General features: G+C 44.8%; 4 protein-coding genes across 14 annotated transcripts; 1 reads left to right on the top strand and 3 right to left on the bottom strand.

Annotated features, from left to right (window-relative positions):
- The first annotated feature begins 21869 nt into the window (after positions 1-21869).
- Positions 21870-52415, top strand: FEM1C (fem-1 homolog C). Its single transcript, XM_029056586.2, has 2 exons — positions 21870-22582; positions 50638-52415. Exons 1-2 carry the CDS (start codon positions 22039-22041, stop codon positions 51942-51944), a joined length of 1851 nt encoding a protein of 616 aa, XP_028912419.1. The 5' UTR covers positions 21870-22038; the 3' UTR covers positions 51945-52415.
- Positions 52416-73695: 21280 nt separating this feature from the next.
- On the bottom strand, positions 73696-173326 carry LOC114808753 (guanine nucleotide-binding protein subunit alpha-11-like). The gene is made up of 7 exons (XM_029056587.2): positions 172734-173326; positions 147675-147859; positions 141841-141995; positions 115785-115913; positions 111183-111312; positions 97287-97440; positions 73696-74055 (listed from the first exon to the last, which is right to left on the bottom strand). The coding sequence occupies exons 1-7, from the start codon at positions 172867-172869 to the stop codon at positions 73865-73867; spliced, it is 1080 nt and encodes a 359-aa protein (XP_028912420.1). The 5' UTR covers positions 172870-173326; the 3' UTR covers positions 73696-73864.
- Positions 173327-182606: 9280 nt separating this feature from the next.
- Positions 182607-213767, bottom strand: IZUMO4 (IZUMO family member 4). 11 transcript variants are annotated; one of them, XR_003756538.2, is made up of 10 exons: positions 213325-213759; positions 212346-212426; positions 211039-211110; positions 199098-199124; positions 198865-198940; positions 196649-196708; positions 196110-196124; positions 188325-188382; positions 185264-185409; positions 182607-182703 (listed from the first exon to the last, which is right to left on the bottom strand). XR_003756538.2 is itself a non-coding variant. In XM_029056581.2 (9 exons), exons 1-9 carry the CDS (start codon positions 213563-213565, stop codon positions 182677-182679), a joined length of 657 nt encoding a protein of 218 aa, XP_028912414.1. In that variant the 5' UTR covers positions 213566-213762; the 3' UTR covers positions 182607-182676. The 11 variants fall into 11 exon arrangements, 6 of the variants coding, with proteins under 6 accessions (XP_028912414.1, XP_028912415.1, XP_028912416.1 ...); XR_003756539.2 differs by having other exon boundaries at positions 196649-196696; positions 213325-213758; XR_003756542.2 differs by lacking the exon at positions 212346-212426 and having other exon boundaries at positions 213325-213767.
- Positions 213768-250716: 36949 nt separating this feature from the next.
- On the bottom strand, positions 250717-252957 carry IQCF6 (IQ motif containing F6). The gene is made up of 4 exons (XM_029056643.2): positions 252924-252957; positions 252471-252617; positions 251097-251461; positions 250717-250781 (listed from the first exon to the last, which is right to left on the bottom strand). Exons 3-4 carry the CDS (start codon positions 251456-251458, stop codon positions 250772-250774), a joined length of 372 nt encoding a protein of 123 aa, XP_028912476.1. The 5' UTR covers positions 251459-251461; positions 252471-252617; positions 252924-252957; the 3' UTR covers positions 250717-250771.
- Between the last annotated feature and the right edge of the window lie 8561 nt (positions 252958-261518).

Here is a 261518-nt window from a genome sequence, read left to right as displayed (position 1 = left end):
AGGGGTCGACGGCGGGATAGGCGAGACCGAGGGACGGTGAGGAGGTGGGCGGCAGAGGAGCGGAGCGTGCGGGGTGGGTGGTAGAAAGAGAGAAGGGAGGAGAGGTAGGAAGGGGCAAGGTGATGGAGAGCCTTGAAGCCTAGAGTGAGGAGTTTTTGTTTGGAGCGGAGATTGATAGGCAACCACTGGAGTTGTTTAAGAAGGGGAGTGACATGCCCAGATCATATCTGCAGGAAGATGAGCCGGGCAGCGGAGTGAAGAATAGAGTGGAGCGGGGCGAGAGAGGAGGAAGGGAGGTCAGAGAGAAGGCTGACACAGTAGTCTAGCCGGGATATAACGAGAGCCTGTAGCAGTAAGGTAGCCGTTTGGGTGGAGAGGAAAGGGCAGATCTTGGCGATATTGTAGAGGTGAAACCGGCAAGTCTTGGTAACGGATAGGATGTGTGGGGTGAACGAGAGAGACGAGTCAAGGATGACACCGAGATTGCGGGCCTGCGGGACAGGAAGGATGGTCGTGCCATCCACGGTGATAGAGAAGTCTGGGAGAGGACCGGGTTTGGGAGGGAAGATGAGGAGCTCAGTCTTGCTCATGTTGAGTTTTAGGTGGCAGGCCGACATCCAGGTGGAGACGTCCTGGAGGCAGGAGGAGATGCAAGCCTGAAGGGAGGGGGAGAGGACAGGGGCGGAGATGTAGATCTGCATGTCATCTGCGTAGAGATGGTAGTCAAAGCCGGGAGAGCAAATGAGTTCACCAAGGGAGTGAGTGTAAATGGAGAACAGAAGAGGGCCAAGAACTGACCCTTGAGGAACTCCAACAGTTAAAGGATGGGAGGGGGAGGAGGCGCCAGCGTAGGAGACCGAGAATGACCGGCCAGAGAGGTAAGAGGAGAACCAGGAGAGGACGGAGTCCGTGAAACCAAGGTGACATAAGGTATGGAGGAGGAGGGGATGGTCGACAGTGTCAAAGGCAGCAGAGATGTCAAGGAGGATTAGAATGGAGTAGTAGCCATTGGATTTGGCAAGAAGGAGGTCATGGGTGACCTTAGAGAGAGCAGTCTCGGTAGAGTGGAGGGGACGGAAGCCAGATTGGAGGGGATCTAGGAGCTAATGGGAGTTAAGGAAGTCTTAATTCCCATTTTACAGATAAGGTAACTGAGGCATAGAGACCGTTGGCTTGCCAAAGTTCACACAGCAGACAAGTGACAGAGCCTGGATTTGAACCCACTGAGTCCTCTGACTCTCAAGCCCATGCTCTTTCCACTAATGCATGTAGAATGCATGACGTAGTGGATACTTTATCCAACTTCGACTTCAGTGACATTGTCCACCTCAATTCTCCTCTTACCTCTCTGACTGCTCATCTATGCATTTTGAGCCCTGATCTCTCTCCCCCTCTGCAGCCTTGCACTTCCTCCTGCCTTCAAGACATCTCTACTTGATGTCCTCCATCATCTAAAATTCAATATGTCTAAAACAGAACTTCTTTCCACCCAAACCCTGCCTTCCCTCTCACTTTATTATTCATAATTGTAATAATAACAGTGGCATTTGTTAAGTGCTTACTATGAGCCAAGCATTGTTCTAAGTGCTGGGGTAGATACAAGGTAATCAGGTTGTCCCACGTCGACTCAGAGTCTTAATCTTAGTGGCTAGAGAAGCAGCGTGGCTCAGTGGAAAGAGCACAGGCTTTGGAGTCAGAGGTCATGGGTTCAAATCCCGGCTCGGCCATTTGTCAGCTGTGTGACTTTGGGCAAGTCACTTAACTTCTCGGTGCCTCAGTTACCTCATCTGTAAAATGGGGATTGAGACTGTGAGCCCCACGTGGGACAACCTGATTCCCTTGTGTCTACCCCAGTGCTTAGAACAGTGCTCAGCACATAGTAAGTGCTTAACAAATACCAACATTATTATTCATCCCTGTTTTACAAATGAGGTAATGGAAGCATAGAGAAGTTAAGTGGCTTTCTCAAGGTCAAACAGAAGACAATTGGCAGAGCCTGCATTAGAACCCAAGTCCTCTGACTCCCAAATCCATGCGCTTTCCACTAAGCCACTCTGGTTCTCTTTCCCAACACTGTAGATGGCAGTACCATCCTTCCTGTCACAAGCCCTTAGCCTTTGCATTTTCCTTGACTCCTCTCATTCAACCCAAACATTCAATCTATCACTAAACCCTATCATTTTTACCTCCATGGCATCACAAAAATCTCTCCTTTCCTCTCTATCCAAACTGCTACTATATTAATCCAATCACTTGTCCTATTACATCTTGATTCCTTTATCAGCTTCCAGTTTCTCCCTAATCCAGTCCGTACTTCATTCTGCTGTCTCGATCCCCTGGTTCTTCTCTCCTCCAGAACTTCCCGTGACTATCCACCCTTGCACCAAACAGAAACTCCTCACCAATGGCATTATAGAATTCAATCACCTTACTCCCTCCTAACTCACCTCACTACTCTCCTAATAATAATAATAATAATTAAAAAGAATCATAATAATGCTATTTGCTAAGTGTTTACTATGTGCTAGGCACTGTACTAAATGCTGGATGGATACAAGCAAATCAGGTTGGACACAGTCCCTGTTGACATGGGGCTCATAGACTCGGTCCCCATTTTATAGATGAGGCCCAGAGAAATTAAGTGATTTGCCTAAGGTCACATGGCAGACAAGTGGCAGAGTTGAGCCAGAACCTTCTGACTCCCATGCTCATGCTCATCCACTAGGCCATGCTGCTTTCCCTATGCCATGCTGCTTCCCTACTATAAATCAGACCACACACTTCACCGGGAAGCAGCATGGCTCAGTGGAAAGAGCCTGGGCTTCGGAGTCAGAGGTCATGGGTTTGACTCCCGGGTCTGCCACTTGTCAGCTGTGTCTGTGGGCAAGTCACTTGACTTCTGTGTGCCTGTTACCTCATCTGTAAAATGGGGATTAATTGTGAGCCTCACGTGGGACAACCTGATTACCCTGTATCTACCCCAGTGCTTAGAACAGTTCTCTGCACATAGTAATCGCTTAACAAATACCAATATTATTATTATTATTATTCACTTCTCTAATGTTAACCTCACTGTACCCGATCTCACCTATCTGACCACCAACATCTTACCCACATCCTGCCTGTGGCCTGGAATACCCTCCCACCTCATATCAGAGACACTTATTCTCCCCAACTTTAAAACCTTATTGAAGGTGAATCTCCTCCCTTCCTTGACTAAACCCTCTTTTTCTCCTCTCCCACTTCCTTTTCATTCATTCATTCATTCAATAGTATTTATTGAGCACTTACTATGTGTAGAGCACTGTACTAAGCCCTTGGAATGTACAAATCGGTAACAGGTAGAGACAGTCCCTGCCCTTTGATGGGCTTACAGTCTAATCGGGAAATGGACAGACAAGAACAATAGCAATAATGGACAGAAGACAAGGTTCAGGAGATTAGATTTGACAGATATATGGGTAGAGATGGTAGCTCAGGTGTGAATTGAGCCTTTAGGGATTCCCCGGAGATCCACAGAGAAGCAGTGTAGCGTAGTGGATAGAGAAGCAGTGTGGCTCAGTGGAAAAAGCATGGGCTTTGGAGTCAGAGGTCGTGAGTTCGAATCCTAGCTCTGCCACTTGTCAGCTGTGTGACTGTGGGCAAGTCACTTAACTTCTCTGTGCCTCAGTTACCTCATCTGTAAAATGGGGATGAAGACTGTGAGCCCCACGTGGGACAACCCGATTCCCCTGTGTCTACCGCAGCGCTTAGAACAGTGCTCTGCACATAGTAAGCGCTTAACAAATACCAACATTATTATTATTATTATTATTAGCACGGGCTTGGGAGACAGAGGTCATGGGTTCAAATGCCGGCTCAGCCACTTGTCAGCAGTGTGACTTTAGGCAAGCCACTTAACTTCTATGGGCCTCAGTTAACCCATCTACAAAATGGGGATTAAGACTGTGAGCCCCTTATGGGACAACCTGAACACCTTGTATCCTCCCCAGCACTTAGAACAGTGCTTTGTACATCATAAGTGCTTAACAAATGCCATCATCATCATCATCACAGGCTTCCTTCTGCATTACCCCGACTTGCTCCTTTTATTCATCCCCCCTCCCAAACCCACAGCACTTATGTACATATCTGTTATTTATTTATAGATTTATAGATATTTATTTATATAAATAGACATATATATATGTATATGCGTCTATATATATATCTGTCATTGTGCTTGTTCCCCCCACCCTCCAAAGACAGTAAGCTCATTGTGACAGGGAATGTTTTTTAATGTTATATTGTATATTCCCAAGCAATTAGTACAGTACTTTGCATAAAGTAAGCATTCAACAAAAACAACTGAATGAATGAATGATAGAGAACAGTATTGAGTGTCAGAAGGACCTGGGTCCTAAAATCAGTTCTGCCTCTTATATCTGCTCTTTGACCTTAGGTAAGTCACTTAACTTCTCTGTGCCTTAGTTACCTCATTTGTAAATGGGGATTAAGTCTGTGAGCCTCACATGGAACAGGGACAGGGTCCAACCCAATTTGCTTGTATCCACCTCAGTACTTCATACACCGTACTAGGAATACTAAGCACGTAGTAATCAACCAATCATATTTATTGAGTGCTTACTATGTGTAGAACACCATACGAATGCTTTAGAGAGTACAATACAACATAATTGACAGACATGTTCCCTGCCCATAACAAGCTTACCATCTAGAGGGGGAGAAAGACAATAATATGCATAAATAATTAATTTACAATATAGAACTTAAAGATAAGTGCTGTGAGGTTGCTGGTGGGGTTGCTGGTGGGGAAAATATCAACAGTCCAAAGGTGATTGATTGATATGCACAGCTGAAGTGCAGGTAAGGGAGAGTGGAATGCCTTCCCTCCTCATATCTGACAATTACTCTTCCCCCTTCAAAGCCTTATTAAAGGCACAGCTCCTTCAAGAGGTCTTCCCTGACTAAGCCCTTCTTTCTCCTTCTCCCACTCCCTCCTGCATTTCCCTGACTTATTCCTTTTATTAATGCCAGTTCCCAGCCCCATGGCATTTATGTACATATCTGTATTTATATTAATGTCTGTCTCCCCCCTCGACTGTAAGATCGTTGTAGACAGGGAATGGGTCTGTTTATTGTTATATAGTACTCTCCCAGTCGCTAAATACAGTGCTCTGCACTCAATAAATATAACTGACAGACTGACTGACTGATAGAGAGTGAGCCCTGGAAAAGAGGGTTTAATCAGGGAAGGAGGAGATAGGACCTTAGTAATGCTTTGAAGGTGGAGAAAATGGTGGTCTGACATATTCAGATGGAGTAGGAGTTCCAGGCTAGGGGTTGGTGGTGAGGTAGATGAGATCAAGTCACAGGAAGTTAGCTGGCACTAGAGGAGCAAAGTATTGGCACTGGGCTGTAGTAGGAGAAGCAGAGTATATGGGCTGGGTGGTAGTAAGATCTTAACAAATACTACAATTATTATTACTTCACTCTCCTGCCTGGATCATTATTCTACAAAAATATTGAATTTACCTTTCCCCACTCCACAAGAACTACTTCTGCATTAAAGAGAAAATGCTTACCATCACCGGTAATCAGTCCATCAATCAGTGATATTTATTGAGTGCTTACTGTGTGCAGAGATCAAGAGTAAGTACAGTTGATAGATACTATTCCAGCCACAAGTGGCTTAAAATCCAATGGGGTAGACATCAGTAAAAAATAAAAAAAGACAAAGCATCTGAAGAGGTTAAGGTGTGTGTCAGGCAAGGAAGGTCTTTTGAAGGAGCTTATAATGTCCATAGTAAGAAATTTGCAACTGGAAGTGACAGCATTTGAGTTTGAGTTACATTACAGTAATAGGAATAGTTTTATTAATCCCTTTATTATGTGTAAAGCTGTATACTTGATCACACCTCTCCCCCAATGCATTGGTTATTCTCTATGTAGTAGTAATGTCAGAAGCATACACATTTAGGGGTAGAGTGCTGGCCCTTTAAATCATTTGCTTGGCTCTTTCCACATTCATCTCCCTAATAAAAGGTAATTGAAGGTCCAGGAACCTTCTAAGCTCCCCATAATACCCCTGTTCACAGCCAGGTCATTAGAGAAACAAATTTTACCTATCTGCCCTCCTTGTGCAAAGTCTCTTTGTTGGCGAGACAGATCTATTTCAAAGTTCTCCCTTCACTGTTTTCCCCCTCTTTTCTTCTCATTTCTTTCTTGTCTTCTGAATTATACTACTATATCTGTCCTATCCCATTAAGCTGCCTACAGATTTGCAATTACTGAGTCTCCATTGAAAATTATAATGAGTTGCACAACCATTGTGAATGCCTCACACCAACTACAGGTAGAACTGTAGGTAGAAGGCACAGCAGGATCTGCGGCTAAAGAGGATGCATAGATAGAGTCCGAGGGGTAAAGGCTGCACCTGCAACTCTGGCCCCTAGTCAAACAGGGAGGAGGTGGAAAAGTATGGATAGCCAATTCATTCATTCATTCATTCATTCATTCATATTTATTGCACGCTTAATACGTGCAGAGCACTGTACTGAGCATTTGGAAAGTATACTTCAGCAGTAAAGAGAGACAATCCCTGCCCACACCGGGCTTACAGTCTGAGCTACAGGCCCAGCATGATCCATCACCATTACTAGACAACCATTTCATATGCTTGCCCTGATTTTCAGAAAATTTAAACGAAAGTTCTTTGTGGCTGAGTGACCCAAGAAATTCGTTGTTTCTGTTACAGCGCTTGGTAGAGCACAATACATCAGAGGTAGCAGACACATTTCCTGCCCACAATTTCCTTACAATCTAGAGGATGAGCTCTAGACTCTCTCTTGACCCCACAGCTCCCTCCAGTTATGGCCTCAATCTTTCTCCTACCCTTCCAAACTCCTTTAACAAGTTGCCTATTGCTGTCTCAAATTCCCCTCCTCCAATCTCTCCTGGACACCTTCCAATATAGGTTCCATCCCCTTCACTCTGCAGAAACCACCCTCTCAAAGTCATTGATGATCTTCTTCTTGACAAATTCAATGGCTTCTAATCCATCTTTATCCTCCTTGACCTCTCAGCTGCCTTCGACACTGTGGACCATCCCCTTCTCCTGGAAACATTATCCAATCTTGTCCTCACTGACACTGTCCTCTCCTGGTTCTCCTCCTATCTCTCTGGCCACTCATTCTTGGTCTCTTTAGCAGTCTCTTACTCTACCTCTTATCTCCTCTGTGGGTGTCCCTCACAGTTCAGTTCTGGGTCCCCTTATTTTTCCATCTACACCTACTCCCTTGGAAAACATTCTCTCACACGGCTTCAACTATGACCCCTATGCTGATGACACACAAATCTACATCTCCAGCGCTTATATCTCTCCCTCTCTGCAGTCTCGCATTTCCTCCTACCTTCAAAACATCTCTACTTGGATATCTCCTGTCACCTTAAGCTTAATATACCAAAACAGAATACCTTATTTTCCCATCCAAACCCTGTCCTCCCGCTGACTTTCCCATCCCTGTAGATTGGACCACCATCCCTCCTGTCTCGCAAGCCCATAAATTTGGTGTTATCCTTGACTTCTTTCTCTCATTTAATCCCCATATTCAATCCATCGTGTCTATCTTTCCCACCTTCACAACATAGTCAGGAGAGGACAGAGGGGACAACAGGATCTGCGATAACTGGGCAGCAGCAACAGTCAGAGAGGATGAAGTGGAGGGGTAGGGAGCTTAGGGGAAGAAGCCTGGGCTTCACCATCCTTTCCACACCTCATCTGCCCTTCTCTTCAACATTGGAGGCAGGCTCAGCTGTAGGACAGGGGCTTGGATGGGGGCAGCATGTGGTAAGAGTGGATTTTTGAGGAATGGGGAGTTATAACAGTTTTTCTGAAAAATGATCCAGGCAGTGAGTGAATTATGGACTGAAGAGAGGAGACACAGGAAGCAGGGAGATCATTGAGGAAGCTGATACAGTAGTCAAGGTGCAAGATGATGGGTGCATGGATCAACATGGTAGCAGTTTGGATGGAGAGGAAAGATTAGATTTTAGAGATGTAATGACAGAACTAACAGGAGTTCATGACAGACTGAATGTGACTGATGAATAAGAGAGATGAGTCTAGGATAAGATCAAAGCTAGGGATTTATTTATTAATTTAATCATATTTATTGAGTGCTTACTGTGTGTAGATTGCTGTACTAAGCATTTGGAAAGTACAATACAGCAATAAAGTAAGACAATCCCTGCCCACCGCAGACTCATAGCCTGTGGGGAGAGACAAACATCAATATAAGTAAACAAGCATCAATATAAATAAATAAAATTATATATATATAAGCATATGTATATTAAATATGTATAGGAGTTTTATATATATTTATATATACAAATGTTGTGGGGCAGGGAGAGGGAGAAGAGCAAAGGAAGTGAGTTAGGATGACCTGGAAGGGAGTGCAAGCTGAGGAAAAGTGGGGCTTAGTCTGGAAAGGCCTCTTAGAGGAGGTGCATCTTTTGTAGGGCTTTTAAGTGGGGAGAGTGATTGTCTGGGGAATTTGAAGAGGGACAGCATTCCAGGTCAGAGGTAGGATGTGGGCTAGGGATGGGTGATGAGCAGGGAAGATCAAAGCACAGTGAGGAGGTTAGCATCACCCAAGGATCAGGGTGTTCATTCATTCATTCATTCATTCGTATTTACTGAGCGCTTACTATGTGCAGAGCACTGTACTAAATGCTTGGAATGTACAAGTCAGCAACAGATAGAGACAGTCCTTGCCCATTGACGGGCTTACAGTCTAATTGGGGGAAACAGACAAAAACAATAGCAATAAATAGAATCAAGAGGATGTACATCTCATTAAAACAATAGCAACAAATAGAATCAAGGTGATGTACAACTCATTAACAAAATAAATAGGGTAATAAAAATATATACAAATGAGCGTACAAGCACAGTGCTGAGGGGAGGGAGGGGAAGGGAGAGAGGGAGGAGCAGAGGGAAAGGGGGAGAAAGGGGGCTTAGCTGATGGGAGGTCAAGGGGGGATAAAGGGGCAGCAGAGGGAGCCTAGGGAAAAGGGGGAGCTCAGTCTGGGAAGGCCTCTTGGAGGGGTGAGATCTAAGTAGGGCTTTGAAGAGAGGAAGAGAATTAGTTTGGCGGAGGTGAGGAGGGAGGGCATTCCAGGACTGTGGGAGGACGTGGCCCAGGGGAAGATGGTGGGATAGGCAAGAACGGGGGACGGTGAGGAGGTGGGTGGCAGAGGAGCGGATCGTGTGGGGTGGGCAGTAGAAAGAGAAAAGGGAGGAGAGGTAGGAGGGGGCAAGGTGATGGACAGCCTTGTAGCCTAGAGTGAGAAGTTTTTGTTTCATGCGGAGGTTGATAGGCAACTACTGGTGATTTTTAAGAAGAGGAGTGACATGCCCAGGGCGGTTCTGCAGGAAGATAACCCAGGTAGCTGAATGAAGAATAGACTGGAGTGGGGAGAGACAGGAGGAAGGGAGATCAGAGAGAGGCTGACACAATAATCCAGCCGGGATATTATGAGAGCCCGTAGCAGTTAAGATAGCCATTAGGTTGGAGAGGAAAGGGTAGATCTTGGCAATATTATAAATGTGAGACCGGCAGGTCTTGGTGTCGGATTGGATGTGTGGGTTGAATGAGAGAGCCGAGTCAAAGATGACACCAAGTTTGCGGGCTTGAGAGATGGGAAGGATGGTCGTACCATCCACAGTGATAGGGAAGTCAGGAAGAGGAGAGGGCTTGGGAGGGAAGATAAGGAGCTCAGTTTTGGACATGTTGAGTTTTAGATGGCGAGCCGACATCCAGGTAGAGATGTTCTGGAGGCAGGAGGAGATATGAGCCTGAAGGGAGGGGGAGAGGACAGGGACAGAGAGGTAGATTTGTGTGTCATCTGCATAGAGATGATAGTTGAAGCGGTGAGAGTGAATGAGTTCACCAAGGGAATGAGTGTAGATGGAGAACAGAAGAGGGCCAAAAACTGACCCTTGAGGAACTCCTACAGTTAGAGGATGGGAGGGGGAGGAGGAGCCTGTGAAGGAGACCAAGAATGAACAGCCAGAAAGATAAGAGGAGAACCAGGAAAGGACAGAGTCCGTAAAGTCAAGGTGAGATCAGGTTGGAGGAGAAGGGGATGGTCTACAATGTCAAAGGCAGCTGAGAGGAAGAGAAGGATTAGGTGACCTCTCGGTAGGGTGGAGGGGATGGAAGCCAGATTGGAGGGGGTCCAGGAGAGAATGGGAATTAAGGAATTCTAGGCAGCGAGTGTAGACAATTTGTTCTAGGAGTTTGGAAAGGAAGGGTAGTAGGGAGATAGGGTGATAACTGGAAGGGGAAGTGGGGTCGAGAGAGGGTTTTTTTAGGATGGGGGAGATATGGGCATGTTTGAAGGCAGAGGGGAAGAAGCCAATGGAGAGTGAGTGGTTAAAAATAGAAGTTAAGGAGGGGAGGAGGGAAGGGGCGATGGTTTTTATAAGGTGAGCGGGAATGGGGTCCGAAGCACAGGTGGAGGGTGTGGCACTGGGCTGGGATGTAGAAGAGAAGGGAGGCGAGGTAGGAGAGGGCAAGATGATGTAGAGCTTTAAAGCCAATAGTGAGGAGTTTTGTTTGATAAGTAGGTGGATAGGCATCCACTGGAGATTTTTGAGGAGCATGGTGACATTCATTGAATGTTTCTGTAGAAAGGTAATCTGGGCAGCAGAGTGAAGTAGGGATTGAAGTGGGAGATAAGAAAGGAGGCTGATGCAGTAATGTAGACAGGACAGGAATAGTGACTGTACTAATATGGTAGCCATTTGGATGGAGATGAAAGGGCAGATCTTGGCAGTGTTGTGAAGGAGAAAATGACAGGATTTGGTGACAGATTGGATAGATGGGTTGAATGAGAGAGCAAATCAAGGATGACACCAAGGTAATGGGCTTGTGAGACAGGAAGGATGGGTGTGCCATCTACAGTGTGGGCAAAGTTTGGGAGACGACAGGGTTTGGGAGGGAAGATAAGGAGCTCTGTTTGTTCATTCATTCATTCATTCATTCATTCATTCAATAGTATTAATTGAGCGCTTACTATGTGCAGAGCACTGTACTAAGCGCTTGGAATGAACAAGTCGGCAACAGATAGAGACAGTCCCTGCCGTTTGACGGGCTTACAGTCTAATCGGGGGAGACGGACAGACAAGAACAATGGCAATAAATAGAGTCAAGGGGAAGAACATCTCGTAAAAACAATGGCAACTAAACAGAATCAAGGCGATGTACAATTCATTAACAAAATAAATAGGGTAACGAAAACATATACAGTTGAGCGGACGAGTACAGTGCTGTGGGGATGGGAAGGGAGAGGTGGAGGAGCAGAGGGAAAAGGGGAAAAAGAGGGTTAAGCTGCGGAGAGGTAAAGGGGGGATGGCAGAGGGAGTAGAGGGAGAAGAGGAGCTCAGTCTGGGAAGGCCTCTTGGAGGAGGTGAGTTTTAAGTAGGGTTTTGAAGAGGGAAAGAGAATCAGTTTGGCGGAGGTGAGGAGGGAGGACGTTCCAGGACTGCGGGAGGACGTGACCCAGGGGTCGACGGCGGGATAGGCAAGACCGAGGGACGGTGAGGACGTGGGCGGCAGAGGAGCGGAGCGTGCGGGGTGGGTGGTAGAAAGAGAGAAGGGAGGAGAGGTAGGAAGGGGCAAGGTGATGGAGAGCCTTGAAGCCTAGAGTGAGGAGTTTTTGTTTGGAGTGGAGGTTGATAAGCAACCACTGGAGTTGTTTCAGAAGGGGAGTGACATGCCCAGATCGTTTCTGCAGGAAGATGAGCCGGGCAGCGGAGTGAAGAATAGACCGGAGCGGGGCGAGAAAGGAGGAAGGGAGGTCAGAGAGAAGGCTGACACAGTAGTCTAGCCGGGATATAACGAGAGCCCGTAACAGTAAGGTAGCCGTTCGGGTGGAGAGGAAAGGGCGGATCTTGGCGATATTGTAGAGGTGAAACCGGCAGGTCTTGGTAACGGATAGAATGTGTGGGGTGAACGAGAGGGACGAGTCAAGGATGACACCGAGATTGCAGGCCTGAGAGACGGGAAGGATGGTCGTGCCATCCACGGTGATAGAGAAGTCTGGGAGAGGACCGGGTTTGGGAGGGAAGATGAGGTGCTCAGTCTTGCTCATGTTGAGTTTTAGGTGGCGGGCCGGCATCCAGGTGGAGACGTCCTGGAGGCAGGAGGAGATGCGAGCCTGAAGGGAGGGGGAGAGGACAGGGGCGGAGATGTAAATCTGCGTGTCATCTGCGTAGAGATGGTAGTCAAAGCCGTGAGAGTGAATGAGTCCACCGAGGGAGTGAGTGTAAATGGAGAACAGAAGAGGGCCAAGAACTGACCCTTGAGGAACTCCAACAGTTAAAGGACCTCTTGAGTTTGAGATGGCTGAAGGACAGCCAAGTAGAGATGTCCTGAAGGCTAGAGGAGATGTGAGCCTGGACAGAGAACAGGGGAGGAGATGTAGATATAAGAACAGCATTCACATAGAGATGGTAGATGACGCCTTGGGAGTGAATGAGTTCTTTAGGCAGTAAGTGTAAATGGAGAGTAGAAGGGGACCAAGAACTGAACCTTGGGGGACCCCTACAGTTAAGAGGTGTGAGGGGAAGAAAGAGCCTGCGAAGGAGACTGAGAATGAATGACCACAGAGATGAGGAAAACTGGGAGAGGACAGAGTCCTAGCCAAGGTTGGATAACATATCTAGGAGAAGGGGATGGTCCACAGTGTCAAAGGTAGCAGAGAGGTCAAGAAGGATTAAGATGGAGTAGGAGCAATTGAATTTGGTGAGAAGGCAATCATTAGTGACCTTTGAGAGGGTGGTTTCACTGGAGCGAGGGGAACAGAAGCCAGTTTGGATGGTGTTCAGGAGAGAGTTGGAGGAAAGGAAATTAAAGTAGCCAGTGTAGATGACTCACTCAAGAAGTTTAGAGAGGAAAGGTAGGAGGCAGATGGGGCGATAAAGAGAGAGGGCTGTAGGGTCAAGGAAGGATTTTTTTAGGCTGGGAAGAGGTGGGCATGTTTGAAGGCAGTGGGGAAGAAGCCACTGGAGAGTGATCAGTTGAAGATAGTTAAGGAGGGAAGGAGGGAAGGGGCAAGATTTTTATGAGGTGTGAAGGAATGTAGTCTGATGTGCATGTGGAGGGGGTCGTTCTTGAGAGGAGGCAAAAGATCTCCTCTGGAGATACTAGTGGGGAGGTTGGGAAAGTTGAAGAGGGGGACAGGAGGAGGGGGGTTGAGGAGGGGGAGAGGGGATTTTGGGGAGTTCATACCTGATAGTGTTAATTTTCTTAATAAAGTAGATGGCCAGATCATTGGTGGTGAGGGATGGGGTAGAGGGCAGGGGGCCTGAGGATGGAGTTAAATATCTGGAACAACCGGCAAGGGTGATTGGCATGGGTGTCAATAAGGGAAGATAAATAGTTTTGCGAAGCAGAGGAGAAGGGAGATTTAATGCGAGAAAGGATAAACTTGAAGTGGACAAGGTCGGCCTGATGTTTAGATTCCCGCCAGCAATGTTCAGCAGCTTGAGCATAAGAGCAGAAGAAGTTAACACTGCGGGTAATCCAGGACTGTGGCTTAATAGTACAAGAGTGACAAAGGGATAGGGGAGCGAGCTAGTTGAGTTTACTAGAAAGGGTGGTGTTGAGAATCTATTTGGTCATCAGGCTGGATATGGAGGCTAGGTAGGGTGTGCTGCGCTGAAAGAGATGGATGGGGTCGAGAGAATGGAGATCTCTGTAGGGGAATAGTACAGATTTATGGCAGGAAGCAGTGTGGGAGAGGAGGCTAGTGAGAAGGTTGTTTTAAGAGATAGGGATTTCAGAGTTGGGAGAGTAGAGATTGTGCAGTGATAACAGATGATGAGATCGAGTGTGTGTCCAAGTTAGTGGGTGGGGGAGGTAGGGTGGAGCAGGAGGTCGGCAGAGTTGAGGAGTGATAGAAGGTGGCGGCAGAGGGGTCACCGGGTATATTTATGTGGATATTGAAGTCTTCAAGGATCAAAGCAGGCAAGGAGAAGAGAGAAGGAATGTGGGAACAGGGTCAAAATGGTTAAAGAAGTTGGAGGGGGGACCTGAGGGGTGGTAGATGACAACTACAAGAATCTGGAGGGGGTAGTAGAGGCAGATGATATAGTCTTCAAAGAAGGAGGAAGAAAGGGAAGGGGGAGGAGGGATGGTGCGAAAGCAGCACTAGGGCACGAGAAAGAAGCTGACACCTCCTTCCTTCCCAGAGAGGCGGGGGGAGTGGGAAAAGAAGAGGCCTCCACTGGAGAGAGCAGCAGGGGAGACTGAGTCATCAGGGGTGATCTAGGTTTCAGTGAACAGGAACAAGACAGGAACGGGTCAAGGATGAAGGGGAGCTTCCCCATGATGGAGCGGATGTTCCATATGCCACATTTGGCAACAGCTGTAGAGCGGGGGGACGGCGCAGGGGGTGGAGAGGGTTTGGATAGGAGTGAGTTGGCAGGGGCTGGCTTGGGGGAGGGGTATGAGGGGTGGTGCTGGGACAGAGGGATTCCAGGGAAGGGGCTGGGGGAAGGGGTGGGCAAGGGGAGAGTTGCATGGCAGAGAGGGTAGGAGCAGCACGGACTGGGAAGGGATTGTAGAATCACGGTGAGGTCAGTGACGTGAATGACAGCAATTCGATCAGTTACCTCTTGATATACAACAGCAGTAACAACAGAATCTGATGATACCCAGAGAGAGTTAAATAGTCTTTGGGCCATTCAGTGTGAAAAATCCAGTGACAAGGGGAGTCCTGTTTAATTTTTATTTATTATAGTATATGTTACGAACTTACAATGTGTCAGACCCTGTACTTTAGCACTGGGTAGATATACGCCCATGTCTCCTCATCTTAAAAGAACCCTCCCTTGATAATAATTACAATAATGTTGGTATTTGTTAAGTGCTTACTATGTTCAGAGCACTGTTCTAAGAGCTGGGGGTAGATACAGGGTAATCAGTTTGTCCCACGTGAGGTTCACAGTCTTAATCCCCATTTTACAGATAAGGTAACTGAGGCACAGAGAAGTTAAGTGACTTGCCCACAGTCACACAGCTGACAAGTGGCAGAATCGAAATTCGAACCCATTTTCATTTCATTTAATAGTATTTATTGAGCGCTTACTATGTGCAGAGCACTGTACTAAGCGCTTGGGATGAACAAGTCGGCAACAGATAGAGACAGTCCCTGCCGTTTGACGGGCTTACAGTCTAATCGGGGGAGACGGACAGACGAGAACAATGGCAATAAACAGAGTCAAGGGGAAGAACATCTCATAAAAACAATGGCAACTAAATAGAATCAAGGCGATGTACAGTTCATTAACAAAATAAATAGGGTAACGAAAATATATACAGTTGAGCAGACGAGTACAGTGCTGTGGGGATGGGAAGGGAGAGGTGGAGGAGCAGAGGGAAAAGGGGAAAAGGGGTTTAGCTGCGGAGAGGTAAAGGGGGGATGGCAGAGGGAGTAGAGGGAGAAGAGGAGCTCAGTCTGGGAAGGCCTCTTGGAGGAGGTGAGTTTTAAGTAGGGTTTTGAAGAGGGAAAGAGAATCAGTTTGGCGGAGGTGAGGAGGGAGGGCGTTCCAGGACCGCGGGAGGACGTGACCCAGGGGTCGACGGCGGGAAAGGCGAGACCGAGGGGCGGTGAGGAGGTGGGCGGCAGAGGAGCGGAGCGTGCGGGGTGGGCGGTAGAAAGAGAGAAGGGAGGAGAGGTAGGAAGGGGCAAGGTGATGGAGAGCTTTGAAGCCTAGAGTGAGGAGTTTTTGTTTGGAGCGGAGGTCGATAGGCAACCACTGGAGTTGTTTAAGAAGGCATGACATCTGACTCCCAAGCCCGTGCTCTTTCAGCCCCCTCCAGTTATCACCCCGTCTCCTACCATTCTTCTCCCAACTCTTTGATCGAGTCAACTATACCCACTGTTTCAAAGTCCTCTTTTCCAATTCTCTCCTTGACTTTCTTCAATCTGGCTTCTGTTTCCTTCTTTCCACAGAAACCGCTCTCTCAAAGGTCACAAATGATCTCCTTCTTGCCAAATCCAATGGTCTCTACTCCTTCCTAATCCTCCTCAATCTTTCAGCTGCCTTCAACACTGTCAACCCCTCATTTCTCCTGAAAACATTATCCATCTTAGGCTTCTCCTCATATCTCTGGCCACTCATTCTCAGTCTCCTTTGTGGGCTCCTCCTCTGCTTCCCACCCCCTAACTGTGGGAGTCTCTCATGGTTAATTTGGGGTTCTCTGCTATTCTCCATCTATACCCACTTCCTTGGAGAACAAAGTCGCTCACCCAGCTTCAACTACCATCTATATGGGGATGATGCTCAAACCTACTTCTCTAGCCCTTTTCTCTCTCCCTCTCTGCAAGTGTTCCATTTCCTTCTAAGTTTGAGACATCTCTACTTACTTGTTCTTCTGTAACCTCAAGGTTAGCATGTCCACAACAGAACTCCTATCTTCTCACCCAAATCCTGTCCTCCCCCCTGACTTTCCCATCATTTTAGATGGCACCAACATCCTTCCTTTCTCTCACAAGCCTGTATCCTTAGGATTATCCTTAACTCCTCTCTCTCATTCAACTCACATATTTAGTCCATCACTAAATCCTGTTGAATTCACCTTCACAATATCACTAAAATCTTCTCTTTCCTCCCCATCCAAATTTCTACCATATCCTATCCTGCTTTGGTTACTGCATCAGTCTCCTTGCTGACCCCCCAGCCTCCTGTGTCTCAACAGTTCAATCCATACATCACTTTGCTGCCCAGATCACTTTTCTACAAAAACTTTCAGGACACATTTCCCCTACTACTTAAAGAACTCCAGTGGTTGTCCATCCACCCCCACATCAACAAAAACTCCTCACTACTGGCTTCAGAACATTAATTAATTAACTAAATTAATTAACTCAATCATATTTATTGAGCACTTAGTGCAAAGCACTGTACTAGGAGCTTGGGAGAGTACAATATAACCACAAACACATATTCTCTGCCCACAATTAGCTCAGAGTCTAGAGGGGAAGACAGACATTAATATGAATAAATAAAGCACTCAATCACCTGGCCCCCTCCCACCTCACCTCATTCATTCATTCAGTTGTATTTATTGGGCACTTACTGTGTGCAAAGTACTGTACTACCTCATTACTCTCCCACCACAACCTAGCCTGCATATTTCACTCCTCTAATGCTAACCTTCTCACTGTACCTTGATCTCTTCTGTCTCTTGGTTGACCCCTCACCCACTTCCTGCCTCTGCCCTGGAATGCACTCCCTCTTCAAATCTGACAGGCAATTTCTCTTCCTGCCTTCAGAGCCTTATTGAAGTAACATCTCCTCCAACAGGCTTTCCCTGACTAAGGCCTCTTTTCCTCTTCTCCCTCTCCCTTCCATGTCACCCTAATTTTCTCCCTTTTATCATTCCCCAACCCAGTCCCACAGAACATATCTGTAATTTATTTATTTACACTGATGTTTGCCTTCCCCTCTAGACTGCAAGATCATTGCAGGCAGGTAAACATATCAATTGCTTAATTGTACTCTCCCAAGCGCTTAGTAGAGTGCTCTGCACAAGTTAAGCACTCAATAAATATTATTCAATAAGAGAATGAAAATAGCTTTCCCTAAAAGTAAGTAGAATTAAAGTGGTGCAGCCTTCACAGATTGTTTTTGGGTCTGGGCCTAAAACTTAGACTATTTCAAGCCTCTTTCCCTCTATAGTAATATTTCTTCCTGGGATTTGAAACATGAATTCATTCTTTGATCCAGCAAAAAAAGGATGAACAGGTTAGTCCACAAATAGGTGTTCATTTTCCAAAATTTGCACAATGGAGACAGCAAACATACAAATGAAAATACTGAGGGGTCCTAGAGATGATTAGTCTGAGATCACTGGCCAGCATACCTTCCCAGCACCACTCCAAGATGTACTTCAGTTCCTTCTGTCATTATTCGGTTTCAAAACAAAGTCTATCAAAGAGGATTAGATTTTCAGAAACATTATGATTCATTTTTTCTTTATCATTTTATACATTTTTTGCTTCTTTCTCTCTTCTGGTTATTCTTTTCTCTTATTTTTCATTGAATCCTCCTAATTGTCCAGGAGTACCCAGCAAATAAAGGTCTAGAAGGTAGTACAAATTATCCTTTGCTAAACTGTGTTTCTCCAATTTGCCTATGACCTTAGCTTTGCTAAGAGGACTATCTGGTTATACAAACAAACTAGGCTATTGGAAAAAAGTTTTCCTAGGATATAATTCTTTGTAGCTAGTATAATCTAAGACATGGACCTGATCACTTTTTATCTACCCCAGTACTTAGAACAGTGCTTGATGCATAGAAAGAGCATAACAAATAAAATTATTATTGTGTCATATTTTCAGCCATAAGGCACAGATTAACGAACTAGCCATTTGGGTAGACAGCAGCGTGGCTTAGTGGAAAGAGCACAGGGTTGAGAGTCAGAGGACTTGGGTTCTAATTCGGACATAACCACTTGTCTGCTGTGTGACCTTGGGCAAGCCACTTACCTCATCTGGAAAATGGAGAATAAGATTGTGAGCCCTACATGGGACAACCTAATAATCTTTTATCCACCCCAGGGCTTAGAAAAGTGCTTGATACATAGTAAGTGCTTAACATATACCATAATTATTTATTATTATTTCATATTTTCAGCCCTAATATGTATTATATACATTTACCTCTATCCTTCTATATGTTCATATTTAATATTTAGTTCCTGCTTCTGAGAATTCCTATTCCCAAGCTTTTAGATTTCTCACATTCTATATATGCAAACAAATTTGAAATGATAACTAGTGTTTCAGTAGCTTCTGGAAAAGTGTAATTCTGCTGCCCACTAGCTTCCTGCAGTTCAGTGAGTAGCTGCTTAGGAATTATCACAGGACCTGTTAGTTGATCCTCACTGGAGAGTGGAGGTGGGGTTGAATTATGGGATTAGATAAAAATGGGCCAAAAGCCATCTCTTGATTCAGTTTGAGATTCAGATTGATGGTAGGCAATCAATCAATCAATCAATCAATCAGAGCTGGCTATGCTTTGACACTCTTGAGATAGTATAACAATAAGTATTACAATTTCCACCTGTAAGGCACCTGAGGATAATGGATGAATCCAGCAGGCACAGTCCATCAGTGGTATTTACTGCATGCTTACTATGAGCAGAGCTCTGTATTAACTGCTTGGGAGAATAAAGTAAACAGTGTTGGGAAACATTTTGCCTGCCCACAATAAGCTATTATCAAAAATGTACACATTAAACCAGAACACCACTCAAATTCATTACAATTTTAAAGATTGCTCTAAATGCTGCATAACTGAGAAAAAGAGAAGATTGCAGAATTTGTAAACATAACAATGGGCTTGGTAATGTACACAAATTAGAAGAAAATGTGGAAATTTTAAGAGAAAAACAAAGATTTAAGATTTATGTATTCATTCATTCATCTGTTCATTCATTCATTCATTCATTCATTCAATCAATCATTTATTGAGAGCTTACTGTGTGCAAAGCACTTTACTACGTAGATGGGAGAGTTCAACGTAACTGACACATTCCCTGCCCATAATAAGCTCACAGTCTAGAGGGAAAGACAGACAATAAATAAATAAATTCATAAATTACAGTTATAAGCATATGTTCTGTGGGAACGGGAGGGAGGATGTATAAAGAGAGCGAGTCAGGGTGACCCAGAAAGGAGTGGGAGAAGATGAGAGGAAGGCTTAGTCAAGGAAGGCTTCTTTGAGGAGGTGTGCCTTCAATAGGATTTGAATTGGGAGAGAGTAATTACCTGTCAGTTATGAGGAGGGAGGGCTTGCCAGGGCAGAGGTAGGATGTGGGCAAGAAGTTGGGGGTGAGATAGACGAGATGGAGGCACACTGAGTAGGACGGCATTAGAGGAAACAATTGTGCCGGCTGAGTTGCAGTAGGGAGTAGCAAGGCGAGATAGGGGGGCTAAGGTGATTAACTACTTTAAAGCTAGTGCTGTGGAAGTGGATGGGCAACCACTGTAGTCTCTTCAGGAGTGGGGAAATGTAGACTGAACGTTTTTGAAGGAAAACGATCCGGCCAGCAGAATGGAGTATGGAGTATGGAGAGAGACAGGAGGCAGGAAAATCAGCAAGAAGGGTGACACAATAATCAAGGTGGGGTAGGATAAGTGCTTGCATTAACGTGATCGCAGTTTGGATGAAGAGGAAGGGGCAGATTTTAATGTTGTTGTGAAGATTCGTTCATTCATTCAATAGTATTTATTGAGGGCTTACTATGAGCAGAGCACTGTACTAAGGGCTTGGAATGTACAATTCAGCAACAGATGGAGACAATCCCTGCCCAGTGTCAGGCTCATAGTCTAATCGTGGGAGACGGACTGCGGAGTAAAACAGAACGAAACAAAAGCAAGACATCATCACAATAAATAGAATCAAGGGGATGTACACCTTATTAACAAAATAAATAGGGTAATAAATAATATGACAAATGAGCACAGTGCTGAGGGGAGGGAATGTGGGGAGGGGAGGGGCAGAGAGGAGGGTGAGGAGGGGAGGGGAGGAGGAGCAGAGGGAAAGGGGGCTCAGTTGGGGGGAGGCGAAGGAGGAGAAGCAGAGGATGGAGGGGGAGCAGAGGGAAAAGGGGGGAGCTCAGTCCGGGAAGGCCTCTTGGAGGAGGTGAGCTCTCAGTAGGGTTTTGAAGAGGGAGTTACTTTGGCGGACGTGTGGAGGGAGTGCTAACCAAGACAGTGGGAGGACGTGGGCCAGAGGTCGACAGAGGGATAGGCGTGAAAGGGGAACGGTGAGGAGGGGAGCGGCAGAGGAGCGGAGCGTGCGGGGTGGGCATTAGAAAGAGAGAAGGGAGGAGAGATAGGAGGGGGCAAGGGGATGGAGAGCCTTGAAGCCCAGAGTGAGAAGTTTTTGTTTCTTGCGGAGGTTGATAGACAACCACTGAAGGTTTTTAAGAGGGGAGTGACATGCCCAGAGCGTTTCTGTAGCAAGATGATCCGGGCAGCGGAATGAAGAATAGACTGGAGTGGGGACACAGGAGGAAGGGAGATCCAAGAGGAGGCTGACACAATAATCCAGTCGGGAGACTATGAGAGCTTGTACCAGTATGATAGTCGTTTGGATGGAGAGGAAAGGGCGGATCTTGGAGATATTGTAAAGGTGAGACCGGCAGGTGTTGGTGACGGATTGGATGTGTGGGGTGAATGAGAGGGCCGAATCAAGGATGACACCAAGGTTGGGGGCTTGTGAGACAGGAAGGATGATCGTGCAGTCCACATTGACAGGGAAGTCAGGGAGAGGACAGGGTTTGGGAGGGAGGATAAGGAGCTTAGTTTTGGACATGTTTTGGACAGTTTTAGGTGGCGGGCAGACATCCGGGTGGAGACGTCCTGGAGGCAGGAGGAGATACGAGCCTGGAGGGAAGGGGAGAGAACAGGGGAGGAGATTTAGATTTGCAATTAAATCATCTGCATAGAGACGATAGTTGTAGCCGTGGGAGCGAATGAGTTCACCAAGGGAGTGAGTTTATAATGGGACCGACAGGATATAGTGGTGGCTTTGCCTTGCCCTTTTCCGATACCTTTTTTTTCTGTTCTGTCAACTCTCCGAACTTTCTCACCTTTCTCTGTTTACGTCCTTTACTATTTGTTTCTTTCACTCTCCCTTCTATCCTCTGGTGTCCTGAAAGGCAGCCAATAGCAGTGAATTATATGGAATGAAAGGCGGGTCTTGGAGGGCGGAAGAGAGGGAAGTTGAGTATAGGAAAAGACGTTACCTCTTCCGCTCTGCGTTGATCTGGTTCCTGTTCCGCTGTGATCCCGGCGGCGTTCCACGGCAGAGTAGTTGACCTTAAGGACATCTTCAGGCCTAGAGTTGTTAAGCGTTTAGGCGAGATCGTGACTCGAAAAATCCTCGTGGTTGAAGTTGTCCTCTATCCATTGCTAACCTTTACCGCAGTCCTTTGAACAGACATCCCCATGGATTTGAAGACAGCTGTCTTCAATGCCGCCCGCGATGGCAAGCTGCGACTCCTATCCAAATTGCTGGGAAGCAGGTCGAAAAACGAAGTGATGTCACTGATCTCAGAGAAGACAAGTGGAGCTACCCCACTTCTGATTGCCGCCCGCTACGGCCACTTGGACATGGTGGAGTACCTACTGGAACAGTGCAGTGCCACTATTGAGACGGGCGGCTCGGTCAACTTTGACGGCGAGACTATTGAAGGGGCCCCGCCGCTGTGGGCCGCTTCGGCCGCCGGACATATAAAAGTGGTCCGCGCCTTACTGGACCATGGTGCGTCGGTCAACAACACAACCCTAACCAATTCGACCCCGCTGCGAGCGGCCTGCTTCGATGGTCACCTAGACATTGTGCGCTATTTGGTGGAACACCAAGCTGACTTGGAAGTGTCCAATCGTCACGGGCACACCTGCCTAATGATCTCTTGCTACAAGGGGCACAAGGAGATCGCCCAGTATCTCCTGGAAAAGGGAGCAGATGTAAACAGGAAAAGTGTTAAAGGTAGGTCCTCCCCTTCCCCCAACCCCTCCCACAATTCCATTTAAAATATGAACCAGTTTTTAAACCAGTTATCAAAAACGTTACGTTTCTTTTGGATTTTTTGTGGGGATTAGTTATAAATTTTGCACTTTGTCCAGTGGGAAATGCTTGAGTTTAATGAAGACCTTACACTATATTTGACACTCAAAACACTTCATATTACTCCTGCTGCTGCTACTGATAATCGATGTTAAAGTGTTTACTATGGGTCACCCACTGTTTTAAAAAAGTTAATACGGGTCAGATGCAGTCTCTGGCCCACATGGGACTAACACGCCTTAAGTAGGAGAGAAAACAGGTATTGAAACCCCATTTCAATGAAGAAAGATGAAGAAATTGGGGCACAGAAAGTGAAGCGTCCTGCCCATGGTCACAAAGAAGGCATATGGCAACATTGTTTGTCCCAAACATTATACTAAGTAACCCCTGTCGTAAGTATCGTAAAATCAGATCAGCCGCAGCTCTGCCCCATTTGCGATTCACACTCGAGACACAGAACAACATTTTATAGCTGAGTGTATGAATCACTAAAATGTTAACTGGTTTGCCCAGACACCCAGAAAACAAATGGCAAAGGTGAAATTAGAAGTCAGGTCCTTTTGACTCTCAAGGCCAAGTGTTTCCATTTGGCAGTGCTGCTTCTCCATCAAAGCTCGTGATTAATGGCTGATTTTCATAAATGTTGATCGCATGAAATCCCTCCATTTTGCAGTTAGTCCAGTTCAGTAACTTCCCCAAGATAAGAAAAGGAGAGTCACAGAAATTGGAAACTGAAGCTGGAAAATGAGAAGTAGCATTGTCTAGTGGCCAGAGCCCCGGCCTGAAAGTCAGAGGACCTGAGTTCTGATCCTGGCTCAGCCACTTGTCTGTTTTGTAACCTTGGGCAAATCACATAACATCTCTGTGGCTCTGTTTCCTCACCTGCAGACGGAGATTAAATCCCTCTTCATTCAGTTTAGACTACGAACACTATGTGGGATAGGAACTATTTTTGGACAAATTTACTTGTATCTACCCCAATGCTTAGAAGATTGATATATAGTTGGTGCTTAACACGTACCATTTAAAAAAGCTTTGCTTGTTCCCAAGAAGTTGCTACTTTGAAACACTGTCCCCTCCAACTTCCTCAACTTTATTGGGGCTGGGCTTGACACAGTCATTGACCCATATGGGACTCATAGTCCAAAAGGGAGGACGAAAAGATCACAGTGGTTGCTCAACCACCTCTGAATCACACAAAAAGTCCTCACTCTTGATTTTAAAGCAGTCCATCACCTTTCTTTTCCCCCACTCCCCACTTCACTTCTCTCCCCCTACAACTCAGGAGAGGTTAGTGGAAGGAAGTTAGTGGCTTAGTGGAAAGAGCATAGGTTTGGGAATCAGTGGTCATGGGTTCTAATCCGGATCTGCAACTTTTCAGCTGTGTGACTGTGGGTAAATCAGTTAATTTCTTTATGCCGCAGTTACCTCATCTGTAAAATGAGTTCTAACACTCTCAGTCCCACGTGGAACAACCTGATTACCTTGTATCCACCCCAGTATTTAGAACAGTTTTTGGCACACACTAAGCGTTTAACAAATGCCGTTATTATTGCTTTGCTCCTTTTGTGTTCATTTTCTCACTTTGCCTCAGTCTCACGTGACTCCCCTTGAGCCCTCCGCCTCTCGCCTGCATTGCCCTTCTTCCACTAATCTGTCAGACAGTGACTTTCTGCCTCTTCAGAGCCTTATTGAAGGCACATCCCCTCCAAGAAGCCTTCCCAGACTAAGCCCCAGTTTTCTTTATCTCCCACTCCCTTCTGTGTTGCCCAGACTTGCTCCTTATTTTCTTCCCCTCTCCTAGCACTTTTGGCCATATCTGTAATTTTGTTTGTCCCTTTGCTCTTCCCTAGCTCCCAGCCCCAAAGGCTTAGATGCTTTTATGTAACTATTTATTTGTACTGATGTCTGGCTCCCCTACCCTAGACTAGACCAGCTCACTGTGGGCAGGGAATGTCACAGTTTGTTGTTGTACTGTAGTTTCCCAAGCACTTAGTAAAGTGCCCTGCACACAGTAAGTGCCCAATAAATATGATTGAATGAATGAATAGGTATTTAATATTCATTTTTCATATGTATAGAAACTGAGCCATAGGTAGTTAAGAAAAGTTAAGTGATTTGCCCAGTTTCACACAACAGGCAGTTAGCAGGGCAAGAATTAGGACCTCTCTCCCAAGCTTGTGCTTGTTCTACAAGGCTATGCTGCTTCTTGAAACCTGAGCAAATTAATCATGAGAGAAAATTGTTTTTCTTGAAAACAAGCATTCCTGATTGTTTTTCTTGAAAACAAGCATTCCTTATTAGTAAATTTCCTCATTTATAATTTTAAGAATTTTAAATTTGTAAAATATTTGAAATTTGGAAGTTGAAAAATAAACATAAAATTAATCCTGAAAATAAAAGACCAAATTAGATATAGAATTGCTTTTTTCTCCTGGCAGTATTCGCATTAAAAAATGCCAGTTTTGCAACTGCAAAGATTCAGCTTTTTCATATATTTATTTTAATAGTATTTGTTGTATGCGTACCATATTTAAAGCACTCTTCTAAGTGCTGGAGTAGAAACATGTTATTCAGCCTAGATTCAGACATGCCCCACATGGGGCCCTCAATCAAGTAGAAGGAAAACGGGCATTGAGTCCCTTTTGCAACTGAGGAAATTGAGGCACAGAGAAATGAAGTAACTTGCCCAGTTGAAACACAGCAGGCAAATGGCAGAGGCATGATTAGAACTCGGGTATTTTGGTTTCCAGGCCCTTGCTTTGTCCACTAACCAATGCTGCTTCCCAAAGTCTCTAATTTTTCATATGTCTAATTTTGCAGGGATTTGCTATATCAAACTGTAAGAGCATGCTACTTTTTTTACTACTATGACTAGTTTTTTTATACCTTTGAAAAGTCTTTGAAATAAAATTGTGTTCTGAAAGATTTTGTCAGTAGTTTTATTTAAATAGTTATTTGACTATAAGTATTTTATGTAGTTTTTTTAAAATGCTGCATTTCAAGAACATTAAGTTGCAGTTTTGGAGCAATATTAATGATTAGTTCTTATACAGTATGTTTTTATGATGTATTTTGTTCAGAACTGTATTAAGAATTAGAGAATGATTTTTCCATAGAGACATCTGTTCTGAGTACATGACAGTTCAAATTATTACTAATTGAGTATAGGAATAAGCAAACTTTTTCATAATATTAGATGTGAGTCTCCTCTGGGACATAGATTCTGTCCGATCTGATTATCTTGTACCTACTCCAGTGCTCCCTACCGTAGTAAAAAGTAGTAAAAATTAAAAAAAAAAATATCAATAGTAATAATAAAATACACAGCTGTGTGCAATACATGACCTCTAGCAAGGAGTGACAAGTATGGTATAATTTTTCCCTAACGTAAAGTTCTTGAAGAACAGAAATACTAGGACAGAGCAGAACCAAATTTTGGAAATAGCTAAAATTAATTGATGAATAGAATCTAATGTCATAAACAGCATGTGAATCTCAGTCGAATCACAAATACCTAAGGGACTGAGGCTCCATTCAGTGGAGTCCATAATAGTGCTGGTGGCTTGCACAATGCTTCTCACTCATTTCTTCCTTGTGTTGTTTCTGTTAGTTGAGCCACCTATTGCACAGCAAGTTTTACTTTCCACTTCCTGCCTATCCCTACCCATCCACGTGCACCAGTATAACCAGTGGAGGCAATCCATGGTTATTGTGATTTGTTCGTAATTATGAATACTCATGATTTCAGTAGTTAGTGTGCTTCCTGAGTGTAAGGCAGCATGGCCTAATGGCAAAAGCTCAGGTTTGAAAGTCAGAGAATATGGGTTCTAATCCCACTTCCTCCACTTGTCTGCTGTATGACCTTGGGTAAGTCACTTCACTTCTTTAGGCCTCAGTTACCTCATCTGTAAAATGGGGATTAAGACTGTGGGCCCCACCTGGGACAACCTAATTACCTTGTATCTACCCCAGTGCTTCGAACAGTGCTTGGCCCATAGTTAGCACTTAACAAATACCATAATAATAATAATAATAATTATTATTATTATTATATACTCCAAAGCTACAGGAATGAAGGTTCTTATTGTAGAGAAGCAGCATGGCTCAGTGGAAAGAGCCTGGGCTTCGGAGCTGGGGTCATGAGTTCGAATCCCAGCTCTGCCACTTGTCAGCTGTGTGACTGTGGGCAAATCACTTAATTTCTCTGTGCCTCAGTTCCCTCATCTGTAAAGTGGGGACTAACTGTGAGCCTCACGTGGGACAACCTGATTACCCTGTATCTCCCCCAGTGCTTAGAACAGTGCTCTGCACATAGTAAGCGCTTAACAAATACCAACATTATTATCATTATTGTGATGCCCTAGGAAAATTGGCTCTTGGTTCACCTTTGACCCACTCTAATATCCACCTTTGTGCTCTCTCCTAGCACTTAGTACAAGGCTCTGCACACAGTAAGTACTTAGTAATTACTGTTACTATTACTACTACTGCTTTGACAAGTCATATAACTGCCCTGGATCCCAGTTCCCTCAAAACTTGTCTAGGTCCCAAATTGACTGCCTGGATCCCTAAGCACAGATCTCCAGTATGCACCCTGAGATGGCATAGTGGATAGAGCATGGGACTGGGAGTCAGAAGGTCAAGGGTTCTAACCCTGGCTCTGCCACTTATTCATTCAATAGTGTCTATTGAGCGCTTACTATGTACAGAGCACTGTACTAAGCACTTGGAATGTACAAATCGGTAAAAGAGACAGTCCCTGCCCCTGACAAGCTTACAGTCTAATCGGGGAGACAGACAGACAAAAACAATAGCAATAAATAGAATCAAGGGGATGAACATCTCATTAAAACAATAGCAAATAAATAGAATCAAGGGGATGTACATCTCATTAACAAAATAAATAGGGTAATGAAAATATATACAGTTCATTCATTCATTCATTCAATAGTATTTATTGAGCGCTTACTATGTGCAGAGCACTGTACTAAGCGCTTGGGATGAACAAGTTGGCAACAGATAGAGACAGTCCCTGCCGTTTGACGGGCTTACAGTCTAATCGGGGGAGACGGACAGACAAGAACAATGGCACTAAACAGCGTCAAGGGGAAGAACATCTCGTAAAAACAATGGCAACTAAATAGAATCAAGGCGATGTACAATTCATTAACAAAATAAATAGGGTAATGAAAATATATACAGTTGAGCGGACGAGTACAGTGCTGTGGGGATGGGAAGGGAGAGGTGGAGGAGCAGAGGGAAAAGGGGAAAATGAGGCTTTAGCTGCGGAGAGGTAAAGGGGGGATGGCAGCGGGAGTAGAGGGGGAAGAGGAGCTCAGTCTGGGAAGGCCTCTTGGAGGAGGTGAGTTTTAAGTAGGGTTTTGAAGAGGGGAAGAGAATCAGTTTGGCGGAGGTGAGGAGGGAGGGCGTTCCAGGACCGCGGGAGGACGTGACCCAGGGGTCGACGGCGGGATAGGCGAGACCGAGGGACGGCGAGGAGGTGGGCGGCAGAGGAGCGGAGCGTGCGGGGTGGGCGGTAGAAAGAGAGAAGGGAGGAGAGGTAGGAAGGGGCAAGGTGATGGAGAGCCTTGAAGCCTAGAGTGAGGAGTTTTTGTTTGGAGCGGAGGTTGATAGGCAACCACTGGAGTTGTTTAAGAAGGGGAGTGACATGCCCAGATCGTTTCTGCAGGAAGATGAGCCGGGCAGCGGAGTGAAGAATAGACCGGAGCGGGGCAAGAGAGGAGGAAGGGAGGTCAGAGAGAAGGCTGACACAGTAGTCAAGCCGGGATATAACGAGAGCCCGTAATAGTAAGGTAGCCGTTTGGGTGGAGAGGAAAGGGCGGATCTTGGCGATATTGTAGAGGTGAAACCGGCAGGTCTTGGGAACGGATAGGATGTGTGGGGTGAACGAGAGGGACGAGTCAAGGATGACACCGAGATTGCGGGCCTGCGGGACGGGAAGGATGGTCGTGCCATCCACGGTGATGGAGAAGTCTGGGAGCGGACCGGGCTTGGGAGGGAAGATGAGGAGCTCAGTCTTGCTCATGTTGAGTTTTAGGTGGCGGGCCGACATCCAGGTGGAGACGTCCCGGAGGCAGGAGGAGATGCGAGCCTGAAGGGAGGGGGAGAGGACGGGGCGGAGATGTAGATCTGCGTGTCATCTGCGTAGAGATGGTAGTCAAAGCCGTGAGAGCGGATGTGTTCACCGAGGGAGTGAGTGTAAATGGAGAACAGAAGAGGGCCAAGAACTGACCCTTGAGGAACTCCAACAGTTAAAGGATGGGAGGGGGAGGAGGCTCCAGCGTAGGAGACCGAGAATGATCGGCCAGAGAGGTAAAGGAGAACCAGGAGAGGACAGAGTCCGTGAAGCCAAGGTGAGATAAGGTATGGAGGAGGAGGGGATGGTCGACAGTGTCAAAGGCAGCAGAGAGGTCAAGGAGGATCAGAATGGAGTAGGAGCCATTGGATTTGGCAAGAAGGAGGTCATGGGTGACCTTGGAGAGAGCAGTCTCGGTAGAGTGGAGGGGACGGAAACCAGATTGGAGGAGGTCTAGGAGAGAATGGGAGTTAAGGAATTCTAGGCATCGATTGTAGACGACTCGTTCTAAGATTTTGGAAAGGAAGGGTAGTAGGGAGATAGGACGATAACTGGAGGGGGAAGTGGGGTCAAGAGCGGGTTTTTTTAGGATGGGAGAGACGTGGGCATGTTTGAAGGCAGAGGGGAAGGAGCCCTTGGAGATTGAGTGGTTAAAAATAGAAGTTAAGGAAGGGAGGAGGGCAGGGGCGATGGTTTTAAGAAGGTGAGAGGGAATGGGGTCCGAGGCGCAGGTGGAGGGGGTGGCACTTGCGAGGAGGGAGGAGATCTCCTCTGAGGATACTGCAGGGAAGGATGGGAAAGTAGGGGAGGGGGTTGTTGGGGGGGGGGGAGGGAGGGGAGAGGCGGAGGGGTGACTTTGGGGAGCTCAGACCTGATCGTGTTGATTTTCGTGAGGAAATAGGTGGCCAGATCATTAGGGGTGAGAGATGGGGGAGGGGGAGGAACAGGGGGCCTAAGGAGAGAGTTAAAGGTCCGGAACAATCGGCGGGGGTGACGGGCATGGGTGTCGATGAGGGAGGAGAAGAAGCTTTGCCTGGCGGAGGAGAGGGCAGAGTTTAAGGCAGGAAAGGATAAATTTGAAGTGTGTGAGGTCGGCTTGGTGCTTGGACTTTCGCCAGCAGCGCTCAGCAGCTCGAGCATAGGAGCGTAGGAGGCGGACGGAGGAGGTGATCCAGGGCTGTGGGTTAGTGGAGCGAGAGCGGCGGAGGGAAAGGGGGGCGAGAGAGTCGAGATGAGTAGAGAGGGTGGAGTTGAGAGCGGAGACCCGCTCGTCGAGAGTGGGAAGAGAGGACAGGGCGGCAAGGTGAGGAGAGATGCTATTGGAAAGACGGATGGGATCGAGAGAGCGGAGGTCTCTGTGGGGCAGTAGCGAAGATTTGCAGGGGGAGGGAGTGTGAGAGATGAGGCAGGTGAGAAGGTTATGGTCAGAGAGAGGGATTTCAGAGTTGGTGAGTGAGGAGATAGTGCAGCGGTAGGAGATGACGAGATCGAGGGTGTGACCGAGTCGGTGAGTGGGCGCGGTATGGTGGAGGAGGAGGTCGGCAGAGTCGAGGAGGGATAGCAGGCGGGCGGCAGAGGAGTCGTCGGGTACATCCGTATGGATGTTGAAGTCTCCAAGGATCAGAGTGGGCAGAGAGAAGGAGAGGAGGAAGGTGAGAAAGGGGTCAAGGTGGTTGAAGAAGTCAGAGGTGGGACCGGGAGGGCGGTAGATGACGGCGACAAGTAACTGGAGTGGGTGGTAGAGGCGAATGATATGGGCTTCGAAGGAGGGGAAGGAGAGGGAGGGGGGAGGAGGGATAGTGCGGAAGCGGCATCGGGGCGAGAGGAGGAAGCCGACGCCTCCTCCCTTACCGGTGAGTCTGGGGGAGTGGGAGAAGGAGAGGCCTCCGCCGGAGAGAGCGGCGGCGGAGACCGTGTCTTCGGGAGAGAGCCACATTTCCGAAAGGGCGAGGAGGAGGAGAGAGCGGGAGAGGAAAAGGTCATGGATGAAAGGTAGCTTGCCTGTAATAGAGCGGGGGTTCCAGAGGCCACACTTGAAAGTAGCTGTGGGTGCAAGGGGAGGAGGGGGGGAAGGGCGGGGGGAGGGGAGGGTTTGGATGGGAAGGAGGTGGCGGGGCCCTGGACGAGGAGAGGGGGATGAGGGGTGGCGGTGGGACAAGAGGACTGGGATGGGGCATGGGTGGGGAAGAGAGAAGGGGGGAGGGGGTGAAGAGGGGGTTTGGTGGGGGGAAGAGTAGGGGGAGGGGGAAGAGGGGTAGCGCTGGTAAAGTGGGGTTCTAGGGCGGGAGAGAGGAGGGGGGGAGGAGACAGAGGAGAGAGCGGGAAAGAGCTGAGCGAGAGAGGAGAAGGGGAAGGGGAAGGGGAGGATAGGAAGGGGCGGGAGGGGTGAGGGGGGGAGGAGGGACATGGCGAGGCCAGAGAGGTGGGTGGCAGCACTGACAACAATAAACAGTAATAAACGAAATCGGTAATATAGCAACATGATACAATATGATACAATACAGTGGTGCTAATATAGCAACATGATACAGTATGATACAATATAGTCGTGTTAATAAAAGGGGTGATGACCAGGGTCGGGGGTAGACTCGATTAAGGGGCGACCTGATCAAATTCAAAATTGAGCAGACGAGTACAGTGCTGAGGGGAGGGGAAGGGAGAGGGGGAGGAGCACAGCGAAAGGGGGGGAAAAGAGGGCTTAGCTGAGGGGAGGTGAAGGGGGGGTAGAGGGGGAGCAGAGGGAGCAGAGGGAAAAGGGGGAGCTCAGTCTGGGAAGGCCTCTTGGAGGAGGTGAGCTGTAAGTAGGGTTTTGAAAAGGGGAAGAGAATTAGTTTGGCGGAGGTGAGGAGGGAGGGCATTCCAGGACCGCGAGAGAACGTGGCCCGGGGTCGATGGTGGGATAGGTGAGAACGGGGGACATTGAGAAGGTGGGCGGCAGAGGAGCGGAGCATGTGGGGTGGGCAGTAGAAAGAAGGGAGGAGAGGTAAGAGGGGGCAAGGTGATGGAGATGAAGCCTAGAGTGAGAAGTTTTTGTTTTGTGTGGATGTTGATAGGCAACCACTGGAGGTTTTTAAGAAGGGGAGTGACATTCCCAGAGCGTTTCTGCAGGAAGATGAGCTGGACAGCAGAGTGAAGAATAGACTAGAGCAGGGAGAAACAGGAGGAAGGGAGATCAGAGAGCAGGCTGACACAGTAATCCATCCGGGATATTATGAGAACCTGTAACAGTAAGATAGCCATTTGGGTGGAGAGGAAAGGGCAGATCTTGGCAATATTATAAAGGTGAGACCGGCAGGCCTTGGTGACGGATTGGATGTGTGGGGTGAATGAGAGAGCCGAGTCAAAGATGACACCAAGCTTGCGGGCCTGAGAGACGGGAAGGATGGTGGTACCATTCACAGCGATAGGGAAGTCAGGAAGAGGACAGGGCTTGGGAGGGAAGATAAGGAGCTCAGTTTTGGACATGTTGAGTTTTAAGTGGAGGGCAGACATCCAGGTAGAGACGTCTTGGAGGCAGGAGGAGATACGAGCCTGAAGGGATGGGGAGAGAACAGGGGCAGAGATGTAGATTTGTGTGTCATCTGCATAGAGATGATAGTTGAAGCCATGAGAGTGAATGAGTTCACCGAGGGAGTGAGTGTATATGGAGAACAGAAGGGGGCCAAGAACCCTTGAGGAACCCCAACAGTTAGAAGATGGGAGGGGGAGGAGGAGCCTGCGAAGGAGACCGAGAATGAGTGGCCAGAGAGATAAGAGGAGAACCAGGAGAGGACGGAGTCCATGAAGCCAAGGTGAGATAAGGTATGGAGGAGAAGGGGATGGTCAACAATGTCAAAGGCAGCTGAGAGGTCAAGGAGGATTAGGATAGAGTAGGAGCCATTGGATTTGGCAAGAAGGAGGTACTGGGTGACATTTGAGAGAGCAGTTTCGGTAGACTGGAGGGGACGGAAGCCAGATTGGAGGGGGTCCAGGAGAGAATGGGAGTTAAGGAATTCTAGGCAGAGAGTGTAGCCGACTCGTTCTAGGAGCTTGGAAAGGAAGGGTAATAGGGAGACAGGGCGATAACTGGAAGGGGAAGTGGGGTCAAGAGAGGGTTTTTTTAGGATGGGGGAGACATGGGCATGTTAGAAGGCAGAGGGGAAGAAGCCATTAGAGAGTGAGTGGTTAAGGATAGAAGTTGAGGGGAGAAGAGCAGGGGCGATGGTTTTTATAAGGTGAGCAGGAATGGGGTCAGAGGCACAGGTGAAGGGGGTGGCACTTGCGAGGAGGGAGGAGATCTCCTCTGAGGATACTGCAGGGAAGGATGGGAAAGTAGGGGAGAGGGTTGGGGGAGGCAGGAGGGGGATGGGTGACTTTGAGGAGCTTGGGGGAGGGGGAGGAACAGTGTGCCTAAGGAGAGAAGTAAAGGTCCGGAACAATTGGCGGGGGTGACGGGCATGGGTGTCAGTGAGGGAAGAAAATAAGTTTTGCCTGGTGGAGAGGGCAGGAAAGGATAAAGTTGAAATGGATAAGGTCGGTTTGGTGCTTGGACCTTCGCCAGCAGCGCTCCGCAGCTATAGCTTAGGAGCATAGGAAGCGGACAGAGGCAGTGACCCAGGGCTGTGGGTCAGTGGAACGAGAGCGGTGGAGGGAAGGGGGGAGAGAGTTGAGATGAGTAGAGAGGGTGGAGTTCATTCATTCATTCAATAGTATTTATTGAGCGCTTACTATGTGCAGAGCACTGTACTAAGCGCTTGGAATGAACAAGTCGGCAACAGATAGAGACAGTCCCTGCCGTTTGACGGGCTTACAGTCTAATCGGGGGAGATGGACAGACAAGAACAGTGGCAATAAATAGAGTCAAGGGGAAGAACATCTCGTAAAAACAATGGCAACTAAATAGAATCAAGGCGATGTACAATTCATTAACAAAATAAATAGGGTAATGGAAATATATATTAATTCATTCATTCAATAGTATTTATTGAGCGCTTACTATGTGCAGAGCACTGTACTAAGCGCTTGGGATGAACAAGTCGGCAACAGATAGAGACAGTCCCTGCCGTTTGACGGGCTTACAGTCTAATCGGGGGAGACGGACAGACAAGAACAGTGGCAATAAATAGAGTCAAGGGGAAGAACATCTCGTAAAAACAATGGCAACTAAATAGAATCAAGGCGATGTACAATTCATTAACAAAATAAATAGGGTAATGAAAATATGTACAGTTGAGCGGACGAGTACAGTGCTGTGGGGATGGGAAGGGAGAGGTGGAGGAGCAGAGGGAAAAGGGGAAAAAGAGGGTTAAGCTGTGGAGAGGTAAAGGGGGGATGGCAGAGGGAGTAGAGGGAGAAGAGGAGCTCAGTCTGGGAACTCCTCTTGGAGGAGGTGAGTTTTAAGTAGGGTTTTGAAGAGGGAAAGAGAATCAGTTTGGCGGAGGTGAGGAGGGAGGGCGTTCCAGGACCGCGGGAGGATGTGACCCAGGGGTCTACGGCCAGATAGACGAGACCGAGGGACGGTAAGGAGGTGGGCGGCAGAGGGGCGGAGCGTGCGGGGTGGGTGGTAGAAAGAGAGAAGGGAGGAGAGGTAGGAAGGGGCAAGGTGATGTAGAGCCTTGAAGCCTAGAGTGAGGAGTTTTTGTTTGGAGCGGAGGTTGATAGGCAACCACTGGAGTTGTTTAAGAAGGGGAGTGACATGCCCAGATCGTTTCTGCAAGAAGATGAGCCGGGCAGCGGAGTGAAGAATAGACTGGAGCGGGGTGAGAGAGGAGGAAGGGAGGTCAGAGAGAAGGCTGACACAGTAGTCTAGCCGGGTTATAACGAGAGCCCGTAACAGTAAGGTAGCCTTTTGGGTGGAGAGGAAAGGGCGGATCATGGCGATATTGTAGAGGTGAAACCGGCAGGTCTTGGTAACGGATAGGATGTGTGGGGTGAACGAGAGAGACGAGTCAAGGATGACACCGAGATTGCGGGCCTGAGAGACGGGAAGGATGGTCGTTTCATCCACGGTGATAGAGAAGTCTGGGAGAGGACCGGGTTTGGGAGGGAAGATGAGGAGCTCAGTCTTGCTCATGTTGAGTTTTAGGTGGCGGGCCGACATCCAGGTGGAGACGTCCTGGAGGCAGGAGGAGATGCGAGCCTGAAGGGAGGGGGAGAGGACAGGGGCGGAGATGTAGATCTGCGTGTCATCTGTGTAGAGATGGTAGTCAAAGCCGTGAGAGCGAATGAGTCCACCGAGGGAGTGAGTGTAAATGGAGAACAGAAGAGGGCCAAGAACTGACCCTTGAGGAACTCCAACAGTTAAAGGATGGGAGGGGGAGGAGGCTCGAGCGAAGGAGACCGAGAATGATCGGCCAGAGAGGTAAGAGGAGAACCAGGAGAGGACAGAGTCCGTGAAGCCAAGGTGAGATAAGGTATGGAGGAGGAGGGGATGGTCGACAGTGTCAAAGGCAGCAGAGAGCAATATATACAGTTGAGCAGACGAGTACAGTGCTGAGGGGATGGGAAGGGAGAGGGGGAGGAGCAGAGGGAAAGGGGGAGTTGAGAGTGGTGACCTGATCATCATTTATTCATTCATTCAATAGTATTTATTGAGCACTTACTATGTGCAGAGCACTGTACTAAGTGCTTGGAATGAACAAGTCAGCAACAGATACAGTCCCTGCCGTTTGACGGGCTTACAGTCTCAATGGGGGAGACAGACAGACAAGAACAATGGCAATTAATAGAGTCAAGGGGAAGAGCATCTCATAAAAACAATGGCAACTAAATAGAATCAAGGCGATGTACATTTCATTAACAAAATAAATAGAGTAATGAAAATACTCTATATAATATATATACAGTTGAGCAGACGAATACAGTGCTGAGGGGATGGGAAGGGAGGGGGGAGGAGCAGAGGGAAATGGGGGGAAAAGAGGGTTAGTCTGCGGAGAGGTGAAGGGGGGGGTCGTAGAGGGAGAAGGGGAGCCCAGTCTGGGAAGGCCTCTTGTAGGAGGTGAGTTTTAAGTAGGGTTTAGAAGAGGGGAATAGAATTAGCCTGGCAGAGGTGAGGATGGAGGGCATTCTAGGACCGTGGGAGGACGTGGCCCAGGGGTCGACGGCGGGATAGGCGAGACCGAGGGTCTCTTCCCATCGAGAGTGGGAAGAGAGGACGGGGGGCAAGGTGGGGAGGGATGCTTTTGGAGAAATGGATGGGATCAAGAGAACGTAAGTCTCTGTGGGGGAGTAGTATAGATTTGCAGGGGAGAGAGTGTGAGAGATGAGGCAGGTGAGAAGGTTATGGGCTGAAAGAGGGATTTCAGAGTTTGTGAGAGAGGAGATAGTGCAGCGATGAGATCGAGGGTGTGATCGAGTCGGTGAGTAGGAGAGGTATGGTGGAGCAGGAGGTCGGCAGAGTCGAAGAGCGATAGTAGACGGGCGGCAGAGGTGTCACCCGGTACAGCTATGTGGATGTTGAAGTCTCCGAGGATCAGAGTGGGCAGAGAGAAGGAGAGAAAGAAGGTGAGAAAGGGGTCTAGGTGGTTGAAGAAGTCGGTGGTGGGACCAGGAGGGCGGTAGATGACAGCTACAACTATCTGGAGGGGGTGGTAGAGGTGTATGGTAGAGGTGTATGATATGGGCTTCGAAGGAGGGGAAGGAGAGGGAAGGGGAAGGAGGGATAGTGTGGAAGCGGCAATGGGGTGAGAGGAGGAAGCCGATGCCTCCTCCCTTTCTGGTGAGTCTGGGGGAGTGGGAGAAGGAGAGGCCTCCGCTGGAGAGAGCAGCGGCGGAGACCGTGTCTTCAGGTGTGAGCCAGGTTTCCGTAAGGACGAGGAGGAAAAGAGAGCGGGAAAGAAAAAGGTCAAGGATGAAAGGTAGTTTACCTGTAATGGAGCCGGGGTTTCAGAGCCCACATTTGAAAGTAGCTGTGGATGCAAGGGGGAGAAAGGGGGGAGAGTGGGGGAGGGGAGGGTTTGGATGGGAACGAGGTGGCAGTGCCCTGGACGGGGAGAAGGGGAGGAGAGGTGGTGGTGGGACAGGAGGACTGGGATGGAGTGTGGGTGGGGAAAAGGGAAGGGGGAAGCGTGGGAGGAGGGGTTTTGGTTGGGGGGAGCAGAGGGGGAGGGGGAAGAGGGGTGGCGCTGGTAAAGTGGGTTTCTAGGGCGGGTGTGGGAGGAGGCAGAGGAAAGAGCGGGAAAGAGCTGGGCGAGAGAGGGGAAGGGGAAGGAGAGGATTGGGAGAGGCAGATGGGGGGGGCAGAGGTGGAGGGACATGGTGAGGCCAGAGAGGTAGGTGGCAGCACTGAGAACAATTAACGATAACATGCAAAAGCGGTAATACAGTAAAATAGTATTAGTAAGAGGGTGATGACCAGGGTCAGGGGTTGACTTGACTTGTCTTCTGTGTGACCTTGGGCAAGTCACTTCTCTGGGACTCAGTTACCTCATCTGTAAAAAGGGGGTTGAAACTTTGTGCCTCTTGTGGAACAACTTAATTTGCATGTATCCTTCCCAGAGCTTAGTACAGTGTCTGGTACAAAGTAAGTGCCTAGCAAATTCCAGTATTATTATTATTATAGTTATCCCCTGTTGTTACAAGTTAGAGACAACCCAATTTTGTTTTAGTCTTCGATTTTTTACTTCTGCAGTTGAAAACAACAACAACAATAAGAAGAACAACTGTCACTTGTTAAACTAATATTATGTACCAATCACTAGACTAAGTGTTAAGGTAGATAGAAAATAATTAAATCAGATAAAGTCTTCTCCTCTATGAGACTCAGAGTCGAAGAGGGAGAGAGAACAGATGAGGTATCTGAGGCAAGAGAAGTAAAGCATCTTGCTCATAGTTATACAGCAAGCAAGGGACAGAGCCAGGACTAGGATCTAGGTCTTCTGTCTCCCAATCCTATGCTGTCCACAGTGCCACCCTGCTGTTTCTCAGCTATCAGCTCCTTTTCTATCTAGCACGGGACTTTTTGAAAGGACAGTCCTTTTCTTAGTTTGCAAGATAAGCACCTTGTTATATGGTTTATGTCCTAAATATCTTTTCATTCTAGTTTATAATCTAAGCATGGGGGTTGTTCAGGTTTCTGGTGCCTGACTCACCAAATGTAACAAGCAGGTAGGTGGGCACAGGACAGCATATTGTGAATTGCAAGTTTTCATAAGCAAGTTTAGTCAACTGCTAGAGTGAGCACAGGACAGTGCAGATGCTGTGTCATAAGATATCAGGCAGTTACTTCATAAGCAGCTTTGATTTTTACTCATATTATCCAGCAGTTTTTTCAGATTCCTGCTGATCCTCATCATGATCCTCTGATAAGAAACCTTCACATATCATAAAATTATGATCAGAATCCTTACTAATAAACTCCTTGAGAACAAAGTTCCTCTCAACTAGTGAGTATTTAGTAGTTACTAGTTAAAGGTCTCTTGCTTTTCAAAGCTTTTAATATAATACTCTACATATAGTGGGTGCTCAATGAATGCTGTTGATTGATTGAGAGGTGATTGTTTTAATAATACTGTCTCATTCAACCCACATCCAATCTGTCACCAAATCCTGTTGGTCTCACCTTCACAACATTGTCAAGATTCCCCCCTTTCCTCTCTATCTCAACTGCTACCACGCTAATACCATCACTAATCTTATCCTGACTGGATTCCGATTAGACTGTAAGCCCGTCAAACGGCAGGGACTGTCTCTATCTGTTGTCGACCTGTTCATCCCAAGCGCTTAGTACAGTGCTCTGCACATAGTAAGCGCTCAATAAATACTACTATTGAATGAATGAATCAGCTTCCTGTCTGACCTCCCAAACTCCTGCCTCTTCCCACTTCAGTCCATACTTCACTCCTCCTGCCTCTCCCCACTTCAGTCCATACTTCACTCCGCTGCCTGGATTATCTTTCTTCAGAAATGTTCAGAACATGTCACATGCCTGTTTACTTGTATTGATTTCTGTCTCTCCACCCCTAGACTGTCAGCCCAATGTGGGCAGCGATTGTTTCTCTTTATTGCTATATTGCACTTTCCAAGAGCCAGTGTTTGCACTCTGTACACAGGAAGCACTCAATAAATACAACTGAGAGAAGGAATTAATGAATCCCCCCTCCCAGCCCCACAGCTCTTATGTACATATTTGTAATTTATTTATTTTTATTTATGTTACTGACTGTCTCCCTCTCTCTAGACTCTAAGCTAGTTGTGGGAAGAGACTGTGTTTGTTTAATGTTATTTTATACTCTCCTAAGTGCATAGTACAGTGCTCTGCATACAGTAAGTACTTTACAAATATGATTGTTTGAATGAACGAATTGAATAAATACACTTATGTATATATCTTTAAATCCTGTTACTTTCTTATGCAGGTAATGATTTTAGTGTCTGGCTACCCAGTTAGATTGTAAGCCCCTTAAACTCAGGGACCATGTTTGCTATCTTAGCGTAGTGTCCCAAGTTCTTAGTATAGGGCAATAATAATAAAAATAGTAATAATAATAAAAATTGTGGTCTGGTCTTCATTAAGAGCTTACTTTGTGTCAAGCATTTTTCTAAGTAAGGGTGATTAGATGTAAGATAAACAATTTCCTGAAGTAGCTCCTCTAATGTGTAAATATGCAATATATATTTATGTAGGTGGTTGAAAATTGGTGATTTTTTAAAAAATATTTTTGCTTTGCACACTTGTCCACATCACTTTAGGAAAGGGGAATAAATATTAAGTTAGGGAAAGAGAACAGTATTGCTTTTCAGGCCTTACTGAAACCCTTATTATTTTTCTCCCACTTGAGTTTTCTCTCAGTATTCATTTCCTGTTTTCCTTTGTTGAAGTATAACTCAGTAGTAAATGGAAGCAAAGCTTATTTTTGAAAGCTATTTCATCGATCAATTAATCAGTCAATCAATCAATCAGTGGTATTTATTTAGTACTTGCAATGTGGAGATCACTGTAAACCTGTAGTTGAGTTCTGTAGAATTGGTAGATAAAATCCATCCCCTCAAGGAACTTACAGACTACAGGAGGATGCAGATATTAATAAGGGCATGTCTTCCAGGAGGTCATGCCTGATTACATCTCTTTCCTATACTTCTTTTCCCTTCTCTGTTATCTATGCACTTGAATATGTGACCTTAGGGCATATAGTTGTCAGCCTCAGGCCCAGATCATTTATGTACATATCCATAAGTCATTTATTTATATTAGTCCCTGTCTCCTACTCTAGACTGTAAATTTGGGGACAAGGAATGTGTCTACCAACTCTGTTATAATGTAAATAATAATAATGTTGGTATTTGTTAAGCGCTTACTATGTGCTGAGCACTGTTCTAAGCGCTGGGGTAGACATAGGGGAATCAGGTTGTCCCACGTGGGGCTCACAGTCTTAATCCCCATTTTACAGATGAGGGAACTGAGGCACAGAGAAGTTAAGTGACTTGCCCGCAGTCACACAGCCGACAAGTGGCAGAACTGGGATTCGAACTCATAAGCCCTGACTCCAAAGCCCGTGCTCTTTCCACTGAGCCACGCTGCTTCTCTGCGTGCTCTCTCATGCACTTAGTACAGTTCTTTATGCACTGTAAGGGCTCAACAGATACCATTGATTGATTGATCATTTTACTCCTATAACTTATAATGGGGTTATAATAAAGAAATTTCGGTGCTTTTTGTTGAGTACCTTCATTTTTTCATTCATTCATTCAATCATTTATTGAGTACTTAGTGTGTTCAAAGCACTGTACGGAGCACTTGGGAGAGTACAGTACAGTAACAGACACATTTTTGCCCACAACAAGATCAGTCTAAAGGGGAAGACAGATGCCAATGTAAATAACTAGTTAATAAAATAAATAGCAGATATATGCAGATATATACATTTGTGCTGTGGGGATGGGAGGGAGAATGATATTTCTCATAAAATATTGCTAATTATATATTCAGTTAATGAAACCATAAAATAATTTGCTTTGATAATTAAAAAAATTTATAGTCACTAAAATTACATCATATTTAAAAAGTGGTAATTGTTAAAATTTTGTTAAATAACTGTGTTAACCGTGATGGAACTGACAATTAAAAATCTTTTAGACCTCCTTGCTTTTAAAACAGGAGAAAGATTTACAACGTTTGGATTCTAAGCTATACTTTTACATAGATTTTTTTTTCCTTCCTCTTCTCCTGAGAACAGCAGATGGATGGGTAAGTGATAGAATTGTAACTGAGGGATAGAATATATTCACTGGGAACTCTTTACATTTTTCCAGGTATGTACTTCCTGATCAAGTTGCTTCCAGTCTTTTAAAGCGGTCCCAATTGTTCCAGTAATAGTTGCACAACTTCTTAGATAGTTTGGACAGATAGGTATGTAGCTGCTTCTCTACTGAATTGGTATAGAAGGGAAGATTTCTTGGCTATTTGAGGCTTCTTAGGGTGGGGTTCATGTCGACCAATTCTGTTGTATTGTACTCTCCACTGTCTTAGTTCAGTGTTCCCCATTCCCCCCCTCCCACCCTCTGCTTTTCCCCCCTTTCCCTCCCTTCAACACTGTGCATATTTGTATATATTATTTAGTACCATATTTATTTTGTTAATGAAGTGTATATCTCCATGATTCTATTTATCCTGATGATGTTGTTTTGTTCTCTTTTGCTTTGCTGTTTGTCTCTCCCGTTTAGACTGTGAGCCCGTTATGGGCAGGGATTGTCTCTATCTGTTGACGAGTTGTATATTCCAAGCGCTTAGAACAGTGCTCTGCAAATAGTAAATGCTCAATAAATACTATTGAATGAATGAATGCTCTGTAAGCAGCAAGCTATTTATTAATATCTGTCTCCCCCTCTAGACTGTGAGTTCGTTGTGGCAGGACTTTGTTTGTTGTTATACTGTACTCTCCCAACTGCTTAGTACAGTACTCTGTGTATAGTAAGCACTCGATAAATATTGAATGAATGAATGAATGAATGAATGAGTGTTAAACCCTAAGTGAAGGAAAACTCATGTAGTATTTATCTTAATTCATTATTATCACGAATAATTTCTACTCATAATAATTATAGCGTTTGTTAAGTGCAGTCTATGTATCATTCATTCATTCATTCAAAAATGGGTCATAGTTAATTGAGCACTTACTACATGCAGAGCACTGTACTAGTGCTTGGAATGTACAGTTTGGCAAGATAGAGACAGTCCCTGCCCAACAATGGGCTCACGGTCTAAACGGGGGAGACAGACAACAAAACAGAAGAAGTCAAAATAATTAGTCTGGCATAAATATCAAAATAAACAGAATCATAGCACAATAATAGAATAGTATACATCATTAGCAAAATAAGTAGAATAATAAATAGTATATACAGGTATGTGTAAGTGCTATGGGGAGGGGGAAGGGGGAAGAGCGGAAGGTGTAGGGGGGAATGGGTTGAGGAGGAGGGGTAGAGGGAACGGGAGGGCTCAGCTTGGGAAGGCCTCCTGGAGGAGGTGAGCTCTCAGTAGGGATTTGGAGAGGGGAAGAGAGTTAGTTTGATGTGGAGGTGGATGGGCAACCACTGGAGGTTCTTGAGGAGGGGGAAAACATAGTCTGAACATTAGGAGAAGCAGCGTGGCGCAGTGGAAAGAGCACGGGCTTTGGAGTCAGGGCTCATGAGTTCGAATCCCAGCTCTGCCACTTGTCAGCTGTGTGACTGTGGGCAAGTCACTTAACTTCTCTGTGCCTCAGTTCCCTCATCTGTAAAATGGGGATTAAGACTGTGAGCCCCACGTGGGACAACCTGATTCCCCTGTGTTTACCCCAGCGCTTAGAACAGTGCTCTGCACATAGTAAGCGCTTAACAAATACCAACATTATTATTTTTGTAGAAAAATAGTAATAGTATTTGTTAAATGCTCACTATGTGCAAGGCACTCTACTAAGCAGTGGAGTGGATACAAACAAATTAGGTTGGGCACAGTCCTTGTCCCATATGGGACTCATAGTCTTCAACCCATTTTTTGGATGAGGTAACTGAGGCCCAGAGAAATTGTGACTTACCCAAGGTCACAATGAAGACAAGCAACAGAGCTGGGATTATCACCCAGATCCTCTGACTCCCAGACTCATGCTCTATTCACTAGATTACACTACCTCTTTGATCTGGGCAGCATAGAGAATGAAACAAGCAGCATAGTGAATGATCCGGGAAACTGGATTATGGACCTGGTGGGGGAGAGGCAGGAGGTTGGAAGTTCAATAAAGAGCCTGAAATGGATAAAGGTGGGATAGGATAAGGTGGTTGGATTAATTTAGTAGCTGTTTGGATGGTGAGAAAGGGGGTTTTAGTGAATCTGTGAAGGTGGAACTGACACTATTTAGTGATGGAGTGAATATGTGGTGGGATGAGAGAGAGGAGTCAAGGATAATGCCTGTCTTGTGAGACAGGAAGGATGGTGGGTGCCATCTACTGTGATAGGAAAGTCAGGCAGAGAACAGGGTTTGGATGAGAAGATAAGAAGTTCTGTTTTAGACATGTTAAGTTTGAGGTGACAGTAGCACAGCCAATAAAGAAGTCTTGAAGGCAGGAGGAAATGCGAGGCTGCAGAGAGGGTGAGTGATCAGGGCTGGAGATGTAGATTTGGGTAGCATTTGCATAAAGGTAGTAGTTGACACGCGAGCGAGTGAGTTCTTCAAGGGAGTGGGTATAGATGAAGAATAGAAGGGGACCCAGAATGAACCTTGAGGAACATTCACTATTAGTGGGTGGGAAGCAGAGGAAGAGCCAGTGAAGGAAGTTGAGAATGAGCCTCAAAGAGATAGGAGGAGAACCAAGAGAGGGTACTGTCAGTGAAGCCAAGGTTGGGTAATGTTTCCAAGAGAAGGGGATGATTGACATTGTCGAAGACAGTGGAAAGGTCGAGGAAGATTATTCATTCATTCATTCATTCATTCATTCAGTAGTATTTATTGAGCACTTACTATGTGCAGAGCACTGTACTAAGCACTTGGAATGCACAAGTCAGCAACGATAGAGACAATCCCTGCCCTTTGACGGGCTTACAGTCTAATCGGGGGTAACATGCAGACAAGAACAATGGCAATAAATAGAGGCAAGGGAAAGAACATCTCATTAGAACAATGGCAACTAAATAGAATCAGGGTGATGTACATCTCATTAAACAAAATAAACAAAATAAATAGGGTGAAGATATATACAGTTGAGCGGACAAGTACAGTGCTGAGGAGGTGGGACAGGAGCGGGGGAGGAGGAGAGGGAAAGGGGGGAGAAGAGGGTTTAGCTGCGGAGAGGTGAAGAGGGGGTAGAGAGCAGAGGGAAGAAGGGGGGAGCTCAGTCTGGGAAGGCCTCTTGGAGGAGGTGAGCTTTAAGTAGGGATTTGAAGAAGGGAAGAGAATTAGATTGTCGGAGGTGAGGAGGGAAGGCATTCCGGGACTGCGGGAGGACGTGGCCCAGGGGTTGACAGCAGGATAGGCGAGACCGAGGGACGGTGAGGAGGTGGGCATCAGAGGAGTGGAGCGTGCGGGGTGGGCAGTAGAAAGAGAGAAGGGAGGAGAGGTAGGAAGGGGCAAGGTGTTGGAGAGCCTTGAAGCCTAGAATGAGGAGTTTTTGTTTTAAGCGGGGGTTGATAGGCAACCACTGGAGGTGTTTAAGAAGGGGAGTGACATGCCCAGATCTACAGGAAGATGAGCTGAGCAGCGTAGTGAAGAATAGTTTGGAGCGGGGCGAGAGAGGAGGAAGGGAGATCAGAGAGAAGGCTGACACAGTAGTCTAGCCAGGATATAACGAGAGCCTGTAGCAGTAAGGTGGCCGTTGGGTGGAGATGAAAGGGCGGATCTTGGCGATATTGTAAAGGTGAGACTGGCAGGTCTTGGTAACGGATCAGATGTGTGGGGTGAATGAGAGAGACGAGTCAAAGATGACACCGAGGTTGCAGGCCTGAGAGACGGGAAGGATGGTCGTACCATCCATGGTGATAGGGAAGTCTGGGAGAGGACCGGAGGGAAGATGAGGAGCTCAGTTTTGCTCATGTTGAGTTTTAGCTGGCTGGCAGACATCCAGGTGGAGACGTTCTGGAGGCAGGAGGAGATGCGAGATGCGAGCCTGAAGGGAGGGGGAGAGGACGGGGCAGAGATGTAGATCTGCGGGTCATCTGCGTAGAGATGGTAGTCAAAGCCGTGAGAGCGAATGAGTTCACCAAGGGAGTGAGTGTAAATGGAGAACAGAAGAGGGCCAAGAACTGACCCTTGAGGAACTCCAACAGTTAAAGGATGGCAGGGAGAGGAGGCGCCTGCAAAGGAGACCGAGAATGACCAGCCAGAAAGATAAGAGAACAGGGAGAGGACGGAGTCCGTGAAGCCAAGGTGAGATAAGGTATGGAGGAGGAGAGGATGGTCGACAGTGTCAAAGGCAGCAGAGAGGTCAAGGAGGATCAGAATGGAGTAGGAGCCATTGGATTTGGCAAGAAGGAGGTCCATGGGTGACCTTAGAGAGAGCAGTCTTGGTAGAGTGGAGGGGACGGAAGCCAAATTGGAGGGGGTCCAGGAGAGAATGGGAGTTAAGGAATTGTAAGCAGCGAGTGTAGACGACTCGTTCTAGGATTTTGGAAAGGAAGGGTAGTAGGGGGATAGGGCTATAACTGGAGGGGGAAGTGGAGTCGAGAGCCGGTTTTTTTAGGATGGGGGAGACGTGGGCATGTTTGAAGGCAGAGGGGAAGGAGCCATTGGAGATTGAATGGTTAAAGACAGAAGTTAAGGAAGGGAGGAGGGCAGGGGCGATGTTTTTTATAAGGTGAGCGGGAATGGGGTCCAAGGCGCAGGTGGGGGGGGTGGCACTAGTGAGGACGGAGGAGATCTCCTTTGAGGGTACTGCAGGGAAGGATGGGAAAGCAGGGGAGAGGGTTGGTGTGGGGGAGGAGAGAGGGAGAGGGGAGAGGGGGAGTGGTGACTTTGGTGAGCTCAGACCTGATTGTGTTGATTTTTGTGATGAAGTAGGTGGCCAGATCATTGGGGGTGAGATGGGGGAGGGGGAGGAACAGGGGGCCGAAGGAGAGAGTTAAAGGTCCGGAACAGTTGGCAGGGGTGATGGGCATGGGTGTCGATGAGGGAGGAGAAGAAGTTTTGCCTGGCGGAGGAGAGGGCAGAGTTAAGGCAGGAAAGGATAAATTTGAAATGTATGAGGTCGGCTTGGTGCTTGGACTTTCGCCAGCAGCGCTCAGCAACTTGAGAATAGGAGCATAGGAGGCGAACAGAGGAGGTGATCCAGGGCAGTGGGTTAGTGGAGCGAGAGCGGCGGAGGGAAATGGAGGGCAAGAGAGTTGAGATGAGTAGAGAGGGTGGAGTTGAGAGTGGAGACCTGATCATCGAGAGTGGGAAGTGAGGACAGGGCAACAAGGTGGGGAGAGATGCTTTTGGAAAGACGGATGGGATCAAGAGAGTGGAAGTCTCTGTGGGGGAGTAGCAAAGATGTGCAGGGGGAGGGAGTGTGAGAGATGAGGCAGGTGAGGAGGTTATGGTCAGAGAGAGGGATTTCAGAGTTGGTGAAGGAGGAGATAGTGCAGCGGTAGGAGATGACGAGATTGAGGGTATGACCGAGTCAGTGAGTGGATGCAGTATGGTGGAGCAGGAGGTCGGCAGAGTCGAGGAGGGATAGCAGGTGGGCGACAGAGGAGTCATCAGGTACATCTATGAGGATGTTGAAGTCTCCGAGGATCAGAGTGGGCAAAGAGAAGGAGAAAAGGAAGGTGAGGAAGGGGTCTAGGTGGTTGAAGAAGTCGGAGGTGGGTCCAGGAGGGTGGTAGATGATGGCTACAGGTATCTGGAGGTGGTGGTAGAGACGAATGATATGGGCTTCGAAGGAAGGGTAGGAGAGGGAAGGGGGAGGAGGGATAGTGCGGAAGCGGCAAAGGGGTGAGAGGAGGAAGCCGACGCCTCCTACCTTTCCGGTGAGTCTGGGGGAGTGGGAGAAGGAGAGGCCACCGCTGGAGAGAGCAGTGGCGGAGACCGTGTCTTTGGGAATGAGCCACGTTTCTGAAAGGGCGAGGAGGAGGAGAGAGCGGGAAAGGAAAAGGTCATGGATGAAAGGTAGTTTATCTTTAATGGAGCGGGGGTTCCAGAGGCCACACTTGAAAGTAGCTGTGGGTTGTAGTGGGGGAGGGGGTGAGAGCGGGGGGAGGGGAGGGTTTGGATGGGAAGGAGGTGGCGGGGCCCTGGACGGGGAGAGGGGGAGAAGGGGTGGCGGTGGGACAGGAGGACTGGCTTGGGGCATGGGTGTGGAAGAGGGAAAGAGGGAGGGGTTGAGGAGGGGGTTTGGTGGGGGAGAGAGTAGGGGAGGGGGAAGAGTGGTGGTGCTGGTAAAGCGGGGTTCTAGGGCAGGGGAGAAGAGGTGGAGAGGAGGCAGAGGAGAGAGCGGGAAAGAGCTGGGCGAGAGAGGGGAAGGGGAAGGGGAGGATAGGAAGGGGCGGGAGGGAGGAGGGGGTGGTGGAGGGACATGGTGAGGCCAGAGAAGTGAGTGGCAGCACTGATAACAATAAACAATAACAAGCGAAATCAGGGTAGAGAAGAGGCTGTTATATTTGGGAAGAAGGAGATCATTCATGACTTTTGAGAGGGTAGTTTCTGTGAAGTGAAGAGGTTGGAAGCCAGATTGAAGGGGATGGAAGCCAGATTCAAGTGGGTAGAAGAGAGAATTTGGGAGAGGAACTTGAGACAGTGGATGCAGACAACTCTTAAGGAATTTGTAGAGGAATGGTAGGGAGATAGGAAGAAAACTGGAGGGTGCCGGGGGTCAAGCAGGGTTTTTTTTTAGGATAGAGAAGACGTGGGCATGTTTGAAAGCAGTGGGGAAGAAGCCACTGGAGAACGAACAGTTGAGGATGGCAGTTAGGGAAAAGGGAGAGGGAAAGAGCTTTGATAAGATGCAGAAGAATGGGTTGGATATACAGGTGAAGGGGTGAATTTTGAGAGAAGACAGGAGGTCTCATCTAGAGATAAAATAGAAGGGGTAAGACTGTGAGCTCCATATGGGAAAAGGCCCACGTGTATTTACTCCCGGGCTCAGTACAGTGCCTGGCATATGTTAAGTGCTTAACAAATACCATAAAAATAAGTACTCTTGACCTATGCTGTTTCCCCTAGGCTATGCTCTTCCCTCATTTCCCCACTCAGTTTTCTCTCTCTCTGTCTCTCTTTGTCTCTCTTTTTTCATATTTGTAAAGCACTTACTAAGTGCCAGGCACTTTTCTAAGCACTGGAGTAGATTTAGGCTAATCGAGTTGGACAGTCCACATCCCACTTGGGGCTCATAGTCCAAATCTCCATTTTACTGAGGTATTTGAGGCACAGAGAAGTGAAGGGACTTTCCCAGGGTCACATAGCTGACAAATGGTAGAGTTGGGAGTAGAACCCAAGTCCTCCTGACTCCCAGGCCTGTGCTGTATTCAGTAGGTCACTCTTCTTCTCCTTACTGCATCACCTTTACACTTTAGTTGTACCTCTCAGCAGTTAGATAATCCCTGCACCCTAATTCCTTGACCACTTAGGTACTTACCTTTACACTCAATTGCTTCCCTTAAAAGTAATTAATTTTACTGCCTCTTTTCTCTGCTAGATTGTAAGCTCTTTAAGAGCAGGGATTTTGTCAACCTACTCTAGTGTTTTCCCAAGCCTAAGCGCTTTCAATTCAATAAGTGCTCAAGAAATAATGATACTGGTGGTTGAAAGCAAAGAATAGAGGTCGAGGCTAGTAACGTAGATTTGGGAGTCGCACTCCTAGAGGAAGTAGCTGAAGCCATGATAATGGATTATGAAGTGGATGATACCAAGTGTGGCTCTCCACCACACATCCCTACTCCATAGACGTACTTCTGCCCTTGAACTTGACACTCTGATAGTAATATCGTTACTTTCATCCCCTCAGGCAAAAGTTTTACAGGAAGAAGAAATGCAAGTAAGCTGGACTGCCCATCCCGTTTCACCTGGTAAGAGACCAAGAGAGAGTCAAGTTGGAGAGTCCTTACCATCTGCCAACAGTAGGGTAGTAAAACGTTCACATATCATGGGTGCTGGTTAAATTATGTGCCCAGATCTTGAACAGCAGTAATAGTATAGGAGGAGGAAGAATTGGGCATTTGCCATCCCCATAGGTGTAATCCTTGGCACTCAGGCCCCTACACTCAACCATCCCAAATGAATTAGGAATGAGCTTGTTTTGTCTCTATCTCCATTTTTATTTTTGTGTGTTTTTCGTGTTTTTTCTTTCTGATCTGACTCCTTTCCCTCCCTTCTCTCCTCTTCCTTTTTCTTTGTCTTCTTCCTCCTCTTCTATTTAAATTGCCTGATTGAGTCTCTGCACAGTGAATGTTCAAAAATTTTATTTTTGACTTTTTGACACAAAATGATTGCAGCCCCTTCTTCAGATTATCAATCAATTAACCAATTATATTTATTGAGCTCTTACCATATTGAGAGCACCATAGTAAGTGCTAGACAGAGTACAATACAACAGTTAGAGTGTGTGCTCATGGACTTTTTTTCTAGAAATAATTGAAAAAATATGTATTTGAAATTATCAGCAAGGGATTTTGTTAGGCAAATTAAGAACATTTTGCTATAATCTTTTCTATATCTTCATCTTAGTTCTAGCAAAACTGATTTTTCAGGGTAGTCACAATTTATGTCACGATATTACTAATATAGATTTCTAAATTTGGTTATTCTAAGTGAAAATATATTTTCCTTTTTAAATTGAGTTTTCAAGTAAGATTTAGATATGTCCTTTCAGTCATTCATTAATTCATTCATTCAATTATACTTATTGAGCACATTCTGTATGCGAAGCACTGTGCTAAGCTTTTGGGAGAGTACAATACAACAATAAACAAACACATTCCCTTGCCCACAGCTAGCTTACATTTTAGAGGAAGGGAGACAGACATTAATATAAATAATTTGTCTCTATGTGCTGCTGAATTATACTTTCCAAGTGCATAGTACAGTGCTCTGCACACAGTAAGCGCTCAGTAAATACGACTGACTGACTGAATGCACGAATGAATGAATCAAAGTACATAAGTAGTGTGGGGCTGGGAGGCTGTTGAACAAAGGGAGCAAGTCAGGGCTACACAGAAAGGAGTGGGAGAAGAGAAAAGGGGACTTAGGGAAGGCATCTTGGAGGAGATATGCCCTCAATAAGGATTTGAAGGCACGGAGAGTAATTGTCAGATCTGAGGAGGGAGGACATTTCAAGCCAGAGGCAGGCTGTGGGGAAAGCGTAACAGGTGAAATAGACGAGATCAAGGTACAGTGAGAAGGTTAACATTAGAGAGGCAAAGTGTATGGGTTCATTTGTAGTAGGAGAATAGTGAGATGAGGTAGAAAGGGGCAATGTGATTGAGTGCTTTAAAGGAGGAATTTCTGTTTGATGCAGAGGCAGATGAACAACCACTGGAGTTTCATTGTCCTGAGTATTTTTGTAGAGAAATGATCCGGGCAGCAAAAGGAAGTATGGACTGGAGTGGGGAGACCCAGGAGTCTGGAAGGTCAGCAAGAAGACTGGTAAAGGACTCCAGGTGGGATAGGATGAGTGATTTTATTGACATCATGGCAGTTTGGATAGAGAGGAAAGGGCAGATTTTAGCAATGTGGTGATTACTTAGTTAACCATGAACTTGCCGTGGGCAGAGAATGTGTTCATTATTATATTGTACTCTCCCAAGCACTCAGTACAGTGCTTTGCACATGGTAAGCATTCAGTAAATGCAATTGAATGAAAGAATGAACTATTTAGTTATGTAAAGATTTATCACAGTTAATAACTTATTGTCTGTGGCTGCTGAATGTTCCCAATTTTGAATCCAGTAATAAGACTGTTTAGACTTTTCTAAATGCAGATCTTAAAATTATGTAACTTTGTTTACTTTTTCCTTAAGGAAACACTGCATTGCATGATTGTGCAGAATCTGGCAGCTTAGACATCATGAAAATGCTTCTAAAGTACAGCGCCAAGATGGAGAAGGATGGCTTTGGAATGACTCCCCTTCTCTCAGCCAGCGTGACTGGCCACACCAACATTGTGGATTTTCTGACACAGCATAACCTGACCAGCAAGACAGAGTGCATTAATGCTCTAGAGTTGTTGGGAGCTACATTTGTAGACAAAAAAAGAGATCTTCTTGGGGCCTTGAAATGCTGGAAAAGAGCTATGGACCTGAGGTACAGTGATAAGACTAATATCATCCTCAAGCCCTTACCCCAGTCTTTAATAATGGCTTATGATTATACCAAGGAGGTGACTAGTTCAGAAGAGCTGGAAAATCTTATTGCAGACCCTGATGAAATGAGAATGCAGGCCTTGTTGATTAGAGAACGAATACTTGGTCCTTCTCACCCAGATACCTCCTACTATATTAGGTATAGAGGTGCAGTCTATGCTGATACTGGAAATTTTAAGCGATGCATCAGTCTTTGGAAATATGCCTTGGATATGCAGCAGAAGAATTTGGATCCTCTAAGCCCAGTGACAGCCAGCAGTTTACTGTCTTTTGCCGAACTGTTTTCTTTCATGCTACAGGATCGGACCAAGGGTTTACTGGGGACTGTTGTTACATTTGATGATCTAATGGGTATATTGTGCAAAAGTGTCCTTGAAATAGATCGAGCTGTAAAGCAGAGTCAATATCCTGATCAAATTCAGTTGAACAAAGCACTTTCCATCATTTTGCACTTAGTTTGCTTGATGGAAAATGTTCCTTGTACTCTAGAACAGGACCATTTTAAAAAACAAACAATTTACAGATTTCTAAAGTGGCATCCTAAAGGAAAGAATAATTTCAGTCCTCTCCACCTGGCTGTGGACAAGAATACTACATGTGTGGGTAGATACCCTGTTTGTAAATTTCCATCTCTTCAAGTTACTGCAATACTGGTAGAATGTGGAGCTGATGTGAATGTCAGAGACTGTGATGACAATAGTCCCCTGCACATTGCTGCATTGAACAACCATTCTGATATCATGAATCTTCTCATTGAATCAGGTTCACATTTTGATGCCACTAACTTGCACAAGCAAACTGCTAGTGATTTGCTGGATGGCAAGGCTCTGGCAAAAAAATTAATCCAGCCCGTAAATCATACCACACTGCAGTGTCTTGCTGCTCGTGTCATAGTGAATTATAGTATATATTATAAAGGACATATTCCCCAAAAACTGGAGAATTTTGTTTTGCTTCATAGGTGATGCTTTGGCTGGGTTCTTAACACTTTTTAAGACTGAATTACTGTCAGTTGACTTGTTTTGAACATAGATGGCATAAAACTAACTGGCTTTCACCTAGCTTCATAATTGTGCTCTCTTGACTAAACCACTGCAATATCATATGTGCAGGATTGGTTGCCTAGAATTTACATGATTATGTTATGTGTTATTTTGTGGGTTATCTAGAAATATTAATACCATATTCAAAACTTTAAAATTACCCACCAAAATCTTGTTTTTGCAGGATTTTGTTTTCCTATTGGGAATCACCTGGAGGAATTCTATAGGTAGACTGTGAATTTCATAAAATCAAATATAATTTTTCCTCTGTCTTTCTTTTCTTCTTCATTCCAAACCCATTCCATATTAATGCATGACTATTTGTATTTCTGCATATGTGTACAGTGTATTGACCACAATAAGGTTGTACTAAATGAAGTTTTTGAACTTCCACCTGAAGTTGCCACTTGCTTTATATTCTGTATGCCCAGATAAAATCAATCACTAGTCAGTCATATTTACTGAGTTCCTACTGTGTGCAGAACACTGTACTAGATTCTTGGGAGAGTACAGAACAGCACAGTAGTATAACACAGTAGACATGTTCCCTGCCCACAAAGAGCTAGCAGTCTAGAGAGAGAGACAGACATAATATAAATAAATAACAGATATGTACATAGTGCTGCAGGGTCAGTGGATGTGTAAATAAAAAGTTGCAAATCCAAGTTCAAGGGCAACAGAAAAAAGTGGGGGAAGAGGAAATAAAGGCCTAGTCAAGGAAGGTGACTAGGAGGAGATGTACTTGAAGATGGGAAGAGGGATCATCTGTTGGTTTTGAAGAGAGGGTGTTCCATACCAGAGACAGGAAGTTGGCAAGAAGTCAGCAGCAAGATAGAAGAAAGAAAGGTACACTTAGTAGATTAGTAGTTAAGGACCAAATTGTGCAGCCTGGGCTGTAGTAGGAAATCAGGGAAGTAAAGTAGGAAGGGGCAAGGTGATTGAATGCTTTAAATCAAAGGTAAAGAGTCCCATGTAAATGTGACTTGCATGTCAGGAATATATTTCTAGCAGCAGATGACCAACTAATTTCAACTTTACTATTATCAGATTTTGTCAAATCATTTCATGAGTACTTCACAACACAACAATACTTTATGGTAATTGCCCAGACTATTTTTTTTGTTCTTTTAGATTCTTCAACTGCCCTGTATTTTTTAGTACAGTGACTTCGGTAATACTACAATAGTATAACTTTAAAATCAGTCAGTTCAAGATTAATCAAACCTTCAGTACAGAGCCCTGTACTAAGGCTTGGGAGAGTACTGTACCGCAGAGTAAATACATTACAAGAGAATAAAGGATAGGTTTTGGAGGTCCCCAGGAAAAGATGATTTGGATTAACTTTGAACAGAGTATTGCTAAAACTGTAAACATTAATTGGAAAGTGTTGACTAAAACTAAAAACATTAGTTGGAAATTGTTTATCCATTCATTTATTCAGTTGTATTTATTGAGCACCTACTATGTGCAGAGCACTGTACTAAGCACTTGGAAAGTACAATCATTTGGAAAGTACAATTCGGCGACAGAGACAATCCCTACCCAAAAGCGGGCTCACAGTCTAGAAGGAGAGACAAACAATAAAACAAATAGACAGGCATCAAGAGCATCAAAAGAGATAAATAAATTATATTAATTAATTAATTATTTATTTAATATTCCCTTGCCCATAAGTAAGCCATGAAAATTAATTTACAAGATTTTTTTGCCTTTTTCTAACTTTTTTAGTCGCAATCATATTTCTGCTCATCTTATATGGATCCAAATAAAAAATATAGGATCTTTCCTAGTGTTAGCCAAAGTTTCCCAGGAATGCAGCTAGGGAAATCCCATTCTACAGTACAGTTGGAATTTCCAGGCCAAGAATAGTTTTGTGTCTTTATGGTTTCAGCCCACCAACACATCTCCATATATAGTATCAGCTTTCTTAGCCCACTGTTCCCCAACTCACTGTTTTTAGCTCACCCAAGTTAATGTTCTAACATTACTTGCTCTTAATTCTCTTACTTTCTTCCCTTTTTGCATTATTTTCCCCTGCTTGGAACTCCCTTCCTCCTCAGATTGTGTGATAGAACACATCACTTCCTAAATCCAGATTCCTTCCCTGAGTACTGGTAATTTTGAATATCCAAGCCATAAAAACCCAAAAGCATATCTCTAACATATCAAAACCCACAGATACTCATCCTCAGAATTTATGAGTAGTAGTTTATTCAATGAATCATTCTAATGTTTATTTTGATTGCTTTTCAAATATTTTTATATCTGGGGGTCAATGGGGTAGAAAAGTAGTTTTGCCTGGCGGAGGAGAGGGCAGAGTTAAGGCAGAAAAGGAAAATTTGAAATGGATAAGGTTGGCTTGGTGATTGGACCTTCGCCAGTAGTGTTAAGCCCTCCACCCTCTGCTCCCTCTCCCTTGCCCCCTTTCACCTCCCCTCAGTTAAGCCCCCTTTCCCTCTGTTCCTCCCTCTCTTGTTTCCCTTCACCTCAGCACTTCGCTCATTTGTATATATTTTTATTACCCTATTTATTTTGTTAATGAGGTATACATCTCCTTGATTCTATGTATCATGGTTATGTTGTCTTGTTTTTATCCATCTGCCTCCCCCGATTAGACTGTAAGCCCATCATTGAGCAGGGATTGTCTCTATCTGTTGCCGAATTGAACATTCCAAGCGCTTAATACAGTGCTCTGCACATAGTAAGCGGTCAATAAATACTATTGATTGAAAGAATGAATGAATGAGTGAATGAATGAATGATTCCCAAATCTTCATTTCCAGCCCTGATCTCTCCCTCTCTCTGCTGTCTCACATCTCTTGACATCTCTACTGGGATGTTCTCCCATCACTTCAAGCTTAACATGTCCAAAACAAAACTCTTAACCTTTCCACTCAAATCTTGCCCTCCCCTTAACTTTTCCATCAGTGTAAGTGGCACTGCTAGCCTTCTTGTCTCACAATTCTGTAACCATTAGCATTATCCTTGGCTCTTCTCTCTTTTTCAACCCTCAAATTCAAACCATCACTTAGTCCCATCTTCATAACATCCCTAAAATCCTTCCTTTCCTCTCCTCAAAACTGCTACTATGTTTAATACAGACACTCATCCTATCTTGCCTTGATTACTGTATGAGCCCACTTGCCAACCTCGCAGAGAGCTGTCATTCCCCATTCCAATCCATACTTCACTCAGCTGTCTGGATCATTTTTCTACAAAAACTTTCAAGGCATGTTAACCCCCCTCAGAAATCTGCAGTAGTTGCATCTGCATCAAACAGAAATTCCTCACCTTTGTCTTTAAAGAATTAATTCACCTTGTTCTCTCCTACTGCACCTCACTACTTCCCTACTACAACCCAGCCTGCACTCTTAACTCCTCCAATGCTAACCTTCTCATTGTTTTTTGATCTTGTCTGTCTTGGCACTGACCTGTTGCACATGTCCTGCCTCTGGCCTTGTTCTTCCTCTCTCCTCACATCCTACAATTACTCTCTCCCCTTCAAAACCTTATTGAAAGTCATCTCCTCCAAGACAGCTTCCCTGACAAATTCCCCTTTCCTCTTCTCCCTCTGCTTTCTGCGTTACTCTGACTTGCTCCCTTTATTCATTTGCCCCTCCCAGCCCCACAACACTTTATGTACATATGTGTAATTTACTCATTTATATTAACTTCTGTCTCCCTCTGTAAACTGTAAGCTCACTGTGGGCAGGAAATATGTTTGTTTATTGTTACATTGTAATCTCCCAAATGCTTAGTACAGTGCTGTGTATATACTAAGAGCTCAATAAATACATTTGAAAAATAAAATTCTTAGCACATTGTCCACTAAAGCATGTGCTCAAATAATGTCATTGATGGGTTGATTGTCCTGTCTGAAAGATATCGCCACTTGAATGTCCCACCAACACCTTAAAACTTACGGCGGCCAAAGCAGAACTCCTTATCTTCCCACCTAAACCTTTTCCTCCCCATGATTTTCCTATTACAGGAGACAGCACCACCATCCTTACTGTCTTGCAAGCCTGTAACTTTGGCATTATCCTTGACTCATCTCTCTTATTCAACTCATATATTCAATCTATCACTAAATCTTTTCAGGTCAACCATCCTTCACAAAATCGCTAAAATCTGCCCTTTCCTCTCCATTCAAACTGTCACCTCAAACTTAACATGTCCAAAACAGAGCTCCTTATCTTTCCACCCAAATCCTGCCCTTTCCCGGACTTTCCCGTCACTGTAGATAGCAGCACCATCCTTTTCTTCTCACCAGCCTGTAACCTTGGTGTTATCCTTGACTCCCCTCAGTCATTCAACTTGCATGTTCAATTCATCACCAAATCCCATTGGTCTCACCTTCATAACATCTCCAACCAAACTGCTAATATGTTAATACAACCACTTATTCTATCCTGCCTCGATTACTGTATGAGCCCACAGCCTCCTATCACTCCCCATTCAAATCCATATTTCACTCTGCTATCTGGATCATTTTTCTATAGAAATGTTCAGGACATATTACCCCGCCTCAAAAATCTCCAGTGGTTGCCTATCCTCCGCCATATCAAAAATTCCTCACCTTTGGCTTTAAATCTTGCCCTCTCCTACCTCACCTCAAATAAGAGGTGACAAGTGAGAAACACTTAATTTTAAGCTGTAATTATTAATCAAAGCCTAGTTCATTATTACTGTCATTGTTTCAGGAGCTTTACAGAGGGGAGGACAGGAAAATCACACTATTGTAATTACTGATTTCATTACAGAATGGATGGGGTAAGTGTGATTTGAAGGTATCAACCTAATTGACAATTCTCAGTACAAATTCTAGCAGGATATTTTAATCTTTTCCACACACTTTTATTTTATTGCACTAAATATTGTAATGTTTCAGGACATAAAGTCTTGTTAAGGTCAGTAAGGCTGATGCAGAACTAACCTTTCCAACACTTTACACTATGCCATGTTCTACCAGGCATGTGCTGTGGGATTCATTCATGCATTCAATAGTATTTATTGAGCGCTTACTATGTGCAGAACACTGTACTAAGCTCTTGGAATGTACAAATCGGTAATAAAGACAGTTCCTGCCCTTTGACGAGCTTACAGTCTAATCAGGGGAGACAGACAGACAAGAACAATAGTTACAGGTTTACTATGGCAAAGCAAGTTAGGAAGCTAGGCTAGGATGGGCAACTAAAAATACCCAAGGAGCATAAAGTAGAAATATAGATCTAGCACATGCATTCTATGGGGGAACTATGAGAGTTAGCACAAGTGCAGTAAAGAAATTAGGACATAAGTCTCCATAGGTCCACCCAAAAGAGGTGGCTTTGACTGGACCCAGAACATGGCTGAATATACTAAGCTTAAAAGGTATGGTTGTACGAGGCAAGAAGGAGGTGAAGGAACTATTGAGGATATTATTTAGCAATTATTCATAACTTACTATCAACTAACTATTACGTATATTTATACATATGTATATATAGAGAGATTTGTGCCATTTTTTCATTTATATAATTTATCCATTCCCCATTTGCATGTGCAGCCAGCTCTTTCTCCTCCCACTAATTTTAAGTGATTTGCATTTTCCTGGCTTTCCTGTTAGATTAAAATCTCCTTGATAGTAAGGAAAATATAACTGCTTTTACTAAAATATAACTACTTTTACTTTGCTGTACAAACAGTGGGTACTCTCATCAATACTGTTGACTGACTGTGGCTAAAAGGCATGAATATAGGGTGAGTTCCTTGTCAACCTGAAAAATTGGGTGAGGAAGGGTGAAGTGAATAAGGGCAGAGACAGGGCTTATATTTAACTGTTAAGAAAAGGTATTCTGTTTGTGTTGAGAGTGGGGTACTCACCCATAACATCCTTGATTCGAGTCTAGCCGTACTTACTCTCATTTGGAACATTTGAAATGGACAAGTTTGTCTCTGTAACCTCAGAAACCAGGAGATTATTGATTGCAGCATTTCCCAAGGCATAGATAGGCCAATGAGAAGATAGTAATGTTTCTTTTCTCTTCATAGGAATCAAACACAAGGTACTAAAGTGAAAATGCCAAATCCTAATCACTAGACCAACAGGGAAAGTTCATTCTCACCAATTAGTTAATTGATCAATGGTATTTACTGAGGGCTTACTGTGTGCAAAGCACTGCACTAAGTGCTTGGGAAGTACAATGAAACAGAGTTGGTAGACACACTCCCTGCCCACAGTAAGCTTACAGTTGAGAAGAAAGACTGTAAGTCCAATCAGGAAAGGGCAGTCTTCCCTTTCAGCCATAGAGAGGTTGATCCCATGCACTCACCTGTTACTCTTCAGGCTCGGGCTCCCGGATGGAGAGGAGAACCCCAGGCTGCCTCTAACATAGAGCCCCTCGTAAAAAGCCTCCTGCTGCGGGGAATCCCCAGGCTACCAGGGCAGTTCTTTCCTGCTTCTCCTTTCCCTCCCTGGCTCCAACAATTTGGGTTTAGCTGCACAGTGTATTCTAGCTGTGGTGTTGTCCTTGTGGTCCAAGGTGATTCCTCAGTCTAGAGAGGGGGATCTAATATGTTAATGTCTCCCCTCTCCAACTTCTGCCCCCATTTATTGTGGCACATGGCGAGATCCTGAGTGGCTGCCTCTTTGGAGCATCTTCCCAATGCTCAGCAGGTGACTCCATGCTCCCATACGGTGTCCCCAGCCCCCCTACCTGTCCTATGGCTCAGCTCTGCTCTCTGACCAGGTCTGGTGGACCGAGATGAGCGCCTCATCTCAGACACACAGCCCAACACTGAGGTGTTGTGTGGTGCATTCTCCACCTCCAGTCCTGGAATGCAGCCCGCAGTGGTTCCTGAAGCTGTTGACACTACAGAATACCTCCACTCCTACCCTATTGCAACTTGGAATTGACTCTAGCCCCCTGTATTTCCCCAACTCCTTGGCATTTTGGTGGTAACCCCTGGTCTTCCACCCCACCCCCAACTCCACATGGCTCCAATGTTTGTCCCTAATTCTTCTCCTGGGTTATATTCAAATAATGTAATGGAAACCCATATTCTAGCAGAACTGGGGAGATTAGTCACATCAGAATACTCAATCAACTATTGAGGAGTGAAATGAAGATGTCATTTGCAAACCAGGAGGGCAGAGAAAACATTTAAAGGATCCAGGGAAGCCCAGACTCAACAAATGTGCCATAGCAGTGGACTATGAGGAGATCATTGAGGACAAACCAGCCTTTTGGGCAGATTGTATTTCCTAAGTGCTTAGTACTGTGCACATAGTGCTCAATAAATATGACTGAATTTAATTGAATTGGAATGTCACAAGGGAGAATGGAAAGTAAACAGTCTCATTAGTGTCGTGAGGATTTAGTTTTCCTATAGGGCAAGTGGGAGGAAATGTCATTTATCCTTGGTCAGTCAGTCTGTAAGTGCTTATTATGTGCCAGGCATTGTGCTAAACACTGTTGTAGATACAGACTAATCAGTATGGACACAAATTTATGTCCCATATGGGCATATAACCTAAATCTTCATTCACAGATGAGGTAACTGAGGCACGGAGAAGTTAAGTGACTTGCCCACAGTCATACAGCAAACAAGTGGTGGAGCTGTGATTAAAATGCAGGTCCTTCTGACTCCATTCATTCATTCATTCATTCATTCATTCATTGTCAATCATATTTATTGAGCGCATACTATGTGCAGAGCACTATGCTATGTGCTTAGGAGAATACAATATTACAAGAAACAAACACATTTCCTGCCCACTAAAAGCTTACAATCTACGGGGGGTAACAGACAAAATAAAAAATTACAGATATGGATATAAGTGCTATGGGGCTGGGTGTGGGCACTCCTAGGCCTAATATGTAAGCCCTGAGTAACACTGCTTTTCAGAGAAGCAGTGTGGCTCAGTGGAAAAGAGCATGGGCTTGGGAGTCAGAGGTCAGAGGTTCGAATCCCAGCTCTGCCACTTGTCAGCTGTGTGACTGTGGGCAAGTCACTTCACTTCGCTGTGCCTCAGTTACCTCATCTGGAAAATGGGGATTAAAACTGAGAGCCCCCCGGGGGACAACCTGATCACTCTGTATCTACACCAGTGCTTAGAACAGTGCTGTGCACATAGTAAGCGCTTAGCAAATACCAACATTATTATTATTATTACCACCTTTCTCCATCTCATACATTACTCTCCTCCCAGACTGCCCAGAAGGAAGAGACCCCAGCTCCTCAGGCCCTTCCCTCCATCCACCAAGGGCCTAGGACTCCCTCTGGGGAGGGGATGCTGACACCCTCATTCATTCTTCCCTCCCCCAATCCTTGAACTGGAGATTGCCTCCACCCTCCACACACTGCAATCCAGAGCCCCCAGAAAGGAACAGGACAGCAACTCACAGAGGGGATAACAGTGTCATTAACATTTGACTTGTGCATTTACTCTGGACAGCTGCTATAATGATCTTCTAATTAGCAACCTTGGATTTGTGGGTTTTCCCACACCAACTGGGAGCTGCAGAGTCACCCCCTACTAGAGAAACCTGCGTTGGCCACTGAGTCTACAGATCAGCTGCTGCAGTTCTGGACTCTCTTTCTGTTACATCCTGACCCCATCATGTGCCTTCAGTCCCCTTGCTCTGATCCCCCTACCCTGTCTCCCCTCACCCAACACTCCTCATCTTCCTTTCTACAGGTCGCCCTCCTCAACTCACTTTCATTCATTCATTCAGTAGTATTTATTGAGCGCTTACTATGTGCAGAGCACTGTACTAAGCGCTTGGAATGAACAAGTCGGCAACAGATAGAGACAGTCCATGCCGTTTGACGGGCTTACAGTCTCACTTCCATTCAACGCCTTGCCATTCCTTGCACCAGCTCCACCTCCTATCCCCTACCCCATCGCTGTCATCCTGTCCCAGCACCGCTCCTCATGCCCCTCCCTTGGCATCAGCCTCCACCAACTCACTCCCATCAACCTCTTCTTAATAATGTTGGTATTTGTTAAGCGCTTACAATGTGCAGAGCCCTGTTCTAAGCCCTGGGGTAGATACAGGGTAATCAGATTGTCCCATGTGAAGCTCACAGTCTTAATCCCAATTTTACAGATGAGATAAATGAGGCCCCGAGCAGTGAAGTCTATTTATTGCTATTGTTCTTGTATGTCTCTCCCGATTAGACTGTAAGCCCGTCATGGGGCAGAGACTGTTTCTATCTTTTACCGATGGTTAATTCCAAATGCTTAGTACAGTGCTCTGCACATAGTAAGCGCTCAATAAATACTATTGAATGAATGAATGAAGTGACTGCCCACAGGCACACAGCTGATAAGTGAGAGACAAGTGAGAGACCGGGATTCAAACCAAATGAAGTGACTGCCCACAGGCACACAGTTGATAAATGAGAGACCGGGATTCAAACCAATGACCTCTGATTCCCAAGCCGGGCTCTTTCTGAGCCACGCAGCTTCTCTACTTCTTGCACCATCTCCCGGCCACACACTGTCCCCATAGCCTCAACCAAATGTGACTTATGGAAACCCTGCTCCATCATGGGAAATCTTTCCCTTCATCCTTAATCTGTTTCTGACTCAATCACTACTACTTCATCATTGACACCTGTCTTTACTCAGATGACATGGTCTCCCCTGACACTCTTTCTAGAGGGGGCCCTCATCTTCTATCACTCCCTTAGACTCAGTGGGAAAGAAGGGAAGACCAAGCTTCCTTCTTGCTCACCAATGCCCCTTTGCACCATTCCCCCTCCCCCCCCCCCTTCCTTCCTCTGAAGCGTAAATCATCTTCTTCACCTCCCACTCCAATTACTGCTCATGGTCATCTACTGCCCCCCAGGCTCCTCTAACTTTCTGTACCATTTTGATACCTTTTTCACATTCCTTTTCTCATTCTCCATTCCTACATTGATCCTTGGACACTTCAATATCCAGGTGATGTCTGTCCACCTCTTTTTACTCCTATAATCCAGTGACTTCCTGCCCACTCCATCTCTCACATTCATCAACTTTGGGCACACACTTGATCGTATAATCACTAGTCACTGTACAGTCTGTACACTCACCAATTCTGATATTCATCTACAAGACCATAACCTCCTCATCTACATTCCTTTCAGACATTCTCCCCCTGCAAATTATGTCCCTTTTCCCTACAGAGACCTCCATGCTTTTGACCCCTTCCAATATTCTACAGCAATCCTTTTTTTCCATTTGGTCTCCCTACACAACCTGCTTTCTCCTGATAGACAAATCACCCTCAACACTTCCCTCTCCACTTAACTCACTTGTTCCTCTGTCCCTCTGCCACTCTTGTATCAATGTCCCACATCCCTAAATTACCTCTACAGTATGCTTGTCTGCTTCTGTGCCCAACATTCTGTTGGTGGAAACCAGACATTTCTGACCTTGTCCACCTTAAATCCACTCTTACCTTATTCAATTTGTCCGTCTCCACTGTGCAACAACAGTTCTTCTCCTTAATTTATTACTATGCCTTCTCCTCCTACTACTTATTTCAGAAATTTAACTCCCTCCTCAAACCTCGTGTCCTCCCATCCCACCATCTCTTTCCCCTAATGACTGGGTCACATACTTCATCAACAAAATTGAAACCATAATTGTAATCTGCCTAAAATCTCCTCTGCACCTCTCCAATCCCTCCCTTCTCCTCCACCTTCTTCGACTTGATTTATATTCCCTGCAGTAATTCATGAAGAGATCTGTTGCCTCCTCTAAACCTACATCCTCCACCTGCTTCTGACCCCATCCCTTCATATCTTTTTAAATCCTGCACCCTCTACCTTCTTCCCTCCTTGATTGCCATCTTCAACTGACTTGCCTAAGGTCACACAGCAGACAAGTGGTAGAGCCAGCTAGAAGCCAGTTCCTTCTTTCTCCCAGGTCTGTGCTCTATTCACTAGGCCAAGCTACTTCTTGTGAAGGGAGTGGAAGCCTTGGAAGGGATCAAGGCAAGATTTGGAGGAGAATAAATGGAGATAATGGTATTAACAAGTCTCTCTTAGGAAATTTTGAGAGGAATGGTAGAAGAGAGATGAGGTAAAAACTGCTTTCCCGCAGCTTCTTCCTTACTCCTTTCAAACATGTAACCTCTAGCCAAAAAAAACAAACAATGCACACGTGTACACACACACACACAGTACACACACACACACACAGAGTCTTTCTTCAGTAAGTGCCAGAAGCACTTACTTGCTTACTTGCCAGAAGCAAGCTCCTTTTATGATAATATTAATTTCTCAATCCTCATGGTCACCTTCTTATTCTCAATCAGGATCACCAGGGGAGAATAACAGCAGGTTACCTTTTTTTTTTTAATTAGATGCAAGGAAATCAGATTGGATATAGTCCATGTCCCATATAGGCCTCAGAGCCTTAATTCCATTTTATAGATGAAGTAAATGAGGTACAGATAAGTTACTTGTCAAAGGTCACATAGCGAGCAAGTGGCCGATTGAGATTAGAACCCAGGTCCTCTGACTCTCAAGCCCATTCTCTTTCCAGGAGGCCATGCTCCTTCTTAAATTTGCATAGAAGGTACTAGAAGAGATCCCAGAAGTTCAGCCAGTATCCCCCAATCTGACCAGGCGCTTCTGGTTTCTTTTTGTGTGTTTTAGCTCTGCCTTCTCTGCCCAGTAAAATTATTTCTCACAGCTTCTTGATGCCCATGCCCATTGCCCTTGCCAGTTGTTTCAGATATTTAACTCCTTCCTCAGGCCCCTTGTCCGACCACCTCCCCATCCCCTGTCCCCAATGGCCTGGCCAGTTACTTTATTAAGAAAATTCATACTATCATGTGTAAACTCCCTAAAATCTCCCCTGCTCCTTCTCAGTCCCTCTCCCTGCCCTTTCTTCAACTGTGCTATCTTTCCCCAAAGTATCTGTAGAAGAGTTCTCTTGCCTTTTCTCAAAATCCACTCCACTCACTACCTATGCATCTGACCCCTTTCCTTTGCCCCCTACTTTTTTCCCTCCCTAACAGCCATTTTCAACTGTTTCCATTCCAATGGCTTCTTCCCCACAGCTTTCACACAAGCCTATGTCTCCCCTATCCTAGAAAAATCCTCCCTAGACCCCACAGTTCCCTCCAGTTTTTGTCCCATCTCCATCCTGCCATTCCTCTCCAAACTTCTTGAGCAAGTTGTCTACACCCACTCTCTCAAATTCCTCTATTCCAATTCTCCCCTTGACTCCCTCAATCTAATAATAATAATACATTATAACATATAATATATAATAATATAATTACATTATTATTAATGTTATGGTATTTGTTAAACACTTACTCTGTGCCAGGCACTGTACTAAGCACTGGGATGGATGAAAGCAAATCAAGTTGGACACACTCCCTGTCTCACAGGGCTCACAGTCTTAATCCTCATTTTACAGATGAGTTAACTGAGGCCCAGAGAAATGAAGTGACTTGTCCAAGGCGCACAGCACACAAATGGCAGAACTGGGATTTGACCCCATGACCTCCTCCCAGTCCCATGCCACGATGCCATGCCGCTTCACCTTAATGCTGCTTCAATTTGCCTTCCATCCCCTTCACTCCACAGAAACCCCCCTCTCAAAGGTCAGCTATGACCATCTTCTTGCCAAATCCAGTGACCTCTACTCCATCCTAATCCTCTTTGACCTCTCAGCTGGCTTGGACACTGTAGAACACCCTTCTCTGGAAACATTATCCAACCTTGGCTTCCCTGACATTGTCCGCTCATGGTTCTCCTATCTCTCTGATCGCTTCTCAGTTCTCAATCTCCTTCGCGGGTTCCTCTGTTGCCTCCAACCCCCTATCTGTGGGGGTCCTTCAAGTTTCAGTCCTGGGTTCCCTCTATTTTTCTCCATCTAAACCTAGTCCCTCGGAGAACTCAATCACTCCCATGGCTTCAACAACCACCTCTGTGTGGTTGACACTCAAAGCTACATCTCCAGCCCTCCCTGCAGGCTCACATTTCTTCCTGCCTTTAAGATATCTCTACTTGAATGTCCTCCCGTCACCTCAAGGTGAACATGTTCAAAACAGTCTCCTTATCTTCCTACCCAAAGCCTGTCCCCCACCAGACTTCTCCATCATTTTACAAAGGACCACCTTCCTTCCTGTCTCATAATCACGTAACCTTGGTGTTATCCATAAGTCATCTCTCTCATTCAACATACGTATTAAATCCATCACTAAATCCAGTCAGTCCCATCTTCACAAAGTCATTAAAATCCTCCCTTTCCTCTCCATCCCCAAATTGCTACCATGTTAATATAATCACTTATCCTCTCCCACCCTGATCACTGTATTAGCTTCTTTGCTGACCTCCCAGTTTCCTGTCTCTTCCCATTCCAATCCATACTTCAGTGCTGCTGGATCATTTTTTTACAAAAATCACTCAGGACATATTTCCCCATTCCTCAAGAAACTCCAGTGGTTGACCAGGCACCTCATCATCAAACAAAATCTCCTCACCAATAGCTTCAAAGCACTCCAAAGCACTCCATCACCTTGCCTCTGAGAAGCAGCGTGGCTCAGTGGAAAGAGCCCAGGCTTTGGAGTCAGAGGTCATGGGTTCAAATCCCGGCTGGGCCATTTGTCAGCTGTGTGACTTTGGGCAAGTCACTTAACTTCTCGGTGCCTCAGTTCCCTCATCTGTAAAATGGGGATTAAGACTGTGAGCCCCACGTGGACAACCTGATTCCCCTGTGTCTACCCCACAGGGGTGTAACCCCGAGCGCTTAGAACAGTGCTCGGCACATAGTAAGCGCTTAACAAATACCAACATTATTATTATTATTATCTCTTCCTACCTTGAGGAGCAGAGTGGCTTAGTGGCAAGTGCACAGGCTTGGGAGTCAGAGAACATGAGTTCTAATCCCAGCTCCACCGCTTGTCTACTGTGTGACCTTGGGCAAATCACTTCCTTTCTCTGGGCCTCAGTGACCTTATCTGTAAAATGGGGATCAAAGTGAGCCCCAAATGAGACAACCCAATTACCTTGTATCAACCCCAGGGCATAGAACAGTGCCTGGCACATAGTAAGCGCTTAACAAATACCATTATTATTATAACCTTACCTTGTTACTCTCCAATTATAACCCAACTCCAACTACAAAGTGTGTACACTTTGCTCCTCTAACACTAACCTTCTCACTGTACCTCGATCTCGTCTGTCTCACCGTCAGCTCCTCGTCCACATCTTTCCACTGGCCTGAAACGCCCACCCTCCTCAAATCCAACTGATACTCTCCCCCTTCAAAGCCTTGTTGAGGGACATCTCCTCCAGGAAGTCTTCCTTGACTGAGCCCCCGAGTGGGAGCCCCCACTCCCTTCTGTGCCACCCTAATTCCTTTTGTTCCTCCTGACTCACAGCTCCACAGCACTTATGTACATATCTTTAATTCATTTATATTAATGTCTGTCTCCCCTTCTAGGCTATAAGGTCATTGTGAGCTGGGAATGTGTCTGTTTATTTTTATATTGTACTCTCCCAAGTGCTCTGTTCAGGCTAAGTGCTCAATGTATAAAGTTGAATTGCAGGAAAGAATCGTAGCCTGGGGAATAGGTATCCTGACATGTGCCATTTCATTGGTACTGTAGTATAAGGGACCCATACTACAAGAACAGCTTTGGGTTCAGATTTAAGTGATATTCATCTTGGGGAAAAAAAAATTCTTAAAACCATTAACCAAGAGTGCTAGATTAATTTAGGGGCAGTTCCCTCATGCAGAGGCTAAAATTTCCTTCGCTCTCAAAGATAGAAATAATGGTGGCATATATTAAACACTTAATATATGCCAAACACTGCCCTAGCACTGGGGTAGTTACAGTACAATTAGCTTGAGTACAGTCCCTGTTCCAAATGAGTGTACGGTCTAAAGGGAGGGAGAAAAGTTATTAAATCTCCATTTTTTAAAAGTGAGGAAATGGAAGAACAGAGAAGTTACGTGATTTACCCAAGTCACACAGCAGGCAAGTTAGGGAGCCGGGGCTAGAACTCAGTTTTCCTGATTCCATGTGCTGTGTTCTTTCTACACGCTCTAAATCTAAATCCCTAAACAATGTTACACAGGGCACAGAGGGAAATAAGTGAATGGCCTAACAGATTTGCAGAAAATTCTGAAGTACCCAAAGGGATTTTTATATTCAGGATTTAGCCAAAAGGAAGGCATTAGAGATCTTGTTGAGCAGAGTCTCAGTATAGTGGGAATATAAAATTATAGGGGGTTAAAAGAATGGAATGGAACTGAGAGCAAATCATTTGTAGTCTCTTCAAGTAGTCTGGAAAGGAATTGAAGCAAGGAGGGTTTGAAGGTGTTGAGGATTTTTTTTCGATAAGGGAGATGTGATAACATTTGGAAACAAAGGGATGGGCCTAGAGGAACGGACGGAGAATGGGAACAAATATTTTTAAGGGATGGGAGATGGGACTGGGAAATAAATATATTTCCATAACCTGGATCTATGAATTTTAATTAAATCCATGGCTTTGCTTAATTTTTCCTCTGTGGAACCATGTCCTATTAAAATTTGATCTGTACTCTAAGGGGATAACAAGCTGTAATACTGAGCTTAATCTGGCTATCTGATTATCAGCAAAGTAGTTTACTCTGTAATATTCACTCAGACAAGGACCTTCCTCTTCCGTTGACCCTAATGGAAAGGATGGAGAAGCAGTGTGGCTTAGTGGAAAGAGCACAGGCCTGGGAGTCAGAGGTTGTGGGGTGTAATCCCAGCTCCACTCTTTATTAGCTGTGTGAATTTGGGCAAGTCACTTAACTTCTCTGTGCCTCAGTTACCTCATCTGTAAAATGGGGATTATTAACTCATTCAGTAATATTTATTGAGCGCTTACGATGTGCAGAGCACCGTCCTAAGCACTTGGAATGTACAATTCGGCACAGATAGAGACAATCTCTGCCCAATGATGGGCTCGCAGTCCAATCAGAGGAGACAGACAAAAACAAGACAACATAATCATGATAAATAGAAACAAGGGGATGTACACCTCATTAACAAAATAAATAGGGTAATAAAAATATATAAATGAGCACAGTGCTGAGGGGAGGGGAAAGGAGGGGGGAGGAGCAGAGGGAAAGGGGGTTTAGCTGAGGGGAGGTGAAGGGGGAAATGGGGAGGGAGCAGAGGGCGAAGGAGCAGAGAGGGAGCAGAGAGGAAAGGGGTAGCTCACTTTGGGAAGGCCTCTTGGAGGAGGTGAGCTCTCAGTAGGGCTTTGAAGAGGGGAGGAAATTAGTGGCGGAGGTGAGGAGGGAAGGCATTCCAGGACAGCGGGAGGATGTGGGCCAGAGGTCGATGGAGGGATAGGCGTGAACGGGGGATGGTGAGGAGATGAGTGGCAGAGCAATGGAGTGTGCTGGGTGGAGCAGAAAGAGAGAAGGGAGGATAGGTAGGAACGGGCAAGGTGATGGACAGCCTGGAAGCCCAGAGTGAGGAATTTTTGTTTCATGTGGAGGTTGGTAAGCAACCAATGGAGGTTTTTAAGGAGGGGAGTGACATGCCCAGAGCATTTCTGAAGGAAAATGATCCGGGCAGTGGAATGAAGAATAGACTGGAGTGGGGAGAGACAGGAGGAAGGGGGATCAGAGAGAAGGCTGACACAATAATCCAGTCGGGATATTATGAGAGCTTGTACCAGTACAATAGCGGTTTGGATGGAGAGGAAACGGCAGATCTTGGCGATATTGTAAAGGTGAGACCGGCAGGCATTGGTGATGGATTAGATGTTTGGGGTGAAAGAGAGAACTGAGTCAAGGATGACACCAAGGTTGCGGGCTTGAGAGACAGAAGGATGGTCGTGCCATCCACAGTGACAGGGAAGTCAGGAAGAGGACAGGGTTTGGGAGGAAAGATAAGGAGCTCTGTTTTGGAGTTTTAGGTGGCAGGCAGACATCCAGGTGGAGACATCCTGGAGGCAGGAGGCCATATGAGCCTGAAGGGAGAGGGAGAGAACAGGGGAGGAGATGTAGATTTCTGTGTCATCTGCATAGAGATGATAGTTGAAGCTATGGGAGCAAATGAGTTCACCATGATTATGGGTGTTAGCCTCTGTGAGACAACCTGATTACCTTGTATCCCCCCACAGTGCTTAGAACAGTGTTTTGCACATAGTAAGAGCTTTACAGATGCCAACATTATTATTATTATTATGTGGGACAACCTGATTACCTTGTATGTACCCGTGTTTAGAACAGTGCTTGGCAGAGTAAGCGCTTAACAAATACCATTATTATTACTATTAGAATGTCCTAGCATTTTAGGAACCATATAGATTCTGATTTGAAACTGAAAGATATAAAAGTCAATTTCCAGCAAGTAGGATTATTGGATTTAGAGTTAGTACCCAGGAAGCAGAACAAGACAGATTTCAAAAGTAGGCGAAAGCCTCAAAACATGCTGACACTGGACAATTTATTCAGAAACTTCACCTCTTTTGCCTCACCATACCCCACAACAAATACACAATAATTCATGCATTTTTGGTTGACAAAAACAAATAAAAAGTACTTTAATAGGCAGTTTAAATTACTTTGTTTAGGGATCATATAAACATGAATATGATCAAATGATTTGCCTCACATCAACACTTGTAAAGAATCACTTGCACTAAGAAGGACATTGGCATAAATACACACTTAATCAGAATGCCTAAATTCTGAATGACAAAATAGATGGTCAGATCATCGGTAATACACTCGTTAGAGAAATAAAATTTTATCAAATAATATGGGGCAGGAAGAAGAATCTTAAGCTGAAGATAAAACAAGCATCACAGAAAACAAAGAATATTCATTTCTGCAAGAAAAGAAGAGGGTGAGATATAAATTGATGGAGAATAACCAAAGAGTTATAAAAAATACACTGAAATTGCATCCAGTGGATTTTAGGTGGTGGTTTTTGCTTCAGGAGAACAAAACTGTATTGAAAACTCAGTTACCCTCCCTTTGAAGTTAGTGTCCTCACCAATTCCCACTGATTTCCCTCTGTTTGGCTAAAGGTAGTCATAGGTTCTTTTTTGAGTTTGATATATTGATGGAGAACCTGGACTTAATGACTAAGCACAGAGTAGATGGATGCTCACTATTCTGAAGTGTATGAGTGCCCGCCAATGTGAAACCAGTATAATAAGGAGAGTTTATTTATGGGATTCTCACTTTCCTTCACTAGGGTGGAATCTCCAGGGGAGTAGCTACTTCTCATACAACACTGATTGCATTCCATGGGCCTGAAAGTCAGAAGGACCTGAGTTCTAATCCTAACTCCATTAATTGTTTACTGTGTGACTTTGGGCTAGTCACTTCACTTCTCTGAGTGTCAGTTACCTCATCTGTAAAATAGGAACTAAGATTGTAAGCCTCACATGGGACATTATGTCCAACCTGAGTAACCTGTATTTATCCCAGCATTTAGTACAGTGCCTAACACATAGTAAGCGCTTAACAAATACTATTAACAACAACAACAATTGCAGATCCCCAAATGAAGGAAATATTGTACTATAATACTTTTACCACCTCTTTCACCACACATATGAATGTAAACACACGCTATGCACAACTATTTATTCTGACCCCAGACTGCTCTGTATTCTAACCAGCTCAAATTGGTTAATGAAAACATATTATGCCACAAGTGAGTGTATTTTCAATACTTCGGATGTTAACCCATATGCCTTGTTAGGCTAGACAGATTACCCTAAATTAAGCAGGTAAGAATTCTCCTCTTTAAATCTACACCTTACAGATATTTGTATGTATCCAGTTTTTCAATTGCCAAAATCATTCAATTGTGTAAAGATCAATCAGTTAGTCTCCAGTAGTCTTAATTGTTTTAAATTCTAGTTTCCATCTTGAGGTTATCAAATCAAATCCATTCTCAACAATGGCCTTAATGCCAACTAGCTGTCTTGGGAAGAATAACAGTTAGTCAAGTTCATACGCTCCCTAAGGAGCGCAGAGATGTCTTTGTTTCAAGTTTTTGGTGATGTTTCATCTTTAGGCTCCCAATGAATGTGTGGAATTTCATATACTATAAATAGATAAGCCTCAGTAGCCTTGTGTTTTTTAGTGCCATTCACACTCTTGTCTGTACCAGTCATGTTCCCCCAGGGAGTGTCCAACATGTGATTTTATCCCTTTCCTTTTCATCCCAACTGCTACCATGCTGGTCCAAGCATTTGCCATATCTTCACTACTGTATCAGCATCCACTGGCCTTCCTGCCTCCCCTTTGCAATCCATTCTTCACTCTATTGCCTGGCTCATTTTTCTAAAACATCATTCTATCTGGTTCTTCCTACTCAAAAACTTCCAAGATTGCCCTTCCATTTCCACATTAAGCAGACATTTGGGTTCTAATTCTGTCTCTGCCTGCAATGTGACCTGGGGAAGTCACTTAGCTTTTCTCTGCCTCAGTCTCATCTGTAAAATGAGATTTTTGTTGGCCCTCCTACTTAGACTGTGAGCCTCAGTCTGCTTACCGTTTATCCACCCCAGTGCTTAGTACAATGCTTGGCGTAGAGTAAAGTGCTTAACAAAAATCACAACTGTTGTTCTCTCATCTTCCAGTGCTATTTCGCTCCCTGTTGCATCACACATGCACTTACATCCCTATTCCTCAAGGAATTATGTTACTAACCCCACTGCCCTCACCAACTTAGTCCTTAGGTACATATCCTTATATTAGACTGCTTAACCTTTCATATAATGTACCTTAATGACTGTCTCCTGTGTTAGACTTTACACAGTAATTACAATCTTCTTACTCTACTGTAATGTCCAAAGTACTTAATGCTGTGCTCTGCACACAGTGAGCACTCACTATTTGTTAAAAAATATTCTTTTGGTGAAATACCAAATAGTAAAATGTAACTATTTACAACAAAATAAGGGCCCCCCATTCTAAAGTGCTTGTGAATGTTTATTCAAGTCTCCAAGCACTCAACCAGGTCATTTGGGCTCAGTGTAGCCAAATGAGAATGTTTAATCTGTTGTTTTAGCCATACTTGTTTGATCCAGGGTAGTATTGCTTATATTAGGACATTTGGAATAGCTTTTGGCATACAAACTCAATCTGGATTAAGGACACAAGGCCTCAGTTTATTTTGGCAGCTAGACTCTTGGGGAAAGAGCCCACCCCTTCATCTCTCCTTTCTAACACATTATTTCTGGACAAGCCTGTAATTTGGCAATATTTTTACGATCCCAAAATGGTGGCAAAATGGAAGATAAATCCACTACTCACACCCCTACATTAAGAATTTTTTCTATATTTGTGGTCTTTTGATTTTACTTGAGGAGATTTCCAGCCCACAATAGGCCAACTCCAAATTTTCACTACTCCTATATCTATCTTACTTTCTCTATGCATGGATTCAAAAAAATCTGATCAGAGAGGGATCATAGCCTTCTTACATATACATGAAAAACATGAGGACAAATAATATTCCCTTTTTCAGTAACCTAAAGATTCAATCAAAAAACCAGGCTGAGAAGCTTCTGGAACTCTGCACAACAATTACACTTTAGAAATGGAACCTCCACATTTGCTTTAGATAGAAGTCACCTGTAGATTATAATAATAATAATAATAATGTTGGTATCTGTTAAGCGCTTACTATGTGCATAGCACTTTTCTAAGTGCTGGGGTAGATACAGGGTATTCAGGTTGTTCCACATAAGGCTCACAATCCCATTTTACAGATGAGGTAACTGAGGCACCGAGAAGTTAAGTGACTTGCCCACAGTCACACAGCTGACAAATGGCAGAGCCAGGATTACTGAAAGCTTGTTATGGGAAGAGAATGTGTCTTCTAATTCTATTTTACTGTACAAACGCTTAGTACAGTGCTCTGCACATAGTAAGTGCTCAATAAATAAGATTGATTGATGGCAGCAATTCTCCAGATTAGAAAAGAGAGTATGCAAGCTATTTTCTAAACAAAGGGAGTTTTTTAGAAATAGTTTTAGTTTTTTAGAAATAGAAAAAGTTTTTTAGAAATAGATTCTTTCCCTAGTCACAGAAAGCTCCCAACTTTACCAGACAAAATATCAAGAAGAACATCAGTTAAAAACAAAATAAAAAAACATAATTACAGCTTGTTTGTCCACTACATTTTGAGGTTAATTTTGAGGAACACAGACTCAGAAAATGATGCTCACAGTAGCAGTTGAGTATTATATTACCTTGTGCAGGGGTTCTGTGTTCTTTCAGACTCAAAGGAGCCCAGAGAGATTGATGGGGAGAGGGAAGGTAGGAAGAATTATATAACGCTCCTCCCTGTGGGGAATAAATGACATCTGTAGACTGTCAGCTTGTTGTGGGTAGGGAAAATGTCTCCCAACGCTGCTACAGTGTGCTCTTCCCAAATGCTTAGTTCAGTGTTCTGCATACAGTAAGCTCTCAACAAATACCACTAATTGATTGATTGATTGGTTTGATCTTAGGGAAGTAAGATATAGTAAATTCCTTTTCAGGAATTAATAAAATGTGATTGAAGCAAAGTGCTTTTGGGAGTGAAAAGCAAAAGAATCCAAGTCAATCCTAGGTTAAAAAAAAAAAATCAAACCCAAAAGAAATCCTTCTTTGCCCCTGCAAAATATGTGGAGATTTAAGTGTATTCACAGATAATTACGAAATAAAAGCCTCATGGAAGAATGGAAAAAGCAACTATTTATGGATAGAATAAGAACCAGGAAACACAGAACTAGTTACTCCTCTATAAGACAATTTAAAAGAATCACATCATTTAAAATAAAGGACATTTTGTAATTATTTCCCATTTTTTAACACACTGAGGTTTCCTGAGAAATGAATGGGGTCAAACCAAGTTATATTCTTTCAGGTTGAGCTGCAGAATGGTGTCCTTGACGGCAGCAAAAACGAAACGGATGTTCTCTGTGTCTGTGGCACATGTGAAGTGAGAATAGATGATTTTATCACTGTCTGGGTTTAAATCCACAAACATCTTGAGGATGAACTCTCTGGCTGCTTGGGCATCCCTTTGAGGACCTGCAACAACAGTAAAAGAATAAGGCATTATTTCTTGTTCTGCACCATAATCTGTTTGAAAATACTAATATCACTCCAGCCTAACCTTTCTCTTCTGCAGTCTCACGTTTCCTCTTTCCTTAAGGATACCTCTACTTGGATATCCTTCCAACACCTCAAACTTAACATGTCCCAAACAGAATTCCTCATCTCTCTAACCAAACTCTGTCCTCTCTATGCCTTTCCCATCAATGTAGATAATACCGTGATCTTCCCTGTCTCACAAGCCAGTAACTTTGGCATCACCTTCAACTCATCTCTCATTCAATTTGCATGTTATGTCTGTCTCCAAATCCTGTTGATTCTACCTCCACAGCAGCCTCTAAAATCCATGATTTCCTCATCATCCAAACTGCTTTCATATTGATCCATGCACTTATCCTAACCCACTATGAATACTGAAGCCACCTTGAATATGCTATTGATGCCTGTTTTTCCTTGTTTTGTTTTGTTGTCTGTCTCCCCACTTCTAGACTGTGAGCCCGTTGTTGGGCAGGGATTGCCTCTATCTGTTGCCGAATTGTACTTTCCAAGCGCTTAGTACAATGCTCTGCACATAGTAAGCACTCAATAAATACGACTGAATGAATGAATACTTAATCAGCCACCTTGCTGACTCCTGCTTCTTGCTTCCTGTCCCTCCCATTTCCAGTCCATACTCTAGACTGTAAACTCCTTTTCGACAAGGAATGTGTGAACCAACTCTTACTGTATTGATTAAGTGCTCAATAAATTCTGCTGATTATTTGATATTCCACTCTGTTGTCTGGATCATTTTTCTAAAAATATCTCCAAATCCACATCTCCCCATTTATAAGAACTTTCAATATTTGTCCATTCATTTCCACATCAAACAGAAACTCCTTACCATTGATTTTAAGGCATTCACTTAACTTTCCCCACTCCTACCTTACCACACTGATCTCCTACTACAATTCAGCCCACATATTTCACAACTCTAATACTAACCTTTTTACTCACCGTACCTCAGTCTTGTCTTTCTTGCCTCTGAACCCTAGCCAATGTCCTCCCTTTGGATGTTTGTTTTGTTTGGTCTGTCTCCCCCTAATAGACTGTGAGCACACTGTTGGGTAGGGATTGTCTCTATCTGTTGCTGAACTGTACTTTCCAAGCACTTAGTACAGTGCTCTGCACACAGTAAATGCTCAATAAATACAAATGAATGAATTAATGAAAGAATGAATGATTGTAACTCCTTCCCACTTGGTATCCAAGAGACCACCACTCTCCCCAAAGCCCTCCTACCTGTATTGTTATTTAAATGTCTGTCTCTCTCAGTAGGCTGTAAATTCCTTGAGAGCAGGGACAGTGTCCATTGAACTGAACTCCTCTACAAACTTAGAAAACTGCTCTGTACACAGTAAACATTTAATGAATATCACTGATTCTGTTCTTCAATCTTCCTTTATAAAATGTGAGTGTAACTGCCCTGGTGATTTCCAATTGGTCCATTGTTAATTAGCCATTTCAAGAAAGAACTCTCCTGTGACCTGTGGAACAGCCACTCCACCATGGGGAAGCTTCATCATACCTGATAGTCACTGATCCTCCTCGCCATCACTGAAACTTGGATCTCCCCAATTAACATAGTCTCCCCTGCTGCCTTTTTTAGAATGGGTCTCATTTTCTCCCATTCCCCAACACTCACTGAGAAAGGAGGAGTCAGCTTCCTTTTCACTCTCAATGTCCCTTTTGCACCATTCCACCTCCCCCATCCCTCTCTTTCCCTTTCTTTGAAGCCCATATCCTCTGCCTTTACTACCTACTCCAATTATTAGTCTGAACATCTACTGCCCCCCAGGTCCCACCTCCACCTTTCTGAACTACTTTAATCCCTTTCTCATATTCCTTCTCTCATTCTCCATCCTTACACTGATCCTTGGGAACTTCAGTTTTCATATGGATGTCCCCGATAATCCTTCTACTGTCCACCTCTTCTAACTCCTTTACTCCAAAGACCTGCTCCATTCCACCTCCCACCCTCACCAATTTGGGCACAAACATGATTTTATAATCTCCAATAACTTTTCAATTTCTACTCTTAACAATTCTGAAAGTCCTCTATCTGACCATAACCTCCTCTCCTGCTCTCTTTCCCCTTCACCCACCCTGCCGCAAACCTTTCCTTTTCTTCCACAGAGACATCTGTGCTTTTGACACCCTCCAGCAGCCTTCAGCCAATCCAACCCCATTTGGACTCATACCCAAATTACTTCTCCTGGTGCACAAAATCAACATACTCAATAGCACCCTTTCCACTGAACTCCCTGTCCTCGCTGCCACCAGGCTCATACCACTAGCCCATAATCTGGGAACATCTCTATAGCACACTTCATCCGCTCATGTGCCTGAGCTGTGGAGAGCTGATGGACGAAATCCACACATCTTTCTGATCTTGTCCACCTTTAATTCATTCTTATCTTCTTCAATTCGGCCCTCTTCATTGCCCTACAACAGCACTTCTCCTTGTTATTTCTATCCCATACTCACTGCCCCTGCCAGTTGTTCCAGACATTTAACTCCTTTCTCAAACCTCCTGTCCTGCTGCCCTCTCCATAAGTGAAGCAGCATAGCACTGTGGTTAGAGGACAGGCCTGGGAGTCAGAGAGTCATGATTTCTAATCCCTGCTCTGCCACTTGTCTGTGTCACCATCCACCCTAGTGCTTAGTACAGTGCCTAGCTCATAGTAAATGTTTAACAAATGCGATAATTATTATAATTGCTGTTGTGGTGAGCAAGAGTGAATACATTTTTTAACACAAGAAACCATTTTACAAATGACAACAGAGAAGGAGGCACTTGACAAGGCACAGAACCATCTTGTCACGGGCAGAAGAAAGACTGCTGGAGGTATACAACAGATAAGCTATTCTGCAAAAACAGCCCAAGGGGTGGACATGATGAGAAGAGTAACCATTGCCCCCTGGTTTTACCTGGTAAAAGGTATGAGACATCAGGCAATCAAAGCAGCGATTTAGACCCTGCCATGCCCTCCAAAACAATCTTGAGTGGGTAAAAAGGGGAAAGAACCAGACCCCAAGCAGCAGTGGGGGCAAAGACTCCCTGAGACCCATGATGGCCACTGGGAACCACCTACGACTTGAGCCAGGACAATGTACTGCAGGCAGCTGAAGTCACTGAACTTCTCCAATAAGGGACCATTTGCATGATTGGGGAAAACAGCCAGACATGTGGGGGCTTGAGGGCTGGGAACTGGGGGTGTGTGCGTGTGTGCATGCGTGTGTGTGTGTGTATACACTCATTCAATTAGACTAAAAATTGAATACAGCTTTCTGCTGTATAAAGTGGTGGTTGGTTTTTACTTTGAATTGTCATTCAGTGCCTGATTAAGGACGGGGAGGAAGTGGGACCCTCTAGAAAAGGGCTCCACAGTTGAGGGCCTGATTAAGAGACCAGAGTTAGCATGACTGGGAGTAGACATAGGGAGAAAAACCTCCCAGAGACCAATTCATTCATTCATTCATTCAATAGTATTTATTGAGCACTTACTATGTGCAGAGCACTGTACTAAGTGCTTGGAATGAACAAGTCGGCAACAGATAGAGGCAGTCCCTGCCGTTTGACGGGCTCACAGTCTAATCGTGGGAGACAGGCAGACGAACACAGTGGCAATAAATAGATTCAAGGGGAAGAACATCTCGTAAAAACAATGGCAACTAAATAGAATCAAGGCGATGTACATTTCATTAACAAAATAAACAGGGTAATGAAAATATATACAGTTGAGCAGACGAGTACAGTGCTGTGGGGATGGGAAGGGAGGGGGGAGGAGCAGAGGAAATGGGGGGAAAAGAGGGTTTAGCTGCGGAGAGGTGAAGGGGGGGCGGTAGAGGGAGTAGAGGGAGAAGGGGAGCTCAGTCTGGGAAGGCCTCTTGGAGGAGGTGAGTTTTAAGTAGGGTTTTGAAGAGGGAAAGAGAATCAGTTTGGCGGAGGTGAGGAGGGAGGACGTTCCAGGACTGCGGGAGGACGTGACCCAGGGGTCGACGGCGGGATAGGCAAGACCGAGGGACGGTGAGGACGTGGGCGGCAGAGGAGCGGAGCGTGCGGGGTGGGTGGTAGAAAGAGAGAAGAGAGGAGAGGTAGGAAGGGGCAAGGTGATGGAAAGCCTTGAAGCCTAGAGTGAGGAGTTTTTGTTTGGAGCAGAGGTTGATAGGCAGCCACTGGAGGTGTTTAAGAAGGGGAGTGACATGCCCAGATCGTTTCTGCAGGAAGAGGAGCCGGGCAGTGGAGTGAAGAATAGACTGGAGTGGGGTGAGATAGGAGGAAGGGAGATCAGAGAGAAGGCTGACACAATAGTCTAGCCGGGATATAACAAGAGCCTGTAGCAGTAAGGTAGCCATTTGGGTGGAGAGGAAAGGGCGGATCTTGGCGATACTGTGAAAGTGAGACCGGCAGGTCTTGGTAACGGATAGGATGTGTGGGGTGAACCAGAGAGACTTGTCAAAGATGACACCGAGACTGCGGGCCTGAGAGACGGGAAGGACGGTCGTGCCATCAACGGTGATAGGAAAGTCTGGGAGAGGACCGGGCTTGGGAGGGAACTTAAGGGGTTGAGTGCCTAAGAAAGGGGGAAGCAGGTCCCTAATCACGGGCTCACAGACTGAGTGCCTGACCAAGTGGAGACTTGGAAATGGAGGCCGATGTGGGAGGGTCATCTTCAGACCTAGTCTCACAAAGTTGGGTGCTTGGTATCAGGGGATGGAATCCCAGTGATAGGCTCATAAACTGAGCACCAGTCAAAAATCGACTTTGAAGTGGAGGCTGATGAGGGAGTAGAATCCTCAGAGACAGGCTCATGACAATTATTATTTCCCCTAATGACCAGGCAGTGTACTTCATCAACAAAATCAAAACTATAAGGGATGATCTACCTAAAATCTCCCCTGCTCCTCTATGATCCCATCTTCTTCCTCCACCCTCTTTGACTCACCCAATGTTCCCTGCAACAACTCAAGATGATATTCCTCATCACCCCTCTAAATCTACCCCCTCCACCTGTGATTTTGACCCCATCTCTTCATTATCTTTATATCCTCACCCTCTCGTCTTCCCTCATTGACTGTGATCTTAAACTGTTCACTCCAACTTCTTTACTACACTTTGAACATGCTTACATATCCCCTATCCTAAAAAAACAACCTAGGCTCCTTCCCATAATCACCCCATCTCCCTCTTGCCAGTTCTCTCCAAACGTCTTGAAAGAGTTGATTGCACCCACTGTTTCCACTTCCTATCCAATTTTCTCCTATATACCCTCCAATCTTGCTTCCACCCACCTCTCTATAAATAAACAGCTCTCTTTATGGTAACCAATGATCTACTTCTCACCAAATCTGAACTCTACTTCATCTTAATCCTCCTACACCTCTCAGCCACCTCTGACACTGTAGAACAAACCTTTCTCTTTGAAACTTTATTCAACTTTGGATTTGTTGACACTATTCTCTCTTGGTTCTCATCCTAACTCTGACCCCTCCTTTTCAGTTTCTCTTCCTGGCTCCTCCTCTGCCTTCCACTCTCTGACAGTTGGGCCTCCTCAAAGCTCAGTTCTAGGTCCCTTTCTATTCTCCCCTCCCCTCCCCACTCCCACTCCCCTGGAGAACACATTTCACCCCTATGGCTTCAATTACCATCTCTATGCTGACGATTCCCAAATCTACATCTTCAGCCCTGACCTCCCTTATTTCCTGAAAGCTCACATTTCCTTCTGCCTTCAAGACATAACTACTTGGATTTGCTGCCGATACTTCAAAATAAGCATGCCCAAAAGTGAACTCTTTATCTTTACATCCAAGCCCTGTCCTCCCCATGTCTTTAACCATGACTATGGACAACACCACTATCCATTCTACCTCACAAACCCATAATCTGGGCATTTTCTCAATTTCTCTCTCTCATTCCACTGTCACATTCAATCTGTCACCCAATTATTTCAATTCCACCTTCACAGCACTGTTAAAATCCACTTTTTCCTCTCTATACAAATTGCCACGAGTTTGTATACCAGTTACAGTTGTACAGTTACAGTGCCTGGTACTGTTCAAAGCTTTTGGGTACATACTACCTAATCAGGTTATATAAAATCCATGTTTTACATGGGGCTCACACACTTAATACCCATTTTACAAAAGGGTAACTGAGGCACAGAGAAGCAAAGTGATTTGTCTAGGGTCACACAGCAGACAGTGACACAGCTAGGATTAGGTCCCAGGTTCTTCTGATTCTCAGGCCCATGTATATCCACTAGGCCACAGTGGATGTACTCTCTATGTACACTTATGCAGATTACCTCAATTCCCTTTTATTTCCCTATCTGAAATTTATTTTAATGTCTGTCTCCCCTTCTAGACTGTACACTCCCTATGGGCTAGGAATGCGTCTAACAACTCTTTCATATTATATTCTCCCAAACATTTAGTCGAGTACTTGGCATACAACATTGTATGCTACCAATTAGTTGTTGGATTGGCTGATTTTTTTTTAATGTGACGATCAAACAATGCAAAATTTTATAGTGTTTACTAAAACAGACAATGAGAAGCTGCATGGCTTAGTGGAAAGAGCACAGGTTTGGGAGTCAGAGGTCATGGGTTCTAATCCCAGCTCTGCCAATTGTCAGCTGGGTGACTTTGGGTCAGTCACTTAACTTTTTGTGCCTCAGTTACCTCATCTGTAAAATGGGGACAACCTGATTACCAAGTGGGACATCCTGATTACCTTATATCTACCCCAGCGCTTAGAACACTGCATGGCACATGGTGTTTAACAAATATCATCATTATTATTATGGAGAAAATATTATTTCCTGCCTTTTAAATATTGTACTATAACTGAAAAAAATTGTTGAACCTCACTAAGGATGGGAGATAAATTCTGCCAATCCAAATCTCAGGCAAAGAATTGAGACAACCAGAGTTTCAATCTTGCGAATAAGTGGGAAAGACTTGGGCAAAATGCAAGACCACTTCATAAAAATGCCCTTCTCTGTCCATTCAGGAAGTTTATATGTTTAGTCCTCAATGTCAATTCAGATCCCTGAATATTGATGAATTTAATATACGCATGACAGCACCTCCACCAGTTGAGACAGCAGCATAGCTCAGTGGAAAGAGCATGGGCTTGGGAATCAGAGGTCTTGGGTTCTAATCTCGACTCCGCCACTTGTCTGCTGTTTGACCTTGGGCAAGTCACTCCGAGCCCCACGTGGGACAACCTGGTTACCTTGTATCTAACCCAGCACTTAGAACACTGCTTGGCACATAGTAAGCACTTAACAAATACCACCATTATTATTAATGCATTCAACTAAACAATCCCAGTTTGAATCACAATAGTAACAATAATACCAAGAATCACATTAAAACCTTATATTGCACAAGGCAATTGTACTAAAGAGAGGTATTGTGGCTTAGTGGAAAGAGCCCAACTTTGGGAGTCAGAGGTTGTGGGTTCTAACCCCAGCTCTGCCACTTGTCAGCTATGTGACTGTGGGCAATTTCTCTGTGCCTCAGTTATCTCATCTGTAAAATGGGGATTAAGAGTGTGAGCCCCAAGTGGGACAACCTGTCTACCCTGTATCTCCCCCAGCGCTTACAACAGTGCATGGCACGTAGTAAATGCTTAACAAATACCAACGTCATTATTATCATTATTAATAGATAAAATACATAAATATTAATTTGGATTGATTTCTATATTCACAAGAAAACCTAAAATATATGTGAAGACTGACAGACTCACAAGCCAAACTCAATTAATTACAAAGAATAGCTAATTCTAGCAGGTTTTTTCTAATTCCTTAGGTTTCTCACCATTTTTATGGTACTTTAAGCATTCCCAGGCCTGTGCTCTATCATTAATTTGCATGGCCTAGTTGAAAGAGCATGGTCCAGGTATTCAGATGACATGGGGTCTAATCCCAAGATCTGCCATTTGCCAGCGGTGTGACCTTGGACATGTTACTTAACTTTTCTGGGACTCAGTTTTCTTAACTGTAAAATGAGGATTCAATACTTGTCCTCCTACAGAGCTTATGATCTCCAAGTAGGACAAGGTATGTGTCTGACCTGGTCAATTTATAACTAATCCCAGTGCTTAGAACGGTGCGTGACAGATGGTAAGCACTTAACAAGTATAATAATAATAATCCTATATTCTCCCTATACCAATTATTCCAGGGAACTCATTTTGGCTTCAGCAGGTACTTGATTCCCACATTTCATCTCTCAACCATTTTACATTCCCATAGGGCAATCTGTCTCCTGGACAACTGCACTTGGATACTAAATTCCACTGCAAACTCAACAACTCCAAACAGAACTTCTTCTTCACGTAAACATTCATTTCCTCTCAACTTTGCCATCACTGTAAACTCCTTCAAACTCTGCACAAATAGCCCAGAACAAAAGGCTAATAAAGTGGGGAAATAAGAGGTCAGTCAGGGAAACCTTCTTGGAGGAAGTATAATTTTAGAAGGTTTTGAGAGGGGAGATTTGTGTACTGTTGGATATTAAAAGGGTAGAGTGTTCCAGGTCAGAGGCAGGATATGAGCAAGGAGCTGGCAGTGAGGTAGATGACAGAGAGGTTAAGTTGGTCACATTGTGTTAGAAGAGGGAATTGTGTGGAGTGGGAGAAGAGCAAGGGTGGGGATAAGAAGTGGTTTGGCATTTCTGCTTAATGCAGGCTCACAGTCTAGAAGGGGGAGACAGACAACAAAACAAAACAATAGGTAGGCATCACTACTATCAGAACAGATAAAACCATAAATGCAAATCATTTATAAAATATTCATTCATTCAATAGTATTTATTGAGCGCTTACTATGTGCAGAGCACTGTACTAAGCGCTTGGGATGAACAAGTCGGCAACAGATAGAGACAGTCCCTGCTGTTTGACGGGCTTACAGTCTAATCGGGGGAGATGGACAGACAAGAACAAGGGCAATAAACAGCGTCAAGGGGAAGAACCTCTCGTAAAAACAATGGCAACTAAATAGAATCAAGGTGATGTACAATTCATTAACAAAATAAATAGGGTAACGAAAATATATACAGTTGAGCGGACGAGTACAGTGCTGTGGGGATGGGAAGGGAGAGGTGGAGGAGCAGAGGGAAAAGGGGAAAATGAGGCTTTAGCTGCGGAGAGGTAAAGGGGGGATGGCAGAGGGAGTAGAGGGGGAAGAGGAGCTCAGTCTGGGAACGCCTCTTGGAGGAGGTGATTTTTAAGTAGGGTTTTGAAGAGGGAAAGAGAATCAGTTTGGTGGAGGTGAGGAGGGAGGGCGTTCCAGGACCGCGGGAGGACGTGACCCAGGGGTCAACGGCGGGATAGGCGAGACCGAGGGACGGTGAGGAGTTGGGCGGCAGAGGAGCGGAGCATGCAGGGTGGGCGGTAGAAAGAGAGATGGGAGGAGAGGTAGGAAGGGGCAAGGTGATGGAGAGGCTTGAAGCCTAGAGTGAGGAGTTTTTGTTTGGAGCGGAGGTCGATAGGCAACCACTGGAGTTGTTTAAGAAGGGGAGTGACATGCCCAGATCGTTTCTGCAGGAAGATGAGCTGGGCAGCGGAGTGAAGAATAGACTGGAGCGGGGCGAGAGAGGAGGAAGGGAGGTCAGAGAGAAGGCTGACACAGTAGTCTAGCCGGGATATAACGATAGCCCATAATAGTAAGGTAGCCGTCTGGGTGGAGAGGAAAGGGCGGATCTTGGCGATATTGTAGAGGTGAAACTGGCAGGTCTTGGTAACGGATAGGATGTGTGGGGTGAACGAGAGGGACGAGTCAAGGATGACACCGAGATTGCGGGCCTGAGAGACGGGAAGGATGGTCGTGCCATCCACGGTGATAGAGAAGTCTGGGAGAGGACCGGGTTTGGGAGGGAAGATGAGGAGCTCAGTCTTGCTCATGTTGAGTTTTAGGTGGCGGGCCGACATCCAGGTGGAGACGACCTGGAGGCGGGAGGAGATGCGAGCCTGCAATAAATATGTACAAATATATACAAGTGCTGTGGGGAGGGAAAGGGTGTAGAGCGGAGGGAGGGAATAGGGGCAATGGGGAGGGGAGGAGAAGGAGCAGAGGGAAAGTGGGGGCTCAGTCTGGGAAGGCCTCCTGGAGGAGATGAGGTCTCAGTAGGGCTTTGAAGAGGGAAAGAGAGTTAGTATGGCGGGTGTGAGAAGGGAGGGCATTCTGGGTCAGTGGTACTCTCCATCACCTTGCCCCCTCCTACCTCACCTCCTTTCTCTCTTTCTACTGCCCACCCCATACACTCCGCTCCTCTGCTGCTCAACTCCTCACGGTCCCATTCATGCCTGTCCCAATCTCGACCCTCGGCCCACGTCCTACCGCTGTCCTGGAATGCCCTCTCTCCTCACATCCACCAAATTAACTCTCTTCCCCTCTTCAAAGCCCTACTGAGAGCTCGCCTCCTCCAGGAGGCTTTCCCAGACTGAGCTGTGCTCCTCCTCCCCTCCCCCGACCCTCTGCTCCTCCCCCTTCCCCTCCTCTCAGCACTGTGTTAATCTGTACATATTATTTGTTACCTTATTTATTTTGTTAATGAGGGGTACATCTCCTTGATTCTATTTATCTTGATGATGTTGTCTTGTTTGTTTTGTTCTGTTTTGCTTTGCTGTCTCCCCGTTTAGACTGTGACCCCTTTATTGGGCAGGCATTGTCTCTGTTGCCGAAGTGTACATTCTAAGCGCTTAGTACAGTGCCTTGCACATAGTAAGCGCTCAATAAATACTATTGAATGAATGAATGAGTGAGTGACATGGGCCAGGAGTTGACGGCGGGACAGGCGGAATGAGGCACAGTGTGACGAGGTTAGTGGCAGAGGAGTGGAGTGTGTGGGGTGGGCTGTAGGAAGAGAAATGGGAAGTGAGGTAGGAGGGGGCTAGGTGATGGAAAGCTTTGAAGCCAAGAGTGAGTTTTTGCTTCATGTATGTTTTGCTAGGCAACCATTGGAAATTTTTGAGGAGGGGATGACATGCCCAGAGCGTTTCTGTAGATAAGGATCTACTGTAGGCTAAGAATAAGGGCTAGAGAGAGAGATTTGGGAATTTGTGATATTAAGATGGTAGGTGGTCATCAAACTATCAACCAATCAATCGAATATATTCAGTGCTTACTGTGTGCAGAGCACTAAACTAAGTGCTTGGGAGAGTACAATATAACAAACTTAGTAGTTACGTTCCCTCACCACAGTGAGTCTAGAAAGATACATTAATACAAATAAATACATAAGCCATGAAAGTGAACAAGTTCTCCAAAGGAGTGGGTATAAATGAAGGATAGAAAGGGACCCAGAATTGAGCCTTGAGCGACTCTCCCTTAGGGAAGGGGGAGCAGAGGAGGAGTCTTCGAATGAGACAGAGAGGGGCAGTCAGAGAAAGAAAACCAGGTAATGACACTGTCAGTGAAGCTGAGGTTAGACAGTGTTTTCAGGATGTGGACCCGGTGTTGATGACAATTAAGAGGTTGAGTAGAAGTAGGACGGAGTAATGGCCAATAAATTTGGCAGGAAGGAGGTCACTTGTGACTTTAAAGAAGGCAGTTTCTGTGGAGTGGAGGAGGACAAATGCAAATTGCAGGAAGTCAAGGGCAGAACTATCCAATTTTTGATTACTGTATCAGCTTCCTTGCTGACTCCCTGCCTCCTGTTTCTCCAAACGCCAGTCCATACTCCATTCTGCTGCCTGAATCATTTTACTTTGAAAATATTCAGAACATATTTCCCCACTCTTTGAGACTCCATTGATTGCCATCCACCTCTGTATCAAACAAAAACTTTTCACCATTGGCTTTAAAGCACTTAATCACCTTGCTCCCTCCTACCTACCCTCACTACTCACTACAACCAGGGTGCACACTTCGTTCTTCTAACGCTAACCTTCTCACTGTACCTCAATCTCATCTATCTTGCTGCTGACCTCTCACCTATATCCTACCTCTGGGCCTCCTTCCTCACATCCGACAGATAACTGCTCTACCCCCACTTCAAAGCTTTATTGAAGGCACATCTCCTCCAAAAAGTCCCCTTACTAAACTCTCCTCTCTTCTTCTTCCACTCCCTTCTGAATTGCCCTGATTTGCTCCCTTCATGCCTCCTCATTCCCATTCCCACAGCACAAATGTATATAGCTGTAATTTATTTATGTATATTAATGTCTGTCTCTCATACACTGTGAGCTCGTTGTGGGCATGGGAATGTGTCTGTCTGTTATTTAGTGTATTCTTCCAAGCACTTAGTACAGTGCTGTGCACACAGTAAGTGCTCAATAAATGCTAATGAATGAATGAATGAATGAATGCATGAAGAACTAGAGGGGAGGAACTGGAGATAGCAGCATGGGAAGCAGCATGGTGGTAAGTGAGACTTAGAAAATCACCGGTTCTAATCCCAGATCTGCCACATGTCTGTGTGACCTTGGGCAAGTCTTTTCCCTTCTCTGGGCTTCAGGTACCTCATCTGTAAAATAAGGATTGAGACTGTGAGCACCTTGAGGGACGAAAGCCAATCCAATTTGCTTGTTACCTCCCCAGTGCTTAGTTTAGTGCTTGGCACATAATTAGTACTTAATGAATACCACAATTATTATTACTAGCAGATGTAAAAGATTATCTAGAGGAGTTTGGAAAAATACCACAGGAGGGTGATGAGGCAATACCCCAATTAGACTGTAAGCCCGTCAAACGGCAGGGACTGTCTTTATCTGTTGCTGACTTGTTCATCCCAAGCGCTTAGTACAGTGCTCTGCACATAGTAAGCGCTCAATAAATACTATTGAATTAATGAATGAATGAATACCTGACAGGAGACATGAAATTAAAGGAAGCTTTTGTTTGAGAGCAGCAGGAAAGGAGCCATTGAAGAGTGAAAGGCTGAACAATGTGGTCAGGGAACAATGATAATAATAATAGTACGCTGTCTACCAAATACAAAATAAAAATATAGTAATCAGATTGGACACAGTCTTTGTCGCACATTGGGCTCAAATTCTAAAGAACAGAGAACAGTCCTGTTCTTCCTTCCTTCATTCAATCATTTACTGAGCATTTACTGTGTGCAAAGCACTGTACTAAGAACTTGGGAGAGTACAAAAAGCAACAGACACAGTGCCTGCCCACAGTGAGGTCTCTCTTTGTAGAAAGCTCTTTCTTTCTATAGAAATGCTCAGGGCATGTCATCCCACTCCCCAAAATCTTCAGTGGTTGCCTATCAATTACCGAATCAAACAAAACTCACTATTGGCTATAAAGCTCTCCATCACCTTGTCCCCTCCTACCTCACTGACCTTCTTTCCTTTAACATCCCAGACCACACACTCCACTCCTCAGGTGCTAATCATCTCGCTATGCCTCAGTCTCACCTGTCTTGCTGCCGAACCCTAGTTCATTTCCTACCTCTGGCCTAGAACATCTTCCCTCCTCGAATCCGCCAAATATTCACTCTTCCCGGACCATTCAAAGCCCTACTAAAAGCGCAACTCCTCCAAGAGGCCTTCTTAGCCTAAGCCCACTCTTCCTCAGCTACCCCTCCCTCTGCATTACCTCAACTCACTCCCTTTGCTCTTACTTCTGCCCCCGACCCCACAGCACTTATGTTTATTCCTATAATCCTTTTTATTTATATTGATGCCTGATCACTTGTTTTGATGTCTGTCTCCGGTCTAGACTGTAAGCCCACCGTGGGCAGGGATTGCCTCTACTGCTATATTGTACTTTCCAAGCACTTAGAACAGTGCTCTGCATACAGTAAGTGCTCAATAAATATGAATGAAAGAATGAAGGTCCTCTGATTTACAGCTCTGTACTCTTTGCCCTAGTCCTCACAGCTTCTCTAGGAAAGAAGGGAGTGGGTAAGTATTTTGATGAAGTGTAAGGGGTCATAGGTGCAGGAGGAGGTGGGAGATACTGCTGGAATGGATGGGGGAATCTAATAATGGTGACTACAGAAAACAGCAAGGGAGTCTCAATTTGAAGGATGAAACAGGTAACAAAGACATTAGGGACAAAAGATTGAGATGGTAGAGGTACCTCCCTGGTTCAAGTTTTCATCATCTTCACAATCAAATTAATTGATTAATCAATCATTTATTGAGTGCTTATTATGTATGGAGCACTTCATTAAGTGCTTGGGAAAGTATAATACAATAGAATTAGCAGACACATTCCCTGCCCAATATGAGCGTACCATCCAAAAGGAAACACAGACATTAATATGAATAAACAAGTAATCCTTATAGGTCTCCCAGTCTTCAGCCTCTCCTCAAAACTCCCTAAGAAAGAAACTAGTTTGCATATCACCTTCTTAAAATGTCTTTCAGCACTACCTCCAACTACTCAGACACTTCCAGTGGAATACCATTTTCCTTCACAACATTCACAATATCCAAAACAAGAAAAAATTTATTTACTTTGGCTTAAGGGTTTCCAACAGCTTATGCACTGATTTTTTTCACTTGCAACTGAATCTTCAACCTACTTTACAAACTCTGATCTCTTGTTCACATTCTCCCCCTATCCTGGAAAATCCCTTCTAAGAGCAAACCTGTAACAAAATCCATCCCCTGTTTGTGATAGGCCTTGACTGGCACTAGAAAGAAGGGTGCCTTTCTACAGAAGAAAGGAACACCTTGACTTACCCACATACGCTGAGGCCTGAATCCTGGCATAGAGAAGGGATGCTGACACTCCCAGCCCCACCAACCCCCACTGCAAGCCAGGAGTTGAGGACTGAGCCATGGGGAGGTTCGCTGAGTCCTATTGCCACTCCTCCCACTTAGGGGCTCTGGAACTGTGCCAGAGGGAAAGAACACAGACCCCTCCAACCCCCCTCATACCACTCCCCAGAGGTCTGCAACCACACCATAGGGAAGTATCCCAACTCCTTCAGCCCCCACTTCTAAGCACCGGGAACCTGTATCTGGGAGAGCACCTGGAAGGAGACCCCTCAAGCCTCTTGTATGGGGTGGGAGGAATGGCCACAAGAAGGAAGCCTGAACCCTCACCCCTTCACACCCCGGATCCCAAGACTCTGCTAAAGAAGCAAGACAGAGGTTTGACTTTGGGAGTGAACTAAGGAGAAAACTTAGCACATGCACAACTTAGTAAAAATGATTACTATTATTATTGTTAATAACAATAATAACATGCATTTGTTAAGAGCTTACTATGAGCAAGGCACTGAACTAAGGGCTGGGAACTAAGAGTTGTGTCCAAGTAAATCCGGTTGGATAAGGTCCTTGTCTCACATAGGGCTCACAGTCTCAAACCCCATTTTACACATGAGGTAAGTGAATCCCAGAGAAGTGAAGTGACTTTCTCAAGGTCATACAGCAGACAAGTGGCAGAGTCAGGGTTAGAACTCATGACCTGATTCCCAGGCCTGTGCCCAATCCACTGTGCCAGCTAACAATTAGTTGGGGCTCACCCATTCATACTGGACAGCTGCTAATAATTTGCCAATATTAAGCCATTAGCAACTAACAACTTAACATTCATGTGCCCTGATCTCTATCACCAACCCCTTTCCCACACCTTCCCTTTAGCCTGGAACTCCCTCCCCTTCCACATATGCCAGACAGTCATGTTCCCCACCTTTAAAGCCTTATTATGGTCACTTCTCCCTGACACCTTCCCCAGTTAACCTTTGTTTTCTCCCAGCAACTAGGCACTTGTACTTTTGGACCTGGGGCCTTTGGAAACCACTTCAACTCCACAGTTCCTTATGTATATGATTTTAAATGGTATTTGTAACTTCATTCACTCATTCAATAGGATTTATTGAGCGCTTACTATGTGCATAGCACTGTACTAAGCACTTGGAGTGTACAATTTGGCAACAGAGACAATCCCTGCCCAACAATGGGCTCACAGTCTAAACAGGGGAGAGAGAGAGCAAAGCAAAACAGAACAAAACAAGCAGTCCAGCGCAGACATCATCAAGATAAATAGAATCATAGGGATATTATTAACAAAATAAATAGGGTAATAAACAATAAATAAAAATATGGACAGTGCTGAGGGGAGGGAAAGGGGGAAGAGCAGAGGGCAGGAGGGGGGAAGTGGGGAGGGGAGGAGGAGCAGAGGGAAGGGGGGGTTCAGTCTGGGAAGGCCTCTTGGAGGAGGTGAGCTCTCAGTAGGGTTTTGAAGAGGGGAAGAGAGTTAGTTTGGCGGATACGAGGAGGGAAGGCATTCCAGGACAGTGGTAGGACAAGGTCCAAGGGTCGACGACGGGACAGGCGTGAACGGGGGACTGTGAGGAGGTGAGTGGCAGAGAAGCATGGTGTACAGGGTGGGAAGTAGAAAGAGAGAAGGCAGGTGAGGTAGGAGGGTGAAAGGTGATGGAGAACTTACAAGCCAGGAGTGAGGAGTTTTTGTTTCGTGTGAAGGTTGATAGGCAACCACTGGAGGTTTCTGAGGAAGGGAGTGACATGCCCAGAGCATTTCTACAGGAAGATGATCTTCACAGAGGAATGAAGAATAGACTGGAGTGGGGAGAGACAGGAGGAAGGGAGATCAGAGAGGAGGTTGATGCAATAATTCAGTCGGGATATTATGAGAGCTTGTACCAGCATGGTAGCAGTTTGGATGGAGAGGAAAGGGTGGGTCTTGGTAATACTGTGAAGGCGAGACCAGCAGGTGTTGGTGATGGATTGGATGTGTGGGGTGAATGAAAGAGCAGAGTCAAGAATGATACCAAGGTTGCAGGTCTGTGAGACGGGAAGGATGGCAGTGCCGTCCACAGTGATGGGGAAGTCAGAGAGAGGTCATGATTTGGGAAGAAAGATAAGGAGCTCAGTCTTAGACATGCTGAGTTTTAGGTGGCGGCCAAATATCCAGGTAGAGACGTCTTGAAGGCAGGAGGAGATAAAAGCCCAGATGGATGAGGAGAGAACAGGGGAGGAGATGTAGATTTGGGTGTCATCTGCGTAGAGATGATAGTTGAAGCCATGGGAGTGAAAGAGTTCACCAAGGGAATGAGTATAGATGGAGAACAGAAGGGGGCCAAGAACTGACCCTTGAGGAATCCCTAGCGTTAGGGGATGGGAAAGGGAGGAGGAGCCCACAAAGGAGACCGAGAATTGGACAGACAGAAAGATAAGAGGAGAACCAGAAGAGGACGGAGTCTGCGAAGCCAAGTTTAGATAAAGTGTGGAGTAGAAGGGGATGATCGTCAGTGTCACAGGCAGCTGAGACGTTGAGGAGGATTAGGATAGAGAAGAAGCCATTGGATTTGGCAAGAAGGAGGTCACTGGTGGCCTGTGAGGGGCAGTTTCAGTGGGGTGGAGGGGATGGAAGCCAGACTGGAGGGGTTCTAGGAGAGAGTTGGAGTTGAGGAATTCAAGGCAGCAAGTGTAGATGACTCATTCTAGGAGTTTGGAAAGGAAGGGTAGGAGGGAGATATGAAGATACTGGAAGGGGAAGTGGGGTCAAGAGAGGGTTTTTTTAGGATGGGGGAGACATGGGCATATTTGAAGGCAGAGGGGAAGAAGCTGTTGGAGAGTGAGTGGTTAAAGTTGGAAGTTAAGGAGGGGAGGAGGGAAGGGGTGATAGTTTTTGTAAGATGAGCGGGAATGGGGTCCGAAACACAGGTGGAGAGGGTGGTGAGGAGGGAGAAGATATCTGAAGATACTGCTGGGAAGGATGGGAAAGTAGAGGAGAGGGTTGAAAGCCGGGAAGATGGAGAAGGGGGAGTGGTAACTTACTGTGCTTACTTACATAGCAAGTGCTTACTAGGCCAGGCACTAATAACAATAATAATGTTGGTATTTGATAAACGCATATGATGTGCCGTGCGCTGTTCTAAGTGCTGGGGTACATACAGGGTAATCAGGTTGTCCCACATGAGGCTCAGAGTCTTAATCTCCATTTTCCAGATAAGGGAACTGAGGCACCAAAAAGTGAATTACAAATTCCAAGCCTGTGCATAGTGGACAGAGCAAGGGCCTGGGAGTCAGAAGGTCATGGGTTTTAATCCTGGCTCTGCCACTTGTCTGCTGTGTGACCTTGGGCAAGTCATTTCACTTTTCTATGCCTCATTCATTCATTCATTCAGTGGTATTTATTGAGCGCTTACTATGTGCAGAGCACTGTACTAAGCGCTTGGGATGAACAAGTCGGCAACAGATAGAGACAGTCCCTGCCGTTTGACGGGCTTACAGTCTAATCGGGCCTCAGTTACCTCACCGTAAAATGGGGTTTAAGACTGTGAGCCCCACATGGGACAGGGACTATATCTAACCCAATTTATTTATATCCACCCCAGCACTTAGTAAAGTGTGGGCACACAGTAAGTGCTTAAGAAAAACCACAATTATTATTATTATTACTATTTTTCCATCCCTACATTGATTTTTGGGAACTTAAATATCCATCTGGATGTTTCCTTGACCTTTCCACTGTCCACTTCCTCTAGCTCCTCAACTCCAATGACTTCCAATGACCTCTAGCTCTACTGCATCTTACCCACTCACCAATTTGGACAGTCTATCTCATCATCTTTAGTCACTGTACAAGATCTATCCTCACCAGCACTGAAATTCTGTCAATCGAACAATGTTATTATTATGTGTAGAGCACTCTACTACGTGCTTGGGAGACTTTCCCTCTAGACTGTAGGCTGTTGTGGACAGGGAACAGGTCTAAAGGTCTATACTGTACTCTCCCAAGCACTTAGTACAGTGCTCTAAACAAAGAAAATGGTCAATAAATACAACTGAATGACTGATGAATATACAAGGGTTGATAAATATGTTCACTATTCATAATGTGTTTAGAGTCTAGAGACGAGCTAACAAGTCTATCAAACTACAGGCTCTTCACCTGCTGACTTTCCTGCATACACACCTCCTACAAATCTGTCCTAGAAATCCCCATAGAGGACTCCAAGCTTTAAAACTACTCCAATGTTCTAGTTTTGATGTACCATTTGGTCTCCACACCCAAACTACCTTCTCTTGAGACACAAATAGATGCCCTTTATTCAATCATATTTATAGACTGCTTACTGTATGCAAAGCATTGTACTAAGCACCTGGGAGAGTAACAACAAACAGACACATTCTTGCCCACAACAAGCTCCCAGTCTAGAGACAATGAGCTCACAATCTAGAGGTTCCAGTTAATCAGGTTGGACACAGTCCTTGTCTCACATAGGGCTCCCAGTGTTAATTCCCATTTTACAAATGAAAATTAAGGGACTTGTCCAAGGTCATATAGCAGACAATCAATCAGTGGTATTTACTGAGTGCTCATTATGTGAAGAACACTGTTTTAAGTACTTGGGAGAGTATAAAACAACAGAATTAAACAGAAACGTTCCCTGCCCATAAGGAGCTTACAGTCTGACCTCCAGGCCCACACTCTTTCCACTAGGCCTATTATCTTTGTCGTACCACTCTAAACATCACCCTAAACACCCCTTTCCCATTTTTATTTTTAGAATGTGAGCCTCGGGGAAGGGGCAAGATAATCAGGTCCCGTATAAGGCCCTCAGTCTGAGAAGAAGAACAGGTTTTAAATCACCATTTTGCCAATGGGGGAACTAAGGCCCAATGAACTGAGGTGATTTAGCCAAGGTCCAAAGGAGGCAAGTGGCTGAGCCAGAAATAGAATCCAAATCATCTGACTCCCAGACGTGGACTCTTTCTACTAAACTACTACAACATGAAGACAGAGGGCATTCCAGGCTAGAGGCAGGATTTGGGTGAGGGCTCAGTGGCAAGAAAGATGAGATTGAGGTACACTGAGTCAGCTGTTATTAGAGAAGTGAACAATGTGGACTAGGTTGTAGTAGATAATTAGGGAGGTAAGGTAATGATGATAATAACTGTGGTATTTGTTAGGTGCTTATTATATACCACACACTGTTCTAAGATCTGGGGTAGATACAAAGTAACACTGTTGGTCACAATCCCCGTCCCTCATGGGGTTTAGAGTCTTAATCCCCATTTTACAGATGAATTAACTAGCCATAGTGAAATTAGTGACTTATCCATGGTCATTTGGCTGACACATGGTGAAGCCAGGATTAAAACCAAGGTTCTCTGATTCCCAGGCCCATGCTCTTTTCTCTATGCCATGCCTCTTCTCAAGGCTGGAGGGGGCAAGACTGCTTTATAGCTAGTGGTAAGGAGTATCTGATTGATGTGAAGTGGAGGTTCTTGAGGAGTGGGGCAACATGGACTGAATGGTTTTGTAGAAAAATGATCTGGGTAGCAGAGTGAAGTACAGACTGAAGTGGGGAGGGAGAGGAGCCAGGGACAAGAACACAGGGTAGGATAAATGCTTGGATTAATATGATACTAGTAACGATGAAAAGGTATGGATGGAATTTATGAAGATTGACTGGACAGGATTTGGTAACAGATTTGGTGAATATATGAGCTGAATGAAAGAGATAAACTGAAGGAAATATGTAGGTTTGTGAGATAGGGAGGGTAGTGGTGCTCTACAGTAATGTAGAGTAGAGAAGCAGCGTGGCTCAGTGGAAAGAGAATGGGCTTTGGAGTCAGAGGTCATGAGTTCAAATCTCAGCTCTGCCACTTGTCAACTGTGTGACTGTGGGCAAGTCACTTAACATGTGACTGCAGGCAAGTCACAGGCCCGCAATCTCGGTGTCATCCTTGACTCGTCTCTCTCGTTCACCCCACACATCCTATCCGTTACCAAGACCTGCTGGTTTCACCTTTACAATATCGCCAAGATCCGCCCTTTCCTCTCCACCCAAACGGCTACCTTACTGCTACGTGCTCTCGTTATATCCCGGCTAGACTATTGTGTCAGCCTTCTCTCTGATCTCCCGTCCTCCACTCTCGCCCCGCTCCAGTCTATTCTTCACTCCGCTGCCCCGCTCATCTTCCTGCAGAAACGATCTGGGCATGTCACTCCCCTTCTTAAACAACTCCAGTGGCTGCCTATCAACCTCCGCTCCAAACAAAAACTCTTCACTCTAGGCTTCAAGGCTCTCCATCACCTAGCCCCTTCCTACCTCTCCTCCCTTCTCTCTTTCTACCACCCACCCCGCACGCTCCGCTCCTCTGCCGCCTTCCTCCTCACCGTCCCTCGGTCTCGCCTATTCCGCCGTCGACCACTGGGCCACGTCCTCCCGCCGTCCTGGAACGGGAAGCAGCGTGGTGCAGTGGAAAGAGCACGGGCTTTGGAGTCAGGGCTCATGAGTTCGAATCCCAGCTCTGCCACTTGTCGGCTGTGTGACTGTGGGCAAGTCACTTAACTTCTCTGTGCCTCAGTTCCCTCATCTGTAAAATGGGGATTAAGACTGTGAGCCCCATGTGGGACAGCCTGATTCCCCTGTGTCTACCCCGGCGCTTAGAACAGTGCTCTGCACATAGTAAGCGTTTAACAAATACCAACATTATTACCTCCGCCAAACTGATTCTCTTCCCCTCTTCAAAACCCTACTTAAAACTCACCTCCTCCAAGAGGCCTTCCCAGACTGAGCTCCTCTTCTCCCTCTACTCCCTCTACCACCCCCCTTCACCTCTCCACAGCTTAACCCTCTTTTCGCCCCATTTCCCTCTGCTCTTCCCCCTCTATCTTCCCATCCCCTCAGCACTTTACTCGTCTGCTCAACTGTATATATTTTCATTACCCTATTTGTTAATGAAATGTACATCGCCTTGATTCTATTTAGTTGCCATTGTTTTACAAGATGTTCTTCCCCTTGACTCTATTTATTGCCATAGTTCTTGTCTGTCCGTCTCCCCCGATTAGACTGTAAGCCCGTCAAACGGCAGGGACTGTCTCTATCTGTTGCCGACTTGTTCATTCCAAGCGCTTAGTACAGTGCTCTGAAAATAGTAAGCGCTTAATAAATACTATTGAATGAATGAATGAATGAACTTCTCTGTGCCCCAATCTCATCTGTAAAATGGGGACTAAGACTGTGAGCCCCACGTGGGACAACCTGATTCCCCTGTGTCTATCCCAGCGCTTAGAACAGTGCTCTGCACATAGTAAGCGCTTAACAAATACCAACATTATTATTATTATTAATGGGAAAGCCAGGGAGTGTACAAGTTTTGGATGGGAATAAGAGAAGTTCTGTTTTGGACATTTTAAAGTTCAAAATGTTCTCACTTTATTTTTAAACTGTTAGTTTCTTGTATTGGGACTTAACCATTTTTCTGTATCTTGTATGATGATTTGCACATACTAACATTTCTTCTACTATGAAAAGAAAAAGGGAAACATTTACTGCCATCCTTCTTATTATCCAATACCCCCTGGTAGTTTGGGAAGAACAGGAAATTATAAAAATAATTATGGTACTTATTAAGTGCTTACTGTATGCCAAGCACTGTACTAAGCGCTGAGCACTGTACTAAGTGCTGTACATGGCTCATCAGATTTCCATAGCATATTAAATTGCTTAGCTACCTTCAGGTGGTGAAAGCAGAATTTCAGATTCATTTTGATAAGCTTTTCTAGCAGGATCAACTGTGCTGAAGCTTTTGCCACCTGAGGATTTTACTTCAATTTTAATGACACCTCACAGGTTTGGAATCCCATGGGTAAAAACCATTAGGGATATTGGACAGGATTTTGCTGGTCTAATTCAATAACTCTTTAGAAGATAATTCATCTGTGAATTATGAGGTCTTTCTTCAGATTTGATTCCATCCCACTGATGACCAATTCCGTACTCTTTCACAACTTCAAAAAGTAAAAAACAAGGAAATTAAAGAAGTAAAGGTAAATCAACCAATAGAATATATTACTTTTGAACAACTCCAGTGATAATTTCAACCTCTTTCCTTATATCTATAACAGTACATATATTATCTTTTTATAATAGGTACTTCAATGGGAATTGAAGGCTAATGCATAACAACTCATGAGATTACACATGGTTATATCAGACCATTTCTATCACCCTACTACTCATCTAAACATACTGACCTAATCTACACTGTCTACTTTCCATTTTTCTCAAGCAACAACAAATCTGTCACCCTCAGCTACGTAATCAGGACTTGAACACTCATATTTCTACATATGTCTTTCACAACTCCTTCACCTGCAAAGTACTTACCAAGCTCCTCAACCAGAGAAAACCCTCATCATAAAAAATGGGAAACACTTCACTTACCAAGTACTTACCAAGCTCTTCAAAACAGAGAAGATACTCACCATCAAACTCTGGGAAATAGTCCACAAGATGAGAATACAAGATCTTATCTTCCAGCAGGTCTTTTTTGTTGAGGAAGAGGATGACTGAGGAATTTTGGAACCAAGGGTACGTAATAATGGTTCGAAAAAGGGCTTTACTCTCCTCCATTCGGTTCTAACCAGAGGGGATGAAGGAAGGAGAGAAGGAAATAAATATTAATGGAAAACACTAAAACCTGGCCAAGAAAAGTAACATTTTTTCTTCTATGAAATCTACCCATTATCCACACAATTCTCAATATGCTACTAAGTATATCCGCTGCTGAAAAAGTCATCATGGCTTTTAATTCTTTCTGTAATTCCCAAATACAAGAGCACCTCAAAATACAATTAAACTACAATCTTGGGATATGTAATATGTAATTGGCAGAAATCTTTACATCAGGCCAACCTTGTGCATTTCAAGTTTGTCCTTTCTTGCTTTAACTCTGTCCTCTCCTCTGTCTGACAAAACTATTTCTCTTCCCTTTTGGACTCCCATGCCCATCACCCTCACCAGTTGGTCCAGACATTTAATTCCCTCCTCAGGTCCCCTGACTCCCCCAGCCCTCATCATTTGCCCCCAACAATCTGGCCATCTATTCCATTAAGAAAATTAACACTATCAGGTGTCAGCTTCCCTAAGTCACCCCTCCCCCCTTTAAATTCCCCCTCCTCTCGGCCCTCTCTTCAACTTTCCCATCCTTCCCAACAGCTTTTCCAGAGGAGATCCCCTGCCTCCTCTTAAATGCCACGCCCGCCACATGCACATTGGACCCATTCCCTCTCACCTTATAAAAACTCCCCTTCCTTCCTCTCCTTAACTATCATCTTCAACCACTCACTCTCCAGTGGCATGTCCCCCACTGCCCTCAAACATGCCCATGTATCTCCCATCCTAAAAAAGCCCTTCTTAGTCCTCACAGACCTCTCCAATTATCACCCCATCTCCCTCCTACCTTTCCTCTCTCAACTCCTTGAACAAGCCATATACATTCACTGCCTCAAACTCCTCCAACTCTCTCCTGGAACCCCCCTAATCTGGCTCTGTCCCCTTCCCTCCAATGAAATGCCCTCTCAGTGGTCACCAATGATTTCCGTCTTGCCAAATCCAACAGCTCCTACTCCATCCTAATCCTCCTCGACCTCACAGCTGCCTTTGACACTGACACCATCCCTTTCTCCTCAGTACATTACCTAACCTTGCCTTCACTGACTCTGTCCTCTCCTGGTTTTCCACTTATCTCTCTGACCATTCATTCTCAGTCTCCTTCATGGGCTCCTACTCCCCCTCCCACACCCTAACTGTGGGGGTCCCTCAAGTTTCAGTTCTGGGTCCCCTTCTATTCTACACCTACACTCACTACTACTACACTCACAAGTCATTCAATCTCATGGTTTCAACTACTATCTCTATGCAGATAATACCTACTTCTACATCTCCTCCCCTGTTCTCTCTCACTCACTCCAGGCTTGCATCTCCTCCTTCTTTCAGAACATCTCTACTTGGATGTCCTCCGGCCACCCAAACTCACCATGTCCAAAATGGAGCTCCTTAGCTTCCCTCCGAAACCCTGTCCTCTCACGAACTTCCCTTCCCTGGCACAACATCCTTCCCATTTTACAAGCCCATAACCCTGGTATCGTCCTTGACTTTGCTCTCTCATTCAACCCATATATCCAATCCATCTCCAAATCCTGTCAATGTCACCTTCACAACATTGCCAAGATCCATCCTTTCCTTTCCATCCAAACAACTACCATGTTAGTACAATCTCTCATGCTATCCTGCCTAGAATACTGCATCAGCATCCTTTCTAACCTCCTGCTTCTCCCTACTCCAGTCCATATTTCACTCTGCTGCCCGGATTATCTTTCTACAGATTCATTCTGGACATATCACCACCCTCCTCAAAAATATCCAGTGGTTGCCTATCCACCTCTGTATCAAACAAAAACTCCTCACTATTGGCTTTAAAGCTCTCCATTACCTTGCCCCCTCCAACCTCACCGACCTTCTTTCCTTCTACATTCCAGCCCACCACACACTCCACTATTCTGGGGCTAACCCTCTCACTCGATCTCACCTGTCTTGCCACTGATCTCAGGCCTATGTCTTAGAATGCCCTCCCTACTCAAATTTGCCATACAATCACTCCCTCCCATCTTCAAAGCCCTACTTCAAAGCACCTCCTCCAAGAGAACTTCCCAGGCTAAATTCCACTTTTCTTCATCCCCCACTTCCTTCTGCATCACCATGACTCAGCTTGCTCTTAATAAAAATGTTAATAATATTGGTATTTGTTAAGTGCTTACTATGTGCAGAGCACTGTTCTAAGCGCTACAGTAAATAAAGGCAATCTGGTTGTCCCACGTGAGGCTCGCAGTCTCATTTTATAGATTTTACAGATTTTACATTTTACAGATGAGGTAACTGAGGCACACAGAAGTTATGTGACTTGCCCACAGTCGCACTGCTGACAAGTGGCAAAGCTGGAATTCGAACCCATGACCTCTGACTCTAAAGCCCGGTATCTTTCCAACTGAGCCACACCACTTCTCTACATCCCTGAATCCCTGCCCCACAGCACTTATATAAATTTGTATATATCTATAATTCTATTTATTTCTATTGTCCCTGTTTATGATATCTGTCTCCCCACCTCTAAGCTGTAAACCTGTTGTGGGCAGGGACTGTCTCTTTTTATTGAGGCATTGTACTTTTCAAGTGCTTAGTACAGTGCTCTGCACATGGTAAGTACTCAGTAATACCACTGAAGGAAAGAATGACTACTTTAGAGAGGACTGTTTCTGTGGAGTAATGGGACAGAAGCCAGATTGGAAGGGATCTAGGAGAGATCTGCAGAGAGAAAATGGAGACAGGCTCTCAAGAAGCTTTGAGAAAAGTGATAAGAGGGGCATGGACTGATAACTGGAGGGAGATGTGGGGTCAAGGGAGGGGTTATTAGGACAGGGGATAAGTAGGCATGTTTGAAAGCAGTGGGAAGAAGCCTTTGGAAAGTGAACAGCTGAAGATGGCAGTCAAAAATGGAAGAAGGGAGGGGGGCAAGAGGGTAGAGGTAGAGAGGAGGGAAGAGATTTAATCTGGAGTTATTGCAGGGATTATAGGCAGAGTCGATGAGAGTGGAGGAAGAGGGGTGACTGGAGAAGAGGAGGGGAGATTTTAGGGAGATTTTAGGAGATCAAGCCTGATTGTTTCAATTTTGTTGATGAAGTATGTGACCAGGTTATTTTGGGAAACAGACTGTTGGATTATTGGGGACAGGAGGTTTGAGAAGGAAGTTGAATGTATAGAACAGTTGGTGGGGGCCACGGGTATGGGAGTGAAACAGGAAGAAGTATTGTTGTCAGGCAGTGGAGAGGGCGAAACTGAAGCAGATATGAATTAATTAAAGGTGGACAAGGTCAGAGAGATGTGTGGATTTTCTCAGTGTTCTGTAGCTTGGGCACAGGAGCGGAGGAAGTGTGCTGCAGAGATGTTCCTGGATTTTGGGTTAGTAGTATGAGTTTAGTGGTGTGACAGGGGAGCAAGGGAGTTCAGTGGAGAGGGCGGTGTTGAGTATGTCGACTTGGGCATCAGAAGAAGGTAATTTGGGTATGGAGACCAAATGGAGTAGGAGTGGCCATATATTGCTGGAGGGGGTCAAAAGCATGGAGGTCTCTATCAGGGAAAAGGACAGGTTTGAGGCAGGGTGGGTGAATGGGAAAGAGAGCAGGTACGGAAATTATGGTTAGATAGAGAAATGACAGAATTGTTAAATGTAGAGATTGAACAGTTGCTGGAGATTATAAAATCATGTATGTACTCAAATTGGTAAGGGTGTGAGATGACGTGGAATGGATCACTGAAGTAAAGGAGAGATGGACGAAGATGGATGAAGGGAAGGAGTAAGAAGAAGGATCACTGGGGACATCCACATGAATACGGATGTCCCCAAGAATCAATGTAAGTAGGGAGAATGACAGAAGATTTGAGGGAAAGGGATCAAGATAGTTCAGAAAGTTGGAGCTAGGGCTTGGGGGGTAGTAGATAACTGTGACTAATAATTGGAATGGATGGTAAGGGTGGATGATATGGGCTTCAAAGGAAGAGAAAAAGAGATTGAGGAGGTGGGATGGTGAAAAAGCGTAAATGAGGAGTGAGAGGGAGTTGATTGAAAAAAGTTCAGAGGTGGCTTGGGGTGTTAAGAATTACAAGAGGAAGGTTTGTTGGAGAAGGAGAGATTTTAGGTGGTTTTTGAGTATGGGAAGAGCTGTGGCCTCTCAAATTCAGCAAAGGCGGGAGCTTCAAAAATGGGAAACACTGAGTGAGGGGAAAGAGATGGGTGAATCAGTCAATCAATCCACCAATCAGTTGTATTTATTTAGCACTGTGCTGAGGACATGGGAGAGTGCAATGTAGTGAATTTGGTGGACATGTTCCTTGCTCAAAGGAGTTTACAGTCTCAAGAGGAGTTCCCAGTCTAGTCAGGAGCAAGAGGAACACACAATCAATGGAGGATGTGTCCCAGGCAGATATCTACAACAGAGGCATAAGAGAACCACACTGAAATAATAATTATGGTATTTGTTAAGCGCTTATTATGTGCAGAGCACTGTTCTAAGCGCTGGGTAGATACAGGGTAATCAGATTGTCCCACGTGGGGCTCAAATTTTTTAATCCCCATTTTTACAGATGAGGTAACTGAGGCACACAGCAGACAAGTGGTGGAGCTGGGATTAGAACCCATGACCTCTGACTCCCAAGCCACGCTGCTTCCCTGAAATATGTACTACTCCGCTGCATTATTACTCTTTGAGACACAGGCTTATAAATGTTCCCTCTTTTAAATGTCTACTGCCTTCCCTGGACGGATGGGGCAACCCATCAGTGGCTGTGTAAGGTAGTCAGGAATATGGCAAACCTTTGAGTGGTCACAGAGACAAAATGGTCATGTCAGGAGAAGGAATCTGGAAGAAAGCTGCATGGTCTCAATTGTGGAAGGGGCTCTGATATCTCCACTAGTTATCCCTACTGACTTTGGTGATTGAGATATGTACTTGGACAGTACATTTCCATGAACCATCTCACCTCACTTCAACAGGGACCTCCCTACTGCACTAGCACATTCATAACCGGTCACTCTCATTCTCATTCAGACTTCCCTCTGAACTGTAAGCTCCTAGTAGGCAGGAGATGAGCCTGACAGCTCTGTTGCACTGTGCTCTCCCGGATGCCTGATGCAGTCTTCTGAACAGAGTGGGCCCTCAATAAATACCATTGATTGATTGATTTAAAGAAAGAACAAATCTGTAGAGTTAATAAGTGTGTCCACAAATCAATCAGGGTGAGCATCCAGAACCTGACCTGCTCATTGGACAACTAGCTATAGCTCCCCCAGACATGGGTGGGCAGAAAAAACCGGGAATCAAACAATATGTAATAATGACTACCACTGAGCTTTTACCAAAAAGCACCTTTTTTCATATATCCCTTTGGTGGAGTTCAAGATGAGATAGAAATGTTACTATCAGATGCAATGAACTAGCTTTCTAATGACAAAAATGTTCTCTGAGCCATGTTAAAATGGTTACTGGGATTTGACAAGTATATAACATTTGGAGCTATAACTGAAGGTTCCAATCCAAGATCTGCCACTTGTTTGCTGTGTGACACTTGGCAAGTCACTTCACGTCTCTCTGCCTCTCCTCTGCAAAATGGAGATTCAATGCCTGTTCTCCCTCTTACCTAGACTGTGAGCCCCATATGGGAAAGGGACCACGTTTAACCTGATAACCCTGCATCCAACCCAGCACTTAGAACAATACTTGACATAATAATAATAATTATGGTACTTGTTAAGTACTCACTATGTGCCAGACACAAAGCAAATCGAGCTGGACACTGTCCCAATCTTGCACAGGGCTCACAGTCTTCCCGCCCATTTTACAAATGAGATAACTGAGGCAAAGAGAAGGGAGGTGAGCTGTCCAAGGCCACGGAGCAGACAAGTGGTGGAACTGGGATAAAGCCCCAAGACCTTCTGACTCTCAGGCTTGTGCTTTATCCACTACACCATGCTCCTCCTCTATGGAGTAAGCACTTAATTAATGCTGTTATTGTTACTAGTAGTGTCAGTATTAGTACTAGTAACAGTGGCAGAAATCTGGGTGGGGATTTACAACTATCGTGCTTGTCTTTGGTTAGGAGGGATAGAAAAGAAAGTGGAAAGGAAAAGTTGGGCAGGTGACAGCTATGGCTATGGGAGAAACCATTAAGGTCAAAAATATTAAAACAATAAAAATTAGTGCTATTGAGTGTAAAAGGAATGTTGGGAAGGCCAGAGAAATAATAGAGAGATGGGCAAAATTTGGAGTGTTGAGAGGGGATCAAAGAAAGAATGGGGAGAAAGGATGGCATCTATATATATATCTGTGGTTTATTCATTCATAATAATGTCTGCCTCCCACTTTAAACTGTAACCATGTTTTGGGCAGGAAATGTGCCTAGAAACTCTCTTAAACTGTACTCCCCCAAGAGCCCAGCACAGTGCTCTGCACACAATAAACTCTAAATGGATACGACTGTTTGATTAACTGGGGCTCACAGTCTAAATAGGAGGGAGTGTACGATTTAGTCCCCATTTTACTGATGAGGTTACTAAGGCCTAGAGAAGTTCAGTGACTTGTCCAAGGTCACACAGGGTCACACATGTCCCTCCTCCCCCCCTCCTCCCTCCCGCCCCTTCCTATCCTCCACTTCCCCTCTCTCGCTCAGCGCTCTTTCCCGCTCTCTCCTCTGCCTCCTCCCCCACCCCGAACCCCACTTACACAGCGCTACTCCTCTTCCCCCTCCCCTCCTCTCTCCCCCACCAAACCCCCTCTTCACCCCCTTCCCCCTTCCCCACCCACACCCCATCCCAGTCCTCCTGTCCCACCGCTACTACTCATCCCCCTCTCCCCGTCCAGGACCCCGCCACCTCCTTCCCATCCAAACCCTCCCCTCCCCCAGCTCTCCCCCCTTTCCCCCCCTTGCACCCACAGCTACTTTCAAGTGTGGCCTCTGGAACCCCCGCTCCATTACAGGTAAACTACCTTTCATCCATGACCTTGTCCTTTCTTGCTCTCTCCTCCTCCTCGCCCTTTCAGAAACGTGGCTCACTCCCGAAGACATGGTCTCCACTGCTGCTCTCTCCAGTGGAGGCCTCTCCTTCTCCCACTCCCCCAGACTCACCGGAAAGGGAGGAGGCGTCAGCTTCCTCCTTACACCCCGTTGCCGCTTCCGCACTATCCCTCCTGCCCCCTCCCTCTCCTTCCCCTCCTTCGAAGCCCATATCATTTGCCTCTACCACCTCCTCCAGATACTTGTCGCTGTCATCTACTGCCCTCCTGGTCCAACCTCCGACTTCTTCAACCACCTAGACCCCTTTCTCACCTTCCTTCTCTCCTCTCTCTGCCCACTCTGATCCTCGGAGACTTCAACATCCACATAGATGTACCCAGTGACTCCTCTGCCGCTCGCCTGCTACCCCTCCTCAACTCTGCCGACCTCCTGCTCCACCATACCGGGCCCACTCACCAACTCAGTCATACCCTCGATCTCGTCATCTCCTACCGCTATCTCCTCCCTCACCAACTCTGAAATCCCTCTCTCTGACCATAACCCTCTCACCTGCCTCATCTCTCACACTCCCTCCCCCTGCAAATCTCAGCTACTCCCCAACAGAGACCTCCGCTCTCTTGATCCCATCCGTCTTTCCAAAAGCATCTCGCCTCACCTTGCCGCCCTGTCCTCACTTCCCACTCTCAATGATCAGGTCTCCGCTCTCAATTCCACCCTCTCTACTCATCTCAACTCTCTCGCCCCCCTTTCCCTCCGCCGCTCTCGCTCCACTAACCCACAGCCCTGGATCACCTCCTGTAACCGCCTCCTACGCTCCAATGCTCGAGCTGCTGAGCGCTGCTGGTGAAAGTCCAAGCACCAAGCCGACCTCACACACTTCAAATTTATCTTTTCCTGCCTTAACTCTGCCTTCTCCTCCGCCAGGCAAAATGTCTTCTCCTCCCTCATTGACACCCATGCCCATCACCGCCGCCAATTGTTCCGGACCTTTAACTCTTTCCTTAGACCCCCTGTTCCTCCCCATACCCCATGCCTGCCCAATAAAGGGGTCACAGTCTAAACGGGGAGACAGCAAAGCAAAACAGAACAAAACAAACAAGACAACATCATCAAGATAAATAGAATCAAGGAGATGTACCCCTCATTAACAAAATAAATAAGGTAACAAATAATATGTACAGATTAACACAGTGCTGAGAGGAGGGGAAGGGGGAGGAGCAGAGGGTCGGGGGAGGGGAGGAGGAGCACAGCTCAGTCTGGGAAAGCCTCCTGGAGGAGGCGAGCTCTCAGTAGGGCTTTGAAGAGGGGAAGAGAGTTAATTTGGTGGATGTGAGGAGAGAGGGCATTCCAGGACAGCGGTAGGACGTGGGCCGAGGGTCGAGATTGGGACAGGCATGAATGGGACCGTGAGGAGTTGAGCAGCAGAGGAGCGGAGTGTATGGGGTGGGCAGTAGAAAGAGAGAAAGGAGGTGAGGTAGGAGGGGGCAAGGTGATGGAGAGTACCACTGACCCAGAATGCCCTCCCTTCTCACACCCGCCATACTAACTCTCTTTCCCTCTTCAAAGCCCTACTGAGACCTCATCTCCTCCAGGAGGCCTTCCCAGACTGAGCCCCCACTTTCCCTCTGCTCCTTCTCCTCCCCTCCCCATTGCCCCTATTCCCTCCCTCCGCTCTACACCCTTTCCCTCCCCACAGCACTTGTATATATTTGTACATATTTATTGCAGGCTCGCATCTCCTCCCGCCTCCAGGACGTCTCCACCTGGATGTCGGCCCGCCACCTAAAACTCAACATGAGCAAGACTGAGCTCCTCATCTTCCCTCCCAAACCCGGTCCTCTCCCAGACTTCTCTATCACCGTGGATGGCACGACCATCCTTCCCGTCTCTCAGGCCCGCAATCTCGGTGTCATCCTTGACTCGTCCCTCTCGTTCACCCCACACATCCTATCCGTTACCAAGACCTGCCAGTTTCACCTCTACAATATCGCCAAGATCCGCCCTTTCCTCTCCACCCAGACGGCTACCTTACTATTATGGGCTATCGTTATATCCCGGCTAGACTACTGTGTCAGCCTTCTCTCTGACCTCCCTTCCTCCTCTCTCGCCCCGCTCCAGTCTATTCTTCACTCCGCTGCCCGGCTCATCTTCCTGCAGAAACGATCTGGGCATGTCACTCCCCTTCTTACACAACTCCAGTGGTTGCCTATCGACCTCCGCTCCAAACAAAAACTCCTCACTCTAGGCTTCAAGCCTCTCCATCACCTTGCCCCTTCCTACCTCTCCTCCCATCTCTCTTTCTACCGCCCACCCCGCATGCTCCGCTCCTCTGCCGCCCAACTCCTCACCGTCCCTCGGTCTCGCCTATCCCGCCGTCGACCCCTGGGTCACGTCCTCCCGCGGTCCTGGAACGCCCTCCCTCCTCACCTCCACCAAACTGATTCTCTTTCCCTCTTCAAAACCCTACTTAAAAATCACCTCCTCCAAGAGGCGTTCCCAGACTGAGCTCCTCTTCCCCCTCTACTCCCTCTGCCATCCCCCCTTTACCTCTCCGCAGCTAAAGCCTCATTTTCCCCTTTTCCCTCTGCTCCTCCACCTCTCCCTTCCCATCCCCACAGCACTGTACTCGTCCGCTCAACTGTATATATTTTCGTTACCCTATTTATTTTGTTAATGAATTGTACATCACCTTGATTCTATTTAGTTGCCATTGTTTTTACGAGATGTTCTTCCCCTTGACGCTGTTTATTGCCCTTGTTCTTGTCTGTCCGTCTCCCCCGATTAGACTGTAAGCCCGTCAAACAGCAGGGACTGTCTCTATCTGTTGCCGACTTGTTCATCCCAAGCGCTTAGTACAGTGCTCTGCACATAGTAAGCGCTCAATAAATACTATTGAATGAATGAATCTCTCACCCCCAATGATCTGGCCACCTACTTCCTCACGAAAATCAACACGATCAGGTCTGAGCTCCCCAAAGTCACCCCTCTGCCTCTCCCCTCCACCCCACCAACCCCCTCCCCTATGACCTCCCTTCCTCCTCTCTCGCCCCGCTCCGGTCTATTCTTCACTCCGCTGCCCGGCTCATCTTCCTGCAGAAACGATCTGGGCATGTCACTCCCCTTCTTAAACAACTCCAGTGGTTGCCTATCGACCTCCGCTCCAAACAAAAACTCCTCACTCTAGGCTTCAAGGCTCTCCATCACCTTGCCCCTTCCTACCTCTCCTCCCTTCTCTCTTTCTACCGCCCACCCCGCACGCTCCGCTCCTCTGCCGCCCACCTCCTCACCGTCCCTCGGTCTCGCCTATCCCGCCGTCGACCCCTGGGTCACGTCCTCCCGCGGTCCTGGAACGCCCTCCCTCCTCACCTCCGCCAAACTGATTCTCTTTCCCTCTTCAAAACCTTACTTAAAAATCACCTCCTCCAAGAGGCGTTCCCAGACTGAGCTCCTCTTCCCCCTCTACTCCCTCTGCCATCCCCCCTTTACCTCTCCGCAGCTAAAGCCTCACTTTCCCCTTTTCCCTCTGCTCCTCCACCTCTCCCTTCCCATCCCCACAGCACTGTACTTGTCCGCTCAACTGTATATATTTTCGTTACCCTATTTATTTTGTTAATGAATTGTACATCGCCTTGATTCTATTTAGTTGCCATTGTTTTTACGAGATGTTCTTCCCCTTGACGCTGTTTAGTGCCATTGTTCTTGTCTGTCCGTCTCCCCCGATTAGACTGTAAGCCCGTCAAACGGCAGGGACTGTCTCTATCTGTTGCTGACTTGTTCATCCCAAGCGCTTAGTACAGTGCTCTGCACATAGTAAGCGCTCAATAAATACTATTGAATGAATGAATGAATGAATACTTTCCCATCCTTCCCTGCAGTATCCTCAGAGGCGATCTCCTCCATCCTCGCAAGTGCCACCCCCTCCACCTGCGCCTCGGATCCCATTTCCACTCACCTTAGAAAAAACATCGCCCCTGTCCTCCTCCCTTCCTTAACTTCTATTTTTAACCACTCAATCTCCAATGGCTCCTTCCCTTCTGCCTTCAAATATGCCCACGTCTCCCCCATCCTAAAAAAACCCCCTCTCGACCTCACCTCCCCTTCCAGTTATCGCCCCATCTCCCTACTATCCTTCCTTTCCAAATTCCTAGAACGAGTCATCTACAATCGCTGCTTAGAATTCCTTAACTCCCATTCTCTTCTGGACCCCCTCCAATCTGGCTTCCATCACCTCCACTCTACCGAGACTGCTCTCTCTAAGGTCACCCATGACCTCCTTCTTGCCAAATCCAATGGCTCCTACTCCATTCTCATCCTCCTTGACCTCTCTGCTGCCTTTGACACTGTCGACCATCCCCTCCTCCTCCATACCTTATCTCACCTTGGCTTCATGGACTCCGTCCTCTCCTGGTTCTCCCCTTATCTCTCTGGCTGGTCATTCTCGGTCTCCTTCGCAGGCGCCTCCTCCCCCTCCCATCCTTTAACTGTTGGAGTTCCTCAAGGGTCAGTTCTTGGCCCTCTTCTGTTCTCCATTTACACTCACTCCCTCGGTGGACTCATTCGCTCTCACGGCTTTGACTACCATCTCTACGCAGATGACACGCAGATCTACATCTCCGCCCCTGACCTCTCCCCCTCCCTTCAGGCTCGCATCTCCTCCTGCCTCCAGGATGTCTCCACCTGGATGTCGGCCCGCCACCTAAAACTCAACATGAGCAAGACTGAGCTCCTCATCTTCCCTCCCAAGCCCGGTCCGCTCCCAGACTTCCCTATCACCGTGGATGGCACGACCATCCTTCCTGTCTCTCGGGCCCGCAATCTCGGTGTCATCCTTGACTCGTCTCTCTCGTTCACCCCACACATCCTATCCGTTACCAAGACCTGCCGGTTTCACCTTTACAATATCGCCAAGATCCGCCCTTTCCTCTCCACCCAAACGGCTACCTTACTGCTACAGGCTCTTGTTATATCCCGGCTAGACTACTGTGTCAGCCTTCTCTCTGATCTCCCTTCCTCCTCTCTCACCCCACTGCAGTCTATTCTTCACTCCACTGCCCGGCTCATCTTCCTGCAGAAGCAATCTGGGCATGTCACTCACCTTCTTAAACAACTCCAGTGGTTGCCTATCAACCTCTGCTCCAAACAAAAACTCCTCACTCTAGGCTTCAAGGCTCTCCATCACCTTGCCCCTTCCTACCTCTCCTCCCTTCTCTCTTTCTACTGCCCACCCTGCACGCTCCCTCCTCTGCCGCCCACCTCCCACTTAAAACTCACCTCCTCCAAGAGGCCTTCCCAGACTGAGCTCCCCTTCTCCCTCTACTCCCTCTACCGCCACCCCCTTCACCTCTCTGCAGCTTAACCTTACCCTCTGCTCCTCCCCCTCTCACTTCCCATCCCCTCAGCACTGTACTCGTCTGCTCATTACCCTATTTATTTTGTTAATGAAATGTACATCGTCTTGATTCTATTTAGTTGCCATTGTTTTTATGAGATGTTCTTCCCCTTGACTCTATTTATTGCCATTGTTCTTGTCTGCCTGTCTCCCCCAATTAGACTGTAAGCCCGTCAAATGGCAGGGACTGTCTCTATCTGTTGCCGACTTGTTCACTCCAAGCGCTTAGTACAGTGCTCTGCACATAGTAAGCGCTCAATAAATACTACTGAATGAATGAATACTATTTGGCAACAAATAGAGACAATCCCTATATGAAAAAGGGCTCACAACACAACAAAACAAGTAGACCAGTAGATCAATAGCATCAATATAAACAAAGAGAATTATAAAATTCAATCTACATTCAATCTGTCACCGAAGACTGTCAGTTCAACCTTCACAACATAGCTAAAATTCACATTTTTCTTTCCATCCAAATTTCTCCTGTGCTGACTCAAGCACTTATTCTGTCCTGTCTTGACTAATGGTTTGGCCTGCTTGCTAACCTTCCAGCCTCCATCCCTCCCCACTCAAGTACAAACTTCACTACAAGTTCTAAATTAAGAAGTTTAGTAGCCATTACCCCCTTTAAACCCACTAGTGGTTGCCTTTACACAATCAGCATGCAAAAAAATCTTTTTATCATCAGCAATAAAGCAATATTTGTCCCCTCAATCCCTAACTCACTGATTTTCTACTACAACTCACCCTGTAGACTTCACTCCCATAGCCCCATCTTGCTCACTATGCTTCCATTTTGTCTATCTCACTGCCAACCGCTTTCCCACAACCTCCCGATGATCTGGAATTCTCTCCTGCTCTTGAATAGGTCAGACCAAAGCTTTATTTAAGTCATTTCTCCTACAAGATGCCTTCCCCAATTTCTTCTACTCCCTCTCCTTTCTGTGTCCCTTACATACTTGGATCTGTATCCTTGATCCATGCACTTGATATGCACTTGATATTCACCCCACCCTCAGCCCCACAGCACTTAAGTACATCCATAATTTGTATATATATGAATTTTTGGATATTATAATTACATATGCAAATTATATATATATTTAAGTCTGTCTCCCCAAGAGGCTGTAATATCTGCATGGGCAGGAAATGTATCCACCAACTCTATAATGAACTCCCTCAAGGGCCCAGCAGAGTGCTCTGATGTAGTATGCATTCAGTAAATACCACTGATTGGCTGATCAATTTATTGATGTGGCCAATGGTGCAACAGATTACTTTGAATATTATGTAAAATTAACAAATATCCATATGAAAAAACATTGAATTCTTCAGATTTGACTCTCTCATTCCGAGGGCTTACCTCATTATCCGACTCCACTAAAACTTGATCATATTCACTAAGGGCTACTAAAAACATAATGGAGGTCACGTTTTCAAAGCAGTGGATCCACTTCCTCCGCTCAGATCTCTGACCGCCAACATCCACCATTCTAAAGAGGGAAGCCCATACACGTTATAAAAGTTATTTCAGGGGAAGAGTTTTGGTAAATTTTCTTCTGCCCATCATTTTTTGAATCAGAAAAAAAAACCTAGTATAAGTTCTCAGAACTGATTTCACACTCGAAATAAAAGTTCCAAAACTAAGCTTTCCTTAACTACTTGTGACCTGTATTTTACTGAGCTCTCCTTCTCTGTCAGTGATGTGGCATAAGCTGGATCCCTTATTTACGAAATTGGTTCCAGCCAGGTCTCCCATAATGAGCCATTAGGAGAAGACTTCCAAATGTTGAATGGACTTTTCCATGGCCCAAGTATTTAATGCTTTTGTACAAAAGAAACATACTCACGACCTAATAAAACAGCAGCAGCATATCAATATTTATGATAAATACCTAAGAAGAAGCTACCACTGTCATTTTTTATCGACAAAGGGCAAATCAGCCTAATTTGTTTGCCTGGGATACCACTACACTTCAGACTTGTCTCCCAAATTAAATAATTCCCTTATTTAGAGTAGGTCCGTTTTCTTAGGGAAATTTAACTGTTGATCACAAAAATGCAAGAAATAGTTCCTCCAGCACAATATTCCATCTGTGACAATGGCAATATAAAATTTAGATGCTTAATTCACTCTAACAGTTAAAGATCTTCTATAGTCTTCCCACACAGCTTTCTTGAGCATTCTGTTACAGACTCCTATCAAAGAAAACCTCACAGACTCTGTTGTGTTCAAGTGGGTATGTCTTCCGTGTCCCTTACACAGTTGGATCTGTATCCTTGATATTCACTTGGTATTCACTTCACCCTCAGTCCCACTGCACTTACGTGTATATCCATAATTTGTACATATATATGAATTTTGGATATTATAATTACATAAATAAATTATATATATTTTTACGTCTGTCTCCCCATGAGGCTGCAATATCTTCATGGGTAGGAAACGTGTCCACCAACTCTACAATGAACTCACTCAAGGGCCCAGCAGAGTGCTCTTTGTGCAGTACGCATTCAGTAAATACCACTGATTGTATTTTAGTTTAGTTTATCTCTACTAGCTTTAATAGGGAGCAGTGGTTGACAGGCAGTTTCCTCTACTAGTCAAGGTCAGCTCAACTCCAAGCAAAATAGAGTTTCTTTATATATGTGGGTGTACAACATCCGAGCTTACTCTGTAATAGAAGAGTATGATACATGCATGATACATGTCTAAGAGAGGCAGGAGTAAATTATTTGGGGTAATTGCTCAACCCTGCCTCATTCTCCTCATTATTTGCTCTGATGGGCAAGTCCCACTGATAATCGGCCAGGGGTCCTGACCTTCCTAATAATAATAATATTGTTGGTATTTGTTAAGCACTTACTATGTGCTGAGCACTGTTCTAAGTGCTGGGGTAGATACTGGGTAATCAAGTTGTCCAGGTGAGGTTCAGAGTCTTAATCCCCATTTTACAGATGAGGTAACTGAGGCACTGAGAAGTCAAGTGACTTGCCCAAAGTCACCCAGCTGACAGGTGGCAGAGCCGGGATTACAACCCATGATGTCTGACTCCTAAACCCGGGCTATTTCCACTGAGCTACGAAGGAACAACTTCATCCTGCTTGAGATCTTGACATGCCCAGCTCCCCATTAAGACAGATATCTGGACAAGATGCAGAAAGGAGAGGATATGTGATGTGCCCACACCAAGTAAATATAGTGGCTTGGCCAGACAATGTGGAGTTCAGGCAAAAAGCCCTATAATGCTCCACGCCTTGGTACCCTACCAGAGTAACCCTTGTTCATTGGAACAAAATGGGGTTCAAAGGCAAAACAGCTTAGAAGAGATGGTCTGTAGAGGGGTCCTGATCGCTGTGCTTCCAGAGCACTCATCTGTAAATTTGACCAAAAGCACTTTTGAAGGCACTTATATTTTCCAACTTAACGAGAGCATTAAGCCAAACTTTGTCATCTATATTTTACCTAAATGTGGATGTACCCCAGGATATGTTACTAGATTATGTTCCTCAAAAATGTGCCTGAATTTTGAGGTACATTTTCCAGAGTTTTACGAGTAAGTGAAGTTTATAATGTAATATAAATTTAATATAAATGGGTCAACACTATCTTCACCCATTTTCCTCTCCCCAACTTTTCACTTCTCTGCAGCCCAAACAAGCTCCTCCTTGTAAAAATAATAATAATAATTATGATATCTGTTAAGCACTACTATGTGCCAAGCACTGTTCTGAGTTCTGGGGTTGATTCAAGGTAATCAGGTTGTCCCATGGGGGGCTCACAGTCTTAATCCCCATTTTACAGATGAGGTAACTGAGGCACAGTGAAGTTAAGTGGCTTGTCCAAGGTCACACAGAAGACAAGTGGTGGAGCCAGAAGGTCTCCTCTTACTCCATCCAGGATTTGAATTTCTTTTTGTTGGGGCTTTAATCATAACAGCAACTATTAGAGAAGCAGCACGGCCTAGTGGCTAGAGAACGGGCCTAGGAGTCAGAAGGTCATGGGTACTAATCCTGGCTCTGCCACTCATCTGCTGGGTAATCTTGGACAAGTAACTTAACTTCTCTGGGCCTCAGTTCCCTCATCTGTAAAATGGGAATTAAGACTGTGAACCCTATAGGACAGGGGCTGTGCCCAAACTGACTATCTTGTATCTACTCCAGTGCTTAGAACAATGTTGGACTATAGTAAGTGCTTAACAAATACCATACTTATTAAATACTGTTGAAGGTCTAATCATCACTGACACTACTGTTACCTTCTCTTTCCCTCTATATCTTTTCAGTTTATAGCCCCATAACTCATCCTTGCCAAAGTCATAGAATTGGTAGAAAAACTCAAATCGGGGAGAGTGAATAGGTGCCATGGAGCAGCAATCTCTCCCAATTTCCAATAGTAATAACGATAATAATAATAATAATGTTGGTATTCGTTAAGCGCTTACTATGTGCCGAGCACTGTTCTAAGTGCTGGGGTAGATACAGAATAATTAGGTCCCACGCGGGGCTCACAGTCTTAATCCCCATTTTCCAGATGAGGTAACTGAAGCACAAAGAAGTTAAGTGACTTGCCCAAAGTCACACAGCTGACAAGCAGCAGATCCAGGATTAGAACCCATGACCTCAGAATCCTAAACCTGTGCTCTTTCCACTGAGCCACGCTGCTTCTATTCAAATGTTTCTCTAGCAACACTACGGGACAGAGCAGTCCACATGAGGAGGGCAGTTTTCCTCCTGGAAAAAAATGGTGCTGCTCACTTTTTATTTTTTTACTGGAATTTTATTGCTGTTACTATGTGCCAGGCACTGTTCTAAGTGCTGAACTAGACATAGGGTAATAAGGTTGAGCACAGTCCATGTCTCCTATAGTGTTCACGATCTTAATCCCCATTTTAAAGATGAGGTAACTGAGGCATAGAGAAGTGACTTGCCCAAGGTAACAGAGCAAAGTGACAGAGCCACGATTAGAAACCATGTCCTAGGCCTCCCAGGTCTGTGCTCTTTCCACTAGGTCATGCTGCTTCACTTTCACTTCTATCCCTCAGCCAAGAGGGTTTTTTTTTTCACATGTAGGTGTAGTTTTAGTTCTACTTAAACTGATCCTCTCCTAAACATCAGGTTATGGAGTGAAATACCCTTCTAGTGATGAAGGATATTAATAGATTTTAAGATCCCTTGAGACTAGTAAGCCCTTTGTCTACCAAATCTATCTATCCTAAGTGCTTAGTACAGTGCTCTGCACAAGTAAATGCTCAATAAATACCATTCACTGAGTGACGCTAATATCACCTGCACCATTTTGGGTTATGTTTTCTGAATCGCTGAAAATTCTGACAGAGAGTTGAAACTTTTGTTACAAGATGACACACTATTAGATTATGGCATTACAGCATAACTTCCCATCTCCTATGGTCCACTTAACTATAATTTTAACATGAAAATTTCTGCATTCACTTCAACAGAGAAACAGCATGGTTTAGTGGATAGAGCACGGGCCTGGGAGTAAGAAGGTAATGGGTTCTAATCCCAGCTCCACTACTTGTCTGCTATGTGACCTAGGACAAGTAACTTCACTTCTTTGTGTCTCAGTTATCCCATCTGTAAAATGGGGATTATGACTGGGAGTCGGATGTGGGACAAGGACTGTATCCAACATTATTTCCTTGTATTCCCTACCCGGGGGCTTAGTATACTCCCTGGCATAATATTTGCTTAACAAGATACCACAATTATTATTAGTTATAATTATTCATAACATGCTAAATCCTGACTCTTTCTTCAGTGGCTCTTAGTAGCTCAAAACAAATAACCAGACTAGGAGAAAAGAGTATAAACCGCCAAACCTGTATTAAAATCAATTCTCCCTCAAAGGCTCACCAGTGGACAGCCATTCTAATTGTTGCCCACTTGTCATCAGCATCACCACCATCACAATTATCACTATCATACTAATTAGTTTTAGTACCTAAAAATGATGTTCTCCAGGTCAAAAGGATACTCTATGATCCCAGTTGTGGGCACTCGAACTCGAAGCACATCTTGTTGAGTGGGTAAGTATCCTGGGGTAGCAATTCGATCTACATCCATAAGGTAGCTAGAAGGCAAGGAGACATAATTACACCATTTAATCTCAAAGAAATTATAATTGGGGAGAGGAATAAAGACTGAGGAGATACTACTGCATATCTTAACTTTACTTTGTGTTGAAGAAGAGGCCACTGAACAAGGCTTGTTTCAGAGAGTAGGTGAAGTAAGCAGTCACATCAGGGTGGCATATGACAGGGTGGCCTGAACACTTCCTGATCTTTCAGAGATGGCCATCAGAGTAGAGCCTGCCAATATGGTAATGGCATATGTTGCAATGACAGAGGGCAAAGTGGCCCTGAAGCTGAAATAGTTAAGTTTCTCCTGTTGCTATGCCACTATGCCATGCTGCTACTTGCTAGTTTTCAATTCCCCAAAGTCTCCTTGGTATGTTTTTCTTGCTTTTACATTTTTGATGCTATGCCCCAGAAGAAAAAAAGTAAAAGGATGCCTCTGAGAGGTTGATTAATTATTTACCTATCTAAAGTCCAATTTATCCATCCCAAAGCAATCTTTAGGTTCCTCCCTCACCAGATCAAGCTCCTGAAAGCTGCTGGCAATAAGGTAGCGTGTTTATTGTGTGAGACAAAGGGGATATGCAATTGAAAGTAAATGGGGGTACTAGGGCATATGCATCGATGGGTAGAGTAGGACTAAATAGCCTGACTCAGAAAGACTGGGATTTGGAAAGTGGGAGGGTCTCCTTCATGGCCTCCTCCTTCCCCTCCCATCACCTAACCGTAGGGTCAGTTCTTGGTCCCCTTCTGTTCTCCATCTATACTCACTCCCTTGGTGAAGTCATTCGCTCCCACAGCTTCAACTATCATCTCTATGCAGATGACACCCAAATCTACATCTTCTCTGCTGTTCTCTCTTCCTACCTTCCAGGCTCCTATCTCCTCCTGTCTTCAGGACATCTCCACCTGTATGTCCTCCTGCCACCTTTCATTCAATAGTATTTATTGAGCTCTTACTATGTGCAGAGCACTGTACTAAGCGCTTGGAATGAACAAGTCGGCAACAGATAGAGACAGTCCCTGCCGTTTGACAGGCTTACAGTCTAATTGGGGGAGACGGACAGACAAGAACAATGGCAATAAATAGAGTCAAGGGGAAGAACATCTCGTAAAAACAAGGGCAACTAAATAGAATCAAGGCGATGTACATTTCATTAACAAAAGAAATAGAGTAATGAAAATATATACAGTTGCGCGGACGACTACAGTGCTGAGGGGATGGGAAGGGAGGGGGGAGGAGCAGAGGGAAAGGGGGGACAAGAGGGTTTAGCTGCGGAGAGGTGAAGGGGGGGTGGTAGAGGGAGTAGAGGGAGAAGAGGAGCTCAGTCTGGGAAGGCCTCTTGGAGGAGGTGAGTTTTAAGTAGGGTTTTGAAGAGGGGAAGAGAATCAGTTTGGCGGAGGTGAGGAGGGAGGGCGTTCCAGGACCACAGGAGGACGTGGCCCAGGGGTCGACGGCAGGATAGGCGAGACCGAGGGACGGTGAGGAGGTGGGCGGCAGAGGAGCGGAGCGTGCGTGGTGGGTGGTAGAAAGAGAGAAGGGAGGAGAGGTAGGAAGGGGCAAGGTGATGTAGAGCCTTGAAGCCTAGAGTGAGGAGTATTTGTTTGGAGCGGAGGTTGACAGGCAACCACTGGAGTTGTTTAAGAAGGGGAGTGACATGCCCAGATCGTTTCTGCAGGAAGATGATCCGGGCAGCGGAGTGAAGAATAGACTGGAGCGGGGCGAGAGAGGAGGAAGGGAGGTCAGAGAGAAACTCAATACGTCCTAAAACTCAATACGTCCAAGATGGAGCTTCTTATCTTCCCTCCTAAACCCTGTCCTCTCCCTGACTTTTCCAACATTTTGGATGGCACTACCATCCTTCCCATCTCACAAGCCTTAAACCTCAGTGTCATCCTTGACTCTGCTCTCTCAATCACCCCACACATCCAATCTGTCACCAAAACCTGCTGGTCTCACCTTCACAACGTCGTCAAGTTCCGTTCCTTCCTCTCCACCCAAACTGGTACAATCTCTCATAATATCCCCACTGGATTGCTGCATCAGCCTCCTTTCTAACCTCCCAACCTCCTGTCTCTCCCCGCTTCAGTCTATACTTCACTCCACTGCCTGGATTATCTTTCTGCAGAAACATTCTGGGCATGTCACTCCCCTCCTCAAAAATCTCCACTGGTTGCCTATCAACCTTCAGATGAAGCCAAAAGTGCTATCGACTTCCAAGCACTCCAACACCTTGCCCCCTCCTACCTCACCTCCCTTCTCTCCTCCTACAGCCCAGCCCGCACACTCTGCTGCTCTGCCGCTAACCTCCTCACTGTTCTTCATTCCTGCCTGTCTGCTGTCGACCCCTGGCCCACATCCCACTTTGGACTTGGAAAGGCCTCCCCCCTCACATTCTTCAAACTAACTCTCTTCCCCTCTTCAAAGCCCTACTGCGAGCTCACCTCCTCCAGGAGGCCTTCCCAGACTGAGTCCTCCCTTTTCCTCTGCTCCTCCTCCCCTCCCCATTGCCCCCACTCCCTCCCTCTGCGGTACCCCCTTCTTCTCCCCATAGCACTTGTATATATTTGTATATATTTATTGCTCTATTTATTTTATTAATGATTTGCATTTATCTATGGTTCTATTTATCTATCCTGATAGTAGTAACACCTGGCTACTTGTTTTGTTTTGCTGTCTGTCTCCCCTTTCTAGACTGTGAGCCCATTGCTGGGTAAGGACTGTCTTTATCTGTTGCTGAATTGTACTTCCCAAGTGCTTAGTACTGTGCTCTGCACACAGTAAATGCTCAATAAATATGACTGACTGACTGAATGAATGAATGAGGGTTGCCAAGCCACTTGTAAGTAGCTCTATGCAGTTCTGGGAAGGAGGCAGCAGTTGTTCCTTTCAAGCCTGAGCTATATGTCCTATTTAAAGGGAACAAGGGCTGGGAAGTTACACTACTGATAAAGTGGGTTGCCTTGAGAAGAGCCCCATCATCTCTGCCAAACAGGATTCTGGGTGGAGGTCAAAGTAAACTGAACTATCTGGAGAATTTTTCAAAGCAAAGAGAATAAAAGCAGCATGGCTTAGTGGAAAGAGCCCAGATTTTGAAGTCAGAGGACTTGGGTTACAATCCCGGCTCCACCACTTGTCTGCTATGTGACCTTGAGCAAGCCACTTAATTTCTCTGTGCCTCAGTAACCTCATCTGTAAAACTGGGATTAAGACTGTGAGCCCCATTGGGACAACCTGATTACCTTGTGTCTACCTTAGTACTTAGAACAGTGCTTGGCACATAGTAAGCGCTTAACAAATACCATTATTATTATTATTAGTGAGAGAAAGAACATTCCTTCAGTTTAGCAAATGTTGGGCAGAAGGACAGTAATGCAATCAAAGTGGGGTTGTGCTGTACTGAAAGGGGAACCAATGAATTGGGTCTCCCAGCATCTTGCAAAGGCCCTGATCCTTATCCCTGTTACCTATTCCCAAAGTCTTGCAATTTTGCTATGCTCCGAAGTGAATGGCCAGGTATTCCCTAAGACCAAAGAAAGTTGCCCATATAAACTATTAGCATTGTTGTTGCTACCAAACATGGCACTATGGGTGGCTCTCAGGCCAAAGGCAGAGATGCCCTGAGTGTCTCCTACTTTGTTACTACAACTGGCAAAATCTGACAATATAATTGCATCATATGTTACCCTAGTGATGTTCTGACATCAACACATTATGCTCCGTGTGGTGGGATAGGTTTATGAGATGTGTCACAATGGGGTAGTCTTTGCCCAGAAATCTTCAAGCAGATTTTGCTACTGACAATGAAATGTCACACAAGGATGTGTGAGTGGACAAGAAAGCCAACATGAGACTCCTGATCCCCAATATAGTGGGCATTAACAAAGATTTTCCCTTGGTTTGCTAACGTTTGATGGTGGCAGCCTCCGGCATTATTTTCAGTTTTACCTCTTTCATGATCTTCATGAGGTTTTTGCTCCTTTCTTGAATTGAAGTGCACAATGCATGTCTAACAGCTGACTCCCAGTCTGGAGCTTACTAGTTTACTATAGTTTGCTTTTGATTTTCTAATTTCAGCTCATCATAGGCTTTGGTAACGTCTATGAAAACTATAAAGGTTTGCTGTTCCATGGATTTTTGCTATTAACTGACATGCAGCAAAAATCATGTCTGCTGGGTCACTGTCATTTGAAGCTGAGTTGTGTGGTTAAAGATACTACAAGGAGTGTGTATAATATGGTTAGAATTAAGGTGTCCAGCAGGAGACTGGCAAGTATGTTTCCAGTAGTGGAAAATAGTATGATGTTTCCACGCTGGAGAAGCAGCGTGGCTCAGTGGAAAGAGCACGGGCTTTGGAGTCAGGGCTCATGAGTTCGAATCCCAGCTCTGCCACTTGTCGGCTGTGTGACTGTGGGCAAGTCACTTAACTTCTCTGTGCCTCAGTTCCCTCATCTGTAAAATGGGGATTAAGACTGTGAGCCCCACGTGGGACAACCTGATTCCCCTATGTCTACCCCAGCGCTTAGAACAGTGCTCGGCACATAGTAAACGCTTAACAAATACCAACATTATTATTATTATTATGTTTCTATAGTTGCTTCGGAGTAATCCTTCATCTTTTGTATTTGAAGACAGGAAGGGTTTTTTATGAGCATTTAGTGTGTGCAGAGTTTGGAAGTGTGTAGTACAACAAAACTAACACGTATTCTCTGTTCACAACAAGTTTATAGTCTAAAACTATAGAGAGACATTAAAATAAAGTATGGATATGTACATAAGTGTTGTGAGGCAGTGGGGATAAATAAAGGGTAAAAATCCAAGTGCAAGGGCAACTCAGAAGGGAGAGAGTATAAGGAAAATGAGAGTTTAGCCAGGGAAGTCTTCTTGGAGGAGATGTGATTTTTAGAAGGCTTTGAAGGTGGGGAGAGTGATGGATATGAAGGGGGAGGAAGTACCAGGCCAAAGCAGGATGAAGGCAAGGGTTTGACAAAATTAAGGTCCAGTGAGTGTGTCGGTATTAGTTAGTTATTATCTGGCTGTCTTTCTGTCCGTCCGTCCATCCATCCATCCATCCATCCATCCATCCATCCATCCATCCATCCATCCATCCATCCATCCATCCATCCAGTCTCCCCTTGTAGACTGTGAGCTCACTGTGGGCAGGAAATTGTCCGTTTCTTGTTATATTGTACTCTCCCCAGCACTCAGTTCAGTGCTTTGCACATAGTAAGCACTCAATAAATATGATTGAACAAATATTAGAGGAACATGGTGGGTTACAATAGAAAATCAGCAAGGAAGGGGCAAGATGATTGAGTGCTCTAAAGTGAAAGAAAAGAGCTTTTGTGAAATGCAGAAGAGGATGGGTGAACACTGAAAGTTCTAGAGTGAGAAACAGGGACTGAATGGTTTTTAGATAAATGATCCAGGCAGAAGAATGGATTGCAAACTGGGAAAGCAGGAGGCTAGGAGATCAGTGAGGAGGCTGATGAAGTTATCACGGCTGGAGAGTACAAGTGCTTGGATTAATGTGGTTGCAGTTTGGATAGAGAGGAAAGGGGGAGGATTTTAGCAATCTTGTGAAGGTAGAACTGGACAGATTTGGTGACAGGTTAAATGTGAGGGTTAAATGAGAGGGATGATTCAAGGATAATGACAAGGTTATGGGCCTGTGAGATATAGAGGATGATGATGCTGTCTAGTGATGGGAAAATCATCGGGAAGACAAAGTTTGGGTGGGAAGATGAGAAGATCTGTTTTGGACATGTTAATCAATCAATCAATCAATCAATCATTCACCCATATTAATTGAGAACTTACCATTTGCAGAACGCTGAAATAAATACTTGTTAGAGTAAGATATAACAGAGTTGGTAAGTCACAATGAGCTTACATCCAGAGGGTGAGGCATATATTAATATCAATTTAAAAAACACATTTATATAAGTCCGCTCAACTGTATATATTTTCGTTACCCTATTTATTTTGTTAATGAATTGTACATCGCCTTGATTCTATTTAGTTGCCATTGTTTTTACGAGATGTTCTTCCCCTTGACTCTATTTATTGCCATTGTTCTTGTCTGTCCGTCTCCCCCGATTAGACTGTAAGCCCGTCAAACGGCAGGGACTATCTCTATCTGTTGCCGACTTGTTCATCCCAAGCGCTTAGTACAGTGCTCTGCACATAGTAAGCGCTCAATAAATACTATTGAATGAATGAATGAATGAATAAGTACTGTGGGACTGAAGTTGAAAAATGTGCTTGAAAAATGGGCACATTTTCAAACAGAAGGAAGTGGGAAAAGAGTAAATGAAGACTTAGCTGGGGAAGGCCTCTTGGAAGAAATGTGCTTTTAATAAAGCTTTGACGGTTGGGAGAGTGATCCATCTGTCAGATATGAAGTGGGAGGGCACAACAGGCCAGCAATTGGATGTGGTAAGTGGCCCATGGCGAAATAGACAAGATCAAGGTAGAGTGGGTAGTTGGCATTAGAAGAGAAAGTATGTGGGCTGGGCTGTAGAAGGACATTAAGAAGTAGGGTAGCTAAAGTGATTGAGTGCTTTATAGCTAAAGATGAGGAATTTCTGTTTGATGCGAAGGTGGCCGGGCACCCACTGGAGGTTCTTGAGGACTGGGGACACATGGATTGATTGATTTTGTAGAAAAATGATCTGGGCAGCACAGTGAAATATGGCGTGGGGAGACGTAAAAGTCAGGGAGGTCAGCGGAAGTTGATGCAGTAAACAAGGCAGGATGAGATTACTGCTTGGATTAATATGTAGCAGTTTGGATGGAAATGAAAGGGCAGATTTTAGTTATGTTGTGAATACTGAACTGACAGGATTTGGTGACAGAATGAATATGTGGGCTGAATGGGAGAAATATGTAGAGGATAACACCAAGGTTATGGGCTTGTGAGACTGGTAGAATGATGGTGCTGTCAACAATGTTAGGAATGTCAGGGGGAAGGCAGGGTTTGGATGTCAATATGAGGTTTGTTTATATTAATAATAACGTTGGGATTTGTTAAGTGCTTACTATGTGCTTAGCACTGTTCTAAGTGTTGGGGTAGATACAGGGTAATCAGATTGTCCCACGTGAGGCTCACAGTCTTCATCCCCATATTTTTCAGTTGAGGTAACTGAGGCACAGAGAAGTTAAGTGACTTGCCCAAAGTCACACAGCTGTCAAGCGGTGGAGCCAAGATTTGAACCCACGACCTCTGACTCCCCAGCCCATGTTCTTTCCACTGAGCCACGCTGCTTCTCTGTGAGGTATCAATAGGGCATCCAAGTCCTTAAGGCAGGAGTATAGAGAGAGAGCAAGGTTGGAGTTGCAGATTTGGGAACAATCATTCAAACAATCAATGGCATTTATTGAGCAATTACAATGTGCAGAGCATTGCAGTAGCATTTGAGAAAGTATTATGCAAGAATTGTCACTTTCCCTGACCATAATGAGCTTCCATTCTAGAGGGAGAGACAGACATTAATATAAATAAATCATTTAAACTATATAATTTATAGGCATATGCATTTGTGCTATGCGGTTTAAGGGAGAGTGAATATCAAATTCCCCAATGTCACAGATTCAAATAGAATACAAAGGAAATGTAGGGAGGTAGCAGTTTGGATAGAGAAGGAAGGGCATATTTTAACAATGTTGTGAAGTCAGAACTGCCAGGACTTAGTGATAAACTGAATATGGACAAGGAATGACAGAGATTAGTAGAGAACAATGCCAAGGTTAAGAGTTTGTGAGATGAGGAGAACAGAGTTACTGACTACAGTGATGGAAAAGGCATGGGGAGGACAGGTTTGGGAAGGAAGATAAAGAGTTTAGTTGGGACATGTTTAGTTTGTGGTATCAACAGGGCTGGAGATGCAGATTTGGGAATCATCCACACAGAGATGGTAGATGAAGCCCATGGAGTAAATGAGTTTTCCAAGCGAGTGACTGTAGATAGAAAATAGAAGATTCAGAACTTACTCCTGAAGGACCTGAAGAGAGAGTGAGAAGCAGAGGCAACGTCTATGAAAGAGACTGAAAATGAATGTCCAGATAGGCCTGAGATTTCCTCGACTGCCTCAGAGACAACTGGACCAAGACCAAGGACTGGACTCTCCTTGCCACTAGCCTTTTTCATATGATTGACCCATGGGCCATTCAACATTCTACTCTGGGCATCACCTGCTTATTATATTATATTGTTGCTACTGCACGTTAATTTTTAACTGATCTCAGTGCTATTTACCTCGCTGACCACACCATGACCTTCCCGTCTGCCCTTCCCAATCCTTATCTTCCCCTTCCCCACTCCCACCCAGCTCTTTTCCTCACTTTCTTCTGCCCCGTCTTCTCCTCCCCGTCTCTTCCTTAGAATCCACTGTAGCAGCATCAACCTTTATTCCCCTCCCCTTGCACTGTTTGCAGTCAAATCCCTCCCTTCCAACCCCTTCCCATCCCTCCTCCTTGCCCTCGTCCCATCCCAGTTCTCCTGTCTCATTGTCACCCCTCATTCCCCTCTCCTGGCCCAGGTCCCCAGACGACTCATTCCTATCCAAACTCTCCCCACCCCCCGCACCCTTCCCGCTCAGTCCCCTCCCTCCACAGCTGCAGCCAAGTGTGGCCTATGGAACCCCTGCTCCATTATAGGTAACCTCCCTTTCCTCCTTGACCTGTTTCTTTCCTGCTCTCTCCTCCTCCTCCCCCTCATGGAGACATGGCGCAACCCAGGTAACACGGTCTCTTCTGCTGCTCTCTCCAGCAGTGGCCTCTCTTCTCCCACTTCCCCAGACTCACTGGAAAAGAAGGAGAGTAGGTTTCCTTCTCACCCCAGTGCCACTTTCACACTATTCTCCCCTCCCCCTTCTCCTTCCCTTTCCCTCCCCTTCCCTCTCCTTCCCCTCTTTTGAAGCCTATATTATTCGCCTCTACCACCGCCTCCAGATTCTTCTAGCTGTCATCTTCCGCACCCCCAGTCCCAACTCTAACTTCTTTAACCACCTTGACCCCTTTCTCACCTTCCTTCTCTCCTTTCCATGCCCACTCTGATCCTTGGAGATTTCAACATCCACATGGATGTACCCGGTGACTCCTCTGGTGCCCGCCTTCTATCACTCCTTGACTCTGCCAACCTCCTGCTCCACCACCCCTCGCCCATTCACCAACTTGGTCACATCCTCGATCTCATCATCTCTTACCACTGCACTATCTCCACTCTCACCAACCCTGAAATCCCTCTCTCTGACCATAACCTTCTCACCTGCCTCCTCTCTCACACTCCTCCCCCATGTAAATCTGTATTACTCCCCCACAGAGACCTATGCTATCTTGACCCCATCCATCTATCTCATAGCATCACATCCCACCTTGCCTCTCTATCCTCTCTACCCACTCTTGAAGACCAGATTACTGCTCTCAACTCCACTCTCTCAACTCAACTTGCTCACTCCCCTTTCCTCCTGTTCATCTTGCTCCACTAACCCGCAGCCCTGGATCTCTGCCTCTGTCCACCTCTTTCACTTTTATGCCTGAGCTGCTGAACGCTGCTGGCGAAAGTCTAAGCACCAAGCCAATCTTGTTCAGTTTAAATTTACGCCTTAACTGCCCTCTCCTCTGCTAGTCAAGACTACTTTTCTTCCCTCATTGACGCCCATGCCCATCAGCCCCGCCAATTGTTCTGGACTTTTAACTCTCTTAAAACTCTCTTGATAGTGGCTGCCTATCAACCTTCGAATAAAACAAAAACTTCTCACTCTTGGCTTCAAAGCTCTCCATTACCCGGCCCTTTCTACTTCACCTCCCTTCTCTTCTTCTACAGCCCACCCTGTACACTATGCTCCTCTGCTGCTAACCTCCTCATGGTGCCTCATTCTTGCCTGTCCTGCCCTTAACACCTGGCCCACCTCCTACCACAGATCTGGAAAGCCCTCCCTCACATCTATCGAACTAACTCTCTTCTCTTCAAAGCCCTACTGAGAGCTCACCTCCTCCAGGAGGCCTTCCCAAACTGATCCCTCCCTTTCCCTCTGCCCCTCCTCCTCTTTTCCCCTCCTTCCTCCCTCTGCTCTACCCTCTTCCTCTCCCCACAGCACTTGTGTATATTTGCAAATGTTATTTATTACTCTATTTATTTTAATGATGTATCTATGATTCTATTCATCTGTTTTGATGGTATTGATGCCTACTTGTTTTGCTTTGCTCTCTCACAGTCTCTCCCTTTTAGACTGTGAGTCTGTTGTTGGGCAGGGATTGTCCCTATCTCTTGCTGAATTGAACATTCCTAATGCTTAGTACAGTGCTCTGCACACAGTAAGCGCTCAATAAATACGACTGAATGAATGAATAGAAGAAAAACTTGGAGGGGACAGTGGCAGTGAAGCCAAGGTAAGGTAATGTTTCCAGGAGACTGGGTGGTCTACAGCATCAAAGGCAGCTGAGAGGTTAAGGAGGATTAGAATGGATTGTAAACTGTAAACTTGTGGTGGGCATAGAATATGTCTGTTTATAGTTTTATTGTACTCTTCCAAGAACTTAGTTACAGTACTTTACAAACAAAAAGCGCTCAATTAGTAAAACTGAATGAACGAATAAATTTGGCAAGAAAGAGATCATTGGTGACTTTTTAGAGATTTAAGTGAAGTGAAAGGACTGAAGCCAGAATGGAGAGGGTCAAGAAGAGAATTGGGAGAGAGGAAGTGGAGGGAGCAAGCGTACACAACTTCTCCAAGCTGAAGTTTGTTGGGAGCAGGTCTACCAACTCTGATATAATAATAATAATAAGGTTGGTATTTGTTAAGCGCTTACTATGTGCACAACACTGTTCTAAGCGCTGGGGTAAATTAAATGTTGGTATTTGTTAAGCGCTTACTATGTGCCAAGCACTGTTCTAAGCGCTGGGGTAGACATAGGGGAATCAGGTTGTCCCACTTGGGGCTCACAATCTTAATCCCCATTTTACAGATGAGGGAACTGAGGCACCGAGAAGTTAAGTGACTTGCCCAAAGTCACACAGCTGACATGTGGCCGAGCCGGGATTCGAACCCATGACCTCTGACTCCAAAGCCCGTGCTCTTTCCATTGAGCCATGCTGCTTCTCATAGATAGATATAGATATAGGAGAGAACTGAGGCACAGAGAGGTTAAGTGACTTGCCCAGAGTCACACAGCTGACAAGTGGCAGACCTGGGATTCAAACTGACCTCTGACTCCAAAGTCCGGGCTCTTTTCCACTGAGCCACGCTGCTTCCCTAATGTACACTCTCAAGTGCTTAGTACAGTGCTCTGCACACAGCAAATGCTCAATAAATATGATTGACTGAATGTCTGATCAACGTGTTGTAGATTTATACTTCTGATGTTTACACCTCAGACGCTGGGATTGGTTGATGAAAATTTTCTCTTTGTCTATTGAGCTGATTTCCTCAATAGACTATATATAGGGAAGTATAATGATATGTTGTTTCCATTTGCATACGATTCCCTCCTTTTTTATGAAGAGCAGATGATATTTTTATGTTAGAGGTACCTGGATTGAATGTATAGAATCACAGGGCTTTTATAATGTATAGAAGTTATTGTCTTTACGGAGTTCTGGTTAGGAGTCTTAACCTTTCACTACCTGTTGATTCTGCCTCTTCAATTTTCTTGCATTTCATTTATTCATTCAACTGTATTTATTGAGTGCTTACTGTGTGCAAAACACTGTAAGTAAGCACTTGGAAGAGAACAATACAACAATAAATAGAAAAATCCACTGGCCACAAAGAGCTCACAGTAAGAGGGGAATGTGCATGTATTTACACAGGTTTCTGTCACTCTTTTCTAACTCCTTAAGTGCTCTATGTTTTCAATTTGGTGATTATTTTACTGGCAGAGACTTTTTCTCTCAACAATCTTAATGATTTTGCATAAACCTGCCAAATTTTACACAGAGATTACTCACTGAGGTTGTGATTGCAGTTTCAAATGGCCATTTTGATATTACATCAGCATTATCAGGAGATGGTTCTGGCAAATTCAACGATACAGCTGAGTTCTTGAAAATCTGGTTGCATCATGGGGATTGTTTCCCTATGAACTTAAATAAGTACCTACCTGGTAATACTGGCAAAATAATATGAATTTCCTTTCCAGCACACTTGTTGTAATATTAAATGTTATTAAAATACTGTTTAACCCTTTTTAAGAATAATTGAAAGCACAGTCAACTAATGGTATTTATTGAGAGCTTTTGGTGTGCAGATCACTGTTTTAAGCACTTGGGAGAATACAATGGAGAAGGTAAACTGATCTAAGGCGTTTACATTGTATTATGGAGATAAACACTAAAACAAACTTCAGAGAGTGGAATAAACATGTGCTGCAATGGTGGGAAAAGGGTAACAGCTTGTCCTCTCCTACCTCACCTGCTTCCTTCCTTCCTTCTACAACCCAGCCTGCACACCTTAGAGAAGCAGCATGGCGCAGTGGAAAGAGCACGGGCTTTGGAGTCAGGGCTCATGAGTTCGAATCCCAGCTCTGCCACTTGTCAGCTGTGTGACTGTGGGCAAGTCACTTAACTTCTCTGTGCCTCAGTTCCCTCATCTGTAAAATGGGGATTAAGACTGTGAGCCCCACGTGGGACAACCTGATTCCCCTGTGTCTACCCCAGCGCTTAGAACAGTGCTCTGCACATAGTAAGCGCTTAACAAATACCAACATTATTATTACCTCATTCCTCTAGTCCTAACTTTCTCACTGTGCCTCGAGGTCTTCTGCCTCATCGCTGACCCCTACCCCTCATCCTGCCTCTGACCTGGAACACCCTCCCTCCTCAAATCCAACAGATAATCATTCTGCCCACCCCCTTTTCAAAGTCTTATTGAAGACACATCTCCTCCAAGAAGCCTACCCAAACTAAGTCCCACCTCTCCTCAACTCCCACTCTCTTCAATATCACCCTGATTTGCTCCCTTTGCTCTCTCTTCCCCCTCCCTCCTCCCAGCACCACAATACTTATGTACATGTCTGTAATTTGTAATCTGTAATAGAAAAGGTGCATGGCTCAGTGGAAAGTGCCTGGGCTTAGGAGTCAGAGGTCATAGGTTCGAATCCCGGGTCTGCCACTTGTCAGCTGTGTGACTGTGCAAGTCACTTAACTTCACTGTGCCTCAGCTACCTCATCTGTAAAATGGGGAATAAAACTGTGAGCCCCACGTGGGACAACCTGATCACCCTGTATCTACCCGAGCACTTAGAACAGTGCTCTGCACATAGTAAGTGCTTAACAAATACCAACATTATTATTATTAATAATTTTATTTATTTGCTTTCAAGTACATCTCCCCACCTTGAAGACTGTAAGCTTGTTGTGAGCAGGCAATATGTCTGTTCATTGCTGAACTGTACTCTTCCAAGTGCTTAGTACGGTGCTCTGCACACAGTAAATGCTCGATAAGTGTGATTGAATGAATGAGTAAGCATCAAAGTGTTTACAGACTATGGATTTAAGTCCATAAGTGATGCAGGAGGAAGAACAATATGGAGAGATGATGTTAGTCAAGGGAGGCTTCCTGGAGGAGATAAGATTTGATGGGTTTTTTAAATATGGAGAGACTGGTGATCTGTCATTGCTCTGCACACAGTAAGAATGCAATAAATACCATGGATTAACTGACATGAAAAGGTAGAGAGAGTGTAGTAGGAAGAAAGGTGGGAACAACAGGGGTGACACTGTTAGAGATGAAATTAAGATAGTAGGTCGGTGACAGATGAAGGAATGCTGAGTCTGGGTTGTAGTAGGAAAGGAGTGAGGACAGGTAGGAGGTAGAGAGCTGATTAAGTGTCTTAGAGCTGATGATAAGTCTGTTTGATGTGGAGATGGATGGGAAGTCATTAGACGGTTTAAAGGACTGTGGAGATGTGGACACAGTGAATTTTTCCAAAAACTTGAGCAGAAGAGAAAAATATGGCTTGGAGAGGAGATAAATTGAGGGGGCACATGACAAGTGCTTGGACCACTGTCAAAGCAGCCAGAGGAAAGGGTGGATTTTAGAAATGAAGTGAAGGGTAGGATTTGCTGACTGAATGACTGAATATGCAAGTTGAAGGATAAAGATGAGTCAAGAATAAGAAAACTAATAATAAGAAGAATAACTGTCATATTTGTTAGGCACTTTCTAAATGCCGTGTACTTGCTATGTAGTAAGCTTTGTCATAAGAATCGTACAATATGATCAGACATAGGCTCTATCCCTCATGAGCTCACAGCCCAAGGATTTAGGAGAACATATTCTTTATCTTCATTTTCTACTGGAGGAAACTGAGGCACAGAGAAGCAAAATGGCTTGCTTAAGGATACACCAAAGACAAATACCAGAGTCAAGATTAGAAGTAAAGTCCTCTAATACCCAAGGCCATGCTCTTGATTCTATTTATTGCTATTGTTCGTCTGTCTGCCTCTCCCGATTAGACTGTAAGCCCGTCAAAGGGCAGGGACTGTCTCTGTTACCGATTTGTAAATTCCAAGCGCTTGGTACAGTGCTGTGCACATAGTAAGTGCTCAATAAGTACTACTGAATGAATGAATGCTCTTTCTACTAGGACACATAGCTTCTCCATCAGTTTTCCAAGGGAATAGAAAACAGAAGGGGTCAAAGAACAGAGTCTTGAACATCTCTTACAATTATATGTCAGAGTCAGTCAGAGGAGGAGCCCACCCAGGAGATCAAAAATAAGCAGCTAGAAGTAGGAGGAGAAACAGGAGAGGACAGTTTCATTGAAACGAATGTTAGATAATGTTTCCAAGAGAAAGGGTGATGATCCATCATGTCGAAGACATAACAGAGTCTCAAGGAGGACTACGATGGAATAGACATGATTAGATTTGGCAAGGAGGTCATTGGGAACCTTGGAGAGAGTAGTGGAATGAAGTGGGAGTGGGAAAAACTAGACTTCAGTGGGTCAAGCAGAAAGTCAGAGGAAATGAAATGAAGGAAGTTGGTGAAAAAACTCTTACAGAAGTTTGGAGAGAAATGGAAGACAACTGGAGCAGTTATGGAAGGGTGTTGTGGGATCATCGGAAGGTTATGGGTTTGGACGGCCGGCTAGGGATATGTGCAGCATCTGGAATAATGCCACACATGTGATATTACTGTTGTTACTGTTAAAACTACAAAAATAATAAGAAGAATAGTGATATTTGTTTAGCCCTTACTCTGGGCACTCTACAAAGCACTGGGGTGGACAGTTTATTCCCCCTTTCCCTCCTACCTTCCCTCGCCAAAGTCCTTGAGCAAGTCGTCTACATTCACTGCCTCAAATTCTTCTCCTCCAACTCTCTCCTGGAAACCCTCCAAATTGACTTCCATCTCCTACTCTCCACTGAAACCACCCTCTCAAAAGTCACCAATGACTTCCTTCTTGCCAAATCCAGTGACTCTTACTTCATCCTAATCCTCCTCGATTTCTCAGCTGCCCTTGACACTGTGGGCCAACCCCTTCTCCTAGATACATTATCCAACCTTGGCTTCACTTACTCTGTCCTCTCTCTGTTCTCCTCTTACCTCACTGGCCATTCAAACTCAGCCTCCTTTGCAGGATCCTCCTCCCCCTCCTACTCCCAACTGAGGGGGTCTCTCAGGGTTCAACTCTGTCCCCTTCTATTTTCCATCTACACTCACTGCCTTGGGGAACTCATTTGCCCCCATGGCTTCAACTACCATCTCTACGCAGATGATACCCAAATCTGCATCTCCTCCCGTTTTCTCTCCCTCTCTCCAGGTTTGCATCTCTTCCTGCTTTCAGGACATTTCTACTTGGATGTCCTCCTGCTACCTCAAAATCAACATGCCCAAACAGAACTCTTTATCTTCCTTCCCAAACCCTGTCCTGTCCCAAACTTTACTGTCACTGTAGACAGTCCAACCATCCTTCCCATCTCACAAACCTGTAATGCTGGTGTCATCCTTGACTCGGCTTTCTCATTCAACCCATATATCCAATCTCTCACCAATTCCTGTCAGTCTCACCTTCACAACATCGTTTCCTAACCATACAAACCACTTGGTACACCATGCTGGTGTAATCACTCATTCTATCCCACAGAGATTACTTCATCAGCATCCTTTCTGACCTCCCACCTTCCTGCCTCTCCCCACTATGTCCACACTTCACTCCCCTGCCCAGATTATCTTTCTACAGAAATGTTGAGAGCATGTCATCACCCTCCTCAAAAATCTCTGGTGGTTGCCTAACCACCTCCTTATCAAACAAAAACTCCTCACTATTGGCTTCATAGCTCTCCATCACCTTACCCCCTCCTACCTCACCACCCTTCTCTCCTTCTACATCCCAGTCTGCATACTCCACTCCTCTGCTGCTAACCTTCTCATGGTATCTCGATCTTACCTGACTTGCCACCGACTCCTGGCCCACTTCCTATCTCTGCCCTGGAAAGCCCTCCCTCCTCAAATCCACCAGAAAATCACTCCCCACCGTCTTCAAAGCCTATTTCAAAGCACCTCCTCCTAGAGGCCTTCCCAGACTAAGCTCCACTTTGACTCATCTTGCACTCCCTTCTGCATCACCATAACTCACTCACCTTACTCTTCTCCCATCCCTTTCTGACAGCACTTACTATATATGTATATATATATCTACATTTCTATTTATTTATATCGATGCCTATTTTACTTGTATTGTTGTTTGTTTCCCCTCTTCTAGACTTTGAGCCCATTGTGGACAGTGACTATCTATCTTTACTGCTGTATTGTGTATTTTCCAAGTGCTTAGTACAGTGCTCTGCACATGGTAAGCACTCAATAAATAGGACTGAATGAATGAATGACAAAAGACACGATCATAAACAAAGAAAAAGGGAACAAAGGCATTTAATCACTATTCTATAGATTAGGAAGTGGGGACACAGAGAAGTAAACTGACATCCAAAAATCAACTGGCGGACAAGTGGCAGTCCAAACTCTACTTTACAGCTCTGATCATGTTTCTAACACATAACAGAGTACATGTCTTCCCGCTCATGAAATAAATGCTGGGTAAAAATGTTTAATTAAAAATTACATATGGTTCCCAACCCAGAGAAGGTTCCAACCTAAGAATGTGGAAGACTGCATGACTAGTGGTGGATAAAGGAAAATGGAAGTATTGTGAACTTAAAAATAACTTGAACTCTTTGTAGGTGGGGAATGTCTGTTATGTTACATTGTGTTGTAATGTATTATACTGTATTATACCATATCTGTAGTAGTGTACTATCCCAAGCACTTAGTTCAGTGTACTGTATACAGTGCTCAATAAACACTATTGATTGACTGACAAAAATGCAACAACAAAAACAACTTTAAAAAGAACAACATAGCACTGAGATTAAAGAAACAGCGTTTCAGGCAGAGAAGGTATAAATCACAACTGTCACAACTTTGGCCTTTAAAAAGTATCTAAAAGTTGAGAAAGGCTCACACTATCCTTGTGCAATAATGCTGGGTCTAGATCTAATTGTAGTCCTGGATCTAATTGTAGTCCTGGATGTAGTCCTGAAGTTGGGCAGTCTCTCTTCCATTTGGTAGGTCTCTTTTTTTAATGCTATTTCTTAAGCACTTTCTGTGTATCAGGCACTGTACTAGGTTGGACGAAGTCGCTGTCCCACATGAGGCACACAGACTTAATCCCCATTTTACAGATGAGGTAATTGAGGCACAGAAAAGTTAAGTGATATGCCCAAAACCACAAAGCAGGTATGTGGCAGTCAAAATTAGAATGCAGGTCCCTTTGATTTTCAGGCCTGTGCTCTCTCCACTAGGCCAAGCTGCTTCTCCAGTATGGCTTTTCATCATTAAATCCCACTTCATGTTGATAAACTAGAAATTACACCCTCATTACAGTGCATAAATTGGATTTGGGCAATAGGAGGACAGAAATTAGGATAATTCATTTCTCTTTTAAAATTTTCTTCCACTAGCTTTATTTCAAGAAGAAGTTTCTGAAGAATCATGATTACAAATCCTGGCTTACTGAAGCTATGAACTTCAAACAAAACAAATCTATAGAAGTCATTCATTATATCCATCATATTTATTGAGCACTTACTGTGTGCAGAGCATTGAACTAAGAGCTTGGAAAGTAAAATTTAGCAGTAAAGAGAGACAATCCCTGTCCACACTGGGCTTATAGTCTAGAAGGGGGGAGACAGCATCAAAACAAGTAAACAGGCATCAATATAAATAACTAGAATTATAGATATAAACACATCAAAACAAGTAAACACGCATCAATATAGATAAACAGAATTATAGATGTATATAAGTGCTGTGGGGCATGGGGGAAGAGCAAAGGGAGCAAGTTGAGGTGATGTGGAAGGGAGAGGGAGCTGAGGAAAAGGGGGGCTTGGTCCAGGATGGCTTCTTGGAGGAGGTGAGTCTTCAATAGGGCTTTGAAGTGGGGAAGAGTGATTGGTGGATTTGAGGAGAGAACGAGGCACAGTGAAGAAGTTAGTGGCAGAGGAGCAGAGTGTACAGGCTGGGATGCAGAAGGAGAGCAGGGAGGTGAGTAAGAAGGGGCAAGGTGAGGAAGAACTTCAAAGCCAATTTGAGCAGGTTTTGCTTGATATGGAGGTTGACAGGCAACCCCTGGAGACTTTTAAGGAGGTGGATGTCAAGCCCAGAATGCTTCTGAAGAAAGATAATCCAGGTGCAGAGTGAAATATAAACTGAAGTGGGGAGAGACAGGAGCTTGGGAGATAAGGATGCTGATGTAGTAATCTAGTCAAGATAGAATGAGTGACTGTATTAATGTGGTAGTGGTTTGGGTAGAGAGAAAAGGGTGGATCTTGGCGATGTTGTGAAGGTGAGTCCAGCAGATTTTGGTGATGGTTTGGATATGTGGCGTGAATGATGATGACGATGATATTTAAGCATTTACTATGTGCCAAGGACTGTTCTAAGCGCTGGGGTAGATACGAGGTAATCAGGTTGTCCCATGTGGGGCTCACAGTCTTAATCCCCATTTTATAGATGAGGTAATTAAGGCTCAGAGAAGTAAAGTGACTGGTCCAAAGTCACACAGCTCATCAGTGGTGGAGCCGGTATTAGAACCCACGACTTCTGACTCCCAAGCCCATGCTCTTGCCACTAAGCCATGCTGTTTCTCTGTGAAGTAAATGAGAAAGCAGAGTCAAGAATGACACCAAAGTTGTGGGCTTGTGAGAAGGTAAAGATGGTAGTGCCGTCCACAGTGATGGGAAAGTCACTGAAGCAGCGTGGCTCAGTGGAAAGAGCACGGGCTTTGGAGTCAGAGGTCATGAGTTCGAATCCCAGCTCTGCCATTTGTCAGCTGTGTGACTGTGGGCAAGTCACTTAACTTCTCTGTGCCTCAGTTACCTCATCTGTAAAATGGGGATGAAGACTGTGAGCCCCATGCGGGACAACCTGATTCCCCTGTGTCTACCCCAACGCTTAGAACAGTGCTCTGCACATAGTAAGCGCTTAACAAATGCCAACATTATTATTAAAGTCAGGGAGAGAGGACAGGATCTGGGACATATTAATGTCTCTCTCCCATTCTAGACTTATATTGCATTCTCCCAAGCACTTAGTCCAATGTTTTGCACAGAGCAAGTGGTCAATATATACCATTAATGATGATGATGATGATAATGATGGTGATGTTGTGCTGTAGCATTGTTTTGAAGCTTTGTTTGTCTGTATCCTTAAAACATTTTCTTTGCCCTCCATGTTTTTGGTTTCCCAATTTCGGGTCTCTATTCAGAAGCTGTTTGTATCTCCCTGTCTCTTAAATATTTATTAAGCACTTACTATTTGCCAAGCAGTATACTAAGTGCTAGGGTAGATATAAGATAATCAAGGACCACATGGGCCATTTTGCAAAGGAAGTGAAGTACAGAGAAGTGAAGTGACTTCTCCAAGATCACACTGCAGGTAAGCAGCAGAGAAAGGATTAGAATCGAGGTCCTGTGACTCCCAGCCCTGTGTTCTTTCCACCAGGCCACCTGCCTTCTATTCTTCATTCTTTTCATGTTCCACCTAGTCTAGTTGTGTTGTAGTTAGAATAGTTGCAATGCTTAGGATGCTATGTCTTAAACAATTTCACTGTTCAAGATTGATACAGTCTCAATCTCAACAGTGTTATTTCTGACCTGAAGGATATCTCTTCAAAGTTGCCTAGGTAACAGAATTCTGGGCATATGTTTAGCTCTGTCTTCCCAATTTTACTGTGGGAAGGGTTTCCTTAGGGTGGGCAGAATCATTACTGATACATCATCAGTGCCAGGCTAATTACAACTCCCATCTTCATTCACTCATTTTCTAATGATTCTTTCTCCACCACTTTCAAAACTGTCATCTACCCTAAGAAAATCCCTTCCTTGCCCCTTCAGCACTCTACAGTTATTGTCCAATCTTTCTCTTATCATTCCCTTCTAAACTCAAGCAAGTTGTTTACACTTGATGCTTCCACTTTCTCTCTTCCTATTTTCTCCTTAATCCCCTGCAATCTAGTTTATACCCACTCTGTGCCAAAGAAACTGCTTTCTCTAAAGTCACCAAAGACCTTCTTCTTGCCAAACCCAATTGCCCTTGTTTTTTCACCTATTACATTGTTGACTATCTCCTGGAAATATTATTTAACCTTAGCTTCAATGACACTCTTAATCAATAAATCAATTAATTAATCAATCACATATATGAGAACTTACTTGTGCAGAGCATTGTACTAAGTATTTGGGAGTGTACAATACAACTGAGTTGGTAGACATGTTCCCTTCCCTCATGGAGCTTAGAGTCCACTGCGCCATGAGAAGCAGCGTGGCGCAGTGGAAAGAGCACGGGCTTTGGAGTCAGGGTCCATGAGTTCGAATCCTGGCTCTGCCACTTGTCAGCTGTGTGACTGTGGGCAAGTCACTTCACTTCTCTGTGCCTCAATTCCCTCATCTGTAAAATGGGGATTAAGACTGTGAGCCCCACGTGGGACAACCTGATTCCCCTGTGTTTACCCCAGCTCTTAGAACAGTGCTCTGCACATAGTAAGCGCTTAACAAATACCAACATTATTATTATTATTATTAGAGTCTAGACGGGGAGACAGATTCTAATATAAATGAATAAATTATGGATGTGCATGAAAGTGCTTTGGGTCAGTGAATAAAAGGTGCAAATCCCAGTGCAAGGGTGATACAGAAGAGAATGGGAGCAGGGGAAATGACAGCATTGTTGGTGAAGGCCTGTTGGAGGAGATGTGTTTTTAATAAGGTCTGAAGGTGGGGGGAATGATTATCTGTTGGATATAAAGAGGGATGGCATTCCACGACAGAGGCAGGATGTAGATAAGGGGGTGGTAAGGAGATATATGAGACTGAATTAAGTCTGTGCTGAAAAGGTGAGCAGTAGAGGAGTGAAATGTGTGAACTGGGTTGTTGTAGAAAATCAGAGAGGTAGGGTGGAGGGGCAAGATGACTGACCGCTTTAAATCAGTAACATTTAAGGAGTAAGGAGTAACATTTAGCTGCAGAAGTGGATGGGTAACACTGGATGTTCTTGAGGACCTGGGCTGTAAGGTTTTGTAGAAAAATGATCTTGGCAACAGAGTAGAGTACGGACTGGAGTGGGAAGAAACAGGAGGCAGAGGGGTCAGCAAGGAGGTCGATGTAGTAACAAGGCTGGTGAGGACAAGTACTTGGATTAATGTGGTAGCAGTTTGAATGGAAAGGAAAAGGCACATTTTAGTGATGTGAAGGTTGACTAGATAAGATTTGGTGACAGGTTATGGGCTCGTGAGACTGGGAGGGTGGTGGTGCTGCCTACAGAGACGGGAAAGGCAGGAGAACAGTGTTTTGTTAAGTTTATGTCTGTTTTGGACATGTTAAGTTTGAAGTGTCTCAGGGCAACCAAGTAAAGATGTCCTGAACGAAGGACAAAATATGAGATTGCAGAGGAGAGCACTGGGGATGTAGATTTGAGAATTATCTGTCTAAAAATGGTAGTTGAAGTCATGGGAGTGAATGAGTTCTCCAAGGAATGGGTGTAGATGGAGAATAGCAGGGAACCAAGAATGGAGCCTTGAGGGCTACAGTTAGGGTGTGGGAGGCAAAGGAGGGGTTTGCAAAAGAGATTAAGAAGGAATGGCCAAAGAAATAGCAGGAAAGTTAGGAGAGAATAGTGTCAGTGAAGCCAAGGTTGGATAATGTTTCTAGGGGAAGGGCTGGTTGACAGTGTGAACGGGAGCTGAGAGGTTAAGGAGGATCAGGATTGAGTAGAGGCTGTTAGATTTGGCAAGAAGATCACTGGTAACCTATGAGAGGGCTGATTCTGCGGAGTGAAGGGGATGGAAGCCAAATTGGAAGGGGTTAAGAGAATGGAGGAGAGGAAGTGAGACTGTGGGTGTAGACAACGCACTCAAGAAGTATGGAGTGGAATGGTAGGAAGGAGATGGGGCAATAACCTGTGGGAACCAATAGCTCAGGAGAGAGGTTTTGTAGAATAGGAAACATGCATATGTTTGAAAACAGTGGGGAAGAAGCCATCAGAGCGCTAACTATTGAAGATGGCAGTCAAGGAGGGAAGAAGGAAGGGGGCAAATGCTCTGATGCAAAGGAAAAGAAAGGCACAAGTGGACTGATTGGATTTTGAGATGATGTGGGAGATCTCCTCTTGAAGAACTGCAAGGATAGACTGAAAAAGGGCAGGGGGAGGGAGAGGCTGGAGAAAAGCAAGGAAAATTTTACGGATATCACCCCTAATGCACCCTCTGGCCTGGAACACCCTTAAATCTTACAATTACTCTCCCCAACTTCAAAGCATTATTGAAGGCACATCTTCTTAAAGAGGCATTCCACGACTAGGCTCCACCTTTCCTCATCTCGCACTTCTTTCTGTGTGGCCCTAACATTCCCTTTACTCTTCCCCTCTCCCAGCCCCAAAGCACTTACATATCTGTAATTTTATTTGTCATTTCTGTCTCCCCAACCCTAGACCGTAAACTCACTGTGGACAAGGAATGTGACCGTTTATTGTTTTATGGTACTCTCCCAAGCACTTAGTAAAGTGCTTGGTACACACTAAGTGCTCAATAAATATGACTGACTGACTGACTGACTGACTTACTGACTGACTGACTGAATGAAAGGTTTCAATTTTCTCACTAAAGTACGTGGCCAGATCAGTAGGGGCAACAGAGAGGAAAAACAAGGGGATCAGGGTTTTGAGGAGGGAGCTAAACATATGAAACAACTAGTGAAGGCAGTGGGCATGAGAGTCCATAAAGATGGAGAAATAATGTTGCCAGACAGGTAAGGGCAGAATTAAAGCAGACAAGGATGAATTCAAGCACAACAGGTTGGCCTGATATCTGGATTTGCACCAAGAGCTCTCTGTGGCTCATGTACAGGTGTGAAGGAAGCAGACTATTGAGATGATCTGGAGCTATAGGTTAGTGGTACTAGACCAGCAAAGGGATAAGGGAGCAAGTGAGTTGAGTTCAGTAGAGAGGGTGGTGGTGAGAGTGTCAATTCGGTAATCAAGAGAAGATAATTTGGGTATAGACACTAAACTGGGCACCATGACTTGAGAAAATTTAATAGCGTCAAAAGAGCAAGGTCTTTTGGGGGAGCAAGACAGATTGACAGCCTACAGCCTTGGCAGACATTGTGCTTGTAATGCTGCTGTGATTTCTCAGGCAAATCCTTCTACAAATCAAAAATTAACAGAGAAGCAGAGACTGCTAGTGGACAGAACATGGGCTTAGGAGTCAGAAAGACATGGACCTAATCCTAGCTCTGAGACCTGTCTGCTGTGTGACTTAGGGCAAATATTTTAACTTTTCTTTGCCTTAGTTATCTGTAAAACAAAAATTAAGATGGTGAGCCTCTTGTAGGACATGGATTTTGTCCCATGTAATTATGTTGTATCTATCCCAGCATTTAGTACAGTGACTGGCTCATAGTAAGCATATAATAAACACAATTCACTAAAAACAAAAAATACCCCAAAATAAAATTACCTTGGCAGTTAGGAGGCTACCTTCCAAAGAGTGAGAAGTACCATGACCTAGTAGATAAAACATGGGCCTGCAAGTCAGAGAACCTCTCAGGTTTGCCCCTTGCCTTCTCTGTAGCTTTGGACAAGTCACTTAACTTCTCTATGCCTAAATTTCCTCCACTGCAAAATGGGGATTCAATACTTGTTCTCTCTATGAATTATATTATGAGCCCCAGATGGAAAAGGGGCTGTGTCCAACCTGATTAAAATTATATACCCCATTTCTTAGTAGTTCTTGATACACTGTAATAACTTAACAATTAAAAATTATTTTTTTTAAAAAGGGTGATTATAACATAGTAAGTGCTTAACAAATACCTTAATTATTAATTATTAGCTATATTAAATAAAGACAATGAAATTTCACTGTTGAAATTGTAGATGAACCTAGGATATTTATTTGACAAATGCAAATTGTTGTGTGGTTATGGTATCTGATATAATTACTGAACTTCAGAAATACATATATAATCAAGAGCTAGTTGTTGGTAATCCTATCTCTCCTGATTATATTTTTATTTCCACTTTTGGGCATCACTATCAACCCAAGTCCTAAAATCATCCACTATAAAAACAATATTAATCTTTCTCCCTATTCATCGAAGTTCCAACTCCTCACCAGAAGCCAGGTGGAATGAGGGAGTGCAGCTGCAAATTCAAAGGAGTTGAGCAAGGGGAGAGAGGCAAAATGGAATTTATTGAGACTTGTATTCACACAAACATAAACTGAGAAGCAGTGGGGCCTAGTGGAAACAGCACAGGACTGGAAGCCAGGGGACTTGGATTCTAATCCCAGCTCTGCCACCTGTCTTCTATTACTTGTGCAAGTTACTTAACTTCTCTGTCCCTCAGTTTCCACATCTGTAAAATGGGGATTAAGACTGGGAGCCCTATATGGAGTATGAACTGTCTCTAACCTAAGTAGCCAGTATCTTCTCTAGTGCTTAGTACAGTGCTAGCAAATAGTAAGCACTTAACAAATAGTTATCTGGTTATCTTGAACTCTCAAGGATGAGAGAGATTTTTAAAATTCCTATTTGCCCATTGCAGGGACTAGAACAACCAGGGCACTTTTGAACTTTGGTATCACCACTTCAAAATACTAGGATTCTGATACACTTTTCCCTCTGTATCAAGAAAATAATGGGTACAATCTAACTGGATGGCCAATTAATATGGTGAGCAACTGAAAAGCAATGTCTATAAAAGTTTGGAGGACAGTAAGAATTAGCAGTCTTTCTCCAACTTTCCCATTTTTCTCCCAAATATACATTAAGTGAGATTCTTCAGAATGTTGCATATCTAAAAGTTTACCTCAGAATCCATACAATCAACAGTCCACAATCCATACTACTCTTTAAAACTAGTCAATAAAAGAGATGGAGAATGAGAAAGTAGGAATAGAACAATGCTGGGATGAAGCACTAGTCATTCAGGGACTGAGGAAACTCTGATGGTCCTGGGGGTTGAAACTGGAGGAGGCAAATACATTTGCAGATGCCAGTCTTGACAATTATTAACACACCCAAGATCCTTTGTTCTCGTTGACCCAGGAGGCTGTACTGAGGAAGAGATTTGGGCAACAAGTCTCCAGAATTCAAACCAAGTAAGTGTACGTATATGCTCTCTCTGAGGGGATCTTGAGTGACTAGTGTGTTACATCTAATACAACAGACCATTAGAAAATCAGTTTTAAAGGATAACCCAAAATAAAACTGTAAGAGAGTACCAGAAGTAGAATAATTATTTCATTTTCCTAAGTACATTTTTCCAGATAATTAAAACAAACAGACATCACCTATTGCTTGAAGAGACTTATATACTTTATAATGTTCCTGTTCTAAAGTGTCAAATTGGCCACATACTTACTATTTAGCTGAATCAGAGAGCTGATATTCTCGCCTTCTGTCATAACATTCCTGGATTCCAGGGTCATTCCATAAAGTCTTAATTGCATTTACATATGGCTGCTCAAATACTGTGATTTTTTCTACGTCCACCTCCCAAATCAGTAAGGCGTTGGCCTAAAATAAAGGGAAATAAAAAAACTAGTGAACTGGTTTTGGATTTAATAGAAGATGTATTTGTAATAATGGTATACACACTGCATATCCACTTGGTACAGTGCACTATAGTGAGGGTTTAAGAAGTACAAAACCTAAAAAAACCCTAGAATTCCCTGACCATAAGTAGTTTATACTATAATATGAGGAAGACAGACATTCAAATATTTACAGAGGAGTCATGATAAATAATTAAATGTACAACAAAAATAACTTATACGAGGAAGGATGTAAATAAGTTTCTAAATACTAGGCATGGTTGATAGGGCATGTGAGCCCCTTTTTCACTAATGAGGAAAATTTCGATTTTGTGGATTTAATAAATTATACCATGAAGAAAATTTTAGAATAACAGAACAGAAATTTGAAAACTACAATTTTTCAAATTATCAACTCAACTTGTATTTAAATATTCTTCAGTTTGCAGAGAAGGTTCAGTTGGGTGTTTTCAGTATTAGTGATCATTTTCCAAATCCTAACAGAGAGAAGTAGCATGGCTAGGTGGAAAGAGCCTGGGCTTGGGAATCAGAAGTCATGGGTTCGAACCCTGGCTCTGTCACTTGGCAGCTGTGTGACTGTGGGCAAGTCACTTAACTTCTCTGTGCCTCAGTTACCTCATCTGTAAAATGGGGATTAACTGTGAGCCTCACGTGGGACAACCTAATTACTCTGTATCTACTCCAGCGATTAGAACAGTGCTCTGCACATAGTAAGTGCTTAAGAAATACCATTATTATTATTATTATTATTATTTAAGAAATTATGGGAGAAGACAGAGTGAAGAAAACAGGAGGGAGTGGCTTTACGCTGTTAGATCTAGGTATTCCTGCCACAAATTGAATTGTTTCTATTTTTAAAAATTTAAAACTCAAAAGATAAAGTCTCCTTGATAAAATTCTATCTCAAGATCACCAGAATGAGTCAATCATAATTTGGAGGTTATTACTGCTAAATTTTCTTCTTAAGACATGTTCATGGCTACATAGATCCACTTGTTCTTTCTTTAAAAACAACATTTTAACCCAACTATCTTAGCAACTTCATTAATTCAGAAAGATCAAGGCTCCAGTCCAAAACCCAGAGACCAGATATCCGTTGGAAGCTGGTATTAAAGAATGGTTTTGGAAAACACCTAAATATTTCAGAGATAAATGAAACATGGATAAATAACTGACATTCCAGAGGCCATGCAGCAGAAAAGTGGCAGAACTGGGATTAGGACCCGTATTCTTCTGACTCCCAGTCCTATGCTGTATTCACAGTGATACTGGGCATGTCACTCCCCTTCTTAAAAACCTCCAGTGGTTGCCTATCAACCTCCACACAAAACAAAAACTCCTCACTCTAGGCTTCAAGGCTCTCCATCACCTTACCCCTTCCTACCTCTCCTCCCTTCTCTCTCTCTACTGCCCACCCCGCACTCTCCGCTCCTCTGCCGCCCACCTCCTCACCGTCCCTTGGTCTCGCCTATCCCGCTGTCGACCCCTGGGCCACGTCCTCCTATTGTCCTGGAACGCCCTCCCTCCTCACCTCTGACAATCTAATTCTCTTCCCCTCTTCAAATCCCTACTTAAAGCTCACCTCCTCCAAGAGGCCTTCCCCGACTGATCTCCCCCCTTTTCCCTCTGCTCCCTCTACCCGCCCCCTTCACCGCTTTGCAGCTAAACCCTCCTCTCCCCCTTTCCCTCTCCTCCTCCCCCTCTCCCGTCCCACCCCCTCAGCACTGTACTCATCCGCTCATCTATATATATCTTCATCATCCTATTCATTTTGTTTAATGAGATGTACATCACCCTGATTCTATCTATTTGCCATTGTTTTTATGAGATGTTCTTCCCCTTGACTCTATTGATTGCCATTGTTCTTGTCTGCCTGTCTCCCCCGATTAGACTCCCCAACAGTCCCCGTCAAAGGGCAGGGACTGTCTCTATCTGTGGCCAATTTGTACATTCCAAGCACTTAGTACAGTGCTCTGCACATAGTAAGCGCTCAATAAATACTATTGAATGAATGAATATTCTGTCATTTTTTGAGTTGTTTACTGAGGACAGCACTGAAGTACTAGAGATGGTAAACAAGTCTTTGAAGATATGACTTCTGGTCTCAAAAATTGGTTGGGAGATTGAGAAGCAGCGTGGCTCACTGGAAAGAGCACGGGCTTTGGAGTCAGAGGTCATGGGTTCGAACCCCGGCTCTGCCACTTGCCAGCTGTGTGACTTTGGGCAAGTCACTTTACTTCTCGGTGCCTCAGTTCCCTCATCTGTAAAATGGGGATTAAGACTGTGAGCCCCACGTGGGACAACCTGATTCCCCTGTGTCTACCCCAGTGCTTAGAACAGTGCTCGGCACATAGTAAGCGCTTAACAAATACCAACATTAACTTCAGTTCTATAACTGTTAAATTCATTCATTCAGTTATATTAATTGAGTGAAAAAGAGTACAATTTTTCAGTACTCTGCAGAACCCAGAAGTGGCGTGGCCTAGTGGTAATTGCACGGCTTTGAATTCAGAGAATGTAGGCTGTAATCCCAGCTCTGCCACATTTGCTGGGTGACCTTGAGTAAATCACTTTACTTCTCTGCAACTCAGTTACCTCATCTGTACAATGGGAATTAAGACTGTGAGCCCCATGTGGGACAACCTGATTACCCTGTATCTACCCCAGTATCTACCCCAGTGCTTAGAATGGTGCTAAGCACAAAGTAAGTGCTTAACAAATACCATAATTATTAAGAGCTTAGTACAGTAATCTGAACTCAGTAAGCGCTCAGTAAATATGAATAATTAATGAAGTAGACTGCAAGCATGTTGAGGGCAGGGAATGTGTCTGTTTGTTTTAGTATTGTACTCTCTTAAGCTCTTACAACAGTGCTTCGCACACAGTAAGCACTCAACAAATATACCTGAAGGAATGAATTTAACAGTTCTAGAACTGAAATTCTCTATCTCCCAACCAATTTTTGAGACCAGAGGTCATATCTTCGAAGTCTTTTTTACCCTCTCTAGTACTTCAGCTTTGTCTTCAGTATACAATTCAAAATATGAGAGAGTGTCACCATGAATACAGCACAGGACTGGGAGACAGAAGGATATGGGTTCTAATCCCAGTTCTGCCACTTTTCTGCTGCATGGCCTCTGTAAAGTCAGTTAACTTATCTGTGCTTCAATTATGTCTGTCAAATGGGGATTAAAACTGTGAGCCCCATATGAGACATGAATCGACCCCAACACTTAGCACTCTTTCTGGCATATAGTAAGTGCTTAACAAATACCATAAAAACCAAAAAACCCTCCCCAAAAACAACAATAAAAAACTACTAACCCAATTGCTAAAACTTCAATTCCAGTGCTCTTACCTCCCACTTTTAATCAAAGATTAAAAGGGTACTCAGTCACCCACCAGACTGTAAACTCGATGTGGGCAGGGAATGTGTCTGCTTATTGTTATATTGTACCCTCCCAAATGCTAAAATTAAAATTCAATTAAAATCAAATGCTTTGCACACAGTAAGCGCTCAATAAATATGAATGGATGAATGAACAAACGAATGAATAAGAGAAGCAGAAGGCCTTAGTAGATAGAGAAAGGGCCTGGGAGTCGGAAGGACTTGGGTTCTAATCCTGGCTCCATCTCATGTCTCCATGTGACCTTGGGCAAGTCACTGGAGAAGCAGCCTTGTGTAGTGGATAGTGCAAGCATCTGGGAGCCAGAAATTCATGGGTTCTAAACCCAACTCGACCATTTGTCTTCTGTGTGACCTTGGGCAATTCACTTCACTTCCCTGAGCCTCAGTTACTTCATCTGCAAAATGGAGATTGAAACTATGAGCCCCACTTGGGACAGGGATTGTGTCCAACCTGATTTGCCTGTACCTAACCCAACGCTTAGTTCAGTCCCTGACACACAGTAAGCACTTACCAAATATTAAAATTATTATTAACTTCTCTGAGCCTCATTTATCTCATCTGCAAAACGGGGATGAAGAGTATGAGCCCCATGTGGTGCATGGGTTGTATCCAACCTGATTAACTTCCATCTACCTCAACACTTAAATCAACGTTTAGGACATAGTAAGCACTTAATGAATACCACAATAATAATAATAATAATGGTATTTGTTAAGCGCTTACTATGTGCAAAGCACTGTTCTAAGCGCTGGGAGATACAAGGTGATAAGGTTGTCCCACATGGGGCTCCCAGTCTTAATCCCCAACAATAACAATTATAATAATTATTTTTAATAATTATTATTAATCATAATCCTAATGTGGTTTTCAAAACTCAGTTTATGACAGCAATTTGCAGTGCTGGTCATCACTTCATTTCAAATCAATACTTGAGATGAAAGGTTTTCAACCTCAGCTAAATCTTGTGATGAGCACTAATTTTTATTTTGGACTAGGTTTTGATCAACCCTGGGTGAATTATCCACAAATTTAATGGTGGGGGAAGAGATGAGAGGAAAATAAAATATGTGAAGCAGCGTGGCTCAGTGGAAAGAGCACGGGCTTGGGAGTCAGAGGTCATGAGTTCGAATCCCAGCTCTGCCACTTAGCTGTGTGACTGTGGGCAAGTCACTTGACTTCTCGGTGCCTCAGTTACTTCATCTGTAAAATGGGGATTGTGAGCCTCACGTGGGACAACCTGATTACCCTGTATCTACCCCAGCACTTAGAACCGTGCTCGGCACATAGTAAGCACTAACAAATACCAACATTATGGAAGCAGCGTGGCTCACTGGAAAGAGCATGGGCTTTGGAGTCAGAGATCATGGGTTCGAACCCCGGCTCTGCCACTTGTCAGCTGTGTGACTTTGGGCAAGTCACTTAACTTCTCGGTGCCTCAGTTACCTCATCTGTAAAATGGGGATTAAGACTGTGAGCCCCACGTGGGACAACCTGATTCTCCTGTGTCTACCCCAGCGCTTAGAACAGTGCTCGGCCCATAGTAAGCGCTTAACAAATACCAACATTATTATTATTATCTGAAATTATTTTTAAACATGAATTAATTTAAACTACACTTGGGACCAAAATTCCTCCTATTTTTAATGCTAGCCTAATGCTTTTTTTTGACTAAAATAAAAGCCCTTAAAAATAGACACCAATAGAAATCAAGTTTAATAGGCCCTCAGATTTGGGTGAGGAAGTGAGGTCACCATGGAGAGCTAATGGGTTTCTAATTCAAATTTTTAAAAATTTCTGAATCCAGGAGGAAAGACGATGGAATACCTTCTGGAGTAAACTTCATGAAAAACAGTAAAATTAGGTAAGTTAGTTTTTTTCCAAGTCCAGCTGGCTTCTTAGGGAGGCTCCTGATACTTTCCAGTTTACCAGTACTCAAAAATGCATGACCAGGCCTCAGGACTAAAGCTTCTCTTCCTGATATGCTGCAGGTACTGACAACTGGGCCTCACCTAAAAACTATATACCTAAGTAATGAAAATTTAATGATCATAGGTAGGGATGAAAGAGAAAAAGCAGCAGAGCATGATAATGGATGTTTTTTTCAACCACAGTGCAGCATACCACTGGCCAAACAAAACTCGCAGTAAGGAATCAGTCCTACACAAATTTAAGAATTATGCACAGTGAACTATTAGAGGAATGTCTGTTTCAATAATGAAGTCTATGCTCACCTTATTCTGCTCGTGCTTGAAAAGGATCTTCAATGTCTCCATGGCCCTGATCATTGACTGCATTGCAGTAAAGATGTTCTGATATACCAACTTCGTGAAACCTCTCTTGTCCTCTTCTGAATAGCCAGAACCATGAATTATTCTCATTTGTTTAATAAATGTGCTCTTTCCACTTTCTCCAGTTCCTAAAAATGGAGAAGTGAAGGGAAAAACAAAGTTGTCAAATTGCATAGAGGGATAGGGTGAAAGACAGAATACTGAGTAGGATGGACCACTGACTTAACTCAGTATAGCATTTCTTCTAAGTTCTTAGGGACAAGTTAGAATCTACTAATTAATCACATTTTTCTGACTGCTTGGTCTCTGCTCTGCATGTAACTGCTGCTCAATAAATATTACTTATTTACTAAGACTTACGTTCTTCTACTTGAGTACATCTTTAGATTACGGTCCAGGAGGGCAAGTATCACACCTTATAAATCCCCCAAGTTCTTAATTACTTCTTATTACAATTGCTCACTACTGGGAGTAAACAACCATCAGTGGTATTCAGGACAGTTCCTACTGTGTTCAGAGCACTGAATTCAGTACCTGGGGAAGTATGATAAAACAGACTTGCTAAAAATGAACATGAGGTACTTATAGTATAGAGTGGGGAGACAGTCACTGAAATAGATTATAGATAGGGAAAATAGTAGAGGGTAAGAATTCTTATATAATGATGGTGGTATTTGTTAAGCACTTACTATGTGCAAAGCACTGTTCTAAGCACTGGCGAGATACAAGGTGATCAGGTTGTCCCATGTGGGGGTCACAGTTTTTTAATCCCCATTTTACAGATGAGGTAACTGAGGCACAGAGAAGTTAAGTGACTCGCCCAAAGTCACACAGCTGGCAAGCAGCAGAGCCAGGATTTGAACCCATGAACTCTCAAGCCCAGGCTCTTTCCACTGACTCACGCTGCTTCTCATACGTAAGTACAGAGGGGATGGAGTGGGTATCAAAGTGCTTACAGGGTTCCCAGCCTAAGCACAATTGATGCAAAGGGTGGTAGGGGAAATTAAGGGTCTGGTCAGAGAAGGCGTATAGGAGACACTGTGATTTTAGGTGTGTTTTGAAAGTGAATAAAGTGATTAGACTGTAAGCCCGTCAATGGGCAGGGATTGTATCTATCTGTTGCCGAATTGTAAATTCCAAGCGCTTAGTACAGTACTCTGCACATAGTAAGCGCTCAATAAATACTACTGAATGAACTAGACTGTCGTACATGAAGTGGGGGCAGCTTTCAAGGGAAAATATGAGCTAAAAATAGTGGTGAGACAGACAAGATCAAGGTACAAAAAAGTAGGCTGGTGTTAGAGGAGTGGAGTGTATAGTAGAGCTGTAGTAGGAGATCAACAATGTAACCAGTCAGAAGGTTGTGGGTTCTGATTCTGGTGCTGTGTGACCTCAAGCAAGTTACTTCACTTCTCTGTGCCTCAATTACCTCTTCTTTAAAATGGAGAATGAGACTGTTAGCCCATATGGCCTGTTATACTGTACTCTCCCAAGTACTTAGTACAGGGCTCTGTACACAGTAAGCACTCAAAAAATATGATTGAATGAATGAATAACAGGAACTGTGTCCACCATAGGGCTAAGTACAGTGCCTGGCACACAGTATGAGCTTAAATGCTACAATTACTATATTACTACTGTTGTTATTATTAGTAGTAGTATGTGTTTACTATTTGAGTAACTACAATGTGAGTGCTTACTATGTGCAGAGCACGGTACTAACTGCTTGGGAGAGAACAATACATCAAAATTGGTAGTAACAATCCCTGCCCATAACACTACATCATTAGAGTTTATATTCTAGAGGTAAGATAAGAAGAAAAGCATTGACTGAGTGCAGTGCTTGACACACATTACTTGCTAAGCCTCTTACTTGCTGTGTTACCTTGGGCAAGTCATTTTACTTCTCTGTGACTCAGCTGCCAAATCTGTTCTCCATCCTACTTAGACCATAAGTCCCATGTGGACTTAATTATGTTTTATTTGTCCCAGCACTTAGTAAATATAGTAAATGCTTAGAAAAGTATTATTATTATTAATCCCATCACTGGTGACAGCACCATCCTTCCTATCTCACAAGCCTGTAACCTTGGCATTAACCTTGACTCCTCTCCATCATTCAACCTACATGTTCAAGTCATCACTAAATCCTGTCATTTCTACCTTCACAACATGGCTAAAATCTGCCCCTCATTCAAACTGCTACCACATTAATATCAGCACTTATCCTATCTAGGCTTGATTACCCTTCTTGCTGACATCCCTGACGCTTGTCTCTCCCCACTGCAGTCCATACTCCACTCTGTTGCCCAGAGTATTTTCCTTCAAAAATATTCAGACCATGTTTCCCTACTCTTCAAGAAATTTCAGTGGTTGCCCATCCACCTCCTTATGAAACAAAAACTCCTGTCCATTGGCTTTAAAGCCCTCAATCACTTTGCCTCCTCTTACCTGACCTCACTAACTCTCTTACTACAACCAAGCCTGCACACTTCATTCCTCTAATGCTAACCTCACTGTACTTCGATTTTCTATATCTCACCATTGACCTCTTGCCCACATCTTGCCTCTGGCCAGGAATGCCCTCCCTCCCCATATCAGACAGATAATTGCTCTCCCACCACATCAGAGCCTTACTGAAGGCACATCTCCCCTAAGAAGCCTTCCCTGATGAAGCCCCCCTCCTCTTTTCCCACTCATTTCTGCATCACCCTGACCTGCTTTTTCATTCATCCTACTTTCAGCCCCACAACACATATATATTTACATATATATGCACCAATCTATTTATGTATGCATGCATATATGTATATATATGTATATTTATATCAGCCTCCCCCTCTAGACTGTGAGCTCATTGTGTGCAGGGAATGTGTCTGTTTGTTGTATTGTACTTTCCCAAGTGCTTAGTATAGTGCTTTGCCCACAGTAAGTGCTCAATAAGTATGAATGAATGAATGAATGAATGATTGAATGTGAAGAGCTTCTGTTTAAAGCAGAGGTGGATAGATAACGATTGGAGGTTTTTGAGGAGTGGGGAGAAGTGGACTGAGTAGTTTTTCAGAAAACTGATCCAGGCAACAGAATGAAGTATGGACTAGAGTAGGGAGAGACAAGAAGCAGAGTGCTCAGCGAGGAGGCTGTGCAGCAGTTAAGACAGGATATGATGAGTGTTGGGATCAGTGGTGTAGGTTGGATGGATTGCTCAATCAATCTTATTTATTGAGAGATTAATCTGTGCAAAGCACCAAACGAAGCATTTGCAAGAGTACGATATAACAGGTGACCTGGTCACCTACTTTATCAAGAAAATTAACACCATCAGGAGTGAATTCCCCAAAATCTCTCTGCGCCTCCTCAGTCCCTCCCGCCTCAGGTCCCTTCTTCAACCCTCCCATCTTCCCCAGAAGTATTTCTAGAGGACATCTACTGCGTCCTTCCACCCCTTCCACCTGCACATTTGACTTCCATTACTCACACCTTATCAAAACTCTTGGCCCCTCCCTTCTTCCCTCACTATTAGCCATCTTCAACCGTTCGTTTTCCAATGGCTTTGACCCCACTGCCTTCAATCATGGCTTTGTCTTTCCTTTCCTATCCTAAAAAAAAACCTTTCTTGACCCAATCTTTCTCCTACCATTTCTCTTCAAATGCCTTAAATGTATTATCTACACCCACTATCTCAAATTCCTCTCCTCCAATTCTTTCTTTGACCCCCTCCAATCTGGTTTTCATCCCCTTCACTTCAGAGAAGCCATTCTCTCAAAGGTCACCAATGATCTCCTTTTGCCAAATCCAACAGCCTCTTCTCCATCTTAATTCTCCTCGACCTCTCAGCTGCCTTTGACACTGTCCTCTCCTGGTTCTCCTATCTCTCTGGCTGCTCATTCTCAGACTCCTTCACAGGCCCCTCCTCTGCCTCCCGCCTCCCTCAAGGTTCACTTCTGAGTGCCTTTCTACTCTCCATCTATACCCACTCACTTGGAGAAATCATTCACTCCTATGACTTCAACTACCACCTCTATGTGTATGATACCCATATCTACATCTCCAGCCCTGATCTCTCTCCCTCTCTGCAGCCTCCCAATTCCTTCTGCTTTCAAGACACCTCTCCTTGGTTGTACTCCAGTCACCTCAAACTTAACTTGTCCAAAACAGAGCTCCTTATCTTTCCACCCAAACCTTGTCCTCCTCTTGACTTTCCCATCTCCATAGATGGCACCACCATCCTTCCTGTCTCACAGAGCAGTAATCCACGATTAAATAATGCCGGTTCCGACTTCACAACACAGCTGAAATCCACCCTTTCCTCTCCATCCAAACTGTTACAACGTTAATACAATCACCCATCCTATCCCACCTGGATTACTGCACCAGCCTCCTTGCTGACCTCCCAGCACCCTCTCTCCACACTCCAGGTCACACTTCACTCTGCTGCCGAGATCATTTTTCTACAATAAATTCAGGACGTCATCCAGCTCTTCAAAAACCTCCAGTTGTTGCTCATCCACCTAAGCATCAAAAAAAACTCCTCACCACTGACTTTAAAGCACTCCACCACTTTGCCTCCTCCTTCCCCATCTTATTTCTCTCCTTCTGTAACTCAGCCTGCTAACTTCATTCCTCTAGTGCTAACTTTTTCACTGTGTCTTATTCTCGCCTACCCTGCCGCCAATACCAGCCCACGTCTTGCCTCTGGCCTAGATCACCCTCCCTCCTCAAATCCAACAGACAATTACTCTCCCCACCTTCAAAGCTTTAATGAAGTCACAACTCCTCCAAAGGCCTTCCCAAAGTGAGTCCCACCTTTCCTCATTCCCACTCTCTTCTGCATCGCCCTGACTTGCTTCCTTTGCTCTCCCTGCCTCCCAGATCTACCTCACTTATGTACATATCTGTAATTTATTTATTGTATTGATGTCTGTCTCCATGACTTTAGACAATAAGCTCTTTGTGGGCAGAGTCTGTATTTGTTTATTGTTGTAACGTACTTTCCCAAGCACTCAGTATAGTGCTCTGCACATAATAAGTGCTCAATAATTACTACTGAATGATGAATGATAGGACATGTTCCCTGCCCTTGGTGAGATTATGGTCTAGAGGAGAGAGGCATTAATATAAATAAAAGTCACTGCTATGTACACAGGTGCTGGGAGGCTAATGTGTGGTAATCAAGTGCTCAAAAGGGACAGCCACAGTACATAGGGAACACAGAGGAAGGTGAATAGGGAAAATGGAGGCTGGATGGGATAAGACCTCTTGGAGGAGATGTAATGTTACGAGGACTCTGAAAGAGGTGGAAGTGAGGATTTGTCAGATATGAAGGAAGCAGGAGTTCCAGGTTGCTGAAATAAGTGAGTAAATTCACATTAGAGTAGCAGAGTTTGCAGACTGAGCTGCAGTGGGCAATCATAATAATGATGATGATGATGATGATGTCAAGCCCTTACTAGATGCCAAGCACTGTTCTAAGCACCGGGGGAGATATAAAGTAATCAGGTTGTGCCATGTGGGGTTAATCCCCTTAATTCCGTCTTAATCCCCATTTTATAGATGAGGTAACTGAGGCATAGAGAAGTGAACTGACTTGCCCAAAGTCACACAGCTAACAAGTGGCGGAGCCGGGATTAGAGCCCACAACCTCTGATTCCCAAGCCCGTGCTCTTTCCCCTAAACCACATGACTTCGACTTCCCCTAAGGAGGAAGGGGAGGATTCTAGAGATGTTGTGAAGGTAGACCAAAGGATTCCATTTGATTCGATGCAATTCAATTATATTTATTGAGCATTTATTGTGAGCAAAGCACAATATTAAGCACTAAGGAAGCGAGTCAGGACGATGCAGAGGGGAGAGGGATCTGAGGGAAAGGGGAGCTTAGTCTGGGAAAGCCTCTTGGAGAAGGTGAGCCTTCATTAACTTTTTAAAGGGGGGAAGAGTAAGTGTTGGGCGGATTTGAGGAGGGAGGGGATTCCTGGCCAGAGGTAGGACATGGGCCAGGTGAGAACGAGGCACATTGAGAAGGTTAGCACCAGAGGAGCAAAGTGTGCAGGATGTAGAAGAAGAGAAAAGAGGAGAGGTACGAGGGGGCAGGGTGATGAGCTTTGACTCTTAATAGTGAGGAGTTATTCCTAGATAAGGAGATTGATAGGCAACCACTGGAGATTTTTGAGCGGGGGGTTGACCTGCCCAGAAGGTTTCTGTAGAAAGATAATCTGGGCAGAAGAGTGAAGTATAAACTGAAATAGAGAGAGACAGGAGGTTGAGAGGTCAGAAAGGATGATGATGCAGTGATGCAGCATGGTATTTCAGAAGGGCTTTCCAGAGAGCAATGGACTACCAGATGTGAAGGAAGTAAAAGGAAGGAAAGGAAACTCCAGGAATAAAAGAGAGGACACGAGTGCAAAGTGACCAACAGTGAAAGAAGATGTATGGTGAATTAACTGTCTTCACAGGTAACTGAGACGTCAAGAGGATTAGGGAGAAGAAGAGATCATTTAATTTGGCCAGAAAGTGGTGACTGGTGTTCTTGGAGAAGCACTTTCAGTGGGTAGAAGGATGAAAGCAATATTTTAAAGGGTCAAGGAGTTGGAAGAGAAGAAGAAGAGGCAGCAGGAGTAAACACCCAGTTTGAGAAATATGGAAAGATGGTACATTGACTTAAGCCCCGAGTTTTTACCCTATAGTAACAATAATGATGGTATTTTTTAAGCACTTACTATGTGCCAAGCACTCTTCTAAGTGCTGGGGTAGATACAAGATTGTCAGGTTGTCCCATGTAGGACTCACAGTCTTAATCCCCATTTTACAGATGAGGTAACTGAGGCACAGAGAAGTTAAGTGACCTGCCCAAAGTCACACAACTAACAAATGGAGCTGGGATTAGAACAGCATGATCTCTCAACCCCAAATCCAAGCTCTTTCCACTAAGCCACGCTGCTCTTATTTTCCCTTGTGTGTTGGTTAGGCACGTGCAAGAACAGCCCTTAAATCCTTGGACAATTATCTCAATCCCAGCTCCATCACACTTATGAACATATCCTTATGCTCGCATCTTTTATTTTCTTAATGCCTGACTCCCCTCTCCATGCTGTAAGCTTCTTCGTATGGAAAGGTGTTGTGTCTACCAATGACATTACATTGTACTTTCTCAAGCCATAAAATAATGCTGTGTACATAACTGACTGACGAAAATGAGGCAACAGCTAAAAGGTGTAGTGGGGTTACGAGGGTTTTTTTAGGATAAGGGTCAAACTGGCATTTTAGAAAGTAGAGAGTGGTTGATGATGGTGGCCAAAAGGAGAGAGGAATGATGCAAGTATTTTTATAAGTTGTGAAGGGGCAGAATTAAAAGCACGAATTACTTTCACAACATTGCTAAAATCCACGCTTTCCTCTCCACCCAAACTGCTACCATGTTAGTACAATCACTCAACCTATCCCACCTAGATTACTGCATCAGCCTACTTTCTGACCTCCCAAACTCCCGCCTCTCCCTACACCAGTCCATACTTCACTCCGCTGACCAGATTATCTTTCTTCAGAAATTTTCACACCTCAGAAATCTCCAGTGTTTGCCTATCCACCTTCATATTAAAAAAAAACCCCTCATTATTGGCTTGATATGGAGATTGATAGGAGATGCTTTTTTATACAACCCAGTCCGCACACTTCGCTCCTCAGATGCTAACCTTCTCACTGTGCCTGTATCTCGCCTGTCTTGCCGGGACCTCTGGCTCATGTCCTACTTCTGGACTAGAAAGCCCTCCCTCCTCAAATCCACCAATTACTTTCATCCCCACTTCAAAGCCTTACTGAAGGCAATCTCCTCCAAGAAGGCTTCCCAGACTAAGACCCACTTCTTCTAATCTCCCACTCTCTTCCACATCACCCTGACTCATTTCCTTTGCTTTTCCCCCCTCTCCCCATCCCACAGCACTTAGGTATATATCTGTAATTTTATTTTCTGATATTGATATGTTTACTTTTATTTGTTTAATCTAGACTGCTCATGGTGGGCAGGGACAGCCTCTCTTAATTGCTGTATTATACTTTCCCAAGCACTTAGTATAGTGCTCTGCACACAGTAAGTGCTCAATAAATACAATTGAATGAAAGAATGAATTAGAAGAGACAAAGTCCCATTACTGCAGGACCCACTCTGAACTTCTTACAGTTTTGAAACACTTGCCCTCCCTTCACTGCTTTACCACTCTCTTCAACCTCTCACTTTCTGATGACTTGTTTCCTTTGAAAAATCATTTTCTCCTAAATTAAGAAAGTCTTTTTGTCCAAATCCCTTCACAGTGGACTGAGTGCATCCACTGGGTCTCTACTTCTTCTGCAACTACCCTCTTCACCCTCTACTGTCAACTTTCACATTTTCCACTCTAGTGAATCTGCTCTTATCAAGGACTCACATAGAACTGCTCTGGTGTATCCTAATCTTTCTTCAACTGTATTTACTGAGTGCTTACTGTGTGCAGAGAACTGTACTAAACACTTGGGAAAATACAATAAATGGTGACATTCCCTGCCCACAATGAGCTGACAGCCTAGAATGGGTGAGACACATATCAATACAAATTAATAAAATTACAGATATATACATAAGTGCTTTGGGGCTGGAGACAGAGAAGAGCAAAGGAATAAATAAAATTAAAGGTATATACTTAAGTACGTTGGGCTGGGAGGGGCAAGAGCAAAGGGAGCAATTGAGGGGATGCAGAAGGGAACAGAGATGAGGTAAAGTGGGGCTTAATCTGAGAAGGCCTCTTGGAGAAGATGTGCCTTCAATCAGGCTTTAAAGCAGAGGAAAGTGGTTGTCACCTCATCCTGACACAATTCACTTTTTCCACTGATTCTCTTGGGTTTCCAACACGGTTCTGCCCTGGGATCCTCACTAATTTTTGGTATAAACTCATTTAGACTGTAAGCTCGATGTGGGAGGGAACATCTAATAACTCTGTTGTACTCTATTTTCCCAAACTTTTAGTACAGTAAGGCTCAATAAATACCACTGACAGATTGACTCTGTCAGGGAGTTCATCTGCTCCCATGACAACGGCTGCCACATCAATGTGGATAACTCCTAAAACTATTTAATACTGCAATCTTTCTTTTTCACTTCATCTCACATTTCCTCTTGTCTTAGGACAAAGGAGGAAGATGACCTAATGCTCTTTTCAAGAGTCAGAGGATGCAAAATCTAGCCCCGGTATCGCTACTTGTCCACTTGGGCAATACAACTTCTCTGATGTCTGCAAAACGGAGGTAATATATCTGTTCACCCTGTAAGTTCCATGTGGGATAGGATTTTAGTTCCATCTCATTATCTTTGGATAGAGTAAGAGACTTATAAAAACCATCATCATCATCAACATCACCATTATTAACATCATTGCCGCAACTCACCAGTACGATATATTCAAAATAGCTAAAATTTCCAATTTTCTCATTACAGTGAACAATGCCTCCATTTTCCCATTCCTGCAGCTCATAGCCTCCATGCCAACTCTTGACTCTTTCCTGCATTTATACTTTTGTTCAGTGTGTTGCTAAATATCACCAGAATTTCCTCCACAATACTTCTTGGCTGTACTCCTTCCTCTTCACAATGAACTCTGGCACTCAAATAATCAGTAAATATTATTTACTGATTATCTATCCTTATTGATACCCATGTCTATTGCCTTAGCCAGCTGTTCATTCATTAATTTATTCAATCATATTTACTGAGTGCTTACTATGTGCAGAGCACTGTACTAAGCATCCTGGACTCCCTCCAATCTGGCTTTCATCCCCTCCACTCTACCGAGACTGCTCTCTCAAAGGTCACCCATGACCTCCTTCTTGCCAAATCCAATGGCTCCTAATCTATCCTAATCCTCCTTGACCTCTCAGCTGCCTTTGACACTGTAGACCATCCCCTTCTCCTCCACACCTGGTCTCACCTTGGCTTCACAGACTCCATCCTCTCCTGGTTCTCCTCTTATCTTTCTGGCTGTTCAGTCTCGGTCTCCTTCGCAGGGTCCTCCTCCCCCTCCCATCCTCCAACTGTAGGAGTTCCTCAAGGGTCAGTTCTTGGCCCTCTTCTGTTCTCCATCTACACATTCCCTTGGTGAACTCATTCGCTCTCACAGCTACAACTATCATCTCTATGCAGATGACACATAAATCTACATCTCTGCCCCTGTCCTCTCCCCCTCCCTTCAGGCTTGTATCTCCCCCTGCCTCCAGGACGTGTCAACCTGGATGTCTGCCCGCCATCTAAAACATGTCCAAAACTGAGCTCCTTATCTTCCCTCCCAAGCCCTGTCCTCTTCCTGACTTCCCTATCACTGTGGATGGTACGACCACCCTTCCCATCTCTCAAGCCCGCAACCTCGGCATCATCTTTGACTCGGCTCTCTCATTCAACCCACACATCCAATCCGTCACCAAGACCTGCCGGTCTCACCTTTAATAATATCGCTAAGATCTGTCCTTTCTTCTCCACCCAAATGGCTATCTTACTGGTATGGGCTCTCATAATATCCCGGCTGGATTGTTGTGTCAGCCTTCTCTCTGATTTCCCTTCCTCCTGTCTCTCCCCGCTCCAGTCTATTCTTCATTCCGCTGCCTGGCTCATCTTCCTGCAGAAACACCCTGAGCGTGTCACTCCCCTTCTTAGGTACAAGTAGAGAGCTTGTACCACACGAAACAAATACTTCACACTCTAGGCTTCAAGCTCTCCATCACCTTGCCCGCACCTACCTCTCTTCCCTTCTCTCTTTCTACTGCCCACCCTGTAGGCCCCGCTCCTCTGCCGCCCACCTCCTCACCGTCCCCCGTTCTTGACTATCCTGCCGTCGATCCCTGGCCCACGTCCTACCGCTGTCCTGGAATGCCCTCCCTCCTCACCTCCGCCAAACTAACTCTCTTCCCCTCTTCAAAGCCCTACTGAGAGCTCACCTCCTCCAAGAGGCCTTGTGGCAGATCGGAGGAGGAGTAGAGGGAAAGGGAAGGCTCAGCTTGGGAAGACCTCTTGGTGGAGGTGAGCTCTCAGTAAGGCTTTGAAGAGGGGAAGAGAGTTTGGTTGATGTAAGGAGCAAGGGCATTCCAGGTCAGTGGGAAAACGTGGCCCAGGGGTCAACAGTGGGATAGGCGAGAACTAGGGACCATGAGGAGGTTGGCGGCAGAGGAGTGTAGTGTACGGGGCGGGCTGTAGAAAGAGAGAAGGGAGATGAGGTAGTAGAGAGCGAGGTGATGGACAGCTTTGAAAACAAGAGTGAGGAGTTTTTGTTTCATGCGAAGGTTGATAGGCAACCACTGGAGGTCTTTGAAGATGGGAGTGACATGCCTAGAGCATTTCTGCAGAAAAATAATCCAGGCAGCGGAATGAAGAATAGATGGGAGTGGGGAGAGACAGAAGGATGGGAGATCAGAGAGGAGGCTGATGAAATAATCTACGCGTGATATTTTAAGACCTTCTACCAGCAAAGTAGCAATTTGGATGGAGAGGAAAGGGAAGATCTTGGCTACGTTGTAAAGGTGAGACCAGCAGGTTTTGGTGACTCACTGGATGTGTGGGGTGAATTCATTAATTCATTCATTCAATAGTATTTATTGAGTACTTACTATGTGCAGAGCACTGTACTAAGCGCTTGGAATGTACAATTTGGCAACAGACAGAGACAATCCCTGCCCACTGATGGGTTTACAGTCTAATGGGGGAGACAGATGGACAAAAACAAGAGAACTTAATCAGGGGATGTTTCTCATTAACAAAATTAATAGGGTAATAAAAAATATACAAATGAGCACAGTGTTGAGGGGAGGGGGGAGGGAAAGGGGGAGGAACAGAGGGAAAGGGGGGAAAGGCGACTTAGCTGAGGGGCGGTGAAGGGGGGAAGGAGGAAGGAGCAGAGGGTGGAGGGGGAGCAGAGAGGGAGAGAGGGGAAGCTCAGTCTGGGAAGGCCTCTTGGAGGAGGTGAGCTCTCAGTAGGGCTTTGAAGAGGGGAATAGAATTAGTTTGGCAGATGTGAGGAGGGAGGGCATTCCAGGACAGCGGCAGGACAGGGGCCAGAGGTCGACGGTGAGATAGGCGTCAAGGGGGACGGTGAAGAGGTGAGCAGCAGAGAAGCGGAGTGTGTGGGGTGGGCAGTAGAAAGAGAGAAGGGAGGAGAGGTAGGTGCGGGCAAGGTGATGGAGAGCTTGAAGCCCAGAGTGTGAAGTATTTGTTTCGTGTGGAGGTTGATAGGCAACCACTGGAGGTTTTTAAGGAGGAGAGTGACATGTCCAGAGCATTTCTGCAGGCAGATGATCCGGGCTGTGGAATGAGAAATAAGCTGGAGTGGGGAGAGACAGGAGGAAGGGAGATCAGAGAGAAGGCTGACATAATACTCCAGCCAGGATATTATGAGAGCTTGTACCAGTAAGATAGCCGATTGGATGGAGAGGAAAGGGCGGATCTTGGCGATATTGTAAAGATGAGACCTGCAGGCATTGGTGACTGACTGGATGTGTGGGGTGAATGAGAAAGTTGAGTCAAGGATGACACCAAGTTGAGGGCTTGAGAGGCGGGAAGGATGGTGGTACCATCCACATTGACAGCAAAGTCAGGAAAAGGACAGGGCTTGGGAAGGAAGATAAAGAGCCCAGTCTAGGACATGTTGAGTTTTAGGTGGTGGGCAGACATCCAGGTGGAGACGTCCTGAAGGCAGGAGGAGATACGAGCCTGGAGGGAAGGGTAGAGAAGAGGGGAGGAGATGTAGACTTGGGTGTCATCTGTGTAAAGATGATAGTTGAAGCTGTGGGAGCGAATGACTTCACCAAGGGAGTGAGTATAGATGGAGAAAAGAAGGGGGCCAAAAACAGACCCTTGAGGAACCCCTACAGTTAGTATTTGGAAGGGGGAAGAGGACCCCATGAAGGAGACCAAGAACGAACAGCCAGAGAGATGAGGAGGACCAGGAGAAGATGGAGTCTGTGAAGCCAAGTTTGGATAAAGTGTTGAGGAGAGGGGATGGTCGACAGTTTCAAGTTGTTTCAAGCACTGAACTCCCTCCTCAAACCCCCTGACCCCTTACCCCCCCTTCCCTTGCCCCTTGACCTGACCTCCTTCTCTATTAAGAAAATTGACATTTGCAGGTGTGATCTCCCTAAAATCTCCCCTTCCCCTTCTAATCTCTCCCCACTCCTGCCCCCTTGTCAACTCTCCCACCTTTCCCGGCAGTATCTCTATAGAAGATCTTCTGCCTTCTCTCAAAAACCACTCCCTCCATTAGCATCTGATTTCATTCTTTCGCACATTATTCAAAACACTTGAACCCTGGCTTCTTTTCTCATTAACAGCCATCTTTGTCTGTTCGTTCTCCTATGGCTTCTTTCCTACTGCTTTCAAATATGCCCTTATCTCCCCCATCCAAAAAAAACACCTCTCGACCCCATGGCTCCCTTCAGTTATCACCCCATCATGCTCCTACCTTTCGTCTCCAATCTTTCAACTTCATGGGCGAGTTTTCTACACCGCTCTCTCAAGTTTCTCTCCTCAAATCTCTTGACCCCCTCCAATTTGGTTTCTCCCCTTTTCCCTCACTCCACAGAAACCACCCTCTCAAAGGTCACAAGTGATCTTCTTCTGGCAAAATCCAAAAGCCTATATCCCGTCCTAATCCTCTTGAACCTCTCAGCTACTTTTGACACTGTGCACCAACACTTCTCCTGAAAACAGAATCCAACCTCAGCTTCACTGACACTGACCTCTCATGGTTCTCCTCCTATCTTTCTGTCCACTCATTCAGTCTCTATCACAGAGACATTGCCTCCCACTCCTAACTATGGCGGGTCGTCAAGGTTCAGTCCTGGGTTCCTTTCCATTCCCCATCTACACCCACTCACTTAGAGAGCCCACTTCCTCCCATTGTTTCAACTACTATCTCTATGTATGATACCCAAACCTTCTCTGTGCCTCAGTTACTTCATCTGTAAAATGGGGATTAACTGTGAGCCTCACATGGGACAACCTGATTACCCTGTATAACCCCAGCACTTAAAACAGTGCTCTCCACATAGTAAGCACTTAACAAACACCAACATCATTATTATTATTATATCAGCAATCTTGATCTCTTCCCATCTCCGCAGTCTTGCATTCCTCCTGCCTTCAAGACAACTCTATATGAATGTCTTCCCAGCACCTCAAATTTAAAATGTTTAGAACAGAACTTATCATCTCACCCAAACTCTGTCCTCCTTGGTGGTTACCGATCATTGTAGACGGCACTACCATTCTTCCTGTCTCACAAGCCAGTAATCTTGGTGCTATCCTTGGCTTTCTTTCATTGAACTCACATATTCAATCCTTTCTAAGTCCTGTCAGTTCAGCCTTCACAACATCACTAAAATCTGCCTTTTCCTCTCCATCCAAACTGCTACCACATTAATCCAGTTGCTTATCCTATCCTGCCTTGATTACTGTACCAGACTTCTTGCTGACCTCCCAGCATCTGGGTCTCCCCACTCCAATTCATATTTCACTCTGTTGCCCAGATTATTTTTCTGCAAAATGTTGAGGCTAAGTTTCTCCTCTCCCCAAAAACTTCCAGTGGTTGACCATCCATTCACTCAATAGTATTTACTGAGAGCTTACTTTGTGCAGAGCACTGTACTAAGCGATTGGAATGTACAATTCGGCAACAGAGAGAGACAATCCCTGCCCATTGACAGGCTTACAGTCTAATCGGGGGAGGCAGACAGACAAAAACAATAGCAATAAATAGAATCAAGGGGATGTACATCTCATTAACAAGATAAATAGGGTAATAAAAATATATACAAATGAGCAGTCGAGCACAGTGCTGAGGGGAATGGACGGGGAGAGGAGCAGGGGGAGGGGGAAGAGCAGAGGGGAAGTGGGAGGAAAAGGGGGCTTAGCTGAGGGGAGGTGAAGGCGGGGGCAGAGAGGGAGCAGAGGGAAAAGGGGAAGCTCAATCTGGGAAGGCCTATTGGAGGAGGTGAGCTCTCAGTAGGGCTTTGAAGAGGGTTAGTTTGGCGGAGGTGAGGAGGGAGGACATTCCAGAACAGTGGGAGGACGTGCCCCAGGGGGCGACAACGGGATAGGCGTGAACAGGGAACGGTGTGGAGGTGGGCGGCAGAGGAGTGGAGCCTACAGGGTGAGCAGTAGACAGAGAGAAGGGAAGAGAGGTAGGAGGGGGCAAGGTGATGGAGAGCCTTGTAGCCTAGAGTAAGAAGTTTTTGTTTTGTGCAGAGGTTGATAGGCAACCACTGGAGGTTTTTAAGAAGGGTAGTGGCATGCCCAGAGCGTTTCTGCAGGAAGATGAGCTGGGTAGCGAAATGAAGAATAGACTGGAGCAGGGAGAGACGGGAAGAAGGGAAATCAGAGAGAAGGCTGACACAATAATCCAGCCGGGATATTATGAGAGCCTGTACAGGTAAGATAGCCATTTGGGTGGAGAGGAAAGGACAGATCTTGGCAATATTATAAAGGTGAGAGTGGCAGGTCTTGGTGACGGATTGGATGTTTGGGGTGAATGAGAGAGCTGAGTCAAGGATGACACCAAAGTTGCGGGCTAGAGAGACGGGAAGGATGGTTGTACCATCCACAGTGATAGGGAAGTCAGGAAGAGGACAGGGCTTGGGAGGGAAGATAAGGAGCTCAGTTTTGGACATGTTTTTCGAATCCCATAGACACACCTCACCATCTGTTGTAAAGCATTCCATCACCTTGTACCCTTACACCACCCTTGCTACTCTCTTACTCTGCACACTTGACTCCTCTAACGCTAATCTCCTCATTGTACCTTAATTTCACCTATCTCGCCACCGACTTCTTGCCCATTTCTTGACTCTAGCCTGGAACACCCTCCTTCCTCACATCTGACAGACAATTACTTTTCCCACCTTCAAAGTCTTATTAATTCATTAAGTCATAATTACTGAATGCTCTCTGTGTGCAGAACACTGTACTAAGCACTTGGAAAGTACAATGCGGCAACAGAGACAATCCGTTCCCAACAATGGGCTCACAGTCTAGAAAGGGGAGACAGACAACAAAACAAAAAGACAGGCATCACTACCATCAGAATAGATAAATAGAACCATAAATAAATGCACATCATTAATAAAATAGAGTAATAAATATGTACAAATACATACAACTGCTGTAGGGTGGGGAAGGGGGTAGAGCAGAGGGTGGGACTGTAGGGGCAATGGGCGGGGGGAGAAGCAGAGGGAAAGGGAGGGCTCAGTCTGGGAAGGCTCCTCCAAGGGGCAAGGAATGTGTCCATTTATTGATATATTCTCTCAGGTGCTTAGTACAATGCTTTGTACAAAGTGCTCAATAAAATGATTAAATTGAATTCAATTGAATGAAATCCTGTTGGTTCTACCTTCACAACATCTCTAGAATCTACCCCTTCCTCTTCTTGATTTCCTACTATAGCTCAATCAGCAAAATTTGCTCCTTTAATGCCAACTTATTTGATAAAGAGACAGTTGTGGGGGATATAGAGTGAAGATATGATTCTTCTTCAGGCCCTGACTAATCATCCTTCTGGAAATGTTGATCTCATCACCTCATGACTAGAAGAATGCATCAGTTTTCTCAGATGACAATATTAGGCTCCTCACTGTTCTTCCTGCCTCCAGGTTACCCCTTCTCCCTCTCCCTAATATTATTATTTCTAATTATGATGCTATTTATGTTCTTTCTATGTGGCGACTGCTGTATTAACACCGAAGTACAGTGGTCTATAGCATATTCTGCTTCAAGGATAACCTTTACAAATATCATTTAGCAAACACCTTTGCTCTTCTAAAAAATAACCAATGATTACTCGTTCCCTGAGCAATGAACAGAAATTCCTGACCAATGGCTAAGGGCTCTTTACCAGCTCTCTTACTTGTCTGCATCCTTCAGTCACTAGTACCAAGTTTACGTTCTTAGCTGCTCTCAAGCTAACCATAATGCCTTGCTCTCAATTCTCATACTGCCAACAAACATCTCCCCTCCATTTGAAAAAATTATTTCCTTCAAATTAGCCAACCATAATCTCCTCAACTTCAAAACCCTCCTTAATAATAATAATAATATTGGTATTTAAGTGCTTTCTATGTGCAGAGCACTGTTCTAAGCACTGGGGTAGATACAGGGTAATCAGTTTGTCCCACGTGAGGCTCTCTGTTAATCCCCATTTTACAGATGAGGTAACTGAGAAAGAAAAGTTAACTGACTTGCCCACAGGCACCCAGCTGACAAGTGACAGAGCCAGAATTTGAACCCATGACCTCTGACTCCCAAGCCCGGGCTCTTTCCACTGAACCAAGATGCTAAACATTACTTCCTTCAAGAAGCATTCCCTTATTAATTTATACCACTTAATTACAATTATCCCAATAGACACCCTTACCAAATATATCCTTTTTAATAGAATTTAAACACTTACTATGTGCGAGGCATTGTACTAAAACTCTAGGGGAGATATAAGTTAATTAAATTGGACACAGTTCATATCCCTCCTGAATCCTGCAGTCTTAACTCCCATTTTACATCTGAGATAACTAAGGCACTTAAGTTGTTAATTGACTTGCCCAAGGTCACACAGCAAACAAGTGGTGGAACCAGAATTATAATCAGGTCCTTCTGGCTCCCTGGCCTCACCTCTAACCACTGTACCACACTGCTTCCAATATCAATCTATTATATCAATGAATAAGACCTTATTTATTTACTCTTGTTTATCCTTCTGATCCCACTATTTATTTGCCCGTCTTAATGAGATGTTCATCCCCTTGAGTCTCTTTATTGCTGTTGCTCTTATCTGTCTGTCTCCCCTGATTAGACTGTAAGCCTGTCATAGGGCAGGGACTGTCTATCTGTTACCGATCTGTTCATTCCAAGCACTTGGTACAGTGCTCTGCACATAGTAAGCGCCCAGTAAATACTACTGAATGAATGAATCCCACTAGTTGTAAATACTTTTATTTATCTTAGATTACTTTGCACCTTTCCCCTAACACCAATTCTTAGAACCAGTTATGTTTCCCCTATGTCTTGCTCTTCTTGGCTGCTGGGACCCAAGTGAGGAAGGGAGAAAGAGTTAGAAAGTATACCTGTCCCCTCTTTGGGGTAAAGGAGAAGAAGGACCTTTCTGGAAGGAATGTCTGGGAGTTCCATCCTGATGGAATCATCAAACAATCAAAAGTATTCAATGAGCACTTATAGTGTATGCAGCACTGTAGTAAGTACTTAGGAGAGTCCAATACAGTATTGTATTTCCCTACTCCAATGCTCACACTGTCTAAAGGGAGAGAACAAATATAAATATAAATAAAAAACAGATACATACATAGTGCTGTGGGGCTGAGTGTGAGGTGAATATCAAGTGACCAAAGGTTGCAGATCCAAGTTCACAGACAACACAGAAGGGAGAGGGAGTCAGGGAGAAGAGGGCTTAATTGGGGAAGTCCTCTTGAAGGCTTGAATTATCGACTGTGTGGATCATGAGAAACTATGGAGCACATTACAAAAAATGGGTGTAGCGGACCATTTAATTGCATTAATACAGAACCTATATGACAAACAGGAGGCTATAATAAGAACAGAAAATGGAGAAACAAATTGGTTTATTTGTTTCTATATCCTGTAGCCTATATAAACAAATCATTTCATAGATCAGCTAAAGAGTAATAAAATAACTTGACCAGGGTCACATTAAAAATAAGTGGTAGAGCAGAATTAGAATTTAGTACCTCTGACTCTTAAGTCTGTGCTCTATCCACAATGCCACACTGCTTCTTGTCCTTCTGAAATAATTCTGGGAAAAAGGGGAGAGTTGAAGAAGGAGCAAGAGGAAGGATTTACTGGAAAGTAGCAGGGGAGATTTTAAGGTGATCACATTTGATGGTTTCAATTTTATCAAAAAAGTATGTGAAGGTCAGAGGGGATAAGATATATTGGAAGGGCAGGGGTTTAAGGATGGAATTAAATATATGAACAACTGGAAAGGGCAATGGGCAACAGGATTCAATAAGGATCAATCAATCACCTATCCTTTTTTTTAAGTGCTTACTCTGTGTTAGAGCACTGTACTAAGCATCAGGGAGGATAAAATATAACGAAGTTGGTAAATAGGCTCCCTGACCACCGAGTTTACAGTCTAGAGGGGGAAACAGAAATTAATAGAAGTACACAAAATTACAAATACAGAAATTAGCAGTGAATAAAGAGTGCAAATCCAAGCACAAGGGAAATAGATTAGGGAGTGGGAGAAGAGAAAATGAGGGCTTATTTTAGAAAGCCTTTTTGTAAGAAATGGGCTGTTAATAAGACTTTGGAGGTGGGGGACTGACTACCTGTTTACAGATTTAACCCCAAATTTCCACATAGTGTAACTTGGGCACACAGAGCTGAAAGACTTGCCCAGGTCAGAGAGCAGACAAGTGGTGGATTAGGATTTAAAGCTCAGGTCTTTCTCACTTCCAGGGCCATGCTCTATCCACTAGACCACACTGCTTCTCCATTTCACAAGCCTGTAACATTAGCATTATCCTCAATTCATCCCTATCCATCAACCCACAAATCAGTCTGTCACCAAATCCTGCCAGTTCAAGTGTCACATCATTTCTAAAATCCACTTTATCCTCTCATTTCAAACTGCTACTGTGCTTGAGCACATCATTTATCCTAACCTACCTTGATTACTGTATCAGCCTCCTTGCTAAAATCCCTGCTTCCTATGTCTCCTTAAACCAATACACACCTCATTCTGCTGCCCAAATCATTTTTATAAAATACCATTCAGTCCATGTTTCCCCACTCAAGAACCTTCAGTGGTTCTTTACACAACTCCGCAATGAACAGAAACTCCTTACATTGGCTTTAAATGACTCCATCACCTTGCTCGCTCCTACCTTACCCCTTTGATTTCCTCTACAACGCAGCCTACTCACCTTTTCTCCTGTACTTCCAACCTACACACTACTTCAATTTCATATTTCTCTCCACAGATCATTTGTCAACATCCTCCCTCCAGCCTGAAACTTCGTTCACATCTAACAGATCACAATGCTAACCGCTGACAAATTTAAATCAAATATTCTCCAACTGGTCTCTTCCAACTAAGCCCTTATTTGTCCCTTCTCCCTCTCTTTTCTGGGTCATCCTTGCTCTGGATTCATACCCTAAGGCACTTCATTTTCATCCCACACTCTGTCCCTCAACATTTACAATCATATCTGTAATTTATTTAAATGTCTGATTCCAGAATGTCAGCTCCTTGTGGACAGTGAACATGTCTACCAATCTTGTTATACTGTACTCTCCCAAGTGCTTACATCAGTGCCCTACACAAAGTAAGTGTTCATTTACTATTACTGATTGTTTACTTGATTCCCCTCCCAGTTCTAAACCCAGCCTCATAGCCTTGGTTCTGTTTCCTCTGTCTACTGTTTACCTTGTTCTTTGCCTCAGGCCTTTCCTCCTTAAATCTAATCCCACAAAGAACCAACTTTATCCATGCAGTCTCAACCCTACTCCTATGCCCTTCTGTTTTAGCAGCACTGTCTTCCCTACAGTTCCAACTCTGCATCTTTGTTTCTGTTTCCTGGCCATGGATCAACTTCCCCACATGAAGGCTCCACTTCCCTCCCAGTCCTGTTTCTCCAACTATGATCTTTCTTTCTTAATCATAACTGCAGATTCTTCATCTCTACAGTACTGTTCCAAACTTCTTTCCCCTCTTTCACACAACCTCTTCTCTCTCCATTTCTACATCCCTTCCTTACGTGTCTCCTCCCAGCGTCACCTCTCCTTTCACCTCGGTTAAATTCCAATTCAGGCCTCCCCCGTTTCTACTCCAGCCACCAACCTTTTATTTCACCTGCTCTTTAGAAATGTATTGTTTTCAGTACCTGAATATGATTTATAAACATAGCAAAATACTAAACTGAAACTTCTTTATGGTAGGAATTGTATCTCAAACATATAGGACAAAGTCATGCTCATGGTAAATCATTATTATCAGTGGTATTTTTTAGTGGTTAACTTGCAGTGTACGCAGCACTGTTCTAAGTACTTGGGAGAGCACAAAAGAACAAGTTAGTGGCACTATCCCCTGCCCACAATGAGCTTACTGTCTAGAGTACAGAATTTAGCAGATATAATTTATAATTTATGAATGCTCAATAGACACTTTTGATTATTTGACTCCTGAATTCATTATTTTGATTAATGTGTAAGTTCTCTAGACTCTAAGCTTGTTATGGGCAGGGAACATCTTTGTTAATTCTGTGGTACCATTCTCTCCCATGCGCTTAGTTCAGTGCTCTGAACATGGTAAGCACTCAATAAATACCACTGATTTACTGACTGACCGGATTACATTTTGGGAAGATATAATCACATTCTATGGTTAGAAGTGACTTCACCTGTTAACATGTAGTTGAGGCTTCTCCAATGTCTAACTCTGTTTAATTCTGTAATCTACTACAAGTAGTAAGGCTTAGTGAATAGAATACAGGCCAGGGAGTCAGAAGGACCTGGGTTCTAATCCCTGCTCTGCTACATGTCTGCTCTGTGACCTTGGGCAAGTCACAATTTCCCTAGGCCTCAATTATATCATCTGCAAAATGGGGATTACGAGTGTGAGCCCTATGTGGGACAGAGACTATGAACAACCTAATTAACTTGTATCTACCCCAGCACTTAGCACATAGTAAGTGCTTAACAAGTAACATTATTATTTGTATTATTATTACATTATAACTCAAGGATATATTTATTTACACAAGTTTGTAGTTACAAACTATTTCTAGATTCACCTAATCAATCAATCAATTAACAATGGTATTTATTGTGTGCAGAACAGTTACTGTGTGCAGAACAATGTACTAAGCACTTGGGAGGGAAAAATACAATAGACTGATAGACACAATTCTGTCTACAACAGCTTACAGTCCAGAGGAGAAGACAGGCATTACTATAATTTACAAGGTGCAATTTATCGTTATGTACATAAGCACTATGGGGCTGAGGGTGTGGGAGAATTCCAAATGCCCAAAGATCCGAAGTGATCCAAATACCCAAAGGTCCACGTACAACCGTTTTTGGAATTATCTGGTCCTTTGATGTGATTTTTAAATACAATTAATTTTTTTCAGCCTTAAATCGGGATTTCACATTTATCTTTTTTTTAGAAGATATGTGTCCATTGTGTTGCTATGGGTTGGAGGCGACTGGACAGCATAAGACAAGACATATGGAAACTTGCAGTTAGTAAGAGATGATTTTGTTTTCAAAAAATTCTCATTTCTAAATAACATTAACTAATGGTTCACATCTCAAAACTTCGAACGGGCTTCCTTTGAGATTTATAAATTCTTAATTCCTTTCTGAAGATACAGTGAGTTACATAGCACCTATTTATAAAGGGTAAACTATTGAAAGGAGAAACCTAACATCTGGGACCACATTACTGTCCTCATGCAGAAGGGTGAACCCTTTATCAATCAATCAATTAATCATATTTATTGAGTATTTTAGGTCACAGATTGTGGTTCATAGATGACACGGAAGAAAGAGAGAGCTAGGAAAAGAGGAAATAATAGGGGAAGGCCACTTGGAAGAGATCTGACCTTAGTAACTCTCTGAAGGCAGAGAAAATGGTGGTCAGGCATATATGGATTGGGAGGGGATTCCAGGCTAGGGAAGGGGCTCATTGGTGAGATATATGAGATTGGGGCACAGTGAGTAAGATGGCACTAGAAGAGCAGTATGTGCCAAACTGGGCTGAAGTAATAGATTAGTGGGGTGAGACAGAATGGGATGAGTTGATTGAGTACTCAAAAGCCGGTGGTAAGGAGTTTGTGAGGAGTACAGCTGAAGCCTGTTTCATTATACCCTCACTAAACTCCATCATAGTAGCTCAGTGTAAAAAGCATGAAACTAAATATCTGTAGACCTCTCCTCCCTTCTCTCTTTCTACTGCCCACCCCGCACGCTCCGCTCCTCTGCCGCCCACCTCCTCACCGTCCCTCGGTCTCGCCTATCACACCGACGACCCCTGGGCCACGTCCTCCCACAGTCCTAGAATGCCCTCCCGCCTCACCTCTGCCAGGCTAATTCTCTTCCCCTCTTCAAAACCCTACTTAAAACTCACCTCCTCCAAGAGGCCTTCCCAGACTGAGCTCCCCTTCTCCCTCTACTCCCTCTAAGCCCCCCTTCACCTCTCCGCAGCTTAACACTCTTTTCCCCCCATCTCCCTCTGCTCCTCCCCTTCTCCCTTCCCATCCCCTCAGCACTGTACTCGTCTGCTCAACTGTATATATTTACATTACCCTATTTATTTTGTTAATGAAATGTACATCGCCTTGATTCTATTTAGTTGCCATTGTTTTCACGAGATGTTCTTCCCCTTGACTCTATTTATTGCCACTGTTCTTGTCTGTCCGTCTCCCCGGATTGGCTTGTAAGCCCGTCAAACGGCAGGGACTGTCTCTATCGGTTGCCAACTTGTTCATTCCAAGCACTTAGTACAGTGCTCTGCACATAGTAAGTGCTCAATAAATACTATTGAATGAATGAATGAATAGACTCAAGTTCTACTCTCATTAACTCATTAATTCATTGGTATTAATTGAGCGCTTACTGTGAGCAGAGTACTGTACTAAACGCTTGGATAGTACAATACAGCAATAAAGAGAGACAATCCTTGCCCACAATGGGCTATCAGTCTAGAGCTGTATGCCTCACCTGCTATGTGACCTTGGGAAAGCTCTTTAACCTCTATGGGCCTCAGTTTCCTCACTGTGAGAATGAGGATGCCATTATTGCTCTCCCTCCCCCTTACCCTGTGAATTTTGAGTGGTACTGGAGCTAAGTCCAATCTCATTATTTTTCTACCAATTGCTTAGCAAAGGGCTTAGCACACTTTTAGTGCTTAAAAAATACCATGATCATTATTACATTTTTCCCAATTCTGGAAAAATAAGACAAGCAATCTGTGACTTTTACTGAGAGCAGTGACTTTCATCGTGATTTTTATGCAGAGCACTGTACTAAGTGGTTAGAAGAGTATAATATAGCATAATTGGTAGACATGTTTCTTGCCCACAACGAGGTTACAGTCTAGAAGGGGAGACAGACATTAATATAAATACATTACAGATATTTACTTAAGTGCTGTGAAGCTGAAGAAAGGGTGAATAAAAGGTGCAGATCCAAGTGCAAAGGCAATACAGAAGGGAATGGGGGAAGAGTGTAGTCTAGTGGATAAAGGATAGGCCTGGGGGTATAAACCGGGCTCCACCACTTATCTGCTGTGTGATCTTGAGTAAGTCACTTAACTTTTCTGGATCCCAATTACCTCACTGTAAAATGGGGATTAAGACTGTGAGCCCTATGTGGGGCTGGGGCTGTGTCGAATCTGAAACACTTTGTCTGCATTAGTGTTTAGTTGGGAGCCTGGCATACAGAAAGGGCTAAACAATCACTATAAAAATAAATAAATAAGATCTCGGGAATTTTATCTTGGAGATATGCCTTCAATCTATTTTACTGGTGGAGAGAGTCATTGTCTGTTGGATATGAGGAAGGCCGTTCCCGGTCAGAGGTAGCGCCTAACGGAGAGGTCACTTGGCGAGACTGTTGAGATGGAGGCCCAGTGAAGAGGTTAGCGGCATTAGTGGGAGCAGAATGTGTGGGCATCGGTTGGAGATGGAGAGTAACGAGGTGAGGTAGAAGGGGGCAAGGTGAGCGACTGCTTTAAAGCCCCTGGTAAAAAGACAAGGATCACAGTGACATTATTCCCTCACATCAGGCAACGAAACACCGCCTTTGTGGAAGGGGTGGGCAGAATGTCTCAGCTGTAATCTCATTTTATTCTTCTCCGAATCACCCCAAAGGAGAATGGAGGATGGGGAATACTCGATCCAGTGGCGTGTGTTAAAGGCATTTCACGTGGCGATGATGGTAGAGGTAACATGGAAAGGCCGATTATTACTCACCCAGTAAGAGCAGTTTCAGTTCCCTCCGGGCATCCCGCTTGTCACGTCGCAGCTGCTTCTCAATCTCGGCGTTGATCCGTTTGGATTCTTTCACCTCATCGCTCAGGCAACACGCCATCATGGATTCCAGAGTCATCCTCGTCTTCGACACTCCGCCAGAGTCCCCGCTCGTTACTGCTTTCAGAAAAGCCTGCGTCTCCCGCCCACCCAGCCGGGAGAGGAGCCGCCGCGGCCGCCTTTTCTCTTCTTACCTTCCTTTACTCCCGTTATCCCCTCACTGTCAATTCAGGTCGCCTTTCGGGCCAAACCCGGTTCGCTGATCGTATTCGTGGCTCCTTTAATCTTAGGTCTGCAACTCCGAGTCTTCTCTGGAGGGCGTTGCACACCACTCCTCAATCGCCTGACTCTTCATCGGCCTCCCCAATCTCCTTTACTATCTCTACCAACCTTCCACTGCGGCCACAAAATCAAAGCTACGAAGACCGACAACCTAACCTACATATGTGAAAGCAACCTCTTCACCCCATACGTATTCTCTCAAACGGGCATTCGCTTTGGCCAATGGGAAAGGAGGTGGCCTGCAGTGGCTTTGGTATAATAGCTGAGAATGGTAGAAAATAGGCGGGTTTAGGCTGCTCGCGGTTGTAAATTAGGAAAAAAGGCTTTGGAGGGACGGAATGGGGCGGGAAGGAAAAAGCTAAAGCGGCAGTGTGTTCGGTTGCACCTATGCGATCTGGTGAAGTGTTTCGAAAATATTCAAGAGCAAATTACAAAGTTAATGGGAATTGTGGGAATGTGGAAGACTACCCGCTTACCAGTGTTCGATGATCGGAGGGTTAAATGGCGAGAAGCGAAAGTAGTGATTGAGAGATGAGAGGGCTAGGGTAACCAGTTAACTCCCTTAAATAGGAAAGAAAAGCTATGAAGGATGTCTTCTACTTTTCGGTACTTCTACCATAATATACCAGCATATTACTGAAGGCAAGATAAAAATACCTGGAAAGCACTTAAATGAAAACTTATTGGGTGCACTGTGCTGAGCATTTGGGAAATGCTGTTAAGAAGCAAAACTCACCATCGCTACCCAGAAGAAGACTGTAACTTAAATGAATCATTCATTCAATTACTGGGCGCAGAACACATACTGAGAGCTTGGAATGTAAAATTGGGCAACAGATAGAGGCAATCCCTGCCCAAACAACGGGCTCAAAGTCTAAAAGAGGGAGACAGACAGCGAAACAAAACAAGTAGCCAGGAATCAATTCCATCAAAATAGAAAAATAGAATCATAGGTTTATACACATCATCAATAGAATAGATTAATAAATAATATACTCAAGTGCTGTGGGAAGGGAAGGGAGGTAAAGCAGGGGAGGGAGTGGGGGGATTGCGGAGGGGAGGAAGATAAGAGAGAAAGGGAGGGCTCAGCCTGGGAAGGCCTCCTCGAGGTGGTGAGCTCTCAGTAGGGCTTTGAAGAGGGGAAGAGAGTTTGGCGAATGTGAGGAGAGAGGGCATTACAGATCAGTGATAGGACGGGGGCCAGGGGTCGACAGGCGAGAACGAAGGACTGTGAGGAGGTGAGCGGCGGCAGAGGAGCGGAGTGTGCGGGGTGGGCTGTAGAAGGAGAGAAGGGAGTGAGCAGGGGTCAAGGTGATGGAGAGCTTTGAAGCCAAGAATGAGGAGATTTTGTTTCATGCGAAGATTGATAGGCAGTCACTGGAGGTTTTTGAGGAAGGGAATGGTATGCCCAGAGCGTTTCTGTGGAAAGATGATCAGGGCAGCGGAGTGAAGAATAGACTGGATCAGGGAGAGACAGGAGGATGAGAGATCTGAGAGGAGGATAACGGTTTAATCCAGCCGGAATATTATGAGAGCTTGTACTAGCAAGGTAGCAGTGTTGATAGAGAGGAAAAGGCGGATCTTGGCGATATTGTGAAGGATTGTGAAGGTGAGACCGGCGAGTTTTGAATATGTGGGGTGAATAGAGCATAGAGCATAGAATACGGAGAAGAGCAAACCAGGGAAAAGAAACCTAAATGGAGGAGATGTGACACTAGTATTGTTTTGAAGGTAGACAGAGTGAGGTCTGGCATATATGGATTATTTTCTATAATAACAATTATCATTATTATTTGGAGAGGAAGGGAGTTCCAGGCTCTGGGGGAAATGTGGGATAGGGTCTGTTGCGAGATAGACAAGATCTGGGCACAGTGAGTGAACTGGTGCTAGAGGAGCTGAGTGTGCTGGCGGGGCTGGAGTAGTGAGGTGAGGTATGGTGGGACAAGCTAACTGACTGCTTTAAAGCCAATGGTAAGGAGATTTCTATTTGATATGGAGGTGGATAGGCAGCCACTGGACGTTCTTGAGGGCTGGGGAGTCGAGCACTGAACCTTCTGAGCAGCATGGCTCAGTGGAAAGAGCCTGGGCTTCGGAGTCAGAGGTCGTGGGTTCGACTCCCGTCTCTGCCACTTGTCAGCTGTGTGACTGTGGGCAAGTCTCTTAACTTCTCTGTGTCTCAGTTACCTCATCTGTAAAATGGGGATTAACTGTGAGCCTCACGCGGGACGACCTGATTACCCTGTATCTCCCCCAGCGCTTAGAACAGTGCTCTGCACATAGTAAGCGCTTAACAAATACCAACATCATCATTATTATTATTATTATGATCTGTGCAGCATGGTTAGTTTTCTTTACCCTTATTCTCATCATGCAGCACTTATCAGATTTGGTGAAGCAGTTCACAATAATATTTGATTGTCTCTAAGTCTGTCACTAGGGAGCCTCTGGGGAGCTGTCATCTTGAATGACTGTTTCCCAGAACTTAAATATGGACCGATGCTCTTGAGTTGGGAAAGCTTCCCAGGGTTGAGAAAACTAGTTCTAGCATCTGCAACCAGATCTTTGGCTGCATTCTCCCACATGGTTGAATGAAGTATGTTAAAATGACCTGGTCCACTACACATGCCTGCACCCTAACAAAAGCCATTTTTAACGCCCCCCCTAAAAAAAAAAGCCTGTCCCGGTATTTAACTCCTTCCTTTACCCCTCCCCCGCCCTGGGCCCAACTAGCCCATACCCCTCCCCACAAGCAAACATTGTTTGCTATTAAAATTGAAAACATCAGGCATAACCTCCCTAAAATTTCAGTCTCTCCCTCCTCCTACCCTTATTCAACTATCCCATCTTTCCCGGAAATACCTCAAAAGGATATCTCCCACCTTCTCTCAAAATCAACTCCCTCCATCTACGACTCTGTCCCCATCTCTTCACACCTTAACGAAGCACTCTCCCCCCTCCCCTTTTCTCTCCCTCACCATCCTCTCCAAATGCTCTATCTTCTTCCCCACTGCTTTCAAACATGCTTATATATCCCCATCCTAAAAAAAGGCTTCCTTTGACACCACAACACTCTCCAGTTATTCTCCCATCTTCCTACAGCTACTGCTCTGCAAACTTCTTGAGTGAGTTGATTATAGCTATTGTGGGCAGAGAATTGTGCCTGTTATATTATCCTCTCTTAAGCACTTGCATTCAGTAAGCTCTCAATAAATATGACTGATTGACTGTTACCTCGGTCAAATAATCAGTGGTATTTTTGAGCACTTATTTGCCTGCAGAGCACTGAACTAAGCACTTCTCTCCACAACCTCTCCTCCAGTTCTCTCCCTGACCCTCTCCAATCTGCCTCTGCCCCTTCTCAAGAAATTGCCCTCCCTAAGGTCACCAATGACCTTCTTCTTGCTAAATCCAATGGCAACAAATAGAGAATCTCCAGTGGTTGTCTATCAACCTCCATATCAAAAAAAAACTTCTCACTATAGGCTTCAAAGCTCTCCATCACCTTATCCCTTCTTACTTCACCTCCCTTCTCTTCTTCTATATCCCAGCCTTCACACTCCTGTCCTTTCATGCTAATCTTCTCACTGGGCCTCAATCTCTCCTGTCTCCTTGTCAACCCCTGGCCCATGCCTATCACTGGTCTGGAACATCCTCTCTCCTCAAATCTGCCAAAAAATCACTCTTCCCCACTTCAAAGCCCTACTCAAGGCTCACCTCCTCCAAGAGGCCTTCCCAGACAAGCCCCCCTTTTCCTCAGCTCCCCCTCCCTTCTGTTTCACCTCAACTCACTCCCTTTGCTCTTCCCCTACCTCACAGCACTTATGTATATTTGTATATATCTATAATTCTATTTATTTATAGTGATGCTTATTTACTTGTTTTAATATGCATAAATATAATTCTATTTATTTGTATTGACTCCTGTTTACTTTTTCTGATGTCTGTCTCCCCCCTTCTAGGCTGTAATCCTGGCGTGGGCAGGGATTGTCTCTCTTTATTGCTGAAATGTACTTTCTATGTGCTTAGTACAGTGCTCTGCAAAGAGTAAGTGCTCAATAAACACAACTGATTGAATGAATGAGTGAATGAAAGGAGTATGAAGGGATTAATTTTTTACTTAGGGTATCAGTAATAGCAGTTCTCCAACTCCCTCCCCTCCTGCAGTCCCAAAGGTGATGGTGATGGCAGTGACAGGAGCAGCAGCTTTCTACAAACAGCCAGGAGATTCCCAAATGTGGTGGCCCAAATTGGGGTCCTTCTGCTAGAGGAGTTGGCTACAGGTTCATCCACACACATTCTTGTTGGAGGGGAAACCATGCTTGTTCCTATGATTATCCTGGGTTCCCTCTTCTCCGGCTTCACCTTCTGTTCACCAGACTAACCAACTTAATAATTCAATATGGAAGAAAGATTGTCCTAAAGTTATTTGAGACCACTGCCTGATATATCATCTTGAAGGATTTTGCCCGAAGAATGTGCCATAGAGAAAAATGTCACACCCTGTCATGGAGCCGAGAGCACCGTCATTCTTCCCTCTCTCAAGCTTGGAATCTTGGCATTCTTTTTGATTCATTTACTCCAGCTTCCTTTACTCCCTACCCTGGGGTCCTAGTACACCCCATGTGTGAAATGTAATGCTTCTTTCTCATTGCAATGCATCTCCTATTAACACCATCTTCAGTCCAGGGAGATTATTGATCTCTTGGGTTGGAGCCAACCAATGGCAGTATGAGTTTTTTATATTTTAGAACGTTGAGGAAATAACTGCTATAACCTCAACTGGACTCCTTTGACTTTAGTCTGAGTTTTGAAGAGTCTGGAATGCTGCAGCTTCTTTCTCATTTGTTTTCATCTTTGTCTTTACATTTTTATTTGCCCTTCATTAATGTACCAGTTGCTATAGTCTTCAAGTGTTAAACTGTGAGCCCTTTGGTAGACAGGGACCATATCTATACTTAATACAATTTCTTTGCTAGTGCTTTCTTTGTATGAAGTAAGCACTAACTACTGCTATTACTACTTTCCCTCTTTCAACTTGCATTTCAACTTTCAACTATCACCAAATTGTACTGGTTTTTCCTTCATATCATCTCCAGAATTGATGCCTTATTCTCCATTCTCACTAGCAATTCACTCGTCTAAGCCCTTGTTATATTCCAATTCAACATAAGCTCCTTTCAGGCCTTCAGGAGATGTTCCTTCAATTTGTCTTTGAAGAGGGGGATGGAGAGGAAAGGGCAGATTTTAAGCAGTGTTGTGAAGGTGGAATCAATAGGCTTTAGAGATGGATTGAATAAGTGGGTTGAATGAGAGAAATCAAGGTTAATACCAGAGTTATGGACTTGAGCGACAGGAAGGGTGGTAGGTTTGTCTACAGTGTGAAAGGCATGAAAATCAGATTGGAGGTGGTTAGGGAGAGAATTGGAGCAGAGGAATTTGAGACAGCAGATATAGACAACAAACTTGCTTAAGGAGTTTGAAGAGAAATGGTATGAGGGAGATGGGACAATAACTGGAGGGAAACATGAGGTCCATCTTCCAGGTCCTATCTCTTTTTTCTGTTTTCCCTTAGTGTCAGTGTCCTGGTTTTCTAACCCGTATCCCTGACTGAGCCTTCATTTCCTTTAATCATCCTCCCTTCCTTATTAGCTATATTTGAATCTGTAACTTTGATATTTACTCCACTGCGACACTAGAGGTCCCCAACGGATAGGGACTGAGTCTAATTCCCAACTATATATTCTTTCCCTGTGCTTAAATGAGTGCTGACACACAGTAAGTGCTTAATAAATAATGTTATTACTACTACTACTACAATATAGCCTTAAACTCTACCATTTCATTGAACACTTACTGAGTTGCAAGCACTGAACTAATTGAATGGGACAGTACAGTATAACAGAGTTGTTAGATTGTTCCTGGCTCACAGGGAACTTACAGTCTACAGCAGGAAACAGATGGCTCACAAGGAACTTACAGTCTACAGCAGGAAACAGACAAAATAAAGAAATAATGGATAGGTACATAAGTACCATAGGGCTGAGAGTGGTGTTATTATTACTATTTATCATTATTAATAGTAGTATTATTTTTATTATGTGACATTTAGTCATTGCTGATTCACAGCAAGTCCATGGATATATATTCTCCAGAACGCCCTGTCCTCTGCCATAATCCACAAACTTTCTAAAGGTTCTTCAGTTACCATTGTTATGGTCTCTATCCATCTAGTTGCTGGTCTGCCTCTTCCACATTTTCACTGGGCTCTTCGTATAATTAGTGTCTTGAAGCAGCGTGGCTCAGTGGGAAGAGCACGGGTTTTGGATTCAGGGATCACAGGTTCATATCCCGGCTCTGCCACTTGTCAGCTGTGTGACTGTGGGCAAGTCACTTCACTTCTCTGTGCCTCAGTTACCTCATCTGTACAGTGGGGATGAAAACTGTGAGCCCCACGTGGGTCAACCGGATTCCCTTGTGTCTCTCCCAGTGCTTAGAACAGTGCTCTGCACATAGTAAGCGCTTAACAAATACCAACATTATTATTATTATTCTCCAGAGAATTACTCCTCCTGATTATGTATCTAAAATATGCTAGTTTAAATTGAGTAATTTGGCCTTCCAAAGACCACTTTAGTTCAGTTTGCTCCAAAATCCATTTTGTTTGCTTTTCGGGCAGTCTGTAGTATTCGCAAAAGCCTTCTCCAATACTACATTTCAAAAGAATTGAGATGTTCTTTCTAGCCTGTTTTTTCAGTGGCCAGCTTTTGGATCTATACATTGTCACTGGAAACACCCTAGAGTTGACCGTTTGTATTTTTATAGCAAGAGTTACATCAGCACATTTCATGTCTTTTTCCAGGCTCTTCATAGCAAATCTTCCTGACATTAATCTTTGGCGTATTTCTTGTTTACTAGTTCCTTTATCCCAGGAGGGAAATTGTCAGCTATTTCAATCTTCTCTCCATACACTAAAATGTGTTAAAACTTCCAGTTGTCATGACCTTTGTTTTCTTGACATTTACATGTAGGCCTATCTTTTTCCTCTGTTCCTTAACTTTTAATAATAAACCCTTCAAGTCTTCTTCACTCTCTGCTAGTAAGATTTTATTATCAGCATAATGAAGGTTTTTTATATTCCTTCCTCCAATCTTTTAGTTTGATTAGAGGGTGCAAAATGTCTATAACAAGATGTTAACACTGAGAAAGAGGTATTAGTGTGAAGAGATTCAGAATCTCAGGCATAAGGCAGGTTATGGGAACTGCACATTCCAGGTTCTTCACACAGTGCACACTCCACAAATACCACTGATAGTTTCCAGGACAACGGAACCAAGGCTAACAGAAGGACATTTAACATTATTATCTACACCAGTAGAAAAAAGATGACTGTCAGTGCTCATTTATCCTTTGACTTACATTTCCTTTAAACATGTCAATACCCATCAATTTTAATGGTTAAAAATAGCAAATAATTTGCATCTCTGTTTGACATATTTCATATTAGCTCAGACTGATTAGGATTAATTCCTTCCTCATCTCACTGATCTATTAATGCCCAGCCCGTACCCTCCGCTCCTGCATTCCCAGGTTAGTCACTGGCACTGTCCACCAAACCCTATCTCTCTGCTGATCCCTTACCCACATCCTTGCCCTCTGGTCTGGAACTCCCTCCTCCTCCATACTTACCAGACTATCACTCTCTTCACCTTCAAAGCATTACTAAGGTCACATCTCTAAGAGGCTTTGCCAGAATAAGTCTCTTTTCCCTGGCTCGCTATTCTTTCTTGATTGTCTTTGTACTTATATCTGCGTCTTTTGGACAATGCATTTTCATTCTGCTCCTAACCCCACAGCACTTAAGAGCATATGTTTAAATTATATAAATTACTTATTTAGTCATATTAATGTCTCTCTCCCCTTCAAGACTGTGAGCTCATTATGGAATGAATCTGCTAATTCTTTTGTACTGTACTCTCCCAAGCATTTAGTACAATCTGCCCTTTCCTTTCCATCCAAACTTCTATCACATTAATAAAATCACTCAATTTACCCTGCTTGGATTACTGTAACAGCCTCCTTGCTGTACTCCTAGCCTCCTGTCTCTCTTTACACCAGTTCATCCTTCACTCTGCTGCCCAGGTAATTTTTCTACAAAAACGTTCAGACTATGTCGCCCTCATTCTTAATAACTCCAGTAGTTGCCCATCCACCTCTGTATCAAACAAAAGCTCCTCATCACTGGCTTTAAAGCACTCTACCACCTTGACCCCTCCTATCTCACTTCACTTTTTCTACAAGAAGTACTAACCTTTCACTGTGCCTTGATCTTGCTTACTTCACCACCGACTCCTAGCCTCTGCCTCTGGCCTTCCTTCTCAAATACTACAGTCAATTATTCTCTTTGCCCCCTGCCCACCCCGCACCTGCTCTGACTTCAAAGCTTTATTGAAGACACATCTCTTCTAAGAGTCCTTCCCAGATTAAACCCCACCTTTCCTAATCTCCCACTCCCCTCTGCGTCACCCTGACTTGTTCCTTTTGCTCTTCCCCACTCCCAGTCCCACAGCACTTATGTACACATCTGTAATTTATTTATTTGTATTCTTGTCTGTCTTCTGCCCTCTAGACTGTAAGCGCATTGTAGGTAGGAAATGTGCTGAAGTGTACACTTCCAAGAGCTTAGTAAAGAGCTGCACACAGTAAGTGTTCAATAAATATGATTGAAGTACCACTGACTGATTTTTTGAAATTCTTATCTATAATTTAATACCTATCTCCCCAACTAAACTGTAAGCCCCTTGAAGGGCAGTTATCTGTCTACTAACTCCATTGTACTGTACTCTTGCAAGTACTTAGTACAGTTCTCTGCACACAGTAAACACTCAGAAAATACCACTAATTGTTTGACTCTGCATATCACCCTTTCTGTTTGGGACAGTTAAAATTGAGAAGGCTGACTGTGCAAATTGGTTATAGTCCAGCACAGGGTCATAAGCCTGGGACATCCAAGGTTGAAACACATGGATATTCTCAATTTACCCCATAATGAGGGGTAAAAGCTGCCCTGACATGCCCAAAGTCACACAGCAGACAAGGGGTAGAGCAAGCATTAGAATCCAGTCCTCTGACTCCCATACTCATGCTCTTTCCACCAGACCAAGGTGCCTCATGTCTCTGCATTGGGGACAACCTAGACAACCCTCCTCTTAAAGTGATGAAAAACAATTCAGGATAAATACAAGCCTCTACCCTCTCTGCTCTTATGTCATTATCAATTGATAACTACTTATAAAAGATACTTCTATTGAAAGTGTTTTTCAGTCTAGCATATGAATGACTTTCTAATAATCTGAATGTATTGTCACAGATCAACTATTTAGGTGACAGGTAATGGCTAAAAATGGAAACAAATATGGAATAATTTATTTTCTGCATATAACCTTTCATTTCCAAAGTTAAATTATTATGTGCCAATTTTGTATATATATATATGAGTCCAAAAGTAACATTTTTTTCCTGTTGAAAGAACAGTGCTCCAGAGAAAAAGTAATCTTTATTTCTATGTAAGAGATGATATGGTCCATCCAGTTTTTCTTTCCTTAATTCAAAATCCAGATGATAATATTTTTTCCTTAAGGAAGGAAAAATAAAGCAAGCATTAAGATTAGTATTTTTATGAGAACACAAAACTTCTTAGGATTAGTATTTTTAAGAAAATACAAAATTTATTGAAATTGAGGATGATGTTAACCCATCATGATATTGCCATTCCCATTTTGAGACTGCAGTGGTAATCACAGTGACTTCACATCAAACCAGAGGAACACCATAACTTAGTGAAAGCGAATAGGACCTAAGAGTTAGAAAACCTGGGCCCTAATCCCTGTTCTGCTACTTCCCTGCTGTGTAACTTGAGTAAGTCACTTAACTTCTCTGTCCTTCCATTTCCTCATCTATAAAATGTTCTTCCTACCCCTTAGTTCCATGTGGGACCTGAACTAAATCCAATCCTATATCTTGAATATACCACAGTAATTAGTACAATAACTACAAATTTAGTAAGCATTTAGCCAATCTAATATTGCTATTTTATCATAAATAATAAGATTTCCAAAATATAGTTTTCCTTGTGGCAGCACAAATGATTGACAGGGAAATCAATAGGTTTGATCCATTTTATAAGAATAATAATGATGGCATTTGTTAAGGGCTTACTATTCTAAGTTACTAGTACTGTAATTATACTGTTACTGTTCTAAGTGCTTGGGAGGATACAAGGTAATCAGCTTGCCCCACATGGGGCTCACAGTCTTTCAGATGAGGTAGCTGAGTCACAGAGAAGTTAAGTGACTTGCCCAAAGTCACACAACTAACAAGTGGCAGAGGTGGGATTAGAACCCATGACCTCTGACTCCCAAGCCTGTGCTTTTTCCATTAAATCACACTACTTCTCGGTGTTATCCAATGTATGGCCCTGTAGAACTTATTTTAATGGTGTTTATTACTAGTAGTAATAGTAATAATAATTGGAGTATTTCTTAAGTGCTTAATAATAATAATAATAATAATGTTGGTATTTGTTAGGCACTTACTATGTGCACAGGACAGTTCTAAGCACTGAGGCAGGGTAATCAGGTTGTCCCACGTGAGGCTTACGTGGCTCAGTGGAAAGAGCACGGGCTTTGGAGTCAGGGCTCATGAGTTCGAATCCCAGCTCTGCCACTTGTCGGCTGTGTGACTGTGGGCAAGTCACTTAACTTCTCTGTGCCTCAGTTCCCTCATCTGTAAAATGGGGATTAAGACTGCGAGCCCCACGTGGGACAACCTGATTCCCCTATGTCTACCCCAGGGCTTAGAACAGTGCTCGGCACATAGTAAGTGCTTAACAAATACCAACAATATATACCCATTTTACAGATGAGGTAACTGAAGCACAGAGGTATGGAGATGCTTACTAAGTGTCAGTCACTCTACTAAATCCTGGGGTGAATTCAAGTAAATCAGATTAATTTTAGTCTTATTCCCCTTTTTACAGATGAGGTAAAAGAGGCATAGAGAAGTACAGTGGCTTGCACAAAGTCACACAGCAAACAAGTGACAGAGGCAGGATTAGGACCCAGAACCTTCTGACTCCCAGGCCCATGTTCTATCCACTAGGCCATGCTGCTTCTCTAAATTATTATTTAGAATTATTCAATTCTGACTGTGTGTTCTGCACAAACCATATCACTAATGGTTTGACTTATTTATTGATTGATTTAGATGCTAAGCATTGGGGTGGATATAAAATAATATGATTGGATCAAAAATCAGACCACTTCTTAATCAGATCAAGGTCACACAGTAAACTAACTTCTGATCTAAAACTATAGAACTAGGGGTCTTCTGACTCCCAAGCCTGTGTACTGTCTCTAGGGCCATACTGCCTTCCAGTACTTTAATAATGTTAATAATAATGTTGGTATTTGTTAAGCGCTTACTATGTGCTGAGCACTGTTCTAAGCGCTGGGGTAGACATAGGGGAATCAGGTTGTCCCACGTGGGGCTCGCAGTCTTAATCCCCATTTTACAGATGAGGGAACTGAGGCACAGAGAAGTTAAGTGACTTGCCCACAGTCACACAGCCGACAAGTGGCAGAGCTGGGATTCGAACTCATGAGCCCTGACTCCAAAGCCCGTGCTCTTTCCACTGAGCCAAGCTGCTTCTCACTTTCTCACTACTTTAATATAGTGCCCTGAACCTTGTACCCAAGAAGCAAGATGAGGTAGTAGAAAGAGCACAGGACTGAAAATCAGAAGGCCTGGGTTTTAAACCTGGCTCTCCGACTGACTTGATGTGTTTGCCTTTAGGCAAGTCACTAAATCTCTCTCTGCCTCATGTTCCTCATCTAAAGAAAAGGGATTAAATGCCTTTTATTCCTCCAAGACGGTGAGCTCCAAGTGGAATAGGAACTGAGTCCAATATGATTATCCAGTGCTTATTACAGTGCTTGGAGTAAGCATTTATTAAATACTACAAATTATTATTATTATTTTATGTGGTAATAATGACATCATTACTATTTGAGAGGTAATCTGTTTCTGCTGGAAAAAAAAAACCTTAGTGTTTTGTACAAAGTCTAATATTATAAGAATTTACTGACAAACTGTTAATAGTTACTCCTTGCAGGAAATGAGAAAGGGAGACTTGCCTTCCAAAGATGTGTATGGATTTTGTAAGAAATTCAGAAGAGGGTGAAATGAGGAAGGAATATCAGTGGTCACAATCACAACTTCACCATATATTTCTTTTGGGGAACAGGTGTTTTAGCCTCAATTTCTCCAGTTCTACAAGATGCTGAGTGGGAGGAGAAAAGAGTAATGATTATGTTGCTAAACCTTGCTCTTGAATTGTTTAATAGAACACAAAATATACCTTGCAGAGGTGAGATTTTAATGGATTTGACGCACTCTAAACCCTGCCAAATCTCTAATGTCTCCAATTCGGAAATTCTACTTCCAATCACAACCACCCCCCTTTCATTCTCTATCACCAAGCTCCCAACAAAACAAAATTGTCCTACTCCACAAAGACCTCCAGTTTCTTGATGTCCTCCAATTATTCGAGATCATCGTACCCTATTTGATCTTCTATCCAACCTCCCCTTTCTTGAGGCACAGATCTACTCCCTTACCTCCAAAGAGTTCACTTTTCTTGATATTCTGCACCATATAGTGTTGTTGGCAGAAATCCAGACCTCAGGTCAAATTTGTCGATCTTAAACACATTCTTACTCTTCACACTCCTCTTCCCAGCAGCAGACCTTTTGTCCCTTTCCAGCATCTGGCATATTTTTGACTTGTATTTCTCTTCTTAAACTCCTAGTATCCTCACTTCCCCTAACTCTTACCTGTAATGGTCTTCCCAACTACTTCATCTGGAGAGGCAGCATGGCATAGTGGACAGAGCAAGGGACTGAGAGTCAGAGGTCATGAGTTGAATGAATGAATGAGTTCTAATCCTCGCTCTGCCACTTGCCTTCTGTAATATCTTGGACAAGGCACTTCACTTCTCTGGGCCTCATTTGCCTCATATGTAAAATGGGGATTGAGACTGTGAGCCCCACCTTGGACGGTACTGTGTCCAACTCAATTTGCTTGTAATGACCCCAGCGCTTTGTAAGGGCCTACCTCAAAGTAAGCTCTTAAATACCACCATCACCATCATCTTCTACCATATAGAAACCATCAGCATGAAAATCTCCCAAATCTTTTTTGTGTGTGTGCCAACCACATCTTTTCTAACAGTATCTAGGCTTTAAGTTCATTATGGTCAGGAAATGTGTCTGTTTTATTGCTCTTAGTCTCTCCCAAGGACTTAGAAAAGTGCCCTTTACACAGTAAGTCCTCAGTAAATACAGTTGGCTGATTGTAAGCTTATTAAAACTTTTATGCCCATACTTCTTCCCACACTGCCCGCTTTTTTTCAGCCACTTAGTCTCCAAGGGCTCCTTCTCTCGCAGTTAAAACAGCCAATTACCTGCTACCCTAATGAAAACCTTCCTTAACCCCAATGCCCCTTCCAGCTGTCACCTCATTTCCCTTCTATCATCCCTGTCCAGACTCTCTGATTCTCCTATCTCCTGATTCCTCCTCAAAATCACTAATGAACTTCTTGCTATATCCAATGGACTCTATTCTAAGCTAATTTGCCTTGACATTTTAGCCAACCTTTGACACTGATCACCTTCCTTTTCTCCTGGAAGCTCTATCTAACCTTCATTTCCCTGACACTGTCCTATTTTTCCTAGTTCTCCTTCTACCTCTCTTGACACTTCTTTTCAGTATCTTAAGTGCCCCACCTTCCACACTTCTATGTGGATGATTCCCAAATCTTCCCTTTTAGGAGATAATTCCGAATAGTAGAGTCTGGGCAATTGGAAAGATTGTTATCTATTCCTAATCTATTCCTAATTTACAATTAAAGAAATCCTTGCTGAGGTTATGATGTTTGTGATGAAAATGTCTTATCAACAAAGAACCATTAGGATATTTTTGCATGTGCTTGTCCCAGGACTAATCCTGAAAAAAATCCCAATTCCTATTCCTAGTCTTCCTTTACTCTGCTATTTCAGTTTATCTATGTAATCATAGATTTTCTGAATATCATTTTAAATTTAAATTTTTCTGTGGGTTAAAGCTTCCCCTGTTTTAAGTTAAGAGTTCCTTGATAGTAGGGAAAAGTGCTAATATTCATTTTTTTCCTCAATTCCTAGAAAAATATTTGACAGTTTAATAAAAAATAAGGAAAATAACATTCACATTTCTGTCTAGTATTTTTCAGACTTATTACTTTTGGGATGTGAGGGCTTATAGGGGAGATTTTAGGACAAAGAAGCTTTGTGAAGGAAATAATTATAGAAGTAGTGGTTTCTGCAGTACCACTGCTGGGTCATAGAGTACCATTAATAAGTAGACAAGATACAGCATCTCACAAAGCGCAAGCATAGAGTTGGCTTTTTTACATGAAACACCCATTTCCTAATGAAGTGACCACAACATTGTCCTGTTCTGTGCTTAAGTGCCAAAAGTGAACAAATGACTACCTTCATAGGCACTGTGGCCATACCATCCATTTTAGCTAGTTATTTTTTGGGATTCCTCCTAGGACAACCACTACCCAAAATGTCTTAATGGTCCTTTGACGCCTAGAAATTTTAATCAGAAACAGCATAAGCTCAGCAACAATTTCTTTACTTGCAAAGTCAGGTTTCCTTATTCCTGGAACCAATAGCTGAACTCAGGAATAATGCCCTTTTATTTCTCACTGCTTGATAAACCCAAGTTTTTTCTTAAAATACTAATTGATTAGAAATGGAAGAGGAACAGAAATAAAATAGGTAACAGTGATTGATGTGAAGCACTGTGAAACAAAAAATCACTTTTGTTTTTTCAATCCCCTTCAACCCTCTTCCACTCTTTCACATATATAAACTCACAATTGTTGACAGAGGATAGTAAGAGAAAGACTGAGGACTAGATATATGATTTCTAGTTTCTACAACAGAGGTTCAAATTCTTGAAACTGTCCCCTAACTTCCATGTGGGAAAGCAATAAATTCACTGGAAACACTAAAATATATTGTTTTCCTAATTATTCTGATACTTGACTTTTTTGTATTTTATCAAATTGAAAATTAAAAATTGTTTTCTTTAATGCTTGCTCTACTATTGACATTTAAAATTAGACATTTGAAACTCATTTTTCCCTACCAGATGAGAATGATCTTGTGTCCTGTCATTCTTACGTGTGATGTTCAATGAAAATGGACTGCAAAGAGAAAAGAAAATTCAATGGGTTGCAGAAACCTCAAATTTAAAATACTACTTAGAAGTATTTTTTTCCTGATCAGATTGGAAACTGGACAATGCTTTTCATTATAGGTAAGAAATGCAAAAACCCTACAAAATTTTAATTTTAATAGCAAAATTAGGAAAAGATTTCCTAAAGGATAAAGCACCAGTCAGCTAATTGCCTTATGGCAATTAGCACCCATCTTTAAAAAGAAGATGTCCATTCCATCACTGGCAGTTATCACTGAAATCCATGACTTCTTTGAAGATTCTCTTTCCTGGACAGTAGAATTCTAGCCAAAAAGAGTTTCTCATTTTTATGATCTGAACTTGATCATTATTTTGCAGTTTGGTCCATTTGGTCCAAGGCTCACAAGACATACTGGTTCCCATTGAGCAGTTATCCAAATCTCCAAGATAGGTCTAGAACAAAACAAATTTCCTAGGAATTTTGACCCAAAGATGACCTATTGAACCAAAGATGACCTATCTTAGTAAAATGCTCTGCACACAGTAAGTGCTCCATAAATATGACTGAATGAATGAATGCTGTGGAGCTGGGATTAAACCCCAGGTTCTTCTGTCTCCCAGGCCTATGTTTTAGGGAACACTGCCTGCATTTGCCTTGCTTTCTCTATCAATTAATTACTGTTATTTATTAATTGCTTACCCTGTGAAAAGCATTATATTAAATACATGAAATACAATAAAGTTGGTAATAATAATAACTCCCAGCTTCCTGCCTCTTCCTTTTCCAGTTCATTCCCACTTTGCTCCGGGGATCATTTTTCTAAAACATCATTCATCTTACTTGTTCCCCTCTCCCTTCACCAAACTTGTAGCACTAATCCACCAGTGTGGATTACCTCCAAAGTTCTCTTTCTTTGCTCCCATGCATAAGCCTCTTACCTTCATCCTTTCCTACTCTGTCCTGTCCTCCACCCAGCAATGTTATTTTTCCACCTCTAATGATTCCTGAGCCTACCGCCAACACCAGTTATTTCAGATGTTCAACTCCCTCCTTAAATCTCTTGTCTCCTCGCATTCCCAATCTCTTGCCCAATGACCTGACCATTTACTTAACTGAGAAACCATCAGTGTTGTTCACCCTATTCCTGTCCAGTCCTTCCCTCCTACTGTTCCCTACTCTGCTGTCTTTCACAGCAATATCTGAAAAGGGGACCTCCCTCTTCTTTTCAAAATCCACCCCCTCAATCTGTGCCTCTGAACTGAACCGGTCACATTTTATCAAAAACTTGCCTCCTCCTTTTTTCCTTTCCTGATCACCATCTTCAACTGTTCACTCTTCACAGGCTTTTTTCCCATTACTTTCAAACATGCTCATATATCTTCTATCCTAAAAAACCCTCCTTTGAACACATGGCTCCCTCCAGGTATCTCTCCATATTCCTCCTATCCTCTGAGGTCCATGAGTGAACTGTCTACACCAGCTGCCTACCCTTCCTCTCTTCCAATTCTCTTCTTGAACCCTTCCAATTTGGCTTTTTCCTCCTTTACTCCACCAAAACTCAAAGGTCACCAGTGATTTCCTTCTTGCTAAATCATAGAGAAGCAGCATGCCTCTGTGGAAAGAGCTCAGACTTGTGAATCAGAGGCCATGGGTTTGAGTGCCGGCTCTGCCACTTAGCTGTGTGACTATAGGCAAGTCACTTAACTTCTCTGTTGGTATTTGTTAAGCGCTTACTATGTGCCGAGCACTGTTCTAAGCACTGGGGTAGACACAGGGGATTCAGGTTGTCCCGCGTGGGGCTCACAGTCTTAATCCCCATTTTACAGATGAGGGAACTGAGGCACCGAGAAGTTAAGTGACTTGCCCAAAGTCACACAGCTGACAAGTGGCCGAGCCGGGATTCGAACCCATGACCTCTGACTCCGAAGCCCGTGCTCTTTCCACTGAGCCACGCTGCTTCTCTGTGCCTCAATTACCTCATCTGTAAAATGGGGATTAACTGTGAGCCTCATGTGGGACAACCTGATTACCCTGTATCTATCCCAGTGCTTAGAACAGTGCTCTGCACATAGTAAGTGCTTAACAAATACCAACATTATTATTAAATCAAACGGCCTCAACTCCATCTTAATCCTACTCTAACTCTCAGCTGCTTTGAGACTGTCAACTACTCCCTTCTCTTGGAAACATTATCCAGATTTAGCTTCACTGATACTGTCTTCCCCGGGTTCTCTTTTTGTCAATCTAGCTGTTCCTTTTTAGTATCTTTTGCAGACTCCTCCATTCCTCCTCCAACCCCTTAAATGTGGGAGTCCTTCAGTGCTCAGTGTTGGGTCCTGTTCTATTCTCCAGCTACACCCACTCTCTTAGAAAACTCATTTGCTTCAACTACCATCTCTATGAGGATGATTCCCAAATCTTTATCTCCAGTCCTGATCTCTCCCCTTCCCTGCAGTCTCATATCTTCTCCTGCCTTCAGGACATCTCTAAGTAATTGTTCTGCCAACAACTCAAACATAATATGCCTAAAACAGAATTCCTTATTTTCCCATCCAAATCCTACCTTCCCATTACTTTCCAATAACTGTAGACAACATCACCACCTCCTTCTCTCACACACCTGTTATCTTGACTTATCCTCGACTCCTCTCTCTTTCAAACCACGTATTTAGTGTTACCAAATTCCATCTTCACAACATCACTAAAATCCACCCTTTTTTCTGTCTCCAAACTGCTATAAGTTAATTCAAGCACTTATCCCATTTCTTCTTGATTACTGCCCCAGCTTCCTTGCTTACCTTCCCATTTCTCCTTGATTACTGCCCCAGCCGCCTTGCTTACCTCCCTGCTTTGTATGTCTTCTCATTTCAATCATACTTCACTCAGTTGCCAGATCACTTTTCTACAATACTATTCAAGAGCCTCCAGTGGTTGCCCATCTACTCCTTAACATAAGTTTTAAAGCACTCACTCACCTTGCCCTATCACACGTTACCTCCCTGATTTCCTACTTCAACCAACCCATATGCTTTCCTCCAATAATAATGATAACAACAACAACAATAATAACAAATAATAGTATTTGTTAAGCACTTACTATGTGCCAGGCACTGTATTAAGCATTGGGATGTATTCAAGCAAATTGGTTGGGCACAGTCCGTGTCCCATTTAGGGCTCACAATCCCAATCCCCATTTTACAGATGAGCCAACTGGGATACATAGAAGTGAAGCAACTTGTGCAAGGTCATACAACAGAAAAGTTGCAGAGTTGGAATTAGAACTCATGGTGTTCTGACTCCCAGGCCCATGCTCTATCCACTGTACCATGCACACGATCCCTGCCCTCATGCTGCTTCCAATCTTAAAAGTGAGATATTGAAATACCCACAGAGAAGGAAAATGGTAAGGTGCTGTAGGTAATGTAATGTGCTGTAGGTCTGAGGGTGGAAGAATATTAAATGCTTTAAGGGTACAGACTCAAGTGCATAAGTGGTGCAGAAGTGAGAGGGAATGGGAAATGAGGCTTCGTTGGGGAAGCCCTCTTGGAGGAGAAGTGATTTTAATAAGGCTTGAAGTTGGGGATGCTCATGGTCTGCCATATATGAAGGGAGAAGATAAGCTCACTATGGGCAAGATTGTGTCGCCAGATCGTATTGTTTTTACGAGATGTTCTTCCCCTTGACTCTATTTATTGCCATTGTTCTTGTCTGTCCATCTCCCCCGATTAGACTGTAAGCCCGTCAAATGGCAGGGACTGTCTCTATCTGTTGCCAACTTGTTCATCCCAAGCACTTAGTACAGTGCTCTGCACATAGTAAGCGCTCAATAAATACTATTGAATAAATACTATTGAATGAAAGATCTGTGGTACTGTACTCTCCCAAGGACTTAGTAGTGTTTTTTTGCATAGTAAGTGTTCAATAGATACCACTGATTGATTTCTTGAGGGAGATCTAGGTGAGAAGAACAAAGGAGTGGAGATGGGGTATATAAGATCGAGGTACAGAGAACTGATCGGTGTTGGAGGAATGGAATGTGAGGGGTGGGCTGTAGCACAAGATTAGCAAGGTATGTTAGGATGGGATGAGCTGACTGAGTACCTTAAAACCTTTGGTAAGGAGTTTCTTTTTGATTTGGAAGTGAATGGAATAAATCACTATTAAAGGCAAGAAATGAAAGCTGTTGAGCAATAGCTCAACTGCATTTTATTTTTAAGCTTGCTGTAGGCAGGGAAAGTTTCTGTAAACTCTTCTGGATTATACTCTCCACAGGCACTTAGTACAGTCCTTTGCACAAAGTCAACGCTGAGTAAATAATGAGCATAAAAGTTTTGCAAGGTTCTTATAAGCAAGAAATATTTGTCTTGTATCTGATGTGCTCTTCCAACAACTTAATACTGTGCTTCCTGTTCAGTTAATGCTCAGGTAATAACAGTAAAGTATTTTATATTCTCAACTCATCTCATCTCATCTCAACTCACTCGCCCAGCTTTCCCTCCACCACTCTTGCTCCACTAACCCACAGCCCTGGGTCTCTGCCTCTGTCTGCTTCCTACGCTCTTATGCTTGAGCTGCTGAACCCTGCTGGCGAAGGTCCAAGCACCAAGCCAACCTTATCCATTTCAACTTTATCCTTTCCTGCCTTAACTCTGCCCTCTCCTCCGCCAGGCAAAACTTCTTTTCTTCCCTCATTGACACCTGTGTCCGTCACCCCCGCCAATTATTCCGGACCTTTAATTCTCTCCTCCGGCTCCCTGTTCCTCCCCCTCCCCCATCTCTCACCGCCAACGATCTGGCCACCTATTTCCTCACGAAAATCAACACAATCAGGTCTGAGCTCCCCAAAGTCATCCCTCTGCCTCTCCCCTCCCCCCCACCAACCCTCTCCCCTACTTTCCCATCTTTCCCTGCAGTATCCTCAGAGGAGCTCTCCTCCATCCTCGCAAGTGCCACCCCCTCCACTTGTGCTTCGGACCCCATTCTGCTCACCTTATAAAAACCATCGCCCCTGCCCTCCTCCCCTCCTTAACTTCTATCTTTAACTGCTCACTTTCCAATGGCTTCTTCCCTTCTGCCTTCGAACATGCCCATGTCTCCCCCATCCTAAAAAAACCCTCTCTCGACCCCATTTCCCCTTCCAGCTATCGCCCTATCTCCCTCCTACCCTTCCTTTCCAAGCTCCTAGAACGAGTCTACATCTACACTCGCTGACTAGAATTCGTTAACTCCCATTCTCTCCTGGACCCCCTCCAATCTGGCTTCCGTCCCCTCCACTCTAACGAGACTGCTCTCTCTAAGGTCACCCATGACCTCCTTCTTGCCAAATCCAATGGCTCCTACTCTATCCTAATCCTCCTTGACCTCTCAGCTGTCTTAGACCATCACCTTCTCCTCCACACTTTATCTCACCTTGACTTCACGGACTCCGGCCTCTCCTGGTACTCCTTTTATCTTTCTGGCCGTTCATCCTTGGTCTCCTTCGCAGGCTCCTCCTCCCCCTCCCATTCTCTAACTAGGATCAGTTCTTGGCCCTCTTCTGTTCTCTATCTACTCACTCCCTTGGTGAACTCATTCACTCTCAAAGCTTCAACTATCATCTCTATGCAGATGACACACAAATCTACATCTCTGCCCTTGTCCTCTCCCCATCCCTTCAGGCTCGTATCTCCTCCTGCCTCCAGGACGTCTCTACCTGGATATCTGCCCGCCACCTAAAACTCAACATGGCCAAAACTGAGCTCCTTATCTTCCCTCCATAGCCCTGTCCGCTTCTTGATTTCCACATCACTATGGATGGTACCACCATCCTTTACGTCTCTCAAGCCTGCAACCTTGGTGTCATCCTTGACTCAGCTCTCTCATTCACCCCACACATCCAATCCATCACCAAGACCTGCTTGTCTCACCTTTATAATATCGCCAAGTTCTGCCCTTTCCCCCCGACCCAAACGGCTATCTTACTGGTACAGGCTCTCATAATATCCTGGCTGGATTATTGTGTCAGCCTTCTCTCTGATCTCCCTTCCTCCTGTCTCTCCCCGCTCCAGTCTATTTTTCATTCCACTGCCTAGATCATCTTCCTGCAGAAACACTCTGGGCATGTCACTCCCCTTCTTAAAAACCTCCAGTGGTTGCCTATCAACCTCCACACGAAACAAAAACTTCTCACTCTAGGCTTCAAGGCTCTCCATCACCTTGCCCCCTCCTACCTCTCCTGCCTTCTCTCTTTCTACTGCCCACCCCACATGCTCTGCTCCTCTGCCACCCACCTCCTCATTGTCCCCCGTTCTCGCCTACCCCGCCGTCGAGCCCTGGTCCACATCCTCCCACTGTCTTGGAATGTCCTCCCTCCTCACCTCTGCCAAACTAACTCTCTTCCCCTCTTCAAAGCCCTACTGAGAGAGAGCTTACCTCCTCCAAAAGGCCTTCCCAGACTGAGCTTGACCTTTTCCCTCTGCTGCCTCTCTGCCCTTCCTTCACCTCCCCTCAGCTAAGCTTGTCAGCTTATCAGCTGTGTGACTATGGGCAAGTCACTTAACTTCTCTGCGCCTCTGTTACCTCATCTGTAAAATGGGGATTAAGACTGTGAGCCCCACGTGGGACAACCTGATTCCCCTGTGTCTACCCCAGCGCTTAGAACAGTGCTCTGCACATAGTAAGTGCTTAACAAATACCAACATTATTATTAAGCTCCCTTTTCCACCCCTTTCCCTCTGCTCCTCCCCCTCTCCCCTCCCCTCCCCTCAGCACTGTGCTCATCTGCTCATTTGTATATATTTTTATTACCCTATTAATTTTGTTACTGAGATATACATCCCCTTGCTTCTATTTATTGCTATTGATTTTGTCTGTCTGTCTCCCCCGATTAGACTGTAAGCCCATCAATGGGCAGGGATTGTCTCTATCTGTTGCCAAATTGTACATTCCAAGCACTTAGTATAGTGCTCAGCACATAGTAAGCACTCAATAAATACTATTGAATGAATGAATGGTCAGAAGTGAAAAATTATGCACCAAAAAGCATAGAATTTAAGTTTGCCACCTAACCTCTTTGACTTTAAATAAACCTGAACATTCCCAAGGACCACTTGGGCCACACTCAAAAAGTGAGCTGCTAGACAGTCTATGAGAAAATGATGAAGGTTCAATAGATAAAGACAAAATCACCATGAGAAGGTAAAAAGACCACCAGAAGACTGTAGATGGAGGATTCAGCCCAGCCAATCTGCTCAGGCCCAACCAAATCTCTCTCATTGTTCCAAAATTTTGTGGAGGCCTCATGCTGCCTGCTAGAGCAGGGAAGGTGGTAAAAACCCAGAATGATTTCCAAGTTTTAATCCATTTTAGACCATTTTAGACAGAGACAGTTTTTGCAACAATTCCTTTATATTTGGTATGAAAACAGTACCAAATATAAAGGAATTGTTGCAAAAACTGTCTCTGTTCCTGCAGTTCTAGATTATAGATGGTTCCATCTCCTGACTTCTGATTCCAGCACATAAATGAAAATGGGCAATACAGTCTACATAAGAAAAAAGTAACAAAACCAGGCAAAATACATACACATGGGAATAGCTCCCTGCTAGCAGGATTCACCAGCAAGAAAAGTAGCAAATAATTTCACGATCAGAAGGAATCAGAATGTCCTTAAAACAATCTTAGCTAAATGGGAATGTATTAACAGACACTTACTCTTGACTGAAGTTATTAGAAAAAATAGAAAAAAAACTTACACTGGAAATTTGTTGCTAAAAAAAAAAGCAGAGTATTAGTGATCACTATTTCACTTATGACCCAATCATTTATTTATTTGCAGTGGAATTATTATTCCCTGATGGCTAAACCTTCACCAGTTGGAGAGTTACACAACTACTGGAAGTTCATGTCATTAGTAGTAGTAATAGTATTTATTAAACACTTAGAACTGTACTAAACAATGGGAGAAAATACTCAAGTGGGAATTAAATATGGCCCCTGTCCCTTCGTGGGGCTCACATACTCAAAGTTTAAGTGGGAGAAGGGATTGGAAACTGGAACTAGAGGAGAGATAAAACATTAAAATGCAACATAGTCAAATAGATAAGTCCTGTTATTTTGCATTCTGCCTTAGAAAATTTAAATTAGTATATTGTTTAAAGGTGCTGCATTGCCTTCTGAAATTATTTCCCTCAGGATAATACAGATAGGTAAATCAAGGAGACTAAACTCAGATAGTTCAAGTAACAACATCCTAATATCCTAATAATAATAAAAGCACAGAATATGGACTCACATTTCATTGAAAAGGCCTTTGACAGCTTTTTCCCACTCATCTGATGATCTGTTCAAGAAACTAATAATTAGAGGTAAAGGAACATATAGTTTTGCATACTGGGGTCTGGGAAAGGTGGTTTAAAACAATCAATCAAAGGTCTTTATTGAGAACTGACTGCAGCGCACTGTACTTGAGTGAATATCATTTAAATGCGCTTGGAAGAGTACAGTACAACAGAATAAGCAGACATGTTCCCTGCCTATAACAAGCTTACCGTCTAGACAGGGAGACAGACTTTAATATAAATAAATGAGTAATTGAAAATAAACAATTTAAATACATGTACATAAGGTCTAGTGGGGTTGGGGGTGGGCAAGGTCAAAGATAGATTTCCAAGGTCACAGATATAAGAGCATAAATGAAGCAAAAGGGAGTGAGCCCAGTAAAAGAGGGCTTAATCAGGGAAGTCCTCTTGCAGGAGATGTGACATTGTTAAGGCTTTGAAGATGGGGTGAGTGGATCTGGCATATATGGAAGGGGAATGGGTTCCAGGTCATAGGGAGGATGTAGGAAATGGCTCAGTGGTAAAATAGGTGAGAGTAAGGCCCAGTGGCACAGCTGGGGCTAGAGGAGCAGAGTGTGTAGGCAGGGCTTTAGTAGATTAGTGAGGTGAGTTAGGATGGGGTGAGCTGACTGACTGCTTTAAAACCAATTTCTGTTTTGTGTGGAGATGGATGGGCATAAACTGAAGGTTCTTGAAGACTGGGTGTACATGGTCTGAATTTTTTTTGTGAAAAATGTTCCATTTGGCAGAGTGAATATGGGCTGGAGCAGGGAGAGAGAGGAGGCCAGGAAGTTATCTAGGAGGCAAATGCAATAGTCTAGGTGGGATATGTCTTGGTTCAGTATAGTAGCAGTTGGATGGAGAGGAAAGGGTGGATTTTAGCAATGTTGAGAAGATAGAACAGACAGGATTTGGTGACAGAATGAATATGTGCATGGACTGAGAGGGATGAGTTGAGTACAGTGCCAGTGTTACAGGCTTCTTTGAGAAAGGGTGGGTAATGGTATTGTCTATGAAGATAGGAAAGACTGTGGGAGGACAGCCTTATGCTTTGTGCTACCAGAGTTCTTGAAGGTGGGAGAAGATAACATGATTTACCCTGTAGCTAACAGTATTGTTCTGCAAAAGGGATCTGTGATTGGATTTTTGCTTGCTGACTAATCTATTAATCTATTATCTCTCTAGACTGTGAGCTCACTGTGGGCAGGAATGTGTCTGTTTCCTATTATATTGTATATACTCTCCCAAGCGCTTAGAGCAGTGCTTTGCACACAGTAAGCACTCAATAAATATGATTGAGTGAATTAATGAAGTGTTTATAGTGTACAGTAGAGCCCAGAGTTGTGAAACAGAGGTTATGCGTTCGAGCTCCAGCTCTGCCACTTGTCAGCTGTGTGACTGTAGGTAAGTCACAACTTCTCTGTGCCTCAGTTACCTCATCTGTAAAATGGGGATTAACTGTGAGCCTCATGTGGGACAACCTGATTACCCTGTATCTACCCCAGCGCTTAGAACAGTGCTCTGCACATAGTAAGCGCTTAACAAATACCAACATTATTACTAAATTAAATGGCCTCAACTCCATCTTAATCCTACTCAAATTCTCAGCTGCCTTTGAGACTGTCAGCTACTACCTTCTCCTGGAAACATTATCCAGACTTAGCTTCACTGTTACTGTCTTCCCCAGGTTGTCTTTTTGTCACTCTAGCTGTTCCTTCTTAGTATCTTTTGCAGACTCCTCCACTCCTCCTCCTACTTCCTACCTGGAAGAGATTATGTTGGTGGGAATTGAAAGTGATCTTTATTCCTCAGTAAGCTCACAATCTAAATCTGACCTGGGTATTTTGTATTAAGAAATGCAGGGAAAGAAATCTGCATATCATCACTTGCACTCATTTCCATACAAGTCTAATTCCTCCAACAAGAAGAAATTCAATCACTTGATGAGAATCACAAAACTGATAGGAGAGATCAAAAGATGGAAATCCAATAGATTTTTTTACTCCAATTCCCTCTCCTCCTTTCTCAGTTGATTATAGCTAAACTTGAAGTTAGATACCAGATATGGCACAAGTTTAGGTGCATAGTTTTATCTAGATTTCTTGAGTGATTTTTCTCTGTCTCAGAACCTAGGCACACTCATACAGTCACACACATCTGTGCTTCTTACTCGCAGTTATATCCAAAGCAGGCTGATTGAGAGGAGTTGCAAGTCTGGCAAGCTATTGTGTCATATGTATAGATTCCTGGAACACACAAATGAAATCTATGTTTGGTTGGAGCAGATGGACAAGATGTTGAAATAATATCATACAGATATTTGAATCTGGGTCATTTCTTTTTTACAGCAAAAAAGAAAGTACTTCTTAGAGCAATGTCCCAAAGCCTGAGATTTTTACTTACCACAGTGGTGCTCACATGCTAATTTGCCTGGTAAAGGAAAACCAAAAAGGTACACCAGTGAACACTCTTTTGGAATTGGTAATTGAGCATTATCCTAACCTCCTTTTATATGATTACGACAACCTCTTTATTAAAATAAACTTTACATTTAATAGGTGCATTTATAATTTTTTTTGGAGAAAATATTTTACAAGAGAATTTCATTCTGTCCAAGGCAAGTTGAGAGAAACATCATGTTAAGAGTCTATCTAGTAAGAGTAGCACTGGAACCAAAAAACAAACCCACAGTTTTGTTGCCTCTTCCATTACTCATTCTTCCAAGCTTACCCCAGAGCTGACTGATTTCAGCATCTGTCCAATAGTTGAATACTGAATGAAGGAAGTGAAGGACAAAGTCAAAGGTATCAACAAAAATGCAAGCTTTAGGGACAGAAGCAAAAGGAAAGTTAAAAGAGGGGGGTAGGTTTCATAAGTTAAGATGAGTAATTTTAAGTATTAATTAATTCATTCAAATGTATTTATTAAGCATTTACTGTGGGCACAGCAGTGTATTAAGCACTTGGGAAATACAGGACAACAATAAACAATTATAATCCCTGCCCACAACAAGCTCAGTCTAGAGCAGGGGGAGACAGACATCAATACAAGTAAATAAAATTACAAATATATATATATATATGTGCTATGGGGCTGAAAGGGGCGGGGAAGAGCAAAGGGAGCAAATCAGGGCAACAAAGAAGGAAGTGGGAGATGTGGGAAAAATGGAGCTTAGTCTGGGAAGTCCTCTTGGAGGAGATGTGCCTTCCATAAGGGAGAGTCTTTTAGGAGAGTAATTGTCAGATTTGAGGAGGGAGGGAGTTCCTAGCCAGAGGCAGGATGTAAGCCGGGTAAGTAATGAGGCATGTGAGATCTAGGCAACAGTGAGGACTGAAAAGCAGTGAAGGAGAGAAGCAAGGTGAGGTAGATGGGGGCGCAGTGATGGAGTGCTTTAAAGCCAACGGTGAGTTTTGTTTGATACAGAAGTGGATAGGCAACAGCTGGATATTTTTGAGGAAGTGGGGGTGACATGTCCTGAACATTTTTGTAGAAAGATGATCCAGGCATTCGAGTGAAGGATAAACTAGACTGGGAGATGCAGGAGTTTGGAAGGTCAGCAAGGAGGCTGATGCAGTAATCTAGGCAGGATAGAATGAATGATTGTATTAGTGTGGTAGGAGTTTGGATGAAGAGGAAAGAGTATTCATTCATTCATTCAATAGTATTAATTGAGCGCTTACTATGTGCAGAGCACTGTTGCCGACTTGTTCATCCCAAGCGCTTAGTACAGTGCTCTGCACATAGTAAGCGCTCAATAAATACTATTGAATGAATTGAATAGCACTGTACTAAGCGCTTGGGATGAACAAGTCTGCAACAGATAGAGACAGTCCCTGCCGTTTGACGGGCTTACAGTCTAATCGGGGGAGACGGACAGACAAGAACAATGGCAATAAATAGAGTCAAGGGGAAGAACGTCTCGTAAAAACAATGGCAACTAAATAGAATCAAGGCGATGTACAATTCATTAACAAAATAAATAGGGTAACAAAAATATATACAGTTGAGCAGACGAGTACAGTGCTGTGGGATGGGAAGGGAGAGGTGGAGGAGCAGAGGGAAAAGGGGAAAAAGAGGGTTAAGCTGCGGAGAGGTAAAGGGGGGATGGCAGAGGGAGTAGAGGGAGAAGAGGAGCTCAGTCTGGGAAGGCCTCTTGGAGGAGGTGAGTTTTAAGTAGGGTTTTGAAGAGGGAAAGAGAATCAGTTTGGCGGAGGTGAGGAGGGAGGGTGTTCCAGGACCGCGGGAGGACGTGACCCAGGGGTCGATGGCGGGATAGGCGAGACTGAGGGACGGTGAGGAGGTGGGCGGCAGAGGAGCGGAGCGTGCGGGGTGGGTGGTAGAAAGAGAGAAGGGAGGAGAGGTAGGAAGGGGCAAGGTGATGGAGAGCCTTGAAGCCTAGAGTGAAGAGTTTTTGTTTGGAGCGGAGGTTGATAGGCAACCACTGGAGCTGTTTAAGAAGGGGAGTGACATAATAATAATAATGTTGGTATTTGTTAAGCGCTTACTATGTGCCGAGCACTGTTCTAAGCGCTGGGGTAGACATAGGGGAATTAGGTTGTCCCACGTGGGGCTCACAGTCTTAATCCCCATTTTACAGATGAGGGAACTGAGGCACAGAGAAGTTAAGTGACTTGCCCACAGTCACACAGCCGACAAGTGGCAGATCATGCCATGCCCAGTGGGCAGTGACATGCCCAGATCGTTTCTGCAGGAAGATGAGCCGGGCAGCGGAGTGAAGAATAGACTGGAGCGGGGCGAGAGAGGAGGAAGGGAGGTCAGAGAGAAGGCTGACACAGTAGTCTAGCCGGGATGTAACAAGAGCCCGTAACAGTAAGGTAGCCGTTTGGGTGGAGAGGAAAGGGAGGATCTTGGCGATATTGTAGAGGTGAAACTGGCAGGTCTTGGGAACGGATAGGATGTGTGGGGTGAACGAGAGAGACAAGTCAAGGATGACACCGAGATTGCGGGCCTGAGAGACGGGAAGGATGGTCGTGCCATCCACGGTGATAGAGAAGTCTGGGAGAGGACCAGGTTTGGGAGGGAAGATGAGGAGCTCAGTCTTGCTCATGTTGAGTTTTAGGTGGCGGGCCGACATCCAGGTGGAGACGTCCCGGAGGCAGGAGGAGATGCGAGCCTGAAGGGAGGGGGAGAGGACAGGGGCGGAGATGTAGATCTGCGCGTCATCTGCGTAGAGATGGTAGTCAAAGCCGTGAGAGCGAATGAGTTCACCGAGGGAGTGAGTGTAAATGGAGAACAAAAGAGGGCCAAGAACTGACCCTTGAGGAACTCCAACAGTTAAAGGATGGGAGGGGGAGGAGGCTCCAGCGAAGGAGACCGAGAATGACCAGCCAGAGAGGTAAGAGGAGAACCAGGAGAGGACAGAGTCCGTAAAGCCAAGGTGAGATAAGGTATGGAGGAGGAGGGGATGGTCGACAGTGTCAAAGGCAGCAGAGAGGTCAAGGAGGATTAGAATGGAGTAGGAGCCATTGTATTTGGCAAGAAGGAGGTCATGGGTGACCTTAGAGAGAGCAGTCTCGGTAGAGTGGAGGGGACGGAAGCCAGATTGGAGGGGGTCTAGGAGAGAATGGGAGTTAAGGAATTCTAAGCATCGAGAGTAGATTTTAGCAATGCTGTGAAGGTGGAACTGAAAGAATTTGGTGATGGGTTGAACATGTGTGTTGAATGAGAGAGAGGAATGAGGGTAATGCAAAGGTTATGGGCTTGTTAGATGGGAAGGATGGTGGCTTCACAGCTCTCCATCACCTTGCCCCCTCCTACTTTACCTCCCTTCTCTCCTTCTTCAGCTCAGCCCACACACTCCACTCCTCTGCCACTCCTCTGTGCCTCATTCTCGCCTGTCCCGTTGTCCCCTGGCCCACATCCTACCTCTGACCTGGAATGCCATCCCTCCTCACATCTGCCAAATTCTCTTCCCCTCTTCAAAGCCCTACTAAGAGCTCACCTCCTTCAGGAGGCCTTCCTAGACTGAGCCCTCCCTTTCCCTTTCCCTCTACCTCTCCTCCCCTCCTCATTCCCCCTACTCCACCCTCTGCTTTACCCCCTTCCCAGCCCCACAGCACCTGTATATATTTGTAGATATATTATTTATTACTGTATTTTATTAATGATGTGTATATATCTAACGTTCTATTTATCTATTTTGATGGTATTGATGCCTGACTACTTGTTTTGTTTTTCTGTCTCTCTCCCCCTTTTAGACTGTGAGCTTGTGTTGGGCAGGGATTGTCTCTAAATGTTGCCAAATTGCACATTCTAAACACTTAGTACACTGTTCTGCACATGGTAAGCACTCAAAAAATATGATTGAATGAATGAATGAATGGTGCTGCCTACAGTGATGGGAAAGTTAGGAAGAGGACAGGGGTTGGGTGGGAAGATAAGGAGCTCTGTTTTGGACATGTTAAGTTGAGACAAGAAGATATCCAAGTAGAGATGCCTTGATGGCAGGAGGAGATGGGAGCCTGGAGAGAGGGAGCGAGATGTAGATTTAGGGATCCGAAAGGAGATGGTAGTTGAAGCGATTGGAGTGAATGAGTTCTCCAAGGGAACTCATCAACTCAGCAAGTCAAGCATTCATTCATTCATTCATTCATTCATTCATTCAATAGTATTTATTGAGCGCTTACTATGTGCCAAGCACTGTACTAAGCGCTTGGAATGGACAAATAGGTAACAAGTAGACACAGTTCCAGCCATTTGATGGTCTTACAGTCTAATCGGGTGAGACAGACAGACAAAAACAATAGCAATAAATAGATTCAAGGGAATGAACATCTCATTAAAACAATAGCAAATAAATAGAATGAAGGTGATGTACATCTCATCAACAAAATAAATAGGGTAATGAAAATATATACAGTTGAGCAGATGAGAACAGTGCTGAGTGGAAGGGAAGGGAGAGGGGGAGGAGCAGAGGGAAAGGGAGGAAAAGAGGACTTAGCTGAGGGGAGGTGAAGTGGGGGCAGAGAGGAAGCAGAGGGAGCAGAGAGAAAAGGGGAAGCTCAGTCTGGGAAGGCTTCTTGGAGGAGGTGAGTTTTAAGTAGGGTTTTGAACAGGGGAAGAGAATTAGTTTGGTGGAGATGAGGAGGGAGGGCATTCCAGGACCGCGGGAGGGCATGGCCCAGGGGTCGATGACGGGATAGACGAGAACAGGGGACGGTAAGGAGGTGGGCAGCAGAGAAGTGGAGCATGTGGGGTGGGCAGTAGAAAGAGAGAAGGGAGGAGAGGAGGAGGGGGCAAGGTGATGGAGAGCCTCAAAGCCCAGAGTGACAAGTTTTTGTTTCGTGCGAAGGTTGATAAGTAACCACTGGATGTTTTTAAGAAGGGGAGTGACATGCCCAGAGCGTTTGTGCAGGAGGATGAGCCGGGCAGCGGAGTGAAGAATAGACTGGAGTGGGGAGAGACAGGAGGAAGGGAAATCAGAGAGAAGGCTGACACAGTAGTCTAGCTGGGATATTAAGAGAGCCTGTAGCAGTAAGGTAGCCGTTTGGTTGGAGAGGAAAGGGTGGATCTTGGCAATATTATAAAGGTAAGACCGGCAGGTTTTAGTGATGGATTGGATGTGTGGGGTGAATGAGAGAGCCGAGTCACAGATGACACCGAGGTTGCGGGCCTGAGAGACGCGAAGGATGGTCGTATCATCTACAGTGATAGGGAAGTCAGCAAAAGGACAGGGCTTGCGAGGGAAGTTGAGGAGCTCAGTTCTGGCCATGTTGAGTTTCAGGTGGCGGGCAGACATCCAGATAGAGACATCTTGGAGGCAGGAGGAGATACAATCCTGAAGGGAGGGGGAGAGGACAGATCTGTAGATCTGTGTGTCATCTGCATAGAGATGATAGTTGAAGCTGTGAGAGCAAATTAGTTCACCGAGATAGTGAGTGTAGATGGACAACAGAAAAGGGCCAAGAAATGACCCTTGAGGAACCCCTACAGTTAGAGGATGGGAGGGGGAGGAGGAGCCTGTGAAGGAGACCGAGAATGAGCGGCCAGAGAGATAAGAGGAGAACCAGTAGAGGACGAAGTCTGTGAAGCCAAGGTGAGATAAGCTGTGGAGGAGAAGGGGATGGTCAACAGTGTCAAAGGCAGCTGAAAGGTCAAGGAGGATTAGGATAAAGTAGGAGCCATTGGATTTGGCAAGAAGGAGGTCATGGGTGACCTTTGAGAGAGCAGTCTTGGTAGAGTGGAGGGGATGGAAGCCAGATTGGAGGGGGTCCAGGAGAGAATGGGAGTTAAGGAATTCTAGGCAATGAGTGTAGATGACTAATGCTAGGAGCTTGGAAAGGAAGGGTAGGAGGGAGATAGGGCAACAACTGGAAGGGGAAGTGGGGTCGAGAGGGTTTTTTTAGCCGATAGCAGGTGGGTAGCAGAGGAGTCACTGGGTACATCCATGTGGATGTTGAAGTCTCCAAGGATAAGAGTGGGCAGAGAGAAGAAGAGAAGGAAGGTGAGAAAGGGGTCTAGGTGCTTGAAAAAGTAAGTGGTGGGACCAGGAGGGTGGTAGATGTCGGGAAGCAGTGTGGCTCAGTGGAAAAGAGCCTGGGCTTCGGAGTCAGAGGTCATGAGTTCGACTCCTGGCTCTGCCCCTTGTCAGCTGTGTGACTGTGGGCAAGTCACTTAACTTCTCTGTGCCTCAGTTCCCTCATCTGTAAAATGGGGATTAACTGTGAGCCTCACGTGGGACAACCTGATTACCCTGAATCTCCCCCAGCGCTTAGAACAGTGCTCAGTACATAGTAAGCGCTTAACAAATACCAACATTATTATTATTGTTAACTACAAGTATCTGGAGGGGGTGGTAGAGGCGAATGATATGGGCTTCAAAGGAGGGGAAGGAGAAGGAAGGGGGAGGAGGGATAGTCCAGAAGCAGCATCGGGGTGAGAGAAGGAAGCTGATGCCTCCTCCCTTTCCGGTAAGTCTGGGGGAGTGCGAGAAGGAGACGCCTCCACTGGAGAGAGCAGCAGCGGAGACTGTGTCTTCAGGAGTGAGCCAGGTTTCCTTAAGAGTGAGGAGGAGGAGAGAGTGGGAAAGGCAAAGGTCAAGGATGAAAGGTAGTTTACCTGTAATGGAGCGGGGGTTCCAGAGGCCACACTTGAAAGTAGATGTGGGTGCAAGGGGCGGAGGGGGGGAGAATGGGAGGAAGGGAAGGTTTGGATGGGAAAGAGGTGGCAGGGCCCTGGACAGGGAAAGGGGGAGGAGGGGTGGCGGTGGGACAGGAGGACTGGGATGAGGTGGGAGTGGGGAAGAGGGAAGAGGGGAGGGTGGGAGGAGAGGGTTTGGTGGAGAGGAGTGTAGAGGGAGGGGGAAGAGGGGTGGTGCTGGTAAAGTAGGGTTCTAGGGCTGGGGGGAGGAGTGGGGGAGGAGGCAGGAGAACGGGAAAGAGCTGGGCAAGAGAGGGAAAGGGGAAGGAGAAGACTGGGAGGGGCAGATGGGAGGAGGGGGGATGGAAGGACTTGTTGAGGCCAGAGAGGTAGGTGGCAGCACTGACAACAATTAACGATAACATGCAAAAGCAGTAATATAGTAACATGATACAATAAAATAGTATTAATAAGCGGGTGAAGATCAAGGTCGGGGGTTGACTTGACTAAGGGTCGACCTGATCAAAATTATCAACTCAACCAAGCAACCTATGGTTGACCATGAGAGATATCCTGACTGTATGTGAGATATTATAAGGCAGGTGAGAGAATAATCCATGAGAGGTACATCTGAGAGTTATCTGGATTGAGGTAGTTGAAATTATGTAAGTAAATAAAACATCACCAGCTGGTGATAAGATACACTCTCCCAAACTCTGCCTTTGGCTTTTTATCTTTTCTTTCTCTTTAAATTTTCTCCCCATTTTTCCAAATCAACCAAATACTTCCACAACTCTCTTCCCTTTCCTTCAGACTCATTCTACCTACAATTAGTTTATAGTCTAGAGGTAGGGCTAGACATTAATGTAAATAAATAAATTGCCAATATGTACAGAAGCGCTGTGGGGCTGGGAATGGAGAGATGGAGTGGGAGCAGAGGAAAGAAAGGATTAGTCAGGGGAGGCCTCTTGGAGGAGAGGTGCCTTCAATAAGGCTTTGAAGTTAGGGAGAGTAATTGTCTGTCAGATATGAAGAGGGAGGGTGTTTCAGGACAGAGGCTGGATGTGGGTAACCGGTCAGCAGCGAGACAGATGAGGTTGAGGTACAGTGAGAAGGTTAGCATTAAAGGAAGGAAGTGTATGGGCTGGTTTGTAGTAGGAGGGTAGCAAGATGAGGAGGGAGGGGCCAAGGTGATTGAATGCTTTAAATGGTAAAGAGTTTCTGATTTATGAAGAGGTGAATGGGCAACCCTTGGAATTTTGTAAAGAGTGGGGAAACATGGCCAGAACATTTTTGTAGAAAAGAGACCTGGAAAGCAGAGTGAAGTAGGGACTGAAGTGCGGAGAGACAGAAGGCTGGAAGGTTAGCAAGGAGGCCGATATAGTAATCAAGGCTGGAGAGAATAAATGTCTTGTTTCTGTTTCGTTCTGTTTTGCTCTGCCGTCTGTCTCCCCCTATCAGACTGTGAGCCCGTTACTGGGCAGGGATTGTCTCTATCTATTGCCAAATTGCACATTCCAAGTGCTTAGTACAGTGCTCTGCACATAGTAAGCGCTCAATAAATCTATTGAATGAATGAATGAAATGTTTGGACTAATGTGGTAGCAGTTTGAATGAGTGGAAAGGGCAGATTTTAGCAAGATGAGAAGGTGGAACCAACATGAATTGGTGATTATGTGGGTTGAATAATAATTATTGTATTTATTAAGCACTGACTATGTGTCAGCACTGTACTAAGTGCTTGGGTGGATACAAGCAAATTGAGTTGGATACGGTCCCTGTCTCACACTGGGCTCACAGTCTCAATCTCCATTGTACAGATGAGGTAACTGAGGCCCAGAAAAGTTCATTCATTCATTCAATTAAACATACTTATGGAGTGCTTACTGTGTGCAGAGCACTACACTTGACTTGCCCAAGATGACATAGCAGACAAGTGGCAGAGCCAGGATTAGCACCCATGATCTTCTGACTCCCTGTGAGAGAGAGGAGTCAAGAACAACACCAAGGTTTTGGACTTGTGAGACAGGAAGAATGTTGTCATCTAAAGTGATGGGAAAGTAAGGAGGAGGACAGAGTTTGGGCAGGAAGATAAGGAGTTCTGTTTTAGAAATGTTAAGTTTGAGGTGACAGCAGGACATCCAAGTAGAGATACATCCAAGTAGAGATGTCTTCAAGATAGAAAGAAATGCTAGACTGCAGAGACAGACAAATCAGGGCTGGAGATGTAGATTTAGGTATGATCTGCATAGAGATGGTAGTTGAAGAGATGTGTGAATGTGTTCTCCAAGTGAATTGATGTAGATGGAGAATAGATGGGGACCCAGAACTGAACCATGAGGAATACCCACAGATAGGAGGTAGGATGCAGAGGAGGGTTAGGGTTAGAGTTAGGTTCAGTCTCTGTGAAAGAGACTGAAAACGAGCAGCCAGAGAGATAAATGGAGAACCAGGAGAACACAGAGTCAGTGAAGGTGAGGTTGGATAATGTTTCTAAAAGAAGGGGGTGATAGACTGTGTCACAAGCAGTGCCATCAATCAGAGGTATTTATTGAGCACTTACTGTGCCAGCAATGTACTAAAAATGTTTGATTACTACTCATAGAAAGCTTATGTCTATGTGGAGGCAAGCAATGAAGTAAATTAGGGATAGAGGAAATAGTGGAGTAGAAGAACATTACATTAGTAATGTAGGACTGGGGTAAGTATCCTATGATACTATTGCTTAAGAGGCAAATAATCAAGTCTGTAGTTAACTCAAAGGGGAAGGAGAATATAGAAATAAAGGGTTTAGGCTGGGAAAGGCTTTTTTGAGAAGCTGTGATTTTAGAGGGGTTTTGAAGGCATGGAGAGTGGAAGGGCAAGGGAATTCCAGACCTAAGGGAGAGCATGGGCAAGGGGTCAGTGATGAGATAAATGAGATTAAGGTACAAATAGTAGGTTGGTGCTAGAGGAACAGAATGTTCAGGATGGATTCCATTAGGTGTTCAGCAAGGTTAAGTAGGAGGAGGAAAGATTGAGGGATATAGAGCTGCTTGTACGGAGTTTCTGTTCAGTGTAAGGTAGATGAGCAACGACTGGAGGTTTTTGAGGCTTGGGGAGATGTGGCCTGAATAATTATTCACAAAAATAACACAGAGAACATAGTGAAATATGGACTGTAGAGGAGAGAGTCAGGAGGCAAGGAAGTCAGAGAGAAGGCTGTCACATCGGTCAAGGAGGGAAACGATGAGTGCTTGGTTCAGCATGGTAGAGGTTTCGATGGAGAGGAAAGGGTGGATCCTAGAGATGTTGTGAAGGTAGAACCATCAAGATTTCATGACAGATGGTAAATGTGGGCTCAGTGATGGAGGTGGCAGTACTATCTACAGTCATGGAAAAGTCAGGTGGGCAGAGGGGACACGATTTGGGTGAAAAGAAAATGAGTTCTATTTTAGATAGGTTAAATTTGAGGTTGAGGGACATCCCACTAGAGATGTCCGAAGTCAGAAGGAAATGTGAGACTGCTGAGAAAGAGACTGGTCAAGGCTGGAGAGGTAGATTTGGAAATTGTCTGTTGTTGAAACCATAGGAATCAGTAATTCCTCCACTGGAATGGATATAGATGAAGAATAGTATGGGACTTAGAACTGAATCTTAAGGTACTTCCTCAGTCAGAGGGTAGAAGGTGTAGGAGGAGCCTTCAAAAGATACCCAGGAATGGACAAAGAAATAGGAAAAACAGGAAAGGACAGTTTCCAGGAGAAAGAGTAGGTCCATAGTGTTGAAGACAGCTGAGAAGTTGAGGAACCCTAGGATAGAGTAAAAAGGAAGTCATTGATGACCTTAAAGAGAGTCAGTTTCAGGAAGTGAAGGGGGATAAAGACAGAATTCAGGAGGTAGAGGAGGAGAGGAAGTGGAGGCAACTAGTGTAGACAAGTATTGTCTGTATCCAAGGATAGCTACAGAGTCAAAATTAGGTTTGTTTTATTTTGGTTTTTTTTGTTGGGTTTTTTTAAATTAAATACTTCTAGGTTGTAGGGAAGAAGCTACATTTTGTGGCTAAAGAGGCAGGACTGTAGAACTTGGAATCTTCAAGGAAAAAGGAAATTTTGTAAAATGCAGTTGAGAAGACGTTGGAAGGAAGTCAAACAGGATATGAGGACATAGTGGGAAGGTATAGGAATGGGTAATGGGTAAGTGAAGGGGGATAAAGACAGAATTCAGGAGGTAGAGGAGGAGAGGAAGTGGAGGCAACTAGTGTAGACAAGTATTGTCTGTATCCAAGGATAGCTACAGAGTCAAAATTAGGTTTGTTTTATTTTGGTTTTTTTTGTTGGGTTTTTTTAAATTAAATACTTCTAGGTTGTAGGGAAGAAGCTACATTTTGTGGCTAAAGAGGCAGGACTGTAGCACTTGGAATCTTCAAGGAAAAAGGAAATTTTGTAAAATGCAGTTGAGAAGACGTTGGAAGGAAGTCAAACAGGATATGAGGACATAGTGGGAAGGTATAGGAATGGGTAATTGACACTTAGGGATGTCAAGGTAATATCACTCAGTTATTTTATTTTTAGTTTTGTGATGTTATGAAACCAAACAAATGAGCCCAGGCTAGAGTTACTATAGGAAAAAGAGTTGACAACCCTAAATAGGGTCTTCTGAAATTTCTGAATTAAAAAATGAGAGAGGAATACAAGCTGGCAAAGGAGACCGAGAAGCAAGTGGTAGAATTGGTAGAATTTCAGATAGTGGAAAGTTAAGTTTCAGCAATTTCAAATATTTTGTCCCGAGGTTTAAAAATTTAGTCCCACCTTGCTGTTAGTAAAACAAACAAAAAATCCAACTTAGAATAACAGGATACAGGTCTTATGCAATAGTAGTGATAATGGCAATTTTAAATTGTGTGTGCACGCGTGAACGTGCATGCTCATGTGCATATGTACATGTGCATGTGTATGCACATGTGCTCATAGAGGCAACCTCCTTCCTTCCCTTGGACTGAAAGGATATTTGGATTCTCCATTTCTAACTAAAATAGAGCCTGTTTCTGCTGAACTGAGACTAGTGAGAAAGCACATGGTTTCCAGAGAAAAGCTACAAAAGGAAAAAGGAACAACCTTGTTCCTTCCCTTGAATTCAAAGGATATTTGGATTCTCCATTTCTAACTGAAATAGAGCCTGTTTCTTCTGAACTGAGACTAGTGAGAAAGCACATGGTTTCCAGAGAAAAGTCACAAAAGGAAAAAAGAACTTGGGAAAAACTCACTTTCAATAATGGCAACCCGTAGCATCTTTATCTGCTCTTGGAAAATAGAACGCAAAACTTTGGGGAAGAAACCTGAAATAAAGAAAAATGATTGAAAATTGTCACCTGCTGCTTATTTAATAATTCTTAATGGTATTTGTTAAGTGCTTTCTATGTGCCAGCCATTGTACTTGTCCAAGGTCACACAACAGACAAGTGGTGGACCCAGGATTATAACTCAGATCCTCTGACTCCCAGGCCTGTGACTAGCAGAGCAGCTACAGAAAATTCTGAAAGATTAGGATGGGGGCTGGAGAACTCTAGTAACTACCAGTAGTAAACAAAATTAAATTAGTTTTCCTACATTTTTGATGTGTTCTTGCCATGGATGGGTCAAAAAAACCTTGCCTGAAGTAATAACAATAATAATTTTGGTATTTATTAAGCACTTATTATGTGTTAGACACAGTATATACTAAGTGCTGGGGTGAATATAAACAAACTGGATTAAACAGTCCAAGTCTCTATCCCAATTTTAGAGATAAGGAAACTGAGGCCCAAAGAAGTGAAGTGACTGGCCCAAGATCACACAGCAGACAAGTGGAGGAGGTGGACTTAGAACCCATGACTTTCTGACTCCCAGACCTGCTACGCCATGCTGATGTGAGTAGAATCCTAAAATCCTAAACCAAGCTCAGCCACCCCTGGGTTAATGTAACTGATTTTTCCATGTTTATTGATCCTTGATCAAAGTCCTTTCTCACGTAAAAATCACCTCTAAAAGATTCGAGAAGTTAAGCTGGTTAGTGGACTATCTTCCTTCTCATAATAGATGTATAATTTGGAGTCATTTCAAGTCTCATTAACATTTTTACTAGAATTCCAGAGGCAAGATAAGAGGATATTTATTCATTGTCCAGATGAAGGGCTTTCTAGAGGAAACAGAAACTGCAAATTAAAAGTAAACTTTGAGATCAAATGGGCGATTTTGAAATTTCAAATTACATTTAATCATTTAAAAGCATAGAAATTCACTTTCTTCTTGTTCTTCCCAGTGTCCAGTAGTTGCTGGATCTTTTCCTCAACCATACTGTAATCCTTGTCCCCATAAAACAGTCATTGCCCTCTTGCTTTAACATAATAATCTGAATGATCTTTACCATATATATATATGTAATTCCTTTCAGTTATTCCCAATTCTGGATCCTTTTCCTTTCCTCTGCCCCCATGTCTCACTCATTTCCAAAACAATTAAATGGTTATAGAACAGTGTTTTTCTCTCTTTTTACTTAGTTACTTTAATTCCTTATCAGAATTAATTTTCTTACCAGGGTGATACATCTTCCTTTCATACAGTTTGTCTAGTTTCTTGTATACATCCGCTGCAATATGGTGCAATTTACTCAAAGCTAGAATTTAAAAAAACATTGTTTTTTGGCATGAATCTCGGCACCAATATTTGGCCTTTTGAAATTAATTTGTGACTCTTTAGCTGACAGATCATTTGAACTCTGGCAATGATACCAAAGGTTTGGCATAACCCATGACTTTTAAACAGGATTGACCCTGACAAAGTATGAGTTTGTAGAAGGAGACTGTTCATCTCTATAGTAGAATAACCTATCTAGGGATGGTGACGAAGAATATATTTTTTTCTCCTTAGCTCAAAAAGGGAGAGGAGAAAAAGTGAAAAGGGTAGTTTCTCCATATTGAGTTGGAGGGGCATAGCCCTGGACACCCTATTCTTGAAGAAATTTACGGGTTAGGTTCATAAACTAATTTTTTTGGCTCCATTTGTTCTTTTCCTTCCTTCATTTAATAAATCACATTTATTAATTTCTTAATGTGTCCAGAGCCACTGTTCTAAGCTTGCATGTTGAAAATTAATTCCGATCCTTGACTCCCTCTAAGGACTTACACTCGAGAATAGTGTGCGGAGATGGCACATCACACTAATATTCCATCTTTGAAACAGCCATCCATCCATCCATCCATCCATCCATCCATCCATCCATCCATCCATCCATCCATCCATCCATCCATCCATCCATCCATTCGTCTTTACTGAGCACTTAATGTGTGCAGATCACTGTACTAAGAGCTTAGGAGATTACAATGCAACAATATGCAAACACATTCCCTGGCCCAATAAGCTTACAGTCTAGAAGGAGAAGACAGACATTAATATAAATGAATAAATAAATTACAGATATTGCAGATTAAATAGGTTTTTCTAAAGTTGTATTTCCTGCATAAAGTGATTTAGTTCTCCAAAACAGGTTCAGACCTCTCATCAATTTAACTTACTGATTTCGGGTGGAAAGGTGAATCGGAGTTTCTCCATCGTGTCCTTGGGCCAGTCGTTTAGGAGGCTCCTCGAGACGGGGATATCTCCAACCCACCAGGATTTGAGACTCAAATGGTGACGGTAAAAAGCGAATTTCGTCGAAAAGTCTTCATCACAGTGTAGGCACCCCACCGTCAGTGCAACCGCTGTCCACAGACACAGCCCGAGAAACCGGCTGCCACAGCCGTGGTATACCTTCATCCCTACCGCCAGAAGCTAACGGCCCCTAGCGGGCAGGAATTTGCGCGAGCAAAATAGATCAGTGATGAGGAAAGAATGGAAGCACAGGCACGCGGGGAGAAGAGATCCGATGATTGGTTAGCATTCAAAAAACGGGAGGGTAGAAAAGAGATGAGGAAATCTGAGATTAGAGAAAGATAGAGTGTTGCGACAGAGTCGCGATTTGCATAACAATCATGTCATGCAACATGACAACTGTAATGTCTAGACTGTAATCTCCTTATTCAATAGTATTTATTGAGCGCTTACTATGTGCAGAGCACTGTACTAAGCACTTGGAATGAACAAGTCGGCAACGGATAGAGACAGTCCCTGCCGTTTGACGGGCTTACAATCTAATCGGGGGAGACGGACAAACAAGAACAATGGCAATAAATAGAGTCAAGGGGAAGAACCTCTCGTAAAAACAATGGCAACTAAATAGAATCAAGGCGATGTACATTTCATTAACAAAATAAATAGGGTAATGGAAATATATACAGTTGAGCGGACAAGTACAGTGCTGAGGGGATGGGAAGGGAGAGGTGGAGGGGCAGAGGGAAAGGGGGAAAAGGAGGGTTTAGCTGCGGAGAGGTGAAGGGGGGGTGGTAGAGGGAGTAGAGGGAGAAGAGGAGCTCAGTCTGGGAAGGCCTCTTGGAGGAGGTGAGTTTTAAGTAGGGTTTTGAAGAGAGGAAGAGAATCAGTTTGGCGGAGGTGAGGAGGGAGGGAGTTCCAGGACTGTGGGAGGACGCGGCCCAGGGGTCGACGGCGGGATAGGTGAGACGGAGGGACGGTGAGGAGGTGGGCGGCAGAGGAGCGGAGCGTGCGGGGTGGACGGTAGAAAGAGATAAGGGAGGAGAGGTAGGAAGGGGCAAGGTGACGTAGAGCCTTGAAGCCTAGAGTGAGGAGTTTTTGTTTGGAGCGGAGGTTGCCAGGCAACCACTGGAGTTGTTTAAGAAGGGGAGTGACATGCCCAGATCGTTTCTGCAGGAAGATGAGCCGGGCAGCGGAGTGAAGAATGGACTGGAACGGGGCGAGAGAGGAGGAAGGGAGGTCAGAGAGAAGGCTGACACAGTAGTCTAGCCGGGATATAATGAGAGCCTGTAGCAGTAAGGTAGCCGTTTGGGTGGAGAGGAAAGGGAGGATCTTGGCGATATTGTAAAGGTGAAACCGGCAGGTCTTGGGAACGGACAGGATGTGTGGGGTGAACGAGAGAGACGAGTCAAGGATGACACCGAGATTGCGGGCCTGAGAGACAGGAACGATGGTCGTACCATCCACGGTGATAGAGAAGTCTGGGAGAGGACCAGGTTTGGGAGGGAAGATGAGGAGCTCAGTCTTGCTCATGTTGAGTTTTAGTATCTCAAACCTGCTCAGTCTTGAGTATCCCATGAGCTCAGTCTTGCTTATGTTGAGTTTAGTATTTAGTTTTAGTTTTACAGTATCCTTACTGTATACTGTAAACTTGTTATGGGAAGGGAATGTGTGTGTTATACAGTATTATCCCAAGCTCTTAATTCAGTGCTTGGCACACAGTAAACGCTCAGTAAATACGTTTGAGCTGGGCCTCAGTTGACTTCCGAGGTAGTCTGGTTGTCCTAACAATTCTAGCAACCTCGAAGTGAAGGCATTTAATTGCTAGGCTACGTGGTGTCAGAAGCAGCTGGAGAGAATTGAGTGCTTGGTGGGTAGAGGAAGCACCCTAAATGCAATGCCCTTACCAACTTCATAATTCCTTTAAGGTGTAAATCATTTTTCTACTCTTCTTGTTGGAGCAAGAAGCAGCGTGGCCTAGAGGATAGAGCAAGGATCTGGGATTTGTAAGTACCTGGGTTCTTATGCCTTTCTGCCAAGTGTTGACTGTGTGACCTTGGGCAAGTCACTTTAACTTCTCTGTGGCTCAGTTATTTCACTTGTAAAATGGGGATCAAAACTGTGAGTCCTATTTGGGCCATGGAGTCTGTTCATTCATTAGTTTAAAAAAAAGGAGGGGTGGTGGTACAGGTGTGTTGTGGTGGTGGAGGGGTGCCTTGTTTCTACCACAACTACCATCTCTTTGTGAATGATACCCAAATCTATATCTCCTCCCCTTCTTTCTCTATGTTCACATCTCTTCCTGCCTTCAGGATATTTCTACCAGGAAGTCCTCATACCACCTAAAACTCAACATGTCCAAGACGGAGCTTCTTATTTTCCCTAGCAAACCTTGTCCTTTCTTTTATTTTTCCATCACTGTAATGGCATGACCATCCTTCCAATCTCACAAGCCAGTAACTTTGATGCTTTCCTTGACTTCACTCTCTCATTCAACCCATTTATCCAATCCATCACCAAATCCTGTTGGTTTCACCTTCACAACATCGCCAAAATCCTCCCTTTCCTCTCCATCTAAACTGCTACCACATTAGTAAATTCACTCATCCTATCCTGCCTAGATTACTGCATCAGCCTCCTTTCTGACCTTCCAACCTCCTCCTCTCCCCACTCCAGTCCATACTTCACTCCGCTGTCCAGATTATCTTTGTATAGAAAGGTTCAGGGTATATCACCCCCCTTCTCAAAAACCTCCAGTGATTACCTATCCACTTCCATGTCAAACAGAAACTCCTCACTACTGCCTTTAAAGCTCTCAATCACCTTGCCCCCTCCTACCTCAGCTCCCTTCTCCCCTTCTATTACTGTGCCTCGAGCTCTCCTGTCTTGGCCATCCCCTGGCCCTTGTCCTACCTCTGGCCTGGAATGCCCTCTCTCCTCAAATCAGCCAGACAATCACTCTTCCCTCTTGAAAGTCCTTCACCTCCTCCACTTTTCCTTAGCTCCCACTCCCTTCCTGTCACTCTGACTTGCTCCCTTTGCTCTTCCCCCCAAACCCAAATAGTACTTATGTATATGTATATATCTATCATTTTATTTGTTTATATTGATGCCTGTTTACTTGTATTGATGTCTGTTTCCACCCCCACTTCTCAACTGCAAGCCCATTATGGATGGGGTTGTCTCTCTTTATTTGCTGTATTGTACTTGCCAAGAGCTTAGTTCAGTGCACTGCACATAGTAAGTGCTCAATAAATACAACTGAATGAATGAATGAATGCTTGCATCTTCTCCCTTCCTGAAAGTCCCCCATCTCCTGGGAGAAAGGTTGCATGGAGCATTGGCAATAGTGAGAGTGGTTATAGGTAGGTGGGGGATCCAGGGCTGTGGGTTAGTGGAGCGAGAGCGGCGGAGGGAAAGGGGGGCGAGAGAGTCGAGATGAGTAGAGAGGGTGGAGTTGGGAGCGGAGACCCGCTCGTCGAGAGTGGGAAGAGAGGACAGGGCGGCAAGGTGAGGAGAGATGCTATTGGAAAGACGGATGGGATCAAGAGAGCGGAGGTCTCTGTGGGGCAGTAGCGAAGATTTGCAGGGGGAGGGAGTGTGAGAGATGAGGCAGGTGAGAAGGTTATGGTCAGAGAGAGGGATTTCAGAGTTGGTGAGTGAGGAGATAGTGCAGCGGTAGGAGATGACGAGATCGAGGGTGTGACCGAGTCGGTGAGTGGGCGCGGTATGGTGGAGGAGGAGGTCGGCAGAGTCGAGGAGGGATAGCTGGCGGGCGGCAGAGGAGTCGTCGGGTACATCCGTATGGATGTTGAAGTCTCCAAGGATCAGAGTGGGCAGAGAGAAGGAGAGAAGGAAGGTGAGAAAGGGGTCAAGGTGGTTGAAGAAGTCGGAGGTGGGACCGGGAGGGCGGTAGATGACGGCGACAAGTAACTGGAGTGGGTGGTAGAGGCGAATGATATGGGATTCGAAGAAGGGGAAGGAGAGGGAGGGGGGAGGAGGGATAGTGCGGAAGCGGCAACGGGGCGAGAGGAGGAAGCCGACGCCTCCCCCCTTACCGGTGAGTCTGGGGGAGTGGGAAAGGAGAGGCCTCCGCTGGAGAGAGCGGCGGCGGAGACCGTGTCTTCGGGAGAGAGCCACGTTTCCGAAAGGGCGAGGAGGAGGAGAGAGCGGGAGAGGAAAAGGTCATGGATGAAAGGTAGCTTGCCTGTAATAAAGCGGGGGTTCCAGAGGCCACACTTGAAAGTAGCTGTGGGTGCAAGGGGAGGAGGGGGGGAAGGGCGGGGGGAGGGGAGGGTTTGGATGGGAAGGAGGTGGCGGGGCCCTGGACGGGGAGAGGGGGATGAGGGGTGGCGGTGGGACAAGAGGACTGGGATGGGGCATGGGTGGGGAAGAGAGAAGGGGGGAGGGGGTGAAGAGGGGGTTTGGTGGGGGGAAGAGTAGGGGGAGGGGGAAGAGGGGTAGCGCTGGTAAAGTGGGGTTCTAGGGCGGGAGAGAGGAGGGGGGGAGGAGACAGAGGAGAGAGCGGGAAAGAGCTGAGCGAGAGAGGAGAAGGGGAAGGGGAAGGGGAGGATAGGAAGGGGCGGGAGGGGTGAGGGGGGGAGGAGGGACATGGCGAGGCCAGAGAGGTGGGTGGCAGCACTGACAACAATAAACAGTAATAAACGAAATCGGTAATATAGCAACATGATACAATATGATACAATACAGTGGTGCTAATATAGCAACATGATACAGTATGATACAATATAGTCATGTTAATAAAAGGGGTGATGACCAGGGTCGGGGGTAGACTCGATTAAGGGGTGACCTGATCAAATTCAAAATCTGACGACAATAAACAATAAAAAGCGAGATCGCAAATATAGCAACATGCTACAGTAAGGCACACTACAATAGTGTTAATAAGCAGGCGATGACCAGGGTCGGGGGACGAGCCGACCCTACCCGATCAGACTCAAAGTCAAACGGCCAGCGGCCGAGAGAGTCCCAGAGCTCATGACCAAATAACCCTGTGGCGGCGGGGGGGGCCCTGAGGTTGTCTGGGGTGGGTGGCGGCCGTAGGCGGCGGCTAAGGTAAGGTAACATGGTGAGAACAAGGACGTCGTAGCCCGGGGCGGGGGCGGGAGAGATGAATCACCTCAAGAGGGAAGAGGGAGTGAGGCCTTCCCAAAATGGCCGCCTCGGGCAGAGTGGGGGCTTCCCAAAATGGCCGCCTCGGGCGGAGTGGGGGAGCGGTTGGGGAGCACAAATGTCCCCGGGCCCGAGCAGGGGACACAATGTCCCCTGAGGACACAATGTCCTTGGGGCCGAGAAGGGGAGCACAATGTCCCCAGGATCGAGAAGGGGAGCGCAATGTCCCCGGGCCCGAGCGGGGGGGGGGGGTGGACTGGAAGCTGGTGGCTGGGGGTCTGTGGGGGCGAAGATCCGTAGTGTCGGAGATCCCGAGCGGGGGTGCGGAGGTCAGGTTGTGAAAGGCTGAGGCAGGCGCGGGTCCGGACGGTCCGAGGCTCAGCTCCCCGGTGGAGGCGGAGGAAGCGCAGATGAGTCAGCAAGCGGTAGGCGAAGGGGGGGCTTGTCGGGAATCGGGGCCGGGTGGGCCGAGGCTGCGCTTCAGGGGAGCAGAGATCCCGAGCCCACGAGGTAATGGCTCCAAGGGTCCGGGCGATGACAAGGCTCAGCTTCCCGGGAGAGGGGGGTGGTCTCGGCGTGGATGAGTCGGCGGTCGGCGGCCAATAAGCCGCTAAAGTCGGCGGTCGGTGGCCAAAAGGCTGCTAAAGAGCTAGGCTGGAAACGGGGGGGCAGGCAGCCCAAGGAACCACCGCCTGGGAGGAGAGCTCCCGAGTCCATGTGGTGGTCGATTCAGCCCCATAAGGAGCTCAGTCTTGGACATGTTGAGTTTTAGGTGGTGGGAGGACAACCAGGTGGAGATGTCCTGAAGTCAAGAGGAGATACAAGCCTGGAGGGAGGGAGAGAGAACAGGGAAGGAGATGTAGATTTGGGTGTCATTTGCATAAGGTTGATAATTGAAGCAGTGGGAGCGAATGACTTCACCAAAGGAGTGAGTATAGCTGGAGAACAGAGGAGACCAAGAAGCCCTACATTTAAGGAGTGGGAGGAGCCTGCAAAGGAGATTGAGAATGAACAGTCAGAGAGATGAGAGATCCAGGAGAGGATGGAGTCCTTGAAGCCAAGGTTAGATAAGGAGGAGCAGAAAATGGTCAAAAGTGTCAAAGGAAGCTGAGAGGTCAAGGAGGAGCCATTGGATTTGGCAAGAAGGAGGTCATGGGTGACCTTTGAGAGTTTCGGTGGAGGGGAAGGGTCTGAAGCCAGATTGGAAGGTGTCCAGGAGAGAATTGGACTTGAGGAATTCAAGGCAGCTAGGGTAGATGACTCACTCTAGGAATTTGGAAAGGAAGGATAGGAGGTAGATAGGATGATAACTGGAAGAGGCAATGGAATCAAGAGAGGGGTTTTTTTAGGATGGGGGAAACATGGGCATGTTTGAAGCCAGAGAGGAAGAAGCCATTGGAGAGTGAGTAGTTAAAGATGGAATTTACGAGGGGAGGAGGGAAGGGGCAATAGTTTTTATAAGATGAGCAGTAATGCAGTCCAAAGCACAGGTGGAGTGGGTGGCACTTGCGAGGAGGGAGATCTACTCTGAAGAAACTGCTGGGTAGGATGGGAAAAGAGAGGAAAGGGTTGAGAGTGGGAGGGATGGAGAAGGGGGACATAGCCTATGTTCCTTATGGGGTACAAATCTAATAATAATTATGGGTCTTGTTAAACACTAACTATGTGTCAAGCACTGTTCTAAACACTGGGGTAGAGGCAAGTTAATCAGGTTGGACATAGTCCCTGTAACACATGGAGCGCAGACTTGTAATCCCCATTTTACATATAAGATAACTGAGGCACAGAGAAGTGAAATGACTTGTCCAAGGCCACAGAGCAGACTTTGGTAAAGCCAACATTGGAACCCAGATCTTTCTGGCTACCAGGCCCATGCTTTATCCACTAAACCATGCTTCTTCTCAATCTTAATCTTAATTTTAGATATGAGGTAATTGATGCAGAGAGAAATACTGACTTCTCCCTTTATTCATCCCCCTCCCAACTTTAAAGCGCTTATGAGAAGAAACATGGTGAAGTGAGTACAGCCCGAGCCTGGGAGTCAGAAGGTCATAGGTTCTAATCCTGGCTCCACCATACATCTGCTGTGTGATGTTGGGAAGTCATTAACTTCTCTGTGCTCCAGCTACTGGATCTGTAAAAAATGGAGAGTTTGAGCCCAATGCAGGGCAAGGACTATGTCCAACCTGGTTAATTTGTATCTACTGCAGAGCTTAGAACAGCACATGACACATAGTAAGCACTTTCATTCATTCATTCAATAGTATTTATTGAGCGCTATGTGCAGAGCACTGTACTAAGCACTTGGAGACAGGTCCCTGCCCTTTGACGGGCTTAGAGTCTAATCGGAGGAGACAGGCAGACAATAATAATGGCAATAAATAGAATCAAGGGGAAGAACATATAAAAAAATGGCAAATAGAATCAGGGTGATGTACATCTCATTAAACAAAATAAATAGAGTGATGAAGATATGTACAGATGAGTGGACGAGTACAGTGCTGAGGGGGTGGGATGGGAGAGGGAGAGGAGGATGTTGGTATTTGTTAAGCGCTTACTATGTGCCGAGCACTGTTCTAAGCGCTGGGATAGACATAGGGGAATCAGGTTGTCCCACGTGGGGCTCACAGTCTTAATCCCCATTTTACAGATGAGGGAACTGAGGCACGGAGAAGTTAAGTGACTTGCCCACAGTCACACAGCCGACAAGTGGCAGAGCTGGGATTCGAACTCATGAGCCCTGACTCCAAAGCCCGTGCTCTTTCCACTGAGCCACGCGGAAAGGGGGGAGAAGAGGGTTTAGCTGCAGAGAGGTGAAGGGAGCGGGTAGACGGAGCAGAGGGAAAAAGGGGGAGCTCAGTCTGGAAGGCCTCTTGGAGGAGATGAGCTTTAAGTAGGGATTTGAAAAGGGGAAGAGAATTAGATTGTTGGAGGTGAGAAGGGAGGGCATTCCAGGTCCGCGGGAGAACGTGGCCCGGGGGTCGATGGGGGGATAGGCGAGACCAAGGGACGATGAGGAGGTGGGCGGCAGAGGAGCGGAGAGTGCGGGGTAGTCAGTAGAAAGAGAGAAGGGAGGAGAGGTAGGAAGGGCAAGGTGATGTAGAGCCTTGAAGCCTAGAGTGAGGAGTTTTTGTTTTGAGTGGAGGTTGATAGACAACCACTGGAGGTTTTTAAGAAGGGGAGTGACATGCCCAGAACGTTTCTGCAGGAAGATGAGCCGGGCAGCAGAATGAAGAATACACTGGAGCGGGGCGAGAGAGGAGGAAGGGAGATCAGAGAGAAGGCTGATACAGTAGTCTAGCCAGGATATTAAGAGAGCCTGTAGCAGTAAGGTAGCCGTTTGGTTGGAGAGGAAAGGGCGGATCTTGGCAATATTATAAAGGTGAGACCGGCAGGTCTTGGTAACAGATGGGATGTGTGGGGTGAACGAGAGAGACGAGTCACTTATCAGATACCATTAATTATTATTACTATGTATGTATCTGTAATTTATTCATATTAATGTCTGTCTCCCCCTCTAGACTGTAAGGTCATTGTGGGCAGGGAATTGTCTGTTTATAGTTATATTAGACTCTCTCAAGCAATTAGTACAGTGTTTCAGACACATTAAGCACTCAATAAATTCAATAAAAAGAATGAATGAATGCAAGTGACTTGCCCAAAGTCACAAAGTAAACATGTGGGAGGGCCAGGATTAGAACCTTGCTCCTGCTGACTCCCTTGTCTGTCTCTAAGTTCTAGGCTAAGTTATCTTTCAACCTGTCTACCCAATCCAGTTTATTTCTATTAGATCATGTGGATTTACTAGAGGAGTGGATTTTGAGAGAAGGCAGTAAATCTCTAGAAAAGATCTGCTAGAAAAAATGGAAGAGTTGAAGAAGGAGCAGGAAGTGGAAGGGACTGGAGAGAGGCAGAGCAGATTTTAGGGAGATCATACCCGAGAATGTCAATTTTTCTCAATAAAGTAGGTAGCCAGGTCATTAGAAGCAAGGATGGGAGGCAAGGATTTGGGGGTTTGAGGAGGGAGCATCTGGAGCAGCTGGTGAGGGCAATGGACATGGGTGTCAATAAGGACGGAGAAATAATTTTGCCAAGCAGAGGAGAGGGCAGGGATGAACCTAAAGTGGATGAAGTCAGTCTGACATCTAGATTTCTGTCAGCAGGGCTTTGCAGCTTGTGTACAAGAATGAAGGAAGTGGATTCTGGAGGTGATCCAAGTCTGTGGGTTAGTGATACAAGGTCAGTGAAGGGAAAGGGGAGTGAGGGAGTTGAGTTCAGTTGAGGATGTTAATTTGTCATCACGGGAAAGTAGTTTGGTAGGGATTTTGGTAGGGAATCTAAATGGGGCATGATGAATTGAGAAATTGTATGGGTCAAATTGTATGGTTCTCAAGGGGGAACAGCACAAATTTTCGGGAAGGAAGTGTGTGGGAGAGAAGGCAGGTGAGGAAGTTGTGGTCAGATAAAGGTATTTTGGAGATGTTGAGGGTATGTGATTATGCAGTGGCTAGAGATGACGAGATTGAGTGTGTGTCCAAGTTGGTGAGAGGGTGGGGTGGGGTGGAGCAGGAAGTCAGTGGAGTTGAGAAGTGCTATAAATCAGACAGTTAAAGGGTTATCAGGAACATTTTTGTGGATATTGAAGTCCCAAAGGATCAAAGTAGGGATGGAGAAAGAGAGAAGAAATGTGAGAAAATTTTCATAAGAGTTCAAAAAGTTGGAGGAGGGGTCTGAGGGAGTGGTAGATGACCATTACTAGAACCTAGAGTGGATGGTAGAGTCAGATGATATGGGCTTTGGAGGAAGGGAAAGAAAGAGATGGAGGAGGCGGATGGGTGTCAAAGTGGCACTAGGGTGTGAGAAAAAGTCAATACTTCCTTTCCCTCTGGAGAGAGCAGTTGGAGAGACCATGTCATCTGGGGAGAATATTAAGCATGACACCAAGATTATGAGCTACTGAAACAGGAAGGTTGGTGGTGATATCTCCAGGCATGGGAAAGCCAGGAGACAGACAGGGTTCGGGTGGGAATATAAGGAGTTCTGTAAATGAGACTCTACTCTCAATCCCATTTATTGAGTGTTCACTGCATGCAGAACACTGTAGTAAATGTTAACTGAGACTTGCATATGTTTGTATTAGAGCCAGTCCCTACTTCTCTAACCCCCTTTTCCCATACCAATGTCCCCTCCACCTCAAAGTCCAAATACAATGGTTTGAACTTGCTAAAGTATTAACACTAATGCACATACCACTCAACCCACAGGGACTGGCATTCATTTGCCCCACAATTTAGCAGCCATTTGGAGAGTGGATCAGACTGCAGGAAATTGTGACTCATCTCTGAACTCCTCTGCTCCGCTGAATAACACAGTGAGAAATAACAACAGAGAGAAATTCAAAATAACCAGGAATAAGCAAAGGAATGTAGGCTGGAAAATAAAAAGAATGCAGTGTTTTCTAAAAGGTTGATAAAGTGAATCACTTAATTTTGGGAGTGGGAAAGATGCCTAGGAGTCGTAAGGACTTGGATTCTAATCTTTGCTCCACCACTTATGTGTTGTATGACCTTAGGCAAGTCACTTCATTTATCTCTGCCTCAGTTACCTCATCTGTAAAATGGGGATTAAGAATGTGAGCCCTATGTGGAACAAGGACTGTGTCCAACTTGATTAGCTTGAATCTACTCCAGGGTTTAATACAGTGCCTGATATATAGCATAACATTAAAAAAGGTGAGGGAAGTTAAGCATCAACAAAAAGTCAATATTTAAAGAGATTATAACTGCACAAAACAAATAGGAAGGTTTGAGGGGAGCAAATTATGTAAACTAGGCAATGGAACCAGAATAGATAGAAGGAGAGATATTACTGAGTGCTTTAAAGCCAATAGTAAGGAGTTTCTGTTCGATACAGAGATGGATTGGCAACCACTGGAGGTTCTTGTGGAGTGGGAGGCATGAACTGAATTTTTTTTTATGATTTAGGAAAGGCCAGAGAAGGCAGATCAATGGCAAGGTTGAAGAATACTCCCTCTCCCTCTTTCTTCCTCCTCTTCTCTCTTGTCAACCCCCGTCCTCTCCCCTCAATTTAGAACTCTTTTTCTCACCAAATACACCACCCCAAAATCTTCCCCCAACTTCAGGTCCCTCCTAATATCACAATTCCTCCACAAAACACTTCCTTAATAACCCCCCACCTTCCTGATTATCCATACTCAGTACTTGGTCTCATTGCAACTTATGTGCACATCTACTTATCAATAACTCCAAGAATCAGTGGTATTTATTGAGCATACTAAGTGCTTAGTAGAGTTCAGTACATTAGATTTGGCAGTAATGATCACTCCCCTCCAGGACATTAAAATCTCATGAGAAAGATTGACATTAAAATAATCTACAGGTAGGTAAAATAATAGAGTATTAGGATATGTTCATAAGTGCTATGGGGAGGAGGGTGCCATGACTATCAAAGTGCTTGGTAATGCATTAGGGAGGGCAAAATTGGGTAGGAAAGGAGAGAATAGTCAGGCATTATTTTGGGGAAGAAATATAAGTTTAGTAGGCTTTGAGGATGTGAAGAGTGCTGATCAGCTGGTTAAGCAGGGAGAGGGAGTTCCATGCCAGAATGAAGACATAGGCAAGGGGTTATTTGTAAGATAAACAAGATGGAGGTACAGTGAGTAGTTTGGTTTTAAAGGAGTGAAGTATGCAAGCTTATTATTGATATAATGTAAATTATTCAGATAAGGTAGGATGGGGAGCACTAATTGAGATGCTAATTCCCTTCTCTTAGAAACACTGGATTCTGGCTTCTTATTCTTCTTCCACAATGGTTCTCTTCTGCTTCCCATCTCTTTCTCTAACCCCTCTTTCACAAGCTCTTTCACCTGCTCCTCCTATGTCTCCCACTCCCCAACTCCTCTCCTTTCTTCCTCTCCACCTTTCCTCCGTAACTGCTGTCTTCAACTGTTCATTCTCCAGTGATTTTTTTCCCCACTGCCTTTAAACATTCCTATATCTCCCCTATCCTAAAAACACCCTCCCTTGACCCCACAGCTCCTTCCAATTATTGCCCCATCTCACTCCTACCATTCTTCTCCAATGAATGAGCTGTCTACATCTGCTGTCTCGAGTTACCCTCCTCCAAATGGCTCCATCAATCTGGCTTCCGTCTTCTTCACTTCACAGAAACCACCCTTTTAAAGGTCACCAGGGATCTCCTCCTCACCAAATCCAATGGCCTCTACTCCATCCTAATCCTCCTCGACCTCCCAGCTGCCTTTGCCACAGCCTATTCATTCATTCAATAGTATTTATTGAATGAATGAATGAACAGCCTACCACTCCCTTCTCCTGGAAACATTATCCAGCCTCGGCTTCACTGATACTGTACTCTCCTGGATTTCCTCTATCTCTCTGGCTGTTCATTCTCAAGCTATTTTGTTGGCTGCCCCTCTGCCTCCCATCCCCTAGCTGTGGGCTTCTCTTGAGGTTCAGTCCTGGGTCCCCTTCTTTTCTCCATCTACACCCACTCTCTTGGAAAACTCATTTGCTCATATGGCTTCAGCTTTCATCTCTATGTTGATGACACCCAAATCTACATTTCCAGCCCTGACCTCTTTCCCTCTCTGCAGTCTCACATTTCCTTCTGCCTTCAAGACATCTCTACTTGCATGTCCTCCGATCACTTCAAATTTAATATGGCTAAAACTGAACTCATCTTCCCATCCAAACCCTGTCTTCCCACTCACTTTTCCATTACTGTTGACAGCACCACCATCCTTCCTGTCTCACAAGCCCATAAACTTGGCATTATTGTTGACTCATCTCTCCCATTCAACCCACATAGTCAAGTGAACATTAAATTCTGTCAATTTTACCTTTACAACATTGCTAAAATCCACTCTGTCCTATCCTTCCAAACTGCTACCACAGTAATAGAAGCACCTATCCTAACCCTCCTCAATTACTATATCAGCCTCTTTGCTGATCTCCCTGCCTTCTGTCTCTCCCCACTCCAGTCCATACTCCATTCTGCTGCCCAAATCATTTTTCTTCAAAAACGTTCAGACCATGTTTCCCTACTCCTTAAGAAACTCCAGTGGTTCTCCATCCACCTTTGCATCAAAGAAAAACTCCTCACCCTTGACTTTAAAGCACACTGCCTCCTCCTACCTCTCCTCACTACTCTCCTATTACTACCCAGACTGCACACTTCATTTGTCTAATATTCATTCATTCAATAGTATTTATTAAGCGCTTACTATGTGCAGGGCAGTGTACTAATACGAATACTAATATTAACCTTCATACTATATCTCAATTTCATTTATCTCACCACCAACCTCTCACCTTACCTCTCATCTTACCTCTGGCGTGAAATCCCTCCCTCCTCATAGCAGACAGGTAATTGCTCTCCCCCACTTCAAAATTGTATTGAAGGCACATCTCCAAGAAACCTTCACTGACTAAGCCCTCTTCTCCTCTTATCCCTCTACTTTCTATGTCACTCTTCAACCCATCCCCACAACCCATATGTATATATCAGTTTATATTTGTAATGTATCTATCTATTCATCTTATCTATTTATGAATTTATATCAATGTCTTCCTCCCCTTTGAGACTGTGAGCTCATTGTGGGTAGGAATGTGTCTGTTGATATATTTTACTTTCCCAAGTGCTTGGTACAGAGCTTTGCATAGAGTAAGTGCTCAATAAATATGATTGAGTGAATGAATGAACTTCCATCTATAATCACTCACTCTCCAACAGCTTCTTCCTCTGCCTTCAAACATGCCCATGTCTCCCCAATCTTAAAAAAACCCCTCTACTGACCCCACTTCCGCTTCCAGTTATCGCCCTATCTCCCTCCTACCCTTCCTTTCCAAACTGCTAGAACTAGTCATCTACACTCGCTGCCTTGAATTCCTCAACTCCAACTCTCTCCTAGACCCCCTCCAACCTGGCTTCTGTCCCCTCCACTCCACCGAAACTGCCCTCTCAAAGGTCACCGATGACCTTCTTCTTGCCAAATCCAATGGCTTCTACTCTATCCTAATCCTCCCCAACCTCTCAGCTGCCTGTGACACTGTTGACCATCCCCTTCTCCTCCACAGTTTATGTCAGCTTGGTTTCAGGGACTCCAACCTCTCCTGGTTCTCCTCTTATCTTTCTGACCGTTCATTCTCGGACTCCTTCGTGGGCTCCTCCTCCCTCTCCCATCCACTAACTGTAAGAGTTCTTCAAGGGTCAGTTCTTGGCCCTCTTCTGTTCTCCATCTATACTCACTCCCTTGTTGAACTCATTCGGTCCCATAGTTTCAACTATAATCTCTAGGCAGATGACACCCAAATCTACATCTCCTCCCCTGTTCTCTTCCCCTCCCTGCAGGCTCATATCTCCTTCTGGCTACAGGTTGTCTCCACCTGGATGTCTGCCCATCACGTAAAACTCAACATGTCTAAAACTGAGCTCCTTATAATAATAATAATAATGTTGGTATTTGTTAAGCGCTTACTATGTGCAGAGCACTGTTCTAAGCGCTGGGGTAGATACAGGGTGATCAGCTAATCAGGTTGTCCCACGTGAGGCTCACAGTTAATCCCCATTTTACAGATGACGTAACTGAGGCACAGAGAAGTTAAGTGACTTGCCCACAGTCACACAGCTGGCAAGTGGCAGAGCCGGGAGTCGAACCCATGACCTCTGACTCCGAAGCCCAGGGTCTTTCCACTGAGCCACCCTGCTTCCCCTCCCTCCCAAATCCTGTCCTCTTACTGTCTTCCCTGTCACTGTGGACAGCACGACCATCCTTCCCATCTCACAGGCCTCCAACCTTGATGTAGTCTTTGACTCCGCTTTCTCATTCACCCACATATCCAATCTGTCACCAATGCCTGATGGTCTCACCTTCACAACATCTCCCAGATCTGCCCTTTTCTCTCCATCCAAATTGCTATCGTGCTGGTACAAACTCTCATAATATACCAACTGGATTATTGGGTCAGCCTTCTCTCTGATCTTCCTTCCTCCTGTCTCTCCCCATTCCAGTATATTCCCACTGCCCGGATTATCTTCCTACACAGACGCTCTGGGAATGTCACTCCCCTCCTCAAAAACCTCCAGTGGATGCCTCTCAACCATTGCATGAAACAAAAACTCCTCTCTCTTGGCTTCAAAGCTCTCCACCACCTTGCCCCCTCCTACCTCACCTCCCTTCACTCCTTTTACTGCCTATCCTGTACACTCCACTCCTCTGCTGCTCACCTCCTCACTCTCCCCCTTTCACATCTATCCCACTGTCGACCCCTGGTCCATGTCCTACCGCTGTCCTGGAATGCCCTCCCTCCTCACCTCTGCCAAACTAACTCTCTTCCCTTCTTCAAAGCCCTATTGAGAGCTCACCTCCTCCAGGAGGCCTTCCCAGACTGAGCCCCCCTTTTCCCTCTCTGCTCCCCCTCACCTCACTTTTCCCCCCATCGTCTACTCTTCCCCCTTTCCCTCCCCTCAGCACTGTGCTCATTTTTATATATTATTCATTACCCTATTTTTTTGTTAATGAGGAGTATATCTCCTTGATTCTATTTATAATAATGTTGGCATTTGTTAGGCGCTTACTATGTGCTGAGCACTGTTCTAAGCACTGGGATAGATACAGGATAATTGGGTTGTCCCACGTGAGGCTCACAGTTAATCCCCATTTTACAGATGAGGTAACTGAGGCACAGAGAAGCTAAGTGACTTGCCCAAAGTCACACAGCTGACAAGTGGCAGATCTGGGATTCGAACTCATGATCTCTGACTCCCAAGCCCATGCTCTTTCCACTGAGCCACACTCCCCCATTTAGACTGTGAGCCCATCACTGGGCAGGGATTGACTCTATCTGTTGCCGAATTGTCCATTCCAAGCACTTAGTACAGTGCTCTGCATATAGTAAGCGCCCAGTAAATACGCCCAGTAAATATGAGTGAATGAATGAATGAATAACTGTGGGAAGCTCTCAAGACTCAGTCCTGGGCCCTCTGAAATTCTCCAACAGTACCCATTTCCTTGGAGAACTAATACCCTCCCATGGTTTCAACTACCATCTCTATGAGAATGATTCCCAAATCTACCTCTCCAGACCTTACTTCTTCTCTTAATTTTCAAATTTTTTCTTGCCTTTAGAACATCTCTATTTGGATGTCATAACAACACTTTAAACTTAACATGTCCAAGCAGAAGTCCTCATCTTTCCATCTAAACTCTGTTCCGCATGCATCCAATTTTCCTACACCATAAACACCATCACCATCCTCACTGTTTCACAAACCAATAACCTTGGCATCATCATCATCATCATCATACAGGCTCAACCCTGTAATTTAAATCATCATGTTCAATTTGTCAAAAAACTTGGTCAATTCTACCTTCACAATATATCTACAATCTTGCCCTCTCCTCTCCATAACAACTGCTACCATACTGATCCAAGTCCTTTCCCTAACCGTCCTTGTTTACTGCAACAGCTTCCTCATTGATCTCCCTACCTTCTGTTTCTCCTCTTCCAATCCACACTTCACTTTGATGTCCAGATTATTTTTCTGAAAAAAAAATTTGAGTCCACATCTCCTTGCCCCTCAAAAGCTTCCAGAAATTGTGCATCTACCTTTACTTAAAAGAGAATGTGACTAGAAGGAAGAAAGAAAAAGGAATAAATCCAGGAATTTCTTGCTTTCAGAATGGGAGATGAACAGGAATATTTAGTGCTCACAGGATAGTTCAGGGACAGAAAATGAAGAGATGGAGGAATGTGGCCTAGTAGATAGAGCCCAGGCCTGTAAATCAGGAGCAGTCTCTAATCTTGGCTCTGCCGCTTGATTGCTACATTAACTTAGGTGGGTTACTTCACTTCTCTGGGACTCCTCAGTTCCCTCAGCTGTAAAATGGGGATTAAGGTGGTAAGCTCTACATGGGACATGAACAGTGACCAACCTGATAAACTTGTATTTATCCCAGTGCTTAGTATAATGTCTGGAAGCATTTAATAAAAACCATAAAAATTGAGCCAGACATTATAGCAATTAAAATTAAAATTTTAAAGCTTTTTTCAGAAACATGATTTGGAAAGCCAAGTGAAGTGTGAACTAGAGTAGGGAGAGAAGGAGGCAGGGTGGTCAGTGAGGAGGCAGATGCAGTAGTCAACAATAGTACCTGTAGCCAAATTGTACTTTCCAAGCACTTAGTACAATGCTTTGCACACAGTAAGCACTCAATAAATACGACTTAATGAATGAATAGTCAAAGCAGGATAGGATAAGTGCATAAATCAGCATAATAGCAGATCAGGCTAAAGACAGACTCCATGAGAGGCAGTTGAGCAACAAATCATTCAGATTAATCTTTGATATGTGAGAATGTTCTTTTGACTGGTACACATGAAATCTCAAACAATACTTAGGGCTATGGAATCTCTACCCTGTATTTCTTAACAAAATAATTCAAATTGCTTGTATCTACTCCAAGGTTTAGTAGAGTGCCTCTCACACAATAAGCACTTAACAAATATCATTATTATTATTATTATTATGAATAATAAATAAATTTGCAGCTCAATTGGATCCAGGTACAACTGGTAAAATTGAAATAATAGTTCTCTCCCAATAATATTTAGTAACAACAGATAATCAAGATTACTATCCTCTTGTTGTTACTAAATCTCAAAATTCTAGAGCTTTCTTCAGGTGGCTGGAATTTATTTTGTGCAACATTCCAATGGGTAAGTTGCAGACTCGGTTTTTAAATTATTTTGAAAGAAAAAAGCAATTGCATTTATTCTCTTTATTTTATATAAAACTGTCATATAATTTGCTTTACCACCCCTTTATTCTTACCCTACCCTTAGCTGGGCAGCACTACCAGTCACGGTATTGAGTGAGAAACATTTATATGTCTCCAGGGCTATACCCTGTGCCAAAGGGGATATACCTCACAGGGCTTGGAAAGCTTCCTATGTATCTTCTTTTATTATGCCAACTCCTGAAACACCAGTTATAAATTTACCCTTTTGAAAGTCAGTGGACTTCAAAATTTCTATTCCAAATTATTTTCCTTTTACTCCATAGTAGAACCTTATAAAATCTCAGATATACTAAAGCGATTATTAGGAACGATTTCATCCAAAACAATAAAAATTCCTGCTATTTCAGCAATAAATTGGAGTCAGCAAATACTACTTTTCATCAGAATAATGCCAAAACTCTCATTGGCAATGTCCAGATTCCCTTCTTTCCAAATCACTGTTCTGTTTTTCTGTTAGTTCTTGAAATGGTATTTGTTAAATGCTTAATATGAGCCAGGTACTGTATTAAGTATTGGGGTTGATACAAGTTAATCAGGTTGTACACAGTCCATGTCTCTCATGAAGCTCATACTCTTAATTCCCATTTTATAGATGACATAACTGATGCACAGAGAAGTAAGTGACTGGCCCAAGTTCACATAGCAGACAAGCAGTGAAGTCAATATGTCCCCCTGCTCCCGGTAGGATCTTTCTTCTCCGGACACCTCCGCCAGAGCGCCGAGATCTCTCTTCGCGAGAAGCCCGCACCATCAGATTCCAATGACCTTCCTCCGACATCTGCACCCCCGTCCGAGGGCACTGATATCGAGGACTTTCTCCTCCCCCACCTCACCCCCATCCCTCGACCCCGACCCCGCTGCCGTTCACTACCTCGTGTAGCTCCCAGGCCATCCCTCATCTCTCTGCCTACCTTCCAACTCCCCTGGTCTAGCACCCTTCCCAGCATCACGAAAACCACCCTCGAAGTGGAAACCACCCTCGAAGCGGCCCTTGGGCTGTCTAGGGAGCCAACCAGAGCCGTGGGACACTGTGTTCCCCCTAGCTTCCCGCTCACCGCCCCCTCCACCCGCCGCAAGGCCTTGGGACATTGTGCTTCCCCCTGCCTCAGGGCCGTGGCACACTGTGTTCCCCAGCTCTCTCCCACCCCCCCGGGGCGGTGGGACATTATATTCCCAACTGCCACCCCCCCGCCCCCAGCAACCGTGGGCGGTGGGACATTATATTCCCAACTGCCACCCCCCCGGCCCCAAGCAACCATCCTTGGGGAGTCCCCACTCCCAGCTTCCCTGTGATCTGATTGGCTTCGCCCCTCACCCTGCCCCCCCCCCCCCCGCGATAACAATACCCTTATTCTCACTGTGTTACTTAGGTACTACCTGCATTCCCACCTACTCAGCCCAGCCATGTTGTTTGGTTATCTATTCATTCATTCATTCATTCGTATTTATTGTGCGCTTATGTGCAGAGCACTGTACTAAGCGCTTGGAATGAACAAGTGGGCAACAGATAGAGTCAGTCCCTGCCATTTGACGGGTTTACAGTCTAATCGGGAGAGACAGGCAGACAAGAACAATGGCAATAAATAGAGTCAAGGGGAAGAACATCTTGTAAAAACAATGGCAACTAAATAGAATCTGGGTGATGTACATCTCATTAAACAAAATTAACAAAATAAATAGGGTGGTAAGGATATATACAGTCGAGTGGACGAGTATAGTGCTGAGGGGGTGGGATGGGAGACAGGAAGGAGGAGAGGGAAGGGGGGAGAAGAGGGTTTAGCTGCGGAGAGGTGAAGGGGGGGTAGAGGGAGCAGAGGGAAAAAGGGGGGAGCTCAGTCTGGGAAGGCCTCTTGGAGGAGGTGAGTTTTAAGTAGGGATTTGAAGAGAGGAAGAGAGTTAGATTGTCTGAGGTGAGTAGGGAGGGCATTCCAGGGCCACGGGAGGACGTGGCCCAGGGGTTGACGGCGAGATAGGTGAGACCAAGGGACAATGAGGAGGTGGGCGGCAGAGGAGCGGAGCATGCGGGGTGGGCAGTAGAAAGAGAGAAGGGAGGAGAGGTAGGAAGGGGAAAAGTGATGGAGGACCTTGAAGCCTAGAGTGAGGCTTCTACTGCTCTCCCCAGGCGTTTCCTCTCCCATGCCCCCCATAACAGCTCCACCCTTATCCAAATCCAAAGGACTTCCTCCTCCGCCTCAGAGACAATTGGGCCAAGAGCCTCTGGACTCTCCTTGCCACTAGCCTTTTGATTTGAGTGACCCATGGAAAAGTTAATATTCGACTCTGGGCATCATCCGCTTGTTAATATTATATCATATTATTGCTATTGCATGATAATTGTTAACTGTCAGTGCTGTCATTTACCTCACTGACTTCACTATGACTTTCCAACCACCCTGATTGCATCCGCCCTTCCAATCTTCAACTTCCCCTTCCCCTCTCCCACCCAGTTCTTTCCCTCACTTTATACGATCCCTTCCCCTCCTCTCCATCCCCTCCCTAAAATCCCACTTTACCAGTGCCAACCCTCATCCTCCTCCCCTTGCGCTCTTCCCCACCAACCCCTTATCTTCCCTCTTCTCTGCCCACATCTGATCCCAGTTCGCCTGTCTCATTGCCACCCCTCATTGCCCTTTCCTTACCCAGGTCCCTGCCATCTCATTCCCACCCAAACCCTACCCACCTTCCCTGTCTTTCCCCTCCCTCCAAACCTGCTGCCAAGTGTGGCCTATGGAACCCCCGCTTCATTATTGGTAAACTCCTTTTCATTCTTGACCTGTTCCTTTCCTGCTCTCTCCTCCTGCTGGCCTTTATGATGACGTCACTCACCCCAGAGGACACGGTCTCTTCTGCTGCTCTCTCCAGCGCTGGCCTCTCCTTCCCCCACTTCCCCACACTCACCTGGAAAGGAGGAAGCGTCGGCTTCCTTCTCACACCCTAGTGCCGCTTTTGCACTATCCCCCCTCCCACTTCCCCTCCTTTGAATCCCATATTATTCACCTCTACCACCCCCTCCAGATTCTTTTAGCTGTCATCTACCACTCCCCCTGGTCCTACCTCCAACTTCTTTAGCCACCTTGACCCCTTTCTTACCTTCCTTCTCTCCTTATCCTTGCCAACTCTGATCCTTGGAGATTTTAACTAAGAAATGGATGTACCCGGTGATTCCTCTGCCGCCCTCCTTCTATCACTCCTTGACTCTGCTAACCTCCTGCTCCATCCTACCTCGCCCATTCACCAACTTGGTCACACTCTCGATCTCATCATCTCTTACCGCTGCAACTATCTCCACTCTACCAACTCTGAAATCCCTCTTTCTGACCATAACCTTCTCACCTGCCTCATCTCACATTCCCTCCCCCTGAAAATCTTTATTACTCCCCCACAGAGACCTCTGCTGTCTTGACCACATCCTTCTCTCCCAGAGGATCACACTCCACCTTACCTCCCTATCCTCTCTACCCATTCTCTATTATCAAATTACTGCTCTCAACTCCACCCTCTCTACTCAACTCAACTCGCTTGCTCTTCTTTCCATCCGTCACTCTCACTCCACTAACATGCCTTCCTGGATCTCTGCCTCTGTCGGCCTCTTTTGCTCTTATGCTCGAGCTGCTGAATGCTGCTAGCGAAAGTCTAACTACCAAGCCAACCTTGTTCACTTGAAATTTATTCTTTCCTGGCTTAACTCTGCTCTGTCCTCTCTCAGGCAAAACTGTTTTTCTTCCCTCATTGAGACCCATGCCCATCACCCCTGTCAACTGTTCTAGACATTTAACTCTCTCCTCAGGCTCCCTGTTCCTCACCCCCAAGATCGCCTTTCCTCTCCATCCAAACTGCTACCTTGCTGGTAGCAAGTCTCTTAAAATATCCTGACTGGATTATTGCATTGGCCTTCTCTTTGATGGCCCATCCTCTTGTCTCTCCCTGCTCCAGTCTATTCTTCATTCCACTGCCCAGATTATCTTTCTTCAGACACTCGCTGGGCATGTCACTCCCCTCCTCAAAAACCTCCAGTTGTTGCCTATCAACCTGTGCATGAAACAAAAACTCCTCACTCTTTGCTTCGAAGCTCTCCATCACTTTTCCCCCTCCTACCTCACCTCCCATCTCTCCTTCTACAGCCCACCCCCTACAGTCATCTCCTCTGCTGCTAACCTCCTCACGGTGCCTCGTTCTCACCTGTCCCACCGTCAACTCCTGGCCCATGTCCGACCACTTATCCTCCATGTCCCTCCTCATATCCTCCAAATTACCTCTCTTCTCCTCTTCAAAGCCCTATTAAGTGCTCACGTCCTCCAGGAGACCTTCCAAGACTGAGCCCTCCCTTTCCCTCTGCCCCTCTTCCCCTCCTCATTGCCCCTATTCCCTCTCTCTGCTCTATCCCCTTCCCGTCCCAACAGCACTTACGTATATTGGTATATATTGTTTAATACTCTTTTTATTTTATTAATGTTGTATATATACCTATGGTTCTATTTATCTATTTTGATGGTACTGATACCTGTCTACTTGTTTTGTTTTGTTTTGCTGTCTCCCCCATTTAGACTGTGAGCCTACTGTTGTAGGATTGTGTCTATCTATTGCTGAATTGGGCATTCCTAGTGCTTAGTATGTTGCTCTGCACACAGTAAGTGCTCAGTAAATTCGATTGAATGAATGAATGAGTGACTCACTTCTGGAATGAAAAGTCACACTGCAGACAAGTGACAGACCTGGGATTAGAATGCAGATCCTCAGACTCCCAGGCCCATGCTTTTGCCACTAGGCAGCACTGCCTCTTCTCTCCTTAGAGATCACTCTTCTCAGCACATAGTAAGTACTCAACAACTACCATAATTATTAATTATTGTGTCAAATCTCCCACTTGTTTCCCAAATAATTAAGCCCAAACTTCCAACTTGAAACAACTGAATCATTTACTTAGAGAGGCACATTTCCTCAAACAAATGATTTTTATTAATAATAAAAATGTTCATTTTTGCCCTATTGATTAATTATGGTGTTTGTTAAGCATTTATTCTATGCCAGGCACTGAACTAAGCGCTGGAGTGGATACAAGTAAATTGAGCTGGACACAATCCCTGTACTACAGTCGCAATCCCCATTAAACTGGGGCATGGAGAAGTGAAGTGATTAGCCCAAGTTCACACAGCAGACAAGTGATGGAGCTGAGATCAGAGCCCATGAATTTATGATTTTCAGGCCCTTTTGAAAAAAACTTCAGCTCTCAAGAAATTTTCTTTTATTCTCAGTGAGACCCTGAAGGGAACAAAAGATGGATCGAATTCCTTGCCTCCACATTCCAAAATCCTGTTTGAAACTAACCAGATGAATTAAAAAATTCTTGAGACAAGGGAGAAAATTTCAGAAGATTCGTTCAATTCATTCAATTGTATTTACTGAATGCTTTCTGTGTGCAGAGCACCATCCTAAGCACTTGGAAGAGTATACTATAACAGTACACAAACACATTTCCTGACCACAAAGAGCTTACAATCTGGAAGGAGACAAACATTAGTATTAATAAATAAAACAGATATTTACATGCATGCTGTGGGACTGGAGGGGGAAAGAATTAAGGGAGCAAGTCAGTGTGGTACAGAAAGGAGTGGGAGAAGAGGAAAGGATAACTTAGTCAGGGAAGACCTCTTGGAGGAGATATGTCTTCAATAAGGCTTTGAAATAGGGGAGAATTGCACAGACAATTGTCTGTGAGATTTGATTTTCAGGCCAGAGGCAGATGAAGGGCGAGGGGTCCGTGGTGAAATAGACAAGATTGAGGCACAATGAGTGTTAGCATTAGAGGAGCAAAGTGAGGTGGGAGGAGGCAAAGTGATTGAGTGGTTTAAAGCCAGTTGTGAGGAATTCCCCGTGTTTGATGTGGAGGTGGATGGGCAATCACTGGAATTTCTTGAGGAGTGAAGGCAAGGGAAATTCAAGACTGTAAAGAGGAGTTCAGGGCTGGAGATATAGAGTTGGGAATTACCCACATGGAGGTGGTACTTGAAGCTTTGGGAGCAAATAATTTTGCCCATGGAGTGGGTGTGGATGTAAAACAGAAGGAGAACCAGAACTGAACCTTGAGATCCCCATGGTTAGGGCATTGGAGGCAGAGGAAGAGCCAATGAATGATCCTGAGAATGAGCAGTCAGAGAAACAGGAGGGGACAGTGACGGTAAAACCAAGATTGGCTAATATTTCCAGGAGAAGGGGTTGGTTGACAGTGTCAAAGGCAGGTGACTTATTGATGTCCACAGTGTGGTTTATGCCTGTTTTAAGTATTTTTTCAATCTCTGTGAGAGTTCCCCAATCTCCCAGAAAGATCCAAGTTCTTTAGTCAAATATTTTAGGGCAGTCCCAAAAATATTCTTCATAACCTCCATGTGGCAGAATGTCTTAAGAGCCTATCTTACAGCTCCCATCTGGAAGGAAATATTGTCTGAAGGAGGAAGTGGTTTTAAAGTAAGATTTGAAGTAAGGGACTACTGTTAGGCCAATGTTGGAGAATAGAAGCATTCCTGCTTCCACTCACTTCATTCCCTGAACACCAGCTCAATTCCATGTCTACAGGTAAAAAAGTCATGTTTTAAAATGGCATAACAACTCTCTCAGCAATGTATTTTGGTATCTGTCTTCCCCTGTAAACTGCGAGCTCCTTGAAGACAGGATTAGGGGGTGTAGGTGTAGGAGAGGGAATGTAATGTAGTTAATGCATTAACAGGATTTGTGAAAACAAAGTTTATATAAGGATGTAAGACAGAATGCCAGGAAGACAAATAAGGATATTAGGAATCAGGTCAGTGTAAGGTCAAAAGTTACGTTTGTGAAGTACTGACCACCAGAAAAAGAGAAGACTCCACAGTGGTCATGGACTCAAACTGTTTTAGAGAAGAAGCATGGCCTAGTGGATAGAGAATGGGCCTGGGGAACAGAAGAATCTGAGTTCTAATTCTGACTCTGCCACTTGCCAGTTGTATGTCACTGGACAAATCACTTCACTTCTCTGTGCCTCAAATCCCCCAAAAAGGAAGTAGCATGGACTAGTGGAAAGAGCATGAGCATAGGAGTTATAAGGGTCTGGGTTCCAGTCCCACCTCTGCCACTTGTCTGCTGTGACCTTGGGCAAGTCACTCAACTTCTCTGTGCTTCGGTTTCCTTATATGTAAAATGGGGATTAAGGCTGTAAACCCTGTGTGGGACAGGGATTGTGTCCAACTTAATTTGCTTGTAGCTACCCCAGCACCTGGCACATGGTAAGTGCATAACTAAAATCACAGTTATTATTCTTATTATGAATAATAATAATAGAACAATAATTCAGTAGAGATCCACTAGCATAGCCTACTGGATATAGCACAGGCCTAGAGGTCAGAACCACCTGGGTCCTAACTCTGGCTCTGCCAATTGTCTGCTCTGTGATCTTGGGTAAGTTACTTAGCTTCTCTGTGTCTCTGTTATCACATTTGTAAAAATGTGTATTGAGAAAAATGTAGGGCATGGACTCTGTTCAACCTAAATGTCTTAAATCTACTCCAGATCAAGGTACATAATTAGCATTCAACAAATTCCATGAAAAAGATATTTTTTGAACACTTATTGTGAGGAGAGCACTTTACTAAAAGTTTAAGAGAGCACAACACAACAGGATTGGTAGATTTATTAAGCTCACAGTGAGCTTAGAATCTGTGGAAGTAAGAATCCACTGCAAGCCCTATCTGCAGGGACTTCCAGAGAGGAGCAGATACCAGCATACCCAACCAACAAATCACATAAGCATTCAATAAATGCAACTGACATACTGATTGATGAAAGGACACAGATCAAGAAGAGAACCAATGTCAACCACCCCCACAGACAATAACAGGGAGGGCCCTGCCCTCCTACCTTCCTTAACTTCTGTTTTTAACCACTCAATCTCCAAGGGCTCCTTCCCCTCTGCCTTCAAACATGCCCACATCTCCCCCATCCTAAAAAACCCGCTCTTGACCCCACTTCCCCCTCCAATTATCGCCCTATCTCCCTACTACCCTTCCTTTCCAAAATCCTAGAACAAGTCGTCTACAATCGATGCTTAGAATTCCTTAACTCCCATTCTCTCCTAGACCCCCTCCAATCTGGCTTCCGTCCCCTCCACTCTACCGAGACTGCTCTCTCTAAGGTCACCCATGACCTCCTTCTTGCCAAATCCAATGGCTCCTACTCCATTCTAATCTTCCTTGACCTCTCTGCTGCCTTTGACACTGTCGACCATACCCTCCTCCATACCTTATCTCACCTTGGCTTCACAGACTCTGTCCTCTCCTGGTTCTCCTCTTACCTCTCTGGCCGGTCATTCTCGGTCTCCTTGGCTGGAGCCTCCTCCCCCTCCTATCCTTTAACTGTTGGAGTTCCTCAAGGGTCAGTTCTTGGCCCTCTTCTGTTCTCCATTTACACTCACTCCCTCGGTGAACTCATTCGCTCTCACGGCTTTGACTACCATCTCTACGCAGATGACACTCAGATCTACATCTCCGCCCCTGTCCTCTCCCCCTCCCTTCAAGCTCGCATCTCCTCCTGCCTCCAGGACGTCTCCACCTGGATGTCGGCCCGCCACCTAAAACTCAACATGAGCAAGACTGAGCTCCTCATCTTCCCTCCCAAACCCGGTCCTCTCCCAGACTTCTCTATCACCATTGATGGCACAACCATCCTTCCTGTCTCTCGGGCCTGCAATCTCGGTGTCATCCTTGACTCGTCTCTCTCGTTCAGCCCACACATCCTATCCGTTCCCAAGACCTGCCGGTTTCACCTCTACAATATCGCCAAGATCCACCCTTTCCTCTCCACCCAAACGGCTACCTTACTGTTACGGGCTCTCGTTATATCCAGGCTAGACTACTGTGTCAGCCTTCTCTCTGACCTCCCTTCCTCCTCTCTTGCCCCGCTCCAGTCTATTCTTCACTCCGCTGCCCGGCTCATCTTCCTGCAGAAACGATCTGGGCATGTCACTCCCCTTCTTAAACAACTCCAGTGGTTGCCTATCGACCTCTGCTCCAAACAAAAACTCCTCACTCTAGGCTTCAAGGCTCTCCATCATTTTGCCCCTTCCTACCTCTCCTCCCTTCTCTCTTTCTACCGCCCACCCCGCACGCTCCGCTCCTCTGCTGCCCACCTCCTCACCGTCCCTCGGTCTCGCCTATCCCGCCGAGGACCCCTGGGTCACGTCCTCCCGCGGTTCTGGAATGCCCTCCCTCCTCACCTCCGCCAAACTGATTCTCTTCCCCTCTTCAAAACCCTACTTAAAACTCACCTCCTCCAAGAGGCATTCCCAGACTGAGCTCCTCTTCTCCCTCTACTCCCTCTGCCATCCCCCCTTACCTCTCCGCAGCTAAAGCCTCATTTTCCCCTTTTCCCTCTGCTCCTCCACCTCTCCCTTCCCATCCCCACAGCACTGTACTCGTCCGCTCAACTGTATATATTTTCATTACCCTATTTATTTTGTTAATGAATTGTACATCGCCTTGATTCTATTTAGTTGCCATTGTTTTTATGAGATGTTCTTCCCCTTGACGCTGTTTAGTGCCATTGTTCTCGTCTGTCCGTCTCCCCCGATTAGACTGTAAGCCCGTCAAACGGCAGGGACTGTCTCTATCTGTTGCCGACTTGTTCATCCCAAGCACTTAGTACAGTGCTCTGCACATAGTAAGTGCTCAATAAATACTATTGAATGAATGAATGAATGAAAAGGGTAGATTGCTATGATGTAAGTGAATCTCTTTGATTGACACTGTCCCTTTAGAACTCACCATCAGATTGTGTAACCTATATGACACCTCTGATTGGCAGTGAAAATACAATTGCTTCCAAGAATCTCCTTGATGTAGCCTTGACAAGGAAAAAGAACGACAAAAAAGAAGGCCCACCATTACCTGGAGAATAAGACTGCTTTTTGCAGCTCCAAAGTGCCTTCTTGGTGTGGCATGGCACTCTTGCCTCTAGGGATAACATCTTCCAAGGTTAACAGTAGAGGTCATGACTATCGGTTATACTGTATTGTGCTTTTCTAAGCACTTACCTAGCATAGTGCTCTATTTACAGTATGGAATCAGTAAATAGCACTGATTGATTAGTCAGCAGAATTTATTGAGCATTTACTCTGTGGCAGAGTATTACACTAAACACTTAGAAGAGAACAATACAACAGAGTTGGTAGACACCTCTGCCCACCGTGAGCTTAAGCCTAGCAGGGGAGACAAACATTAATATAAATATTTTATATGTAAATTTAAAATTTACATAAGTGTACATACTGACAAGCAGCATGACCTTGTGAAGAGTACCATGGCCAAGTGTACAGAACACAGACCTGGAAGTCAGAGGACCTGGGTTCTAATTCTACTCCATCACCTGTCTGCTGTATTATATTTTTCTCCCAGTCATGTTAAGCTTGTATTGGATACAGTCTGCCCTATTGAATTGAATTCAGTAGTAGCAAACATGAACAATTTCCAGTACTGGAGTACAGCTCCAAATCATTTACTGCATCAGCCTCCTTGCAGGCATCCCTGCCTCCTGTTTCTCCCCATTTCAGTCTATACTTCAATCTGCTGCCCAAATAATTTTTTCTAAAAGAACATTCAGTCCACTTTTACCCTCTTCAAGAACCTCCAGTGGTTGCCCTTCCACCTTGGCTTCAAAAGAAACTCCTTACCATTGGTTTTAAAGCAGTCAATCACCTTGCCCACTGCCATCCCGTCCTGTTACTCTCCTACTACCTCTCTTGATTTCAGCAACTCATTCTACTCACTATGTAACACATTTAATTGTGAAATTGTCCTACTTTTTAACACAATTTTTGCATCTCAAATCACTGGAGAGGCTATTATGCAGGAAATTAGTGCTAGCAATAAAGACAGAAGAAAACAGTAATACCAAAATGTTTCCTGGGGATATGATGAAGATACTAGGGAAGGGTAAAAAAGTGAATTAACAAGATGAGGTGTCCCTTGCTTCTGAAATTATCTCCTGAAGCTGCAAAGAAAAGCAATATGCTCATGGACCAGTTAAAAGAGTATCTTGAGGTACATTGGCCAAAGTGATCCTGTGGACTTTTTCCTTCTAAAGTAAAAACTGAAGTGCTCTAAATTGTCATAAAAGCAGATGAATTGGACTTATTTGTTGCATTACTATATAGGCACTTATGTGTTAAATTGATGAATGCCATTTATTTTGCTGAATTATGAAAAGCATAATTTTAAAAAGACCCACTTAATTTCTATGGTTATGAAGATGTATGACTAGCACTTTCTGATTCCACCTCCAGCCCCATAGCATTTATGTATGTATCCTTGTATTTTATGTTTTCCTATATGCTGTTTATTTTAATGTCTTGTCTTAAATCTATTGTGAACTCTATCGTGAACTCTTTGTTGGCAGTGATCATTTTAGTAACTCCATTGTAATCTTCCAAGAATTTAGTACAGAGCTCTGCGCACAATAAGTGCTCAATAAGTACCACTGACTAATTGATTGATTGCCTGACGAGAAAAGAAAAGAAAATAAAGAAGAAGTTAGGGGAGAAGAAAGGGAAAGTAAGTATCAATTGCTATATTCAGTGAACATTTGAGGAATTGTGCCAACCCCCAATCCCTTCTCTTCTTTCTATTCCAGTGAGAATTTGCATATGGAAATGAAATCTTCATGGTGCCAACCTGTATCCAGGACATTATGACTCTCATTTTCCTTCTATCACAAGGAGTATCAGTATCAAAAAAGAAATCTTTTATCTTGTATCTTGAGCATCTTTACGGTACCTTTTCCTACCTCAGCATTTGCTACTATTCCTGCTTTAATAATAGATTTTTTTTGCTCCTTAAAAAATTGAGATGAGTGCAGCAGTTATATGGTGGAGGCAATCTTGTGAATAAATATGGTAGCTGTTTTTTGGAAAAGCACTGACTGAGGCTTACTGTGGGCACAGGGTCAGCCTAACCAGAGGAAAAGACAGGAGAGAATGGAAGACAAGAGGTGGATTTTGTTTTACAGGGCATGGATACTTTAAAAAATTAGGATGGAATGGGGAGAATTAAGCAGGAGCTGGGATAAGAAAGCCAAGGAGAAGAAGTTAACTCAGGGAGGAGTGCATAGGTGACACAGTGGGGCAAAATGGGGAAAACACATGACACATGTAATGTTATCAGTATGAAGAGAGGCATTCTCCAGGCCTCCATTGCCACAGAAACATTGATATATTTATGGGGAATTATATTTATTGAGTACTGACTGTTTTCAGAGCACTTTACTAAAAGCGCAGGAGAGCACAGAATAACAGAGTTGATAGGTTCCTTGTCCTCAACAAGCTTGCAGTCTAGAAGAGGGAGATTAAAAAATAAATAAATAAATTATAGACATGTACGTAAACATTGAGGGTATAAGGAAAAAGTCTTTAAAGACTGCAAATACAAGTGCAAATACAAGTGAAAGGATAAAGCAGAAGGATGTGGGAGAAAAGGAAATGAGGACTTAGTTGGGGAAGGTCTCTTGGTGGGGATGTGCTTTTAATAACATTTTGAAGATGGGCAGAACGATCATCTATCAGATATGAAGAGGGAAGTTGTTGTAGGCCAGAGGCAGGGTGAGGGTGAGAAGTTGTTAGGGAGATAGACAAGATCAAGGTACTGCGAGTAGGTTGGCATTGGAGGAGTGAACGTATGTTGCCGGAGCTGTAGGTGGAGAACAACAAAGTGAGGTAGGAGGGGGCAAGGTGATTGAGTGGTTTAAAGCCAATGACAAGGAGTTTCTGTTTGATGTTGGAATGGATGGGCAACTACTGGAGGTTCTTGAGGAGTGGGGAAACATGGACTGAGTGTTTCTGTAGAAAAATGATCTGGACAGCAGAGTGAAGTAAAGCCTGAAGCTGGGAGAAACAGAAGGCATGGAGATCAGCAAGGAGGCTGATGTAGTAAGCAAGGTGGGAGAGGATAAGTGCTTGGATTAATGTTTAGTAGTTGGAATGGACAAGAAAGGGTCAATTTTAGTGATGTTGTGAAGGTTCAACAAACAGGATTCGGTGATACTGCATATTTGGGTTGAATGAGACAGATGACTTGAGGATAACACCTCCTAATGAGACAGGAAGGATGTTGGTGCCATCTACAGTAATTAGAAAGTCAAAGGAACAACAGGATTTTGATGGGAAGATGAGAAGTTCTGTTTTAAACATGTTAACTTTTAGTGACAGCAGAACATCCAAGTGTAGATGCCTTGAAGGCAGGAGGAAACACAAAACTGTAAAAAGGGAGAGAGGTCAGAGCTGGAGATGTAGAATTGGGAATCATCTGCATAGAGGAGGAAGTTGAAGCCATGGGAGAGAATTAGTTCACCAAGAGAGTGGGTGTGAAAGGTTAGAAGTGGACCACAACTCCTATATGTTGACAGACTCCTATATTTACAGGATGGGAGACAAAGAAGGACTTGATAAAGAGACTGAGAAGGAGGGCCCAGGGAGATAGGAGAGGAACCATGAGAAGGCAATGTCAGTGAAGCCATGATTGTAATATTTTCACGAAAAATGGATGGTTAACAATATTGAAGGCAGTTGAGAGGTCGAGGATTAGAATGGATGGAGTAGAGGCCACTGGATTTGGCAGGAAGGAGAACACTGGGTGATCTTTGAGAGAGTAGTTACTGTGGAGTGAAGAAGGTAGAAGCCAGATTGGAGGAGAGAAAACTAGAGGAGAGGAAGTGGAGACAGCAGGTGTAGACAACTCTATGACTGAATCTGGAGAAGAATCGTAGGAAGGAGAAGAGAAGAGAAGTGGAGGGAGGTGTGGGGTCAAAGGAGGGTTTTTTTAACACAGTGGAGTCATGAGTACATTTGAAAGCAGTGGGGAAGAAGCCACTAGAGAGTGAATAGTTGAAAATAGTGGTCAGGTATGAAAGATAGAGGAGGACAAGTGCTTTAAAATGATGTAATGGTAAAGGGTTGGGGGAAGGAAGTGGAATTTGAGAGGAGATGGGAGAACTCAAGATATTTCTGGGAAAAATGGGACAGTTGAAGAAGAGGCAGGAGGAGGGAGGGACTGGAGAGGAGCATGGGAGATGTTAGGGAGATCACACCTTAGGGTTTTGATTTTTTCAATAATGTTCTTTACCAGACCATAAGGAGCAACAGGTGGAGGAGGGCAGATGGATGGGCATAGGGGTTTTGATGAGGAAATTAAATGTCTGAAACACTGGTCAAGGAAAATGGGTGTCAATAATGATGGAGAAATAAAGTTGCCAGGCAGAGTTTAGGGCAGAGCTAAAGTAGACAAGGAGGAAGTTGAGGTGGACAAGGTTGGCCTGATATCTAGATTTCTGCTAGCATTGCTCTATGGCTCCAGCACAGAAGTGAAGGAAGCAGACTTAAGAGGTGATCCAGTGTTGAGGACCGCTCGGGAACTCCGACACTACGGATCTTCGCCCCCACAGACCCCCAGCCACCAGCTTCCAGTCCACCCGCCCCCCCCGCCGCTCGGGCCCGGGAACATTGCGCTCCCCTTCTCGATCCTGGGGACATTGTGCTCCCCTTCTCGGCCCCAAGGACATTGTGTCCTCGGGGGACATTGTGTCCCCCTGCTCGGGCCCGGGGACATTGTGCTCCCCAACCGCTCCCCCACTCCGCCCGAGGCGGCCATTTTGGGAAGCCCCCACTCTGCCTGAGGCGGCCATTTTGGGAAGGCCTCACTCCCTCTTCCCTCTTGAGGTGATTCATCTCTCCCGCCCCCGCCCCGGGCTACGACGTCCTTGTTCTCACCATGTTACCTTACCTTAGCCGCCGCCTACGGCCGCCACCCACCCCGGACAACCTCAGGGCCCCCCCGCCGCCACAGGGTTATTTGGTCATGAGCTCTGGGACTCTCTCGGCCGCTGGCCGCTTGACTTTGAGTCTGATCGGGTAGGGTCGGCTCGTCCCCCGACTCTGGTCATCGCCTGCTTATTAACACTATTGTAGTGTGCCTTACTGTAGCATGTTGCTATATTTGCGATCTCGCTTTTTATTGTTTATTGTCATCAGACTTTGCATTTGATCAGGTCGCCCCTTAATCGAGTCTACCCCCGACCCTGATCATCACCCCTTTTATTAACACGACTATATTGTATCATACTGTATCATGTTGCTATATTAGCACTACTGTATTGTATCATATTGTATCATGTTGCTATATTACCGATTTCGTTTATTACTGTTTATTGTTGTCAGTGCTGCCACCCACCTCTCTGGCCTCGCCATGTCCCTCCTCCCTCCCTCCCCCCTCCCGCCCCTTCCTATCCTCCCCTTCCCCTTCCCCTCTCTCGCTCAGCTCTTTCCCGCTCTCTCCTCTGTCTCCTCCCCCCCTCCTCTCTCCCGCCCTAGAACCCCACTTTACCAGCGCTACCCCTCTTCCCCCTCCCCCTACTCTTCCCCCCACCAAACCCCCTCCTCACCCCCTTCCCCCTTCTCTCTTCCCCACCCATGCCCCATCCCAGTCCTCCTGTCCCACCGCCACCCCTCATCCCCCTCTCCCCATCCAGGGCCCCACCACCTCCTTCCCATCCAAACCCTCCCCTCCCCCTGCCCTTCCCCCCCCTCCCCTTGCACCCACAGCTACTTTCAAGTGTGGCCTCTGGAACCCCCGCTCTATTACAGGCAAGCTACCTTTCATCCATGACCTTTTCCTCTCCCACTCTCTCCTCCTCCTCGCCCTTTCGGAAACGGGGCTCTCTCCTGAAGACACGGTCTTCGCCGCCGCTCTCTCCAGCGGAGGCCTCTCCTTCTCCCACTCCCCCAGACTCACCGGTAAGGGAGGAGGCATCGGCTTCCTCCTCTCGCCCCGATGCCGCTTCCGCACTATCCCTCCTCCCCCCTCCCTCTCCTTCCCCTCCTTCGAAGCCCATATCATTCGCCTCTACCACCCACTCCAGTTACTTGTCGCCATCATCTACCGCCCTCCCGGTCCCACCTCCAACTTCTTCAACCACCTTGACCCCTTTCTCACCTTCCTTCTCTCCTTCTCTCTGCCCACTCTGATCCTTGGAGACTTCAACATCCATACGGATGTACCCGACGACTCCTCTGCCGCCCGCCTGCTATCCCTCCTCGACTCTGCCGACCTCCTCCTCCACCATACCGCGCCCACTCACCGACTCGGTCACACCCTCGATCTCGTCATCTCCTACCGCTGCACTATCTCCTCCCTCACCAACTCTGAAATCCCTCTCTCTGACCATAACCTTCTCACCTGCCTCATCTCTCACACTCCCTCCCCCTGCAAATCTTCGCTACTGCCCCACAGAGACCTCCGCTCTCTCGATCCCATCCGTCTTTCCAATAGCATCTCTCCTCACCTTGCCGCCCTGTCCTCTCTTCCCACTCTCGACGAGCGGGTCTCCGCTCCCAACTCCACCCTCTCTACTCATCTCAACTCTCTCGCCCCCCTTTCCCTCCGCCGCTCTCGCTCCACTAACCCACAGCCCTGGATCACCTCCTCCGTCCGCCTCCTACGCTCCTATGCTCGAGCTGCTGAGCGCTGCTGGCGAAAGTCCAAGCACCAAGCCGACCTCACACACTTCAAATTTATCCTTTCCTGCCTTAACTCTGCCCTCTCCTCCGCCAGGCAAAGCTTCTTCTCCTCCCTCATCGACACCCATGCCCGTCACCCCCGCCGATTGTTCCGGACCTTTAACTCTCTCCTTAGTCCCCCTGTTCCTCCCCCTCCCCCATCTCTCATCCCCAATGATCTGGCCACCTATTTCCTCACGAAAATCAACACGATCAGGTCTGAGCTCCCCAAAGTCACCCCTCCGCCTCTCCCCTCCCCCCCAACAACCCCCTCCCCTACTTTCCCATCCTTCCCTGCAGTATCCTCAGAGGAGATCTCCTCCCTCCTCGCAAGTGCCACCCCCTCCACCTGCGCCTTGGACCCCATTCCCTCTCACCTTCTTAAAACCATCGCCCCTGCCCTCCTCCCTTCCTTAACTTCTATTTTTAACCACTCAATCTCCAAGGGCTCCTTCCCCTCTGCCTTCAAACATGCCCACGTCTCCCCCATCCTAAAAAAACCCGCTCTTGACCCCACTTCCCCCTCCAGTTATCGTCCTATCTCCCTACTACCCTTCCTTTCCAAAATCCTAGAACGAGTCGTCTACAATCGATGCCTAGAATTCCTCAACTCCCATTCTCTCCTAGACCCCCTCCAATCTGGCTTCCGTCCCCTCCACTCTACCGAGACTGCTCTCTCTAAGGTCACCCATGACCTCCTTCTTGCCAATCCAATGGCTCCTACTCCATTCTGATCCTCCTTGACCTCTCTGCTGCCTTTGACACTGTTGACCATCCCCTCCTCCTCCATACCTTATCTCACCTTGGCTTCACGGACTCTGTCCTCTCCTGGTTCTCCTCTTACCTCTCTGGCCAATCATTCTCGGTCTCCTACGCTGGAGCCTCCTCCCCCTCCCATCCTTTAACTGTTGGAGTTCCTCAAGGGTCAATTCTTGGCCCTCTTCTGTTCTCCATTTACACTCACTCCCTCGGTGAACTCATCCGCTCTCACGGCTTTGACTACCATCTCTACGCAGATGACACGCAGATCTACATCTCCGCCCCTGTCCTCTCCCCCTCCCTTCAGGCTCGCATCTCCTCCTGCCTCCGGGACGTCTCCACCTGGATGTCGGCCCGCCACCTAAAACTCAACATGAGCAAGACTGAGCTCCTCATCTTCCCTCCCAAACCCGGTCCGCTCCCAGACTTCTCTATCACCGTGGATGGCACGACCATCCTTCCCGTCCCGCAGGCCCGCAATCTCGGTGTCATCCTTGACTCGTCCCTCTCGTTCACCCCACACATCCTATCCGTTACCAAGACCTGCCGGTTTCACCTCTACAATATCGCCAAGATCCGCCCTTTCCTCTCCACCCAAACGGCTACCTTACTATTACGGGCTCTCATTATATCCCGGCTAGACTACTGTGTCAGCCTTCTCTCTGACCTCCCTTCCTCCTCTCTCGCCCCGCCCTGGTCTATTCTTCACTCCACTGCCCGGCTCATCTTCCTGCAGAAACGATCTGGGCCTGTCACTCCCCTTCTTAAACAACTCCAGTGGTTGCCTATCGACCTCCGCTCCAAACAAAAACTCCTCACTCTAGGCTTCAAGGCTCTCCATCACCTTGCCCCTTCCTACCTCTCCTCCCTTCTCTCTTTCTACCGCCCACCCCGCACGCTCCGCTCCTCTGCTGCCCACCTCCTCACCGTCCCTCGGTCTCGCCTATCCCGCCGTCGACCCCCGGGTCACGTCCTCCCGCGGTCCTGGAACGCCCTCCCTCCTCACCTCCGCCAAACTGATTCTCTTTCCCTCTTCAAAACCTTACTTAAAAATCACCTCCTCTAAGAGACGTTCCCAGACTGAGCTCCTCTTCCCCCTCTACTCCCTCTGCCATCCCCCCTTTACCTCTCCGCAGCTAAAGCCTCATTTTCCCCTTTTCCCTCTGCTCCTCCACCTCTCCCTTCCCATCCCCACAGCACTGTACTCGTCCGCTCAACTGTATATATTTTCATTACCCTATTTATTTTGTTAATGAATTGTACATCGCCTTGATTCTATTTAGTTGCCATTGTTTTTACGAGATGTTCTTCCCCTTGACGCTGTTTAGTGCCATTGTTCTTGTCTGTCCGTCTCCCCCGATTAGACTGTAAGCCCGTCAAACGGCAGGGACTGTCTCTATCTGTTGCCGACTTGTTCATCCCAAGCGCTTAGTACAGTGCTCTGCACATAGTAAGCGCTCAATAAATACTATTGAATGAATGAATGAGTGAATGGTACAAGATCAGCTGAGGTCTAGAGGAGTGATTCAGCTGAGCTAAGTCAAAAGGGTGTTGTTGAAAGCTTCAGTTTGGTTGACAAGAGAAGAAAATTTGGGTATGGAGTCTAAATGGGGCATCATTATTTGAGAAAATTGGGTGGGTTTTTCCAAGGTGTGAAATTAGCTGCCTGTTTCTGGGATATTGAGGTCATCAAGATTTCTATCTACTTTCCATACGTTATCATTTTTAGGAGGGAAACAGAGAAGCAGCATGGCCTAGTAGATAGAGCAGGGGCTTGGAGGTCAGAAGGACCCGAGTTCTAATCCCACCTCTGCCACTTGTCAATTGTGTGACCTTGGTCAAAAGTCACTTCACTTCTCTGTGCCTCAGTTAACTCGTCTATGAAATGGGGATTAAGATTGTGAGTCCCATCTGGAAAAGGATTGTGTTCAACTTGATTAGCTTGCATCTACCCCAGTGCTTAAGAGAGTGCATGGCGTAAAGTGAGCAAACAAACCATACCAAAAATTTTTTAAATGAAGCTAGTGATGAGAAATATTCCTTTTTATTACCCTTTATCCAGTTGATGGCAGGAAATGTATTAGGGGGATCTGGGGAAGAAAAGCAGGAAATAAATAAGATAACCCTTATAAACTCATAGGCTCACATCTTTCCTTCCTTTGTCCTCTGGTTCCCTCAGTAGACATAGCTTCTACTATGCCTGACAAATATTAATCAAAAAGAGAGTTCTCTAACTTCCTGGACTCTCAGAATTTTGAGCACTGTCTGTAACTCTATTTTGAAGGTATACAAAAGCCTTCCTTCATGAGACAGGCTGCTAATTCCTTTCAGGAAAGGAATAAAATTAGAGTGGAGACCTCTTGCAGAGGAAACTTTTATTGGGGAACTAATAATTTTCTCCTTACTTCAGCTGTATCTCAATATCAAGTTCCATACTGGTGGGAGATAGCTGGTAATGTCTTAGAAGCAACCCTTGATGCACCCAGTCCCGCCAACTGTTCTGAATGAGGCAGGCAGCTGAACGGGTACGGCAAAAGAGCTTCCGAAATCTCCACATTCTCACCAATGACTGCAGCTGCACAGCTGCCCTCTCTTGACGTATGTAATTTACTAGAACACTTAGGCGCCATTCCTTCTGCCAATGCCTAGCCCACAACCGCCACCAGCACTGGACAGTCCAAGCCTGTAGAGCTGCATGCAGCAGTGTCCGCCGAACCAAATGTCCCCTCCACCAGGTCTGGATTATCATGGCTGCCTGCAACTCCATGTACTACAGAGTATAGGGGAGAAAGCAGAAAGCAAGCTGAGAATGTGCTGAGCTAGTTCTGAGGTCCATTCATGATTGTTTTGCCTATGTGAATCACAGAACCTAGATTACAATCCTGTTTCTAATCCTGACTCTGACACTCTTTCAAATCCAAGCTCTGCCACTTCTCAGCTGTGTGACTCTGGGTAAGTCACTTAACTTCTTTGGGCCTCAGTTCCCTCATCTGTAAAATGGGGGTTAAGACTGTGACCCTCACTTGGGACAACCTGATTACCCTGTATCTACCCCAGCACTTAGAACAGTGCTCTGCACATAGTAAGTGCTTAATAAATACCAACATTATCATCATTATTATTATTATTAAGCTTTTACAGTTGTTGGGATAGATAAAGTTAATTAAGCTAAATACAGTCTGTGGCTCACATGGGGGTCACTTTCAAAGTAGGAGTGGAGAACAGGTTTTGAATGTCCATTTTAGAAATTAGGTAACTGAGGCAAAGAGAAGTAAAGTGATTTGCCTGAGGTCACACAACAGACAGGTGGAGGAGCTGGGATTAGAATCCATGTCCTTTGGCTTCAAGGCCACAACTACTTCCAGCAAACAGCATTTGCCTAGAAGCAACATATCTTAGTGGAAAGAGCATGGACCTGGTAGTTAGAGGACTTGGGTTCTAATTCTGAGTCTGTCATTTGCCTTCTGTGTGACCTGGCCAAGTCACTTCACTTCTTTGTGCTTCAATTTCCTTATCTATAAAATGGACATTTTTTGAAGAATGTGAGCCCCAGGGAATGTGTCCAACCTGATAAATTTGTATCTACTCCAACACTTACTCAGGAATTGACCCATAGTAAGTGCTTAGCAAATGTAATGATAATAATAGCAATGTCCACATCTCCTCCTATACTCTCAATTATAATTTGACAGGAGAGAGAGCCTGTTGTCTCCTAGATTTTGCCTGAGGTTTTGAAGATAGAATCACTTTCTGGCACTTCTGGAAAACACAGCACTCACCTTTTGTGACTTGGAGGGACTTTCTGATGAATGGCCATCATCCCAGTCTTTCTGAGCAGGGGCTGAATTCTGGTCCACAGCTATGAGGTATTGCTTATCTGGAACTGGAACTGACTTTTCAAGAGTGGTCCTCTTGGGACCCTTCTTCTGCCTCAGAGAGAGAAGACAGAAGTGAGAAGGAGCAACTGAAATTTATCACTACTGCAACTCTTTCTAAAAGGCTTCAAGATCTCTAAGAATCTCCAAGAAGAGAAGAAATGGCAGATTCCTAAAGCTAATCAAGCCCTTCAGAGGTTACCCAACTCTCTCCTTCCCTCCAGTCAATAGATTTCCCTGTGCAGTTTAATCTGAGCCTTGAAATAGGGGATCAGTTAGCGAAAATCAATCGGTCAATCAATCCCTAATCTAATCCCCTCACTCATCCCAAATAATTAATAATGGTATACTTCTTACAAAGCTTGCCCCATAAAGACATGTTGTAGACTTTCTAGAATAATTTTAGCTTCTCTCAAATCACTGTGATTGGAGGAAACACCAGTGATGTCATAAGGACAGATTTAAGGTGTCATCTTGACTCTGCTTTCTCATTCACTTCACATATCCAGTCTGTCACCAAAAGCTGGTGGCCTCACCTTAACAACATCGCCAAGATCCGCTCTTTCCTCTCCATCCAAACCTCTACCATGTTAGCATAGTAATTCATACTATCCCCACTGGATTAATGCATCAGCAACCTTTCTGATCTCCCAACCTCCTGTCTCCACCTCCCATTTCAATCTATACTTCACCCTGCTGCCCAAATTATCTTTCCACAGAAACTTTCGGGGCATGTCACTACCATCCTCAAAAGTCTCCAGTATTTGTCTATCGACCTCCATATCAAGCAAACACTCCTCACTATTGTCTTCAAAGCTGTCCATCACTGTGGCCCCTCCTCCATTTCTGTCCATCTCTGTGGCAGAGAATGTGCCTGCTTATTGTTGTACTGGACTCCCCTTAGTGCTTAGTGAAGTGTTCTGCATACATTAAGAACTCAGTAAATATGATTGAATTATTGAATGAATTTCCTTGAAACATCTGCCACAAGTTAGCTTTTGCCAACATGTCTGGCCCTGATAGGAAACACATTTCTTTAAACTATGGGGAAAGGGGCAACTGGAGAGAGGATCCACTTCTTCTCCACTTCCTCTCCATTATTCTCAGTTTGCTCATGGGAAGTGGGAGTGATTAATACAAGTGACTCCAAATCACCCATGCTAAACACTCCCTCCTCCTACCCCATTCTTCAACTTGTGGCTTCCATGGTTGGAAAAGATCATGAAGCTGAGAGTTAATAGAAAAGGAGGTGGTGTAGAAGTGAAGTACATAGGGTTATCTATTAACCATCAGTTGTGTGTGCTGTGTTTGTTTCTATTCATCTTGCATGAATGTGTTTCTATTCATTACATATGTTGTGTGCATTTAAGACTGTTTTTATTCAATGAGCATGTGTGTATATGAGCACATGTTTTACACTCATCGGAGTACTGCCCCACTGCAGGGTGCCACTCTAACTTAGGGAATGTAAGAGGGAGACTCTGTGACCCCCTCTTCTCTCTATCCTTACCCCACCTTAAGCCATCTTTGCTTTCATAAAAGCAAGCTCCAGGCTGAAGTATGGAGAGGAGAGGAGAAAATCACTCAGTCTAGGGTGAGGGTTCTCCCTGACTCTACAGTCCTGCTTCCCTCCTTCCCACCACTCCAAAAAAAGGTCTCCTGGCTTTGGCTGCTGAGGCTATCTGTGGCTCCCTTACACTTCTACCACCACTTGGACTGGTGGCATTTTATGGATACCAGAGGTAGGAATTGGGCAAGTATTTGGTGGCGAGATAGATAAGATTAAGGTGCAGTGAAAAAGTTAGCATTACAGGAATAAAGTGTGCAGGTTGCATTGTTGTAGAAGGTGAGGTAGGTGGAGGGATGGTAATTTTTGACAATTTTACTTAATTTGATTTTCATTTAGTGTGTTGAAAAACATTTGATATTATTGTTTTGGAGATTGTTAAGTGCTTACTTGTGTAAAGCACCATTCTAAATGGGAGGTTTAGCAAGATAATTGAGTCAAATGCAGTAACTGACACCTTTGGGGCTCCCAGTGATTGTAGGATGGAGGATAGGCATTGAATACCCATTTTGTAAATGAGGAAACTGAGTCACATACATGGAGAAGCAGCGTGATGTAGTTGATAAAGCACAGGCCTGGGAGTCACAAGATTACAGGTTCTTTTCCCAGCTCTGCCACTTCTTTAGACTGTAAGCCCGTCAAAGGGCAGGGACTGTCTCTATCTGTTGCCGACTTGTTCATCCCAAGCGCTTAGTACAGTGCTCTGCACATAGTAAGCTCTCAATAAATACTATTGAATGAATGAATGAATTCTTTGCTATGTAACCTTGGGCACGTTACTTCATTTCTCTCTGCCTTAGTTACCTCATCTTTAAAATGGGGATTAAGATTAGGAGCCGTATGAGGGACAGGGACTGTGTCCAACCTCATTTGCTTGTATCCACCCCAGCACTTAGTACACTGCCTGCCATATAGTAAGTGCTTAACAAATACCATAGTCATTATTGCAGAGAAGCAGCATGGCTCAATGGAAAGAGTCCGGGCTTGGGAGTCAAAGTTCATGGGTTCAAATGCCGACTCTGCCACTTGTTAGCTGTGTGACTGAGAGCAAGTCACGTAACTTCTCTGTGCCTGACTTCCCTCATCTGTAAAGTGGGGATTAACTGTGAGTCTCATGTGGGACAACCTGATTACCCTGTGTCAACCCCAGAGCTTAGAACACTGCTCTGCACATAGTAAGCGCTTAACAAATACCAACATTATTATTATTGCTAAAATCCACCCTTCCATGCTGATCCTATTAGCCTATCCTGCACTTACTACTAAACCTGCCTCCTCCCTGGCCTCCCTACTCCAAACTTCACATTGTTTCCTGGTTCATTTTTCTAAAAAATTATATAGTGTCTCTCCACTCGTAAAGAACCTCCAGTGGTCACCCATCCACCTCTGCAAAAATCAGAAATCCCTTACCATTAGCTTTTAAGCACTCCACCAGCTCAAACCCTCCTATTTTACCTAACTGCTTTCTTACTACAAGCCAGTCCTTACACTTCGCATCTCCAGTGTCAACCTATTCACTGTACCTTGATCTTATCAATCTTGCTGTCAATCCCTCACCTATGTCCTTACTCTACCCTGGAATGAATCTACATCGGCATAGTGGTGGTAGTTGAAGTCATAGCAGTGAATGAGTTATCCAAGGGAGTGGATGTAGATGGAGAATAGAAAGGGATCCAGAACTGAAATTTGAGGGACACACTCAGTTAAGTAATGGAAGTAGAAGAAGAGCTTGCAGAAGAATTCGAGAATGAGTGGCCAGAGATATAAGAGGAGAACCAGGAGAGGACAGTGTCCGCGAATTAGAGGCAAGTAATTCAATTTCTCTATTCTTCACTTACCTCAACTGTAAAATACAGATTAAGACTACGAGCCTCATGAGGGATGTGGACTATGTCCAATCTGGTTTAGTTTGCATCTGTTTCAGTGTATAGTACAATACCTGGCAAAGAGAAGGTGTTTAACAAATGTCCTTAGAAAATAAAAATCTCATTGCATCACCCATTAAATAACTGAATAGGCCTTAACTGACTCTGCATCCAGTCAGTGGTATAATTTATTAAAGAATTACTCTGCAGAGAACTCTATTTAGTTTTTCTGGTAGTAATACTGTCCATAGCTTGAGGGAATCCACAACCATCCACCTTTTCTAGCAAACCTGGAGGCAAAAACAATGCTGTTTAATGGGAATTAGGTTGGCCTACTGGATAAAGAAAGGCCTGGGAGTTAGAAGGATTTGGATCCTAGTCCCAGCTCCACCACTTGTCTGCTATGTGAGCTTTGGCAAATCACTTCACTTCTCTTGTGCCTCAGTTACCTCATCTGTAATATGGGTATTCACATCATGAGCTCCATGTAGGAAAAAGGCTCTGTCTAATATGATTTGTTTAAATCTACTCAAGTGCTTCTTAGCACAGTGCATGGTTCCTAGTAAGTGCTTAACAAATACCATAAAGCAAAAACAAAAAAAGACCAGGTGTACTGGAGGGCAGCCATCCCCACACTGGTCCATCAACCAGTGATTTCTCATTCAGTGGAATCAAGTGGTGTTTGAGGCCCAGCACTTTTTTGTATGCCCTCTTTTTACCTCCTCCTATTTCCTATATTCTGCACCAGTTCCTCTCAAAAGCAAATCTCCCCTGCCTCATCTGATGTCATTTCTTCAGTGAATAATTTGGGGTGTTCCTGGTTGATGTCCCTGATTCCCATCGCCTTCTGGATAGATTCTGCAGATCAATTTTGTTAATACTTATCATATCCCATGATGATGATGATGATTTTATTTGTTAAGTACTTACTATCTTTTGAGCACTGTTTTAAGCCCTGTGGTAAACACAAGTTTATCATTCATTCAGTTGTATTTATTGAGCACTTACTGTGTGCAGAGCTCTGTACTAAGCACTTGGAAATTATAATGCAGCAATAGAGAGAGATAATCCCTGCCCCCAAAGGATTTACAGTCTAGAGGGGGGAGACAGACATCAAAACAAGTAAACAGGCCTCAATATAAATCATATATACATAAGTGCTGTGGTGGGGAAAGTCGGGAGGAACAAAAGAGCAGAAGGGAGGGGGAGCTGAGGAAAAGGGGGCTTAGTTTGGGTCGGAGGTGTGCCTTCCGTATGGCTTTGAAGCAGGGAGGAATGATTGTTGGGTGGATTTGAGGAGGAAGGGCAAGTTGGACAGACACAGTTCCTGTCCCGTTTGGAGATCACAGTTTAAGTTGTAGGGAGAACAAGAATTAAATCCCCATTTTAAGGATGAGGAAATTGAGGCCCAAAGCAGCTAACTTGCACTGTCCAGGTCTTGGACAGGCTAACAAACTTAAGCCCACGAACACTTGAGGGGATAGGAAACAATTGGCTAAGCAATCACACCCCATACCTCCTGGATCCACCATTCCTGGAGTTCTGTCTGCCTGAGCAATAAGTCCAAATGATGATTATGGTTATTATATAATAATTTAAGTGTCTTTAATTATTATTAAGAAGTATTAATTATTAATGATAATTAACAAGGACCATTCATGATATAATTATTAATAATGATAATTATGGTATTTGTTAAGTGCTTACTTTGTTCCAGACACGGTACTAAGCACTGGGAACAGTGCTTGGCACATAGTAAGAGCTTAACAAATACCATCATTATTATATAAGCAAATTAGACTTAGAATTAGTAAATTCTATGGGGTCTTTCATTCATTCATTCAATAGTATTTATTGAGTGCTTACTATGTGCAGAGCACTGTACTAAGTGCTTGGAATATATAATTCAACAACAGAGAGTGACAATCCCTACCCAATGACAGACTCACAGTCTAACTGGGGGAGACAGACAAAAACAAGACAACATGATCACAATAAATAGAATCAAGAGGATGTACACCTCATTAACAAAATAAATAGGGTAATAAAAATATATACAAATGAGCAGAGTGCTGAGGGGAGGGGAAAGGAGAGAGGAGGAGCAGAGGGAGAGGTGGCTTAGCTGAGGGGACGTGAAGGGGGGAAAGGGGAGGGAGCAGAGGGCAGAGGGGGAGCAGAGAGAGCAGAGGAAAAAGAGGTAGCTCAGTATGGGAAGGCCTGTTGGAAGAGGTGAGCTCTCAGTAGGGTTTTGAAGAGGGGAAGAGAGTTAGATTGGCAGAGGTGAGGAGGGAGGGCATTCCAGTATAGCCGTAGGACGTGGGCCAGAGGTCGACGGCGGGATAGGCTTGAACGGGGGACAGTGAGGAGGTGAGCGGCAGAGAAGCAGAGCCTGCGGGGTGGGCAGTAGAAAGAGAGAAGGGAGGTGAGGTAGGAGGGGGCAAGGTGATGGAGAGCCTTGAAGCCAAGAGTGAGGAGTTTTTGTTTGTGCAGAGGTTCATTCATTCATTCAATAGTATTTATTGAACGCTTACTATGTGCAGAGCACTGTAGTAAGCACTTGGAATGTACAAATTGGTAACAGATAGAGACAGTCCCTGCCCTTTGATGGGCTTACAGTCTAATCGGGGGAGACAGACAAAAACAATAGCAATAAATAGAATCAAGGGGATGAACATCCCATTAAAACGATAGCAAATAAATAGAATCAAAGTGATGTACATCTCATTAACAAAATAAATAGGGTAATGAAAACATATACAGTTGAGTGGATGAGTACAGTGCTGAGGGGCGGGGAAGGGATGGGGGAGGAGCAGAGGAAAGGGACGAAAAGAGGGCTTGGCTGAGAAGAGGTGAAGGGGGGATAGAGGGGGAGCAGAGGGAGCAAGGGAAAAGGGGAAGCTCAGTCTGGGAAGATCTCTTGGAGGAGGTGAGCTTTAAGTAGAGTTTTGAAGTGGGGAAGAGAATCAGTTTGGCAGAGGTGAGGAGGGAGGCCATTCCAGGGCCGCGGGAGGACGTGGCCCAGGGGTCGACGGCGGGATAGGTGAGAACAGGGGACAGTAAGGAGGTGGGTGGCAGAGGAGCAGAGCGTGCGGGGTGGGCAGTAGAAAGAGAGAAGGGAGGAGAGGTAGGAAGGGGCAAGGTGATGTAGAGCCTTGAAGCCTAGAGTGAGAAGTTTTCGTTTTGTGGGGAAGTTGATAGGCAACCACTGGAGGTTTTTAAGAAGGGAAGTAACATGCCCAGAGCATTTCTGCAGGAAGATGAGTCGGGCAGTAGAGTGAAGAATAGACTGGAGCGGGGAGAGACAGGAGGAAGGGAAATCAGAGAGAAGGCTGACACAATAATCCAGCCTGTTATGAGTGCCTGTAAGATAGCTTTTAGGTGGAGAGGAAAGGGCAGATCTTGGCGATATTATACAGGTGAGACCGGCAGGTTTTGGTGATGGATTGGACGTGTGGGGTGAAATAGAGGGACGAGTCAAAGATGACACCAAGGTTGCAGGCCTGAGAGATGGGAAGAATGGTCGTACCATCCACAGTGATAGGGAAGTCAGGAAGAGGACAGGGCTTGGGAGGGAAGATAAGGAGCTCAGTTTTGGACATGTTGAGTTTTAGGTGGTGGGCAGACATCCAGGTAGAGACATCTTGGAGGCAGGAGGAGATACAAGCCTGAAGGGAGGGGGAGAGGACAGGGGCAGAGATGTAGATCTGTGTGTCATCTGCATAGAAATGATAGTTGAAGCCGTGAGAGCGAATTGAGTTCACCGAGGGAGTGAGTATAAATGGAGAACAGAAGAGGGCCAAGAACTGACCCTTGAGGAACCCCAACAGTTAGACGATGGGAGGGGGAGTAGGAGCCTGCGAAGGAGACCAAGAATGACAGTCCAGAGAGATAAGAGGAGAACCAGGAGAGGCCAGAGTCCATGAAGCCAAGGTGAGATAAGGTGTGGAGGAGAAGGAGATGGTCAACAGTGTCAAAGGCAGCAGAGAGGTCGAGGAGGATTAAGGTAGAGTAGGAGCCATTGGATTTGGCAAGAAGGAGGTCATGGGTGACCTTTGAGAGAGCAGTCTAGGTAGAGTGGAGGGGATGGAAGCCAGATTGGAGGGGGTCCAGGAGAGAATGGAAGTTAAGGAATTCTAGGCAGCGAGTGTAGATGACTCGTTCTAGGATCTTGGAAAGGGAGGGTAGTAGGGAGATAGGGTGATAACTGGAAGGGGAAGTGGGGTCGAGAGAGGGTTTTTTTAGGATGGAGGAGACATGGACATGTTTGAAGGCAGCAGAGAAGAAGCCATTGGAGAGTGAGCAGTTAAAAATAGAAGTTAAGGAGGGGAGGAGGGAAGGGGCAATGGTTTTTATAAGGTGAGCGGAAATGGGGTCCGAGGCACAGGGGGAGGGGATGGCACTTGCGAGGAGGGAGGAGATCTCCTCTGAGGATACTGCAGGGAAGGATGGGAAAGTAGGGGAGAGGGTTGGGGGGGAGGGAGGAAGGGGAGGGGTGTCTTTGGGGAGCTCAGACCTGATTGTGTTAATTTTCATGATGAAGTAGGTGGCCAGATCATTGGGGGTGAGGGATGGGGGAGGGGGAAGAATAGGGGGCCTAAGGAGAGAATTAAAGGTCCAGAACAATTGGCAGGAGTGACGGGCATGGGTGTTTATGAGGGAAGAAAGACGTTTTGCCTGGCGGAGGACAGGGCAGAGTTAAGGCAGGAAAGGATACATTTGCAACGGATAAGGTTGGCTTACTGTTTGGACCTTTGCCAGCAGTGCTCAGCAGCTCAAGCATAAGAAGAGGACAGAGGCAGAGATCCAGGGCTGCGGGTTGTGGAGCAAGAGTGGCAGAGGGAAAGGGGGGTGAGTGAGTTAAGATGAGTAGAGAGGGTGGAGTTGAGAGTGGTAACCTGATCATCGAGAGTGGGAAGAGAGGAGAGGGAGGCAAGGTGGGGACCGATGCTTTGGGAGAGATGGATGTGATCAAGAGAGTGGAGGTCTCTGTGGGGGAGTAGTACAAATTTGCAAGTGGAGAGAGTGTGAGAGAGGAGGCAGGTGAGAAGGTTATGGTCAGAAAGAGGGATTTTAGAGTTGGTGAGGGAGGAGATAGTACAACAGTAAGAGATGACGAGATTGAGGGTGACCAAATTGGTGAGTGGGTGAGGTATGGTGGAGCAGGAGGTTGGCAGAGTCAAGGAGTGATAGCATACTGGCGGCAGAGGAGTCACCAGGTTCATCCATGTGGATGCTTAAATCTCCAAGGATCAGAGTGGGCAGAGAGACGGAGAGAAGGAAGGTGGTTGAAGAAGTTGGAGGTGGGACCAGGAGGGTGGTAGATGACGGCTACAAGAATCTGGAGGTGGTGGAAGAGGTGAATGATATGGGCTTCAAAAGAGGGGAAGGAGACTGAAGGGGGAGGAGGGTTAGTGTGAAAGCGGCATTGCGGTGAGAGAAGGAAGCCGACGCCTCCTCCTTTTCCAGTGAATTTGGGAGAGTGGGAGAAGGAGAGGCCTCCACTGGAGAGAGCAGCAGAAG

The sequence above is a fragment of the Ornithorhynchus anatinus genome, chromosome Y5 (assembly GCF_004115215.2).
Source record: "Ornithorhynchus anatinus isolate Pmale09 chromosome Y5, mOrnAna1.pri.v4, whole genome shotgun sequence".
In the NCBI taxonomy this organism is placed as follows: domain Eukaryota; kingdom Metazoa; phylum Chordata; class Mammalia; order Monotremata; family Ornithorhynchidae; genus Ornithorhynchus; species Ornithorhynchus anatinus.
Note: the sequence above shows the minus strand (reverse complement) of the source record. Positions and strands in the feature narration are given on the sequence as shown.

Coding starts and splice junctions, on each gene's coding strand:
- FEM1C (XM_029056586.2), top strand. CDS start 22,039: ATGGATTTGAAGACAGCTGTCTTCAATGCCGCCCGCGATGGCAAGCTG. Junction 22,583..50,637: donor AAACAGGAAAAGTGTTAAAG/GTAGGTCCTCCC, acceptor TTTTTCCTTAAG/GAAACACTGCATTGCATGAT.
- LOC114808753 (XM_029056587.2), bottom strand. CDS start 172,869: ATGACTCTGGAATCCATGATGGCGTGTTGCCTGAGCGATGAGGTGAAA. Junction 141,996..147,674: donor TCAAGCACGAGCAGAATAAG/GTGAGCATAGAC, acceptor CCTTTATTTTAG/GCCAACGCCTTACTGATTTG. Junction 74,056..97,286: donor CTATTTCCCAGAGTTTGATG/GTGAGTATCTTC, acceptor CTGTTGTTGCAG/GTCCTCAAAGGGATGCCCAA.
- IQCF6 (XM_029056643.2), bottom strand. CDS start 251,458: ATGGAGTTGCAGGCAGCCATGATAATCCAGACCTGGTGGAGGGGACAT.
- IZUMO4 (XM_029056579.2), bottom strand. CDS start 213,565: ATGAAGGTATACCACGGCTGTGGCAGCCGGTTTCTCGGGCTGTGTCTG. Junction 196,709..198,864: donor TGCTTTGGATATAACTGCGA/GTAAGAAGCACA, acceptor TCTAATTATTAG/TTTCTTGAACAGATCATCAG. Junction 185,410..188,324: donor CACAAGATCATTCTCATCTG/GTAGGGAAAAAT, acceptor CCTCCCACTCAG/CATCTTGTAGAACTGGAGAA.